General features: G+C 38.9%; 2 protein-coding genes across 13 annotated transcripts; both read right to left on the bottom strand.

Moving 5' to 3' along the window:
* Nucleotides 1–267: 267 nt before the first annotated feature.
* Nucleotides 268–124,383, bottom strand: ZZZ3 (zinc finger ZZ-type containing 3). 11 transcript variants are annotated; one of them, XM_003921390.4, is made up of 15 exons: nt 123,731–123,820; nt 65,270–65,403; nt 65,130–65,194; nt 62,910–63,065; nt 55,327–56,876; nt 18,672–18,810; nt 16,181–16,328; nt 15,978–16,093; nt 15,192–15,263; nt 13,758–13,859; nt 12,992–13,087; nt 10,466–10,618; nt 3,987–4,121; nt 1,844–1,944; nt 268–1,552 (listed from the first exon to the last, which is right to left on the bottom strand). In XM_003921390.4, the coding sequence occupies exons 5-15, from the start codon at nt 56,823–56,825 to the stop codon at nt 1,408–1,410; spliced, it is 2,706 nt and encodes a 901-aa protein (XP_003921439.2). In that variant the 5' UTR covers nt 56,826–56,876; nt 62,910–63,065; nt 65,130–65,194; nt 65,270–65,403; nt 123,731–123,820; the 3' UTR covers nt 268–1,407. The 11 variants fall into 11 exon arrangements, with proteins under 11 accessions (XP_003921439.2, XP_074237135.1, XP_074237134.1 ...); XM_074381034.1 differs by adding an exon at nt 108,044–108,165 and having other exon boundaries at nt 55,327–63,065; nt 123,731–123,795; XM_074381033.1 differs by adding an exon at nt 108,044–108,185 and having other exon boundaries at nt 55,327–63,065; nt 123,731–123,748.
* A 6,507-nt stretch (nt 124,384–130,890) lies between these two features.
* On the bottom strand, nt 130,891–203,253 carry USP33 (ubiquitin specific peptidase 33). 2 transcript variants are annotated; one of them, XM_039474042.2, is made up of 24 exons: nt 203,036–203,253; nt 184,454–184,585; nt 184,213–184,266; nt 183,718–183,780; nt 181,803–181,955; nt 178,431–178,533; nt 176,717–176,786; nt 171,744–171,857; nt 170,982–171,060; nt 169,438–169,855; nt 166,268–166,408; nt 163,459–163,571; nt 161,827–161,999; nt 161,635–161,705; nt 160,975–161,008; nt 157,629–157,674; nt 156,599–156,779; nt 154,976–155,102; nt 154,180–154,349; nt 152,596–152,677; nt 149,347–149,455; nt 138,465–138,567; nt 134,189–134,257; nt 130,891–133,615 (listed from the first exon to the last, which is right to left on the bottom strand). In XM_039474042.2, the coding sequence occupies exons 2-24, from the start codon at nt 184,532–184,534 to the stop codon at nt 133,458–133,460; spliced, it is 2,712 nt and encodes a 903-aa protein (XP_039329976.1). In that variant the 5' UTR covers nt 184,535–184,585; nt 203,036–203,253; the 3' UTR covers nt 130,891–133,457. The 2 variants fall into 2 exon arrangements, with proteins under 2 accessions (XP_039329976.1, XP_039329974.1); XM_039474040.2 differs by having other exon boundaries at nt 161,635–161,729.
* Between the last annotated feature and the right edge of the window lie 9,003 nt (nt 203,254–212,256).

The following is a 212,256-nucleotide window of genomic DNA, read 5'->3' on the forward strand; positions in this document are numbered from 1 at the left end:
TTTCTTTAACCATAGTCTGTGTTTCCTTTTTGTAAGCTCATTTAATTTAGTGTTTCAGCACACGCTGAGTAAAAAACATTACCATATTTTACAGGGTTGCTTAAGATCACCCTCTTATCCATAAGATATTCCTTATTCTTCATAAACAACAGAAAGAAAACTCTTAAATATGTGAGGCAAACCATTTTTAAAAATACCAATTTCTGGTTTTAACATTGGTTAAAAAAAAAAATCCAAAATCTAACCAAAAGGAAGTCACAACAAGCATTCTATAATATAAACAGACAGTATCCACATAGTTTATTTCTCACAGTTCTCCTGACAAATGAACATCATTCAAGAACATACTGTATACACAGATAAGAAGAAACATACAAAATGTTTTAAATGATGCACAACAAAATCCAGCAGTATAAAAGAATGCATGTGAACTCTTGCTCACTGCGCAGACTAAATTTAATCACTTGTTTAAATAGTAATAAAAATACAATCTTTTATGGATCTTGTGCAGACTACAAAAGAGGGAAATTTTTACCATATATATGATTTTTATATTAGGCAGTTTTCTTTGATGAGTTGTACTGACAACTCCAAATACAGAGGCAGAAGGCTGTGTATTTTAAAGGAATTAATGTTGTGAATTAGAGACTTTACACAGTTATTACCACTGGCACTTTTCACCATAGTTTGTACACATCACATGATCATCTTATATAACATTACATTTAAAAAATATATCTGAGTGACAATTTTATAACATTCACACACCATGAGCTGGTTAAGAAAGCAATGCCACAGTTGCCTCCTGTAGTGCTTCACTGTTGGTAATTAAGACAATTCATTGTGGTTAAAAGAAATTAGATATCAATATGATTAAGCAGCTCCAATTTACTAAAGGCCATCAATGACCACCACTGGGACAGTGAGTTCTTTTAAAGTGTATATCCTAGAAGCAAACACCATCATTGGTTAAAATTTTGTCTAAAGAAGTCAGTTTCTGTGCTGAAAACTATTTTCACAAAACTGAAAGCTACTAAACTGTTTTAATATAAATACTTTGTCTTCTCATTATCATATCTATGACCAAGTTCTTTGAAACCTTTGGAATTTACTCTCTCTTTAATGTGTGCTCTCATTCCATCTCACCCATGTAAGATCACCACCTAAAACACGGTGGTGAAAAATTCACCAGGGAAACCCTTTGCTCACCAGGAATGTTCAGCTGCTGAACAGTGATCTAGAGCCACAACGGTGCAGAGCTGTACTTGACGAGAACACTCAGGAAGCTCTCATGCTGTGAGTGTCATTTCTGGGAAAGCAGAGAATCTTTCCAAACTGTGCACATAATTAACAATGATACCATTGCTATGTGTTGAAGAGGACTACTAAATGATGTTCTCTTCCATGTCATCTGTTTGCTGGAAAGTAGTTTGGGTCAAGGTAATTATAACTGGTGCCCTGGGACACACAGTAGTCTCTGTCTAAGAATGTCTCTGACCTATAAATAGGTTCTAATTGGTGATCTTCCTTGTGAATATCTGTTTCATGTAGGCTACAAAAAAAAAAAAGACACATATAATTACATGGTATTGGATGCATTTTAGTCTGTATCTTACAAAGCTTCCTCACAGCTCTCTCTGTTTAAATCCATTAATCTATCAAAATCTCTAATGAAAGTTACTTGCCATGTGGTATGATTACAGAAAAAAATTGCCTAGAACAACAAAGTTTAATTCACTAAGTGTGGTTATTAATATTTTCTATGTTTGAAATCAAATTCACTAATGGCTGAGAAGCTCTTTTCTTGTCTAAGCTGAAGACCGACAGTGAAGAAAACACTTACCAGTCTGAACAAGAATCACAGAAATCCAAAGACATTTCTGGAGGACAATCCTGGCAATGCCACCGAACACCCTGGATGGGTTCTATGCCACAGTTATCACACTGTAAGATTCAAAGAGAAAAGGTTTTCAGTTACACTGTTCCATGACCATTTTTATTTTCCGCAAGGAAACACATGATGTGCACATAGACATCTCTCTCTTCATGCACAGGATAGTAATATAGCACACAAATGGTTACATGTTAGAGACAATTTCTGGCAAACTACACAAAATTCCATCCACTCAATATCAAGATACAGGTGAGTGAGAGAAACATTAGAAGGGGTAATCTTCAGCTTAAATTTATTAAAAAATGTTTAAAAGTAAATCATCTCCAACTTGGGCGTTTTGTTATTTGTAACCATCTACTTGAAAGGAACCTCAAACCACTGTATGATGGCTATGGTTGAGAAACACTGAGTTAATAGCATAGTTAAAACCATATATGTAAATATGATACAGAATTGTTTCAACAGGTTCTCTTGGCTAACATTAACCCAGGAAACCATAAAATTCTATCCCAACTTTTATCTTACTGAATTGCTCCCTAAACAAATGCCTCATGTCAAAAAGGCAGATCTAGCTCTTTCTCAGCATGGTGGCATCACAATAGTCCTCAGTGTGTTCTGTGCACTTTCAGAAATCAAAGGATATATAATTTCTAGTTTCTTTGATCATCTGACCAACTAGAGTGGCTGGCAGACTGGCAAACAAGCCATGGCTAGGTTTTGCAGCTAAATTATGAGAAGTGAAGCAAGTTTCTCTTTGAAAGGCCAGAGCTGCCAGTTAGGAATATCTCTAATAGAGAAGCAGTGTCGCTGAGAGATCAAGAGGGAAAATCATTTAATATAGTATGGCTACTGGCTACTCAAGAGGATCAAAGATATAATTTTGTTTTCAATTTGGTTTACCAGTCGTAACACACATCAATACTTTCATGTGTACCCACCAACATCACCAAGTTCATGGCCTCATTATTACTTCCTCCAGTCCAAGTCAATTCTAATGCTTAAAGGTTCCTCAAACTTGTCAATCTTTATTTCCACAGACACCAGTCAAGTTCAGGACACCCTCATCTTTTATCTACATTATCAAAAGAATCTCTAACCAGTGTTCTTGACTCTAGTCTTTCCTTCATCTAATTAAGTCTCCACACTATGGCCAAAATAATGAGGGGAAGAACTGTTCAGTTCCAAAGCCACTGCTTTCCTAAAGATCATCATGACCCCTCATAGTTTAAGTAACTAGAATCATATTTCCAAAATGTAAATTTCATGTTACTTTCTGCTTAAAATCATGCAATGGTTCCCCAACCTCTCAGCATAGTGTGAGCTCCTGAGCAAAAATTTCCAAGGTGGCACTTGCTGCCCCTACTCTCTAGTATGTACTCTAGTCACACTCAACTATTTGCTTAACTTTTCTGAATTCCTTATGAGAATGAAAACAGCGTAAGGGCAGAAACTGAGTCTGTTTTGTTTACTGCTAAATGTCTAGTACTTAGCAAAGTGCCCGAAACATAATGTGTGTTACAAAATTCTGTGGAATAAGTGTATTTCTATTAGCCTCTCAATCAGACAGGGAAAAAACCCATTTCTGATTCATGAAGAACAGCAACAAAAAGAGAAACAGCTAAACAAAAGTCTCTCACATTTTACCTCGATTTATAGCTACCTGTATGTTTATCTTCACTCTACTAAGTGATAAACGCTTCATTATCAGGAACGATGGCACCACTACTTCATATAAATGAATGGGATAAAAGATAAACTTTTTCCTACACGCTTAGCAATTCTGGAGTTTAACACTCCAAAAACCACTTTAAAGTATTTCTTATTGCCCTTTTAAAATTAAATGAATACTCCAGGCTGGCCAACATGGTGAAACCCCATCTCTACTAAAAATACAAAAATTAGCTGGGCATGGTGGCGTGCACCTGTATTCCCAGCTACTTGGGTGGCTAAGGCACGAGAATCACTTGAACCTGGGAGGAAGAGGTTGCAGTGAGCTGAGATCATGCCACTGCACTCCAGCCTGGGCAACAGAACAAGACTGTCTCAAAAAAGTAATTAAATTAAATTAATACCAAGATTACGTAGAACTTACCTTAAAGCCCACATGTTGCACAAATCCACTTTCAGCTTGCATTTGCTGAAGTTTCTGCTTCTTTAACTTTTTAAACTGTAATAGTTCTTTATATTCAGGTAAATTCCTATACATGATAGGAATACTTTCATCATCCTATAAAAAAAAAGTTTGATAATTAAAGTGAATTAAGTGTAAGAAATACTGATATAGAGTATTTTTCTACTGACAGTTTAATTTTCAAAACATCTTTTAGTACTCAGAAAATTTGTGCTGCTATTAGCAGTATTTTCCAAGAATGCTTTTGGAGGCCTTTTTTTTTTTTAAACACAACAGTAATTGTGAATTGCAGCAGACTGCTTCAACACAGGGACAAGGGGAAGATGGCCACGATTCCTACCTCTGTCACACACTATTGCAGACCCAATCCCATCTTTACATTTCCATGGTTACTTGAGTGACTTGTAATCTACTTCTCTCTCATCTAAGGAAGTTTTTCTTTTCCGATCTAACAGATTTTTACATTTGCTCCTGTAAACATGACACTTTCTTAATAACAAGCAAACCAATCTCTACTCTTGCTTTTTGCTCTGTACTCCCAATGATCAAAGTAGTACATTTGTCTCTTACTCAATAGCATGAACTGAGTTACAAAGATGACTATTTAGAAGAGTATAAAAGAAAAAAAAAAACAGTAAAAACTACATAAATATATTAAGTAGGCTAGGTGCAGTGGCTCATGCCTGTAATCCCAACACTTTGAGAGGCCGAGGCAGGTGGACCACTTGAGGTCAGGAGTTCGAGACCCACCTAGCCAACATGGCAAAAGTCTGTCTCTACTGAAAATAAAAAATTAGCTGGGCATGATGGCCCACACCTGTAATCCCAGCTACTCGGGAAGCTGAGGCAGGAGAATCACTTGAACCTGGGAGGTGGCGGTTGCAGTAAGCTAAGATTGCACCACTGCACTCCAGCCTGGGCAACAGAGCGAGACTTTGTCTCAAAATTTAAAAAATAAAATAAATGTATTAAGTTGAAGTATCCCTTAATAAACTGGCTTTCAAGGTATAAAGTTCATTTATGATTCCGAACTTTTAGATACATATGTTCAGAACCATCCCCCACCTCCCAATCGACAAGTAGTTTTCTACTCCAAGTGTCAACATGCAAAATTTGAATATTTAAAATTGCTGACAACACTGTGGTTCATCATCCTAGGCAACTTCAAGATTATCACTGATGCCCAATTCCCTATTTCTGGCCTCTAATCTTAGACTGATTCTACTGAAATGACCTTCATCTTCATTCCTTCTCAGTCTCCCACTCCAACAGCCATACCTTGGACCTTGCCTTCAACTGTAAGTGTTTTACATCCAAAATATTAAGCTTAGATTTCCTACCTCCACTGTTACTTCGACTTCTTTCATATTCTCATCCCAAATAATCAGCTTATTTTTTAATCTCATTGAAATTTCTAATCACTATTCTACTACCTATTCTCTCAATTCATTTGTGCTCTGCCACCCAGGATCCATTACTTTCCTTTGCTACCTAATGACTGATCCCATGCTCACTAATTTCCTAAAAGGATCCCCAGTTCTTTGACCCATGTTCTGTAAATTCCCAATCCTGGACCAGACAAGCCCTGCCCTCTCCCATTCCTCTGCTACAATAGGTATTATTAAGTGCTATGTTTATTTTACTTAAGAAAACGAAAGCTTACAGAAAACAGCCCAAGTCAGAAATCTAAGTGTTATCCTCAGTTTTTCACTCTGTCTTATACCGAATGTAACAAATCCTGTCGTTTCTTAATACTTTCTATAATCTCTCTCAAATTGGTCCTCTAGTATCCACCCCCTCCTTTGCCTCTACCATTACTCAAAAGCTCCCAGTGGTTTCCTGATTATCTATAACATCAAGTCCAAAGTCTTCAGCTGAATAAGAAATTCTTTACAATTTCACACTTCATCTATCTTATCTCTCACTTTTCCTGTTTGTTTTTTTTTTTTTGGTTTGTTTGTTTGTTTTAGAGACAGGGTTTCACTCTGTCACCCAGGGTACAGTGCAATGGCAGGGGCTCTCTGCAGGCTTGACCTCCCAAGCTCAAGCAATTCTCCCACCTCAGCCTCCTGAGTAGTTGGGATGACAGGCACACACCATCAAGCTGAGCTAATTTTTTTTTTTTTTTTTTTTTTTTAGAGACGGGGTTTCGTCATGTTGCTCAGCTTGGTCCCGAACTTATGGGCTCAAGCGATTTGCGATTTGCTCACCTAGGCCTCACTTGTTGCTGGGATTACAGGGTGAGCAACCATGCCTGGCCCCACCATGTTTCATCCATTTCAAATTCTTGTCAACTAAATATGTTAGATAATTGTTATTACCGCCCTATATCCCCACTGAGAAAGATGACATAAGTAATGCTATACACTAATAAATATGTGACCCAAATAATTAGATAATATACTAAGAAATGTCATAAAATTTACTTAATACAGATATTTTACAAATGCAAAGAGTGTAAACACTTTAAAAATTTTAAATTTGCTTTTAAATTCTAAGGATATTATTAAATGTGGTCAGCAAGGGTAAGATTAAGAAAAATTAAATCACTTCACACCCAGTAGGTGGCTACTACTAAAAAAAGAAAACAAATAAAAAATAACCACCATTGGCAAGGATGTAAATAAATTGGAATCCTTGTGCACTGTTGGTGAGAATGTAAATGTTAGAGCTGCTTTGGAAAACAGTAGAGTGGTTCCTCAAACAATGTAACATAAAATTACCACAGAATCTAGCAATTCTACTTCCCAAAAGAACTGAAAACAGGATATTTGTATACCCATGTTCACAGCAGCATTATTCACAACAGCCAAAACGTGGAAGCAACACAAGTATCCATCAACAAATGAATGAATAAACAAAATGTGGTATACAATGGACTATACTGCAGCCTTAAAAAGGAAGCAAACTGTGATACATGCTACAAAATAGATGGACCTTCAAGACCATACGCTGGGTGAAACAGGCCAGTCACAAAAGGACAAATACTGCATGCTTCCGCTTATTTGACGTATGCAGAGTAGTCAAATTTATAGATACAGAAAGCAGAATGATGACTGCTAGAGGCTAGAAAGAAGGGTGACTGGGGAGATGTTTAATAGGTACAGAATTTCAGTCATATAAGCTGAGAGCTCTGGAGACTAGCTGCACAGTAATGTGACTGTACACAGTACTGCTAAACTGTATACTGTAAAAATGGTAAATTTTATGTTATATGTATTTTACCATAATTAAAACAAAATTTTTTTAAAGCCTCAAAGATTTCCACTTTAAACTTTAAACTTACTTAAAGGGGGACTAATATCAAATGGGGCTACAACTATATACAGATTTTGAAGCCACACAGTAAATAACATATAAGTTATCTATCGCTTTTTTGAAAAGAGAAACAAAAATCTATAAATTTTTCCATCAAATGCTTCATAAATATACATTTTGAGTAGCTATTTTAAAGCAGTTAGAATAATTTGAACTGGTCATCATTTTAAAATAAATAAAATCAACAACAAAAATTATATCACATCCAATCCACTCTATTGTATTTTGCCAATTTGTCAAACTGTGCCTTTGGGTTTTATTTTTGTGTGTTTTTTTCTGAGGGTTTTGGGTTTTGCTGTTGTTTTGGTTTTTGTTGTTGAGATGGAGTCTCACTCTGTTGCTCAGCTGGAGTGCAGTGGCATGATCTTGGCTCACTGCAACCTCTACCTCCCGGGTTCAAGCAATTCTGCCTCAGCCTCTGAGTAGGTGGGACTACAAGCACATGCCACCATGCCAGGCTAATTTTTGTATTTTTAGTAGAGACATAGGTTTCACCATGTTGGCCAGACTGGTCTTGAACACTTGACCTCATGATCTACCCACCTCAGCCTCCCAGAGTGCTGGGATTACAGGCGTGAACCACCACGTCCAGCCTTTTTGTTTTTCGAAGACAGATTATCCCTCTGTCGCCCAGGTTGGAATGCAGTGGCATCATCCAGGTGCACTGCAGACCCAACCTCCCAGGCTCAAGTGATCCTCCCATCTCAGCCTCTTGAACAGATGGGACTTTATGAATCACCATGCCAGGCTGATATTTTTTTCGTTTTCCTTTTCTGTAGAGATGGAGTCTCACTATGTTGCCCAGGCTGGTCTTGAACTTAGGCTCAAGTGATCCTTCTGCCCCAGCTTCCAACAGTACTAGGATTACAGTTGTGAACCACCACACCTAGCCAAACTGTACTTCTTTTAAGTACTCCACCACCACTCCTAATGCTATCCATAGTTCAAGTACCATCTTTACTATCACCTTTTCAGGTCTTCCCCTGAAACTCCCAATCTAAATTAAGTACCTCACAAATAATTAGGTTAGCATCTATTTTTCCTTTGAAGCATGCATGCATTCATTCATTCATTCATTTTGGAGATAGAGATTTTGGTTTTGTTGCCTAGGCTGGAGTGTAGTGGTATGATCCCGGCTCCTGGCAACCTCCACCTCCCGGGTTCACTCAATTCTCCTGCCTCAGCCTCCTAAGTAGCTGGGATTAGAGGCATACACCACCATGCTCAGCTTTTTTTTTTTTTTTTTTTTTAGTAGAGATGGGGCTTTTACCATGTTGGCGAGGCTGGTCTTGAACTCCTGACTTTAGGTGATCTTCCCACCTTGGCCTTCCAAAGTGCTGGAATTACAAGTGTGAGCCACAGCACCTGGCCTGAAGCACTTTTAAAATGTGTGATTTACTGATATAATTACACATTTATCTCCTCCCACAAGACTGAGTTATAAGCATAAAGATCAAACATATTTTTTTATAACTATGTATCTAACCCATAGCAAAGCCTGATAAATAGTAAGTTTAAATAAATATTTCTCAGATGTACAATTCTAATAAAACACAAAGTATGAAATTATACACAAATGCTGTTTAAGACACAGCAGATATTAATCACTTCTCTTTTTTTTTTTTTTTTTTTTGAGATAGAGTTTTGCTCTTGTTGCCCAGGGTGGAGTGCAATGGCTAGATTTGGCTCACTGAAACCTCTGCCTCCTGGGTTGAAGCAATTCTCCTACCTCGGCCTCCCTAATAGCTGGGATTACAGGTATGTGCCACCACACCTGGTTAATTTTTTGTATTTTTAATAGAGATGGGGTTTCTCCATGTTGGTCAGGCTGGTCTTGAACTCTCGACCTCAGATGATCTGCCTGCCTGAGCCTCCCAAAGTACTGAGATTATAGGCGTGAGTCACCGCTTCCAGCCTGAACTCATTATTTTAAAAACACGAAAACAGGCGGGTGCAGTTGCTCATGCCTGTAATCTCAACACTTTGGGAGGCCAAGGCAGGTGGATCATGAGGTCAGGAGATAGAGACTATTCTGGCCAACATGGTGAAACCCCAACTCTACTAAAAATACAAAAATTATCCAGGCGTGGTGGCGCATGCCTGGAGTCCCAGCTGCTCTGGTGGCTGAGGCAGGAGAATAGCTTGAACCTGGAAGGGTGAGGCTATAATGAGCTGAGATCGCACCACTGCACTCCAGCCCGGGCAACAGGGTAAGACTGTCTCAAAAATAAATAAATAAATAAATATAAATAAAGGGAGAATTGAGCAATTATCCCACCTTTTCTATATGTACCTCAGAGTAACCAAATAGTTGATTGGGAGGCAGGGGGATTACTTTATAGAATAGGCCATCAAGTAAATGAAGAAGAAATGACAGCGTAATCACTATTTTGTAACATCTAAAGAATCTAGGCAATGATCAATGGCTTTTATGGCAAAAAAAGAGGCAACCAGGCTGATAAAAGTACACATGAAGTAGTCCTGCCCACCCTAACGAATACATCTCAATCTGACCAATGCTCTTGACCTAATATGACTTTATAGGAAATTCAGAAAACAGAGGAACAGGTTAAATGACATCAAGGAGATATAATCAATAAAATCCATACTGGAAAATTCTACAGGACAAATGAACAAGTTCTTCAACAAAAACATTGTGAGAGGGAAAAAAGGAAAGTAAAAGAGGGAGAATGAACCTCTTGTGATTTATAGGCTTTATGAGGATCCAAACCCAAATGAACAAATTAGGAAAAAAAATAATGAACTGGTGACTATATATTTCACTGTATAACAAATTATCTTTTATTATAAACATGATAATTACATTGTATAATATCTGGGACTTGCTCCAAAATAATCCAGAGCAGAGTTGAGGTGGGTAGGGAGGGAGTAGAGGTTAAAACAAAGTAGCTACATGTTGATAATTGTTAAGGTTCATTATAGTAATCTACTTTTGTGTATGTTTGAAATTTTCTTCACAAAAGCACATTACTTAAAAACTATACATTGGACTTGTTCATTAGAAGAGGAGAAACCAACATTCTCTGAAGAGTGAAAATAATTAGAAAATCCTACTCTCCTTCTATACCTTGATGTGTATAATAACTAAATAGATAACTTACTGATGCCTCTTCAACAGCAGTGTTCATGTGGCTCTGAAAACAAGATCGATCATCATCTTCATCCATATACACTGGTGGTTCATGTGAAGTCATGAACGTGGAAGGCTTAAAGAGATGCTTATTAAGAGGGTGCTGTCGTCTGCTTGTTGATGACTAAGTAAGAAAACAAATTTTTAATTGGGACAGTGAAAAATCATTATAAGAACTGAAAATATAAAAATACAAATTTACTTCCAACAAGTCTATCAGAAGAATTTTACCTCTATCCTGTAGCACACTTTTATGTTGTTGCTTTTTCTATGTTTTCTGGGTTTTTAAAGCACAACTAGCCTTAAAAAAAAGAAGAAGAAAATGTAGGGGAGGTACCCCAACAACAGTAAAATGGACCACATGCTCAATATCTACCTTATATTTGTATCCCCAGCATTCTCCACTCTTGGCAGTCAAATGCTGGCTGCACTGAACTCTTATGATCATCTTATAAAAGATCAGAGAGGATGAAGTGGCCTATGCCACACATAAAACTATCCAGTAAAAGAAAAATTTCTGTAACATTATCAATATCTGAAAATACTTATCTAACACTGACTGACTGCTTACTTTATGCCAGGAGTGTCCAACCTTTTGGCTTCCCTGGGCTATACTGGAAGAATTGTCTTGGGCCACACATAAAATATACTAACACTAAAAAAAAAAAAAAAAAAAAAAAAAAAAAAAAAAAAAAAAAAAAAAAAAAATTGTAATGTTTTAAGAAACTTTACCAATTTGTGTTGGGCCACATTCAAAGCTGTCCTGGGCCACACGTGGTCTATGGGCCATGGATTGGACAAGCTTCTCTATGCCAGTATCATTTAATCCTTACAACATTCCTATAAAGTAGTTATCATCACCTCTAATTTAAAGATGAGGAAACTGAAGACAGGGAGGTTAAGTTTCTTGTCCAGTGTGTTGCAGCTAGATAGTGGTAAAACCAGGATTACAAACTAGGCCTGTGTGGTGCCCAAATTCTCACTTTTCACCACTATGTAGCCTGCCTGTCTTGATCAGTAGCACGGTCACAAAGAATACCCTCAGCTACATGGAGAACCATCATTTCACCTGTTCCCAAATTTAACTATACTGGCAAACAATCATTATAACTAAAGCTGTACTAGATCTTCACAGCCAAAATACAATATACCCAAGGGAAAAAAACACATGTAGTTTCTCCAGTATTCCTTTTGTTATCATTATCCAGTGTTAACTATGGATATGTTAACATATGGTTACACCATATCTATAAAGTTAGCTTAGAAATTAATCATGAAAATTAGACCTCTTACGTAGAATACTGGTTAATGTAAGGTTCCAATATCCCAAAGTCATAGGATGAACTCTATATATCTAACACAAATTATCCTATATTTGGTGGGAAATCTAAAATATTTAAAACAACTGGCAAATTAAAACAAGCTTCCAAATCTTGGTTTTAAAAAAAATGTTTTTTAATATGTAAAGCATGAAACTGTATAGACAATATACTTAATGTAAAATTAAGTGGTTTCAATATGGTAGGGTAACAGCAATAGATATACTCTTAGCTTCCCTTTATGAGAAAGATGGCAGTGGTGGCGAAGGGAAAATACCAGGATAACTTATTAAGAAAATGAAAAACAGCCAATTATATATTTTTATAAGTATAAGAAACTAGCTACATTTTAATGCAGTGTTCTGTTTTAAACAGTAGCTTCTCCACCGTAGAAAGCAACAGAGAATCGTGGGAAAAGCTTGGCATCAGAATGAGAGAATCAGTGGTTCTCAGACTTAACAGCTAAGTGACTAGATAATTTACTCAACATACCTGAGGGCCCAGTTTCCTTATCTAATGAAAGGTTATAGAATAGTAGAGCCTGGCCCAGAGCCCTCAACAGTAAGGAAAACAGTTAGCTATGAATATTATTATAAGTTAAGTGAAGATAAAACTATTTATACTTCAAGAATTGTAGTAAGCATTAAATAAAATATTTTAGTTTTTTAAAGACATGGGATCTCACTATGTTGCCCAAGTTGGACTTGAACTCCTGGCCTCAAGTACTTCTCGTCCCTCAGCCTCCTGAGTAGCTGGGACAACAGGTGCACACCACTGTGACTGGCTTTAATATCATAATAACCCTTTCTATTCTTGGATTTAGGTAGCATTATCTACAAAACAGAAATTGATTGTACTTATTAAATAATCAAATATCCTAAAAACTTTACCCTCACAAAGTCCTTTCTAACATATTCTGAATCTAAAATCTTTCAAGTAGCACTCATTCATATTACTGCCAAAAAATAATGAAGACTCATTAAAGCTCAAAGAATTTCACTGAGCAGCAACAATGGAGTCCTTATCCTGCATTTATGCACACTATAAGGAAATGCTTAGAAACAATAGAGGTTTTAAAATAAAACAATGCTATTCTGTCAAATGTGTACATTTTTACATAGCAATTCTTACTTTAATAAATTTAATCTACAATTTACTTTCATTTATTTTCTTTTTACCTTTTTGGAGTATATATATAAGTTTGGTGTTCTGCCTGGTACTGGAATACCAGCTTTAGTTAGCTTTATGAAATACTTCTGTACTCGGCTGGCAACCTAAGGAAACACGACAAGTCTCTTAACACAATGAGATGACATACAATACGTGAGTCGTTTTTAAAAATTAAAATGTACATGTGTATCTAATGAATGCTAACAATTCAATGCTCATCATGAATCTAGAAATAACAATAAACTGCCACCAAATACACATATATTTTAAAATTTGAGCAAAAGAAAAATTATTCAAGTAAATTTAAATTTGATTCCAAAGCTAAACACATATTTCAACTTGTGAACACTTATGTTTGTAGTATAAAAACACATCTATTAATATAGATGGGAATATGAAGGAGTAAACAGCAAGATACAGTTTTAGAAAGACAACCAGAGAATACTAAGGCAATGAAACAAATCTGTTTGCACAGTATAACCAAAAAGTATACAATTAGTATGCTTAGTAAGCATTCAAGAGAAACTGAGTCCATTATACGTTCATTTTAAAATATTTTGTAATGATCCAAAGAGAAACATCTCAAATTGTTTCTGAAATCAACAAATATACATACAATTAAAACACACACACACACACACACACACACACACACACACTACAGCACTCTGTAGCTCAAAGTGTTATGTCAGATTGCCCGATGTCAGCTGCATTATTCTCCTTTATTAAAAAACTACGAAAAGCATGCCAGCAATCTGCAGTCATCTCAATTACCTGTTTTGCTGTCCTGTTGCCCAGTTCATCTGCTATCTTCTGCCAGCGTCGAGATTCTACTTCTTCAGGAGGGTATTTGATGAGCAGCTGTTCAAGCTTTTTCTAAGCCATACCCAAGACCAAATTTAAGAAAATATGTATTTAATTTTAAATATTGACTTTCTAAATAAATACATGCACATTCCATTTCAAAGTGTAATAATCCCACCTTTGGGGGATACATTATTAGAAATGCTTGTGGTAGGAAAAATTTCTAGTTAGAAACTTAAGAATTCACAGGGAACAATGAAATTAGAGAATAGATTTATGAAGGAGCTTACAAAAGTTTTCTATTCACTTAAGTAAAAAGACTGCACAAGGAAACAGAAAATAAGTAAACAAATTGGTAGATTACACATTTTAGTGATTTCCACTGACCATATTTTCTAACTAGAATACATCAGGCTTTCCTGTACAGTTTTGACAAAAACGTGTAAATTCACTTAAATTTGGACTATTAAAAGAGGCTTTTCCTTCTTTTCCCAAATGCAAATATTTGATTTTAATATTCTTTCCTGTCTCCTGTATCTTCTCATAGTCCTAAAGATGCAGAAAAATCTGGATGCTTTAAATAAATAAAGATATCTCAAAGCTTTTTATAAACTGCTAAATGTATAGCTGTGGGGTTAATATCCATATGAGACCGAGATGTGCCTCAAACTTCACCTATAAACAACCCTTGCCATTAGCCAAAAGACAATGCTAGCTGTATGCCAGAACTGACTTGGCTTCCTCATCTCTCCTCGACAACAAAAATAAGAATGCACTTAAAGCTCAGCTTTACTGGCCTCAGGTTTTTCTCTCTCCCAAAGCTACATTACAAAACATCTATTTTATTCCATCCATTTCTACTGCCTTCTGAAAACCCAGGTTCCTTCTTTTAAAATTATACCCAAACAAGAGTTTACACATTCTCAAAATCCAAAATTCTTGAAGTACACAAAAAGGTACGGAAAAATAAGCCTAAATATTTAAAACTCATGGTTAAGAGGGATCACATACAACATACACTTAATTCATAATATGGACTCTCTTCTTTGTGAGATGGAGTCTCACTCTGTTGCCCTGGTTGGAATGCAGTGGCATGAGCCTGGCTCAATGCAACCTCTACCTCCTAGGTTCAAGCAATTCTCCTGCCTCAGCCTCCTGAGTAGCTGGGATCATACAGGTACATACCACCACGCCTGGCTAAGTTTTATATTTTTAGTAGAGATGGGTTTTACCATGTTGGCCAGCTTGGTCTTGAACTCTGGACTTCAAGTGATCTGCCCACATCAGCTTCCCAAAGTGCTGGGATTACAGGTGTGAGCCACTGCACCCAGCCTCATAATACTGACTCTAATGTTAACTGTTTACTTTTTTTTTAAGCCTACATGATTTTGAAATATCTACTACCTGTTCTTCAACAGTCCACAATTGATTAAATGTTTCAGGTTTGGTATCATCACACAGGCGTCCTCTTATCATCTGCACATAAGACAAGGCTTTTGTCAGAGAGAAAATAACAAAGTCTACCCTTTGATATAGCCAAATAACACACAAACTGTGAAATTTTTAAATTAATTTTAAAATATTTGAGTATATTATGTGTGTATGTGTATATATATATATATACACACACACACACATATATATTTACTATTTACAAAATGTCTTCACATCATTTTATTTCGTTTGGTTTCATACCTTCAGCAATCCTGTGGAATACATGATAGTACTGCAACTTCATTTTTTTTTTTTTTTAAGGAAAAGGAAATGTGGGTTCAGAATTGAAAAGTAACATGTCTACTGAGGTTCATCTAACTAAGAGTGGCAAGGCCAGGACTCAAATCCTGGTCACATGTCACCATACACAAAGGAGCTACTGTGTTTACAGTAAATACTATGTATTGGATACTGTACTAGGCACACTGCATGTACTACCTACTTAATCCTCACAACAACCCTACAACATACATTTTATATAAGAGGAAACTGCAGCTTAGAGACTTCAACACAAGATGTCTAAAGGTTCACAGCTAGTAAGTTAAGACGCCAACCTGTTTCTCTTAATTTCAAAGTTCATGTCCCCTATATCTTCCAGTGAAAGACTTTTTAATTTTAAGAATACAAACCAGCAAAATATTAAAATGTTTTGCCTAAAATTCAAATTTTCCTACTCCAATATTTCATACTGCTTACCTGAGGACGACTGCTTGAGCCTTCTGGACCATCACTCAAAGGCAACACAGAATATGAAAGGGACTCTCCATCCTTCTTAGGATCTAAAGGACTTTTTGGTCTAGCAGGTAAACCTACTGAAAAATAAGACCACATACAGAACCGTTAAAGCAAAACACTGCCAGATATTTTTCTACTTAAATTCTTATCATAGGATTTCTTACCTTTATCAAAAACTAGCTTAACTCTTCTAGTATGTCTTTTACGATTTTTAAATTCTCTTTCAAAGTTCCCAAGGCTATGGGTATATTGGTCCCATACAATCTCAGGCAATTGAACAACTCTCTGTGGATATGGAAGCCCTATGTCAGCCTGGAGACAGGGGAGATAAAATAAAGTAAAAGTCTAAATTTAACTGAAGAAATAATCAACCACAGTCAAATTTTCAGATGACTCCAAATCCAAATAATCAATGGAGTATTTCTATTCATATTTAAATCCAACAGACAATAAAGTTAATTAATACTGTCTAAATATTAAATGCTAAAAACAATAAGTGAAGAAGAAATGAATTTGGCAAAACCTAAGTACTGCTTCTAGATGGAGAGAAGTGTCTTTTAAAATAATGACAGTAGTATTAAATAAAACTAATGAGCCATAATTGTTCTCTGTATTCCAAATACCAATATATATCATCAGTTTCATTAATGTGAACTAGGAGGAATTTTTTTATGTGTCCACTAAAACAAACATATTACCTGTCAACAATATAACTAATATGACAAACCTAAATAAAATAGGCAAGCTGAGTTTGCATGAGGAAACACAGAACAATAGAAGAATCAACCTTTTAAATTAAATCTAGTAGAAAAAATTTTTTCCAAAGAACACAGGACTTTCATGGTAATTTTTTTCTTTAAAAAATATTCCCAGACACTGATAACTTCATGGTTAATAAAGTATGTGGCTTTAATATATTTGTGTATTTTTATAAAAAACTCTAAAGATGGTCAACATTACATGTTTATTTCTGAAATAAAGTGAAAAGAAATTCCATTCTAGGCCAGGCACGGTGGCTCACGCCTGTTATCTCGGCACTTTGGTAGTCCGAGGCGTGCAGATCACCTAAAGTCAGGAGTTCCAGACCAACCTGGCCAACATGGTGAAACCACGTCTCTACTAAAAATGCAAAAATTAGCCAGGCATGGTGCAGTGGACTTGCAGTCCCAGATACTCAGGAGGCTGAGGCAAAAGAATTGCTTGAACACAGGGAGCAGAGGTTGCAGTGAGCAAAGATCAGACCACTGCACTCCAGCTCGGATCACTGAGTGAGACTCCATCTCAAAAAGAAAAAGAAGAAAAAACAAGGAAAAGAAAGTCCGTTCTAGACTAAACCTGAAAATGAAGAATCAGCAAATTATCAAATGCATACAAATCCAGTAAATATGCCTAACTGCATCTTTTTGCCTACTCGGGAAAGTAAATGAAATGAGATTAAGGTTAATACATTTTTCATTAGTATTTACTTTACTAACACCATCTGTTTTAGTTGAATCGACTGTAAATAACCATTATAAGTCTTAAATCTTTTGTACCAGCAAATATTTAATAACAGCAACGCAGAATCAATAAACACTTAAAGGGGCCTCATTTTAACACAGAAGGTACACCAAAATTTTAAAAACCTTAGAAGTTTTAACAAATCAACATATAGCCTCTACATCTATTATAACATTCAATGTTTTCTAAATGCATGTAGAGAAAGAAATGTTTACCAACTATAATAATATAGCTAGAAAAATTCAAATAATAAGTTAACACATCTAGTGAAATAAAGTCCCCAGGACTGCTCTCCTAACACCTGGACTACTTTTTTAACTCACTAAAAACAGGTAACTCACAAAGATACTAGATTTGTCATACAAGATAAGGCTTCATTTCTTTTTTAAGAAGAGGATTCTTTTTCATCATTTTTCAGTTTTAATCTTTTCACAGAATGCTGATTTAATATCACAAGTCTCAAACCTAATGAACAATTTAGTGAGTCCCTATTACAACACAAATGCACATCAAGATCATCTCCATATTTACATATCAAGAAACTCACAATAAAAACCTGTATCCCTTTTAAGTGGTTAAGTGTTAGACATGAAACTTTTAAGAACAACAAAATTATGGATAATTTTCACATTTAAAAACGGCATTTATAAATTAAGCAAAATTTATATTTCTTCCTCATAGACTTGGCTATCATAACGCTAAAGACATGTAAAATTGATTTTGCTTTTATCACTATTGCTTTTTCTCTCAATATGTACAAAAGTACTAGTGTGCAAAAGAAACAAAAGTAGTTAATTAATTCTGAAGTATTTTTTCTTTTAGCTTACTAATCCTGAAGTCCTGAAACAGAGGAGGAAAAATACTCAAAGAAGGGGAAGGTAACAGGAAAAGCTCGAAAAATACGGCTAAGGAATTGTACAAGTTCCATACAAATACCCAATAAAAGCTTCCAGCTACTTTCATTTGGATATAGTTTATTGCATGCCTGGTGGAGGTGGAAGAAGTTGGTATCTTGCCTTAAGCTGTGTGGCCAATTATAGAAGAAAAAACTTAAACATTTTAAAAAGCATATACCCACAAAAAAGAATAAACCAAATTCTCTTAAGCTATTCCCGCACAGATTTTAGTAAATCTTAAAAAGTGTTCAATGCATACCTTCTTCTGGAGTTTTTCCACAAATCCAATGGGATTTTTTAGTGCTTCTCTCTGGTGTCTGCCTAAACTTTCAAGGTCTTGGACTGCTTGAGAACGCTGAGCCTCGAGTACAGCAATCGTCTGTAATAGTCTCTGATAACTACAGAGACAAAGAAAAATATCTCACAAAAAATTTCCAGTAACAACAAGAAATAAAAACTGAGTTCAAGCCATGATCTACTATTAAGTCACACAGTCTTTTAAGAGTTACCTGAAAGAGTTTAGTAAAACATATTACTGGGAATAAATGAGGTCTTCCTGAGTTACGAAGTACCTACAGAAAATAACAGTTAGAGAAAGCCAAGCCTTCTTCCCCCATCTTAAGTTTTTAATTCTTGAACCTGAACAAGTACAACAAAAAAAGCATTTTGACTTTCCAACAATCTAAGTCATTAAGAAACTGCTAGATTAAAAAAAAATTACAATGATAAAATCTTAACACTAGGAGGGATCAATAAATTCAGCCACTTTGTTGTACTATGTTGGAAAAAGGAATTTGAGGCATGTTTTCTCGCCCAGACACATAACACAGTCACATAATTCCAACGTGATCTTAGTCTCATGGTTTCCATTTGCTCTATTATACCCTCCCTCCGACTTTAAAGATTTACTTTTCCATCAACAAATCTGTTATTTTTTTCTTCTGCATGAAAGATAAAGACAAACGTTCAATTCTTTAGTATTAATCATTTAAAGAAAGACCATAAAGATATTTTTACTTTCCTGTTTGCAAAGGTCCATTTGGTACAGCTAACACATAGTTTTACCTACACAAATACATTACATGTCATTATCCTGAAATCTCACTGTAGTACATCTATTGAAATTAATATTCTCCTTGTTTAAATTGTCCTGCCTCTCTGTTTAATTTCACATTATCAATACACATAGAAAAACACGTTAAACTCAAAGCTCTGAATGCTCAAATACATTTTGCAAAACAACTAAAAAAAACAGTCACTCCAAGTTCACTTTAAAATAAGTGGTGAAGTCCTTGAAGCATAAGTAAAGCACAATTTTTCTTTATGGCTTCGAATCACTTTCATTTTGTTTCCTACTAGACCGTAAATTACATAATGGCAAGTTCATCTGTTTTGTTCATTGTTTTGTTTAGCCAGTAAGCAACACACTCCCCAGCATAGATACTCAATAAATATTTTCTGAATGAATAAATGAATAGATATTCTCTGAATCTTTAAAGTTCAGAAGTAAGCAAACTAGCAGAAGTATCAAAGGCAAAATACTGCAATTTTGAGGTTCACAGGCCATGGTGTCATGGTAACATGATGTTCTCTATCAGTACAGTTTTCTCAGCCTCCTCTCTAAAACAAATCTTATTCTGGTTTTCAAGTCCTTGTCAACTAAGCCTCGAAGAAATTTTTAATAATTAAGGTAAAACTGCTAACACTGAAAGGTAAGACTCCTCTCCAGCTAAAGATATTTCATTTAAAACTAGAACTATGAGTGGGAAAAGCAGGGCTGTACAAAGTCACTATTGGATAAATTAGAGGGTAAGTCTAAACTCACTTTCACTAAGCCTCCTTTTGCTTTGAAGTGTATGGAGTGTACAAATCCTGTCTCAGCTGGCTGTTTCTACTAAGCAGGCTCACAAAGACTCAATTTTAGGGTGATGGTAGTGATCTGAGTGCTAGAAGCTATCCTCTCTATATAATACTCTTAACTGTCATACTTCACCTTCAGAATTCCTATCCCACTAGCTGAACACAACCAACGGCTTATTATATTGTCTCTATCCCTGTTTTAAGCAGGAGTAACACACTTCAGTATCACTTTAAAAACAACTATGAATTTATTAAAACTTCAGTAAATGCTATAGGCACAGTAACAACTAAAAAGGCACAAGTAAAAACAGAGTTATGAAAAAACAAGTCTGAAAAAAGTGCTACAGTCAGTTACAATGGCAGCTGTCTTTTTGTTATGTTTGGAGCAAAAGGACACTGGGAAGAAAGGCCTCTAATTTGAAGCCAACAAATTACAACAATTTTACAGTATATAAATTATTCCATAACAAATCTGACTTAAAAAATAATGCCAACAAAGATGGCAAATAAAGTACAGTTCTTCAGTTCTGCTTCCATCTAGTTAAGACAAAATGATTATTAGATTGGAAGTCCTATGATAAACACTGGTAAATTCTTCAAGCTCAGAATAATAAAGACTCTAAGAAAACAGTAAATTCAAGTCTTTTATCCCAGATAATTGGAATTATTTCCCAGCATACTCAGAGACTGCACCAGTAAGATTACCATATATATATATATATATATATATATATATATATATATATATATATATATATATATCTCCATGAGCAGATAAAAAATTATTTAAATAAAACTGGAGTGACATCTAGTAAATATAGATGAATCTATTTTCAATCCTGCTCATCCACCTACACAAGCAAACTATAGAAGCTGATCCAGGCATGAATCCAAGGTGAGATTCATTTTTCATTAATTCAACAGTTATCTACTAAGAAAACAAGGCACTATCCTAAAAGCTTTAGTAATTATCAAGATAAATCAGGCATGAAGTCTAGGTATAACAGAGGAGCACAATTATATCATGGAGGAACTGAATGAAGTACAAATAGGGCTGGACTGGTTGTGTTGCTGGGGATGGAGGATGGCTACATGAGGGTCCATCATACTAGTCTGTCTACCTTTTTGCATGTTTTAAATTTTCCACAATGAATGTTTAAAAATTAATTCCAACTTTGACCCATATTAATGGAGGAAGTAATGACTGTACTACTCCTTCTAGGCTGATCAGATCACAGCTGCCACTGCATTCAGCTATGCTTTAACAAAGACAAACAGGTTCATGAATAGACGAGACAGATGAGAAACAATGTAAGATGAAATAACAATACAATTGTTCCTTGAACAACACAACACAGTTTGAACTCCCTCAAGCCTACTCAATGTGATGACAAAGAGGTGAAGACTTTTAGGTTGGTCCACTTTCACTTAATGAACAGTAAATATATTTTCCCTTCATTATGATTTCCTTAGTAACATTTTCTATTCTCTAGCTTACTTTGTTGCAAGAATACAGTATAAAATACATGTAACAGACAACATTGGTGTTAATCAACTGTTTATGTTATATGGTAAAGCTTCTGGGTCAACAGTAGGCTATTAGAAGGTTTTAGGGGAGTCAAAAGTTATGTGTGGATTTTCAACTATGCAGGAGGTCTATGCCCAACCCCTGTGTTGTTCAAGGGTCAACTGCAGTGTCTAACATTTACTGAATGTGTACTACATGCCACACAAATGTTGTATTTTAAATGTAATAACTCAATCCTCACAATAAATTTGAGCCACGTACCAGCATTCTTATTTTAAAGATAAGGAAACCAAGCACAGATTAAGTAACTCGCCAAGATCAGACTAGCTATTTATGGTAGAGCTGCAATGTGAGGAAAGACTCTGAGAATATTTAGCCAAGAAATGAAAACCTCCACTAGAGTATCATTTCCATCTTTATTTAACAAATATGCATGAAAAGAAATAGACTTGTTTTATAGAGCACAAAGGGTCAAACCAGGAGCAAATTATGATAAAGACACAATATGAAGAAAAACATTGTCTCTGTCAAAATGAAAAATGGTAGGATAGCACCCAATCACCATAGATGTTCAGACAGTTATCTGAAAGAAATTCAAGCACTAAAAATATGAAATTCTTTAATTCCAGTAAACTATGCTACTCACTGAACCAAGAAAGAGAATGGAATAACCAAAAAACAAAACAAAACAAAAAAAAAACCACACATAGTTTTGCATGGATATAATTTTAATCATAGTTAAACTTTCTCCATAAGGATAGCTTTGCATTCAATCTATTAAAATTATTTATGTCTCAATTTAAATCTTACACAATGCTAACAACAGCGAACTTACTTTTGTCAAAGAATTAGGGTTTTCTTGTTCTCACCTTTTGAGACACGGAGTCGCTGTGTTACCCTGGCAGGTAGGCAGTGGCAGATCATGGCTCATGGCAGCCTCTACCTCTCAAGCTCAAGAGATCCTCTCACTTCAGACACCCAAGTAGCTGGGACAGGTGTGCACCACCATGCCCAGCTAATTTTTAAATTTTTTTGTAAAGAAAGGATCTCACTGTGTTGCCCAGGCTGGTTTCAAACTCCTGGGCTCAAGCTATGCTCCCACCTTAGCCTCCCAAAGTGGTGAGATTACAGATGTGAGCCACCACACCCAACCAGAACTGTTTTTACTTTTACGTCTCCAACATAAAGACATTTTAGCTTTATATATTCGGCCAAACTGTAAATGCCTTTTCAAGTCCCTAAATTATTTTTACTACCTTTCAGTATTCAAGTCCTCTTGAATTCTTTATTCACATTTATGAATATAAAAACATTTTTGTGAAAGAGCATATAGGTAAAAATCCTGACATTTGAAGAGAACATCAAAGAATTAGCAATCTGGAAGTTGATTATGTACGTATGTATGTATGTATGTATCTATGTATTAGATGGAGTCTCACTCTGGCACTTAGGTTGAAGGGCAGTGGTGCAATCATAGCTCACTGCAGCCTCAAACTCCTGGGCTCAAGTGACCCTCTCACCTCAGCCTCCCAAGTAGCTAGGGCCACAGTATGCCACCATTCCCAGCTAATTTTGTTTTCTGGGGTTTGGTTTGGTTTGGTTTTTTATAGTGACAGGATCTCACTTTGTTGCCCAGGCTGTTCTCAAACTCCTGGCTTCAAGTACTCCTCCATCCTCAGCCTCCCCATGTACTAGGATTATAGGCATGAACCACTGTGTTCAACCTGTAAGTTTATTGCCCAATACCTAGGCAATAATATTACATACACAATAATCAGGGAGGAATGGAGGGAAGGAGTCCCGGAGGGAGGCAGAGGCAGATGGAAACAGTAAGAAAGATTTTATACTCAACTGCATCTTTTTTTAAAACTAGATTCCCATTTCTACTGAGGTAATAACCCTTAAGATTCCATGGACATCTGTAATCTTTAAAAACTAATAGAGAAACTTTTTTTTTTGGAGGCAGAGTCTCCCTCTGTCACCCAGGCTGGAGTGCAGTGGCGCAGTCTTGGCTTACTGCAACCGCCACCTCCAGGGTTCAAACGATTCCCTGCCTCAGCCTCCTGAGTAGCGGGGATTACAGATGCCTGCCACCATGCTCAGCTAATTTTGTATTTTTAATAGAGATGAGGTTTTAGCATCTTGACCAGGCAGTTTGGAACTCCTGACCTTGTGATCCACCCAACTCTGCCTCCCAAAGTGCTGGGATTATAGGCGTGAATGGAGAAACTTTTAAAAAAAATCCCTATCAAAGACATTCTGCTAAAATATCAACCTGATTCTTCAAAATGTCATTAAATAGTGTCGTTAAAAACAAAAAAGAGGGCCAGGAGCAGTGGCTTATGCCTGTAATCTCAGCACTTTGGGAGGTCAAGGTGGGTGGATCACCAGAGATCAAGAGTTCGGGACCAGTCTGGCCAACATGGTGAAATCCTGTCTCTACTGAAAATACAAAAATTATCCGGTGCATGCCTGTAATCTCAGCTACTTGGAAGGCTGAGGCAGAACTGCTTGAATCGGCAGGTGGAAGTTGTGAGCTGAGATCTTGCCATTGCACTCCAGCAAGACTTTGTTTCAAAAACAAACAAACAAACAAACAAACAAAAAAAAAAAAAAAAGAGGGAGAGCTATTTTAGAACAGGAGTCTAACTAAAGTTTTACTGGATATAGCCACACTCATTTGTTTACATAATTTCTATGGCTGCTTTCTAGCTATAATGACAAAGTAGAGGAGTTGCAATAGAACTACATTATCCACAAAACCTAAAATACTTACTATCTGGTCCTTTAAAAAAGTTTGCCAAGCCATGCTCTAGATTAAATGACACAGGGACACAACAAGCAAATGTAATACATAATCCTGGACTAGATCCCCCCCCCCCCGGGGTTAAACAGCTATAAAGGACATTTTTGTGGATAAATGGAAAAATTTAAATACAGATTGTGGAGTATATAATTTTATTGTACCAATGTTAAATTGCTGGAGAATAATAGAATTTAAAGCTATACAAGGAAATGCTCTTCTTTTAAGGAGATATTTGCTGAAGTATAAGAGTGGTAAGTCTACAACCTACTTTTTTTTTTTTTTTTTTTTTTGAGACGGAGTTTCGCTCTTGTTACCCAGGCTGGAGTGCAATGGTGCAATCTCGGCTCACCACAACCTCCGCCTCCTGGGTTCAGGCAATTCTCCTGCCTCAGCCTCCTGAGTAGCTGGGATTACAGGCACGCGTCACCATGCCCAGCTGATTTTTTGTATTTTTAGTAGAGACGGGGTTTCACCATGTTGACCAGGATGGTCTCGATCTCTTGACCTCGTGATTCACCCGCCTCGGCCTCCCGAAGTGCTGGGATTACAGGCGTGAGACACCACGACCGGCTACAACCTACTTTTAAATGACTCAGCAATTTCAAAAGTTCACTGTACCAGATGGGAACAAGGATAAGGGTAAGGGAGAGAACATAAGTTAGAAAATGTTAAGTTGTTAACAACCGGTGAATTTAGGTGAAGGTTATACAGATTCTTATCATATTACTGTTTTTCTAAGTTTTTCTGAGTTTGATACTTTTTCTATATAAAAACCAAGGAACAAAAAGTCTTCATTACACTTTGCTACTCAAAAAGAGCAGCCTGATTACCCTATTAACACTGGGCTTCATTAAACACAAAAACAACCAGAGGACAAAAGGTGACATAACAATAACTGTATCTACGCAGCAAACAAAATTTTTAAAATTATTTGGTGAAATAAAAGCTGTATAATAAGATGCTTTCTTTTTCTTAATGAAGGGCTCAAAGAGTTCACAGGAAGGGCAAATTCAGTAACTCACAAATAATCTCTCACTTTCTTTTTTTTTCCCCTCCCTTCTTCCCTCCCTCCTTCTGCCTCTTCCTTCTTTTCTTTCATTAGAGATGGTTTCTCACTCTGTTGCCCAGGCTGGTACACAATCACAGCTCACTGCAGCCTCAAACTCCAGGGCTCAAGTGATCCTCCCACCTCAGCCTCCCAAGTAGCTGGGACTACAGGTGCAAAGCACAACGCCTGGCTAATTTTAAGAACATTTTTGTGTTCTTCAGAGACAGGCTCTTGCTATGTGGCCCATGCTGGTCTTAAACACCTGGCCTCAAGGGATCCTCCCAGCTCAGCCTCCCAAAGGGCTGGTATTACAAGGTATAAGCCACAGCCACAGGCCACTCACTTTCAATGAAATTCCAGAAGTCAATGGTAATCAAAAGCCTTTTATGATATTCCGTGTTAAGACATAAACTAATACTGCTGCACCCAATAATATATCTTCCAGGTATATAAAGATCAACTCTGTATTGAAAAGAACTAAAACCCTGAATTCAAAATGAACAACAAAAAAAAAAACCAGGTACTTGTTTATTTTAAACATATGGACAGATCAGCAAGATACTAAGGCTTTATTAACAGGCCAAAATCTAAGTGAAAGAATAAACTGACGGGCAAAAGGAGAACTAAAATTGCTTTTGGTTTGAGGGCAGGTACTGAACCATGCAAGCTTCAGCTCCAGTTTCTGGACTTCACTTGGCCAAGGAATGTTAAGACAAAGCAACCAACATAGACAGTCGAATAGGAAACTCTCTTCCCATTAAGCTGGGACCCTATCCCTCACTTTTAACCCCAAGGAGAGTTATCTTGGGACTGAGGAAAGAACACATATTAACTACCCCAAATTATATTACCTGGGTGTCCCTAAAACCCCAACCCATGACTACAATTTAAGTCAATGGCCCAGTACTGGGAGGACACAACTCCCTCCCACCTCCAACCCTGAATCAAGTTACCTGCAGAAGCAAATGCAATCCTCTATAGAGAAATACATTTTCATCCTGGGCCTCAAAGATAATCCATAAGTAATTTTCCAAAGAAAGTGAATAGCTCATGTTAATTTTTTTTTTTTTAGACGGAGTTTCACTCCGTCACCCAGGCTGAAATGCAGTGGTGCAATCTCAGCTCACTATGACCTCTGGCTCCCAGGTTCAACTGATTCTCCTGCCTCAACCTCCAAGTAGCTGGGACTACAGGTGCACACCACCATACCTGGCCACTTTTTGTATTTTTAGTAGAGACAGGGTTTCACCATGTAGGTCAGGCTGAGTTCAAACTCCTGACCTTAAGTGATCTGCCCACCTCGGCCTCCCGAAGTGTTGGAATTGCAGGCATGAGCCACCACGCCTTGCCTGCTCACATTTAAAAATTATCAAGCATACAAGGAAGCAAGATACAAGGAACAAGAATAAAAGATGAGCTCAAAAATATTTATAAGGTATAGGAAACTATAAAAATTGAGCACGTAGCTTTGTAAAGGAAGCAGATTAAGTATTTTAAAATATAATAATTAAAAGCTCAGTAGGTTCAAATTTTTGCTTTTGGAAAACACAGATGAGGCAAATTCAGAACAAACTCTTCCCCCTGAAGACAACCAATAGAAAGCTGGAGAAAATATTTTAAAGTTCTTAAAAGCATCAAAGAGCTAACAAAACTGTGTGTTATTACGAGGTAAAGGCCCACAAGAAGATGGAGACCAGGAAGACAAAATATGTTTTTGGGACACTTTTGCCTGGAGCAATTTATATCCAAAAGAGAGGACCGAGAGGCTGAGCAGTGCTTTTGACAGATTAAAACAGTAGAAAATCAGAGTTGGAGTCTAGGGGCCTATCAAGTGAGGACTTTGAAATCAGCCCAGGCTTTGGGCTAGGATCCTGAAGGGTTATAGCTTCGGAATAAGGGTGAACAGGAAGCAAACAGCTCTCTCAGAGCAGACTAGAATATCTCAGTCTGGAATTAATTAGTAAAGTTGAAGATGTACATACCCTAAGATCCAGACATTCCATACCTCAGTACGACCTCAAGAAACTCTTGAATATACACAATATAAGACATATGTTCATAGCAGCCTTATTAATAACTCCAAAGTCCATCTAATAAGAATGCTTAATATAGCAATGAAAATGGACATTTATATAAACACATATAAATATCACAAACACAATGTATTACAAACGAACAGATACAGTATGGTTCAAAAGCATGAAAAACTAAACTTTATTGTTAAAAGATATACATATAGGTGGTTAAAAACTTTTAAAACAGGAAAGAATTATTTTCTCAAAAGTAAGATCATATTTACCACTGGGAAGATGAAAGGGTCAAGGTGTAACTGAAGAACTATTCCTAGGAGACTTGTGAAGTGCTATCAATATTTTATTTCTTAACCTGAATAGTGGTTAAACAATTATAGGCTATTTGATTTCATTATTACTCTATACCTGTGCATAAATATTTCATTAGTCTTATATGCATAAGATATTGCACAATTTTTTAAAAGGGAAAATTTCTAGGGAAAAAAATGTTACAAAGAGATCGTCTGTACTCTTAGAACATTTAAGATTCATCTAGTTCAAGTACCAGCTCTACCAGCATTAACCATGAAACTTTATTCAAGTCATTAAACCTTGAATCTTGCTTCTTTGGCTTTAAAATGAAAATGGACAGGACAGATAATTGTAAAAGCTTTTTTCTAAGCAAAATATTCAAGAATCCTAAGATACTTATACCACTCAGGTCACTCATTACTATATATTCTTTCTGAGTTGTAAATGGATTCTGCATTGTATATATAAATACAGCATTAAGTCTCTGCTTTCTTCATACAGAATCATATTTGACACTTGGGCTTCTCAGCTCTGCCCACAGCTAGAAGTATGCAAAGTTACTGCCCTCGAAGAGGAATATATTTTAAAAGACCTATGTGATAAGTTTCCCCTACTTCATAGTGTCTACTTATGAGGCTTATTAAGAACATTTCCCTCACAAAAGTCACTTCCAAAAGAAATTATCAGAAACATAGCTGGTTTATGAAGGGACTGGCTGTTCCCTTGGTCACTAAATAGTGTACTTCCTGAAGGTGAAAATTTTTAGGTACCCCATCCCTTTAGTTCTTAAAATGAATGTCTTATTTTATTTATTATATTGTATTATCTTTAAGAGGAAAGCCTTTTTTCTGTATCTTTTTCTCTTTTTTTTTGAGATGGAGTCTTGCTCTGTCACAAGACTGGAGTGCAATGGCATGATCTCAGCTCACTGCAACCTCGGCATTTCTCCTGCCTCAGCCTCCTGAGTAGCTGGGACTATAAGCGTGTACCACCATGCTCAGATAATTTTTTATATTTTAGTACAAACGGGGTTTCACTATGTTGGCCAGGATGGTCTCGATCTCCTGACCTTGTGGTCCACCCGCTACTGCCTCCCAAAGTGCTGGAATTTCGGGTGTGAGCCCCATGCCCAGCCCAGCCGGACGGTATCTTCAGTACTGTCCAATAGCATAGTATAGGTTACAGAAACATAGAAAGTGCTCACAAAAATGAAAACAGAAACTGCAAAAGAAAATAAGAACTGAGTACTTATACAGATGGATGACTCTTCAGTGATGACAGTTCAAATATATTTCTAGACTATATTTAGAGCATTGTTTTAATATTCTGTTTATGACATCTTGGGAGTTCTTTATGCTAAAGGAACATACATGCCTCAATTCTTTTCAATACTTAACATTTAGATGAACACATAAAAGACAAACTTGCCAAATTTACGAACAGGAAGCTAAGGACAGCAAATACTGTAGATAAAAAAAAAACAGGATTAAGAAATACCAAGCAGGCCGGGCGCGGTGGCTCAAGCCTGTAATCCCAGCACTTTGGGAGGCCAAGGCGGGTGGATCACGAGGTCAAGAGATCGAGACCATCCTGGTCAACATGGTGAAACCCCGTCTCTACTAAAAATACAAAAAATTAGCTGGGCATGGTTGCGCGTGCCTGTAATCCCAGCTACTCAGGAGGCTGAGGCAGGAGAATTGCCTGAACCCAGGAGGCGGAGGTTGTGGTGAGCCGAGATCGCGCCATTGCACTCCAGCCTGGGTAACAAGAGCGAAACTCCGTCTCAAAAAAAAAAAAAAAAGAAAAAAGAAATACCAAGCAAGCTAGAATACCAGACTAACAACAACAAAATAACATTTAACTACATAAACAAAAAATACGGCATTGAATTACAAAACCACCAGGTAAGTATAGGATGGCATGAACTTGCCTTGACAAGTGAAAAAAAAATAAAATTTGTGGTCCTCTCAGCTGGATCATTAGCTTACTATGAGGTAAAGTATAAAGTGGTTGCTCAAAAAGCATGTGATATTTTCTTGAACTTGAATGTGTATCTTGCATGGGACAGTATTAAAGATGTAGAGAAATGGCTTTCCTCTTAAAGATGACCATTCAAATGCTTACCAACCATATTCATTATTGTCCTGATACATCAACCATTCTAAAGGATGTATATATAACCAACATGGAACACTACCTTCAAGATCATTACAATTTAGGGATGAAGATGTGTCCATGTGAACTGTAGTTGTTTGTTTAAACACTGAAAAATAAGAAAGCTTATAAAATTCTTAGTCAATTCCTAGAATTTGCCAGAATTATAATGATTACTGTACTCTAAGAGAAATACACATATGCAAATTTTGACTAGCCATGATGAATGCATAAGCATTTTATGATCAAAATGATCATTTCTGGGAGATAAACAATGCATCATATAAGTAAAAAGCAAGTTAAATCCTGAAAAATATAGGGATTTCAAAAGGAAAGGCAAAAAGAGGTTAAGACATTCTAGACAGAATATCAAATATTACCCTATCAGGCTCTTAGTTTCCTCTTCTACACAATAGGAGTCTCTAAAATCTCCTTCCAATTCCAGAATCCCCAGGAAGTAGAGCATCTATATATTTTTTAAAACTCCACAGATTATCGTGAAGCATGTACTTCACAAATTATTGTAAAGCATACCATTCTAATGCAATATGGAATAAATGCAAGTTTTAAACAATGATGATACAAGCAAACAGTTGCATTTGGAAGGCTAATCTGATTACAATGTATAAGATAAACTTGAGAAAGATGAAAATGGCAATGGAAACTTCATAGAAAGTTATGCAGCTGATGGATAAAATTACACTCTGAGCATCATATTTAGCACTGAAGTTGTTAACCAACTAGGGTTCTGAAAAGCGGAAAACTTAAAGAGGTTATACTGAAAAGCAGAAGAGTATGGTAAAAGCTTTTCAGTATACCCTCTTCTTTAAGTTTTCTGCTTTTCAGAGGGTATACTGAAACTGCCTTCACTTCAAGATAAAATACTTTCTACATAGAAAAGAGAACAGATCTATTTCAAGTCATCCCACAGTCAAGCCCAAATCACTGAGTAGAAGTTCTGGGGAGGAATCTGAGGCTTAATACCAAGTAAACAATTTCTGTTATACTAAAACAAACATTGGCATGCACTATTTCATACAGTAGTGAATTCCTTAGAACTAGATAAATTCAAACAGATATTGAATGACCAACCATCAAAGGATGTTGCACAGAGGTGGTATGGAAGTTTGGATTAGACTTTCATCAAAGTTAATCTAAATCAGAGTTTCTAAAGATATTAGGAAAGAACATTTAAAAAACCAAATTTCTTCCTTCTAAAAGGCTATATATGCTGTAGGATTCACATTATGGTAATATATACATAAAAGGCAAAACTACAGAGACAATAAAAACATCAGCAGTTCCTAGAAGTGCAATGGGGATGGAAGAAGGTTGCATCCATGAAGCAAAGGGAACTTTTTTTTAGACTGGTAAAACTATTCTATATAACATTGCAGTGTTGGATATATAATGCCATGCATTTATCAAAACCCATAAACCTTTAAGCACAAAGAATGAACCTTAATGTATGCAAAATTTTTAAAAGTCATTTAGAAGTTCAGGAACAAAAAAATCTGACTGTATTACAAATGTCTGAAACAACCTCACTGAAGGGCAGGAAGAAAAGGTGCTAACATAAGTAACTGGAAAAAGACTAAAGGCAAGAGGAAATGTACACAGCACTGCATTCTAGTTGACAGAGTTTTTCACAATTCACAATGAACAATTCTGATACTGATGTCCACATATAATGAAATTAAATAATTAAATGGTTTACAGGTGGCAAGGATTGCCACTTCTGGAGTGGAAATATACAGATAAACAAGGGAAGAAGGCTAGAATAATCTATATGGTAATGGCTTACAGTTGGGAGTCATTATACGAACTCAAGTTTAGCTCAGTTTTTACATATATGCATATACATGACTTAATATACACACATATTTTCTTGCTCTATCAGCTGAGAAAGCTAAATAAAAGCAACAACACCCCAGCAGCAATAAGTATATTTGGCACCCCAATCTTGGTTCCTAATACCATTCTCCAATAAGGGGAACTAGGATTCCCTAGATAGATGGCTGATTCTAGAACTAAGGCACGAAACATAGAAAATGAGCGTCAAGTACTCTGTAGTGTCAAAAAGTAAGAACTGCTTAAAAAACAATAAAAAAAGACATCACCTTGATGAGGTTATATCACAGGGACACAGGAGCCAATAGAAAGTTTCCCAACAGCCAAAAGGAGAACAATTTGAGCAACAATAAATAAATCAGTATTGCATTATAATCCAAAGTGTAAAACAATCAACTGTGAGTCCACACTGATATAAATAATCATTGAGTAAATAAATACATGAGGAAAAAGAGAAAAAGTCTTCCTTGAAGAATTTCAAATAATTTACAGACACTCTGCCCTCAAGAATAGGGAACACAGCTCCCCATTCCTTCAGTGTGGGCTGTGCATAGTGACGTCCTTCCAAAGAATACAGTATTTAAAGAGGAGGAAAAAAGAATAAAAACAGTGGAGAAACCTGACCAACACTACCTCAGCCAGGTGATTAAAGTCAACATCAATAGCAATAAATACTGACAGTGTGCACCATGAAGAAATGGCATTTTACCTCTGTCGTTTTCTTTCCAAAAAACAGTAACCCCAGTCTAATCATGAGAAAAACATCAGACAAATTCAGGTAGAGAGGCATCTGTAATACCTGACTAGTATCCCTCAGAACTGTTCAGATCAGCAACAAGAAGACAAGTCTGAAAAACTGCTCCAGCCAAGAGAAGATTTAGGAGACATGAAAACGAAATGCAATGTGGTATCCTACATGGGATTCTGGAGCAGAAAAATGACATTAGGTAAAAACTAAGGAACTCAATAATGTATAAAGTTGAGTTAATAATATTATAACAAATGTACCGTGCCATACTACTGTAAGATATTAATAACAAAGGAAATTGGGCACAGAGTATACCGTAACCCTGTAATGTGTTCTAGATATTTCTGTAAATCTAAAACTATGCTTTAAAACAAGACTATTTTTAAAAATAAATAAATACAGTTGACCCTTGAACAACAACAGGGGTTAGGAGCACAGATGCTCCCAATGCAGTCTAAAATACACATAAAACTTTTGACTCCCCAAAACTTAACTACTAAGACTCCTGTTGACCCAGAAGCCTTACCATAAAATAAAGTCAATTAACAGATATTTAGTATGTTACCTATAATACATACTATATTCTTACAATAAAGTAAGCTAAAGAACAGAAAATGTTATTCAGAAAATCATGAGGAGAAAAAATATATTTACTGCTCATTAAATAGAAGTGTACCATCCTAAAGGTCTCCGTCCTCATTATCCTCACATTGAATACGCTGAGGAGAAGGAAGAGGAGGGGTGGTCTTATTGTTTCATGGGTGTCAGATGAAGGAGAAAATTTGCATATAAGGACCTGCGCAGTTTGAGCCTATGTACCCTAAATATAAATTTAACAACTTTCCTTGTAGCCATTATTGCTTTATCTTGGAATATCAAATGAGAAAGTATTTAGTTAAGGTACATATTTAAGATTGCACCAGTTAAAATATCACAATTTAAAGAGATCCCATCTGATTAATTTAAAATTAACCTTTTATGTTAGCAAATTTATTGCCATTTATTTCTGGTTAAAATTTAAGACATGGCGCAAACCTGTCAATGGTTCTGAAACTTACCAATCTGTACATAATTCTCAGCTGCTATCTAGACTCAATGGAAGGATTTATTCAAAATACCTTTCTAGATACTATCTCTATTCTACTTAACAGTAATAGTTGCTAAAGCATTCCCGATGTTGTAAAAACCTTTGTCAAACAAATCTAATCTTTAGACTTACTAAAGTTATATAAATTAAGCTATTACATAAGTATACTTCTACTCTTTCCATTTTAGTGCTTTAACACAGTAGTTAAACAGGCACCATTATATCTGACACAGCTACTATATATTCTTAACACATTCTGATGAGGAGGTTGGAAGGGCAATAGTTCTTGAATTTGAATAGACAAATTCAAGGGCAATAGTTCCTTCAATTTAGTAATGGCTGTCCTTTTACAGAATCATATTAGGTCAACTTGAGTATTTACAGAACAGTGTTTTGTTTTGTTTTTTCGGGGGGAACAGTGTTTTTTTTAAAAGAGTATTTAAAGAAATAAATAGTAATAGTAGTATTTAGGTGTATGAGCATCTGGTAAGGGCTGAGTTTATATAAATTTTAAACACAAGATGAAATTAAAACTTTTAAAGAAATATAATAGCTATTATATAAGCTATATATAGCTACCTTATATTATCATACTTTTATAATCCTATTAATTTTATTCTTTATACAGTTGTTACCTTACACTCTCATTCCAAAAATATTTACTGAATATACAATAGTTATGATTATATACGTGATCATATTTATTCTTGATGAAAAACCCTTTGAAATAGGTATTATTACCACTTTACAGGTGACAAAATTCAGAAAAGTTAAGTATGGGTGGAAGATTCCTGTCACAAAACTATTTCTATAATATAATTATTTACATATGCTAATTTATCTATAATACTGAGCTCGGATTTTATAGACTGGGACAGATAATCCATATCTAAAACTCAGAAGTGACCTAAAACCTAAATGAGACCTTAATTTCCTGCCTTACTTTTAAATACAACAGAACAAGTAAAAAAACTAGTCTGTTTAACAACTCTTCCTGCTCTTATTCATCTGCTAGTATAGTTACTAATCCAATAACAGAATACAAAGGCAGAGAAAGAAGAGTACTAGATTTTTTAAAAAACTAAATGTATCTTAATCAGAGTAAACAACGTTCTAACAAAACATGTCTCTCATATTTTCAGAGTTTTGATAACCTCAAACAATTGCACAAAAACACTTGCCTCTTTCCAAAAAATCTTCGTTATATGTGTTATCTATGTATACTAAGCCCTCAGAAAGAAGTATATTTTCTAATACGTTTCAGACGTTATTTTCTTTTGCATGAAGGTTTCATCAACAATCCTGAAAATAATAGCCATTCTTTCAATGGCCTCTATACAAAGGTTACCAGGTTTCTCTTCCCAGAATCTACCTTAATTTGGAAGGTAGACTACATCCACATTAGAGTGCACAATATACCTATGTCTCTACAAGACTTAAAAAAAAAAGTTTGACAGCTAAGTGTATTTCCCCGTTTTGTTTATTTGGCTTAAAACTGTAAGAAAAGATTGGCCACTTGGTGTGATTTACATAGAAGGCTTGAATAAGCCAAATATACTTAGGCTAGAGTAAGGATGTTCAATCTCTTTTTTCTTAGTTCAAAATACTTGGAGAACCAGGAAGATGCCAACCAATTATTCATTAATTAATTAACCTATTAAGCTAAGGTACTATACTAAGCACTGGAGATATAACGGTGAACATAGAGACAAAGAACTTTTCCTAACAGAGGTTATCAGTCAAGGGAGAAAGTTGAGAAAATTATGTTTATTACACAATTAAATAAAATATGAGGTGTTAAGTGCTATAAAGAGAGAAGCACATAACGTAGGAAGGCATCAGACAAAAATCTCCTAGGGTCAGGAGTAGCTTTCTAAAAGAAGTTCAACAGAGACCAGACAGAAGAGCGAGAAATAGGTAAGAAAAGAGAATAAAAGGGAAGTGGTTCCAGGGATTGTTCCAAACAGAAGAGATACAATGCAAAAACGTTTCTAGGCAAAGCACAGTACTTTAAGACCACAACGAGCTTTGGCATGACTTGGAATTAAGAAACAGTTGAGGCTCAAGAGGAAGAATCAATTACACAGTGCTCTATAAAACAGAGAATGGACTCAGACTAGACTAACTAGGAAGTAGTTTTAATCTGAAGAATCACAATAATCTTGCACTTTACAAAGATCACTCACATTAGAACAAGAAGAATGGATTAGAATGGAACAAGACTCTAGAGGAAGACCAATTAAGGAGCTGTTGTGATAACCCAAGAGAAAGTGGACTGTATTAAGGAAGTGAGGATGGAGACAGAAGAAGTAAGTAGGGTGCATTTGAGAGATTTTTAAGATAGGCACTATAGAACATGCTAAATGTCTTTTTTTTTCCCTCATGCATAGTTTCACCTAATAAAGCACATGATGACTGTCTAGACAAAAAGACCACCACAGAAACTGAAAAAGTGTTTCAAGAAGGAAGGTACGACCTACAAAACCAACTACTAATGAAGAATCTAAGGTAAAACAATGAGATGTGTCCACCGGATTTCACACAAGGAAATCACTAGTAAGTCACTTCAGTGGAGTAATGGGGGTCAAAGATAGATTTCAGTGGCTTGAGAGTAAGTGAAAGATGAACACAATAGAAATATAGAAACAGTGAGCCGAGATCGCGCCATTGCACTCCAGCCTGGGTAACAAGAGCGAAACTCCGTCTCCAAAAAAAAAAAAAAAAAAAAAAAAAGAAATATAGAAACAAATAGAAAACAAAATGAAAACAGAAAATAGAATTATGTTATTCAAGAAATTTATCTTTGAAGGGAAGAAAGTAGAACAGTAGTTGCAAAAGTATATAGGATATAAAAAGATGATTTTTTTAAATAAGAAAAAATTTAATCATGTTTCAATGCTGATAGGAACAGGGCCAGTAGAAAGGTTGATTTTGAAAAATCAGGGAAAAGTAAAGAGTAAGGTCCCAAAAGGGACCAAAGTCCCAACTTGAGCAAGGTCCCAAAAGGGACAGGACCCAACTCACTTGCAGTAGGCTCAACTTAAAGAAATGAGATTCCTTCATTTCTCTGTTTAAAATACTGTTTACATTATCGTCAACATTTTGCACTGAAAATTTAGTACTTACAAGATACTATGCCAAATCCTTTACAATCTCTAGGAGTCCTGTAAGTATTACCACCCCCACTTCATAGATTAGGAAACCAAACTTCAAGGTAATACTTCATGTAATGAGTGTAGAATTATTCCCTCCTCCTCTGTTTTTTGCTATAGTTTAACTTTGCCCTAGGTTTCAAGAGTGGATTTGAATCCACCTAAGCCTCTCAAGAGCATAATCAATAGGCTATATACTCTCAGGAAGGATGGGGACAGATACAGATAAATTAGGTTTGGCAGCAAGATGTTGGCTGAGGAAGTTCTGCTCTAATATACTGAATGAGGAGATGGCAGCTTAATGAAAGTGAAAAAGATTTTAAGTAGACATGAAGAAAATGCTGGTTAGAGAAACATGGAAGGTACAGGGCAGCTGAGAGGCTCCCAACTATAACTGGAAACCATGCATTTGGAGTTGTAACAATATGTGGAAGTATGTGATTTCCCTTCAACAAGAGCAAAGTAAAGGCACTGGGAGAAAGAAAAACTATTGGCAGGAAAGCTATGCACTTAAAGAACAGGTAATCTAAGCCAGATAAGTAAAGGAAGCAAGTATAGGTAAGGGGAAATACAGAAAAGCTGCAGCTATAATGAAATAAAGAACTTTGTGTATTCTTCTATGTATTTATTTCTCAATTATTAGCTGTCCACCCATTCAGAGTAAACCAACAGCAGCACAGAGTACATATTTGTTGACTGATTAAAATTAAAGAATCTATAATCTAAAGCACTGGCTTTGACCAAAGGTAGGTACTCTAGCTCTGAAATATTATACTTGGAACCCTAGATCATAATGCCAGTGACCAACCAGAATTTCATTTATAATTAAGAAAACTAAATAAAATAGATGTAGGCCCAGATCCAACCATTATTTTTACTTGTTATTTTTTGAAATGGAGTCTTGCTCTGTTGCCCAGACTGGAGTGCAGTGGCATGATCTTGGCTCACTGCAACCTCCATCTACCGGGTTCAAGCAATTCTCCTGCCTCAGCCTCCCCAGCAGCTGGGATTACAGGAGCGCACCACCACACACAGCTAATTTTTGTATTTTTAGTAGAGACAGGGTTTCACCATGTTGGTCAGGCTGGTCTCAAACGCCTAACCTCATGATCTGCCCGCCTCGGCCTCCCAAAGTGCTGGGATTACAGGTATGAGTCACCACATGCAACTACATGATTTATTTATTAGTATGATTAAAAGGGTACTGCAATTTTTTTCCCCCTATCTTCAAGGCAGTTTTAAATTAATTTGTCAGACCTATGACTCTCAACTTAAATAAAAATGGCCACGTCTAGCAGTGAAGAGAGAGTAACTTCTGAAAACCAGAACATACTTACTTCTTTAAGAATCTGCCAACTTTTTTTTTTTTAAAAATAGGGTCTTGCTCTGTTGCCCAGGCTGGAGTCCAGTGGGGTACAATCATGACTCACTGCAGCCTCGACCTCCTGGGCTCAATCAATCTTCCCATCTCAACCTCCCAAGTAGCTGGGACTACAAGTGCAAGCCATCATGCCCAAGTAATTTTTGTATTTTTTGTAGAGTCAGGGTCTTGCCATGTTGTCCAGACTGGTCTTAAACTCCTGGGCTCAAGTGATCCTCCCAACCTTGGACTCCTAAAGTGCTAGGATTACAGGAATGAGCCACCATGCCTGGCCCCAACTATTAATACAATAGAAATCATACCACAAGAAACAATACCTACGTTTTCTTTCCCTCCGTAACTTTCTTCCAACCAAAGTGAAGATTATTACTTCTCTTCCACCTGCAAAAGTAGGGTCATGGGAATCTCTTAAGAATAAAAGGAAAAGCTTTTAAGGCTCAAGTTTCTCAAAGTGGTATATATCACCTGCATGAATATTAAGAAGAAAAGAAAAAGCTTTTAAGGCTCAAGTTTCTCAAAGTGGTATACATCACCTGCATGAATATTCCCAAAATGCAAAGTTAAAAATCCAGGTACCTATTTCCTGTGCCAAATCTACTAAAACACTCTCTAAATGCAGATCTACATTTTTAACAGGACAAGGCAATTTTTTTTTATACTCAAGGTCAAATACATAATGTAAATTTTATGTAAAGATTATGAGCCACTGATTCAAAGAGCTTTTCCTTAAAAAAAAAAAAAAAAAAAATTCAGATCTCAGACCTTATTTCTGACATAATACTTCTCACAACGTAATTCTTATTTTTGACAACAAAATTAAAATATCAAGCAGGCTGGGTGGAGTAGTTCATGCCTGTAATCCTAGCATTTTGGGAGGCTGAGGCAGGAGGATAACTTGATGCCTGGATTTTGAGACTAGCTCAGGCAACATATTGAGAACCCATCTCTACAAAAAAATTTAAGAATTACTGGGTATGGTGGTACACACCTGTAGTCCTAACTACTCAGGAGGCTCAAATGGGAGGATTGCTTGAGCCCAGGATTCAAAGCTGCAGGCTATGTCTGTACTTATGAGTTAGCCAACACACTCTAGCCTAGGCTAGAGATATTGCAGTGAGATGACATTTTTTAAAATTTAGTAACGGAGGTGACTAAGGCTTCACGGATTAATTAAATTAGATTCTCTAAGGCAGGACTAAGCATTCATATATTTTTGTAACATCCCAAGTGATTCTAATGTGCAGCTAGATTTGAAAACCACTACACTATATCATTCCTAAAAAGAAATAGATTCATTAGATATTACTAGTCACAGAAAACAAACTGCTATTCACAGGTTAAATGAAGGAATGAAATAACTCTAAACATTAAGGTACAAAGATAAAGTATAACTGCAATACAATTTTTTAAAAGTACTGGCAGGCTAGATTTCTAAAATCTCCGTAAATCAAGAAAGCAAGAATTACCAGTGTCACCTACTAGAAGTAATATTTCTAGTAAACTATGTAAAAACAGGCAACTTAAGCATCCCCTAGGTTCTAAACCCGTTCCCTAGATCAATAACCTTGTTGAGAGTCTGTTTACTTTTGAATGTAAATATGTTTAAATTAAGGCTTAACACACCTCAAAATATTTTAATAAGCATTTGATAGTATCAGTTTACACTTAACCATATTCTTTTTTCTCTGCCACTGTAGTGCAAAATACACTTAGCCCATTCCAAAGTCTCGTATGTTGTATCTGATAAAGTTTTCTAAAAGAATGCTTATCATTGTTTATAGACCAGCTTCATTATCCATTTATACACATACCCCCCCAAACACAACATAATTTTTTTTAACTGCAAAGTGTAAGAGAAAATTTTTTACTTAGAAGATTCTGACTGAAAAAAATCCTAAAGAGGGGCAGAGCAAAATAGCCAAATATAAGGCTCCACCAAGGGGCCCCAAAATGGAACACTAAATCTACCATCCACCTCCCCCCAAAAAAGCACCTTCATGAGACCCAAAAAGCAGGTGAATACTCACAGTACCTGGTTTTAACTTCATATGGCTGAAAGAGGAACTGAAGGTAGGAAAGTCTTGAATTCCAGATGCCACCCCTTCTCCATCCCCCAGCAGTGACCACAAGGCATGGAGAGAATAATCTATGCTTAATGAAAGGGAGAGGGCACTCATGAGACTACATCAGATTCAGCGCTGCCCTGTCACAACAGAAAGCAAAAGCAGGCAGCGAACACCCGCTCACATCAGCCCTAGCCAGAGGGCAATTGCTCAGTTCCAGCAACCCTGGCCACCTGGGCTAAAGTGCTCTGTAGCATTAAATAAACCTGAAAGGGCAGTCTAGGCCACAACTGCCTAGGCAATCCTAGTGGTCAGCTGGGCTTGAAGCCAGTAGACATGGGGGCATGTGACCTACTGAAACACTAGCCAGAGCAGTTAAGGGAGTGATTGTGCCATTCTTGTCCTAACCCCAGGCAACACAGCTTGTGACCCCTTTCTTCCACTAAGGAAAGAAGAGAGAAGAGTAATGAGGACTTTGTTTTGCATCTTGGATATAAGCTAAGCCACAGTAGGAAGGGAACCAGACAGGGTCACGAGGCCCTCATTCCAGACCACGGCTCTCGAACAACATCCCACCCCACTGCCTTGAAGGAAGGAACCAGTCCTGGTAGCATCTGTCAACTGCTGACTAAAGAGCCCATGGGCCTGTATTAACCAGCAGTAATACTCAGGTAATACACCACGGACCTTGGGTGAGACTCTGAAATGTGCTGGCTTCAGGTGAGACCCAGCACATTCCCAGATCACAACACTAAAGTCCTTTCAAATACCTGGAAAGCCTTCTCAAGAAGGACAAGTACAAATAAGCCCAGACTGAGAAGACTGCAATAAATACCTAACTCCTCAATGTCTAGATACTAATGAACATTTACTACAAGCAACAAGACCACACAGGAAAACACGACCTCACCAAATGAACTAAATAAGGCACCAGGGACCTAACCTGGAGAAACAGAGATATGTGACCTTTCAGAGAATTCAAAATAGCTGTGTATGAGTCTGTTCTCACACTACTAATAAAGACATACTGGAGACTAGGTAATTTAGAAAGGAAAGAGATGTAATTGACTCACAATTCCACATGGCTGGGGAGGCCTCACAATCATGGCTGAAGGCAAAGGAGGAGCAAAGTCACGTCTTACGTGGGGGCATGCAAGAGGACTTGTGCAGGGGAAAGCCCATTTATAAAACCATCAGCTCTTGCGAGGCTTATTCACTACCATGAGAATAGTATCAAGGAAACTGTTCTCATGATTCAATTATCTCCACCTGGCCCTGCCCTTGACACATGGGCATTATTACAATTCAAGATGAGACTTGGGTAGGGACACAGCTAAACTATATCAAGCTGTTTTGAGAAAACTCAAAGAAATTCAAGTTAACACTAAGAAAGAATTCAAAATCTATCAGATAAATTTAACAAAGAGATTGAAATAAAAATCAAGTAGAAATTCTGCAGCTGAAAAATGCAATTGATATACTGAAGAATGCATCAGTCTTAACAGAAAAATAGAAGAAAGAATTAGTGAGCTTTAAGGCAAGCTATTTGAAAACACACAAAGGAGGCCAGGTGCAGTGGCTCATACCTGTAATCCCAGCACTTTGGGAGGCCGAGGTGGGCAGATCATGAGGTCAAGAGTCTGAGACCAGCCTGGCCAACACGGTGAAGCCCCATCTCTACTAAAAAATACAAAAATTATCTGGGCATGGCAGCATGCGCCTGTAGTCCCAGCAACTTGGGAGGCTGGGCAGGAGAACTGCTTGAACTCGGGAGACAGAGGTTGAAGTGGGCCAAGAATGTGCCACTACACTCCAGTCTGGGCAACAGGACAAGACTGACTCAACAAAAAAGAAAAAGAAAAGTACACAGAGGAAACAACAACAACAAAATAATACAAAACAATGAATCAGGACTACAGGATCTAAAAAATACCCTCACAAGGACAAATTTAAGAGTTACTAGCCTTAAAGAGGAGACAGAGAAAGAGACAGGGGTAGAAAGTTTATTCAACGGGATAAGAATAAAGAGCTTCCCAAACCTAGAGAAAGGTATCCAAGTACAAGAATATTCTAGAAAACCAAGGAGATTTAGCCCAAAGAAAACTACCTCAAGTTATTTAATAAACTCCCAAAGGTTAAGGATAAAGAGAGGATCCTAAAAGCAGCAAATGAAAAGAAACAAATTACAACATAGCTCCAATATGTCTGGCAGCAGACTTTTCAGTGGAAAGCCTACATGCCAAGAGAGAGTGGCATGACATACTTAAAAGTGCTGAAGGAAAAAAATTTTACCCTAAAATAGTATATGCAGTGAAAATATGCTTTAAAAATGAAGGAGAAATGACTTTCTCAGACAAAATCTGAGGGATTTCATCAACACCAGATCTGTCCTACAAGAAATACTAAAGGAAGTACTTCAGTCAGAAAGAAAAGGACATTAATGAGCAATAAGAAATCATCTGAAGGTACAACACTCACTGGCAATAATAAGTACCCAAAAAACACAGAATAATATAACACTGTAACTGTGGTGTGTAAGCTACTCTTTAGTCTTTTAGAAAGACTGAAAGATGAACCAATCAAAAATAATAACTACAACTTTTCAAGACACAGGTAGTACAAAACGATATAAATAGAAACTATAAAAAGTTAAAAAGCAGAGGGAAGGTTAAAGTGTAGAGTTTTTCTAAGTTGTCTTTTTGCTTATTTGTTTATGCAGACAATGTACAAAGTTGTTATCAGGTTACAATAATGGGTTAAAGATAGTATCTGCAAGCCTCATGGTAACCTCACCTCAAATGAAAAAGCATACAACACATACATAAAAAATTAAAAGGCAGAAATTAAATCACAAGACCAGAGAAAATCATGTTCACTAACAAAAAAATAGGAAGAAAGGAAAGAAAGAAGAGAGGACCAGAGAGGACCACAAAACAACCAAAATATAAATAACAAAATGGCAGGAGTAAGTCTTTGCTTATCAGTAACAACATTAAATGTAAAAGGACTAAGTTTTCCAATCAAAAGACACAGACTGGTTGAGTGGATGAACAAACAAGACCCATGGATCTGCTGCCTACAAGAAACACACTTCACCTATAAAGACAGACATACACTGAAAATTAAGGGATGAAAAAAGATATTCCATACAAATGGAAACCAAAAAAGAGGAGGAATAGCTATGCTTTTATCACACAAAACATATTTTAAGACAAAAGCTATAAAAAGAGACAAAGAAGGTTACTATATCAATTATAAATATATATGTACTCAACAATGAAGCACTCAGATATATAAAGCAATTATTATTAGAGCTAAAGAGAGAGATAGATCCTAATACAAAAATAGCTGGAGATTTTAACACCCCACTTTCGGCACTGGACTGATTTCCAGACAGAAAAATAAACAAAAAAATGGCAGACTTAATCTGCACTACAGACCAAATGGATCTAACAGATACAGAACATTTCGTCCAATGTCTGCAGAATACTCATCTTTTTCTTCAGCAAATGGGTCATTCTCAAGGACAGAATATGTTAGGTCACAAAACAAGTCTTAAAACATTCAAAAAAAACTAAAAATAGTATCAAGCATCTTCTCTGGTTAGAATAGAATAAAACTGGAAATCAGTAACAAGAGAATTTTGGAAACAATACCAACACATGCAAATTAAACAATATGCTCCTGAATGACCCGTGGGTTAATGAAGAAATTTAAAAGGAAACTGAAAAATTTATTGAAATAAATGATAATGAAAACACAGCATACCATAACCTATAGGATACACCAAAAGCTGTGCTAAAAGGAAAGTTTATAGCTATTAGCACCAACATAAAAAAATAAAAAACTTGAAATAAATAACCTAAAATGCATCTAAACATAAGAGCAAACCAAACCCAAAATTAGAAAAAATCATATTGATCAGTAGTAAATGAAATTGAAACAAAGAAAATAATACAAATGATCACTGAAACAAAAAGCTGTTTTGAAAAGATAAACAAAATTGGCAAACCATTAGCCAGACCTAAAAGACAGATCCAAATAAAATCAGAGATAAACCAGACATTACAATCAACACTACAGAAATTCAAAGGATCATTAGAGCAACTGTATGCCAATAAATTGGAAAATCCAGAATAGATAAATTCCTAGATACAACCTGCCAAGACTAAGCCATGAATAAATCCAAAACCTGAATAGACAAATAACAAGTAACAAGATCAAAGCCATAATAAAAAGTCTCCCAGTAAAGAAAAGCCTGGGACCCAATGGCTTCATTGCTGAATTCTACCAAACATTTAAAGAACAACTAATACCAATCCTACTCAAACTATAGCAAAAAAACAGAGGAGGAGGGAATACTTCTACACTCATTACATGAAGTATTACCCTGATACTCAAACCAGACAAAAACATGTTGGGAAAAAAAAAAGAAAATTACAGGCCAATATCTATGATTATTAATACAAAAACCCTCAACAAAATACGAGCATCACACTCAGTGATTTTAAAATACACTACACAAAGCTATTACAATCAAAATAGGATGGTACTGACATAAAAAACAAAGAATGGAATAAAACAGTGCAGAAATAAACTCTACATTTGCAGTCAACTGACCTTTGACAAAGGTAGCAAAAACATACAATGAGGAAAGGACAGTCAATTCAATAAATGATGCTGGGGAAACTGGATATCCACAAGCATAAAAACAAAATTAGACTTATATCCCATACCATATACAAAAATCAAATGAAAACAGGTGAAAGACCTAAATGTAGGACCTGAAACCATAAACTAGAAGACAACATAAGAAGAACACTCCTCCACGCTGGTGTTGGCAATGATTTTTTGGGTAACACACCAACAGTTTAGGCTGCAAAAGTAAAAATAAATGAGACTACATCAAATTAAAAAGCTTCTAAGCAGCAAAGAAAACAACCAACAAAATAAAAAGGCAACTTACAAAGTGGGAAAAATATTTACAAACCACATACCTGATAAGGGATTGGTATCTAAAATTTGATGCCAATTTAATCCCATTTTAATCCAGTTTAAAAATGAGCAAAGGACTTGGACAGACATTTCTCCAAAGACATAAAAATGGTCAATGGGTATATGAAAAGGTACTCAACATCACTAATAATTAGGAAACTGCAATTTAGTCTACTATATGATATCACCTGACGCCCATAAGGATGGCTACTAGCAAAAAGACAGATGATAATTTAAAAGAAAAGAAATGAAACCACCACCTCATAAAGGTATCTGCACTCCCATGTTCACTGAAGCATTATTCACAATAGCTAAGTTATGGAAACAACCTAAATGTCCATCAACAGAAAATGAATAAAGAAATGTGGTATGTATATATGCAATAAAATATTATTCGATTTTCAAAAAGGAGATCCTGCCCTCCTCTGCCTCCAAAGTGTTGGAATTACAGGCATAAACCACCATACCTGACCTCTTTAAACAAGATATCAGAAAGGCAACATTATAGAAGGCTAACAGAGATTTAGATAACAGGCTACTTTGTACTTTCCCTAACAAAGGTAAAAGCATAAGCCTTAATAGGACCAAGTTTATTCCCAAATTAACTGCCTGTAAGAACAAATGTCAACATTTTTTAAGGAAAGAGAACAAAATCCTGACCCTCAGCAACATATGTGCAATGTCATCATCCAATTCCCAAGATTACTAGACATGTAAAAATTAAATCATAGTACACCACAGAAAATTTTGCCTGAGAGGGTCCTGAGTGAATTACTTAGTCTCCTCTGGCCACATTCAGATTTTCCCTATGTTAAAATCGAGACTAAAGAGACAAACAAAAGTAGCTTTCCACAATAAGAGAAATAAAAGTTAAACAAAAAGACTCCATTGAAAAGTGAGACCAAAAAAAAAAGTAGAGTGATCACAACACAGATCTTCCCATGTATTACTATACATTATAATATCTGATAACACGAAACAACACTAAAAAACAGCATATATGGTATACTTTTCTTACTAATATGTAAAAATAAAACATTTCTAAGCCTACTCGTGAAATAATACGAAATAAATATATTGGTCTCTACTCCCAGTTCTGGGAATAGAGCTCCTAAAACTCTTGTAAATAGGGATGCTAGAAGAATCTTTGTTCCTAATAGTTGGTCTTTGACCCCAGTTCCTGACACAGGGCTCCTAAGACCTCTACAATTTCCTTAGGGACAGGAGTGCCTGACTCAGAGTTCCTGAATCCCTTAGAATTTCCTAAATGGCAGGAGACGCTTTTGTTGTAATAAGGTCACTCCGGGTAGAGTCCTGGGTGGAAGATGGTCATTATAAAGAGCAAGCGCCATCATTACAACTTAGAACTTTCAGTCGCAAACCTTGTATGCTTTGGGGAAGTGAGAGGAGCCAGAGAATGAGTTAATAATCATGCATGCCTGAGAAATGAAGCTCCATTTTGAAAAACCCCTAAGGACAAAGTTCAGAGAGCTACTAGACTGGTGAACACATCTACAAGCTATGAGGGTCACCAACCTAAACTCCACAGGAAAAGAAGCTTCTGTGCTTGGGACCCTTCCAGATCTTGCCATATGTATCTCTTCATCTAACTCTTCATCTGTATCCTTCAAAACATCCTTTGTAATTAACCAGTCATAATAAGTAAATTGTTTTCCCGAGGTCTGTAAGCCACTCTAGCAAATTATTGAATCTGAGGTGGGAGTAGTGGGAATCTCCAATTTGTAGCTAAGTCAGACACAAACTGGGGGTAACCTGATGACCTATCATTTGGGTTTGGCTTCTGAAGTGGGAGGCAGTCTTGTAGGACCGAGCCCTTAACCTGTGGGGTCTGTACTAACTCCAGTTAGTGTCAGAATATTGAAAGGAATTATAGGACGGTCAACTGAGTCAGAGAATTGGTTAGTGTGGGAAAAACCACCACAAATCTGGTCATGTAAGTGTTGCATGTGAGTGTAGAGAAAAACAGTTGAGGCTCCTTATACATCTGGTGTCAGAAGTGAAGTACTGAGACAGAGTGAGTACAGAAAAAAAAGTTTGTTTTTTTCCTGTACACGTCTATTAAAAATTATCAAAATTAAGTTTCTGCAACTAAAGGCTAAGCTTCAATTAGTGTCAAAATTGTAGATAAATAACAGTTGTTTTAGGTGGGTTTTATTGCTAAATGAGTCTTTTTTACCATATATAAAGAAACTATTATTGTTTCTCTATTCAGAATTCAGATGTAGTAACTTACATGAAACACAGCCCCCAAACCTGAAAGCATAAAACAAGAAAACACAATCAAACATCCCACACACCAACACATATGCATTCAAATATAAACTCCTCAATACATCACTGAAGAATCACGAGGTGCACAGTGGCTCATGCTTATAATCCCAGCACTTTGGGAGGCCAAAGCAGGAAGGTCAGGAGGCCAAGAGATCGAGACCATCCTTGCCAACATGGTAAAACCCAGTCTCCACTAAAAAATACAAAAAAAAATTAGCTGGGTGTGGTGGCACATGCCTGTAATCCCAGCTACTCAAGAGGCCAAAGCAGAAGAATCACTTGAACCCAGGAGGTGGAGGTTACAGTGAGCCGAGATTGCGCCACTGCACTCCAGCCTGGTGACAGAGAGAGACTTCATCTCAAAAATAAATAAATAAATTAAAAAGAATCATGAAACATAATTCTGACAAGTGTTATTCTAACTTCTACGTTCAAAGAAAACTAAAAGCAGTCAATTAGAAGGAAAGTCGTAGTTACTAGAGGAAGGTACTATGATAGCATTGACTCATGAAAGCCAACAAAAATGAAGAAAATAATAAAAAGTCACAGAACTTAGAAAAACAATAGAAAAGAAACAAATGATAAGAACATAAACAGCCAAATAGCCTAAAATCACTTACCAAAGGAAAAAAACAGACCTACTCTGGCAATGATGCCAGTGAAATATTACTACATAACCTCTGTCGAAAAGATGAACCTAAATCAAAAAGAAAAGGTAGGCTAGGCATGGTGGCTCACACCTGTAATTCCAGAACTTTGGGAGGCTGAGGGGGGTGAATCACTTGAGGTCAGAGATCAGCCTGGCCAACATGGTGAAACACTATCTCCACTTAAAAAAAAAAAAAAAAAAAAAAAAAAAAATTAGCCAGGTGTGGTGGTACAGGTCTGTAATCCCAGCTACTTAGGGAGGCTGAGGCAGGAGAACCACTTGAACCGGGAGGCAGAGGTTGCAGTGAGCTAAGATGGCATCACTGCACTCCAGCCTGAGTGACAGAGTGAGACCCTGTCTCAAAAAAAAAAAAAAAAAAAAGTTAAATTATACTTGGGTACAAATAATCTTGGATACAAATATGTTGGATTACAGCAGAGAATCACTTTTAGACACCATCTACAGTAGTTGAAACAAAAGAAGTTGGTATTCAAAGGAAAAAGCAAAAAATTCACTTAATGCTTTGATTAGCCAATGGCTTACTACACTTATAAGCAAAAATTACATATTTTAGAGCAACAGTCCCCAACCTTGTTGGCACTGGGAATTGGTTTCATGAAGGACAATTTCTCCACAGACCAGGTGGTGGGCGGGTCAGAAGGGGTAGTTTCAGGATGATTCAAGCGCATTACATTGTGTACTTTATTATTACATTATAGTATCTAATGAAATAATTATATAACTCACCCATAATGTAGAGGCCTGAGGTTTTTTTCCTGCAACTAGATGATCTCATCTGGCAATGATGGGAGACAGTGACAGATCATCAGGCATTAGATTCTCATAAGGAGCATGCAACCTAGATCCCTCGCACGCACAGTTCACAACAGTTTATGCTCCTATAAGAATCTAATTTCACTGATCTGACAGGAGATGCAGCTCAGGGAGGGAGCAGCCATAAAAAAGCTTCATCTCTATTTATGAAGCTTGCCTGCCCACTGCTCACCTCCTGCTGTGTGGCCCAGTTCCTAAGAGACCACAGACTCGTACAAATCTATGGCCTGGAGGTTAGGGACCCCCGTCTTAGAAAGCTACCTCTCTCCTCCCATTAATCTTTGTGCCAAACTACAAAGGTAAATCTGGCTATTATTCTACAGCCTTTTCTGGTGAGTTGAGAAGGTACACCAAGCATGAGTTTTCCTTAATAATCTTTGACTTTAATATACCTACTGCATTCTAAAATCCCCCAGAGTATTCTTTTCAAATTATCCAAATCCTCTATTTGAAATCAAGCTATTGCTGTAGTTTTATTTACCCAGTTTGTTATTCACATACAAAATGTTCTTTAAAACAGTGAACATAAAAGTATTTCATTCAATAAATAAAGCAAAATACTTACCTGTAATGCTGATTCTGTAATAATTAAAAATCAGATAATCATGACTACAATTACAGAGCTTAACATCAGGGTAAAGAAATCCTGACAACTGAGTCCCCAAGATCTGCTCCATGAGGGTTCTCAACATAGACACCCAAAAGTCCATGAAATAAGTCCTTACTGGATGAGATAACCAAGTATAGTTCAAACTTGTAATTAAAAGATAGAAGTTTGATCATATTTAGTAATTCACGATGTTACTTGAAATTAATAACCTGAAAATCTTAACTACGAGTTAGGAAATGGGGACTGTATAATGCCACCTATCCTGTCCACTTTCAAACCATCACCATAGTCAAATGAGAAACTAATGAAATTTCTTTGTAAATTTCAAAGCACAATACAAATGTAAAATTATCTTATTCAGGGCAGGATGACTCCTCCAGTGATTTTTAAGCAGGATCTATCCTGGAGTTTTCCTGATCCCTCGAAAGAAGTAACTTTGACCAATAGTAAAAGTAGACTCTCAAGAAGCGAATCTCCAAGAACTGATTAAAATGTTCTCTATGCAGCTTCTAAAATTGATGAAAATATCAAATGTTTGTTTAATCAACTATGAAATAAGCATGGTGCAAACAGGAGGCCAGATATAATTATTTACTTTCATTAATGTTTTCCAAAAACCAAGTTTAAAACTACAATTCTTAGAAATACTCTTTAATGTGGCTTGAAAATAATATTCCCACCTGCAGAGTACCTGAGCAACTCTTAGACGAGCAATAACTATCATACAGGTTCAGTATCTAGAAACTTAAGAACTGGTATAAACGTTAGCAATCTGTAATCAATGAGTTAATCTTTGTAAGATCTCAAGGATCTAGAATCCCTAAATTTGACTTTTCACACTCTTATCTGTTCATGAAATGTTATAACACCAAAAAGATCCTTAAATGAAGATACCCAAGGTCTTTCAAATACAAATTTATTTAAATAATGTTGCACAATGATAATTCAGAGGTAGCTGACCAAATCACATTTTCATCTGGAAGTTTATTTTCCAGTGATTACATTTAGAATTGAAAGAAACACTCTGAACATTAAAGCCTAAGATCTTCTTCCACACTTGTGCTTCCTAGAGCCAGATCTTTGAAATTTAGAGATCTGTTTCAGTGCTCCTGATTCAAAAATCAGCAAAAGAACAATTCCCAAACAGAAAGGGCAATCACAGTTAAGTAAATAATCTCATTCAGTGAGGCTATTTAAGCCAAAAAAGAAGTTATTAGGTACTGTATTATCTACCACTTTAACAGACTGTATCAACTCTGAAGACCAAAGAGCTTTCAGATAAAGAATATTTCTTTCGATCCTCTACCCCTAATCTCTCAGAAGGCATGTCTAATAAAATGATCCACAGATGGAATCTTGCCAGAGAAAAAGACATTATCTGGGCCCTTTCTCACAGTGGAGTTCTCCATTTGGAAAAATAAATATATAAAAGCACATTGTGGAAGCTAGAGAAGAGGGATGGCATCTACAGAGGCAACAAGCTAGTGCCCAGAATATCCACAAGTCTGTTTATCTGATCTGTTGCCTAATTTACTATAAATCACATCTAAGACTAGGACTCTATACTATACTTTTGCAAACATTTACAAGTTATCAGATCATATATGTGATATCTTTGCATGCAAGGCAGACAAATTATTAGATGAACACTAGGATAGAAGGCTGTTGATCACATGATCATTGTTAGCTTAAAGGAAAAGTTTCAAATGGAATAACACAGTTACGTCCTCCTGGCTGTAGGCAAAGAACGATGCCATGCTTAGTATTTTCTACTAACAACTTACTTTTAAAACTGGCTATCAGGAAGTCTTCATTCCCTACTGTTAGGAATATTCATATTTAGGCTGGGCAGTGCTAAATGTCAGTTTCAAAAAGTAATTAAATGGAGAACATTTCTAGCATAGGAAGAATAAGGAAGAGAAATAACATTTGACAAGGTATGTACGCATGTTGTACAGGAGGATAATAAACCATCTCCTTCAAGTACCTTTTTTTAAAATCCAAGTGCTTTTTAACATCATTTTAAACTGCCAGAAATTTACTTGAGACTTGAAAGCACTAGACAGGTGTCATGATGCCATTTTTAGTAATGGCAACTTGGGTAAAAAGAACCAACATTATATCCAACCATCTCTTGGCTCTAGACAAAAAGCATAGGAATGGAGGTATGGGGGATAAAAGAGAGACTTTACTGAAAGAGATTATATCTGACATGATCAAAACACCCTCTCCCAATTTTCCTTAAATTAGCTCTAACTGAGATGCTACTAATGATATTCCATCTCACTTCTGATTTGCTTCCTTTGGAAAAAAGAAAAAAGATAAAAAGTTTCAAAAGTGCTATCCTGGCTGGGTGCGGTGGCTCATGCCTATAATCTCAGCACTTCGGGAGCCCGAGGCAAGCAGATCGATTGAGCCTAGGAGTTCAAGATTAGCCTGGACAGCATGGTGTACCCATCTCAACTAAAATTACAAAAAATTAGACAGGCATGGTGACGTGCACCTGTAGTCCCAGCTACTCAGGAGGCTAAGGTAGGAGGACCACCGAAGCCTGGGAGGTCAATTCTGCGGTGAGTCATGACTATGCCACTGCACTCCAGCCTGGGTGATATAGTGAGACCCTGAATCCAAAAACAAAATGTGCTATCCTTCAAAAGATCAGGAGCAAGGCAAAAGAGCAAGAATCAGTAATTTTTTTTTCTTTCTTTCTTTTTTTTTTTTTTGCCTAAAGTCACCCAATGGGGCATTAATTTGAGAACACTGTCCTAAAAAAGAAACTAGCATCCAAATTCCAAAGTGCTCTGTATCTTAAGGAATCCACAAAAAATAAACATATAAAAGCACATTATTTCCTGGAATAGGTGGTTGTCTTGCAAAAAATAAAAAATAAAAAAATAAAGCACACTATATAAAATGTATAAAAGCATCCATCAATCTATATTGTTCTCATCCTCAAAGGATTATGAATGTGGAATATCAATGTTATGGCCGTATCTTTAGATAACTGTTTTATGTGAACATCATCCTTCAGAATTATTACCAGGCAATCTCCTACAAAAAGTAATACTGTAGTGAATTACTAGAAAAAAATTTGCCACAATCAACAAGCCATCAAGACCAAAACAATAAAAAGCAAAAAACAGAACAAACAGTATAATTTTATAGAAATTAACATTTCTTTAGTTTTTGGTATTTTCCTAAGACACATGCTCGCCTTTCTTTCACCAGCCGATAAACAGCTCTACTTTTAAAAACTGATACTAGGCCAGGCGCGGTGGCTCACGCCTGTAATCCCAGCACTTTGGGAGGCCCAGGCGGGTGGATCATGAGGTCAAGAGATCAAGACCATCCTGGTCAACATGGTGAAACCCCGTCTCTACTAAAAATACAAAACATTAGCTGGGCATGGTGGTGCGTGCCTGTAATCCCAGCTACTCAGGAGGCTGAGGCAGGAGAATTGCTTGAACCCAGGAGGTGGAGGTTGTGGTGAGCCAACATCGCACCATTGCACTCCAGCCTGGGTAACAAGAGCGAAACTCTGTCTCAAAAAAAAAAAAAAAAAAACTGATACTAGCCCCAAGTGCAGTGGCTTATGTTTGTACTCAGTACTTTGGGAGGCTGAGGTAGGAGGATCAACTGAGCCCAGGAGATTGAGATCAGCCTGGGCACCAAGGCAAAACCCTGTGTCTACAAAATACAAAACAAAGTTAGCCAGCCATGGTGGCATGCACCTGTAGTCCCAGCTACTTGGGAGGCTGAGATGGGAGGATTACTTGAGCTCACGGAAGTCAAGGTTGCAGTGAGTCATGACTTCACCAAGGTACTCCAACCTGGACAACAGAGCAAGATGCTATCTTTAAAACAAAACAAAACAAAAAACTGACAGTATATATGAACAGTAGAACTCTACTTATTTCTAACAGAAAAAAAACTTCATTTATGAGTTAATTTGCTATCTAAAATTGGACTTCAAATATTCCAAATACACTAGACTCCTAACATTTTCACAAAATTGTAAAACGCTCAGATGATATGACCTATCAGTTACAATATTAAAACAGTATTTCAAAAAAGAGCAGAAGAAAATTTTTCGGAAGAGAGGCCTATGCTGAAAGACCACTGTATTACCATACACAAATCTAAACTGTCGATAATGCACAGCAAAAATAATATTATGTCCCACAACCTGGATTTGATACTTCAATCTGACACATACCAGGGTCTGGCAATTGTCACAACAAAACCATTAGAAATATTCCTCTAATCAAAGTATTTATGTACAGTCTATATAATCTGATTGTGATGTTAATTCAAAAGCCTATCCTGTAGGAGTAAAGGTGATTAACCTATTATATATGTCTGTCTTTTATTGTTGCTAATCATGACATTTATCATGAGCACTGTGGGTTATCGTTCCTTTCAGGATTATCTAGACACAGTAAACTCCAAATCTTTGTGTTATGGCCCCAAATACTTTATAGGAAATCTAAGCAATATTGTGAAAAATTTGGATACAGAATTCTTTATTTACAACAGTGACTTAGCAAAAGTTTAGAGCTGGTAAATTTTTTTTTTGTGAGACGGAGTCTTGCTCTGTCACCAGGCTGGAGTGCAGTGGCGCAATCTCGGCTCACTACAACCTCCAACTCATGGGTTCAAGTGATTCTTCCGCCTCAGCCTCCCGAGTAGCTGGGACCACAGGCGTGTACCACCACGCCCAACTAATTTTTGTATTTTTAGTAGAGACAGGTTTTCACCATGTTGCCCAGGATGGTCTCAATCTCTTGACCTCGTGATCCACCCGCCTCAGCCTCCCAAAGTGCAGGGATTACAGGCGTGAGCCACAGCATCTGGCCAGAGCTGGTAATATTTTAAGATATAGTCTTCCTTTATATTTAGTATCAGGAAAAGCTGTGTCAAATATTCTATGTAAACTATCCAGTAGATGCCTGCTAATATGCTAATTACAATATACTGTTAATACTAATATCAACTTCTCTAAGTCACAAAAGTCAAAGATAATGCATAAAGCAAATTTTTTAATAAAAGATTTTAATTGAGAATTAAATGTAAGTAACTAAGATAAAAGCAGATGTCAAGCCTGCCAGACTTCACATATCTGGATGATGTCTAAGCACTCATTAATTGTTCTATGCTATCTAGAACTATAAATCAAAGCATACTGTGGTAATTCAAGATGTTTCCATTTTATAAATCAACTAAAAATGATATAAAACATATTAAAAAACAAAAACACTACCAACCATGTCTTTTCTAATGGAGACATGAAATATCAGAACTGTAAAGACCATGTTGTCATAGAATACATGTGTAAAGCTGAATTTAAGTCTTTTTTTGGAGTTTTTCTTTTTTAAGAGTTGAAAAAATCATCATGTTAAACCTAAAATTATAGTGAAAACATTAATTTTAGCTGTAATAAAAACATTATGAATAAATATTTATGAATAGATATTGAAAAACTTGGGGACTAATAAACAAAGCAGAATTCATGGTTACCATATTTACACATACTCTTTGTTGTGTTTCAGTGCCACATGATCTGATTCAAAGTAATAAACATCAGGATCATCATCTTCCTCTTCTGTAATGTGCTGACTGGCACTCTCTTTGGCAGATGGCAAATGTCCAATATTGAGTCTTGCCTCAGAGGGTGGTTTACTTAGTCCTTCACTTCCATAATTTTGAGAGTCACAACATATCCCTTTTTCATTTTGAGAAATTTCACCAGGATTTGTGGGAGATTGACTTACATTATCACTAACAGTTGCATGTGTTTCATTGGGACTAAGATTATTCTCCTCAAATTGTCCGTTTTCTCTGTAAGGAGAACTGTTTTTAGTGGGACTACCTCTGGTAGGGGCTGCCCTTCGTGGTGAGGTTCTCAGAGTATAACGATGTTCTTGAGGTTCTGATAAAGACATCATTTGAGCTGAAACACAGTCTACAACAGAAGATGGTTCAGGTTCTCTGTAGGCTGGCATACTCTCAAGACTTGGGTCCAGGTCGCTACTGTTTTCTTTACACTGCTCTTTTGAGGCACTGCTATCTCCCACCACATCTACTTCCTCCTCAGAATCCCTTAAAGATGACTGAGTTTCAGAAAAGGGCCCTGTAGCTGGCTCAGTAGTCAGCTGATTAACATGTTCCACAGGCAGGCAGGCAGTTACTATTTTGTGGTCCAACTTGACCTGCACTTGTGAATTTGTGCAAGGCACGTTATGGTCTATATAACTGTCCTCCTTCCTACTATCAAGGAACACTGAAGTTTGGGTATCCGAATCCCCATTTTCAGCTACTGATTTTTCCTGTAACACATAGGAACCAATGCTATTTTGTTTAGTGTTCCCATCAGGCTGACAGTCATCACAGTTTATAACAGCTGAATCACTGTCATCAACACCATTGACAGCCAAATAGCCTGTGATTTCTTCAACTACTGCAGAATTAAGTGGCCCTTCCTCACTGACATTCACCTTTTTAATTTCCCTTTTCTCACAATCATCCAGTATAAGACATCGACAAGCTCGTTTAGTCTCTTGAAAATCTGCATCATTGTCCACTACTGTACTCCTCTGTTCTACTGACTCTTTGTCTGATTTTATAGGCGAATCTTCTTCTGAACTGTTTGGTGCTTCAGATCTAAGACAACGCTTAATTCTTTTTAAAACTGGTGAAACAGGTTCTGTTTGCCTTCTCTCACAATTTTCTATAGCCTGCCTTTCTACGTTATCCTTTTCTGAAGAAGAAAGTCCTCTTTTCCTAGGGCTTACCCATGATTCTCGGGTACTCTGCTGTTTTAAATCAGTGGTTCTCCCATTATTATTTCCTTTCTGAATTGGCACAGGCTCTGGTCTCTTCTTTGGTGATCTTGATCGCACTTGAGAATGAGAAGAGATTTCTTCAGGATGAGCAATGCTACGATTCCTTAAAGTTCTACCACAAAAAGATTCATCCAAGCCGTTTAACCCCACTGTTGATCTTGTAACACGAGTAGATCGGGAAGCAGCCATACTATGGCAAGTCCCTACAATACGGTCATCATGATCCACTCATTGGGAAACCTTCAAAAATGTAAACAAAATAATGAGAAAAAGGTAATAGTTAATATACCTAAAACAAAAGTATAAAGCTATAACTTTTTAATCCAAGTACACTTGGATGTTATGGTCTATATAACTGTCTATATAACTGCCAATATTAAATTATGTGATAAAAATTCTTTTATTAACATTTCCAATAGTGACATAAATTACAACTAATAAGTAAATATACAGCACTTAATATGTTCCATGAGTCTTTCTATATGCCTTACATACATTAACTCACTTAAGTCTCACAACAACTCAGATAGGTGCTACTATCATCTCTACTTCACGAATAAGATTAAGGCACATTCTCATGAATCAATCCAAAGCCACAATCTACTAAATGTCAGGGCAGGGCTCTACAGACCATACCTGCCTCACTGTGTATCTGCCTCTCAGATAGGCACAAAGTACCCAGAAAAGATCCATCCCAAAGATGTGATTTCATTTTGGTTATTAAAAAAATAATCTTGAACCTACATAGCAGCTATCTTACAAAAACTATTCCAATCACTTCTCATGTTCTTTCAAAATGTTCCTGGTATATAGAAAGGCAGGCCTTCCTCTTTTTAATCTACTTTTACCAAAATAAGTTTCAGATCAAATCCCTTGATAACTAATGATCTGGCACCTAAAAAATTCTGATTGCAGTATAATTTTTCATAACAAAATATAGATAAAAATCACAATGCTAGCATACAATGGCTAAGAACAAAACAAAGCAAACCCAAGCCTTCCTAGTCTCTAGAAATAATGCCTTAAATTAGCAAGTGAAAGGAAGTGTTCCAAAGACCAGAAAAGAAAATGGGAAAGAAGCCTCTGAAGTAAATACTTACATTTAAGAACTCTGAGCACTCATATAATCTCACCCTTTCCTTCTCTAACTCCTGTGTATAGTGTTTGCCAGTGCCTGTTTTAATGTGTGGTTTGGGAGATGAGCAGGTTTTCTGGTGTGGATGCTTGAGGTTTACATGACAGAAATGTAAGTGATGTTGAAAAATGCCTTGATTGATTCATTTGGGTAAACTAGTGACAGAGGCTCTCTCATCGAGCAGAATAAAGGAGCTGTTAACATTTTAAGTCTCTATTCCCCTGCTCCTCTTCTGTTTTGTTTTCACAAGATACTCTCATTTTATTGCCTAACTTCGAATGAGATGCAGGATGATCAGTTAGACAAAGAGGCCAGTGGTGGTTACAGTGCAAAGTTTCACAGTCCCTTCCTCCTACCTTTGGATATCAACAGTTTCCCTTCCCATATAAACTTCCAAATGCCATTCTGATCCCTCCCCTAAAAAATCAAACACAATCCCTCCTTTGCTTCAACTAGAAGTATCTAATAGTGGAAAGGTTAGAAGAATTACAGAAGAGACAGCAACATACTACCACATATAAAAAAGAAACACTAAAAGAAATTACCTCCCTGTTCTTGCCTGATGACAAGCAAATTAAGTGAGAAAGTGCCCTGTAAAATATTTAAGTTGGCTGAGTTTACTATTGTCTTAGAGTATGGCATACTTTTAAATTTTTAATTAACAATTTTTCAAAATCTTTTAAGGTCACAAAACTAGCCCCGGAATTAAAGCATGGTTATTTATTCTAGTGAATTTCATAGCAATCAAGTGAACAGTAAGTACGAGACTCCAATCAGAACTTAGAAACACATTTCTTAAAGTAGTAAACTTTTATTGTTTTGGGGATTCATTAAAAGAAACACTGACATTTAATTCTCATTTACTAATATATTATCATTAAGATTACAATCTTTCTGCTTTTTTCATGGGTAGCAAACGCTGAGTGTCCCACAGTTTTCCACTTTTAATTATATAACATTTAAGTTAAACTTCAAATGATGTTTTAAAAGAACACAAACTGGCCGGGGGTAGTGGCTCCCGCCTGTAATCAAAACATTTTAGGAGGCAAAGACGGACAGATCATTTGAGGTCAGGAGTTCATGACCAGCCTGGCCAACATGGGAAAACCCCGTCTCTACTAAAAATACAAAAACTAGCCAGGCATGGTGGCACACACCTGTAATCCCAGCTACTCAGGAGGCTGAGGCAGGAGAATCACTTGAACCCAGGAGGCGGAGGCTGCAGTGAGCCAAGATCGCATGACTGCACTACAGCCTGGGCGACAGAGCGAAGACTCCATCTCAACAAAATAAAAATAAAAGAACACAAACTGAAGTATATGAAAAGCAACTTGTTTCATGTATCCAAATCTGGCACTCTAAAATGTGAAGATTACTGATTTTTAGATATTAAATATGTATGTAAATGCACAAAAAAGTATAAGAGTAAGTTAATTTTATAAACTGCCTATAAAATCTAACACAAATTATGTTTAATGCAAATTTAATTATATTCATAATTTACAGTTCAAAAATAATACTGGCAATAGTAGTATTTTATAAACACACAGAAGAATCTGTTAATCTTTACTTTTTAAAATGCAATCCCAATTAAGGGCATATAAACCTCTTAAATGATTACAATAAGACTTCCTTGATCTTTTCTTTCCACACAAATCTGAATGGCAGCAAAATCTCTGCCTCGAAGTACAAATTTCTCAGAGACTATTTTGGATGAAGTGAACCTATTATTAGTAGTACTAAGAATGTGTTTCTTACACATGTATTTTTTACCATAAAATATCACCTATAAGCTGGGCATGGTGGCTCAAGCCTGTAATCCCAGCACTTTGAGAATCCAAGGTGGGTGGATCACTTGAGCCCAGCAATTTGAGACCAACCTGGGCAACATGGCAAAACCCTGGCTCTACTAAAAATACAAAAAAATTATCCAGGTGTGGTGGCACATGCCTATACTCCCAGCTTCTAAGGAGGCTGACTGGGAGGATCACCTGAGCCTGGGAAGTTGAGGCTGCAGTGATGTGACTGCCCTTCAGCCTGCGTGATAGGAGTGAGGCCCTGTCTCAAAAAATTAAATAAATAAAAATAAAAATAAATCACCTATAGTGAGGACTATCTTATTTCTTCACCATTCCACTGATTAAAATATGAAAACACTGATGAATACAAAAGTTAAAGAAAATATGAAAATTCTGATTAATATAAAAAATTAAGCTTCTTTACGTTTCTTTTGTGCCCTAAAAATGCTTTTATTTCACTCAATAACTAGAACAAAGCCCTAGTTTTAGGATTCTCAAATTCTGTGCTATTAGGTTGTAAGAGAACTTGTTTGAAAGAGAACTTGTTTTATAACAAGGATCCCTGTGGTACCTCAGACTCTTACAACTCAATCATGGGCATCTCCTGGGAGCTTCTTAGGAATGCAGAATATAAGGCCCTGCCCCAAACCTACCAGTGAATCAGCTTCCTAGGTGACTCATTTATGTGTTAGGGTCTAAGATGCCTTAGGCTACTGCACTCAGACAGAATTTTAATAACATAATAGTCATCAAGTTTCAAACTAAATCAGACCTATTTATAATATACCCTTTAACTCCTTATTGGATCTTAATAATAAAAAATTTATAAATAAGGCCAAGGAAGCACCAATGGAAGACTATTAAAAAATCCTGCCAGCCAAGTACGGTGGCTCACACCTGTAATCCCAGCACTTTGGGAGGCCGAGGTAGGTGGATCACGAGGTCAAGAGATTGAGACCATCCTGGCCAACATGGTGAAACTTCATCTCTATCAAAAATACAAAAATTGGCTGGGTGTGGTGGTGTGCGCCTGTAGTCCCAGCTGCTCGGGAGGCTGAGGCAGGAGAATTGCTTGAACCTCGGAGGTGGAGGCTGCAGTGAGCCGAGATCATGCCACTGCACTCCAGCCTGGCACCTGGTGAAGAGCAAGACTCCGTCTCAAAAAAAAAAAAAAAAAAAAGCCAAACACCAAAAAACAAAAAAAACTTGCCTAAAATTAACATGTGATGTGCACTTGAGGTAATAAACTGATTAAAACCATTAAGATTAGAGTTAAACAAAATTTTGCCAATCTTCCCTCTGATGATATTTTTTCTGTTCTAACCTTTTTCTTCGTATCTTATCAATTTTGCATAGTTATATATAAAAGCATATAGTTTCTATAGTTACCTAAAAAACTGAATGCAAAATTCAGTTAACAAAAAGGGACCACAAACGTCCAGATTAGCCAGGGGTAGAGAAGTGGAGGCACAGCTACTCAGGAGGCTGAGACAGGAGGATCACTTGAGCCTAGGAATTTGAGAACTTCCTGAACAATGGTAAGACCCTATCTCTTAGATAAAAAATAAAAAGTCTGTATTATCTCAACCAAGTCTCAACATTGTTTTGTCATGCTTAGCAAAATATTACAGACTAAAGCAGTTGTTTTCCTCATTTTAACTGTATTGCAAAAAAAAAAAAAAAAAAGCTACTTAAGAATAAAATAAAGAAGCTTAGAGTACAAAATTATATTTCTGTCCATTATTGAGAAATCATTATGAACTTATTTACAAATTATCTCAGGAAATACCCCTGCTTGCTAACAAAATAAGAGTTATATGTTGAAAACCTTAGTGGGCATCCATTTGAAATTAGAAATGCAATCATTCCAGTTTTAGAATTAAGGGGAACCATTAATTAATATGGGCAAAACCCAATCTAACTAACAACTACACTGGAGTTTTTCCTATATGTTATCTACCAACTAATGAATAGTGGTACTTTCTAGAATACAGAGAAAAGAAAATGTGATCAGTAACTAGAATTAACCAGACTCCTTCCCTCTATTCCCCACCTTCATAAATTTCTCATCCTATTGGAGGCTATACATCTGAGAAGGACCAGTCAACCAAATTTCAACTTGTCTATTCATATTAAGTTCCCAATTCCACCTATAATTTCACATATCCTACCCACTTATTTGCTGCTGGATTGCCTTCCCATAAATTTGAATTTACTATTACCCAAATATAACTACATGATTCTGAAAAACACTCTCTGAAGTATTATCAGCTATGTTTCAGGTCATAAATTTCCAGCTCCTGTGATCATACCTGTAGAACTGCATCAATTAGAACTAAAAGGAATAATAATTATTAAACAAAAAAGGCCCACCTAATGACACACTTCAGCTATTAAGAGCAAGAAATTTCAAAAAGATATTTCAAAGGCCTTGCCTATAAGCTTTTGTTCCTACTGTAATCACCAAAGCAGTAAAGTTTGTTTTGGGAATTGAGGAAATGGAAATCTTCCATCACACCAATGTTCTAGTTGATATTTATTATCATAATAGTTTTATTTAGTGAACAATTTCTAAGAAACTGGTCATGATACTAGTATATATTCAGGTAGACAAACCAAAGGAAAAGGAAAAAAGAGCAAGAACAACTGGAAAATGTAACCAATATGACTCTTTTTCTAGTTGTCTAGAACATAAACTATTTAATAATGTTGAGGCCATGTTTGTCATATAATTATTTTAAGACAAATTACTTCGGCTGTCCAATTAACACCATATCTATGATGTTAAAAGTAGTAGAGTAAAACCTGGGAACCCACCCATGAAATTCAACTTAAGGTTCTTAAATAGTCACCTCTTTGAAGTGTGGGAACTCTATTATGTACTATCTTATATAAAGAGACTTCTTATTTCTTTCCCATTAAGAGAAACTGATATATGATAGATGATCAGTAGTTAGGTAGGTAGTAAGTAGGTAGATAGGCAAGCAGACAGGCAGGCAGGCAGGCAGGCAAACAGACAGACAAAAGTAAATGAAATTTCACTTTAAAAGACAATCAGGAAAAGGAAAGTCAAGGAATTTCACAATGCCTCTTGAGTAAAAAATTCCAACATAATCAGTCACTTCATTTATACTCCTGTTGAAAAAAGAATGGAAAATATTTCATTCCTAACCCATTCCCTATAGCTCCGTACTCCTATAAACAGCCAGCCAAACTACAATTTGCCACACAGACAATGTAGGGAGAAATAACAAGTGCCCACAACTTAAAAAAAAAAAAAAAAAAAAAAAAAATGTCCAACTATAGTTGTCTTCACTACTGCAAAACTAAATAACTTACCTGTACAACCAAAGATCTATCATTGTGGAAATATAATCTCTTTTCCTTATTTCCTGAAGGAGTTGGAGCTATGATCTAGAATGGAGCTTAAGCATCAGGGTTTCAGACTCACTCAGCTTCAGCCATGGAGAATACTAGAACCTCCTAAATTTCTTTCTTAAAAATAAAATAATAAAAAAAAGAATTAAAGAAGAAAATGAACTTATTACTAATAGATTTACTCCTTCTTTAAGAAGAAGAAATACAGGTACAGAATCTGTTCATAGTGACATCTTTAGTGCTTCTTGATAACTTAGTATCAAGGATACTAAGAAACTGATAACAGGATTTTTAGAAATCAACAAAAGCAAACCAGAAAGATCCTGAAATATACCAAAACCTTACAACTCACTATTAGTTTGAACCAAGCCCAAATGTGACTCAGTTCTATTCTAGACACTGCTCTAAGGCAGTATTTTTTTTGAGGTGATCTGAAGATTGCCCTTGATAACATTTCTTGTAAGAGAATTTATAATATCATCTCTTACTCTTGTCCTAAAGGACTTTCCAAATTGTCAGCCTCAAGTATACATAACCATTTAGGTTATGCATAAAAGAATCAAATAATCAACCAAATCCTACCTATAGGATAACCTTGATGCTTATTATAGTGCTACAAAATTCAATTACAAAAGGACATTTTTATTATTTTTGGTGGGTGGGTGGGTGGGGGTGTGTGTGTGTGTGTGTTTCTTTTTTTGAGACAGAGTCTCACTCTGTTACCCAGGCTGTAGTGCAGTGGTGTGATTTCAGCTCACTGCATCCTCTGCCTCCTGGGTTCAAGCAATTCTCCTGCCTCAGCCTCCTGAGTAGCTGGGATTACAGGTGCATGCCACCACATCTGGTGACTTTTTGGACTTTCAGTAGAGACCACGTTTCACTGTGTTGGCCAGGAAAGTCTCCTGATCTCGTGATCTGCCTGCCTCGGCCTCAAAAAGTGCTGGGATTACAGGTGTGAGCCACCACGCCCGGCCTACATTTTTAACAAGAACAAAACACCAAGGATTTTCCGTTTTTTGTACCCAGTTAGGCAGATAATTTAATTAATCTAATTACATTAGAGCAGTTTGGCTAATTAAATTTTTACTTTATAGTAATTTATTACGATATCCTTTTCAAAGAATGTACAGGCTGGGCACAGTGGCTCACACCTGTAATCCCAGCACTTTGGGAGGCCAAGGCAGGTGGATGACCTGAGGTCAGGAGTTCGAGACCAGCCTGGTCAACATGGTAAAACTCCATCTCTACTAAAAATAAAAAAAAAAATTAGCCAGGCATAGTGGCATGTGCCTGTAATCCTAGCTACTCTGGAGGCTGAGACATGAGAATCACTTGAATCTGGGAGGCAGAGGTTGCAGTGAGCCAAGATTGCACCACTGCACTCCAGCCTGGGCAGCAAGAGCGAAACTCAGTCTCAAACAAAAAAAAGGAATGTACAATCTGGTTAAATGGGTTACTATTAAGTGCCCATCTGGAAACAAGGAAAAGGACTAAAAGGACTAGCAGATGTTTATGATGGAAACTGTAACTTTATTATAAGCATAAAACTAGATATTATAATAGTGATACTATTGTGGGGGAAGCATTACAACTTAAAGTCTGATATAATTACAAAATCTTGTAATTACAAGGCAGACTAATTGTCTAGTAAAAATAGGTTACTGCTCTAGGCAGCTAGAAAGAGAATAGGGCTAATAATATCTAATATCTATAGATGCAACCTCTCCCAAACATGCCCTGGAAATGCTTTAAAAACCACAAGGTAGGAAAATTGTCTAATAACCATTTAATACTGCAGTACATTAAGAAATGTTCTAAGTTAACATGGGGAGAAGCTCAGTGAAAACATGATCCTACAAAAAGTAACCCTTGACTTAAAAATCTACTCTTCTTATAACAGACTCCAACTGACAACTTCTTTGTATCAAACTCTGAAGCCTTTCACAAACGTGACAAAACATTATGTTCTACAGTGTGTGATGGTAGCAGCAATCATCAAAAGCAAAGAGCATCTACAACTTAACGTGTATCTCTGAATATACTGGAATGTGGCCATTCCAGCACTCTATCAAGTTCTAATCAACCACATTTGAATAGAGTTCACTATAGAAATATTATCCACTATGATATTTAGCAGGCAAGAACATCTGCAACTATTATTTTCACAGAACTGATACTTACAGCTGAGCTCTATCGGCATTAAGATACACAGGATCCTGCAGAGTGTTTCTTAAAAGCCTGATACACTGAAAAAGAAACTTCAGTCAATTACTTCTAACTAAACCCCAATGGCCTTAATTAAGATTACATTATTTTCTTACCTTTTAAAAAGTGTTTCACCTAGTATTTGATCCCCATGCGTCTGTATTTATCTGTCATCACTGTTAATTGTCCATGTTACTTTGAGACTTCAGGTATTATTTATTTATATGGTTGTACTAGAACAACTTGATATCTGTGAAGGGAAACCATAATATAGTCACTATGGATGTGTTACTGTTTACAAATTTGGGACTAAAAGTGGTAATATTTCCAAACACTTATATAGCATACTTCATTTTCTATTAAACTTCATAAATAATTCCTTACATTTAGCTGTGAAATATGTGTCTTCAACAAACTAAGATGATTGGCTAACACTTGCAAATTCTTTTTAGAGAGTACTCACATATAAGTTTTCTAAATTTAATTCTAAACTTAAATCCTTACAAACTGAAGAGTTCCTCAGGTTCCTTTTCTTACTATCAGTTTGTATGTATGTATGTATGTATGTATGTATGTATGTATGTATGTGTATGTGTGTGTGTGTGTGTGTGTATATATATATATATATATACATATATGTATGTCATTTCCCACAAGTCTAAATAGAAAAGTACTTTTTTGTGTTTTTTATATTTTAGGGAATAAATCTATAATTCTTAAAAATGAAGTAAAAAAAGATAACAACTGCCTTTTAAGTGTCACTTTAAACATCTAATATCTTCTCAAGTAATTTTGGAAGTAAATAGAAAATAAATGTTATTTAAAATAAACTGAAATGTAGCTGTACAAACATTCCTTAAAGGTAAGCTTCATAAAAACAGACTTGGTTGAAGTTTACAAGTCTGAGAAATATATCCACACACACCTACAATGATGACCAAAAGCACTGTGCAGAATTTTAAGTCACTTTAACCAGTTTATCAGTGGAAAAAAATGAGCTATAAAAGAATATTCATTCATACATAAAAAAGAAAGCAGCCTATGAATAGCATTCTAAAATGTTTCACCATGCTGTACCACTCCACTACACAGTAAAAAGCGTACAAATCTACATGGAAAATACAAATAACCTTGCAGGGCACAGTAGCTCATGCTGTAATCCCAGCACTATGGGATGCCAAGGCGGGAGGATCCCTTGAGCCCAAGCATTCGAGACCAGCCTGGGCAACACAGTGAGCCCTCTTCTCTACAAAAAAATGAACAACATTAGCCAGCTGTGGTTGTATGTGTCTGTAGTCCCAGCTACTTGAAAGGGTGAGGTGGAAGGATCACCTGAGCCCAGGAGATTGAGGCTGCAGTGAGTCGTGACTTGTACCACTGAACTACAGCCTAGGCAACAGAATAAACTTTATCTTAAAAAAAAAAAAAAATTTTTTTTTTAATGAAAATGCATGCATATGTGCTTTCTTACACATGCTTTCTGGATACAACTTGTTATTAGGGTTGTCAACCTTCAGATATTCTCAGTGAGACGTTTCATTAACAAAAGAGTGATTAAGAAACTATTATCTATCCTCAAACACAACAATTTCTTATTCATTTGTTTTCAAACATTAAAAGTAACACCATAAAAAAATTAACACTTTAGGATGCCAAGGCAGAAGGATCACTTGAGCCCAGGAGTTTGAAATCATCTTGGGCAATAAAGTAAGACCTCATCTCTACAAAAAATAGAAAAAGGTAGCCACATGTGGTATGTGGTGGTGTGAGCCTGTAATCCCAGCTGCTAGGGAGGATCCTTAGAGCTGCAATGAGATGTGATTGTACCACTGTATTCCAGCCTAGGTGACAAAGCAAGACCTTGTCAAAACAAAAACCAAACTTAAAAAAAAAAAAACTAAACTAAATATTTTCTAAGTTTAAAGATTGTCATGACCTCTCTTGTAAAAGAAGCAAGGAAATTAAACGAGCCACAAGTCTTATAGCCCCTATATTGTGTTCTTCACTTCACTCAATATACATTTCAAACTTAAGCATTCTGCAAAACCGCTATATGCTTTCTGGAACAGAAAAACTACTTGGAATTACGACAATACACAGTAATTTTTTTCATTTGAATTATTTAACTACAGTAACTTACTTCCAGAAGTTTAAAAAACAGCATTTTGTCTTTTTTAAAATACACAAAATGGAAAACAAACTATGTAAGTCCTATTCCTAAGGCCATCTTATTTATTTCTTGGAACAGAGCTTTGCTTGTTTCCATGTACTAGTAAAATTCATTGACTATTCAAGCATTCCAAAAGCAAACCCAGAACCAATCTTCACTGAAAAGAATTACTTTTCCTACTTCTTATAGTCTTAACACTGGTACTACTGTGTTAAATAGATTACATGATCTCAGATTCACAGCACACAGGTAATCACTTCAAAAGACTACAGTAAATCTCACTAGAAGGTTCTGACAGCTCTAGTGATATAACCAGGATATAAGCCACACAACTTAATATTAAAATAAAACAATGAAGTTCAAGCTAAGCACAATCTCTAAATTTTCAGCCACTGCAAATTTTTTTTTAGTTTTATAAGAGCTTGGAAAAAATTCAAAAGGAAGGTCATACAACAGAGTCATATTTATTACTTGATTCTTCAGTTATAAGTGAAAGTACCACATACCGACACTATACTATGATTTTAAATGATTTCATAAGAAAGAGACATTTGCCAGGCGCAGTGGCTCATGGCTGTTTCTCAGCACTCTGGGAGGCCAAGGCGAGTGGATTGCCTGAGGTCACAAGTTCAAGACCAGCCTGGCCAACATGGTAAAACCCTGTCTCTACTAAAAATACAAAAATCAGCAAGGCATGGTGGCAGGCGCCTGTAATCCCAGCTATTTGGGAGGCTGAGACAGGAAAATCACTTGAACCCGGGAGGCGGAGGTTACAGTAAGCCGAGATCACGCCACTGCACTCCAGCCTAGCGGACAAGAGCAAGACTGAATCTTAAAAAAACAAAAAAGTAAAGAAAGAGACATTCAATGTCAGTTGTAAAAAGCATTAAGATAATGGTCAAAGACAAAAACACCTTTCTTTTTTTTAAGATGGAGTTTTGCTCTTGCTGCCCAGGCTGGAGTGCAGTGGTGCAGTCTCAGTTCACTGCAACCTCCACCTCGCGGATTCAAGCGATTCTCCTGACTCAGCATCCCAAGCAGCTGGGATTACAGGCGCCTGTCACCACGTCCAGCTAACTTTTGTATTTTTAGTAGAGATGGGGTTTTGCCATGTTGGCCAGGCTGGTCTTAAACTCCTGAACTCAGGTGATCCACCCACCCTGGCCGCCCAAAGTGCTGGGATTACAAGCGTAAGCAACCATGCCCAGCCCAGAAACACCTTTCCTAGACAATTAAACTTTCACAGTCACTTGCTATAAAGAGCTGAACCAAATTTTCATTTGGTACAATAATCAGAGAAGACTACGTTTTTCTGGCTCCCTAAATTGCTCAGAACCACATGTTCAGTGTCTTAGATGCCTTCTATAGATTTTCAAAGATAAGCCTATTTCATAATCAACAGAAAGATAGTAGGAAGAGTATAGGATTTGGTGTAAGGAGATAGAAGTGTGATTCTCTGTCGTCAATAATCACTTCCCCATAAGCAAGTCACTTTGTCTAGCTGTGCTTTATTTCTTCATCTACAAAATGAAGACATAATACTGCATACTACCTTTAAGGGCTATTGTGAAGTTCAGAAGAGATCACATCTGTGAAGTACTTCAGGTTATTGGTTCCCGAATTTTAGTGGCTAAATCTAAGAAATCTAAGAAATTCTTGAACCCAATCACCTCATAAATTCAGATTCAAAAGGCCTCAACACAAATGCATATATTTTCATTTTCAATTAAGTACTTCAGGTCATTCCAATATATGACTGGAATGTATGACTGGAATGGCCTGAAGTGCTTAATTGAATATGGGCTCTCAATGATGATCATACTTTGAAAAAAACTACATCAGTTTCTTCTAAAACTTTAGTGTTCAGACTGGGAGCAATGGCTCATACTGGTAATCTCAGCTCTTTAAGAGGCCAAAGCAGAAGAATAACTTTGAGGACAGGAGTTGAAGACCAGCTTGGGTAACATGGCAATACCCTGTCTCTACAGAAAAAAAAAAAAAAATACTCACAAAAAAATTAGCAGGGCATGGTGGTATGCACCTGTTGTAGTCCTAGCTACTCAGGAAGCAAGAGGCCTGGAGTTCGAGGCCGCAGGCTACGGTAAGCTACGATCACACCAATGCACTACAGCCTGGGCAACCAAGTGAGACCCTGTCGCTAAAAAATTACTTAATTAAAATAAATTTTAGTGTTCATAAGCATTAAATCTAGGTACATTCTAGCTGGGCGCAGTCACACACACCTATAGTCCCAGCTACTTGGGAGGCTAAGGGAGGAGAACTGCTTGAGTCCAGGAGTTCTAAGTTGTAGTACACTTTATCAATCAGGTGTCTGCATTAAGTTCACCATCAATATGGTGACCTCGGGGAGCAGGAGACGACCAGGTTGCCTAAGGAAGGAAGAACTGGCCCAGGTTGGAAACAGAACAGGTCCAAACTTCCATGCTAATCAGTAGTGGGACTGCATCTAAGAATAGCCACTGCACTCCAATCTGGGCAAAATGGTGAGACCCTGTCTCTTAAAAAAATAAAAAGAAAATGAAATATAATCCAGATTTCTAAACCTCATCCTTAAAAATTCAGATACAGGCCTGGCACAGTGGCTCACACCTATAATCCCAGCACTGGGACGCTGAGGTGGGTGAATTACCTAAGGTCAGGAATTCGAGACCAGCCTGGCCAACATGATGAAACCCTGTCTCTACTAAAAATACAAAAATAGTCAGGTGTGGTGGCGCATGCCTGTATAATCTCAGCTACTTGGGAGGCTGAGGCAGAAAAAAAATCACTTGAACCTGGGAAGTGGCGGTTGCAGTGAGCCAAGAGATCATGCCACTGTACTCTATCTAGCCTGGGAAACAGAGAAAGACTCTGTCTCAAAAAAAAAGAAAAAAAAAATCAGATTAAATAAACTTGGAATGGAGCACACAATCTTCACTTACCATTATTCAGGAGATTCAGATGTAAATGAGTTACAATACACCCTTTTAGAAATCCTACACTAGCTTCTTCCTCCTAAATATTTCTCAAATTGTTCCCACTTCTGCAGTATCATCACCCATGAACAATTTTAGGCCTTCATTATCTCTCATTTGAACTAACCCACATACCTTCTAATGAGTCTCTCTACATTGTCTTTTTTGTTTGAGACAGGATCTCACTCTGTTGCCCAGGCTGGAATGTAGTGGCTTGATCACTGCTCACTGCAGTCTTCGACCTCCCAGACTCAAATGATCTTCCCACCTCAGTCTCCAAAGCAGCTGAGGCTACAGGTGTATGCTACTACGCCCAGCTAATTTTTGTATTTTTTTGTAGAGACACAGTTTCACCATGTAACCCAGGCTAGTCCTGAACTCCTAGGCTCAAGTGATCCTCCCACCTCAGCCTCTCAAAGTGCTGGGATTACAGGCATGAGTCACTGCACTCAGCTCTGCTTTAGTTAAATCTTATTCTTTAAAAATGCATGATCTACAGAATGATATGTCACTTTCCTATCTAAAATGCTTCCAAGAGACTTATACTTCTTGCCAAGATAGAATAACAGGCATGAAACTTATGCTCCCACCTGAAACAACTAAAAATCTGGACCAAAAAAAGTATGAAAATTATTTTCAGACGTAAGAAACCAGACCACACAGGACAGTGACCAATGAAAGAGAAAAAATATATGAGGTAAAGCCTATAATTGTCCCCAGTTTACTGACTCGAGAATTTCTAAGCTGCAGAGAAAGGAAGGTGATCTCAAGCAAGCTCAGTGGTTTTCTGGAGTTAAGATAGTGAAATAAGGAGTTTGGGGAAGGCCAAGGCAGCTATCCCTAGAATACAGTACCAGAGAGAAGAGAGCTGCAGACAGTAAAAACAAGACCTCAGATAATCTGCAGGACCTCCTTAAATCTTGCGCTGAGTATTGATGAGTAAAACAAGGGAAAATACCCACAGGCAAGGGTATGCCAGAAAACATATAATAACTAAGGGTAGGTGGTATGTAATTCTTAGTTTATAAGGTTACTAATGTCTGTAGTATATCTACTTCCACCACAGACAATTTCAAGCTAGCAACATACCAGTGAATGAGAATCTAAAAAAAATAAATGGTAACACATTACACATTGCATAGTGTTTCTACCATAAGAACACAGTGAGGCCAGGCACAGAAACTGACATCTGCAATCCCAGCACTTTAGGAGGCCAAGGCAGGCGATCACTTGAGGCCAGAGTTCAAGACCAGCCTAGCTAACACGGCAAAAACCCATCTCTACTAAAAATTTAAAAATTAACCAGGCATGGTGGTGCACACCTGTGGTCCCAGCTAGTCAAGAGGCTGAGGCATGAGAATTGCTCGCACCCAGGAGGTGGAAGTTTCAGGTAGCTATTATCACGCCACTGCACTCCAGCCTGGCTGACAGAAGGAGACTGTCTCAGGAAGAACAAACAAACAAAAAAAGACACAATAGATATAAATTACCATGAGTGCACAAAAATAGTAATATAATACAATTATATGAGGTAATGAGTTTTGAGCATTTACTACCTTTAGTTTGTAGTATGTGGTTTAATTATAAGTTTATATAATTTATATTAAGAATTAAACTAGCTCACAAACTTCCTGATATTTTAAGAATCAGCTCTCATGAGCCAGCCTGAGCATACTACCACATGTGGCTCACATATAGGAATAACTGGTTCGCCTACTGGCCAGAAAATTTCGTAATTCATGGGACATGAAGTATAATGCTCTGCACAGCACTGCATCAGCAGTGATGCAAAATGAGCTCTGGACTAAAGACAGTTCTGGACTCACCTAAAAAGATAAAATGCAAGCCTCAAAAAATAAAGCCATTTCCAATGAACTCTACTGTGTTCCAGAACAGAGCACAAGAATATTTACAGGAATTTTAAAAAAAATAAAAAAATAAAAAAACCATCTGGCACCCAACAAGGTAAAATTGAGAATGCCTGGAATCCAATCAGACATTACCAGACAGGTGTGGTGGTTCACACCTGTAATTCCAACACTTTGGGAGGCCAAAGTGGGCAATTACTTGAGCCTAGGAGTTTCAGACCTGCCTAAGCAACATGGCAACACTCCATTTCTACAAAAATTAGCCAGATGTGATGGCACATGCCTATAGTCTTAGGTGCTTGGGAGGCCAAAGTAGGAGTTTTGCTTGAACCCAGGAGTTTGAGGCTGCAATAAGCCATGGTCATGCCCCTGCACTCCAGTCTGGGTGACAGAGTAAGATTCTGTCTCCAAAAAAAAAAAAAAAAAAAAATCATATAAAGAAGCAGGAAAATACCACTTAAAATGAGAAAAAGCAATCAGCAGAAAAAGATCTGTAAATGACAGTTACTAGACAAGAATATTAAATCAGTTATTATAACTGTAGTTCACATGTTCAAAAAGGCAGACACATACATTAACCATGCTAAGTAGAGGTACGGAAGGCTTTTTAACCCAAAATGATTCTTAACGTTAGAAAAATAAGATGTTTGGGATAAAAAATATGCTGGGATTAGACACTGGAAAGAAAAGGTCAATCAATCTGATGCCATAGCAATAGAAACCTAACAGAGAGAAACAAGAGTGGGAAAAAAAAAACCATGAATGAGATGCAGTTCATCAAGATGCCTAAAACATGGGTAACTGAAGTCCCCAAAAGACTGAAAGAAAAGCAGAAAAAACATTAGAAGAAATGACCCCAAATTTTCTAAATATAACAGAAATGACAAATTCATTGATGGAAAAAGCTCAATGGCTGGGCATGGTGGCAGACACCTGTAATCCCAGTACTTTGTAAGACCAAGGTGGGTGAATCATTTGAAGTCAGGAGTTCGAGACCAGCCTGGCCAAGACAGTGAAACCCCCATCTACTAAAAATACAAACATTAGCTGGGCATGGCGGTGTGTGCCCATGGTCCCAACTACTTGGGAGGCTGAGGCACAAGAATCACATGAACACAGGAGGCAGAGGCTGTAGAGAGCTAAGATCACACCACTTTACTCCAGCCTGGGCAACACAGTGAGACTCCATCTCTAACATAACCAAACTGCTTAAAAATCAATAAGAATAAGAATATCTTAAAAGCAGACAAAAACAACACATTATAGGCACAGAGAGAAAAATAAGAATGACAGCAGACTTCTCGGTAGAAACACAAGCCAGAAGACAGTGAGGTATATCTTTGCGGTACTGAAAAAAAGTTGTCAACCAAAAATTCTATACTCAAAAACAATGTGTTTCAAAAAATAAGGTAACATAAAAATTATTTCAAACTTAAAAGTAGTAAAAGAACCTATCACAGAGAGATATGCATTATAGAAAATGTTAAAAGAAGTTATTTAGGCAGAAGGAAAAAAAACACTAGATGGAAGTTTAAATGTATCTAAAGGAATATAAAGCAATGTAAGTGGCAAATACGACCAATATGAAGATAACTATTAAAAAAAAACTTCTTCTGGACCAGCACAGTGGCTCACACCTGTAATCCCAGCACTTTGGAAGGCTAAGGCAGGCAGATCACTTCTCAGGAGTTCAAGATCAGCCTGATCAACATGGAGAAATCCCATCTCTACTAAACATACAAAATTAGCTGGGCATGGTGGTGCAGACCTATAATCTCAGCTGCTAGGGAGGCTGAGGCAGGAGAATTGCTTGAACCCAGGAGGCAGAGGTTGCAGTGAGCCAAGCTCACACCACTGCACTCCAGCCTAGGCAACAAGAACGAAACTCCATCTCAAAAAAATAAAAAATAAAAAATAAAAAAACTTTTCCCCTTCATTTTTAAACATATTTTAAAAATAACTGACTAGCAAAAAAGACACCAATATACTGTATGGTTTATAACGTAAATGGGAATAAGATGTAATAGCACAAATGTGGAATAGGGGACATACAATGTAAGATTCTTATGCTACACGTAAAGTGGTATAACAGCACTTCAAAGTATGCTATGATAAATTAGATGTATACTATAAATCTTAAAAATCACCACTAAAAAGCAGATGAACAGAGAAAAAGTAATAGTTAATAAGCTAACAAAAGAAACAAAATAAGTACATGTTTAAAACACTCAATGCAAAGGACAGTAGAATAAGAGAAGAAAGGGAGCAAAGAGCACATAGAAGAAAGAAGAAATATCCCATAGCAAGGTGATAGATTTAACTTAATTTTATCAAAAATCACTTTAGGACAGCCATTTCAACTATAAATAGTCTAAAACCAGTTTCAAGCAGTTTATTAATTTAGAAACAATTACTTGGAAAGAATAACAATAAATGAACATGAAAAGATTCAAGTCATATAAATTGTGACCACAATGAAATTAAATCAGAAATCAGTAATAAAAAACACATCTCAAAAATCATCAAACACTGGAAAGAAATAACATGCTTCTAAATGATTCATTAAGTCAAAGAAGAAATCAAAGGGAATTAATGCAGCATATCAAAATCTCTGGGGAGCAGTAAAAGCAGTATTTACAGAGAAATCTAAAGCAGTAAACATGTATTAGAAAAAAAGGTCTCAATGATGTCCGCTGCTACCTTAAGAATCTAGAAAAAGAAAGGATACTATAATCCACAGAAAAAGAAGAAAAAATAATAATGAGCAAAAATCAGTGAAATAGAAAACTAAAAAGCAATAGAGAAAAATCAATGACCCAAAAGGTAATTTCTTAAGAAAAATCAGTAAAATTGATAATCTCTTAACTCACCAGAAACAAAATACAAATTATCAATATTAAGAAAGAAGAGATGTTAATATAGATTCTATACATATTTTAAAAGATGGTTCTATATTTTCCCAACAAGGTTACCAAAACAATTCAATGAGGAAATAATAATCTTTCCAACAAATGCTGTTAGGACAACTGGCTATACACCTACAAAAGACATTGGACCCCTATCTCATGCCATATACAAAAATTAACTCAGGATCAATCAAAGACCTAAACGTAAGCACTAAAATGATAATGTTCTTGCTGGGCATGGTTGCTCACACCTGTAAACCCAGACTTTAGGAGGCTGAGGCAGGAGAATAGCTTGGGCCCCAGGAGTCCGTGACCAGCCTGGACAACATAGCGAGACACCATCTCTTCAAAAAATAAACATTAGTTGCGCATAGTGGTGTGTGCCTGTGATCCCAGCTACTTGGGAGACTGAGGTAGGAAAATCGCTTGAGCACAGGAGGTTATAATGAATCAAGATCATGCCACTGCACTCCAGCCTGGGTGACAAGGGAGAGAATATGTCTTTAAAAATAAAAAATAAAAACCATTCGTAGCTGACAACATAGGTGCAAATCTTTGTGACCTTGGATTAAACAAGTTTCTTACATATGATGCTAAAAGCATAACCAACATGGACAAATGTGTGAGTCCAGTTACTATATGAGTTTACCTAAATTTGTCAAATTAATGAAAACAAAAAGCAGAATGGTGGTTGCCAGGGACTGCGGGAGGGGAGAAATGTCCAGTCATTGCTTAAAGAGTAAAGAGTTAGTTATGCAAGATGAAAAATATTCTGAAGACAGACCATGGTGATGGTTACACACAATGTGAGACTGTAATGCCACTAAACTATAAACTTTAAAAATGGCTAAAATGAGGCAAGGCGTGTTGGCTCATGCCTGTGATCCCAGCACTCTTAGGCCAAGGCAGGCGGATCACAATGTCAGGATATCAAGAACATCTTGGCCAACATGGTGAAAACCCGTCTCTACTAAAAATACAAAACTTAACTGGGCATGGTGGTGGATGCCTGTAATCCCAGCTACTCTGGAGGTTGAGGCAGGAGAATTGCTTGAATTGAAGAGGCGGAGGTTGCAGTAAGCTGAGATCCACTGCACTTCAGCCTAGGCAACAAAAGCAAAACTCCATCTCAAAAAAAAAAAAAAAAAAAAGTTAAAATGGTAACTTTTATGTACATATACTCTGCCACAATTAAAAAATAAAAATTGAAAATGCACAAGCAACCAAAGAAAAATACAGGTAAGTGGGGATCATCAAAATTAAAACCTTTTGTGCTTCCAAGAACTCAAGAGAATGAAAAGATAACACATAGAATGAGAGAAAATATTTGTAATTGTCTATCTATAAAAATCCTTACAACTTAATAAAAAGATAAACATTATCTAAAAATGGGCAAAAGACTTAAACAGATGTTTCTGCAAATATGATATGCAAATAGCTAATAAGCACATGAAAAAATGCTCAATATCATTAGCCCTCGGGGAAATGCAAATCAAAACCACAGTGAGATACTTCACACCCACTAGGATGGCTACAATAAAAAAGACAACAAAAAGATGTGTTGGCAAGGATGTAGAGTTATTTGTACCCTTATACATTGCTGGTGGGCATGCAAAATGGTGCAGCTGCTTTGGAGAATGGTTTGGCAGTTCCTCAACAAGTTAAACATAGAATTACCATATGACCCAGGAATTCGATTCTTAGGTATACACCCAAAAATAAAGGAAAACATATGTCTATGCAAAAACTTGCATAAAAATGTTCATAGCAGCATTATTCATAATAGTCATAAAGTGGAAACCACTTAAATGTCCATCAACTGCTGAATGAATAAACAAAACAAAGTATATTTTAACAATACAATGAAATACTATTAAGTCATAAAAAGGAATGAGGTATTGATGAACCCTATAACGAGGATGAACCTTAAAAACCTTATGCTAATTGAAAGAGGTCAGTTACAAGTGGTTATATATTGTATGATTCCCATTTATATGAAATATCCTGAATAGGCCAGGTGCAATGGCTCACACCTATAATCCCAGAATTTTGAGGGGCCTAGACAGGAGGATCATCTGAATCACAGGAGTTCGAGACCAGCCTGGGCAACATGGTAAGATCTTGTTTCTACAAAACATAAAAAATTTAGCCAGGCATAGTTCATATGTCTGTAGTCCCAACTACTCTGAAGGTTGAGGCAGAAGGACTGCTTGAGCCTGGGAGTTTGAAGCTGCAGTGAGCCATGATCATGCCACGGCACTCCAACCTGGGCAAAAGGGCAAGATTCTGTCTCTTAAAAAAAAAAAAGAAAGAAGAAAGAAAGAAATACAGAATAGGCAAATCCATAGAGACAAAAAGGAGATAAGTGATTGCAGAGACTGTGGGTGGGATTGTAGAGACAATGGTAGAAAGTGAGTGCTAGGGGTATGGGGTTTCTTTCTGGAGTGATGCAAGTATTCTACAATTAGGTACTGTGGATGGTTGCCCTATTTTGTAAATATACTAAAAATCAATGAATTGTATACTTTAAAAGGGTGATTTTGGGCCGGGCGCGGTGGCTCAAGCCTGTAATCCCAGCACTTTGGGAGGCCAAGGCGGGTGGATCACGAGGTCAAGAGATCAAGACCATCCTGATCAACATGGTGAAACCCCGTCTCTACTAAAAATAAGAAAAATTAGCTGGGCATGGTGGCACGTGCCTGTAATCCCAGCTACTCAGGAGGCTGAGGCAAGAGAATTGCCTGAACCCAGGAGGCGGAGGTTGCGGTGAGCCGAGATCGTGCCATTGCACTCCAGGCTGGATAACAAGAGTGAAACTCCGTCTCAAAAAAAAAAAGGGTGATTTTATGGTATGTGTTTATCTCAATTTTTTTAAAAGATAAGAGAATATTACAAATAATTTCATGTCAATAAACCCAACAAATTCCATGAAAAACTGCAAACTCCCCCAAAACTCACTCAAGAAATTATTTCTTAAATATCCTTAAAGAAAGTGAAGTTATAGTTTAAAACTTAGCAACAAATAAATTCCAGGTCAAAGTGAGTTCACTGGTGAATTCTAGCCATGTCACTTGATACATATTTAAGGAAAAAATAATCCTAATTCTACCCAAATTCTTCTAGAAAACTGAAGAGGACGATTTCCCAACTCATTCCATGAGGCCAGCATTAGTCTGATTTCAATATCAGACAAAAACATTACAAGAAAATAGAACCACAAACCCATATTCCTCATAAACATAGAGGCAAAACTCCAAACAAGTTTTTAACAAACCAAATCTAATATTTTTAAAATAATATACCATCACCAAATGGTGTTTATCCCCAAAAATATAAGATTGGCTTACATGTACATAAGGTTGGTTCAATGCAATTCACTCCGTATTAACAGACTGAAAAAACAAAACCGAAAAGGGGGGAAAAAAACCCATAGGATCTGTATACAAATATAGAAAAGAGCTTTTAACAACATCGAGCATCCATCTATGGTGACAGAATGCAGATCAGTGGTTACCAGGGAATGTGGGAGATGTGAGGAGCAGCAGGAAGACTTAGAAAATAGTATGAGGAATCTTTGGGGAGATGGATATGATAATAATCTTGATTGCAGTAATGGTTAAACAGTATATACATTTATCAAAACATTTCAAATTATATACTTTAAGTATCTACAGCCAATTATTCCTCAATAAAGCTATTTCAAAATAAATCCAAGAAACAAAACACTTTCAGAGACACAAGTTAAAATTTTAGCATCTTAACGGAGATACAAACTGTACCTGGCCTTCCCATCTCTATCTAATTCTACTGTACGTACTCTAAATCTTCCCCAGGGGCTAACCAGATCTAAATTTCAATCTCAGATGACAGAAGTTTTCAACTACAGCAAAGTATCAGAATCACCTGGGGCATTTAAGAAAAAAGAAAACAGGAGTTTCTAGTTCCACAGGTCTGGAATTCAGTCCAGCTGTAATTGATTTATTTTTTATAATGAAGTCTCTCGCTCTGTTGCCTACACTGGAATACAGTGGTGCAATCTCCACTCACTGCATCTGACTGTCTTACTGCACCTGACTGCCTCTCCAAGTGCTGGGATTACAGGCATGAGCTACTGTGCCCGGCCATCTTTTTGTCCTTTTTCAATTTTGTATTACTTTTAACTTTTCTGTTAAAAGACAGTAAATATAAAGAGAAGTGCAAAATCATAAATGTATAGCTTGATGAACTATCATAAAATGCAGATGAACTATCATAAAATTTAAGAGTTCCAAGGATACGATGAACAGCCAAAAACTATCACCTCTGCCTCAAACATGTTTCCTTTCCTTGCTCACCTACTATTTATCTTGTCCTTTAAGTCACAGATCAGATGCATCCACCTTCTCCAAGAACCTGTGTCCCCAGGAAACCCTGTACATAGCTCTTACCTTACCACTTACCTTTAAAAAGTGGTATGGTACAAGACAATAAGCTTGCCCACCCTCCCTAACTATTCCCCAACCAGGAGTTTCAAGATTACTATTCATTATACTAATCTATTCACTTGTTTGTTTCATCCATTAAAACCGTTTTATAGCAATGCCTATCTTATTTTTCATTTTCTTTGTGCCTAGAAAACGTTCATTAAACATCATTATTGGGACATTATTCAAACTGAAAGTATGGAGAATAAATCAGTAAAGTTAAAAAACAAAACAAAACAAAAACAAAAACTATGAAGTAAGGGGAACAGTATCCATACAGGTCTTGAAATAGAAAAGGGCATGGCATATCAGCAAAACAAGGCCAATGAAGCTGAAACCTAACAGGCAAAGGGGAAAACGCATCATAAATTGAGCTTTCTAGTGGACAAATGCCAGACCATAAAGGGCTCTCTCTAAGCTATGGTAGAAATTTGATGAGTTTTTTGGTTTTGTTTTTTTTTTTTTTTTTTTGAGACAGAGTTTCACTCTTGTTGCCCAGCATAGAGTGCAGTGGTGCAATCTTGGCGCACTGCAACCTCCACCTCCTGGATTCCAATTATTCTCCTACTACAGCCCCCTGAGTAGCTGTGATTACAGGCATCTGCCACTATGCCCAGCTAATTTTGTATTTTTAGTAGAGACAGGGTTTCACCATGTTGGTAAGGCTGGTCTCAAACTCCTGACCTCAGGTGATTTCCCAAAGTTCAGGGATTTACAGGCATGAGCCACCACACCCGGCCTTGATCCAGTTGTTTTATGTTTCTTTTTACCTTTTTAAAGTTTTATTTGAATTATTTATTCTATTGAAGAATTTTAAAGAAGAGAATGACACATCTAACATACATTTTTAAAATATTGTTCTGGCTTCTGTGTAAATGTGAACTCAGCACGCAATGGGAGAGAACAAGAGTACATAATAAATGTGATCAAGGCCAGGCACAGAGCTTATGCCTGTAACCCCAACGTTTTGAGAGGCCAAGGCAGGCAGATCGCTTGAGCCCAGGAATTCGAGAACAGCCTGGACAACACGGTGAAACCCCATCTCTATGAAGATACAAAAATTAGCTGGGTGTGATGGTGCATGCCTATAGTCCCAGCTGCTGGGCAGGCTGACGTGGGAGGATCACCTGAGGCTGGGGGGTCAAGGCTGCAATGAGCCAAAATCAGGCTATTGCACTCCAGCCTGGGTGACAGAAACCCGGTCTCATCAATCAATCAATCAATCAATCAATCAGTAGTAATCATGGGTGATAAAAAAATTAAAACCTTAAGCAGGAAAATGACACTGATCCAATTTTGTCATATATCCATCCACTCAACAAACATTAATTTGGACTAACTGTGGTCTTGGCACTATTCTGGGCACTGAGAGTGCAAAGGCAAACAAAAAGTGCCTGCTTTCACAAAGCTTACACTTTGTATAAACAAATCAAATACAAATTATGTCAGGTGACTAGAAAAAAATAAAGCAATGTAAAACAATAAAGAATGATGGCGTGTTCAGGGAAGAACTCTCTAACGGCCTAACATTAAATTTTGTTTTTTAATAGAGACAGGGTCTTACTATGTGGTCCCAGGTGGTCTCGAACTCCTGGGCTCAAGTGATCCTCCCTCCTTAGCCTCCCAAAGTGCTAGGATTATAGGCATAAACCACCACACCTGGCCATGACCTAACATTTAAAAAGCAATCACGTAGGGTCTGCTAGGCTACCACAAGGACTTAGGATTTTATAGCTATTGAGATGAGTGTCAACTGGAGAATTTTGATAAAGGGAATAACATAATTTGATATTTTAAAAGGATCATTCAGACTACTATGTGGAGAACAGACTGCAGAGAGCAAAATAATAGAAAAACTGAACATGGTTTGGGAGGCTATTATTACTACAGGAGAAATAATAGTTCAGTATTAGTAGAAGTGGTAAGAAATTGTCCACTTCAATTTAGATTATGAAGGCAGGCCCAATAATTCACTAATAACACTGAATGTGGGACTTTGAGAGAGAGTAAATCAAAGATTCTCAAACTACTTTTCCTCCGCCCAGGCAGCATTCCTCAAGGTTCTGTCCTAGTCCTCCTCCTGTTCCTGTCCTTTTATCATTGTACACTCACTTCACTGTGATGAAGGATCCTAAATCTAAATGTCAACCTCTACATTTTTCCTCTGAACTTAGTTCCATATATCCAACTGTCTGCTAGACTCAATAAGAAACTCAAACTCTAGCCAGGCATGGTGACTCATGTCTGTTGTCCCAACACTTTGTGAGACCAAGGTAGGAAGCCCACTTGAGTCTAGGAGTTTGGCACCAGCCTAGGCAACATAGACCCCATCTCTTCAAAAAATAAAATGAAAAAATTAGTTTATGTGGTGGCACCTGCCTGAGGTCACAGCTACTCTGGAGGCTGAGCAGGGGATTGCTCAAGTCCAGGAGGTCAAGGCTGCAGTGAGCTGCAATAGCACCACTGCACTCCAGTTTGAGTGACAGAGCAAGACACTGTCTCTAAAAAAACAGAGAGGGAAAAAAAAAAACCTCAATTCTTCTTGTTCAAAACTGAATTCACAGCTGGCCATGGTGGCTCATGCCTGTAATCCCAGCACATTGGGAGGCCGAGGCGGGTGAATCACCTGAGGTCAGAAATTCAAGACAAGCCTGGCCAGCATGGCAAAACCCTGTCTCCACTAAAAATACAAAAATTAGCCAGGTGTGGTGGTGGGCACCTGTAATCCCAGCTACTTGGGAGGCAAGGCATAAGACTCGCTTAAACCTGGGAGGTGGAGGTCGCAGTGAACTGAGATCACACCCCTGCAACCAGCCTGGGCAACAGAATGAAGCTTCATCTCAAAAAAAAAAAAAAAAAAAAAAAAAAAAAAAAAAAATGAATTCTCCATCTTCCTTTCAGCCCTAATAACCTTGTTCCTTCTCTATTTATCTAAATAAACGATAGTACAACATACCCTACTGTCCAAACTAAAACCCTAGAGTCACCTTTTTAATTCTTTTTTCTCTGTCATACAGCCTGTCCACACATACATATATCCAATCATTTATGATATTTTTTTTTCCCCCAGGCAAGGTCTCACTTTGTTGCCAGAGTACAATGGTGGGATCATAGCTCACTGCAGTCTCAAACTCCTGGGCTCAAGTAATCCTCCATCCTCAGCCTCCCAACCAGCTGGAACTACAGGTATGTGTCACTAAAACCAGCCAATTTTTTTTTTTTTTTTTTTAGACAGGATCTCAATATGTTACTTAGGCTGGTCTCAAACTCCTGGCCTCCCAAAGCACTGGGATTACATGACACGTGTGAGCCACTGTGCCCAGAAGTTTTGTTTTTGTTTTTTTTTTCCTTCCTTTTTGGTACCTAATAATGTCACAGCACAAGAGTGAAGAAGAAATTTAATCTGCGTTTTCTGAAAGGTTAGTTCTCCTGAGATAAAAATTCTTCCTTAGGCCATCAATTCCTTTTGTGGCATCTTCTCCTTTTATCTCTTTTATCTGGCTCTTGTTCCTTAGGAAGATACATTTAAGAAAATCAAGGCTGAGCACAGTGGCTCATGTCTATAATCCCAGCACTCTGGGAGGACAAGGTGGGAAGATCGCTTGAACTCAGAAGTTCAAGACCAGCCTGGTCAACATACAGACCCCATTTCTATAAAAACAAAAAAATTAAAGCCTGATAAACATTACAAAACCCTGTTTCTACAGAAAAATTTGGCCAACCATGGTGGTGCACACCTGTGGTCCCAGCCACTTGGGGGTGCTGAGGCAGAAGGATCACATGAGCCTGGGAGGTCAAGGCTGCAGTAAGCCTTGTTCGCACCACTGCACTCCAGCCTGGGTGACAAAGTGAGACCCTGCCTCAAAAAAAAGAAAAGAAAATCAGACTATGTTGCTGGGAATGTGACAAAGTTCACCATATTCCTTCAATTATACTTCCTAAATAGGCATGCATCACTTAACAATGGGAATATGTTCTAAGAAAGCATCGGGCAATTTCATCACTGTGCAAATATCATAGAATGTACTCACACAAACCTAGATAGTATAGTCTATTACATACCTAGGCCATATGGTATAGCCTATTGCTCCACTTCTAGGGTACAAACCTGTACAGCATGTTACTGTGCTTAATACCATAGGCAACAGTAACACAAAGGTATCTGTGCATCTAAACACAAGAAAGGTACAGTAAATACAGTGCAAAAGATTTTTAAGTGGTACACATACATAGGGCGCTTGCAAGACTGGCAGTTAGTGAGTGTGAGTGAATGTGAAAGCCTAGGACGTTACTGTATACTACTGTATGCTACTGTATGCTTTATAAACACTGTATACTTAAATTACATTAAATTTATTTAAGTTTTTCCTTCAATAATTAGCCTTATTATAACTTTTTTTACATTATAAATCTTTATTTTTTAACTTTTTGACTCTTGTGATAACATTTAGCTTAAAACACATTGTATGGCTATATAAAAATATTTTCTTTCTTTATATTCTTATTCTATATGCTGTTTTGTTTTTTAATTCTTTTAAGTTTTTTTGGTTAAAAACTATGACAAATAGACACACCTTAGTCTAGACCTACACAGGGTCAGGATCAGGATCAATATCATTGTCTTCTAGCCAGCCATGACAGCTCATGCCTGTAATTCCAACACTTTGGGAAGCCAGGGCTGGCAGATCACTTAAGCTCAGGACTTTGAGACCAGCCTGGGCAACATGACGAAACCCCACATCTACAAAAAATACAAAAATTAGCCATGAGTGGTGGCGTGCACCTGTAGTCCCAGCTACTTGGGGGAATGAGGTAGAAGGATCGCTTGAGCCTGGGAGGTCAAGGCTGCAGTGAGCCATGTTCATCCCACTGCATTCCAGCCTGAGCAACAAAGAACCTGTCTCAAAACAGAAAAACAATCAATGTCTTCCACTTCCACATTTTGTCCCACTGAAAGGACTACAGGAGCAGTAATATCCATGAAGCTGTCATCTCATGTAATAACACTGCTTTCTTCTGGAATACTTCATAATGATTGCCTGGGGCTGTTTTTCAGTTAACTTATTTTCTTTTTTTGTAAATCTAAAATAACTATAAATAGTAAATACATAAACCAGTAATGTAATCATTCATTATCAAATATTATATACTATACCTAATTGTATGTGCCACACTGTAGTGCAGTTTACTTTACACCAGTATCACCACAAACACATGAGTAATGCATTACGGTACAATATTACAACAGCTACCACATCACTAAGCAATAGGAATTTTTCAGCTGTTATAACCTTATGGGGCCCACAACGGTATATATGATCTGTCATTGACCAAAACCTAGTTATGTAGCATATGTACTTCAATTTCTGTCTGACCACTAACAACTCCTGCCTCGATTGGTACAAAAGCTTCATACGGGGTCTCCCACATCAAATCTTGCCCTTTTCCAATCCATTATCTTCACTCTATTAATAGTGCAAATCTGCCTACCTAATTACATCAAGTCTCCCTCATTAAACCCTTCAGTGACTATCTATGACAAAGCCCTTTATAATCTGGCCCTACCTTAATCCCTGCAGTTACATCTCTGTCAAATCCCCAGCAATGCCCCCAATCTCAAACAAACTACTGAACTACTGTTCCCCTGTATCCATAGATTTGATCAATCTTGAATCAAAAAAAAAAAAAAACCGGCCAGGCGCAGTGGCTCACTCCTGTAATCCCAGCACTTAGGGAGGCAAAGGCAGGCGGATCACGAGGTCAACAGATTGAGACTATCCTGGCCAACATGGTGAAACCCTGTCTCTACTAAAAATACAAAAATTAGCCAGGCATGGTGGCATGTGCCTGTAATCCCAGCTACTAGGGAGGCTAAGGCAGAAGAATCACTTGAACCTGGGAGGTGGACATTGCAGTGAGCCGAGATTGTGCCACTGCACTCCAGCCTGGCAACAGAGCAACATTCCATCTCAAAAATAAATAAATAAAAAATAAAAATATATAATGAAAATATAAAAATTTATATAAAAATATAAATTTTTAAAGCATATTACAACTATTTATATAGCATTCACATTGTATTAGGTATTACAAGTAATATAGAAATTCAAAGCATAAAAAATATGTGCATAGGTTATATGCAAACACTATGCCATTTTATATAAGAGACATGAGCATCCTCAGATTTTAAGTATCCTGGCGGGGGTGGAGGGGGTGTCTAGAACCAATCCCCTGAGGATACAGAGGGACCCCACTCTCTCTCACCTTCCATGTCTTACTCCAAAAGTTTTCTCTGCATGGAGTATCCTTTCCCTCCCATCCCTCACATCCTATTTTACTTGCATAAACTTCATTTTACCCTTTTTCTCAGTTTCATAGTAATAATTATTAATGTAATGATGCTTGCTAATAGGTATTAAGCACTTAATTCAAAGCCATATACACAAGCCTTTCATGTCTCAAAATTTAATACTCATCACAATTACTACAGAATTCCCAGTTTAGTGATGAGATGCATTGAGAAGTTAACTTGCCCAAGGTCAGCGAGCCAGTAATGAAAAACCTGGAGATGAAATACTAGTCCTTTAATAATACCTGCATTATCTTCTCCAGAAAATTTTCTTAAGGATTCGATATATTCCCTTATACTAGAAACTCCCTTTTCATCGTGGTTCTCAAATCAGGATTCACACTACCATCAGGCCTTCTCTGATTTCCCCCAATAGCGGAGTGAAAGAAGATGCCAGCTCTACTTTGTTTACCATTAAAGCCTAGGCACTGACACATTTTCAACACGTAGCACATTTTCAACATTCAAATGTTGATAAACAAATGAACTGCAAGAGGTTAACATTTAGGATGTGAATACTCTGTGCTAGGCACTTTCTAAGACTACGTATTATTTCATTTAATATGTACAACTATTCTATGATACACCCTTGATTAATATTTTTAGTGATGAGAACACTGAAGTAATTTGTCCAACACCTCTGTGCTCATTAGCATTAAAGCAGGAACATGAAGGCAGGCAGTTTCAGCCACAACAATAAATGAGTGAGTAGGTGAGTGGGTGGATGAAGAAGAGTGTACTTCATGACACCTATTTTGGCTGCTCTGAAGCCTTTTTAACTTCCTGGTTTGGAGCTATATTCTGGAAAGTTGAGAAATTACTTCTGGATTTTTTTTTAAATCTCATCTTTAAAACATGTTTGCTTTCAAAAATTTTAGAATCTGGTTGGAAAGGCAACAAAAATGAAACAAAGAGGTAAACAACACCACTATGTTATTTCTAAGATTTACCTTAAAACACAGGCCCAAGAAGATGTTTAAAGGCCTGTGTTTTGGGAGGCCAAGGCAGGTGGATCACCTGAGGTCAGGAGTTTCAAGACCAGGCTGGCCAATATGGAGAAATCCTGTCTCTATTAAAAATATAAAATTAGCTGGGCATGGTACTGCATGCCTATAATCCCGGCTACTCAGGAGGCTGAGGCACGGGGAGGCTTAGGCAGGAGAAGCCCTTGAACCTGGGCAGCGGAGGTTTCAGTGAGCCAAGATCTTGCCCTTGCATTCCAGCCTGGGTAACAAGAGCGAAACTCCATCCCCAACAAAAAAAAATTTTTTTAAACCATGTAAAATGTAAAGCGATTAGAACAATGTCTGTCACAATCTGTCACACTGTAAGTACTCATTATATGTTTGATTTAAAAATAAAATTGCCATGTGCAGTGGCATGTGCCTAAAGTCCCAGCTACTCAGGAGGCTAAAGCAGGAAGATCTCTTGAACCTAGGACTTTAAGACAGCCTGTGCAATATAGAGTGAAACGTCTTCTCAAAAAATAAGTAAAATAAACATACTTTTATTGCCTTTTGATTCATTTATTTATTCCAGTTAAGTCCAACGCAGTTGCCCAAGGTATAACTAGATGATTCTGAATCAGCCATTTCTCCTCATTCATAAACCAGGGATAAAGACAGTACTTACTAGGTAGCTTTGTCTGTCAAAAGCACATGAGATTATAGAAGTAAACTGCTTAGCATGGCTTGTGGTATACAAGTGAATGCTCTACATATTAGTTCAAAGAAAAATCTGAGGGAGTAAATTCTTTGTATCATATTCTTCAATTTTAGAAGTAGAAAACCTCAGGCTAATTCTCAGAGTGTGAATAGTCCACAAAAGCATAATTTATGAATCACAGCTGAAGCTGTGAAGTAAATAAAATCAAACAAGGAAAAGAAGAAAAGGTTTTTGGAAACTCAAAAGGCACTAATGTCCAAGTATCAGAATATAAAAGAAAAGACAATTCTAATAACTGACAAAAAATTGCCAGAAAAATGGAACATAATCTTGAAAAGATTAACTCAAAGAATCAAATTCTGCCAGGCGCGGTGGCTCAAGCCTGTAATCCCAGCACTTTGGGAGGCTGAGGCGGGTGGATCATGAGGTCAAGAGATCCAGACCATCCTGGTCAACATGGTGAAACCCTTTCTCTACTAAAAATACAAAACAGTAGCCAGGCGTGGTGGCACGTGCCTGTAATCCCAGCTACTCAGGAGGCTGAGGCAGGAGAATGGCCTGAACCCAGGAGGCGGAGGTTGTTGTGAGCCGAGACTGCGCCATTGCACTCCAGCCTGGGTAACAAGAGGGAAACTCCGTCTCACCAAAAAAAAAAAAAAAAAAAAAAAAAAAGCCCACATGAGAAGAAAGGAGAGATCTAAAATTGACACCCTATCATCAAAATTGAAAGAGCTAGAGGAGCAAGATCAAAAAAACTCAAAACCTAGCAGAAGACAGGAAATAACTAAGATCAGAGCAGAACTGAAGGAAATAGAGACACAAAAAACTCTTCAAAAAATCAATAAATCCAGGAGCTGGTTTTTCGAAAAGATCAACAAAATAGACAGACTACTAGCCAGATTAACAAAAAAGAAGAGAGAATAACCAAATTGATGCAATAAAAAACGATAAAGGGGATATCACCACAGATTCCACAGAAATCCAAACCATCATCAGAGATTATTACAAACAACTCTATGCACATAAACTAGTAAACCTGGAAGAAATGGATAAATTCCTGGACACCTGCATCCTCCCAAGCCTAAACCTGGAAGAAGCCAAAACCCTGAATAGACCAATAACATGGTCTGAAGTCGAGGCAGCAATAAAGAGCCTACCACCCAAAAAAAGCCCAGGTCCAGATGGGTTCACAGCTGAATTCTACCAGACATACAAAGAGGAGCTGATACCATTCCTTCTGAAACTATTCCAGACAATCCAAAAAGAGGGAATCCTTCCCAAATCATTTTACGAGACAAACATCATCCTGATACGAAAACCCGGCAGAGACTCAACAAGAAAAGAAAATTTCAGGCCAATATCCATGATGAACATAGATGCAAAAATCTTCAATAAAATACTGGCAAACCGATTGCAACAGCATATCAAAGAGCTCATCCACCATGATCAAGTAGGATTCATCCCGGGGATGCAAGGCTGGTTCAACATACGCAAGTCCATAAACGTAATTCACCACATAAACAGAACCAAAGACAAAAACCACATGATTATCTCAATTGATGCAGAGAAGGCTTTCAACAAAATTCAACAACCCTTTATGCTAAAAACCCTCGATAAACTAGGTATTGACGGAACGTATCTCAAAACAATAAAAGCTATTTACAACAAACCAACAGCCAATATCATACTGAATGAGCAAAAACTGGAAGCATTCCCTTTGAAATCTGGCACTAGACAAGGATGCCCTCTCTCACCACTCCTATTCAATATAGTACTGGAAGTTCTAGCCAGAGCAATCAGGCAAGAAAAAGAAATAAAGGGTATCCAAATTGGAAAGGAGGAAATCAAATTGTCTCTATTTGCAGATGACATGATTGTATATCTGGAAGACCCCATCATCACAGCCCAAAATCTCCTCAAACTGATAAACAACTTCAGCAAAGTCTCAGGATACAAAATCAACGTGCAAAAATCACAAGCATTCCTATACACCAGTAATAGACTTCAAGAGAGCCAAATCAAGAACGAACTGCCATTCACAATTGCTACAAAGAGAATAAAATACTTAGGAATACAACTAACAAGGAACATAAAGGACCTCTTCAAGGAAAACTACAAGCCATTGCTCAACGAAATAAGAGAGGATACAAACAGATGGAGAAACATTCCATGTTCATGGTTAGGAAGAATCAACATCGTGAAAATGGCCATACTGCCCAAAGTAATTTACAGATTCAACGCTATTCCCATCAAGCTACCAATGACCTTCTTCACAGAACTGGAAAAAAACACCTTAAACTTCATATGGAACCAAAAGAGAGCCCGCATAGCCAAGTCAATTCTAAGCAAAAAGAACAAAGCAGGAGGCATCACACTACCAGACTTCAAACTATACTACAAGGCTACAGTAATCAAAACAGCATGGTACTGGTACCAAAACAGAGATATAGACCAATGGAACAGAACAGAGGCCTCAGAGGAAATACAACATACCCACAACCATCTGATCTTCGACAAACCTGACAAAAACAAGCAATGGGGAAAGGACTCCCTGTTTAATAAATGGTGTTGGGAAAACTGGTTAGCCATGTGTGGAAAGCAGAAACAGGACCCCTTCCTGACACCTTACACCAAAATTAACTCCAGATGGATTAAAGACTTAAACATCAGACCTAACACCATAAAAACCCTAGAAGAAAATCTAAGCAAAGCCATTCAGGACATAGGTGTAGGCAAGGACTTTATGACCAAAATGCCAAAAGCAATGGCAACAAAAGCCAAAATAGACAAATGGGACCTAATCAAACTCCACAGCTTCTGCACGGCAAAAGAAACAGTCATTAGAGTGAATCGGCAACCAACAGAATGGGAAAAAATTTTTGCAGCCTACCCATCTGAAAAGGGGCTGATATCCAGAATTTACAAAGAACTAAAGCAGATCTACAAGAAAAAAACAAGCCCATTCAAAAATGGGCGAAGGATATGAACAGATACTTTACAAAAGAAGACATACAGGAGGCCAACAAACATATGAAAAAATGCTCATCATCACTGGTCATCAGAGAAATGCAAATCAAAATCACATTGAGATACCATCTCACACCAGTTAGAATGGCGATCATTAAAAAATCTGGAGACAACAGATGCTGGAGAGGATGTGGACAAATAGGAACACTTTTACACTGTTGGTGGGAATGTAAATTAATTCAACTATTGTGGAAGACAGTGTGGCGATTCCTCAAGGACCTAAAAATAGAAATCCCATTTGACCCAGCAATCCCATTACTGGGTATATATCCAAAGGAGTATAAATCATTCTACTACAAAGACACGTGCACACGAATGTTCATTGCAGCACTGTTTACAATAGCAAAGACCTGGAACCAACCCAAATGCACAACGATGATAGACTGGATAGGGAAAATGTGGTACATATACACCATGGAATATTACGCAGCCATCAAAAACGATGAGTTCACATCCTTTGTAGGGACATGGATGAACCTGGAAACCATCATTCTCAGCAAACTGACACAAGAGCAGAAAATCAAACACCGTATATTCTCACTCATAGGCGGGTGTTGAACAATGAGAACACATGGACACAGGGAGGGGAGCACTACACACTGGGGTCCGGTGGGGGGAAATGGGGGAGTGACAGGAGGGTGGGGAGGTAGGAAGAGATAGCATGGGGAGAAATGACAGATACAGGTGAGGGGACGGAAGGCAGCAAACCACACTGCCAGGTGTGTACCTATGCAACAATCTTGCATGTTCTTCACATGTACCCCAAAACCTAAAATGCAATAAAAAAAAAAAAAAAAAAAAAAAAAAAGAATCAAATTCTATGTTTAGGCCATTAAGATCCAAAACCTAGTCTTCAGTGAAATGCGTAAGATCAGAAAATACATTCCATTTTCTATAAAGCTAGATTACTCAATTTAAAGAATTCCTTTATTCTGAATTAATATGATTCCTCTTTTTCAGTGCTAGAAATCGCTATATGAAAGGAGGTTTGCCTACATTTTCTCATGTCATTTTTTTAACAAAATAAAAAATTGATAACCCCACAGTAAGCCCATAAATTTTTTCTGAAAATTAGGCTGGTTAGAAAAAAAATTTTTTAACTTTTTGTCAATTAAATAGAATAACTCAGAGCCACAATGAAGTTGCAGTGATACTGACATTATAACACCATATACAAAAAGTTGTTTTAAAAAGACAAAGAACTGCCAGACTGTCATTTCTAAATATTATTCAATAATTATATTTGATATTAGTGTACCAAAGGAGTATGAAATAAAGCTAAAATATAAAAATAAGTGAATTCAAGGAGATAAATGGAGTTTAAAAGACTCATTTGGAACAATATTTTTTCTATAGCTGCAGACCCATAACCATTAGAGACTATCTCCCACTTTTTTCCTACTAATTTCAGATTATATGCTGATTTTATATGCTAATCAGTTAATTCCACATTTCTGAAAGTGCATTATTCATTTCTCTGTTGACTAATTCAGGTAGTAAAAGAATGAATTTTTTTTGGTCTCTGCAGCCCAAGTTGGAGTACAGTGGCACTATCTCAGCTCACTGCAACCTCTACCTACCATGTTCAAGAGATTCTCCTGTCTCAGCCTCCCAGGTAGCTGGGATTAGAGGCACATGGCACCATGTCCAGCTAATTTTTGTGTTTTTACTAGAGAAGGGGTTTCACCAAGTTGGCCAGGCTGGTTTTGAACTCCTGACCTCAGGTGATCCACCTGCCTTGGCTTCCCAAAGTGCTAGGACTACAGGCGTGATCCACCACACCTACCATAAACACTTATACCCAACTTCATAGAAGATAAATTCCAAGTTGTTGGTAAAATTCATAAATCACATTTTATTTCCAATGGTTGACAAATTCAACTTCACAAATTATCAGCAGAAAAATATTTTGGTCCCAAGTACATATATCTTTCCATAAAAACTATCTTTAAAAAAGAGATTTTTAATAAATATATAGCACCAAGTAAAATATTACACTTGAATGCTGCCCATTTTACAGCAACAGAGTGAAATATGAAAGGTCATCATGTAGAAGGTACTTCAACTAAGAATATTTTAAAGTTCTCCATTAGTTTTCCAAGTTCAGAAAATGAAATACCAAAGGAAAAGAAAAAGAAAGAAAGAAAACTTCAATATAGTTCCAAAATTTCCTTTGAATGCATTGGCTATTTCTACTTCCCCAGATTCAGCATCAAAAAACTGCATCCAGCTATATTAGGTACTTTTTCATTTCTGGGTCTGTTTGGTCCCCTAATAGCTAAACCAGCCGGACTCAAGGAGTCTAGTGGTTTGTAAACAAAATGTTAACTGTTCTTAGTTACCTATTAACATAGCACGTTTATTTCTGCAAGAGAAGTTCTAGCCCATTGAGCAAATTAAAGATATCTAGAAGATTGGGATATATTTGAAAACAATGGAAATGCACAAAACTAAGTCTGAAAAATTCTATAAACATGAATAAAAATGATCTGTCTATACCAAGTTTGTCCGATCCACAGCCCAGGATGGCTCTGAATGAGGCCCAACACGAATTGGTAAATTTTCTTAAAACATTATGCAGTTTTTTTTCCAGCTCATCAGCTATTGCTAGTGTATTTTACATGCAACCCAAGACAATTCTTCTTCCAGTGTGGCCCAGGGAAGCCAAAAGATTGGACACCCCTGGTCTACACAGTGTAGATGCATCTGGAGCATATATTTAAGCAGCATCTAAGACAACTAAAAAAAAACCAACACACAAGTTTTAGGTTCCAGTTCCAACTAACCACTAACTTGTTGTGGCCTGACCACCATTTCTTATTTGTGAAATGGGGGGGGGAGAGGAGGTTGGAGATTTCCTACCAAAAAGAATTGTCCTAAGAATTAACTGAAATAAATAATGTAGAGTAGCCCCACATAGTATAAAAATCAACAAATGAAATAATGATTGCCCACATTTATTATGTGCAATATACCAGACACCATATTTTCTATGTATTATCTTATTTAAAACTCTCAAACACCTATGGAAGTAGGTACTATTATTATCCCTATTTAATAGATGATAAAACTGAGGCTTAAGAAAATTAAATACGGGAGGCCAAGATGGGCAGATCACTTTAGCCCAGAAGTTCGAGACCAGCCTAGACAAGATGGAGAAAACCCATCTCTACAAAAAAAATACAAAAATTAGCCAAGCCCAGTGACAGGCATCTGTAGGCCCAGCCACTCAGGGGGCTGAGGTGGGAGGATCTCTCTTGAGCCCAGCAGGCTGAGGCTGCAGTGAGCCGAGATCACAACACCACTCTAGGATGGGCGACAGAGTAAGACCCTGTCTCAAAAAAAAAAGTAAATATTTTACCCAGTATTGCAAAGCTAGTTAAGTGGCAGAATACAAAGTCATCCACTCTACTGACACTGTACTTTGCAGTAACAAAGAACTTGCTCATTTTATTTCCACAACCTCAAAAGTAGACAGGCAAGGCATCATCTTCATTTCCAAAACAGTATACGGCAACGGACTCAAGAAATGCCTATGATCACACAACTAATAAAGCCAGAATATAAAGCTAAGTCTTAATGCCTAAATTGAGTTCAATCTGTGAGACTCTATGGCTCTCTGCATTGTAGTAATTCTATAAACACTTAGAAAGAGAATATTCTTCCCAAAAGAAAGAAGACTATGTCTGAAAAATAGATACATGATCTGTAAGACCTTCCCAATGGCTGTCAACATTCAAGTTTTCCAGAAGTTAAAATAGAGATTTATTTGAAAATATCAAGGACAACTATACCCTAATTGTATGAAATTTGTGAGAAACCCAGTGCAAATCAGATGCAGAAAAGAAGATATTTTGACAGGTCTATTACTGTTTTCTGTGGTATGTTTCTTGTTTAATAAGTTATACCACATAATAGATAATTAGGGATGAGAATTTAATACTTCTTTGTAAGTCATTCAGTCTCTCCTACGAAATCATTCTCTTCGTTCATAGAGACGGAAAGGATATCCATCTATCTATGGAGAGGCATGGATACTGAACATAAGACAATATATAAGGCCCAAAAGGGCCAGGCATGTTTATTTCCTATCTATCTCCAACACTAGAAAACTTCAGAAAAGCAAGCTTAGTCCTTTTTCTATGACTATAACAGAATACCAGAAATTAGGTACTTTATGGAAAACAAATTTCTTCCTTTCTTTCTTTCTTTTTAAACAGAGACAAGTTCTTACTATGTTGCCCAAGCTGGTCTCAAACTCCTGGACTCAAGCAATCCTCCCATCTCTGCCTCCCAAAGTGCTGGGATTACAGGTATGAGCCACCACACCCAGCCAAGAAATTAATTTCTTACAATTATGGAGGCTGAGAAGTCCAAGGTGAAGGAGTTGCCTCTGGTGACAGGCTTCTTGCTCAAGAGGATTCTCTGAAGAGATCTGGGGTAGCACAGAGCATCACAAGGTGAGAAGGCTGAATGTGCTAATATGCTAGTTCAGGTCTCTCTTCCTCTTCTTATAAAGCCAGCAGTTCCCCTCCCATGAGAACCCATTAATCCATTAGCCAATTAATCCATTAATCCATTCAAGAGGTCAGAGACTTCATGATCCAATCACTTTTAAAGGCCCTACCTCTCAATACTGCCACATTGGGGATTAACTTTCAACATTGAGTTTTGGATGGCACATTCAAACCACAGCATAGCATAAGCCAATAAAAGAGTTAATATTTATATAATGTGATAAAGGATTTTTAAGATCAAAATTAATTTTCTTCTAAAATTACCTTTACTTTGATTGGGTTTAGTCAAGTTTAAGCCCCTTCAGCCATGTGAGGACACAGTGAGAAGACGGCCACTTATAAACCAGGAACTGGGACCTCACCAACTCTTAATCTGCCCTTGGACTTCCCAGCCTCCAGAACCATGAGAAATAAATGGCTGTTGTTTATACACTACCCAGTCTATGGTTTTCTATTACAGCAGCCCAAACATACTATGACAATAGCCAATGAGACAGACAGACAAGGCAGATAGATAAAACCTTTCTTCAGGTAGCAAAAAATAAAGCTGAATTTGTCAGCAGTTGAGCAACAAACAGAAGGAAGCAGAGGACTAATATGACATCATTTAAATATTTTGACTTAGCTCAACCTGAAGTCAGATAAACAGCCTGGACCTTTCAGTTCCATAAAATTCCTTTGTTGACCTATGACTCAGAAGAAGAAATGAGATGAAAAGGCACCACGTATCATTCTTAGATCCAAACCAGCTTGTTAAATCGTGGAACAGACTAGCTTGAAAATGATTATTAGACTGGCAAGACTGATTCATTTCAAGATACATTAATTTAGCACATATTGAGCACTATGCACTTATCCTTAGGACATAATCTCAGTTCTGGACAGCCATTCATCTTCAATGGGCATTCACAATTGAAGTATAAATAATTCAGCAATGCCTAGGTGAAACACCTGATGTAAAGATCCATCTATATATTCAGTTTTTACAAAAGTATCAACTTAGTTTTATCAACTTAGTTTTCCTCACAAAGCTATATTTCATAGCTGTCTAATGTATACAGCATTTTGAAAATGCTTTCAAAAAATGTTAATTCTTTGCTTGCTTTAAATATTTTTAAAATTTGTCATTAGTTAAATTTAGGGAAAAAGTCAAATTTTCCATTAATTGTATTCAGTGATTTTTAGCTTTAAGGATGTTATTTAACGTCAGTATTTTTTTAAAAGCCAGTCACAGGTAATAAATAAATGACGACTTAATCCTCTCTAAAAGCCATGCTCCATCTGTCTTAAGAATTCTCAATGGTTTCTGTTAACACAACAATCAAGAACAAGTAAGACTAGGAAAAGTCTTAAAAGCAAATAAAAAAATCTAAAGAAGACAAATCAAGGTAAAGATTCATAATGAGTTAGGATATTTTACCATTTCTCACAGGACAGAGTCCTCCCTGAAATATGTTTTGATATCAATGTCAAGGTCTGAATATCAAAATACTGAGACCTTGAATCTTAATCAGATATGCAGTACTGCTCTAAATTCTTGCATCTGTACTGTCTTCAGAGGGCACAAAATTTTTTACCAGCATATTAATCAACCTCTTAGCTGGATCCTCCACCACTTCTAAGAATCTATAGGACAGGTAAAGGAGTTTCCAAGCTACTTTCGATATTTCAAAAACTGTAACTGCCATAACAAATCATATAGTTGATTCTCATAAAGTTGCCATGAGCACTCAATTATCAAATACTCAACACTAAGAGAAATTCTGAGTGAAGTTCCTGCTAGCCTCTGATTAAAATATTTTCATCAGCCTAACAACACATATCCTTGTTTTATCTGTGCTTTTATTTAAAAACACTTTTATCCTAGTCTAGGCTTATCTCTTAAATTTAGCTCCTGTTACAATAAAAAGTTGAAAAGAAAAAAAAAAAAAAAAAAAACACTTTTATCTATCATCTACCTACCTACCCTACCTACCTCCCTCCCTATAATCCTAGCAATTAGGAGGACGAGGCATGTCGACCACCTAAGGTCAGGGGTTCAAGACCAGCCTGGCCAACATGGCAAAACCTTGTCTTTACTAAAAATACAAAAATTAGCCTGGCTCGGTGGCACGTGCCTGTAATATCAGCTTCTCGGGAGGCTGAGGCAGGAGAACGCTTGAACCCGAGAGGCAGAGGTTGTGGTGAATCAAGACCACGTCACTGCACTCCAGCCTAGGCAACAGAGCGAGCATCTCAAAAAAAAAAAAAACACTCAAAAAAAGCAAACAGACAGAAAAACAGGCCCGGCACCTGGGAGGCCGCGGCAGGCGGATCATGAGGTCAGAAGATCAAGACCATCCTGGCTAACACAGTGAAACCCCATCTCTACTAAAAATACAAAAAAATTAGCCAGGTGTGATAGCACACACCTGTAGTCCCAGCTACTTAGGAGAATCACTTGAACCCGGGAGGCAAAGGTTGCATCGAGCCGAGATCGAGCCACTGCACTCCAGTCTGAGCAACAGAGGAAGACTCTGTCTCATAAAAACAAAAACGTATATTAGTGTATTTTCTTCCATTCTTATTTCAATGTGCATTTTTAAGATCAGAATTCACACAACACACACTCAGTTTTGCATCCTGCTTATGTTTCCCATTTAAGCAACATAATTAAAGGCTAAATTGTTTGGGATTTTTTTTTTTATTTTTTAGATACAGGGTCTCACTCTGTCATGCAGGCTGGAATGCAGTGGTGAGATCAATATTCACTGCAGCCTCGATCTTCTGGTCTCAAACAATCTTCCCAGCTTAGCCTCCCAAGTGGCTGAGACTACAGATGTGCATACTACCATGTCCTGGCTAATTTATTTTCTTTTTAGTAGAAACAAGGTCTCCCTATGTTACCCAGGTTGGTCTCCAACTCCTGGGCTCAAGCGATCCTCCCGCCTTGGCCCCCCAAAATGCTGGCATTACAGGTGTTAGCCATGGCGCACAGCCTAAAATTGTTAATGGCTGTATAAAACCTTATAAATAGTTTCTAATTTAACCATTTCCATTCTGTTAGGACATTTAAGCTGCTTTTGATATTTTACTATTTATTATTAAAAATGCTGTGATGAACATCCTTGTGTATACTCTATGTCTGCATAAAACAGACTTATTGAGTCACAGAATATAAACATTTACTTCCTTGAAGGACACTGTCACGTGGCTTTTAAGATAAAGCTTCATTTGTTAAAAATTTTTAAATACATTTTTAAATGACTATACAAGAAAGTTCATTAAAACATACTTCTGAAGCATACTTTGTTTTTTGTTTTTTGTTTTTTTTTTTGAGATGGAGTTTCGCTCTTGTTGCCCAGGCTGGAGTGCAATGGCGTGATCTCGGCTCACCGCAACCTCCGCCTCCTGGGTTCAGGCAATTCTCCTGCCTCAGCCTCCTGAGTAGGTGGGATTACAGGCACACGCCACCATGCCCAACTAATTTTTAGTATTTTTAGTAGAGACGGGGTTTCACCATGTTGACCGGGATGGTCTTGATCCCTTGACCTCATGATCCACCCGCCTCGGCCTCCCAAAGTGCTGGGATTACAGGCTTGAGCCACCGCGCCCAGCCTTCTGAAGCATACTTTACATAGAAGACTTATAAGAGGCTTTACTAATTTGCTATCACGAAATGTAGCTTTAAGTGTTTTAATATTACTAATGAAAGAAAAAAATTTAATTCAGTTTAACTAATTCAATTGATTATCTCATTGAATTTTTCTAATATACCTAATTAATTTTTAAATTTAAAAAATCAGTTGAGCTGGGCGTGATGGCTCATGCCTGTAATCCCAGCACTTTGGGAGGCTGAGGTGGGGAGATCACCTGAGGTCAAGAGCTAGAGACCAGCCTGGCCAACATGGTGAAACCCTGTCTCTATCAAAAACACAAAAATGAGCCAGGCGTGGGGGCCTGGGCCTGTAATCCTACTCAGGAGACTGAGGCAGGAGAATCACTTGAAACCAGGAAGTAGAGGTTGCAGTAAGCCGTGCGCTCGCCATGGCACTCCAGCAGCCTGGGTGACAAAGGGAGACTGTGTCTCAAAAACAAAAAAGAAAAAACATTTGAATCCTACCTTTTGCGTACCCCCCAAAAAAAAACAGAAAAAAAGAAAAAAGAAAAGAAAGGAAAAGAAAATGTTCCTTTCAAAATATTACTAGAGGAGTAGGGACTGGGGAAGGGCAGCGCTCAGCTGCTGGTGGGGGAGGGGTGTGTGTGTGTGTGTGTGTGTGTGTGTGTGTGTGTGTGTGTCAGGATCTCACTCTTGTCACCCAGGCTAGAAGGCAGTGGCAGGATCACAGCTCACTGCCACTTCAAACTCCTGGGCTCAAGCAATACTCCTGCTTTAGCCTCCCGAGGATCACAGCTCACTGCCACCTCAAACTCCTGGACTCAAGCAATACTCCTGCTTTAGCCTCCAGAGTAGCTAGAACCACAGGGGCTTGCCACCACAACGAGCAACTTTTTAAATTTTTTATGGAAACAAGGTCTCACTATGTTGCCCAGGCTGAAGTGGTACTACTGGACTCAAAGTGATCCTCCAATCTCAACCTTCCAAAGAGCTGGGATTACAAAAAGCTGGGATTAATGAGCCACTGTGCCTGGCTGACATTTCATTTTCTAGCAGGTAAAGAAGGGTATGCCTCTTTAGTGAGAGGTCACAGTTACTTCTCCCCTCCCCAGTATTTTTTTTTTTATTGTGGTAAAATACATATAACATAAAATTTACCATCTTAATAATTTTTAAGTATACAGTTCAGTGGAATTTGATATATTCGAAATGTAAATCATCACTACCATCCATCTCCAAAATTCTTTCCATTTTTAAAACTGAAACTCTACACTCCTTAAACACTAACTCCACGTAACCCCTACCTCTAGCCTCTGGCAACTACTCTTCTACTTTTTGTTTCTTTGATTTTTGACTACTCTAAATACCCCATATATGTGGAAACATACAGTATCTGTCTTTTTGTGACTGGCTCATGGCACTTAACAGAATGTCCTCAAAGTTTTCCAGTGGCAACATGTCAGAATCTCCTTCCTTTTTAGATGTAAATAATATTCCTTATGCATATACCACAGTTTACTTATCCATTAATGGACATGTGAGTTGCTTACACATTTTAGCTATTGTGAACGCTGTGGCTATGAACATGCGTGTACAAATCTCTCTTCAAGACCTTGCCTTCAATCCTTTCAGGAATATCCCAGATGCGGAATTGCAGAAGGCCACATTACTTCTATCCCGTTATTTTAGGCCCTAACTCTCAGACTGCTTCTCTCTATACTTCATGCTACCATCATGACCAAATTCAAGCTTTCTACCATTCTGGATTGATTTCCATTTCTTCCAATTATATCAGAAATAGCTAATCTAAAAAGAATCACACATTTATAAACACACAATAAATACACATATTTTTTCATTTATAAATATTTTTCTAGGAAAATTCAAGAACCCAAATTCCTAATTTATTCTAAGTGTATTTGTTACCCTAATTTGCCATCATTATATTGAGCTTTAATTGCTTTAATGCAAAAAAAAAAAAAAAAAATCATTGAATATCCTTTATGAAAATCACTCAGAAAACCATACAGTTAACAATGGTACAGAAAAACCAAGTAAATTTCCAATGCAATGACTAAAGGGACCCTCAGAAGTTATTTAGCCTGGAAGACATAGCCTACTGTACTGGCTTTTCTGACACTTAGATGCCCTGTAACAGAGGAATGATTAAGGTCATGATGGTTAGATACCTGGTAACAAATTACAACCTCTCTGAGAAGAGATAACTACTTTTCTCTTCCATGAAAGAAAAAGGCACATCAATCTTGAATAATTATCATTCCATATTAGATTACGAAATGTCTGGCATAAAGTGGCATTCTAAATTGCTTTCTTTTTTCAAGTTAGGGGAGTATCTTAAATGACAAGATATCCCCTTTTCATTTCTTGAGTATAGTTTCAAATTGCTAACAAGGAATTTTCTTTTTTCCAGGTAAGGTCTTGCTCTGTTGCCCAGGCTAAAGTGCAGTGGCGCAATCATAGATCACTGTAACCTTGAACTCTTGGGCTCAAACAATGCTCCCACCTAAACCTCCTGAGTAGCTAGGACTACAGGCACAAGCCACCATGCCCAGCTTTTTTTTCTTTTCTTTTCTTTTCTTTTTTCTTTTTGCAGAAACAAGGTCTCACTATGTTGCCCAGGCTGGTCTCAAACTCCTGGGCTCAAGACAGCCTCCTGAGTTGGCCTCCCAAAGTGCTGGGATTACAGACATAAGCCACTGTGCCCCACCCAAGAAGGTATTTTTAAACATAAAGCAAAAAACCCTAAATTGTCACAAACATGGAAAAGTGGGAAATTTGAACATAGTGACTGGAATTGAAAGGATCAGTATACCTGGTTCCACCCTTGACACAATAAAATAAAAAATAAAAAAAAGAAAGTATCAGTGTACTCAACCTGAATCTAACCACAAGGAAATATCAGAAACTCAAATCGAGGGACACTTAACAAGTGGCCTAACCTCTTTAAAATGTCAAGAAATTTGAGGCCAGGCCAGACATGTCTCAGGCCTGTAATCTCAGCTACTCAGGAGGCTAAAGCAGGAGGATCACTTGAGTCCAGGAAGTGAAAGCTACAGTGAGCTAAATTTATGCCACTACACTCGAGCCTGGGCAACAAGGTGAGACCCTGTCTCAAAAAATAAATAAAAGAAAAGAAAGAAATGTGAGGCCAGGTGCTGGGGCTCATGTCTGTAACCTCAACACTTTGGGATGCCAAGGCAGGAGGATCCCTTGAGCTCAGGAGTTACAGACCGGCCTGGATAATATAGTGACACTCTGTCTCTACAAAAAAAAAAAAAAAAAAAAAAAAATTAAGCAGGCATGATAGCACATGCCTGTGGTCCCAGGTATTCAGGAGGCTGACATTAAAGGATTGCTTGGGCCTGGGAGGTGGAAGCTGCAGTGAACCATTATCATGCCACTACACACCAGCCTGGGTGACACAGTGAGACCCTGTCTTAAAAAAAAAAAAAACATTTTGATGAGAAAAAATCTGAGTGGCTGGGCGCGGTGGCTCAAGCCTGTAATCCCAGCACTTTGGGAGGCCGAGGCGGGTGGATCACGAGGTCAAGAGATCGAGACCGTCCTGGTCAACATAGTGAAACCCCGTCTCTACTAAAAAAAAATACAAAAATCAGCTGGGCATGGTGGCGCGTGTGCCTGTAATCCCAGCTACTCAGGAAGTTGAGGCAGGAGAATTGCCTGAACCCAGGAGGCGGAGGTTGCGGTGAGCCAAGATCACGTCATTGCACTCTAGCCTGGGAAACAAGAGCGAAACTCCGTCTCCAAAAAAAAAAAAAAAAAAAAAAAAAAAAAAAAAAAAATCTGAGTAACTATTCCATATGAAAGGAGACTGGAGAGACATGAAATTAAATGCAATGTATGATCACTGATTTTAAAAAGCTATAAAAGTAATTTTTAGGATAAGTGACAAAATTTGATTGTGGACTATAAATTAGATAACAGTATTATATTAATGTTAAATTTCCAAATTTTGATCATTTGTAACTACAGTTAAGAGAATACCATAGTTCTCAGAAAAAAAATGTCTGGTGGTATCCTGGATCTAATTCTATTCTGTGAAACAACCCATTACAGCCCTTCATCACCTGAAAACAACTGTCCCCTCCACTCCTTCACTCACTCCTACCAAGTCTTCCCTTCACCACAATAAGCACTCTCAATTCCTTTAAAGGTTCTTAGGGGCTACCCTTCTCTTGACATATCTAATTTTTTATTTAGTTTTCTTAAAGCATAGCTTTCAGAAATAAGGCCAACTTTGTCAATGTGTCCAAACCAACATGGAATAAATACTATATCCCTTACATGGACAAAATCCTAGTAATGTAGACTGGTAGTTCATTTGTTTTTTTCTTTTTTAAGCAACTCACCAGTTGGATATTTGAGGCTATACAAAACCAAACTCCTATAAATATACAATCAATAAACTCTAGTTATTCTATCTCCAAAATGTCTTGGGGAAAAAAAAAAAACAAAAAACAAAAAAACCTATCTACTCTTTCTGTTCTATTGCTCCAGCTCAGGCCATCATCATTCCATTTAAACAACTGTAGTTTTTCTCATTCCAATCTACTCTTTATTTGCTCACAAATATATCTGTCTTAATAAACACTGCCAGGCCGGGCGCGGTGGCTCAAGCCTGTAATCCCAGCACTTTGGGAGGCTGAGGCAGGTGGATCACGAGGTCAAGAGATCGAGACCATCCTGGTCAACATGGTGAAACCCCGTCTCTACTAAAAATACAAAAACTTAGCTGGACATGGTGGCGCGTGCCTGTAATCCCAGCTACTCAGGAGGCTGAGGCAGGAGAATTGCCTGAACCCAGGAGGCAGAGGTTGCGGTGAGCTGAGATCGCGCCATTGCACTCCAGCCTGGGTAACAAGAGCAAAACTCCGTCTCAAAAATAAATAAATAAATAAATAAATAAATAATAAAAAATAAACACTGCCTTGACTCTTATTTTTCAGTACCTTAAAGAAAAATGGGGAGGGAAAAAAAGCAGATGACTGTCTCCCATTTTCAATTCCCAGAAAACTCTTATTCCTCAAAAGCCAATTCAGTGATCCATCGGAATTAACTGCTCTCTCCTTTGCTCCCATAATGCTTAATAATTCTATCACAAAATATTCAATTATAGGCTCCTTGAAGGAACAGAGCAATACATTTTTATTCTCTTTGTACATACAGTGTCTTAAAATTGATTAATTGAACAAAATTTTACTTATTTAACTTTTTCTACCTGAATTTCATTTTTTTTTTAATTCCACACTTTTAAGCAACTCACACTATAGGTTTCTGTCTGTAGTTTAAGATAGAACTTACAAGTTGTTTTAGTTATCCTTGCCAGTTAATTGTTTTGACATTTTGTAAGCACAACTGTACATTTATTCAAAACATTTATTAAAATGAACAAAAAGTGCCTTTTTAGATACTTCTCTCAAAGTTTGACATTAATTCCTGCTAACAGTATTTAAGAAAGTTTATTTTACACTATTAATGAAATGTTCTTAATGCTGATGAGTTTGTATTTCTCTATCTCTTCTCCAAAGGCATAACTAGGAAAACAATCTCCAAAACTACTGCTTTGCTTTTTAAAAATAAGACTTCATGCTGTTTCTAGTCTTCTGGCATACTTGTGTTACAAATTAACAAAAAAGTATCAATACCTTTCAGTTCCTTCATGTTATTAAAATGATTTAAAACCTGTGCCATCAGCCAAATAGAAAATGGATTACTGGAATCTAATCAAATGGTGAAGTAATCCGGGTGAGGTTTACAAAACTTGATCTGGCAATAGAGTTAAAAAGCAATTACAAAAAAAATTACAAAAGGCCTTAAACAATTCAGATGAAACCAACATCAACTTAGAGTTCCACTGTTACTAGACAATTTTTACTAACAGTTCACTATGTCCATCTGTGGCATGAGAAAAACCACTTGGACAAAGGCAGCTTCTAAGGCCAATGTCAAACTGATAAACAGCCTATCAAGAGATGGTAACTGAACTGTGGACATAAACTATGTCACAGGAATCTCAACTTGCTTAAGACAGCACAACTGTTCCCGTAGGTAAGTGACTGCCCAACCTCCATGATTAATTAGAATACGAAATTAAGTATATCAAACTCATGATACTAATGCTATTTGGTTTAAAACTATGCTAAATATTTTTAAATTCTTATAACATTTAAGAGAATTTTAACATTACAGACTATGATAGTTTATAAATTTAAAATAGTAACTGACCTCACACTTATGATTTTAAGTTTAAAAGTATAAGAATATTTAGCTTGTTTAATAAGAATATTGGAATGTTTAAGAAAATTTGTGATTCACGGTATTTATAAGTTTCATTCATTAAAGTTTTAATATTTGCCAATTATAACTCAATAAAGCTAGATAAATTATAAAATTTTAAAGTTCTAAAGTATTTGGGAGGCTGGGTGTGGTGGCTCACACCTGTAATCTCAACACTTTGGCAGGCCAAGGTGGGCAGATCCCCAGAGGTCAGAAGTTCGAGACTAGCCTGGCCAACATGATGAAATCCAGTCTCTACTAAAAATACAAACATTAACTGGGTGTGATGGCACACGCCTGTACTCTCAGCTACCTGGGAGGCTGAGGCAGGAAAACTGCTTGAACCCGGGAGGCAGAGGTTGCAATGAGCCGAGATTATGCCACTGCACTCCAGCCTGGATGATACAGTGAGACTATGGCTCATAAATACATAAATAAATAGTATTTGAGAAAATGCTACTTGTTGAAATTTACTCCACAAAGAATAGTGCTTAAAAACAAAACAGTAGCCGGGCGCGGTGGCTCAAGCCTGTAATCCCAGCACTTTGGGAGGCCGAGGCGGGTGGATCACGAAGTCAAGAGATCAAGACCGTCCTGATCAACATGGTGAAACCCCGTCTCTACTAAAAATACAAAAAATTAGCTGGGCATGGTGGCGCGTGCCTGTAATCCCAGCTACTCAGGAGGCTGAGGCAGGAGAATTGCTCGAACCGAGGAGGCGGAGGTTGCGGTGAGCCGAGATCGCGCCATTGCACTCCAGCCTGGGTAACAAGAGCTAAACTCTGTCTCGGAAAAAAAAAAAAACAGTATATCAAATGTATTATATAAGGAAGGTACTTAAGTTAAACAGCAGTAGTGGTAATAACTAACATTCACACTGCATGTTGGCTCACGCCTGTAACCCCAGCACTTTGGAAGGCCAGGTGAGGTGGTCCATGCTTGTAATCCCAGCTGACGTGCGAAGATGCCTGAATCCAGGACGCAGAGGTTGCAGTGACCCGAGACTGTGCCACTGCACTCCAGTCTGGGTGACAGAGAGCCAGATTCCATCTCAAAAAATAATAAAAATATAAATACTTATCTGGACTGAATGTGTGTATATGTCCACATTCATGTGTTGAAATCAGTGCAAATTAATTAATTAATTAATCTGACCATCTACCATGAACTAGGCATCATTCCAAGCTCTGAGATTGCAGCAGAAAAAACATAATCCCATTCTTTTTTTTTTTTTTTTTTTTTTTTTTTTTTGTATTTTTAGTAGAGACAGGGTTTCACCATGTTGACCAGGATGGTCTCAATCTCTTGACCTCGTGATCCACCCGCCTCAGCCTCCCACAGTGCTAGGACTACAGGCTTGAGCCACCGCGCCCGGCTCATAATCCCATTCTTGATGGATCTTACATTCTAATGAGAAGAGACAGCCTCCCAGTAGCTGGGATTACATGCCCCCGCCACCACACCCGGCTAATTTTTATATTTTTAGGAGACAGGGTTTTGCCATGTTGGTCAGGCTGGTCTTAAACTCCTGATCTCTAGGGATCCACCCACCTCAGCCTCCCAAAGTAATTACGGGCAGGATTACAGGCATGAGCCACCACACCCGGCTAATGAGTATCCTTGATATGCTTTTCTTTTGAAAAAATTTACTTACGAGAAAGTCATATTAATTTCTTTAGATTACTCGTTTTTCTTCCCCAATGGAATTTTTTTTATAATTTTAATAACAGGTTTCATTTTAAGAATCTTCTATCAATACTGATTGCTTAAATTATCTGTGGTCATTACCAGTGTCTTTTCTGAACTTTCTGAAACCTGCTTTTCTGGGAATTCCTACCTAAGATAAACTCCAAAACGGCATAGCATGATCACTACCTTTTGATTGCTGTCATTTCAATTTCTAGCTGGGAGTCATGAAAAAGCATGGGCTTTGGAGTCAGATACTGCTCACTTACTGTGTGACAAACTTCTTTCTCTGAGCCTCTAATTTCCACATCAGTAAACTAACAAACAGCACTTACTAAGCAGCTATTTTATATCAAGTACGTATATACTCTCTATATATCATATATACTTGTACTCTCTAGCATATATAGAGTATATATGTACTTGATATATATACTCTCTATATATTTTATATCAAGTACATCTATACTCTCTATACATGTAGAAAGTACCATATCTATTTATAATAAGAAAAACAAAGCTTAGATATAAGTAACTTTCTTAAAGTTACAGAGCTCATATGATCGCACCACTACATTCTAGCCTGGTCAACAAAAACAAGACCCTGTTTAAAAAACAAAAAAGCTACAGAGCTCATAAGTGCCAGAGCCAGGATTTAAATCAAAGTCTATCTGATTCCAAGTGTGTGTTCTTTTCACTACATCACAAAAAAGTGACTATAAAAACAGTGCATTTGCTCAAAACAGATGTTCAGTAATGGTTAATTCTACATCTAAGGGTTCTTCCTTGTTGGTAAGAGTCAATTTCATACCAGCAATTCTCTAACTTTTAGGAGATTACACTGCCAGCAAAAATAATTTATCAGAAGCTCTGATCTTTATTATTAGTGGATTATTTAATTAATCAAAACCAAAAACTGTATCAAACAATGCCAAACATATTCTTCAGATACTTTTGTGTTACCAAAAAAAACCTTAGCTGGGCACGGTAGCTCACACCTGTAATCGCAGCACTTTGGGCAGGCGGATCATGAGGTCAGTAGATCAAGACCATCCTGGCCAACATGGTGAAATCTTGTCTCTACTAAAAATACAAAAATTAGCCAAGTGTGGTGGCATGCGCCTGTGGTCCCAGCTACTTGGGAGGCTGAAGCAGGAGAATCACTTGAACCTGGGAGGTGGAGGTTGCAGTGAGCCCAGATCACGTCACTACACTAAGCCTGGTGACAGAGCGAGACGCTGTCTCCAAAAAAAAAAAAAAAAAAAAAAAAAAAAAGCCTTATGCACAACCACATCCTAAGTCGGCACACTGTGTGATTATTCACCCCCAGAGTTCTTAAAACACATACCTTGTGGAGATAAAGCTCTTCAAAGAAAGTGCCATTCTTGGGAGGCATTCAGATCAAGACAACAGAAACACAGCAGTTTTTCAGAATCCAGATAACCACCATAGCCAACAAGAACTCCGCAGCTGTCAATAGCATCATGGAACTATAGATAATAAGTTTCTCTTAATTATCTTCTCTTTCTCTTCTCCCCATTTCCTCTTCCTACATTAGATTGTCAATGGTCCATTAAGTGAATCAAAGAATGTATCCTAGCTCTAAACACATCACTTTAAATCCTACCAATAAGTTAAACTAATGCAAGCAAACAGAAATTAAGAGGTAGAATACCATTAAACTTTTCAGTTTTTTGGTTCTTTTGAAATGGAGGCTCACTTTGTTGCCCAGGTTGGAGTGAACTGGTGCAATTTCAGCTCATTGCAATATCCACCCCTCCTGGCTCAGGCAATTCTCCTGCCTCAGCCTCCTGAGTAGCTGGGATTACAGGCACCCACCACCATGCCTGGCTATTGTTTGTATTTTTAGTAGGGACAAGGTTTCACCATGTTGGCCAGGCTGGTCCTGAACTCCTGACCTCAGGTGATCCACCCACCTCTGCCTCCCAAAGTCTTAGTATTATGGGCGTGAGCCACTGCATCTAGCCTCTCAGTTTCTTAAAAGTTTTTAAAGGTTTATGGATTAAAGTTTATAGGTTTCATTACTAAGCTAAGAACTTCTAAAATGCACCAGCTGATAAAAAAGAAAAAACTGTAATAGGCTGAAGGTGGAAATGACCTAAAACAGGTAAAAGAGATCACTTTGGTGTGACAGAAATGTTCTAAAACTGGACTGCTAAAACTATCATTGTATGGCACTGTAGTTTTACTAAAAAGCACTGAATTGTGTATTTAAAAGAATATGACTAAGAAATTCCCCCAGCCGGGCGCGGTGGCTCACGCCTGTAATCCTAGCACTTTGGGAGGCTGAGGTGGGTGGATCACCTGAGGTCAGGAGTTCAAGACCAGCCTGGCCATCATGGTGAAACCCCATCTTTATTAAAAAAAAAAAAAAAAAAAAAAAAAAAAAAAAAAGAAAGAAAGAAAGAAAGAAATTCCCCCAAAACCTATTAATATAATAAATATTGTGACTCCCCCCCAATATTATTCCCTTGAAACTAACACCAACATTTAGATCTATTATTGGGCAAATCTCCATGTTTCACTTGAATTAAAACTCCAAAGCATAATTTTAGTACATAGGGAGCTCCAGATTCTGAACTGCATTGTTGTCCTCTTTAATAAACCAATACAGTCCTTGAACGACAGTTAGCATGCATATCTTTTTTTTTTTTTTTTTTTTTTTTTTGAGACAGAGTTTGGCTCTGTCACCCAGGCTGGAATGCAATGGCACCATCTCGGCTCACTGCAACCTCTGCCTCCTCGGTTCAAGCAATTCTCCTGCCTCAGCCTCCCAGTAGCTAGGACTACCAGTGCACGCTAGCACACCTGGCTAATTTTTTGTTTTAGCAGAGACAGGGTTTTGCCATGTTGGCCAGGCTGGTCTCAAACTCCTGACCTCAGGTGATCCACTCGCCTCAACTTCCTAAAGTGATGAGCCACCACACCCAGCCTAGAATGCAAATTTTTAACCAGTAAGAATTGCCTTACTGATTCATAATCACCTTCTTTGAAACAAAAAAAAGAACTGCCTTATTGAAATACACAGAAAAACAAAATCTATTAAGGCAACAAAGCATTTGGATGGATAACAACACCTTGATGAATAGACAGACTTCTATGAAAGTTATCAGCATTAAACTGAGTAGTAGTTATTTAAAAAAAAAAAAAAAATACACCCTGACAAACAGCCGGGGAGGCCATGAAGGAAGGACTCTCATGCAGGTATACCTGATAAAAACTATCGCAAAAACTACATCCTTATACAAAATGTTACACAGAAACAAGCCAGGTGTATGGTATATACACACCTGTAGTCCCAGGTACCCAAGAAGCAGGAAGACTGCTTGACCCCAGGAGTTCACATCCAGCCTGGGCAACACAGTAAGACTGTTTAAAAAAATAAAATTTAAAAGAAAAAATAAAAAAATAAAATAAAAGGCCGGGCGCGGTGGCTCAAGCCTGTAATCCCAACACTTTAGGAGGCCGAGGGGGGTGGATCACAAGGTCGAGAGATCGAGACCATCCTGGTCAACATGGTGAAACCCCGTCTCTACTAAAAATACAAAAAACTAGCTGGGCATGGTGGCACATGCCTGTAATCCCAGCTACTCAGGAGGCTGAGGCAGGAGAATTGCCTGAACCCAGGAGGCGGAGGTTGCGGTGAGTCGAGATCGCGCCATTGCACTCCAGCCTGGGTAACAAGAGCAAAACTCCCATCTCAAAAAAAAATAAAATAAAATAAACTTCTTCGAGGATGTCTGCCCAGCGACTGCCAGTCCAACCTCAGAAGGGAGGCACTTTACTTATTGACCCTTGTAGCCAAGAATAATTATCTCAAATAATTATGTAATCCTCATTTTTCCTTTAAAAACTTTTGTCTTCTTTTACCTCCCTGTATATCCACATGGTTTACATCCCACTGCAATGCCCTATTGCCAAATAAACATATTTTCTTTTAGAAAGTCTCTGTTATTTAGGTTGACAAGACCAAAGTATTCAAATCACAGCTATTTTCACTTCTGATTGTTCTGGTGAATATAAGACTTGAAAGAAAATTCAAATGTCACTGTAAAATGTGATTCCAAAAAAATTCATTGGAATATAATCTATGCTATGGCACTGGAACAAGGACATATATGCAACAAATGGTACTAGAGATACACATGAAGACAGCATCTCAAACTCCCAAACTCCAGAGTTTGAGTGCTTAGGTTCAAGTCCCAAACCCTACATTTAGCACCTGTGCAACACTGAGCAACATACTAAACCCCTCTGCTTTGATTTGCTTATTTGTAGAATGAGGGTTACAGCAGTCCTTTATATAAGGTTGCAGGGAGTACTAATGATAATAAATACAGTATCTGGCCCACAGCAAATATCCAATAAATTTGAGTTATTAGTATTACTTTTATAATAATTTTTAAAAATCACCTAAAGCAGCTCTTTTCAATCTTCAGTATACATACAAACCAGCTGGGAATCTAGTTACAGTTGTCCCCACCACCCCCATCCACAAGCCATACATTCCAAGATCCCCAGTGGATACCTGAAATTGAGGATAGTACCAAGCCAGATAAACACTATGTTTTTTCAATCTGATAACTGAGATGGCTATTAAGTGATTAACCAGTGGGAAGCATACAAAGTATGGACACGCTGGACAAAGGGATGATTCATCCCAGGCAGGACCAGAAGGACAATAAGAGATTTCATCAGGATACTCAAAAGGGCACACAATTTAAAACATGAATTGTTTATTTCTCAGATTTTCCATTTAATATGTTCAGCCCAAGGAAAATGAAACTGAAGAGTACAGGAGACAGTACTGTATCTGTTATATGAGAGGTTTGAGTGCAGTGTGAAATTTGAATTCTAATAAGTTCCATGATAGGTGCCAGGGAACTATAAAGTTACAAGGATGGTCGTCAAACTTTGGCATACACCAGAATCCTCTAGTGGTCTAGTTTAAAACACAGATTTCTGGGTTCCATCTCCAGTGTGAGAAAATTTGCATTTGTCAATTTCCCAAGTGATGCTCTGCTGCTATGCCCAGAATCACATACTGTATTGAGAATGATTTATCAAAGGCTCTCATCCAGGATATGTATCAGAATCGCTTGTGGGGTTCTTGTCTGTTCATTTTGTTTTTTAATGCAGATGCCCTGACTATACCCAAGTAGTGCTACTCAAAGTGTGGTCTCCTGACCTACTAAATCTGAAATTCTAAGAGCCCAGCAATCTATTATTTAAAATGAACAACTTTCAGGCAATTATGATGAACGATAAACACTGAGAACCACTGCCATACAGCTACAAATAAATCAAAATGTCCTTGGTGAAATTTTCCTAACTACAGAAATGGAAGTAGCTACCTGGGTGCTTGGCTTAGATCAAACTGGAAAATGCTGACTAGTTCACTAGGTAGAACAGCATTTATTCAAATTTAGAAATAACTCTATAACCATTAGAAAAGTCAGTTAATCTTTCCCCTATTCTTCTTGAGATAATGTTCCCCTATGGCTCGATGTTTCCCCAGAGTCAGACATTTAAACTCTCCAGATTAAAAAACAAATGAGATATATCTAGATATCTATATCTATCTACATATATGTATTTTAGAAATTAGGCTAAAACTTTACAATCATTTAATTTCCACAAAAGCTCAGCAAATAAAAGATGACTGAAGTACAGAACTGCTAAGTAAATACATTATTCTTAATCATAACCAAAAACTAATTTCAGCAACTATAGGCCATTTATAATATTCTGGCCCTTATTTTGGCCCTAACATTTACTGATTGAAATAACCAACATCTGCTTAGAAAGGAAATGAAACATATCATCCAGGCTAACTAACCATGGGACTTATATGAAAGAAAAATTACATGCAGGAATACAGTCATAAATCTTTCACTATGACTTTCTTTAAAATTAAAGTGAAATGGGAGAAAAATACAAAAGGAGAACTGCTGAGAAGAAAGTAGCACTTTACAGCCAGGCAGGGTGGCTCATGCCTGTAATCCCAGCACTTTGGGAGGAGAAGGCGGGCAGATCACCTGAGATCAGGAGTTCCAGACCAGACTGGACAACATGGAAAAACACCGTCTCTACTAAAAACACAAAAATTAGCCGGCGTAGTGGTGGACAACCGTAATCCCAGCTACTCCGGAGGCTGAGGTGGGAGAATAACCCAAACCCAGGAGGTGGAGATTGCAGAGCTAAGATCACACCACTGCACTCCAGCCTTAGTGACAGAGTGAGACTCTGTCCCCAAAAAAAAAAAAAAAAAAAAAAAAAGTTGCACTTTACACTTTAAGTCAGTCTGAAGGGGTAAGCAGATAAGGCTTTTGGCTGATCCCCGGTTTTTTTTACCAGCCTATTTGATCTTATAATCCACACACCACAATGTTGTACTGTTCATAAATATAAAAGTTGTACTGTTCATAAATATCAGTATTTTGAAAGTAAAGAGGCTTAAACTTAAATTTAAATCTTTTTCTTGGTGGGGAGGCTCACAACATGCTTTGAAATAACTGAAGATACTACAGGGTATCATAAAATTAGAATGGAAATCACTGCTCGAGGAATTCAAAGAATTAAAAGAAAGCTACCAAGTCATAAGACAAAAGTCGAAAAAGCCATTAGCTGGCCAGGAATGCTGTTTTATAATTTTTAAAACAAAATTTTTAAGTAGGAAAAAAAAAAAAAAGTAGCTGAGATACAGCATAAGCCATCAATGACAGAAACTGTAAAATATACTGTTACCCAAATAGCATTAAAACACAAAAAAAGGTCTACCACAGATTCTAAATCGAAGAAGGCTTTTATTTGCTGTCGCCTACCAGGAGTTCTTGAAAACTATGAATGCCTGCCTCACCCACTGTGGCAGACTGATGGGGAAAAAAGAAAGGCAGGAAAAGAAAAAAAAAGAAAACTATGAATGCCATGAGAAAAATGTCTCTAAGTGTTGAGATCTTCAGGTACAAAACAGGTTGAGGTATAGGGTTTCTCGGGTTACTCATATCAGAACAGGATGAAGATACAATAAAATACCTGAATTTCACAAAGGTAATATTGAGCCAAAAAAAAAAGCCAGACACAAAAACAATACATAATGCATAATCCTAGGCTCAAAAGCAAATAAAATAATTCTATGGGACTAGACATCAAAAGAGTAGCTTCTCTTAGTGGGGGGTGGCACCTGGGGACCATTAATGACAGGAATAAGTGCACAAGTTCTGACAGTGTTCTTCTTAGTGACAATTACACCAGTATGTTCACTGTGAAAATTCACTGAGCTGTACACTTATCACAACTTTCTGTGTGTTACACTTTAATTGTATTTACATTTATTTAAAAAGAAGATTTCTCCTTACGAAAAGAAACACTAGTCGGGCAAGGTGCTCAGGCCTGTAATTTCAGCACTTCAGGAGACCAAGGTAGGCAGATCACTTGAGGTCAGGGGTTTAAGAACAGCCTGGCGAACATGGCGTAACTCTGTCTCTACTAAAAATACAAAAATTAGCTGGGTGTAGTAGCACATGCCTGTAGTCCCAGCTACTCGGGAGGCTAAGGCAGGAGAATCACTCGAACCCAGGATGCGGAGGTTGCAGTTAGCCAAGATTGCACCACTGCACTCCAACCCGGGTGACAGAGTGAGACTCTGTCTCAAAAAGAAAAAAAAGAAACTTACTGCAAAAACACCATAAAAATCTATATATAGTGAAGACAGTTTCGGTAAGAATTATAGGTTTGGGGTTGGGAGTGGAGAGTTAACACAGAGAAGTATTACAACCCCAATAATCTATGGAAATGAAAAAATGTAAATTAAAAAAAAGAGAAGTATTACATACATATTACTAAGTTCTTCAAGGGCTAACAGTGGGTAAATCTCACATACACGACATACAACCCTTTGCCGGAAGAAATAAACTTGGTATTTCCCTCCATAATACAGCCAAGTCAGCTAAAAGCATTATTTCATTTTATTTATGAAACATCAATCTGCTTTCTAATGGGAAAGTGCTAAGAATGGCAGGATCCATTTTCCTTGAACTTCTGACCAATTTAAAAAACTAGTAAGGAGGGCTGGGCGCGGTGGCTCACACCTGTAATCCCAGCACTTTGGGAGGCCGAGGCGGGTGGATCGCGAGGTCAAGAGATCGAGACCATCCTGGTCAACATGGTGAAACCCCGTCTCTACTAAAAATACAAAAAATTAGCTGGGCATGGTGCTGCGTACCTGTAATCCCAGCTACTCAGGAGGCTGAGGCAGGAGAATTGCCTGAACCCAGGAGGCGGAAGTTGCAGTGAGCCGAGATCGCGCCATTGCACTCCAGCCTGGGTAACAAGAGCAAAACTCCGTCTCAAAAAAAAAAAAAAAAATTGTAAGGAGGGTAAATAGTGCCAGAATATAATTAGCAACTCTTATTTCCTAGACTACTTCAATGACATTTTGAAAAAGCAACTCATCTCTTACAGGGCAGCACAATTCCAGCAGGAAAAAAAAGGTGTAAGTTATGCTCCAATGTCTTTAAATCTCACCACAACCCAAGACAGAAGTAAATTACATCACATCAAATTCTTCATCTTCACTTCTCTGTAGGTGTTCTCCAAGCACAGGACACACTTTTTTTTTTTTCAAATATTTATTATTGTTTCACACTCAGTTACTTAAATCTCGTTTTTCCTACTAGCATTTTTGTAACCAGAAAAATCTGCAAACAGGAAACATTAAAGCCATTTAATGAAATAACAGCTTTGCAGCCATTACAATTTTAAAATGTAAATAAACATAAATACCTTTTTTCAATTATTTTGAGATTATGAATTATTTCATAACAGAAAAAAAGACATCATAGTAAAAAGTAAGCACTTTATTAAAACCGCTCTCATTGACATAGATACCTTCTTAATGCTTACTTGAATGTCTTATGTTACTATTAAGTTTCAGTAAATGTATCATACTGCCATCTCAACATTTGAAGAAAGGTATGGTGATTCTGTAACCTGAGTCCTACAGCTGTTAAATCAAACTTTTTCATTAAATATATTAGAGGTACATGATGTCAAGTTGTATACTGCTGTTTAATAAACACTTTATAAACTGTTTATCTTAGAAGTTAATTTCCCAAAATCTGCCAAAGTAGTTTTTCTCTTTACAGTTTCTAGTACTGTTCTTTTTTGTTTGTTAGGGTTTTTTGACAGAGTCTCACTATGTCACCCAGGCTGAAGTGCAAGGGCGCAATCTCAGCTCACTGTAGCCTCACCCTTTTGGGGTCAAATGATCCTTCCACCTCAGCAGCCTCCCGAGTAGCTGAAACTATAGGTGCACGCCCCCCACACTAGGCTAATTTTGTGTATTTTTGTAAAGATGAGGTCACATTATGTTGCCCAGGCTGGTCTCAAACTCCTGGGCTAACATGATCCTCCTGCCTTAGCTTCCCAAAGCGTTGGGATTACAGGCATGAGCCATTGTGGCCAGCATAATACTTTTAAGTAGTTTAATATTTTTATCTCTATTTAAGGGAGAAACTGTTTCATTCAATGCAACTAAGTTCTGTGGTATGGAAAAATCATTATTTCAAATTTTGGCTGACAAGAAAAGGAATTATAAAACATTGTTTTGTTAAAAAATAGCTTTATTATCCTCAATTTACAGTAACTTTTTTATTTTTTTTTTAAAGATGGGGTTTCACCATGATGGCCAGGCTGATCTTGAACTCCTGACCTCAGGTGATCCCCTCCTCGGCCTCCCAAAGTGCTAGGATTACAGGCATGAGCCACCGTGCCCGGCCCACAGTAATCTTAAAAATAAATAAGAAAACAAACACCACAATAAGACAAAAGCCAAGGCAAAAGATATTAAACATATCACAGAATCATCTAAAACCAATATGAATGTTTTTAAGGCTTGGGATAAAAATAACAATTTAAAATAAAAATGATTAAAATATAAAAACGAAGCATAACAAAAAAATGACAAAATTTAAAAATTAAAGCATTATATAATAGAGTTGAGACAATTACCAAATTGGAGGAAAACATTCAGATTCTCATTTCACACCAATGCCAGATGAGGTAAAAAGTTAAATTTATTTAAATCTAACTTGAAAACATTAAACAGAATTAAACCAGTATTATTTATTATAGTTCTGATAAGGGGGGAATTTCATAAAATCAATACAACAAAATTCTATCAAAATGTTTGGGCTGGGCACAGTGGCTCACCACTGTAAGCCCAGCACTTTGGGAGGCCAAGGAAGGTGGATCACCTCAGATGAGAAGTTCCAGAGCAGCCTGACTGACATGGCAAAACCCCATCTCTACAAAAATACAAAAATTAGCTGGGTGCGGTGGCATGCGTCTGTAGTCCCAGCTACTCAGGAGGCTGAGGCAGGAGAATCACTTGAACCTGAAAGGTAGAGGCTGCAGTAAGCCGAGATTGTACCACGGCACTCCAGCCTGGGCAACAGAGCAAGATTCTGTCTCAAAACAAACAAACAAAAAGATGTTTGATGGCAATAATCCTAAAATTCCATTTATCTTAAAGTTCACAAGATAAATACATCTATAAACATGTTTCACCTCTAATAAAGAAATAAAGCACAATGTGTCATATGCCTCTATTAAACCTTCACAAAAAATGTTAAATGTTGATGAGTATAGACTAACCACCACTCCAAAGGGAATACAAATTTATATCTTTTGATTAATATTGTACAGTATGTTTTAAGAGCCTTCAAAATAGCTAAAAATAACTTTTGGCAACACAAGAAAGAGATGATACTATCTACAGGAAACATGTACAAATATGTTTTTCACATAGGGGAATAACATGGTATGTTCACAGCACAGAACATTTTACAATCATTTACAATGGTAGTTATTAAGACGCACTGTCAGAATGAAAAAGTGTTATCTAACAGTAGATTAAAAAGCAAGACATGAAACTAAATGTTTTTATCCACAAGTATGTAAAAAATATACATTAAAATAATGGAAGAAATGTATCAAAATGCTAATAATAGTTATATTAATTCCCAAGATATAATTCCTCAAGTCAGCTTTCGAAATCATTAAAATACATACACACACCTTACACACAAGTCAAAGACTATCTACTTTAACTCTACCCCTAATGGAAGCATCAGGTTTAAATAGACATACTAAATGAGACAGAGAAGGTCAGCAATGCAATGAAGAAGACTCACTACAAAATGAAACACCTGGCACCTTAGGACACTTGGGCTAAGAATAGAGACTCAATACTAGGATTCAAAACTATACAAGTGAATTATATACATAGGTCATTTACTAATTCTAATTATCTGCTTTACCATTTTCTTCATGAGCAGATGTGCTAATCTTTAGGCAACTGGTTGTTCATTACTGATATCAACTATCAAATGTAATAGAGCCTTGTTTGGGAGTAATTCCTTAAAATATTAAATACGTAGAAAGACAAATAGGTTAAAATAATAGAACAAAGGAAGTTCCATACACATTAGTACCATTTTTATTTGGTATCATCAGATAAGGAGAGATCTACAAGTAAATTTTCCAGAAAACTGAAACTTAACATTTAATTAACAATGTTTTGAAAATGTTTACTTTTAGAGCAATCTCAAAAGACACCAATTTCTTACTTCCTTAAACACAGTATACAGAATAAGAATTTATGATTAAAGTCATCATTGTGAAGCATCAGTTTACTAGGCTGCTCTATGATACTGTCATTCTTTCAGAAGTTAATGATTATACAAGTGAAAGTCTTTATGTAATGGCCTTAAAACACTATTCTACTAAAGTCCCACCTACTTTTTAATAGTTCTTTTCTCTTAAAGAAGGCATTTCAGCTGCCAATGTCCCTAATCCAATGGCCAACAATGTAGATTCTTATCTTTGGACTAACTCCAATTAGTAGTTGCCTAATAAAGGGTAATGGCTTATTATACTTGGTTGCAGTCATTTTGAAGGCTCAGAGATTATGTTCAGGATTTCTGCTATGTTTCAAATGGCTGAGATCATTAGCAATAAATGTCAGTTGAATTACTGATTCTAACTTATAAATATACTGGAGTTCAAAAAAAAAAAAGTAATAATAATACCTGAATAGTCTGATTAATCACAATGTGATATTCTCCTGAGGGAAAGTTATCCTACTCTTCCTCTCTAATAAGACAAAAATTACCTACATAAGTGAAAAAGATCAGCTGAAAAGAAAAATAGGTGAGAAGGAAAGGGTCAAACAAAATAACCAAGTCAGGCTTTGGACTTTGGGAAATATTTACTGAGAGTGGTTTTCAGAGCATTAATTACAGAAATTTGCACCAGAGTTTACACCAAATCTCTCGTAAATACTACTCTAAAAATGAAACTCTTCCAGTAACTATTCCTTGTAGGTAAGTCCAAACTGAATTTTCATATGAAATTTAGTGTTTTTATTTTATTTTTAACACAAGGTCTCACTCACTCTGTTGCCCATGCTGGAGTGCAATGGTACAATCATGGCACACTGCAGTCTTGACCTCCCAGGCTTAAACGATCCTCCTACCTCAGCCTCCCAAGTAGCTGGTATTATAGGTGTGCGCTACCATACCCAGGTATTTTTTTTTTTTTGGTAGACAGGGTCTGGCTATGTTGTTCAGGCTGGTCTCAAGCAATCCTCCCACCTCAGCCTCCCAAAGTGCTGGTATTACAGGCATGAGCCAACAGGCCCAATTTAAGTTAACTTATAAAGTTACAGGTCCGTGGAAATTGGCATGGTGTCAGACCTTAAGGAAAAAAATCCAAGTGAGAACAAATGAGTATTATCGCTGTTACTAATTTCCTCTGATCACAGAAGTTCATTAGCTTTCATCACTTCTATGACCATAATAATTGAGAAAAACGAAAATAAAATCTATTGGTTCTTTAAATTTTACTTAAGCAAACTCAAACCATGTAAAAATACATTTTTCCTCTTCCTTGGATTTTTCACAGTACGTTTCTACCAAGTACCTCAAATAATTTCATGTCTGTAAAAGATTGGTAAGTCCCAAGAGCCACTACAGAAAAGTTTATAAAACAAAAGTTGTAAGAGCAAGGAACATAGGTTATTTCATAGATCAGATGCACACATGGACTATTAAAGGTCCAGTTACCAAGCTAAACTTATGTAGATATCTTTGCAAAGGCCATTGTAGAACTGTGACCTTCAAACTCACTGTCATTTTCACAATTTCCTATTTCTAAAAATAATAATAAAATGTACTTAACAAATATTTAACAGAATGGCTTTATCTAAAGTAAAGAATTTACAGAGTTTCAATTAAATACCACCTTAAGTTGCTGACTTTTATGACAGGAGATATCTGGCAATTCTGTGAATGGACCCAGAACTGTCCAAAAAATTAGTTAAGAGGAGAAAATTGCCTCAAATACTGATTCCAAATGCTGGTCAACTCAGGTTTTCCTCCAACTCCTATGAGCCTGCCTATTCTTGGACCATGGCTCTTGCCTCACCGTCAACCTTCTACATTCCTCTTTTCTCCCCAGTTTGTCCAATTCCATTGCAATATCGACCTCTACACTCCCAATGTCCCCTTTTCCTCCTTCCATCATGCCTCTCAACACTCACTTCTATTCCTCAACATTTCTACTTGCATTGTTAGAACAAAAAAAAAACCACACTGCCCAAAGAACGGACATTTTTGTCCAAATGTGACTGGTCTGATAAGTATTATTACTGGTAGGCTTGAGGGAAAATTACAAAAACCACACTTGGCCGGTGGGGCGGTGGCTCACGCCTGTAATCCCAGCACTTTGGGAGGCCGAGGCGGGTGGATCACGAAGTCAACAAATCGAGACCATCCTGGTCAACATGGTGAAACCCCGTCTCTACTAAAAACACAAAAAATTAGCTGGGCATGGTGGCGCGTGCCTGTAATCACAGCTACTCAGGAGGCTGAGGCAGGAGAATTGCCTGAACCCAGGAGACGGAGGTTGCGGTGAGCTGAAATCGCGCCATTGCACTCTAGCCTGGGTAACGAGCGAAAACTCCGTCTCAAAAAAAAAAAAAAAAAATTTTAACACTTAGAAAATGATAGCCGCTTAGCAACTTTAAGTATACATACATTTGTACTAACTAGTGATACATCTACCACTCTCCAGGTGAGATCACCAAATTGCATGGTCAGAACTATCATTTTAATCACGCTGATACACTTTTAAAACATCTGAGAAACTCCTATAGGTATACTTAGGTCACAGCTTAGAATATTTAATATATATTGAATTCCAGGATACTAAAAAAGAAAAAGAAAGGATATATAATATATAAAGGTAAATATATAACAAACATTAAACATAAAAATATTAAACTCAAGTGATGAAACATTAATTTATTTAAATCTTGTTTTACATGTACTTTCTGTGCAAAGCTTACCCAGCACAATAAACTTTACTGCAAAAATAACACTGTTACTTGTGATATTTTCACAAGATTATACGACCAAAAAAATCAGTACAAACAAAAAAAATCTGCTTTTTATCTCAGTATGCATACGTGAGTCTTGACAAACAGGCATGTATCACTAAATAAAAATGTAGTTTAAAATCTTTACTGATTGCCAATATTGTGGTGGTACCCCATAAAACAACACTTTCTCCCACTCATTTAAGAAATAAAAACTAAACTAAAACATGGAAATATCTGGAATGATACACAGCAACCACAAAGACTGGTTACAGTCAGATTTAAGAATGAGGAATAGAACTTTGTGGTACCGTGAAACAAGCACTGTGTTACTCTACACTATATACCTCTCTGTATTAAAAAAAAAGAAAACTTCTGTAGTTTAAAAAAAAAAAAACTATAAATGAATTAACTAGTTACCTGATTCGTTTTGTAATTAATTCCCCACTCCCCATTTAGTACTGCAACTACTAAATAAAATCCAAACATTACTTAAGAATACGAAAAATCAAAGTTATATTGCAAATTCATTTCTGAGACATAGGGAATTGGAGAGAAAAACTGATTTCAAACTCACTTAAGAAAAACATTGGGAGGCCGAGGCGGGTGGATCACGAGGTCGAGAGATCGAGACCATCCTGGTCAACATGGTGAAACCCCGTCTCTACTAAAAATACAAAAAATTAGCTGGGCATGGTGGCGCTTGCCTGTAATCCCAGCTACTCGGGAGGCTGAGGCAGGAGAATTGCTTGAACCCAGGAGGCGGAGGTTGTGGTGAGCCGAGATAGCGCCATTGCACTCCAGCCTGGGTAACAAGAGTGAAACTCAGTCTCAAAAAAAAAAAAAAAAAAGAAAAAAAAAAAGAAAAACAAAGCTCAAACTCTGATACCAAAGTTTATGAATTTGTTCTTTTATTAAAAAGGTGACCTGAGGCGGGCGCGGTGGCTCACACCCGTAATCCCAGCACTTTGGGAGCCCGACGAAGGTGGATCACTTGAGGTCAGAAGTTTGACACCAGCCTGGCCAACATGATGAAACCCCGTCTCTACTAAAAATACAAAAATTAGCCAGGCATGGTGAAGCGCGCCTGTAATCCCAGCTACTCGGGAGGCTGAGGCAGGAGAATCGCTTGAACCCGGGAGGCAGAAGTTGCAGTGAGCCGAGATCATGCCACTGCACTCCAGCCTAGGCGACAAGGGCGAGACTTTGTCTCAAAAAAAAAAAAAAAAAAAAAAAAATCACATGAAATAGTCTATTACCTTAAATATATAACCTAAAACAACCATCCCTAAACCTCAAAGATGGCAACCTCAGTAACACAGTAGTAATTAAAACCCTACCGACAACTGAGTTAATAGGCACGCACAAAATGATTAAAAGCGAGATTTTGTTCTGACCTCACGTGCTGTCAGAGACATAACGAGCCCTCCAAATACTGCCAAAAAGTTACTGAAAATACGAAGTCAGGGTGAGGAGTAAATGACACCCAGAGAAAACAGACGGGAGGTGTTCTGTTTCAGGAGATGGGAGACAGGTACTGCAGCAGAAAACGCGACAGAGTAGTTAACCGGTCTGGAATACTTTAGAAAATGGCAAGAAGGGGGAAAACTAGCAAGAACGTTTTAAAGTAAGAGAACGGCATCCAATGGACTCATCAGGTCTGCGCGAGCACGGCTCCGGACTTCCAGTGAGTGGGACAGGGTGGAACTATCACTGCGTGGGGAGGACCCGGCTTAGGGGTGCATACGCTTCTGCAGGTGGCTGAGCGCCCGCAGGGGGATGGGGAAGGCAGTGTTGCCTCAATGGGGTTACTGTAGTCCCTTCAAGACTATGGGAAGCTGATGCAGCACGTATCCCGGCACCAAGAGGCACTCGCCCCGGGCCCCTCCCTAACGACTTGCCTTGTAGAAAGAGTTGCGGGTCCCCGGCCCCCGGAACCCAAGGCTCCGCCATCCAGGACAACTGCTCTGCCAACGAGGTCCCGCGAGAATCGAGAGATCTCGCGATACAAACCCACTCGCATCTCGCGAGCTTCCTCTAATACCAACATGGCGGTACAGAAAAATCAGTATTTCGGAACTTAAAAAGCGCTTCACTGACGGTGTAGAGAACATTTAAAACACAGAGAAAGTAGGAAGTCTTTTCCGCTTTATATGTCTCCTCCTTTCCGTAGCACAGGAGAAAAGCGGCAATCTTAAAAACCTCCGATTACCACGGTTATACTACACAAACAGCGCATCACGCTGCCTCAGCCAGTCTCCCTGTCACGTGGAAACAGATTTTCGGCGTGCCCGTCACGTGGGCCGCTACTGAGCGAGCGCGCGCGCGCGCCCGACGCCCTCCCTAGAGCCCTCCCCGCCCCCCTTTCTCCCGCGCACACGTGCGCGCGCACCCCCGCCCCACGTGGGGGCTTCGCCGTCGCAGCCGACGCCGCCGTCGCCTCCAGCCCACCCCCTCCCGGTACTTGACTCCAAATCCAGGTCCCAAGTCGATCGTTTGCCACCCGCATTACCTCCCCCTTCATTTCCCTCCCGCATGTCTGGCCCTCACCACGTGCCCCGAGCTCTTGCTCACCTTTCGCTCGGGGTCGAACGCCACGGGCCACTTAGGGAGGCGCCACCGCTGTGGCCGCTCTCCGCCCCCGCCACGGCACTTGCTCCGGTGGCCGCCGCTGCAGGAAGCTCGACAGCGGCGCCGCGGCGCTTCCAGGTGGGTCCCCGCCTCCCGCTCCTGCCACTTCCCGCAGCACCAGCGGCTCCTTCCGGTCCCCTCCTTTCTCCTCCTCGTTGGGACGGGCGGGCGGCGGCGGCGGCGGCGGCTGTTGCTGCTGCTGCTGATGCTGCTGCTGCTGCTGCAGGCGCGCTCACTACACCGCCTGCTGGTAATCGCGGCCCGTGCAGCGCCCGCGGGTCGGGGGCCGCCGGGGCCCTCCCCGGACCGCGCCTGCCCCTGAGCGAAGGTTGATCATCCGAGGGCGGGTTGCAGTCCATCCCTTGCAACCGTCCAACCTGCTCTAGCAGAGGAAACTCGTCCCCGTAGCTCCGCCGTTGGAAATCGGCTTCATCCTGCCCTCTGTGGCCTCCTGAGAGATTTGTAAACCCCACCTCCCATAGCACTGTGGTCTCAAACCAGGAGAACATCCATGTATATGTATTTATGATGATGCTTCTGCCTCCTCTCGCTCACCTCTGGCTTTCTGGCTGGTACCACAGCACGCAGGCTCGAACCACTTCAGGCCTTTGCGCTTGCTGATCTCTCTGGCAGAACACTTCCTTCAGATTTTTTTTTAACTCGTCGATGTTCGATGCGTATTTCAGGTCCCTTTTCAGAGGGCTGCCCAGACCACTGTATCCAAAAAAGTATAGCTGCACCACTGCTTTAACTCTTTACCCTCCAGTCTTTGTCAGTGTCCTCGCCACCAAGAATGTAAGATTTTTTTAAGACAGGGACTTAGTAAACTATTTTGCTCATTGCTGTATCCCCAGAATTGTGTCTGGCACAAAGCAGTGCTCAGTAAGTATCAAAACAGATCTACCAACTGTATTGAGCATGTAGGAAAATAAAGTCCAACACACATTAATGAAGATAAACAACGGCATCATTTATGAGCTTTGGAAAAACTGAGTAAACCTCCTTCCCTGGCTATAAAGATTATATTTAAAAAATATATAATCCAGTGGTAGAAGCCGTTAACTGAGGCTCTTCTTTGACAGTTGTCAAATACTGCTTCATTACTTTTGTTTTCCTTTGGAACAAGTTTTTTTCAAGCAAGTGGATACATATTGTGCCTTCTTTTATGTTGGTAATAAAAGGTTGGTTTTTTTGTTTGTTTGTTTGTTTTTGTTTTTGTTTTGTTTTTTGAGACGCAGTTTTGCTCTTGTTAGCCAGGCTGGAGTGCAATGGCGCGATCTCGGCTCACCGCAACCTCCGCCTCCTGGGTTCAGGCAATTCTCCTACCTCAGCCTCCTGAGTAGCTGGGATTACAGGCATGCGCCACCATGCTCAGCTGATTTTTTTGTATTTTTAGTAGAGACGGGGTTTCACCATGTTGACCAGGATGGTCTCGATCTCTTGACCTCATGATCCACCCGCCTCGGCCTCCCAAAGTGCTGGGATTACAGGCTTGAGCCACCGTGCCCGGCCGGTAATAAAAGTTTTTAAATGATGTTTTGTTTTTTAGCTTTCAGTTCAACTCAAAGTAACATCCACTTCAAAAGGGTTACAAGTTTTTATATTGATTAATACATCAAGTATTTATAGAACATACTGGTGTTTCTGGGTGCAGTATGTCAAAAAAAAAAAAAAAAAAAAAAATGAAGGGCCACACACAATGGCTTGCACCTGTAATCCCACCACTTTGGGAGGCTGAGGCGAGTGGATCACCTGGGGTCAAAAGTTCAAGACCAGCCTGGCCAACATGGCAAAACCTCATCTCTACTAAAAATACAAAAAATTACCCAGGTGTGGTGGCACAAGCCTGTAATCCCAGCTTCTTGGGAGGCTGAGGCAGGAATTGCTTGAACCCAGGAGGTAGAGGTTGCAGTGAGCTGAGATCATGCCACTTCACTCCAAGCTGGGTGACAAAGCAAGACTCTGTCTCAAAAATAAAAAAAGGAAAGATAAAATATACTAGTGCCCTATACTAAAACTAGAGATACAAAAATAAACACGTTTCTCTACCTTGCTGTTTGTACCTACAGAGCTCAATACTATTATAATAACCATACTTGCCATGTTTTTGGTTCCTGTGTGCCAGACCAAATGCTGTGTACTTTTCTATGTTACCCTATTTTAGGCTTCTGACAGTCCTATGAGATATATACTATTTGTGGTAGGCCTTGCAATGCAATTTTCAGACCCCACTTCAGGAATAAAGAACTGAGCTGCTGCTGCCAAGAGTCTAAGAGTCATACCCACAGCCAGCCATCGGTTGTCAGCCTCTTTCATGCCAGTGTTATTACATTGTCATAATGTTCTCAGGAAGGACACATCCAGAGACTGATCAGTACGGGGATAAAAGGCCCAGCCCTCTCACCTCCATTTGGCACAATTCTGATGGGTTTTCTCATGTCCTGCAGAACAACTTGAAGGATCAGCTGAGGCATTACGTTGAGACTTCATTGAAGCTCACCTTCTTCTTCTGCCTATTTCAACTTTTCTTTCCTCCCGCAAGTCATGATCCCAAGAGCATTCCCTAATAAATCTCCTGCACGCTAATAATGTAAGAGTGCTTCCTGGGAACCCAACCCGTGACACTATTTGTATTTTTTTACTGGTAAAACAAGTAACTTGCCCATTTGAACTGCAGAAGGCTCTATACAGATACAATAAAACAAGTAACTTGCCCATTTGAACTGCAGAAGCCTCTATACAGATACAATAAAACAAGTAACTTGCCCATTTGAACTGCAGAAGGCTCTATACAGATACAATAAAACAAGTAACTTGCCCATTTGAACTGCAGATACAAAAAGAAAGTATTGTGAGAGGAGGAGGGCTTCTGGGACAGGCTTTTTACAAGAATTGGCATTTAAGTTACAGGATGACTTTGCTAAGTGGAGAAAAAAAGATAATTCTCAGCTGAGGGAACTGAACAAATGAGTTTATGAATGAGAGAGAACTACAAGTAACCCCAAATAGCTGGACTGTAGGTCTTTGGGGTAATCACTACAAGATGAGAAAGCAGTTCATGGATAGTAAAGAGGGTAGTCAAGAAAAAACTCTAGGCCTGAGAATAGCTCTTAGCCAAGTGGAAAGGGATAGGAGCCCGAGATCCTCAATTAAGAGTGGGAAAGAGGAGCTTCATTGCTCCAGAAAAAGGGAACCACTGCTGAACTTGCTGGCAAATACCACTCCCTAATATATATATATTCCTATGTGGCCTTTGTTTTTTGTTTGTTTGAGACAGGATCTTGCTCTGTCACCCAAGCTGGTGTGCATTGGCACAGTCTAGGCTCACTGCAGCCTCCCATGTCCCATGTCCTGTGTAGCTGAGATACACAACACCATGCCCAGTTAATTTTTGTATTTTTTTATAAAGATGGGGTTTCGCCATGTTGTCCAGGCTGGTCCCAAAACTCCTGGCCTCAAACTATCCACCCACCTCAGCCTCCCAAAGTGTTGGGATTACAGGCATGAGCCACTGCTCCCCACCCAACAATCTAGATGTTGGCATGGATGTGGTGAAAAGGGAACACTTTTACACTGCTGGTGGAAATGTAATACAACCACTATGGAAAAAGAGTAGAGATTCCTTAAGAAACTAAAAGAACTACAATTTGAGCCAGCAATCCCACTACTGGATACCTACCCAAAGGGAAAGAAGTCATTATATGAAAATGACACATGCACATGCATGTTTATAGCAGCACAATTCGCAATTGCAAAGATATGGAACCAAACCAAGTGCCTATCAACCAACAAATGGATAAAGAAAAGTATAAGGCCTCAGTGGCTCACACCTGTAATCCCAGCACTTTGGCAGGCCAAGGTGGGCGGATCACCTGAGGTAAGGAGTTTGAGACCAGACTGGCCAACATGGAAAAACCTCATATCTACTAAAAATACAGAAATTAGCTGAACATGGTGGCGGGCAACTGTAATCCCAGCTACTCAGCAGCTAAGGCAAGAGAACCACTTGAACCCGGGAGGTAGGGATTACAGCGAGCCAAAAATTGCACCATTCCATTCCAGCCTGGGCAACAAGAGTGAAACTCTGTCTCAAAAAAATAAATAAATAAATAAAAGTGGTGTATATATACACCATGGACTACTACTCAGCCATAAAAAGGAATGAAAAAATGTCTTTTGTAGAAACTTGGATGGAGCTGGTATTCTATGTGAAGTAACACAGGAATGGAAAACCAAATGTCATATGTTCTCACTTTTGGGTAGAAGCTAAGCTATGAGGATGCAATAGCATAAGAATGATATAATGGGCTTTGGGGGCTGGGATGTAAGTTTGGGAGGGGCTGAGGGATAAAAGACTACGTATCAGGTAAAATGTACACTGCTCGCGTTAAAAGAACACAAAAATCTCAGAAAAAAACAAAACCACAAACCACCTGTACCCCCAAAACTACGGAAATTTAAATACAAAAAATTCGTGCTTATCTTCTCTTCATAGGTTGAGATTAAATATTTTTGGCAGGACTCTTACATAAATAAATATTGCATCCTTAGAAATTGCACATTTGGGGGTCAGGCGCAGTGGCTCAAACCTGTAATCCCAGCACTTTGGGAGGCCGAGGCAGGTGGATCACGAGGTCAAGAGATCGAGACCATCCCGGTCAACATGGTGAAACCCCGTCTCTACTAAAAATACAAAAATTAGCTGGGCATGGTGGCGCATGCCTGTAATCCCAGCTACTCAGGAGGCTGAGGCAGGAGAATTGCCTGAACCCAGGAGGCGGAGGTTGCGGTGAGCCGAGATCGCGCCATTGCACTCCAGCCTGGTTAACAAGAGCGAAACTCCTTCTCAAAAAAAAAAAAAGAAATTGCACATTTTGGGGCTGGTGCAGTGGTTCATGCCTGTAATCCCAACATTTTGGGAGGCTGAGGCAGGCAGATCACTTGAGGTCAGGAGTTTGAGGCCAGCCTAACCAACGTGGCAAAACCCTGTCTCTACTAAAAATACAAAAATTAGCCAGGCATGGTGGTGCACACCTATAGTCCCAGCTACCTGGGAGGCTGATGCAGGAGAATCGCCTGAAACTGAGAGGCAGCATTTGCAGAGAGCCAAGATCATGCCACTGCCCTCCAGCCTGTGCAAAAGAGACTCTATCTCAAAAAAAAAAAAAAAAAGAAATTACACATTTTGAAAAGGAGAAAGACAATGATGAATTACATCACTGAGTGCCAATTATGTTGTGTATATCATATATAACAATACACATAATTACCATAATCCTATGATTTAGCGTGGCAGGCATGAAGATTGCTGTTCAGACCCCTCTTCTAGAAAGCACTTGCTGTGCAGCTGAGAGGAATAGGTTTGGGTGACCACTTCTGTTAGCTCCATCAAGGTCAAGCTGAGTTTACTCTCTTTTCCAGGTAGCTACTAGTCAGTGACAGAACAAGACCTACTGACAGTACAAGGGCTAGCCATTTCTGCCCAATGCAGGGCTCTGCCAATGGGTAATCTTAGCTCCATATTGCTTTATGGGCCTGGCAGAGAATTTGTCAGGTCTGCATCATTTTGGTTACACTCCTGCTCAATCCTGTTTCTTTCATTTTCTTTCACCTGTTATTCCCCAACAAACATATGCATGCATGAACACCATCTCAGTGTATGCTTCCTGGAAACTCCAACCTACAACATTCTCATTTAGCAAATAAAGAAAACTGGAGATCAGAGAACTTTAAATATTGTTTCAAATCATAGCTGTAAGTTAATATAGATACTAGGATTTGAATTTAAACAAACCGATGTCAGGGCCTCAAAACTAATCACCTTTGTATTATAGTCTTTTTCTTTTTCGAGACCAAGTTTTGCTCTTGTTGCCCAGGTTGGAGTGCAGTGGTGCGATCTCGGCTCATTGAAACCAATCTCAGTTGAAGCAATTCTCCTGCCTCAGCCTCCAGAGTAACTGGGATTACAGGCACACACCACCACATTCAGCTAATTTTGATTTTTTAGTAGAGATGGGGTTTCACCATGTTGGTCAGGCTGGTCTTAAGCTCCAGACCTCAAGTGATCCACCCACCTCGGCCTCCCAAAATGCTGGGATTACAGGCGTGAGCCACTATGCCTGGCCTGTAAATCAATAGACTCTTCATATATAGGCTCTCACTAGCCTTTGCAATTTTCCTAATTCTCAGCTTAAGTATTTCTAGCCGGGCGCGGTGGCTCAAGCCTGTAATCCCAGCACTTTGGGAGGCCGAGGCGGGTGGATCACAAGGTCAAGAGATCGAGACCATCCTGGTCAACATGGTGAAACCCCGTCTCTACCAAAAATACAAAAAAAATAGCTGGGCATGGTGGTGCGTGCCTGTAATCCCAGCTACTCAGGAGGCTGAGGCAGGAGAATTGCCTGAACCCAGGAGGCGGAGGTTGCGGTGAGCCGAGATCGCGCCATTGCACTCCAGCCTGGGTAACAAGAGCGAAACTCCGTCTCAAAAAAAAAAAAAAAAAAAAAAAAAAGTATTTCTAGGAAAATCATCCTTAGAGAAACCATTTATTTAATCCCACATCTGTCAACACATAGAACAATCTTTACCTACGAGTCTATGGTATTGCTAGCCCTTTACTTATTATGTATTTTATGTAAAAAAATTGGCCAGCCATGGTGGTTCATTCCTGTAATCCCAACACTTTGGGAGGCCAAGATAGGTAGATTCCTTGAGTTCGGCAGATCGAAACCCAGCCCGGGTCACATGGAGAAACCCTGTCTTTACAAAAAATACAAGAATTAGCTGGGTGTGGTGGCATATGCCTGTAGTTCCAGCTACTTAGGATGCTGAGGTGGAAGAATTACTTGAGCCCAAAAGGTCGAGGCTGCATGTGAGCTGAGATTGCACCACTGCACTCCAGCCTGAGCGACAGAGTAAGATGCTGTCTCGAAAAAAAATAAAAAATAAAAAAATAAAAAAATAATATATATATATAGGCTGTTAGGGACCAGTATCTATCTTATTATATATCCCAATAACAGACACTACTTCTGATACCACAACCAGTTTCAAAGGAATTCATAGGCAAATTAAATTATGGTAAATAATTTTCTGACTACCACTCTCAATTCAAAATAAGCTCTTTATTATATGAAGCCATGAGTTGGAGTCCTAGATCTGCCACTTCTTCGCTGTATGACTGGGCAAACCACTTAAGCTATATCATAGAGTTGTTAAGAGGATTAAATGTAGGAAAGCACTTTATAAAGTAACTGAAACATTCAATAAGTCATTATTAAAAACAAATCTTTTTTGATTAACCACTAAGTATTAGGCATTACACTAAATTCTGGTGATTCACAAAAAAATCAGTAACATTCACTCCTTGAGGAAGATTATGGTAAAATATTTTACTATATATTTTTAAAAACTTCAAATAGATCTTAAATGGCTGCTTAATAAAATTTGTTTCATTAAACATCAAAACTTTACTGCACTGATAACCAGCCTAGACAATGAAGTGAGACTTTGTCTCGACAAAAAATAAATTTATCCAGGTGTGGTGGTACACAGTTGTGGTCTTAGGTACTCAGGAGGCAGAGGTGGGAGGATTGCTTGATCCCAGGAGATGGAGGCTGCAGTGAGCTGTATTCAATGCCAGGCACTCCAGCCTTGGTGACAGAGCTCGAGAGACCCTGTCAAAAAAAAATAAGTAAAAATCAACTTTACTACACTGAATGACGTGTTTGCATACTTCTGATTAAGAAATAACCAGAGGCTGGGTGCAGTGATTCATACCTATAACCCCCGCTCTTCGGGAGGCCGAGGCGGCTGGATCACTTGAGCCCAGGAGTTTGAGACAAGCCTGGGCAACATGGCAAAACCCCGTCTCTGCCAAAAAAAAAAAAAAAAAAAAAAAAAAAGACAAAAATTACCCAGTCTCATAACCTGGTCTCAAAATAAATAAATAAATTTTTTTAAAAAACTGGCTGGGTGCAGTGGCTCATGCCTATAATCCCAATACACTGGGAAGCCAAGGCAGGTGGATCACCTGAGGTCAGGAGTTAGAAACCAGCCTGACCCACATGATGAAAGCCCATCTCTTCTAAAAATACAAAAATTAGCTAGACGTGATGGCCCACACCTGTAATACAAGCTATTCGGGAGGCCAAGGCAGGAGAATCGCTTGAACCTGGGAGGTGGAGGTTGCAGTAAGCCAAGATTGTGCCACTGCATTCCAGCCTGGCCAAGAGTGAGACTCCATCTCAAAAAATAAATAATACATAAAATAGAATAGCAACAAGGTATTAATATTTAAAAAACCTTATACCTTTTACCTTTAATGTCTATCAAATAAATTCAAATTCAAGTTTTACATTTTAAAATCATTTTTATTGAGTTAATTTTAACAACATTGCTTTAGCTGGTGACAGCTGCCCCAAACCAAAACAAAGCCATCTTGAATGCTATTCAACATCCTCAATGTAATCCAGTATGTTTTTGTACTTGGAATATAGTTAAACTTTTGACATTACATAATCGAGCAAATAGCAGTGCATACTATATTATTCAAAAAGACTATTTCATTTAAAAAATCAAGTTACAAGTAGCCTTAGTGTCATCAACAATCTCAGTGACACATTCCACATTTCATGCTCTCAAAATAAAAAGTGCCCTAAAACTAACTCTAAGCTTTTTAGTTACTGACATTAATACTAACCAAAGTTACAGGAATTGAAGTTTAACATTGTACAATATAAGTAGCAATAAGTTACTGATACCTGCTGACAAATTCCACTCAAAATACATCCTTGATACATTCAAAAAAAGACATTTTGTAAATTTTAATAAGCTACTGTATATGCTGCAGTGCAAAAAAAGTGACACCCTAGTTTCCTGAGCTTTAGGAAATTAACAATTTTCTGACTACTACTTTCAACTTAAAATAGGCTCTTTATTTTATGAAGCCATGACAAAACTATACAATTAAATTAGTCTTTTGGAGAACTGAAAGACTGGTCAGAGTTATGGTGATTTAGGGTGATGAAAAAGTTTTCAAAGCAAAAGTATTTACAACACTACAAAGGATACTATGGGATCCCCATGTAGTTCAAAGATTAAAGATAACCTACTGATTTCACAATTATCCCTCCTCTTTCAAAACTGTTACTCTGGGCCAGATGCTGTGGCTCACGCCAATCCCAGCACTTTGGGAGGCTGAGGTGGATGGATCACCTGAGGTCAGGAGTTGAGACCAGCCTGCCCAACATGGTGAAACCCCGTCTCTGCTAAAATACAAAAATTAGTTGGGCGTGGTGACGGCGCCTATAATCCCAGCTACTGTGGAGGCTGAGGCAGGAGAATCGCTTGAACCCAGAAGGAAGAGGTTGCAGTGAACTGAGATCACACCACTGCACTCCAGCGTAGGAGACACAGCGAAACTCTGTCTCCAAAAAAAAAAAAAATTTACACTGAAAGACTTTATGGTAAGTATTTAGCATTAAATATACCAACCTGTGGTATTTTACACATCTTAATATATTCTTCCATAATGCCCACTAAGAAAAAATAAATGGGCTAAATGATTAAAAAAAGAAAGAAAATAAACACACTTTTAGGAATGTTTTCTCATGTGTACATGTCAGGAAGTGAAAATGATTCCTCATTAGAACTCTCTATTTCCTAAAAATTATAAAGACCGAGTTTCTACTTCAATTTTTTCTTCTGCTTGAAGTATATCTGGATCAACATGAACAACTGGAGGTCGTAGGATAACTTCGGGCCCTCCACCATAAATAGACTGCAGAAAATTCCATGTTTCTTCAGAAATCTGGCCAGAATCTGCTCCTTAAAGTTATATAGAAAAAATAATGTTTACAAACCTACATATTCATATTGCAAAAGCTTTCTTAATATTACCCCCCAACCCCGCATGAATCCTCTAGGGCAGGGGGTTCCCAAACTTTTTACACAGGGGGCCAGTTCACTGTCCCTCAGACCGTTGGAGGGCCGCCACATACTGTGCTCCTCTCACTGAACACCAATGAAAGAGGTGCCCCTTCCTGAAGTGCGGCGGGGGGCCGGATAAATGGCCTCAGACCCGCGGGCCGTAGTTTGGGGACGCCTGCTCTAGGGATAATTGAGAACTTTTGGAACATGAATCTGCAGACTACCAGCCCATATTGTTATAAGCTGCAACATATGGTTTGTCTTAAAAAGTGAGAGATGATGCTTCTTAGCTCTTACCAACAGCCCTAAGACCTTTTCTCAGATAACAAATAGTGGCTACTTTCCATTATTTGCCCTAATATATGAATTACATTCTTCAGCTGAGTAAAAAAGTACTATAGATGACTAATGATAACATATTCCTAACAGTGACAAATCACCCACAAGGGCATAAATATGCATCAAACTTACCTTGCCTAAGCATCACATTACCACATTTAGTGACTGCAATCTTAGTATTGTCAATAGGACCTGGAGGATCTAAAGGAAAAAAGGTCAAAATGCATTTTCAAAGAAATGTGACTTGCATAATTTTGTGCCTGACATCAATTGTGACCTGTAACTATATAATCAGATTGGTTATTTCTTAGCCAAATTATTTTATATATATATATATATATATATATATATATATATTTTTTTTTTTTACATAGAGTCTCACTCTGTCATCCAGGCTGGAGTGCAGTGGTGCGATCTCAGCTCACTGCAACCTCCACCTCTCAGGTTCAAGCAATTCTCCTGCCTCAGCCTCCCAAGTAGCTGGGATTACAGGCATGTACCACCATGCCGAGCTAATTTTTGTATATTTTTTAGTAGAGATGGGGCCAGGCGGTCTTGAACTCCTGACTTCATGATCCGCACACCTCAGCCTCCCAAAGTGATGGGATTACAGGTGTGAGCCACCACACATGGCCTATAGTTAATTCTTTTTTTTTTTTTTTTTTTTTTTTTTTTTTTTTTTTTTGGAGACGGAGTTTCGCTCTTGTTACCCAGGCTGGAGTGCAATGGCGCGATCTCGGCTCACCGCAACCTCCGCCTCCTGGGCTCAGGCAATTCTCCTGCCTCAGCCTCCTGAGTAGGTGGGATTACAGGCACGCACCACCATGCCCAGCTAATTTTTTTTTGTATTTTTAGTAGAGACGGGGTTTCACCATGTTGACCAGGATGGTCTCGATCTCTCGACCTTGTGATCCACCCGCCTCGGCCTCCCAAAGTGCTGGGATTACAGGCTTGAGCCACCGCGCCCGGCCCGATTCTTAATGTCTTCTGAGCGCCTTCCTTTTTAGTTTTTAGTTCACCCAAAACAGAACCAGGAAAGAAGATAAGAGAGGCTCGTTCACAACCATCAGGGTCTAACAGAAATTCTTTCTTTTTTTTTTTTTTTTTTTGAGATGGAGTTTCGGTCATGTTGCCCAGGCTGGAATACAATGGCACAATCTTGGCTCACCACAACCTCTGCCTCCTGGGTTCAAGTGATTATCCTGCCTCAGCCTCCCGAGTTGCTGGGATTACAGGCATGTGCCACCACACCAGGCTAATTTTGTATTTTTAGTAAAGATAGGGTTTCTCCATGTTGGTCAGGCTGGTCTCAAACTCCTGACCTTGTGATCCACCCACCTGGGCCTCCCAAAGTACTGAGATTACAAGCGTGAGCCACCACGCCCAGCCTTTCAGAAATTATTTCTTAACTAACCATTTGGGGTATTACAAGTCAAAATGTAGCACTAATAGCATAAAATAGCAGTTTCTTTGTCATTTAAAAGAAATTATGCAATCAATTTGCTTCAGATTATCAAAGTAACATTAAAAAAATAAAAGCATAAAAGAAAATATTTAAATACATTCTTTTTGAAATTTAAGGCAAAAGTGAAGCACATGTTCATCAAAAGCTTTAAAAGAAACGTAAACTGGCCGGGCACGGTGGCTCAAGCTTGTAATCCCAGCACTTTGGGAGGCCGAGGCGGGTGGATCACAAGGTCAAGAGATCGAGACCATCCTGGTCAACTTGGTGAAACCCCGTCTCTACTAAAAATACAAAAAATTAGCTGGGCATGGTGGCGCGTGCCTGTAATCCCAGCTACTCAGGAGGCTGAGGCAGGAGAATTGCCTGAACCCAGGAGGCGGAGGTTGCAGTGAGCCGAGATCGCGCCATTGCACTCCAGCCTGGGCAACAAGAGCGAAACTCCGTCTCAAAAAAAAAAAAAAAAAAAAAAAAAAGAAACTTAAACAAACTTATAATTAAAAGGAAAACAATTAAAAAGTGGGTAAAGAACATGAACAGGTACTTTTCAGAAGAAGACATTTATGTGGCCAACAAACATGAAAAAAAGGTCAACATCACTGATCACCAGAGAAATGCAAATCAAAACCACAATGAGATACCATATCACCTCAGTCAGAATGGCAATTATTAAAACGTCAAGAAACAGGCTCACACCTGTAATCTCAGCACTTCGGGAGGCCAAGGTGTGTGGCTCACTTGAGGTCAGGAGTTTTAGACCAACATGGTGAAACCCCATCTCTACTGAAAATAGAAAAATTAGCCAGGCACGATGGTGGGCACCTATAATCCCAGCTATTAAAGATGCCGAGGCAGGAGAATTACCTGAACCTGGGAGGAGGTTGCAATGAGCTGAGATCACGCCACACCACTCCAGCCTGAGTGACAAAGTGAGACTCTACCTCAAAAAAAAAAAAAGAGGTCAAGAAACAGGAGATGCTGGAAAGGCTGTGGAAAAATAAGAACATTTTTACCCTGCTGGTGGGAATGTAAATTAGTTCAACCATTGTGGAAGACAGTGTGGTGATTCCTCAAAGACCTAAAACCAGAAATACAATTTGACCCAGCAATCCCATTACTGGGTATATATCCAAAAGAATATAAATCATTCTACCATCTATGACAGACTGGATAAAGAAAATGTGGCAAATATACACCACAGAATACTATGCAGCCATAAAAAGGAAAGCGATCATGTCCTATGCAGGGACATGGATGAAGCTGGAAGCCATCCTCAGCAAACTAATTCGCAAACAGAAAACCAAACACTGCATGTCCTCACTTATAAGTGGGAGCTGAACAATTAGAACACACGGACACAGGGAGGGGAACACACACTGGGGCCTGTTGGCAGGGGCTGGGGGATGAGGGACGGGAGAGCATCAGGAAAAACAGCTAATGCATGCTGGGCTTGAAACTTAGGTGATGGGTTGATAGGTAAGCAAACCACCGTGGCACATGTTTACTTATGTAACAAATCTGCACTGCACATGTATTCCTGAACTTAAAATTTTTTTTTTAAAGCTGTAAAAAGAAGCCAGATATGGGTCGGGTATGGTGGCTTGGGCCTGTAATCCCAGCAATTTGGGAGGCTGAGGTGGGTGGATCAAGAGGTCAGAAGTCAAGACCAGCCTGGCCAAGATGGTGAAACCCCATCTCTACGAAAAATATAAAAATTAGCTGGATGTGGTGGCAGGCACCTGTAATCCCAGCTACTCAGGAGACTGAGGCAGAGAACTGCTCGAACCTGGGAGGCAAAGGTTGCAGTGAGCCAAGACTGCACCACTGCATTCCAGTCTGGGTGACAGAACAAGGCTCCATCTAAAAAAAAAAAAAAAAAAAAAATCCATATATGGTAGTGTGTGCCTATAGTCCCAGTTAGTCAGGAGGCTGAGGCAGGAGGATCACTAGAGCCCAGGAGCTCAAGGCTAGCATGGGCAATATAGATAGAACTCAGTAATTCAGCACTTTGGGAAGCCAAGGTGGGTGAATCGCTTGAGCACAGAAGATCCTGGGAAACACCATTAAGACCCTGTCTCTAAAAATAATTTTAAAAATTAATTTTTAAATTAGCCAACTGTAGTAGTACACATCTGTGGTCCCAACTATTCAGGAGGTGGAGGCAGGAGGATCGCATGAGCTGAGAGGTCAAGGCTACAGTGAGCCATGATCATGTTGCTATACTTCAACCTGGGTAACAGAGTAAGAGCTGGTCTCTATTAATTTAAAATTGAAAAAAATACATAAACACAAAAACTTTTTTGTTGTTGTTTTTGAGATGGAGTCTTGCTTTGTCACTCAGACTGGAGTGCAATGGCACGATCTCAGCTCACTACAATCTCCACCTCCCAGGTTCAAGCAATTCTTCTGCCTCAGCCTCCCGAGTAGTTGGGATTACAGGTGCCCACCATTATGCCCAGCTAAGTTTTGTATTATTTTAGTAGAGACGGGGTTTCACTTTGTTGGCCAGGCTAGTCTTGAACTCCTGACTTCAGGTGATCTACCAGCCTTGGCCTCCCAAAGTGCTAGGATTACAGGCACGAGCCACTGTGGCCGGCACATAGCAGAGTATCTTATTTTCAATAAAGTTACTTTAAAAGTCCACTGTATTGAATAAATCATAATTTAAGCAACCTCTTATTCCCTCTAAAGATTTCTAAATTTTTTTCAATGTAAGATCACAGACTTATTTTCTTCAGTTCTCTTATTCCTGCTATAATTCATTAAATAAGTTTAACAAAATTTAAAACCAACAGAATGTAAACTAGAAAGTAAGATCCCTAAGGACAGGATCTTTTTCTCTTCTGTTCAATAATGTAACCCCAAGTACACATAGATATTCAATAAATATTTGTCAAATAAAAAAACAAGTAATTTACGAAAACAAAATATTTTTCAACCACTTACCTCCATCTTTACCCTTTACAAAACTTTCCCATTCTCTAAACCACTGCATACTGATGCAATAAAAAGTAGCTGGAGAGTCTTCTTCTTGGAATGCTCTGTTAAGCTACAAGTGGGGGAAAAAAACAGTCACGTAATACCTAAAACTTGCTTTGTGGCAAAACAATACAATCAATCCACTTCAGTGTTTGATAACTCAGCACTCTGGGAGGCTGAGGCAAGGGGATTCCTTGAATCCGGAGATCAAGACTAGCCTAGGCAACATCATGAGAACAATGTCTCTACAAAAAAAAAAAAAAAAAAAAAAAAATTTTGAGATAGAGTTTTGCTCTTGCCGCTCAGGCTGGAGTGTGATGGCATAATCTGGGCTCTCTGCAACCTCTTTCCCAAGTTCAAGCGATTCTCCAGCCTCAGCTTCCTGGGTAGCTGGGATTACAGGTGCCCGCTATCACATCCAGCTAATTTTTTTATTTTCAGTAGAGGTGGCGTTTTGCCATGTTGGCCAGACTGGTCTCGTACTCCTGACCTCAAGTGACCCACCTACCTCAGGCTCCCAAAGTGCTGGGATTACAGATGTGAGCCCCCACACTCGGCCTATACGTATTAAAAAAAATTTTTTTTGTTTATCTGTATGAGGTGGTTCGTGCCTATAGAACTAACTACTCAAAAAGCTGACGTAGGAGGATCATTTTTGATTGTGCCATTGCACTCCAGCCTGGGTGACAGAGCAAGGTCCTGCCTCCAAAAAAAAAAGTGCTACAGTAAGATGTACATGAACACTAACTTAGTACTAGGAAGCGTGGTAGCATCTATTAATAAACAATTCTAGGTTATGTCTCAAAATTTAACAAGTATACATAAAAAGGGGCATAAAGATTGGGTAAATGAAATAAATACTCCACATATTTATTAAAAATCTAATGTGTAAACTTTATAGTACATATGCTATATCCACAGTCTACACTTTTTGAAGATACTGGTAGACATCTTGCTATTACCTACCATGCTGCAATGAATGATCTTGTACATATCATTTCACAGGCAATATACATAAATGTATAGGTAAATTCTAGAAAGTGGTGGAACCGTCCCTGAAACCAATTCCCTATTCTAGCCCTAAGGCCTAAGGAACGGGTATGTGACTCAAACTATACACAACTCTGCCAGAAAAATCTTCAGAGAAGTGACCTAATGGTTAGAAGGGAATCATTCCAATATCAATTCAGGTAGATACTCAGGCCCACCTTATTTCTCAAACTTTTGGAGGTCTGGTTTTTCAATTTTTAATTTTAGTAAATTTCTCTTTCTTGCCAGGTTAGCCAGTCTGGCTTGTACCACTTGCAATTAAAAAAACCCAAGTGACAGAAAAACTGTTCTAGAAGAGAAGTACAGGCCAAATAGGCTTGGGGAAATTAAGGCTATTTGGAATTAATCTAATTGTAGTAGTGTGTAAGACTCCTAAAAATATCTCATGATAGGCAATTAAATCCATGAAACACATTACCTATGGACAAAGACAACCAAGTTCAGATTATATAGTTCCTCTAATCAAATCTAATCAAAACCCTGTGACTGTCCACAGATACCCTTATAAAAATAGCCCAGAAGTACCTCCATGATCTTGCCCCATAATCTGATCTCATCTTCTAATACTTTCTTCCTCATTTTTCACTGGTGGTCACACTGGCCACTTTGTTATTCCCAGAACCAAACGAATACACCCTGCCTCACAAGACTTTTCTTTTTTTTTTTTTTTAAAGATGGGGTTTCACCATGATGGCCAGGCTGGTCTTAAACTCTTGACCTCAGGTGATCCACCCACCTCAGCCTCCCAAAGTGGTAAGATTACAGGCGTGAGCCACCTTGCCTGGCAAGACTTTTCAGTAACCCTTCTTTTTGCAGGTATCTGAATGACTATCTCCCTTATCTCCTTTAAGACTTTGCTTAAATGTCATCATCTCAGTGAGGTCTATCTTGACCATCCCGTTTAAAACTCCATACTGGGCTGGGCACACCTATAGGTGGCTCACACCTATAATCCCAACACTTTGGAAGGCCAAGGTGGATCACTTGAGGTCAGGAATTCAAGACCAGCCTGGCCAACATGGTAAAACCTCATCTCTACTAAAAATACTAAAACTAGCCTGGCATGGTGGTGAGCGCCAGTAATCCCAGCTACTTGGGAGGCTGAGGCAGAAGAATCACTTGAATCCAGGAAGAGGAGACTGCAGTGAGCCAAGATTGTGTCACTGCACTCCAGCCTGGGCAAAAGACAAAACTCTGTCTCAAAAGTAAAATAAAAAATAAAACTCCAACCTGACTCCTCCCTCTCACCACTGTAATCTTGGTGCCTCTTATTCTGTCCAATGTTTCCCTTTTCCATAGTACCCACCACCTTTTAATATAACATATAACACATTTATTAAATATAAGCTCTGCCCTGGCACAGTGGCTCACTTGAGACCAGGAATTCAGGACCAGCCTGGGCAACATGGTAAAACCCCTCTCTACTAAAAACACACACATATATAGAAAACTAGCTGGGTGTGGTGGCACATGCCTATAGTTCCAGCTATTCAGGAGGCTGATGTGGAAGATCTCTTGAGCCTGGGAGATCAAGGCTGCAGAAAGCTGTGATCATACTCTGTGATGGCAAAGATCCTTCTGGGACACAAGTAGCTGCTTCAATGGAACAATGAAATAAAAAATGCTGTGGCAGTCTCTGATGGTTAACAAAGAAATCAAGGCATATTTGTCTCAAGGCATGGAATTAAATTTGGGACTTTCTGTGACGTGCAACTTATCCCTAGAGAACTGAGATTTCTAAAATGTAATGTCAGACTGAATCTGCCAGATGCTGGATTATAAAAACCATTAAATTCATACCACTACCATGTTTGAACACGTTCAGGACTTACTTTATCTTTGATATTAAGAAGTTACTTCCTATGTGTTTAGGTAGAGGCTTTTTAAAAATTAATTAAGCACAGTTACCTCATTGATTTAAGGATGTGTTTCTCACTAGTTTTGGGAACTTTAAACGATTACTCTAAATGTAGTTCTCACCCTATTCTCATTTTAAAAATACATAATAGAAAAATATTGGATCCTGTAACTATCCAACATGTCAAAACTTTTCTTCGTTCTTTCTGCTTATCTTTTTGTCCTTCACTTTAGAAGAAATCTTTCCACTATATCTTTCAGCATACTAATTTGCTCTCCAATAGTATTTATTTTGCCATTCAATCAACCCATCTATTGAGGTTTTGTTTTGCTATTTAGTATACAATATCCTTACGTATCTCCCTGAATATCAATTATACTTCACATGTCTACATCCACTGTTCTATCTAGGCAGATACCTTAATCTTTCTAGTATAATGCAATAGGGGTAGAATGCTAAGGTCATCATCCGCCACTTACAAGATTAAAACCCACATAGTAATTTCCTATGGTCTTTGGCTTGCTTCTTTGATCTGATTCTATCTGCCTTTTCAATTTTTCAGAACCTTCACTTAGATGCTGATCCACCAAGGGCATCTATTTTTATATTCTAGTGTTTTTAACACATGTGCTTTGTTTAAAAAAAAAAAAAAACCTAATGTGATAGAAAAATAATAATAGATTTGCATTTTTAAATTAATTAATTTTTTATTTTATTTTTTTGGGAGATGGGAGTCTTACTCTGTTATCCAGGCTGGAGTGCAATGGCATAATCTTGGCTCACTGCAATCTCAACCTCCCCAGTTCAAGCAATTCTCCTGCCTCAGCTTCCTGAGTAGCTGGGATTACAGACACCGGCCACCATGACTGGCTAATTTTTGTATTTTTAGTAGAGATGGGGTTTCACCATGTTGGCCAGGCTGGTCTTGAACTCCTGACCTCAAGTGATCCACCCACCTCGGCCTCCCAAAGTGCTGGGATTACAGGCATGAGCCACTGAGCTCAGCCAATTTTATTTTTAAAAACAGGGACTTGCTCTGTTGCCCAGGCTGGAGTGTAGGGTTGTGGTCTTAGCTCACAGTAATCTCCAACTCCCAGGCTCAAGCAGTCCTCCCTCCTCAGCCTCCCAAAGTGCTAGAATTACAGGCTTAAGCCACCCTGCCCAACTCCAATGTGCTTTTTTAAAAAGCAATTTTATTAAGGTATAATCATCCCACTCAATATGGACTTCAATGGTTTTCTGTAAATTTATAGTTGTACAACTGTTACCACAATCCAGCTTAAAGCCCTCCAGCACCCCCAAAAGCTGTCCTGCACCAGTTTGCAATCAGTTCCCCTGCTCTTGGCCCTTGAAATCACTAATCATTTGTCTCCACACTTTTTCCCTTTTTAGAAATTTAATATAAATGAAATTTGACATTATATAGTATTTTGTATATGTGTCTTACATTTGGCATACTGTTTCTAATATTCATCCATGTTGCACTGATCAGTACGCCATGATCTTTTTATTGCTGAACAGCATTTTATTGTACAGCTGTAACACATTTTGTTTATCCATTTATCAGCTGATAGACATTTCAATTGTTTCTAGTTTTGGGCAATTATGAACAATACTCCTATACACATTTGTTTACATGTTTTATGCGAACACAAATTTTCATTTCTCTGGAATGAACACCTAAGAGTAGGATCGCTGGGTCATGTACTAGGGGTTGAACCTACAAAAAATTACCAAACTGTTTATCATTTGGCATGCAACATTTTGGATCCTCACCATCAGTATTTATAAGAATTCCCTAATGACTATTATATAGTTTTTATGTGCTTATTAGCCATATCTTCTTCTCTCTTTTTTTTTTGAGATGGAGTCTTGCTCTGTCACCCAGGCTGGAGTGCAATGGTGTGATCTCTACTTATCAACCTCCACCTCCTGGGTTCAGGCAATTCTCCTGCCTCAGCCTCTTGAGTAGCTGAGATTACGCCACCATGTCTGGCTAATTTTTGGTATTTTTAGTAGAGACGGGGTTTCACCAGGCTGGTCTCGAACTCCTAACATCGTGATCCACCCACCTCAGCCTCCCAAAGTATTGAGATTATAGGCATGAGATAGTTGGTACTATCTTACATGATGTAGTATCTGCTCCAAACTAGAAACCAATATATGGTGGTTTTTCTCATAACCAGAATACATAAGCCTAGGAATCTGGTAAAGGAAATAAGAGGGCTCATCTACTACTACCTACTGACATATTCACAGAAGCTCTGCTTACCATACTCACAACTTTGGTCTCTACTAAATCTGGAAGATTTATGTCTCAAGTGAACACAATAACAATTTGACTAGACTGAAAGTTGAGACAACCCCCTGGCCATTTTGGGTTTCTCATGTTACTGAATCAGCAAGCAAAGAGAAGGTTATAGTACTGGCTGCAATGACTGATCCCAGTTAAAGGGTAAATAAAATGAATACTACATTACTACATAATTGGAACAAAGAGGATTATGTTGGGAAACCAGATTATATCCACTCTATTAGTTTCAGAGGGATGCTACAACAAAATACCACAAACTTGGTAAACGAAAAGGTATTATTCTCTCAGTTTTGGAGACCAGAACTCCAAAATCAAAGTGTCAACAGGACCATTCTCCCTGCAGAGCCTCTAGAGGAAGACTCCATTCCTTGCCTGTCAAGTTTCTACCTTGCAGGTGTATTATTCCAATCTCTGCCTCCATCTTCATGATTTTCACCTCTTCTCTGTGTATCTCTCTGCTGTGTGTCTCTGTTAAAGGACACTTACTGGATTTAGGGCCGATTCAGACAACAGAGGATGATCTCATCTCAAAAATCCTTATAGATGCAAAGACTCCTTTTTCAAGTAAGGTCACATTCACCAATAAGGTAATTTATAGAGATTAGAGCATGGAAATATCTTTTTGGGAACCACCATTCAACCCACTATAGGCACCATTTAGTATTTCCATACTCAGAGAGAGAAACCTCATACATACAAGACTACTAAGGGTTCAAACTCTTCAGAAATGAAAGTCTGGGTTATTTTATGAGGTAAACACATTCACAACCAGCCAGGATGTTTGCTGACAAGAGGAAATAAGGAATGCGTAGTGATGACCTACAGATACGTATTTATAAATATTTAACAGATGTTGAAATAACTACCAATTTATTTTTTTCCTTTCTTTCGTTTGACTACTATTATAAGGTATGTTGTTGGTGGTTAACATTATAGTTCATTCTTTAATTTATAGACTGTAACAGGGAAAAGCGTGACTATACTGATACTGTCTGAACTAAAAAATTCATGAACATCATTTAGAAACAGGTATAGTGACTGATGGGACTTCGGGTTTCCCAAATATGGGGAAAGGGCAAATGCAACATACATTGGTGCAGGAGGTGTATTGTCAGGCAGAAGCATGATATTGTTGCTACTGTTGTTTGGTTGTATAAGTGCATATGGGTGCTGAGTTGACAAAGGGGCAGACTGTGCTGTATTATCTGTTAATGAACATCATTTTCATTTATTCATATATTCCCTTCTGTGAAGACAAGCCTACATTTTGTAGGATCCATTACCAGTAGTATACCAGACTATATATAACCATGATATTATGAAAGGTATAAGTGAAAGAAAAACAATTTCCCCCCTCTAGTGGCAGCTTTGGGGCTTTGGGCAAGTTTGAGGCATCTACAGATGGCATAAGTAGGGTTTTGCCACCACTTCCAAGCATGTTCCAAAGAATCCAATCTCACTTAGTATTGTAGGAACTAACATCTTTTTTTTTTTTTTTTTTTTTTTTTTGAGACAGAGTTTCGCTCTTGTTACCCAGGCTGGAGTGCAATGGCGCGATCTCGGCTCACTGCAACCTCTGCCTCCTGGGTTCAGGCAATTCTCCTGCCTCAGCCTCCTGAGTAGCTGGGATTACAGGCACGTGCCACCATGCCCAGCTAATTTTTTGTATTTTTAGTAGAGACGGGGTTTCACTATGTTGACCAGGATGGTCTCGATCTCTTGACCTCGTAATCCACCCGTCTCGGCCTCCCAAAGTGCTAGGATTACAGGCTTGAGCCACCGCGCCTGGCCAGGAGCTAACATCTTTAACAGCAGCATCCTACGTCTTCTGGGCATCCTCTTTAATAATCCTCTTGGGTCCTGATAGCAGCAGTAGTTAGCTTCTCTGGTTTCTGAGCATTGTTATAGGCAGACAGCTGAAATTGTTTCCAAGGACTTTATGCAGTTTTGAATTTTTTTTTAACTATAAAGCAACGTCAAACTTACAGGAAAACTCCAAGTATACAAAGAAATTTTCTTTACCTAATTCAACTTCAGAATAAGTTGCTGAATAGATTCCTTTCCTCCAAATAGTTTGTTGTTTTATAAAATGTTTTCCTCAATTTGGGTTTGTGACTTCCCACATTTGAAATTCAGGTTATCCATCTGTATACCAAAGAAGTGGTGCCATGTTCTTCTAATTGTATACTATGCTGGCACATGGTTTCATTTCTTTTTTTCTTTGTCTTTTTTTTTTTTTTTTTAAAGATATAGAGTCTCACTACATTGTCCAGGCTAGTCTCAAACTCCTGGGCTCAAGTGATCCTCCTGCCTCCACCTCCTGAGTATCTGGAACTTACAGGCACCCACCACCGCACCCAACAAATTCATTTGTTTCATTTCTAATGATATTCATTTCATCGAGATGATGTCAGGATTCTCCACGGAAAGTCTTTTCTCTTTGTAATTAATAAGTGTTTAATGAGTTAAGCTGAAATGATGTAAGCATTTCATTCCTCATCCTTTCCATTTATTCATTTATTTATAGCAATATGGATGCAGTATCTCCTATTTTATTTAATGAGTTGTATGTTACTATAATTTATTTTAAGGCTAGGCACAGTGGTTTAAGATTATAATCCCAGAGCTTTGGGAGGCTGAGGTAGAAGATTGTTTGAGGCCAGGAATTAGAGACCGCCTGGGCAAGACAGCAAGACATTATCTCTACAAAAAAAATTTTTTTTTAATTAGCCACACATGGTGGTATGCCTCTGTAGTCCTAGCTACTCGGGACGCTGAGCCAGAAGGATCCCTTGAGCCCAGGAGTTCAAGGTTACAGTGAACTATAATCAGTCACTGCTCCAGCCTGGTGAAAGAATGAGACCCTGTCTTTTAAACTAAAATTTAAAAACATATAGACATATGTAGATACATATCTATCGATCTATAGATATATTTTATATACATATATGTTTAATTTGAACATATTCTCTACCTATATGGATAGAAGAAAAAAGATGTTTTAGAAGTCAAGATCTGAGAGCTAGGTATGATCAATCCTACCAGAGTAAGCATTAGTCCAAGGCATTTTCAATGAGAGTTAAGAAACATCAAGTTTCTATACCTGCACACAAACACACACACACACACACACACACACACACACACACACACTCTTCCATATTTACTCAGCTATTATCATGAGTTCACAAAGATACCTATTACTCCAATCCAATAACAACACAAGGTACATTTTAGTTTTCTCCCTTTCCTTATTTGAAACTTATCTGACAACGAGAAACTTGGCACTTATTACACTTATGACTTGATTATTTTCCCATATGGAACTGATCGTTCACTGCCACTATCACCACTATGCTGCACCCCTGTAGCCACCAATGTCAGGCCAACATGGACATTCAGTCTCATTCTGCCTGGGCTCTAACACTCTTGATTGGGCTCATGCCACTCACTATACAGAAGCTCTCTTTACCCTGCTGTGGTTATATAATGCCACTCTTGGCCACTGCTTCCCTCCCACCCTCAATGTGGTACCCTATCCCACTTCTAGATTTCATGAAAGTCAGCAATGGTCTTCTTGACCTTCACTGCCCAGTAATTTCAGTAGTAATGTAAGTCTCTTATTCCCTATATTCTGATTCTATTCAAAATACTTAGAATAGCTTCTATTAATCAAACCTTGACAGGCCGGGCGTGGTGGCTGAAGCCTGTAATCCCAGCACTTTGGGAGGCCGAGGCGGGTGGATCACGAGGTTAAGAGATCGAGACCGTCCTGGTCAACACGGTGAAACCCCATCTCTACTAAAAATACAAAAAATTAGCTGGGCATGGTGGCTCGTGCCTGTAATCCCAGCTACTCAGGAGGCTGAGGCAGGAGAATTGCCTGAACCCGGGAGGCGGAGGTTGCGGTGAGCCGAGATCGTGCCATTGCACTCCAGCCTGGGTAACAAGAGCGAAACTCTGTCTCAAAAAAAAAAAAAAAAAAAAAAACCTTGACAGACACAGTCATTGTCCATTATTTAAGCACTGATGGAATAAACTATTTTTAATATTCAACTAAAGTTTGCTTCCTTAGATTCAAGAAGCAAATGAAGCCCAACTAAAATAAATAAATCCACACCTGCATTTTTTTTTTTAAATGTAAAATTCACTTAACTTTAGGCAAGGGCACAAAAAAAGCCCTGAATCAATGAGGAAAAGCAAGTGTGTGTCTACACATGTGCAGGAAAGGATAATACAAAACACACTGGACATCTCATTTTAATCTGCTGAGTATCTTCTCCCCTGTTTTTACTAAAAGAATCCCAATTTTCTCTTGCAGTATTACTCCTCCCTATAATAGTGTCTCAGTAGAGTTATCAATGAACAGGTGTCTCTGGTGATCCAAATTTTCAATTGTCTTAAATAGTTGGAGCTATGTTACTGACAGCATCACTGTGGAGACTTCTTGCTACCTGAAAAACTGGAAGGGTGCTAATTCTTGCCCATGAAACCTGGTTGTTCAGGCTTTTCATTTTATGACCACACTTTCTGTTGCTTACAATTAAGAGATATCTCATAATATGCTCAATTTGTGAAAAATTAGTATATTTATAAGCCCAGGAGTCCTTCAGAAAAAACAAAAAGGTTATTATATCTCACAAAAGAATGAAAGTAGTACATGCTGGATAGACTACAGACAACACTAACTTAAGGAAACCTGTAATTTTCCATTTCAGTAAGATTTTGGCCAATGCCGATACATTAAAAACAACAACTACCAATCCATAAAAACAAAAACCCACAAAGGGGCCAGACAGAGTGGCTCATGCCTATAATCCCAGCATTTGGGGAGGCCAAGACAGCGGACCACTTGAGATCAGTTTGAGACCAGCATGGCCAACATGGCGAATCCCTGTCTCTATTAAAAATACAAAACTTGGGCCGGGCGCGGTGGCTCAAGCTTGTAATCCCAGCACTTTGGGAGGCCGAGGCGGGTGGATCACGAGGTCGAGAGATCGAGACCATCCTGGTCAACATGGTGAAACCCCGTCTCTACTAAAAATACAAAAAATTAGCTGGGCATGGTGGCGCATGCCTGTAATCCCAGCTACTCAGGAGGCTGAGGCAGGAGAATTGCCTGAACCCAGGAGGCGGAGGTTGCGGTGAGCCGAGATCGCGCCATTGCACTCCAGCCTGGGTAACAAGAGCGAAACTCCGTCTCAAAAAAAAAAAAAAATACAAAACTTAGCCACGCGTGGTGGGGCATGCCTGTAGTTCCAGCTGCTTGAGAAGCTGAGGCAGGAGAATCACTTGAACCCAAGAGGCAGAAGTTGCAGTGAGCCTAGATTGCACCACTGCACTCCAGCCTGGGAGACAGAGCAAGATTCTCTCTCTCTCTCTCAATCTCTCTCTCTCTCTCTCTCTCACACACACACACACACACACACACACACACACACAAAGGGAGAACATAACTCAATACAACTGTAGTGAACTGCCTGAAGTCATTCACCATTGTGCACCCAGAACACTTGATATCTATTACAACTCTCTCATCCAATCATTTTCTTAACATCATATAGCTCTACTAATTGTCAGGTCTTCATCTTTATCCTAGATGAATTTGAAAAGCAACATTTTTTTACCCGAATAAAAATTTCCAATTCAGTTTTTCTTCTTTTTTCAATTTTCTCCGCCTCAATTTGGCAAGTGTGACAAATGTACAGATGGTTGACAGCTGGTCCTCCACCATACCTAAAGCATAAAAAATTTAAGAATTAAAATTATGGCAATCTTAAGAAAGCTTATATTCTAGGAAGTTTGTTTCTAACATTTAAATCAATGGCAAAATACCCAGTTAAAAATAAATTGACTTTTATTTTTCTCAATTAATTTGAGAACTAATAAAATTCTTAAAATAATATAAAAATCAAAAATCAGTAAGGACTTATTATGTTTATTAAGGTCAGTGACATTATCAGTTTATTGCTTAACCTGCCTTATGTATATTTCAACTTTCCCTTATAGCTACTTCTGCTCCAAAATGTTAGAGCCAACAACAGAATGAAAGTAGTTTCAAAAATTATCATGCAACATGTAAATCTTAGCTGTATATCACAGCCAGTCGAAGTTTTCTTTTTTTTTTGTTTTGTTTTTTTTTTTTTCATTTTGTTTTTTACCAGTCGAAGTTTTCATCAGATGAAGGCCTTCCCTGGCCTCTCAAGTAGGAAGCGTTTCATGTATGAATTACTTTTCTTTTTTTTTTACTTTTAATATTTAACTAAAGAAAACATAACTAGTAGGAAAATTGTGGTACAAAATGTTTTAAAATAAAGGTCAGGAGTTTGAAAGCCTGGCCAACATGGTGAAACTCTATCTCTATTAAAAATACAAAAATTAGGCCAGGCGTGGTGGCTCACGCCTGTAATCTCAGCACTTTGGGAGGCCGAGGTGGGTGGGTCACCTGAGGTCAGGAGTTCAAGACCAGCCTGGCCAACATGGTGAAACCCTGTCTTTAAATATATATATTACGCCGGGCGCGGTGGCTCAAGCCTGTAATCCCAGCACTTTGGGAGGCTGAGGCGGGTGGATCACGAGGTCAAGAGATCAAGACCAACCTGGTCAACATGGTGAAACCCCGTCTCTACTAAAAATACAAAAAAAAAAAAATTAGCTGGGCATGGTGGTGCGTGCCTGTAATCCCAGCTACTCAGGAGGCTGAGGCAGGAGAATTGCCTGAACCCAGGAGGCGGAGGTTGCGGTGAGCCGAGATCGCGCCATTGCACTCCAGCCTGGGTAACAAGAGCGAAACTCCGTCTCAAAAAAAAAAAAAAAAACAAACAAACAAATATATATATTACACACACACACACACACACACACACACACACACACACACACAAATTAGCCAGGTGTGGTTACAATGCACCTGTAATCCCAGGTATTTGGGAGGCTGAGGCACAAGAATCACTTGAAATGAAGGTCAGGAGGGAGAGGTTGCAGTGAGCCGAGATTATACCACTGCACTCCAGACTGAATGACAGAGCAAGACTCCGTCTTAAAATAAATAAATAATATAAAATTTTAAAGTTTACAACATTAAGGCCAGGCCCAGTGGTGCATGCCTATAATCCCACTACTTTGGAAGGCCAAGGCAGGCAGATGGCTTGACCCAGGAGTTCAAGACCAGCCTGGGCAACATGACAAAACCCCATCTCTACAAAACAAAACAAACAAAACCCCATCTCTACAAAACAAAACAAACAAAACCCCATCTCTACAAAACAAAACAAACAAAACCCCATCTCTACAAAACAAAACAAACAAAACCCCATCTCTACAAAACAAAACAAACAAAACCCCATCTCTACAAAACAAAACAAACAAAACCCCATCTCTACAAAACAAAACAAACAAAACCCCATCTCTACAAAACAAAACAAACAAAACCCCATCTCTATAAAACAAAACAAACATGGTGGTGCACGCCTGTGATCCCAGCTACTCTGCAGGCTGAAGTGAGAGGATCCCTTGAGCCCAGGAAATCAAGACTCAGCAAGGCAAGATCATACCACTGCACTCCAGCCTAGCTGACACAGCAAGAACTTGTCTCAAAAAAAAAAAAAAAAAAAAATACAATTTAAGAGTAAGATATTGCCAGGTGCGGTGGCTCATGCCTGTAATCCCAGCACTATGGGAGGCTGAGGTGGGTGGATCATGAGGTCAGGAGTTCGAGACCAGCCTGGCCAATATGGTGAAACCCCATCTCTACTAAAAATACAAAAATTAGCCAGGCATGGTGGCAGCCAACTGTAGTCCCAGCTATTCAGGAGGCTGAGGCAGGAGAATCACTTAAACTCAGGAGGCAAAGATTACAGTGAGCTGAGATCACACCACTGCACTCCAGCATGACTGACAGAGCAAGACTCCGTCTCAAAAAAAAAAAAAGTAAGATATTCGGCCAGGCATGGTGGCTCACACCTGTAATCCCAACACTTTGGGAGGCTGAGGTGGGTAGAACATGAGACCAGGGTTTGAGATCAGCTTGGCCAATATGGTAAAACCCTGTCTCTACTAAAAATACAAAAATTAGCCAGGCGTCAGACACCTGTAGTCCTAGCTACTTGGGAGGCTGAAGCAGAAGAATCGCTTGAATCCAGGAGGTGAAAGTTGCAGTGAGCCAAGATCACGCCACTGCACTCCAGCCTGGGTGACAGAGAGAGAGAGAGAGACACCGTCTCAAAAAAAAAAAAAAAAAAAGTAAGATATTAAATTGTGGGAGGGTATATATATGTAAAATTTTAGTGTGGGGACATGCAAACTATTTTAAACAAGATATTTAAATTACTAAAGTATATCTTTTTTTTTTTTTTTGAGACGGAGTTTCGCTCTTGTTGCCCAGGCTGGAGTGCAATGGTGCGATCTCGGCTCACCGCAACCTCCGCCTCCTGGGTTCAGACAATTCTCCTGCCTCAGCCTCCTGAGTAACTGGGATTACAGGCACACGCCACCATGCCCAGCTAATTTTTTGTATTTTTAGTAGAGACGGTGTTTCACCATGTTGACCAGGATGGTCTCGATCTCTTAACCTCGTGATCCACCCGCCTCGGCCTCCCAAAGTGCTGGGATTACAGGCTTGAGCCACCGCGCCCAGCCCACTAAAGTATATCTTTACAGACAGATAATTAGAACAAAAAAGATTAGAAGTATCTAGACTACATCACAGTAGCTACAAAGTCTTCCTACTCACACTTGAGAATGAATAAATGAAGGAAAAAGAAGAGATATTGTACATAAACATACAGCAGAAGGACCATCTGTGAAATAATCCAATCCCCTTTTAACCAGTTTAACTGACTTTCACAACACTGTATGATCAGATTTAAAAAACAAACCTGCTATATAGGTTATCCCAAATGTTCTGAGGCAGCATCAAAACCAGGTCTTCAATATAACCAGCTTTTCTTGGAGGAACACCTAAAAAAAAAAATTTAAACATACTTGTTTCATGCTTTAATTTGTATTCCTTTCAAAGATTAAACTCATTTTTTAACAGTAACTAAATGACTGATCATCATTTTTTTTTTTAAGTGGCAGGGTCTTGTTCTGTCACCCAATCTAGACAGTGCAGTGGCATGACCATGGCTCACGGTAGCATCAAAATTCCTGGACTCAAGGGAATCCTCCTGCCTCAGCCTCCTGAGTACTTAGGACTACAGGTATGCTTCAACACACCCAGCTAATTTTTTGATTTTTTTGTAGAAACAGGCTCTCACTATGTTGCCCAGGCTGGTCTCGAACTCATGACTTCAAGTGATCCTCCTGCTTTGGCCTCCCAAAGTGCTGGGATTAAAGGTGTGAGCCACTGCATCTGGCCATTTTTTTAAGTCAAGGTCTCACTCTGTTACCCAGGCTGGAGTGCAGCAGCATGAGATCATGGCTCACCACAACCTTGAACTCTAGGGCTCAAGGGATCCTCCTGCCTCAGCCTCCTGAGACACTAGGATTGCAGGTGTGAGCCACAGCACCTAGCTCAATCATTATTCTTACATTCTCTCTCCCAAGAAAGGTAATTATAAAGAATTTTCGGTGAACGTGTTTCCTCAAGATGAAGATATACCTTAGAATTTCTATGTCCAATACAGGTATCCCTATCCCTTTTGGTTTCACTACAAACATAATTACCATGAATATCCCATCTTCAACCTTGAAGTTTAGTCAGGATCACACAAAGGTCCTATTTATTGTAAGAACATACATTAACCCAGCCAGTCTCACAAGAGCCAAAGTTATATTTAATTATGAGGCTTTTTTACTTAAATCCCAGATATATTTTCATACTTGGGGAAAAAAGCCAACTATTCATTTAGACAACAGGGTTAAGAACCACCAATATAGTTGGTAGATAAAATCACCAGCACAGGAATGCCTCAGGTAGAAAAAATGATGTATAATAGAAGAGCTCGCTGTAATGTAAACAGCTGTTTAAGTATCTGACTCTACTATGAAATTAGAGCTTTCACAGAAGAAAAAGGATCTTTAGAGGCTTTAGACCAGGCGTCCCCAAACTACGGTGCGGGCCACATGCGGCCCCCTGAGGCCATTTATCCGGCCCCCCGGCCACACTTCAGGAAGGGGCACCTCTTTCATTGGTGGTCAGTGAAGAGGAGCACAGTATGTGGCGGCCCTCCAACGGTCTGAGGGACAGTGAACTGGCCCCCTGTGTAAAAAGTTTGGGCACTAGCGAAAAGTTTAGAAAGTAATTACTCAATAAATATATGTACAATAAAGAGGCTAGAGATAACCTATGATAAAAAAGGAAAGTCAATTTCTGACACCATATGGAATTAAACACATTAAGTTTGAATGCAGGTGGGGAAATGGGAAATAAGTGCAAGAGGAAAATTTGTGGCTCTCCTAATTTGCAAATTATTTTACAGCAAACCTCTACCACTGCTTTGCATTACAAGATTTCTTACCTCCATGAATACAAAGAAAGTCATTATTTGAAATAGGGCCAGGTTCGGCAAAGGTCTTAAATTTATTTAGCCACTGTCGAGAAATATAAAACTGAAGGAGGCTTGGTTCCATTATATTCAACAAATTTGATATCCTTCTCCTTTCTTTTTGCGCCTCTTCGCTGCTCTTCCTATTAAGGACAATGATTAATTAAATTCAATATGCATTTTACACATTACTAGTAGATGGATTTTTCTTATTAGACTTAGCACACATATTAACACTAACTTTATTAGGTCTTGGGAATTTCAAGAGAAATATTTTGTATTATCCACCAAATACATTATATACCCATAGGGATGACACTGTATCTTACCTGCGGGTATCTACATAACTACTGGAACACAGTAGGCATTCAAATGTTTGTTAATAAGATCAAGCTAAATAATTAATCGGCTTCTGTTTCAGGAGCTAGCATCTTCCTTTGTAAGATGCTAAAAATACCAAATATTTTTATAGCAATATTTCCATTATTAGCTACTTTAGGAGAAAAATTAGTACTTATTTCAGACTATCAATACTTAATTTTTAAATTAGAATTAATCTTTCTAAGACAAAATACATCCCTTTGCTCTTCATGTAAGAACATTTTCTGAACAAGGAATAATTCTGCTATACAACATTTTACTGTACTTTAATAAAATAGGAGGAAAACAATTTCTAATCTTGACTCAGCAATCCATTAGAATGTCCTAGAAGTCACTGATAAGCCTCAACTGTGAGATGTTCTTTCACATATATAGTTATTTCCATTACCTATAGAAAAGAACATAAGCTTCTGCATTTTGTACAGTAGATTCTGAAACTTCAGTAACACTCTGATCATCAAATTCATACCAGAGATTATTCAGATTGTTTCGGCAGTAGGCTATATAGTGTCCACCTGAATTTGAGGAAAAAGAAATCATTACAACAATACAAAAACAACATAAGAATGTAAGATAAACTTTTTATATTTCCAGTGCCTAGCACAGTAGCTGGGGTATAGGAAAAACTATGCTTGTATTTTTTTCAGTGTGTATGCTTGCCACCATTCCTTCAGCACTTGAAGACAGAACATGTAATCCTTTTATTTTTTTTAAGAGATAGAGTATTGCTCTGTTAACCAGCTGGAGTGCAGAGAAGGGATCACAGCTCACTGCAGGCTCAAATTCCTGGGCTTAAGCCATCCTCTCGCCTCAGCCTCCTGAGTAATTGGGACTACAGGTGCACATCTCCATGCCTAGCTAATTTTTTTTTAAAGATGGGGTCTTGCTATATTGCCCAGGCTGTTCTCAAACTCCTGGCCTCAAGTGATCCTTCTGCCTCAACCTCCAAAGGTGCTAGGATTACAGGCATGATTCACTAACACCCAGCTATTAGAATACATAATTTTTTTTTTCTTTTTGACTCAGAGTTTCACTTTTATTGCCCAGGTTGGAGTGCAATGACGTAATCTCAGCTCACTGCAACCTCTGTCTCCTGGGTTCAAGGGATTTTCTTGCCTCCGCCTCCCAAGTAGCTGGGATTACAGATGCCCGCCATCACATCTAATTTTTTTATTTTTAGTAGAGGTGGGGTTTCACCATGTTGACCAGGCTGGTCTCGAACCCCTGACCTCTAGTGATCCACCCACCTTGGCCGCCCAAAGTGCTGGGATTACAGGAGTGAGCCACCATACCAGGCTAGGACATATACTCTTAAAAAACCTAATACAGCCAGGCGCGGTGGCTCACGCCTGTAATCCCAGCACTTTGGGAGGCCGAGGCGGGTGGATCACGAGGTCGAGAGATCGAGACCACCCTGATCAACATGGTGAAACCCCGTCTCTACTAAAAATACAAAAATTAGCTGGGCATGGTGGCGCGTGCCTCTAATCCCAGCTACTCAGGAGGCTGAGGCAAGAGAATTGCCTGAACCCAGGAAGCAGAGGTTGCGGTGAGCCGAGATCATGCCATTGCACTCCAGCCTGGATAACAAGAGCGAAACTCCGTCTCAAAAAAAAAAAAAACCTAATATAAAAATCTTCATGTTAATCCCCTTATTATTTAACTATACAATCAATTTTCAATATTGTAAACATCATAGTAAAAAATATTTAATTTCATAAATTGACATTTTTAATAATTAGCAGTAACATCTGTTTTTAATTTTTTTCTTTTAGAGATTCAGATATTATTTAAAAGATCAATTAGGATGTTCATTTATTCTTTTTTTGTTTGTGTTTTTGTAGAGATGGGGTTTCACTATGTTGCCTAGGCTGGTCTCAAACTCCTGGCTTTAAATGAGTCTCCCTTAGTTTCCCAAAGGGCTGGGATTACAGGCATGAATCACCATGCCCAGGCTTATTTTAACTTTTTTTTTTTAATCTAGGAACAACAATTAAACCTATATACTTACTACTTGCAGTTCCATGATGGCAAATGACTGACAGAAGATCATATGTCACAATTTGAGCTGGACTATCCTTGGCAAGAAATGGCTGAAGATCCAAGCCTTCTAGCGGAAACGAAACATGGGTACTGATTTTGGTGGAAAACATTAGCTCATGTCTGAATCTTTTAAGGTGGATGCATAAAATCTAAAAGAGAATAAAATTAAAAACTAACTTGTCAATACAAAAAAACAAAAAGCATTATAACAAGTAAAACTCAGTGACATTTTTATTTAATAACCAAGAAACTGAGGTGTTCAATCAAAATACAATTATAAAGTTATTTAGATTTTTATTTAGTTTTAAATGCTAGATAAAGGAATGTATTCAATATACACTGACGTGTCAAGGTTAAGTATTAATCTGCAAGTATAACCCGCTTCCAGAGATGCTAAAAATATGGAAATGGTGAAACATAGTTCTAAGTTCACTGCTATTTGTTTTTATAATTTTACGCTTTAGACCTGAAAAGATCCTGCAAGTTTGATTAAACTTTATTCAACATAGTACACTGTTAAAAGGCACTTAACAATATTTAACTCAGTACTTTTAAAATGAATAATTTTATTTTTTTTTTTGAGGTAAAGCCTCGCTCTCTCTCCCAAGCTGGAGTGCAGTGGCACAATCTCGGCTCACTGCAACCTCCGCCTCCTGGGTTCAAACAATTCTTCTGCCTCACCTTCCTGAGTAGCTGGGACTACAGGCACAGGACACCATGCCCAGCTAATTTTTGCATTTTTAGTAGAGGCGGGGTTTCATCACATTGGCCAGGCTGCTCTCAAACTCCTGACCTTGTGATCCACCCACATCAGTCTCCCAAAGTGCTGGGATTACAGGTGTGAGCCACTGCACCCAGCAAAAAATGAATAATCTTAATAAGGCATACATAGCAACCATTCAATTCTTCAACCAAGTAAAGAGAATTTATTACTATATTTTGTTACATTAATACTTTGTGTTCCTACCACATAAGTTGAGTTAAAATAATACCCATACCTCAGGAAACTTTTGTACTTTACAAAACTTTACTCCATTTCTCAACCTAAGGGGAGAAAAGAGAAAATCAATTAATCTACAAAAAGACAGTATATTTAACTTTGCAGCAAAAATCTTTTAGAAGATGCAGAGACCCAGCTTGTCCAACAGGGTGAAACCCCGCCTTTACAAAAAATGTAAAATTAGTGAGTCGTGGTGGCGAATGCCTATAGTCCCAGATACTTGGTGGCAGGGGCTGAAGCAGGAGAATCACTTGAATCCAAGAGGCGGAGGTTGCAGAGAACCGAGATCACGCCATTGGACTCCAGCCTGGGCAACAGAGTGAGACCCTGTCTCAAAAAAAAAAGGAAAGAAAATGCAGAGACAACAGATATCAGACTAGAACCAGGCATGGTGGCTCACACCTTTAATCCTAGCACTTTGGGAGGCCGAGGTGGGTGGATCACCTGAGGTCCTGAGTCCATTCGAGACAAGCCTAACCAACATAGAGAAACTCCATCTCTACTAAAAATACAAAATTAGCCAGGTGTGGTGGCGCATGCCTGTAAGGCCAGCTACACAGGAGACTGAGGCAGGAGAACTTCTTGAACCCAGGAAGCGGAGGCTGCAGTGAGCCAAGATTCAGCCATTTGCACTACAGCCTGGGCAACAAAGCAAAACTCTTATCTCTAAAAACAAACAAAAAAGGTATCAGACTAGAAATACTCACCACTGAATTATGTTACACATATACATTAAATATCTTTTTTTTTTTTTTTTTTTTGAGATAGAGTTTCCCTCTTGTCGCCCAGGCTGGAGTGCCATGGTGCAGTCTCAGCTCACTGCAACCTCTGTCTCCTGGGTTCACGTGATTCTCCTGCCTCAGCCTCCCAAGCAGCTGGGATTATAGGTGCCCACCACCATGCCCAGCTAATATTTTTATTTTTGGTAGACACAGGGTTTTCCCATGTTGATCAGGCTAGTCTCGAACTCCTTACCTTCAGCTCCTGATCCACCCATCTTGGCCTCCCAAAGTGCTGGGATTACAAGCATGAACAATGGTGCCCGGCCTACATTAAATATCTTCTTTTTTTTTTTTTTTTTGGAGACGGAGTTTCGCTCTTGTTACCCAGACTGGAGTGCAATGGTGCTATTTCGGCTCACCGCAACCTCCACCTCCTGGGTTCAAGCAATTCTCCTGCCTCAGCCTCCTGAGTAGCTGGGATTACAGGCACACACCACCATGCCCAGCTAATTTTTTGTATTTTTAGTAGAGACGGGGTTTCACCTTGTTGACCAGGATGGTCTCGATCTCTCGACCTCGTGATCCACCCACCTCGGCCTCCCAAAGTGCTGGGATTACAGGCTTGAGCCACCACGCCCAGCGACATTAAATATCTTTTTTTTTTTTTTTTTTTTGAGACAGTGTTTCACTCGTTACCCAGGCTGGAGTGCAATGGCGCGATCTCGGCTCACCGCAACCTCCGCCTCCTGGGTTCAGGCAATTCTCCTGTCTCAGCCTCCTGAGTAGCTGGGATTACAGGCATGCACCAACATGCCCAGCTAATTTTTTCGTATTTTTAGTAGAGACGGGGTTTCACCATGTTGACCAGGATGGTCTCGATCTCTTTTTTTTTTTTTTTTTTTTTTTTTTTTGAGACGGAGTTTCGCTCTTGTTACCCAGGCTGGAGTGCAATGGCGCGATCTCGGCTCACCGCAACCTCCGCCTCCCGGGTTCAGGCAATTCTCCTGTCTCAGCCTCCTGAGTAGTCGGGATTACAGGCATGCACCACCATGCCCAGCTAATTTTTTGTATTTTTAGTAGAGACGGGGTTTCACCATGTTCACCAGGATGGTCTCGATCTCTTGACCTCGTGATCCACCCGCCTCGGCCTCCCAAAGTGCTGGGATTACAGGCTTGAGCAACCGCGCCCGGCCGACATTAAATATCTTAATCAAAACACTGGAGTCGCCGGGCGCGGTGGCTCAAGCCTGTAATCCCAGCACTTTGGGAGGCCGAGGCGGGTGGATCACGAGGTCAAGAGATCGAGACCATCCTGGTCAACATGGTGAAACCCCGTCTCTACTAAAAAAAAAAAATACAAAAAATTAGTTGGGCATGGTGGCGTGTGCCTGTAATCCCAGCTACTCAGGAGGCTGAGGCAGGAGAATTGCCTGAACCCAGGAGGCAGAGGCGGCGGTGAGCTGAGATCGCGCCATTGCACTCCAGTCTGGGTAACAAGAGCGAAACTCTGTCCCAAAAAAAAAAAAAAAAAAAAAAAAACACTGGAGTCCCTTATTGTAAAAAATAATTCAAACCAAGATATCAGTAATCAAAAATTTAGGGAGTTATATAATTACTTGATGAAAATTTTTTTCTGTTTTAACAAATGTGCTACTGTCTATGGTGTGGCTATGCCTTTAAAACACCTAGGTATTAAGTAAAACTAGATAAAGCAAAATCTCAGTTTTATAAAATTTGTAGTTCAAGTCAATATATCAAAATCTTGGACAGGCACGGTGGCTCATGCCTGGAATCCCAGCACTTTGGGAGACTGACACGGGTGGATTACCTGAGGTCAGGAGTTCAAGACCAGCCTGACCAACATTGCAAAATTCCATCTTTACTAAAAATACAAAAACTAGCTGGGTATGGTGGCGGGCACCTCTACTCCCAGCTGCTGGAGAAGATGAGGCAGGGAGAATTGCTGGAACCCAGAAGGCAGAGGTTGCAGTGAGCCAATATCGCACCACTGCACTCCAGCCTGGGCAACAGAGCAAGACTCTGTCTCAAAAAAAACAAAGTCTTGACCGGGCGCAGTGGCTCATGCTTGTAATCCCAGCATTTGGGGAGGCCAATGTTGGCAAATCATCGTGAGCCAAGGAGTTCAAGACCAGCCTGGGCAACACAATAAAACTCCATCTCTACAAAAAATAGAACAATTAGCCAAACATGGTGGTGTGCACCTGTAGTCCCAACTACCTGAGAGGCTATGGCAGGAGAATCACCTGTGCCCAGGAGGGTGAGGATGCAAAGAGCTGCAATCACCCCACTGTACCTTCAGCCTTGGCAACAGAGTGAGACTATGTCTCCCCCGCCATCCAAAAAAAAAAAACTTTATTCTTACATGTGGTAATGTGGTAAAAAAGATAAAGGATTTGATTATTAATAATAAAATCCATATTTGTCAGGTTTTTACCTCACATGTGTTTCACAAAACAGCTCATCTCTATTGTTACTAGAATAAAGCTTCCTGGTCTATATTTTTCTAAATACAGTGGCAAACTTAACTCCACATACCCAATTATAAAAACCAAGGAAAATGGGGCACAACATGCAATTAAAAGCACTGTCAACATCACTTACTTTTTGCACTTTTCACAACTGTACATATTGTCACCTGCAAATAAAACAGATCTGGTCACTGCTTTCAAATTAACAGTAAACTGCTTATTATGGTCCTGTAATTCTTTGATTTTGCCCCTTGCTGACATCCCAGCACAGTAAAACAAGGTTCCCTTTTTTCAGTCTATGCTCATGAATCAGATTACTGTTTACCTTCCCCTCCCTTAACTCCTGCCAACACTGAAGACCCGCCTCAAATAATATCTTTTCCATTTATTCATTCAATGAAACTTACTGACTACCTGTCACATGTCTAAGCAAGGTGCTAGATACCCAAAAATAGTGAATGATCTTAAATAATATGGAGTAGTTCACAATTACAGATACATAAGTCAGTCCATTATTTTGGTTGAGTTTGCCCTTCTATGGATCTCAGAACAGCTATAAAATATTTCACCTCTCATTTGTCTTACACTACAGGAATTCACATGAATTCCTGCAGGACGTGATTTTTCTTGTTATATTTATATTGTTGAGGAGGACACTAACACTATGTCAATATGTGAAAGTACTATCAAGCTGTCTTAAAACTGAACTTTTATGAGTATATTTTATTTAGTCCCACTAGTATTTTAGATTCACCTACAACAATTCAGCCACAGATACGATTATATTTCTTACCTTTTAGTTCATCTCTGGCGAAGAACGCAGCAAGACAATCTTGCAAGGTTACTACTGGACCCCAAAACCAGCTAGGGACACATGAGACAACAAACCTGAAACATCATTGATAGAAAAAAAAGGAAGTGTTCTGCCAGTACAGCAGAAACGCAGTTTTAACAATCATGTAATACAAAGAAAATAAATACATACCTCTTCACATATTCCATGAAAAATGCTATCCACCCCTGTGGAGCATATGCTTCGCCACATGATCCTGCTTTGACTATAGAAGTTGGATGACTTGATGAATGCAGCTTAGCAAGGTCTTCCTTGCCAGGAATTGGCAAGGACAGATCTTGAAAGGTCTCGAGGGTTACAGACACCTACAATTGTTTGTGTTTTAAAAACAAGATGAACATAACGTAATCCAGCAAAACATTTACAAGGTTAGATTTTAGACTCCAAAGATCAAAGCAAGTTTAAATAAGAAAAAAAAATTAAACTGCTTTTACACTCATTATAGCAAAAAACACTTGCTCTGTATTCCAGAGCAAGTGCTATTCCAAATTTAATCTTCACATAAGCCCTGTGCCAGTAGCTGTTAGCATCCCCATTACAATCACAGACATTGCAGCATTAAAGACCCCAAATCCAGCATCTTGGATGCTGCATCTTGAGGTCCAAATTCTTAAACACTATTGTATTTATTTTTGAAAACCGACCTTTGATGGTTTTTAAATGTTTTTTAAAAAGGGTAAGGCAAAACCTGGCATCTAATTTTAAATAGCTAAAAACATGTCTGATAATTCCACTTAAATATTTAGTACCAAAATAACCTACATTAAAATGACCCTACTGAAAGTCCTTAGATTTGATTTTAGATTCTAACACAATAATTGATTTTTGTTTTTGTTTTTGACATGTTATTTCATATTCATCCTTGCCCTAAAGTAGAACTGTTTTTAAGAAAAGCTCAAAGAAACTTTGAAGGTTTGAAGTGTTATTTTAAAAATTCATGATAATTGGCCGGGCACGGTGGCTCAAGCCTGTAATCCCAGCACTTTGGGAGGCCGAGGCAGGTGGATCACGAGGTCGAGAGATCGAGACCATCCTGGTCAACATGGTGAAACCCTGTCTCTACTAAAAATACAAAAAATTAGCTGGGCATGGTGGCACGTGCCTGTAATCCCAGTTACTCAGGAGGCTGAGGCAGGAGAATTGCTTGAACCCAGGAGGCGGAGGTTGCGGTGAGCCGAGATCGCGCCATTGCACTCCAGCCTGGGTAACAAGAGTGAAATTCCATTTCAAAAAAAAAAAAAAAAAAAAAAATTCATGATAATTTTAATTTATGCCTTTGCTACTTACTATGAATTTGATACGAACTTTGGTATCTGAGTCCCAGCCTAAACATGGAAAAATATTTACAAACCGTATTATAACCAAACGTAAGAGATACATTCACAGCTTCGTGTCTGTGAATGTCAACAGATTCTCAGTATACAAATTTCATCAGCCTTGGGAGAATATGCATGTGTTACCAATTCTTGTTGCTGAACAACTTCTCACCTTTACATGAAACCAAAATAAATGACAAATTTAGTAATTTTTCCTAATATGTACCTGTCCAATGATGGGTCACCATCCTTTAAATAGGATGCTGCTGCTATTTCCGAAAAAGTAAATTCTACACATAGAATCAATTTGTATTGATGTAAACAGAATAAATGCATATAGGATCATCAATAGCAAAGAAAAGGAATTAAACTTTTCACATCATCTTGTCACATTTTTCAAGAGCACTTAACAGGAATTTTCTGTGTATTCTAATGCCCTCATACTCACCCTGTCACAAGTCAGACACTGTACTGAACTAATGATTGTTCCATCAAATATGTCTGAAATAACACTTCTGTATTTCTTGTGCTGTTTTTTTCTCTTTGGAGATGCAGACTGAGCTAGGATTGAAAAACATTAAAAAAAAAAATCAAAGCAGCTCCTTTAAAATTTTTCTCTAGAATCTTTTTTCTGTTTTGTCAATCTTACTTGTACATGATCTCTAAAATCTTTAAACTGTAAAAATTTCTCTGTTAAAAAGGAAATTTCAAAATACTCTTCAAAAGAGCATAAAAAGAAACCAAGCAGACAAGGCTTAAGATGTTTGCTGTTTTTTATAAAAGTATAAATGATCCTTGGCCACCATAAAAGTACGTACGAGAAAATGAAAAAATTCTAAATTAGTACAATATTCAAGGCATTTTTCTCCATATGCAAGATGGAGGAAATGCTTCATCACTGAGATGTTTACTTAAATGTTCTACAAGGCAAAAAAAAAAAAAAAAAGAGGGAAAGAGGTTAGAAAGTGAAGGAAAGATGAAAGTCATCATCAAGCTAAAGATAAATAGGAGGGATTTGGTCTCCCCATCTTTGTTTTTGTTCCAAGTAAGGCTTTATTTGAAGAAAAGATTCTATTATTTAAAGTTTTTTAAGAACTCTTTATATATTTCTGGATAGAAGTCCTTTGCTAGCTATATGAGTTATAACTACTTCCTCCAAACCTTATCTTTCCATTCTATTAATGTCCTTTGTCAAGAAAAACTTTTAATTTTTTTATTTAATGAATCATGCTTTTGACGTCCTTAAGAACCCTTTGTCTAAACCAAGGCCATGAAGACTTTCTCCTATGTTTTATTCTAAGAAAACGTAATACTAGAACTCTCATATATACCTGGAAGGAATATGAAATGGTAGACACTCTGGTAAAAAGTCTAGCAGTTTAATACAACTATAAGCATTAAACAAACATAAAACCCAGTACTCCACTTCCAGGTATTTGTCCTAAACAAATGAAAATATGTTCTTATAAAAACCTGTACATAAATTTTAGACTGCGCCGGGCGCAGTGGCTCAAGCCTGTAATCCCAGCACTTTGGGAGGCCGAGGCGGGTGGATCACGAGAGATCGAGACCATCCTGGTCAACATGGTGAAACCCCGTCTCTACTAAAAATACAAAAAATTAGCTGGGCATGGTGGCGCGTGCCTGTAATCCCAGCTACTCAGGAGACTGAGGCAGGAGAATTGCCTGAACCCAGGAGGCGGAGGTTGCGATGAGCCGAGATCGTGCCATTGCACTCCAGCCTGGGTAACAAAAGCGAAACTCCGTCTGAAAAAAAAAAAAAAAAAAAAAAAAAAAAAAAAATTTTAGACCAACATTATTCATAATTGCCAAAAACTGGAAACAATTCAAAAGTCCACCAATGAATAAGTGAATAAATAGTGGTATACTCATAACAAATGAAACATTAGGCCAGGTGCAGTGGCTCACTCCTATAATCTCAACACTTGGGGAGGCCAAGGTGGGCAGATCACAAGATTAGGAGTTGGAAACCAGCTTGGCCAGCATGGTGAAACCCCGTCTCTACTAAAAATACACAAAATTAGCCAGGCAAGGTGGCGTGGACCTGCAGACCCAGCTACTTAGAAGGTTAAAGCACGAGAACTGCCTGAACCCAGCCAAGTGGAGACTGCAGTGAACCGAGATTGCACCACTGCACTCCAGCCTGGGAGACAGAGCGAGACTGTCTCAATAAAAAAAGAAAAGAAAGAAAGAAAGAAAAGAAAAAGAAACTTTACTCAGTAATAAAAAGGAACAAACGGCTGGGCGCGGTGGCTCAAGCCTGTAATCCCAGCACTTTGGGAGGCCAAGGCGGGTGGATCACGAGGTCAAGAGATCGAGACCATCCTGGTCAACATGGTGAAACCCCGTCTCTACTAAAAATACAAAAAATTAGCTGGGCATGGTGGCGCGTGCCTGTAATCCCAGCTACTCAGGAGGCTGAGGCAGGAAAATTGCCTGAACCCAGGAGGCGGAGGTTGCGGTGAGCCGAGATCGTGCCATTGCACTCCAGCCTGGGTAACAAGAGCGAAACTCCGTCTCAAAAAAAAAAAAAAAATTAGCTGGGCATGGTGGCGCGTGCCTGTAATCCCAGCTACTCAGGAGGCTGAGGCAGAAGAATTGCCTGAACCCAGGAGGTGGAGGTTGCAGTGAGCCGAGATTGTGCCATTGCACTCCAGCCTGGGTAACAAGAGCGAAACTCCGTCTCAAAAAAAAAAAAAAAATTAGCTGGGCATGGTGGCGCGTGCCTGTAATCCCAGCTACTCAGGAGGCTGAGGCAGAAGAATTGCCTGAACCCAGGAGGTGGAGGTTGCAGTGAGCCGAGATTGTGCCATTGCACTCCAGCCTGTGTAACAAGAGTGAAACTCCGTCGCAAAAAAATAAAGAAAAGAGGATCAAGGGTGCCAGAGCATAGGGGTAGGGAGATGATTTGATTACAAAGTAGTAGTATTCGGAAATTATTTGGGGTGTTAAGAGCTGTTCTGTATTCTATTTGTGATGGTGGTAACAAGAATCTATGCTGCAAGTGTTAAAATTCATAAAGCTCTACACAAGAAAAAGTGACTTCAACTGTATGTAAAATGTTAAAAATAGTACCAACACACAAAATTTTTAATCATGTCTGTGTAAAATTATGCTATCCATTTAAAAATATCAAATTATATTTCCCAATGAACACTTTAAATTATCAAATATCAAAACCATCATTTTAAACTAAAACCCAAAGCAAAAGAAACTGAATAACAGAAACTTTTTACCTTTTTTGTGTGGTGGTGCCAATCCTGGCCACAAATTGCCTGATTTAGGAGGGCTTGCTGATAAACGTGGATTAACACCTTCATTTGATGGAAGAATTTGTGGTGTAGACAGGTCATTTGAATGGACATCAGTGATATATTCTATAAGATTTAAAATTTGTATTATTAAATAGTAAAATTATTCCACCTGTCCAATAATGTTAAAGGTTTCTTAGTTTGGTATTTTACACACAATTCTTACTAACATATGTCAAGTTAAATACTTAACAAGGTACTTACTAAACAAAATAATAGTAATCTTCTACCCAGAAATGCAACTAATATATATTTGTTTGTTTATTTATTTACAGACAGAGTCTCCCTCTGTCCCCCAGGCTGGAGTACAGTGGTTTGATCTCGACTCATTGCAACCTCTGCCTCAGGGTTTGAAGCAATTCTCCTGCCTCGGCCTCCCAAGTAGCTGAAATTACAAGTGTTTGCCACCATGCCTGGCTAATTTTTGTATTTTTAGTAGAGATGGGGTTTCACCATGTTGGCCACACTGGTCTTGAACTCCTGGCCTCAAGTGATCCACCCACTTCGGCCTCCCAAACTGTTGGGATTACAGGCATCAGCCACCATGCCTGGCCCCAACTAGTATTTATAACACACTACTATTACAGGCAGTTTAGGAAGTGAGCAGTGGAAATACGAAGCCAAAGATGATCTTGTTTGTCCACATAGATCATTAAAAAAAAAAAAAAAAAAAAAAAAGAGGCTGTGCCCAGTGGTTGAAGTCTATAATCACAACACCGGGAGGCCAAGATGTGAAGACTGCTTGAGCCCAGCAGTTCAAGACCAACCTGGGCAACATTGTGAGACCTCCCCCATCTCTACAAAAAAAAAAAAATCTAAAAATTAGCTGGGCATGGTGGTGTGTACCTGTGTGCCAGCTACTCAGGAAGCTGAAGTGGGAGAATCACTTAAGCCCAAGAGGTTGAAGCCATGGTGAGATGTGATCGTGCCACTGCACTCTAGCCTGGGTGACAAAATGAGACCCTGTCTCAAAAAAAAAAAAAAAAAAAAAAAAGGAATTCAGGACAGTTTTTTTTAGAAGTTCTAAAACCATGTGGGAGAAAAATAGATTATTCTCAAACTAACATAATCAAAATCAGGAAATGTAGGTATAATCATAAGTTATTTTATTCTTACTTTAATGAAAAGAAAAAAAATGCGCCAGGTACGGTGGCTCACTCCTGTAATCCCAGCACTCTGTCCAAGGTGAGCAGATCACCTGAGGTCAGGAGTTTGAGACCAGGCTGACTAACATGGTGAAACCCTGTCACTACTAAAAATGCAAAAATTAGCTTGGTGTGGTGGCACACGCCTGTAATCCCAGCTACTTGGGAAGCTGAGGCAGAATTGCTTGAACCTGGGAGGCGGAGGTTGCAGTGAGCCAAGATTGCACCACTGCACTCGAGCCTGGGCAATAGAGTGAGACTTCAACTCCAAAAGAAAAAGGAAAAGAGAATTAAAAAAATAAAAGATGAAAGAAAAAGGAAAAGAAAAAGAAAAAACATACCACTTAATCAAGAAAGAACCTTTTTTTAGAATTAAATTATAAGATGAACCAAGAAGATGTAAGAGCTATCTTGATAGTATGTTGTTGGATTCCTAATGCCTAACATATTCCCTGGCAACACTAAGTATTTGAATGGAAAAAAGAGAATTGTTAATAAGAGACTTTGAAAGGGGATGTACTCAGAAATTTTTTCCTATAATGGGCCAGAGAGTAAATATATTAGCTTCGTGTGCCTTATAGACTTTGCCAGATTTTTTTCATCAAGCCGTTAAAACACTAAAAGCTCAGACTCCTGATTTAGGTCATCCCCTAGTTACCATATATAAGAACAAACCTGTTACAGAGCAATAAAAGACAGTATGTCCCTAATGAAGCTTAACTGGGCTTTTGACAAGAAAAGCCTGGACAGCAGTCAAAACTAAGTCTTTAAATACTAATATTTGACATATTTATTCACTAACAACTTCTACATAAGATCAGTGTAATTAAGGAGCCTAACACTTCTAGTCTTCCTGATTAGAAAGCATCTATGCACTTTACACAAGTGAACCACAAGTCTTTCTATAGTTAAGAATATTTCTGAAGAAGAAATTTTGGATTCATTAAAATATCTAAATAAATAATTTAGTTACTCTCACTCTCGAGTCATTAGAGAAAATAAACTTTTTTACATTACATGTCTGCAACTTATTTTAAGTTCACATAATTTGAACCTCTAATGGCCCAATCTTGTGTGCTTTGGAAAACTAAATACCACATTAAGCCCAGATAAGTTAACTCTTGAAGAGATAAACTACAAAGCAATTTAATTCAACTTTCATTTGGCCACATACTTTTCCTCAAAGGAACACTGACTAGTATCATAGCATAATCTATCACAACAGGGCTCACTACAGTTAATTAAACTTCTACACTAAAACACATCTGATGTGACTCAATTACAACAATCTAAACCTACTAGTGAATAATAATTAGAAAATTGCCATTTGGGTTATTTTGCTTTCTTCCAGGATCTCAACATAATTTGCTTAAAAGGGAAAATTCTGAGGACACCAATTTTTTAGATTACTGCATAAGTATACAAAAGACATCTGATGAAATGTTTACTTCAAAAGAAGACGAATTTCTTATATAATTAAATGACCCCGACATTCCTTTTATCCTCAGGTTCTATAATTTTATGACTAACACACGAATACTCCGAAATTATAATTCTAATCAGAAATACCCAAAGTGGGCCGGGCGCGGTGGCTCACACCTGTAATCCCAACACTCTGGGAGGCTCAGGTGGGCGGATTGCATGAGCTCAGTAGTTTGAGACCCGCCCAGGCAACACAGTGAAACCCCATCTCTACTAAAATACAAAAAATTAGCCAGGCATGGCAGCATGCCCCTGCAGTCCCAGCTACTCGGGAGGCTGAGGCAGGAGAATCACTTAAATCAAGTGAGTCGAAGGTTGCAGTGAGCCAAAATTACACCACTGCACTCCAGCCTGGGTGACAGAGCAAGACACTTGCTCAAAAAAAAGAAATACCCAAAGTAACAATTATTTAAACACCCATGTCTACAAATGAAATATTATCATTTTCATGAACTACTAAATTGTCACCTGAAGCTCTGCTGTGTATTTGCACTTTGACAGTTTCCTGGTTGTTCAAGTCAACTGTTTCAGATACAGAGTCTCTATCTTTATCTAATTCACCTTCAGAATTTAATTTATTAATCTTATTGCACATCTTCTCTTTTTGCCAATCTTTTGACATTTCTGAATTGTTCTCATCATCCTGAATTAACATTGTTGTTTCATTATTATCTTCAGAAAAGCCTCTAGAGCTATTTTCATTTTCTGCTTTATCACTGTTGCTACAAGATTCACAAGACTGAAAATCTACATCCGACTGGCTCTTGTCTTCTTCCATTGTCTCTTCAGTAGTTATGGCTTGAGGATCTTCTTCTACTTCCATGACTTGCTCTTTCAGTTCTTCATGAAGCAGATCCATTAAACATCGAAGGAATTCTTGAGCATCCTAATATATCAGCAACATAATGTTACCACTTCATTACATGTGTATAAAGAAACGTAAAGGAAAATATACAAAATATCATTATCAACTGATTTATAAATGTACAGCACTATATTGAGAAAATACCAGTTTGCAGAACATAAGGTACTAGAGAAATGAGATGCATTAACTCCAAAACATTACGTAAATAGAAGTTTTGTTTTTTTGAGATGGAGTCTCATTCTGTTGTTCAAGCTGGAGTGCTAGGGCATGACCACAGCTCACTGTAGCCTTGATCCTCCAGGCTCAAGCAATTCTCCCACCTCAGTCTCCTGACTAGCTGGGACCACATGCATGTGCCATCACACCTGCTTGATACGTATTTTAAAATTATTTTTAGAAATGAGGTCTCCCTATGTTACCAAGGCTGGTCTCAAAACTCCTGGACTCAAGCAATCTGCCCACCTCAGCCTCCTAAAGTGCTGCGATTAAAGGCATGAGCCATCACGCCCAGCCAGATACAAGTTTTAATAAACTAAAGATGACCTAAAGGTCAATTTCTGCTGGATTTGGGGGCTCATGCTTGTAATTCTAACATTTTGGGAGACCAAAGAGGGAGGATCGTTTTGAGTCAGGAATTCAAGAACACCCGAAGCAATATGATGAGACATTATCTCTCTAAAAAAATTTAATTTAATTTAAAGAGCCAGGTGTGGTGGCTCACGCCTATAATCAACACTTTGGAAGGCCAACGAGGGTGTATCACCTGAGGTCAGGAGTTCAAGTCCAGCCTGGCCAACATGGCAAAATCCCTTCTCTACCAAAAACACAAAAATTAGCCGGGTGTGGTGGCACACACCTGTAATCCCAGTTACTCAGGAGGCTGAGGCAGGAGAATCACTTGAACTCAGGAGGTGGAGGCTGCAGTGAGCCAAGACTGAACCACTGCACTCTAGCCTGGGTGACAGAGAGAGACTGAATCGCAAAAAAAAAAATAAAGAAAAGTTGAAAAAATATAAACAATAAACATGGCAAAAGAAAGACACAAGGAGTGATGACCCCAAAAGATAAGTAGACCAAAAAAAGCATAGTGCCATTTTCCAAATGTATTTCGATTATTAAAATTACGAATAAAAAGCAATAAACTAACCTGCTGAGAATACCCCCGAAATGTTGGATTTACAGTTTTAATTCCTTGAAACAGATTAGTAGGCACAACAGATCCTGGCCTGAGCAAGAGAACATTTTTAAAGAGTAAATTTTGTGATTTAAAATTTTTAGTTTAAAAATTAACAACCAATAATTCAGTGTTAAATTGAAATTTTTGTTGAAAAAAAAAATCATTGAAAACTGCCTAATACTATGTTTCACAGGCACATCAAAATATCTTAACCCTGATATTTTTAAGTGATGTTTTATGCTGTCTTCCCTCAATTAAATAATTATGCCTCACTCTATGACTTTGCAAAAATGCAAATTTCCTGAATAGTTCTCCAAAACAAAATTATTACCATATTACAGCAAACTATGATCCCAATGCTAAACTTTAGAACAAATAAACATAAGCAGAAAAACATTCATATAGATATTTAGGGGCTGATTTTATCATTGTGTGAGAATGCCTACTCCTGAATATAAAACTCCATAAAGTTCCAGTAATAGCGGCTTTAACATTCCAACACTATCCCACTAAACCAAATACTTCTAGACTTCTATGATACTTTTATCTGCTTCTAAACTTCTATAACACTTTATATTCAACTTCAAATGTAACATGCCTGAAACAAAGCTGTTTCAAATATGTCTCTCTTCTACTTTTTTTCTGGCTCCATAAATGGACCTGCATCCTTTTAGTATTTATAATATTCATTTAAAAGTTTAACAAAGAAGAAAAATATATTAAGTTTCATACCTGCTTTTATGCCACAGTTCTGTCATTAGTTTGAGATAACTTTTACAAATGGCTGGTTTCTTATCTGTTCGAGCTAGTCCTCCACAATCAAGAAAAAACTGTGTCAAAGGTGGGCTAATTTTAAAAAGAGAAAAACCTTAGAGTGTAGTCAAAGCTAATACTGATTATTTCTAGTCATTCAATTAACTGACAACACATATATCCCTGTAGCTGTTCTTTCTTTGATTCCTTTTACAGTTTCACCTTTATTCCTTCATATTCTTAAAGAGCTCAATCCTTTCAAATCAGATTTGGCCCCACCATGTCAGAGTCCTCCATGCTGCCAGATACACTTTTCAGTACCTACTCACTAATATCTGCCACAGACGGCCATGCCCTCATTCTTGAACAAACCTTCTCTGGACTACTATAATGCATTTTCCTACTTTTCTTCTTTACCTTTCTAAACTCCTTTTCCCTCTTTATTGCTGTTTTTGCCCTTAGTTATATAAATACAAGGATTCCTCAGGACTTGATCCTATGATTTTTCCCTATACCTTTTTTCCCTGGGTGATCTAAAATTTTTAACCATATTCCAATGATGGCCAAATTTACATAAAGTCAACTATGTCATCTAAATTTCAGATTTATATCAAATGGGCAAACTGATGGCTGTCATGGCATTTCAAATTTAACAGGATCAAAATTTAACTTTCAAGTAAACCTGCACTTCCTCCAGCCTTCTACATTCCATTATACGGTACTAATATTTGTTGGTGGCTCAGGTTAGCAATTTATAAGGAAGCAATTTATAAAGAATTTATTAGTTTGAGGGACCCTCCATAAATCTATTTATAGGAAACAGAATCTATTTATAGGAAACTGACTGGGCAAAGGACCAAATCCTGACCTACAATAAACTAAACCTCTTATGAAGGCATTAGATAACTACTAAGCCATCTCTTTACCGAGTGCAATTTTTTTTGAGGGGGAGGGATTGACACAGGGTCTTGTTATGTTGTCCAGGCTGGTTCTAGAACTCCTGGACTCAGGCAATACTCCCACCTTAGCCTCTCAAAGTGCTGGAATTATAGGCATGAGCCACCACACCCAGCCACCAATAATGTAATCATATCAGCCACATCTTTTTCAACAAAAATCAGAAGAATTACAAAGTAAATCTGTGGAAGCAGTATTGTACAGTAATCAACAACAAAAGATCTAGAAAAACAAACATATACATAAAAATCTAAGATTCAGAATTTTGTCCCTGCCAGGCATGGTGGGTCATGCCTATAATTCCAATACTTTGGGAGGCCAAGGCAGGACATCACTAAAGGACAAGAGTTCAAGACGAGCCTGGGCAACATAGCAAAAATCCATCTCTACAAAACTTTTAAAACATTATCTGGGAGCAGTGGCATACACCTGTGGTCCTAGTTACTTGGCAGGCTGAGGCAGGAAGATCCCTTGAACCCAGGAGTTCAACGCTGCAGTGACCCACGATTGCTCCACTGCACTAAAGCCTAGGTAACAGAGTAAGATCCTGTCTCCAACTTTAAAAAAAAAAAAAAAAAAAAAAAAAAAAAAAAAAATCAGAATTCTGTGTCTGGTTTTCTTTTTTTTTTTTTTTTTTTTTTGAGACAGTCTTGCTCTGTCACCCAGACTGGAGTGGCACTATCAGCTCATTGCAACTTCCACCTTCCGGGTTCAAGCGATTCTCCTGCCTTAGTCTGCTGAGTAGCTGGGATTACAGGTACGAGCCACCATGCCCGGCTAATTTTTTTTTTTCTTTTTTTTTTTTTAATTTTTAGTAGAGATGGAGTTTCACCATGTTGGTCAGGCTGGTCTTGAACTCGTGACATCATGATCCCCTGCCTTGGCTTCCCAAAGTGCTGGGATTACAGGCCTGAGCCACTGTGCCCAGCCTTGGTTTTCTTATGTGTATAAAAATAACAACAGCGGCCGGGCGCAGTGGCTCAAGCCTGTAATCCCAGCACTTTGGGAGGCTGAGGCGGGTGGATCACAAGGTCAAAAGATCGAGACCATCCTGGTCAACATGGTGAAACCCCGTCTCTACTAAAAATACAAAAAAAAATTCGCTGGGCATGGTGGCGCGTGCCTGCAATCCCAGCTACTCAGGAGGCTGAGGCAGGAGAATTGCCTAAACCCAGGAGGCAGAGGTTGCGGTGAGCCGAGATCGTGCCATTGCACTCCAGCCTGGGTAACAAGAGCAAAACTCCGTCTCAAAAAAAAAAAAAAAAAACAGCATCAACCTACAGTTCTCTCATCATAAGAGAACTGTTAAACTTTGAATCTCCTCTCCCTTTCTCTACTTACTCTACCCACATCCTATCAATCAATCACCCTCCTAAAAATGTTTACCTCCAATTTCTTCACTCTTTTCCTACCACTCAAGATGATTAAACTACCACTACTTCTTACCTAAATCATTGTAATAGTCTCCTAGCTGGTCTTTCGAATTCCACTCTCTTCCCCCTCCAATTCACTGTCCACATGGCAACCACAGTAATATTTTAAAAACATAAGATAGATTATTAGCTACCCTACTATACAAACACTTCAATGGTGTCTTACTACCATGAGAATAAAGACCTACATCTTTAATGTGGCCTACATAACCTAGACCCATGTCATTCAGCCCTATGATTACTATACCCTGTCACGCAGATTTTCTTCCAGTTCCTCAAATGTGTCAAGCTCTTTTCCATCCCAAGGCTGCTTACAAGGAGCACTCTGCTAGGAATGCTCTCCTCATCCTTTCGAACAATCAGCTCATACTCATTCCTCAAGTTTCAGATTAAATGTCTCTTCTTTAATGTCTGAGCGAAGTGGCCCACGCCTATAATCCCAGCACTTTGGGAGGCTGAGGCAAGCGGATCACTTGAGCCCAGAAGTTGGAAACCAACCTGGGCAACATGGTGAAACCCCATTTCTACAAAAAATTTTTAAAATAGCCAGCTTTGCTGGGCGCAGTGGCTCAAGCCTGTAATCCCAGCACTTTGGGAGGCTGAGGCGGGTGGATCACGAGGTCAGGAGATCGAGACCATCCTGGTCAACAAGGTGAAACCCCGTCTCTACTAAAAATACAAAAACTTAGCTGTGCATGGTGGCGCGTGCCTGTAATCCCAGCTACACAGGAGGCTGAGGCAGGAGAATTGCCTGAACCCAGGAGGCGGAGGTTGCAGTGAGCCGAGATCGTGCCATTGCACTCCAGCCTGGTAACAAGAGCGAAACTCCGTCTCAAAAAAAAAAAAAAAAATAAGCCGGGTTTGGTGGCATGTGCCTGTAGTCTCAGCTACTCGGGAGGCTAGAGAAGATCATATGAACCCTGCAGAGTTGCAGTAAGCCAAAATCACGCCACTGCACTTCAGCCTGGGCAAAAGAGTGAGATCCAACCTTATTTAACAAAAAAAAAAAAAAAAGTCTCTTCTTCAAAGATGTGTTCTCTGATCACTTAATAAAAACTAGGTTATCTTTAATATCACAAGGTTATGAAACATAAGACAACTGAAGGCAAAATATTTATAGAGGGTTATATCTAAATAAAAATTAGATTATTTTGGGAAGAAGTACAAGTTTAATATCCCTAATTCAAAATACAAAATTCAAAATGCTCCAAAATCCAAAACTCCAATGCTCACTGGAGCATTTCAAATATTGGATTTTTGGATAAGGGATGCTTAACCAGTAAGTATAATGCAAATAAATACTCCAAAATCCAAAAAAAAATCTGAAATACTTCTGATTCCCAGCATTTCAGATGAGGGATACTCAACCTGTAGACATATGTTCAATCTCTAATCACTGCTCCATAATTCAATCCAGGGAAAAGGGTAATGTCAAAGTCAGTGACTTCTGAATTTTGGTTCAGACTCAATGCATCTAAATTTAAAGGGTAATACCACCTGACTCATCTAAATTTAAAGGGTAATACCACCTGACTCAATGCATCCAAACCTAAGAGTACCACCACCTGACATTTCCTTTTTTTTTTGAGACAGAGTTTCGCTCTTGTTACCCAGGCTGGAGTGCAATGGCGCGATCTCGGCTCACCGCAACCTCCGCCTCCTGGGTTCAGGCAATTCTCCTGCCTCAGCCTCCTGGGTAGCTGGGATTATAGGCACGCACCACCATGCCCAGCTAGTTTTTTGTATTTTTAGTAGAGACGGGGTTTCACCATGTTGACCAGGATGGTCTCGATCTCTCGACCTCGTGATCCACCTGCCTCGGCCTCCCAAAGTGCTGGGATTATAGGCTTGAGCCACCGCGCCCGGTCGACATTTCCATTTTTTAAGCCTGTGATTAAGAAAAAACATCTGAGGCCAGGTGCAGTGGCTCACGCCTGCAATCCCAGCACTTTGGGACGCCGAGGTGGGTGGATCACGAGGTCAAGAGATTGAGACCATCCTGGTCAACATGGTGAAACCCCGTCTCTACTGAAAATACAAAACATTAGCTGGGCATGGTGGGGCGTGCCTGTAATCCCAGCTACTCAGGAGGCTGAGGCAGGAGAATTGCCTGAACCCAGGAGGCGGAGGTTGCGGTGAGCTGAGATCGCGCCATTGCACTCCAGTCTGGGTAACAAGTATGAAACTCCGTCTCAAAAAAAACATCTGACTGACTGCTTTATTAAAGGCTTTCCCCTACAGAAAAATATAAAATTTTTCATAAGATCTCTGAACTAAAATGATCAGAATAATTAGTTCAAGCTCTTCATTTTCTAGATGTAAGAAACAATTAATTTGCTCAGACACACAACTACCTAGGGTTTACACAAGAACCAGCAGCCTCAAGAAACTCCAGGCATACATAAAGTAACACCATTGGGACAACAATGGGTTATGTCCCAAACCAGATTCTTGCCTATTCTACCTTGAAAGTTAGTCAGCTACTATAGCTGAATGGTTTTCTGCTCAAAAAATAATTTTTAAAAAATCATACAACAAAACAAAATTAATTTCTCTACTTACCAATTAGAAAGAGCCTGCAAAGCTGCATTCATGTAACAAGTATTTCCAATATTTTTCAAACCTGTAAGACCTATTAAGAAAAAATATACATGAAGTCATCATTCAATAATGCAAAATGACTCAATTTTGGGGGTCATTAGTATGTTTCCCAAACTATATTAAGGTCCATAGAAATACAAAATAGCAACCTGAACAATTCAGAGAAGTCGTACCTTTGGAAGCCTCACAATCACCAAAATTTTCAGTTTTACATAAATTCAAGGATTAGACACTTTAACCTCTGAAGTTTGTACAGGAAGAATAGCTTTTCTATTAATATTTAAGTAAGACTAAATGTTTTTATAAAGCATTCATTGAGACGTTTACATTTCCTATTATAACTAAAGTTTAATTATTTTGAGAAAATGGTTTAATGACAATGCAAGAAAACTAACGTCATGATACATGATAAACAAACATCTTTTTCCTTCCCATTTCTTCTTTTTTTTTTTTTTTTGTATTTTGTTTTCCCTTCCCATTTCAACGTATTGCATTGAAAGTAGAATTTATGGCCGGGCGTGGTGGATCACACCTGTAATCCCAGCACTTTGGAAGGCCAAGGCAGGCGGATCACAAGGTCAGGAGTTTGAGACCAGTCTGGCCAACACAGTGAAACCCCATATCAACTAAAAATACAAAAAAAATTAGCCAGGTGTGGTGGTATGCGCCTGTAACCCCACCTACTTGGGAGGCTGAGGCAGGAGAATGTTGTGAAACCAGGCACCACTGCACTCTAGCCCAGGTGACAGTGCAAAATACCATCTCAAAAAAAAAAAAAGCAGTATTTATTAGGTTGAGCCATAGAAAACTGCTGACAATCTACAAAAATGGCAATTTCATATGGTTCAAAATGAGGGAATGACTATTATCTCTTCCATATATATTCAAGTTCATTTTCATCCCTTTACTTTCATTATTATAAGATGAAATAATACTACAAAAAAGTATAAATGCTATTGGGATTTGGAGCAAAATGAAGAAAATTTAGACTTCTAAAAATCTCTAAAACTAGACGGAATTACCACTTATTGATAAGTATCCAGTAAAATTAGTAGTGTCGACTAAAATAATAGGTTAAAACTCAGAAATACATAAAATATTTATAAATTATCTCTAGTCATATTAAACTTAGACCAAAGTGTTAATTTCCAGATAATTATCTAAATATACATTCAATATACCACTAGTATCAATTATAAAACAGACAATGTTAAGTTTATACTAAGAACAGTGGGCCTAAAATATAGAAAATCCGAATAGACTGGTTCTCAATTTAGGGGAAGAAGTGTATCATCTGATTCTTTTTTCAATGATTTCTCTTGGAAATTCTACTAAGGGAATACCTTAATATCTAATACCTCCCCAACACTGACAATAGAGAAAGGAGTTGAGAAATACTGTTCAAACAGATCCCAAAAGGCAAGTTAAGCATAAAAGATCATAAGGCTTAACTGCAACAAAAGAGTAAGTAGGATCGCAGTTTTAACAAACTGATACCAGAGAAACCAAAAGATTTTTTTGCAAATAAAGTTTTACTAGGCCAAATTTTAGAGTCCTTTTTTTGTAATTATCAAGCCCCTTTTACCTCCAGATGTTGAAACTTTTACATTATACAGTTTTCTAAAGAAATGGGCAGTGCCATACAAAGAAGTGTTACACAGGATCATTATTTTACCTCTTGCCCTAAGTTCGTCTTCTTCGTCCACTTCTATATCCAGATCATCAAATACAGCAACGAGAGGAGTTTTTAATGTTGTATTACTCGGTATTTTAAAATCCTTGATAACAAAAAAAGACAGCACATTTGAACAAATCCTTAAATTTAAAAAAAGTTTTAATTTTAACATGTAACATCTATACCATAAAAATTATAGAGATGCTATTTTAATAGTGGAACTATACGAATTTGTGGTATTAGCAATTAAAGTAACACTTATATTTATATTTTGAAGGAAATAAGGACCTACCCTAGGTAATAGCATGTCAGCCCAGCTTTATTAACATAAGTTTTGAGTAAAAAGGCATTTTATAACTGAATTTTCTGAATTAAAACTCCACAATAACTGCAATTATGTGACATTAAACCACAGCTAAAAAGACCTCTGAAGGATACTATCCTACACTGTCTTCTCAAATCTAATTTTCTGTGGAGAAAAAGGCAAAAGTATTTCATCATAACATATTATCTGTAGACTTCTACAATCTCTCCTGATACTTATCTACATTTACTTTCCACACTTTTATGCATATTAAATAGTTTAAGCACTTAGTTTAAATAATAATAAAATATTCTAATATTAATTTCCAAGAATTGGCTTCACTCACAGGTTACAACTGATAACCTGTTAGGCAAATGCTGGCCAACACTTTAAAAAAAAAAAAAAAAAAAAAAAACTTTGAGCTAAAGTTTTAAAAATTGGAAGACGGCAAATCAAAATCAAAATTTGAAAGTTCTCTTGTAATATCAGAAGATTGAACTACAACGAGCCAACATTCAGCAACAATCAAACAGAAAAGGAAACTGAATAGCAGCATGAATTTAGCACGTACTCTGGTTCTCCAAGTTATTACAGCCTTACTTTATCTGTACAACACGGGAATATGCACTAATTCCCAACCATTTTACTTTCCTGACACCTATAGATACTGGACATTTGAGTACGCCTCATATTCCCACTTTGTGTTTATAAAATGATTGCTTTTAAAAAGATACATGCTCACTACAAAATATTTAAATACACAGAAGTACAGAGGCTTAAAAGAAATCACTCAAAATTTTACTATCTAGAAAAAATGTCAATTTGAAAAATCTTATTAATATTTGTATGGCTTCAAATATTTTACTATTTTGCAAATAATCTTGTGGTAAACTGGATTCAAACAGCACATAAGTTTTGGACTACTAAAGAAATCTATCTGAATGACTTTTTCCTTCTGAGTAATTTCTTCAACAATGGAATAAGCAAGCTGCATGAAATTAAGTTAATGTCTTTCATGTGTTATCATATTTATAAGTCACCAAAAAATTACTAACAAGCCATCAGGAAAGTATCAGGATATTTATTCTATCAGATTCACCATTCATTCAGTAAAGTTTGTAATGTTGATCTTTTCTGGCAGAAATGGAAACAGATAGCTTATTTTACTTCTCCAGTAAGTGATACTGATAATTTTGCCTTCATAGTTTATTAGTTCATTGTGTAATTAAATTTTAATCATAACATCTTTTTCCTTTTTTACATTTTTTTTTTTGAGACGGAGTTTCACTCTTGTTACCCAGGCTGGAGTGCAATGGTGCGATCTCAGCTCACCGCAATCTCCGCCTCCTGGGTTCAAGCAATTCTCCTGCCTCAGCCTCTCCTGAGTAGCTGGGATTACAGGCACGTGCCACCATGCCCAGCTAATATTTTGTATTTTTAGAAGAGATGGAGTTTCACCATGTTGACCAGGATGGTCTCGATCTCTTGACCTCGTGATCCACCCGCCTCAGCCTCCCAAAGTGCTGGGATTACGGGCTTGAGCCACCACGCCCGGCTACATTTTTTCTACTTATTACTATTCAAATATCTTCAGTGGAACACTTCCGTTAATAATGTAAGAGGATTCAACAAAACTGCTATTTCCATACTATCTGGACTTTTGAAAAAGACTAAACATGTTTGTGAATGATAATTATGTATCAGCAGGAGAAACAGTAATGGTTATGATTAACTAGAGCCATTTAACTGAGAAATTGAAAATGCAATAAATTATTCTTTGACTAAAATCTAGATACCTTAAGTTATACCATGGGTAAGGAAAGCAAATTTTTTTTTTTTTTTTTTTTTTTTTGAGACGGAGTTTCACTCTTGTTACCCAGGCTGGAGTGCAATGGCGCCATCTCGGCTCACCGCAACCTCCGCCTCCTGGGTTCAGGCAATTCTCCTGCCTCAGCCTCCTGAGTAGCTGGGATTACAGGCACGCGCCACCATGCCCAGCTAATTTTTTTTTTGTGTATTTTTAGTAGAGACGGGGTTTCACCGTGTTGCCCAGGATGGTCTCGATCTCTCGACCTTGTGATCCGCCCGCCTCAGCCTCCCAAAGTGCTGGGATGACAGGCGTGAGCCACCGCGCCCGGCTGGAAAGCAAATTTTTTATCACAAATGTCTACCATAAGAATGTGATAAACATAACAACAGAAAAATCTGAGAGTTGGTATCAATGAACAAGTATAGAACTATGTGATTTCTGTAATACACAAGAGGAAAAAAAACTTGTTGTTAATCAAATCTGATCAAATTCTGATCAAATGATGATCAGGGTAAGTTAGAAGCCAACTACTCTAAGTTCATTTCCTTTTTCCTATTTTTATGACTTGAGAATTCTGAAAATTCAGTGATCAATTCTGCAAGCAAACCAATACGTTTTATAAGTCGCTTGATCCAAAGGACAAAAAATCTTTAACCAAAGACCTGATGCTAAGCTTTATCATATTCTACCTTGTTTTCAATAACAAGTAAAATGTTTGCAGTAATACAAAGGGGATGGAGGTGGGGAGAGAATGGGGAAGACACATGAATTAGTAACTGCCATTCCCTATCGAAGAAGGCCTACCACCTCTCTTGGAATCAGACTTACCAGAAAAAGATAAGACTACTTGAGTCATTTTTTTAAAAAAAAACTTTAAAATTTCATTAGGTGCTTTTCCATCTTCAGATAGGTGGGCTTCAATCTCACCCTAATCTATCACTCTATGAAACACAAGAAAGGGGAGCATGAGCACTTTGAGAGAAAAAAGGCACATTACATTACAGAATTTTTTTTTTTTTTTTTAAGACAGGGTTTCACCATGTTGGTCAGGCTGGCCTTGAACTCCCGACGTCAGGTGATCCACCTGCCTTGGCCTCCAAAGTGCTTGGATTACAGGCGTGAGCCACCATGCCCAGCCCAGAAATTTTTAAAGTACAGGTTAGGCAGGATTCCTTTTTAAAATTTCAGCTACATGACAAATTCTGAAATTATTAACTGAAAGTTTTACAGCTTAACTTAAATGGATCTAGATTATTACCTGGACATTGTTTTCTTGTACTTGGTGAGGTTGTCTTACATGAGGCAATGAAGGCTGAGTTCCTAATTTCCTATCCAAAAACACTTCTTTGCTGCAAGCATAACACCATACTCGAAGAGTGGTAAGGTTCACAGTTAGATAATGCTTTGTCTCCTACATAATTTCACAGTGGAGGGAGAAAAGGAACCAAAATTACATATACTTGAAAACACTTCTTCAAAAGACAACAGACAACTGCTGACCTTTGATGAATAACAACATACTCTAAAGCTAATTTAGAATGCCAAAAAAAATTATTTATTTAAACTTCAAAGGTATAATGAATAGTAACAATATCTAAGCCTACTCTAAAAGTTACTCTGTCATTTTCCCCTTACTATTCGTTATACAAAAAGATATTCAAGAATTTAAGGCCCTGCTTTGTAGTTTGCAAGTAAGTGTAACACAAGAAAATAATTAACAATACCAAGTAACTATTCAAAGAAATCAAAATGGCAAAAGAACACTAATGACATGAGTCAAAAGCATAAAATAGCTCTACCAATACAATACATATAATCTTGGAAAGATAAAAATCTAGACTTTCTCAACCAGAGTTCTGCTGGAGAATTAAGCCCTACAGAAAATGATGTGAGTGACTAATTTCTGAACTCTCCCAAGGGTGATACACAGCAAGTACCATTCTAGATGCAGAGAAAAGAAGTAAATGATACACAGTCATGCCTCAGAGCTTGGGTATTCAGGCTGAATTAATTCTCTAGAGGAATCCTGGTTGAAAACAGCTGATGCTGTGGAGGTATCAATGTGCATCTTAAAACACAGTCATTCAAGAAACTTTCTGTTTAGAATGGGGGCTCTACCTAACACTGTAGAAGAGGCATGCCAGAGTTACATGGGAAGTACCAAACAATCAGAGCAAGTAGAAAGTTGACTCCAGTTAGAATGATGTGCAGAAAAAGGCAGTATTACCTGAGCTGAAACTGAAAGATGTTAGCCAGGCCATGTCATAAACTTAAGTACCCACTCTCAGGCTTGAACCTCCTAATATGCCAGGTATCACCTCCATACATCTGGATGCATACTTTATTATTTTTTTTGAGACAGAGTTTCACTATTGTTGCCCAGGCTGGAGTGCAATGGTACGATCTCAGTTCACTGCAACCTCCACCTCCTGGGTTCAAACGATTCTCCTGCCTCAACCTCCCAAGTAGCTGGGACTACAGGTACCCATAACCACGCCCAGCTAATTTTTTTTGTAGTTTTAGTAGAGATGGGGTTTCACTCATGTTGGCCAGGCTGGTCTTGAACTCCTGAACTCAGGTAATCCACCCACCTCAACCACCCAAAGTGCTGGGATTACAGGTGTGAGCCACCACACCCAGCTGGATGTACACTTTTTAATTCAGTGCTTTCTTAATCATTCTAAAGTTCATCCTCTTAGCAATTCCCTTCCCCACCTTTCACAGATAATGTAAATGAAGTTTTAACTTAGAGCACAAATTTGTTTTTTTTGTTTTGTTTTTTTGAGACGGAGTTTCGCTCTTGTTACCCAGGCTGGAGTACAATGGTGCAATCTCGGTTCACTGCAACCTCCGCCTCCTGGGTTCAGGCAATTCTCCTGCCTCAGCCTCCTGAGTAGCTGGGATTACAGGCACGCACCACCATGCCCAGCTAATTTTTTGTATTTTTAGTAGAGACGGGGTTTCACCATGTTGACCAGGATGGTCTCGATCTCTTGACCTTGTGATCCACCCACCTCGGCCTCCCAAAGAGCTGGGATTACAGGCGTGAGCCACTGTGACCGGCCCAGAGCACAAATTTGAATTACAACTTGAATTAATAATGCTACATTGGCTTTCCCTTTCCTTCAGGCACTTTTTTAAAAAGTCTTCCATTAAATTTTTTATATACATACCTGAGAGTGTATGGTGCTGTGATCTACTTGTGATTCACCACAACCAACGTATGAACATCTATTCTATAAATAATTATATAGGAAGAAAAATAAGGTACTTTACAATATACATGTAAATTTATAACAGCATCAAAATAATATTTACAATTAAGTTTGGATTACATATTTTAAACTCAATGAGTAAATGACTTTCCAGTCAGTAAATTTAACCAAATGTTTCCAGGCACAAAATAAAAACAGAAGATAAATATTTTAGGTAAAAGCTATGTCATTTCTTATAAAAGGCAAGCATAAAATATCTGAGTGATTTACTAAAAACTTCAAAAGCACTATAAATTAAGATCTTTTCAAATTTTAATATTTGGTTCTCAATAATGACCTTAAGTTTAATTTACAAAAATCACTTAAAGTGTCAAAAAATTTTCTGGTTATCATTATTCAGATCTAAATTTATGATTAGTATAGTAATCTTTCCAGTAAAAAACATATACACACCTCCAGACATGCCCAAAGATTTGGTCCTCTGACTTTACAATCCTGACAAGTACCCTATAAAAAGAAATTAAAAAGACAACATTGGATATATTGACACAAACACATACAATTCACTAATGACATCATACATATTTTTTAAACAGGGCTCATAAACATAGAGTATTATAGCAATTTATGAAAATTACACATTGAAGAGAAAAGTGAATAGTTTTTTGAGAAAAAAAAGAAACCTGTTTCTTACATGAGATTTTTGTATCAAATCTTCTTTTGTTATTTCACCAACTGAATCCAAATGTGGACAATGATTCTGAAAAGCTGACATTTTGTTAAGAATTTTTTCCTGTTTCCCAAGACTTTCAAAATGAGGTAACACCTATAGAAAAAGTAACACACACAAAAAAATTAAGAAATGTTCACAATGTCTGCAAAGATTCCAAAGGAAAAAAATAAAATTTCTTTTTTCTTTGGAGACAGGGCCTCATTCTGTCACCCACACTGGAGTACACAGGACAAACACAACTCACTGCAGCCTCAACCTCCTGGTCTCGAACCATTCTCCTGTGTCAGCCTCCTAAGTAGCTACAACTACAGGTGTGTGCCATCATGCCTGACTAATTTTTTAAGTTTTGCTAGAGACAGGGTCTTGTCGTGTGGCCTAAGCTGGTCTTGAACTCCTGGGCTCAAGCAATCCTCCCAACTTGATCTCTGAAAGTGCTGGGATTACAAGCATGAGCCACTGTGTCCTGCCCTTTTCTGAATATTACTACATATTAAAATAAGCCAAGCTCCAGACTTTCAGAGGATGAAGTTAAATTTAAAATATTTACTAATGATTCCTATTTCTTATTTATGTTTAGGGGAAGGTTTGACAATATTTCCCACCCCTCTCTTTTATTAGCTCTCTCTGCCCCCTCATCCCATTATTTTCACTGCTAGCCAAGATGGAGTAACAGAGTCCAGATTTACTCTCTCACCTTAAATAACTAAAAAATCAGACAGAGTATATAAAACATTGTTTTTCAGACATCAGACAATAGGCAGTGTAGGACACTGATTCTAAGAAGAAGAAAACAAGGTGAGCCTATGACTGACCAGCTTATTGCCTAGAGAGAATTTTTAGGCCACAAAGTAGATGGAAGAAAACCCCAACAAAATCTGGAATTAAAATTACATGAGTTTAAGGGAAAGAATACGCTAGGCACAGTGGCTCACACCTGTAGTCCCAGCACTTTGGGAGGCCAAGGCAAGGAGATCATTTGAGGCCAGGAGCTCAGGACCAGTCTGCTCAACATAGCAAGACTTGTCCATACAAAAAAATTAAATTCGATAGGTGCAGTGGTGCATGCCTGTATCTCAGCTACTTAAAAGGCTGAGGTGGGAGGATCACTTGAGCCCAGGAGTTTGAGGGTACAGTGAGCCAACCACTCACTGCAGCCTCGGAAACAGCCAGACTCTGTCTCTTAAAAAAGGGAGGGGAGAGGAAGGGAGGGGAAGGGAGAAGAGGGGAAAGGAGGGGAGGGGAGGGGAGAGGAAGGGAAGGGGAGGAGAGGGGAGGGGAGGAGAGGGGAGGGGAGGAGAGAGGAGGGGAGGAAAGGGGAGGGGAGGGGAGAGGAGGAGAGGGGAGGGGAGGGGAGGAGAGGGGAGGGGAGGGGAGGGGAGGGAGGGGAAGTAAGGGGAGGAAGGGAAGGTGGGGAAGGGAGGGGAGGGGAGGGGAGGAGGGGAAGGGAGGGGAGAAGGGGAAGGGAGGAGAAGAGGGGAAGGGAGGGAAAGAGGGGAAGGGAGGGGAGGAGGGGAAGGGAAGAGAGGAGGGGAAGAGAGGGGAGAAGGGGAAGGGAAGGGGGGGAGGAGGGGAAGGAAGGGGAAGGGGGGAGGTGGGGAAAAGAGGGGAGGAGGGGAAGGGAGAGGAGGAGGGGAAAGGAAGGGAGGGGAGGAGGGGAAGGGAGGGAAGGGGGTGATAGGGCAAGACCCTGTCTTAAAAAATAAAAATAAAAAAATAAGGCTGGGCACGGTGGCTCAAGCCTGTAATCCCAGCACTTTGGGAGGCCAAGGCGGGTGGATCACGAGGTCGAGAGATCGAGACCATCCTGGTCAACATGGTGAAACCCCGTCTCTACTAAAAATACAAAAAATTAGCTGGGCATGGTGGCACGTGCCTGTAATCCCAGCTACTCAGGAGGCTGAGGCAGGAGAATTGCCTGAACCCAGGAGGCGGAGGTTGCAATGAGCTGAGATCGCGCCATTGCACTCCAGCCTGGGTAACAAGAGCGAAACTCTGTCTCAAAAAAAAAAAAAAAAAAAAAAAATACACACAGACACACACACACACACACACACATGCCTCCTTATAAATATTATGAGTATTACTTTACAGGAGCTGGTTTTGAAAAATAGGTTTTGTAAGTTTACTTTCCAAAGCGGCTATACCTGGCACGGTGGCTTACGCCTGTAATCCCAGCACTTTAGGAGGCCAAGGCGGGCAGATCATTTGAGGTCAGAAGCTCGAGAACAGCCTGGTCAACACAGTGAAACACCATCTCTACTAAAAATACAATTAGCCAGGCATGGTGGTGCTCACCTGTAATCCCAGCTACTAGGGAGGCTGGGGCACAAGAATTGCTTGAACCTGGGAGGTAGAGGTTGCAGTGAACCAAGACTGTGCCACTGTACTCTAGCCTGTACAAAAAAGTAAGACTCTGTCTGAAAACAACAACAACTAAAAAACCAAAAGGCCTATACCAACTTATAATTCACTAACAATGTAAGGGAATATCATTTTTCTGCACAGCAACACTATTCTTTATAAGTAAAAGGTTTTTTTTTTTTTTAATTCTGTCATTTGAGGGGCATGTTACAATATTCACTAGTACTTTAATTTGTGTTACCCTGACAGCCAGTAATTCTGAATGTCTTCATAAATGTTATAGTCTTCTGGATTTGCTCTTTTATTAATTGCTTCTTTAAATCTTTTGCCCGTTTTACTACTGGGTTCATAAGCTCTTCTTTTTTTTTTTTTTTTAGACAGAGTTTCGCTCTTGTTACCCAGGCTGGAGTGCAATGGCACGATCTCGGCTCACCGCAACCTCCGCCTCCTGGGTTCAGGCAATTCTCCTGCCTCAGCCTCCTGGGTAGCTGGGATTACAGGCACGTGCCACCATGCCCAGCTCATTTTTTGTATTTTTAGTAGAGACGGGGTTTCACTATGTTGACCGGGATGGTCTCGATCTCTTGACCTCGTGATCCACCCGCCTCGGCCTCCCAAAGTGCTGGGATTACAGGCTTGAGTCACCACGCCCGGCTCATAAGCTCTTCTTTTAAAATTAATCCCCTTTTCAGGCAACTGCTCTTAAAAAAAAATTAATCCCCTATCCTCTATATTGCAAAATATTTTTTCAAACTTACCTATCTACCTTTTTAATTAAACATGGTAAACACCATGCTGAAAAGGTTGTCCTCTCCCCATTGAATGCTCTTGGCATCACTGTCAGAAATCATTTGATCATATACAGTACATGAGATTTTATTTCTGGGCTTTTGGGCTTTTTTTAAAAGATGGTATCTTGCTCTGTCACTCAGGCTAGACTTTACAGTGGCATGATCATAGCTCACTACAACCTCCAACTCCTGGACTCTAATAATTCTGCTGCCTCAGCCTTCCGAGCAGCTAGAGCTACAGGTGTGAGCCACTCCACCTGGCTAATATTTTACTTTTTTTTTTGTGGAGACAAGTCTTGCGATGTTGACCAGGATGGTCTCAAACTCCTGTTCTCAAGCAATCCTCCTAACCTCAAACTCCCAAAGTGCTGGGGTTACAGGCGTGAGCCACTGCACCAAGTCTACTTCTAATCTATTTCATTGGTCAATATGTCTGTCTTAATGCCAATACTGTTAACTTTCTTATGGTATCCTTTACCATTAAAAGGTTTTAATTTTTATAAAATTAAATATGCCTCTTATAATATCTTCTGAGTTTCTAATCTTCACATTTCCTTTATCCTAGTTTGCATAACTAAATCTGTAGAATATCTTTAAATATTTCTACAAGGCTTTGATCCATCTGGAATTTATCTTAAGACAGGAACCCAATTTTATTTTCTTCCAGATGGGCAGAGAGTTGTACCAGCACCACTTATTAAATAATCTCCCCATTTCCCATTGAACTGTAATACAACCTTTATTTTTCATTAAATCTGCACATACAATGGTTTCTGGATTCTCCATTTTGTTCCACTAATCTATGAGAGTATCATATTAATCTGATTATAGAGGCTAGATACAATATTTTGATAACTAAAAGACACACCTCCTCACTAATCCTTTTCAGTTTTCTTAGCTACTCACTGACAATAGTGAAAAACATAAGTTTACTCTTTTTTTTTTTAATCTGTTTTTTTTTTTTTTTAGACGGAGTTTCTCTCTTGTTACCCAGGCTGGAGTGCAATGGCACGATCTCGCCTCACCGCAACCTCCGCCTACTGGGTTCAGGCAATTCTCCTGTCTCAGTCCCCTGAGTATTGTATTCAGTATTCAGTATTCAGACAATACTGAATACAAATGTAATCATGGGCATCCCCACAACCCCATCAAGTTCCTAATTTTAATGGTCTTAATTTTTAGGGTATTTGCTGTAATTTCCCTCTTTTTTTTTTTTTGAGATGGAGTTTCGCTCTTGTTACCCGGGCTGGAGTGCAATGGCGCAATCTCGGCTCACCGCACCCTCCGCCTCCTGGGTTCAGGCAATTCTCCTGCCTCAGCCTCCCGAGTAGCTGGGATTACAGGCACGTGCCACCATGTCCAGCTAATTTTTTGTATTTTTGGTAGAGACGGGGTTTCACCATGTTGACCAGGATGGTCTCAATCTGTTGACCTCGCACCCGCCTTGGCCTCCCAAAGTGCTGGGATTACAGGCTTGAGCCACCGCGCCCGGCCTCTCTCTATTCTTAATTTACTTATTTTATTAGAAATGGTCTTGATAAGCTGGGCATGGTAGCTGATCCTGCAATCCCAGCACTTGGCGAGGCCGAGGCAGGTGGATCACAAGGTCAAGAGATGGAGACCATCCTGGCAGACATAGTGAAACCCCGTCTCTACCAAAATATAAAAAAATTAGCTGGGAATGGTGGCGCACGTCTGTAGTCTCAGCTACTCGGGAGGCTAAGGCAGTAGAATTGCTTGAAACCGGGAGGCAGAGGTTGCAGTGAGCCGAGATCACACCACCAAACTCCAGCCTGGCGCCTGGTGACAGAGCAAGACTCTGTCTCAGAAAAAAAAAAAAAAAAAAAAAAAAATGATCTTGATGAACTCTGGCTAATATTGTATTTAGAAATTTTGCATTTCTAGACATAAGTGAGACTGTTTTTTTGGGCAACATTCCTTTTTTTTTCCCTCCTCTAGTGCTTTAATCAGGATTGGCAGCATTTTAATCAGAGATAAAAGTATGTGTGCTTCACAGAATGCATTGACTAGCTTTGCATTCTTGATTGTGGAAAATAGTTCTTTTTTATCATGATGTGTTCTTTATAAATGAAACTCAGCTGTGAAACCATATGCTATGCTGCCTCTGTCAAAGACCAATCTTCCATCATTTTTTCAAATCTTTCATGGGGATTAGACAATTAACATTTTTAGTTCTTGGTTCAGTTTTACTCATTACATTTCACGATAACAATATCCATTTCCTCTTGAAATAACTTTGACATCATAGCATTCTCAAGAAAACCTGTAAAAGATTCCATTAATCTCTCCTGTATTTGGGGGGTCTATGGTGTTTACTCATTCCTGACCTTGTATATTTTTATTCCATATTTTTTTCTTCTACAAGATGTTTAGGTCATTGGTCTTTGCAAAGAACCACTTTGGGATTTATTTATCTTCTCTACTATTTTTGTTCTGAACTGTGTCCAATTCCATTAATATCCATATCCTACTTGCCTTTGGTTTTCTTTTTTATTTTTTTGGAGATGGAGGCTCGCTCTGGCGACCAGGCTGGAATGCAGTGATGCAATCTCAGCTCACTGCAACCTCCACCTCCCAGGTTCACGTTATTCTCTTGCCTCAGCCTCCCAAGTAGCTGGAACTACAGGCATGTGCCACCACGCCCAACTAATTTTTGTATTTTTAGTAGAGACCAGGTTTTACCATGTTGACCAGGATGGTCTTGAACTCCCAACCTCAGGTGATCCACCCACCTCCACCTCTCAAAGTGCTGGGATTACAGGAATGACCCACCGTGCCCAGCCTAGTTTTATTTTCTTCATCCCTAAAGCTGAGTATTGAGTGCTTTGTTTACTGAAACTATTTAAACTATGCATTTTCCTCTAGAGTAAAACTTCTGCTGTTTGTCAATGAAATCGAGATGTTCTTCTCATTGCTTTCTAGGCAATATTATACGGCCTCACAACAAAGAAATGGATCAGAGGATTGAAAAGAAACTTCCTGAATAAATTTTTTCTAAAATCTCAAGCAAAAAAAATAAGATTAAAATAAATTCTCTCTGCTGACAGTTGAGATGAAAAAAAAAAAAAGAAAGAAAGAAAAAAAGAATAGGCCGGGCGCAGTGGCTCAAGCCTGTAATCCCAGCACTTTGGGAGGCCGAGGCGGGTGGATCACGAGGTCAAGAGATCGAGACCATCCTGGTCAGCATGGTGAAACCCCGTCTCTACTAAAAATACAAAAAAAATTAGCTGGGCATGGTGGCGCGTGCCTATAATCCCAGCTACTCAGGAGGCTGAGGCAGGAGAATTGCCTGAACCCAGGAGGTGGAGGTTGTGGTGAGCCGAGATCGTGCCATTGCACTCCAGCCTGGGTAACAAGAGCGAAACTCCGTCTCAAAAAAAAAAAAAAAGAAAAAAAAAGAAAAAGAAAAAAAGAATAAAACAAAAATAAATAGCCGGGCGTGGTGGCTCAAGCCTGTAATCCCAGCACTTTGGGAGGCCGAGGCGGGTGGATCACGAGGTCAAGAGATCGAGACCATCCTGGTCAACATGGTGAAACCCCGTCTCTACTTAAGGTGCAAAAAATTAGCTGGGCATGGTGGTATGTGCCTGTAATCCCAGCTACTCCGGAGGCTGAGGCAGGAGAATTGCCTGAACCCAGGAGGCGGAGGTTGCGGTGAGCCGAGATCGTGCCATTGCACTCCAGCCTGGGTAACAAGAGCGAAAGTCCATCTCAAAAAAAAAAAAAAAAAAAAACCATAAATAAATAAATTCTCTCCCTTCTGCTATTAATTTTGTAGCATCTAAACAATTTACTAAGAATTGGCTGGCCGGGCACGGTGGCTCAAGCCTGTAATCCCAGCACTTTGGGAGGCCGAGGTGGGTGGATCACAAGGTCAAGTGATCAAGACCATCCTGGTCAACATGGTGAAACCCCGTCTCTACTAAAAATACAAAAAAATAGCTGGGCATGGTGGCGCGTGCCTGTAATCCCAGCTGCTCGGGAGGCTGAGGCAGGAGAATTGCCTGAACCCAGGAGGCGGAGGTTGCGGTGAGCGGAGACCGCGCCATTGCACTCCAGCCTGGGTAACAAGAGCGAAACTCCGTCTCAAAAAAAAAAAAAAAAAAAAACAAGAATTGGCTGGGCAGGACTGGGTGCAATAGCTCACACCTGTAATTCCAGCACTTTGGGAGGCTGAAATAGGTGGATCACCTGAGGTCAGGAGTTTGAGACTAGCCTGGCCAACATAGCGAAACCCCTTCTTTACTAAATATACAAAAATTACCTGCGCATAGTGATGGCTGCCTGTAATCCCAACTACTCAGGAGGCTGAAGCAGAAAAATCACTTGAACTCGGGAGGCAAAGGTTACAGTGAGCCTTGATCACACCATTGCACTCCAGCCTGGGCAACAGAGCAAGACTCTGTCTCAAAAAAAAAAAAAAAAAAAAAAAAAAAAAAAAAAAAACCAGCTGGGCTGCTGAGCATAGTGGCTCAGGTCTGTAAACACAGCACTTTTAGATGCCAAGGAGGGAAGATCATTTGAACTCATGAGTTCAAGACCAGCCTGGGCAACATGGCAAAACTCCATCTCTCTAGAGAAAACAGAAAAATTTGCCCAGTATGATAGTGCACACCTGTACTTCCACTGAGGCAAGAGAATCTCTTGAACCCAAAAGACAAAGGTTGCAGTGAGCCAAGATTTTTTCACTGTCTTACAGGCCTGTACAACCCAGCAAAACCCTGACTCAATTAAAAAAAAAAAGAAAAGAAAAGAAAAACAATTAGTGCATGTAAACACAAAGGCTAACAATTTGTTCCAAGAATATTTAATATCCCGTATAAATACAATGCTATCAAAATAGAAAGCCCTTAGTATTCTCATTACATAGTTTTATTCAGTTTATTCACTAAGACAACAAAATCATTCTTTTAATCCTTTGACAAAGATTTATTGAGGATAGGGTATTCAGCTATAGTAGGGTAAGACAAAAGGAGTTCTTAGCTACTTCAATTTCTTCTCAGATTGTACATCACAAGAAAAACGGCATGTATACTTACATTCTTGTCTGATAATTTAGTCACGGGAGATGAGTATTAAACATTAGAAAAGACAGAAAATGGTTATGTATGGAAATGCTATTGTCCAATTCACAGCAGATTTTGCAAAACTAAGAGTCCTGTAGAAGCTTGTGACTTACAACCTGAAAATCACAAAGAGTGCACAAGATTTTATCTCAGTTTGTCCTTATCTTTGTAATCTTATATCTGGCAGCGTTTTCCTCTATCTGCCACCTAACTGTACTGGAAATTTTCTCAGCTGTATTGATGGCAGTAACACCAACTGAAAATTTTTCCAGATGAAAACGACTGCACTCATGCTCTATGATATATACCTCCGGTGGCTCAATTGCTCATCTGCATTAAAGTAGATTCAAAACTGCTTCTGGGCCGGGCATGGTGGCTCAGACCTGTAATCCTAGCACTTTAGGAGGCTGAGGTGGGAGGACTGCTTGAGCCCACAAGTTCAAGGCCAGCCTGGGCAACATGGCAAAACCCTATCTCTACACCCCCACCCAAAAAAAAAACAAAAATTAGCCAGGCATGGTGGCATACACCTGTAGTTCCAGCTGTTCAGGAGGCTGAGGTGGGAGAATCACCTGAGCCGAGGAGGTAGAGGTTGCATTCAGTGAGCAGTGATCTCACCACTGCACTCCACCCTAAGTGACAGAGCTAGGTCCTGTCTCAAAAACAAAACAAAACTGCTTCTGAAAGATACCACTTTTAAGGGGAGAATATTTTAGTAGTACAATCTCCATATTTCAGGTCAAAATTATGACCCTGTTATCCTAATAGAAGATCATCAATCAGCTACTCAAATTTTAATATGAGAAAAAACATAGGGAATCATGTTATTAATTTTTTTTTTTTTTTTGAGACAGATTCTCACTCTGTCGCCCAGGCTGGAGTGCAGTGGCACAATCTCAGCTCACTGGCAACCTCTGCCTCCCAGGTTTGAGCAATTCTCATCCCTCAGCCACCTGAGTAGCTGAGATTACAGGCATGTGTCACCACATCGAGCTAAGTTTTGTATTTTTAGTAGAGATGGAGTTTCACCATGTTAGCCCGGCTGGTCTCAAACTCCTGGCCTCAAGTGACCCACCCACCTCGGCTTCCCAAAGTGCTGGGATTACAGGCGTAAGCCACTGTGCCTGGCCTTAATATAATAATTATGCATCAGAACATAGTTGGTAACCTGAGGAGGAGCTTTTAATATTGTGAAACTGCCTGAAGTCCATTGCCTAGGCTATTCCAAAAAGTAAAGCTCTTCATAAAAAGTCAGATTCACATTACAGAGAAAAAAATGTATGTCAGAAGGATTGGTAGCTATTTAACAGTTACACATAAGGTTAATATGAATGCAGGAGGTCTTCACTAGCAGGTGTCACAACAGTCCAATTTTTTTTTTTTTTTTTTTGAGACAGAGTCTCACACCCAGGCGGGAATGCAGTGGCGCAGTGTGCACCACTGCAACCTCCGTCCACCTCGGAGTAGCTGGGACTATAAGAGCGTGCCACCAAGCCCAGTTAACTTTTGTATTTTTAGTACAGACAGGATTTCACCATGTTGGCCTGGCTAGTCTTGAACTCCTGACCTCGTGATCTGCCCGCCTCAGCCTCCCAAAGTGCTGGGATTACAGTCATGAGCCACCACGCCCGGCATAAGAGTTCAGTATGTTAAAAAAAAAAAAAAAAAAAAAAAAAACGAGTTCAGTATGTTAAACAATAACCTGGATAAAGCTACAGAAGGCAGGCTAGTAAAATATAAACTTAGAATTATAAAAATAAGTAACCAGGCACAGTGGATGACGAGGTCAGGAGCTCAAGACTAGCCAGGCCAATATGGTGAAACCCCGTCTCTCCGAAAAATATCAAAACTAGCCAGGTGTAGTAGCAGGCACCTGTAATCCCAGCTACTCGGGAGGCTGAGGCAAAGAACTGCTTGAACCTGGGAGGCGGAGGTTGCAGTGAGCTGAGTTTGCGCCACTGCATTCTAGCCTGGGCATCAGAGTAAGAATCCATCTCAAAAAAAAAAAAAAAAAAAAAAAAAAAAAAAAAAAATTATAAAAATAAGTTTTTAAAGGAAAATTAAACTATTTTTTAAAATAAGCTAAAACTGGCCAGGCACAGTGGCTCATGCCTGTAATCCCAGCACTTTGGGAGGCTGAGGCAGGTGGATCACCTGAGGTGAGGAATTCGAGACCAGCCTGACCGAAACAGTGAAACTCCCATCTCTACTAAAAATACAAAAATTAGCCAGCCATGGTGGCAGGAGTCTGTAATCCCAGCTACTCAGGAGGTTGAGGCAGAAGAATCACTTGAACCCAGGAAAAGGAGGTTGCAGTCAGCCATAATTGTACCATTGCACTCCAGCCTGGGTGACGAGCAAAACTCTGTCTCAAAAAAATAATAAATAAGGCCGGGCGCGGTGGCTCAAGCTTGTAATCCCAGCACTTTGGGAGGCCGAGGCGGGTGGATCACGAGGTCAAGAGATCGAGACCATCCTGGTCAACATGGTGAAACCCCGTCTCTACTAAAAATACAAAAAATTAGCTGGGCATGGTGGCACGTGCCTGTAATCCCAGCTACTCAGGAGGCTGAGGCAGGAGAATTGCCTGATCCCAGGAGGCGGAGGTTGCGGTGAGCCGAGATCGCGCCATTGCACTCCAGCCTGGGTAACAAGAGTGAAACTCCGTCTCAAAAAAAAAAAAAAAAAATAATAATAATAATAATAATAATAATAATAAATAAGCTAAAATTAACAGGACGAAACTTAATAGTGATGGATATAATATTGAACATTGGGGTTCAAAGAATCTATCATATAAACTGAGACCAAAATAAAGGGGTAAGGATTTAGATTCCAGATCCTTGAAGAAGTATAAAACAATGTGATTCCTACTCAATTAATCAACAGAACAATAGGTTTCAGAATAAAAAGAGTAGCCAGTCTTGCTGGGCATGGTGGCTTACACCTATAATCTTAGCACTTTGGAAGGCAGAATCATGAGGATGGCTTGAGGCCAAGAGTTCAAGACCAGCCTGGGCAACAAAGTGATACGCGCCCCCCATCTTTACCAAAAACAAAAATTAATTTTTAAAAAATTGAATAGAGTGGTAAAAAGAGAAAAAGAAAAATATTTTTTTTAAAAAGAAGAGCAGCCAGTCTTAATGAGTATACTAAGTAGATTATATCTGGAATACAGTATTTTATTTAAGAATACTAAAAGCTACAGAATAAGAGTGCCTGTCATAGAAAACCTTAAAAGAAATAATTTGAAAACAGTATCTTATAAGATAGCACTGTGCTAAGAGTAAAGCTTCTGGAGCAAGGCTCCACTATCTTCTAGATTTGGGGCCAGTAGTAAGTTTCTTCTCTTTGCCTTAGTTCCCTCATCTAAAAAACTGATATAATTACAAATATCTACTTCATAGAGTTTTGGAGATTAATATATAATACACATAACTAATTATATAATTATACATAATATGTTAATATATAATTACATATTATATATTAGCATAAATAAGGTCCTCAGAAGAGAGTGATATAGTAAGTACTCAGTAAATGTCAACCATTACGAACTGAAAGCATGGATGTTTACACAGCAGAAAGCAAAAGTTGCAGGACTTGACACCCATGCTCCAATTACTTGAACATGATGACCAAAGGGATCCTTTCTTTCCTTTCTTTTCTTTTCCTTTTTTGAGACAGAGTCTTGCTCTGTCCCCAGGCTGGAGCATAGTGGCTCGATCTCAGCTCACTGCAACCTCTGTCTCCAGGGCTCAAGTGATTCCCCTGCCTCAGCCTCCTGAATAGTGGGACTACAGGCGCGTGCCACCACGCTCGGCTAATTTTTTGTATTTTTGTTTTGTTTTTTTTTTGCTGTTGTTGTTGAGATGCAGTTTCGCTTTTGTCAGCCAGGCTGGAGTGCAATGGCGCGATCTCGGCTCACCGCAAACTCCGCCTCCTGGGTTCAGGCAATTCTCCTGCCTCAGCCTCCTGAGTAGCTGGGATTACAGGCACGCGCCACCATGCCCAGCTAATTTTTTGTATTTTTAGTAGAGACGGGGTTTCACCATGCTGACCAGGATGGTCTCGATCTCCTGACCTCGTGATCCACCCGCCTTGGCCTCCCAAAATGCTGGGATTACAGGCTTGAGCCACCACACCCGGCTAATTTTTTGTATTTTTAGTAGAGACAGAGTTTCACCATGGCCAGGATGGTCTTGATCTCCTGACCTCGTGATCCGTGTGCCTCAGCCTCCCCAAGTTCTAGGATTACAGGTGTGAGCCACCATGCCCAGCTGAGATCCTTTCTTTTCTATGCAACTTGAGAAAGTCAGAACAGCATATCCAATCAATGGTGAAGACTTTGGTGCAAGTATTTCATGTATGGAGCATGTTCTTCATAATTGTTACAAAGGGTGAATAACTGTCACAGGTGTTTCAAACGACAGCAAGCACTTTGCACTAAAAACACAGCATTAAGATTCTATGATTACAGGAAAATTGATTTGTCTTTCAACAATATCAATGTAGACTATGGTTCCACCAGTACTAATCCAGCAGTACCATTTTAAATATTATACTTAAGAATTATTTAACAGCAAAAATACAATGAAATAATAAGCTTATGGCTCATCTTTCCATATTTATCATGGAAGAAAATTGCTACCCAATAAACGCAAGCCAAAAATATTGACAAATGGAAGGAACTATCGATGAAGAGTACAATAAAAAGCAGAAAACTTTATTTTATTCTCAATCCAAAGTAAGTGTTCAGGGAGACTTTTCATAAATGAAACCTGCTGACAGGCATTTTAAATAACTGTTTCTTGCCCTTTAAAAAAATATTATGAGAACAAAATCATTCAAACCTCTGTGAGTATTTGAAGATTTCACAAAGTCCTATAATACTTATCTAATCATTGTTAATTTTCAAGCAAAACCACAACACAAAAAAAGAAATTTAGTGCTAATCTTTTTATTTATCTTTTACTAGAAAATCTGTCTCATTGCTCCTTACGAGTCTAATTAATGAGAGCCTTAAGCCTATTAAGAGAAATCCCCTAACTGATTTCTCTAGCTACAACCTATGTATTCTAGAATCTATTCTTTTTTCTTTTTTATATTTAGAAGGAAAGAAAAATAGAATCTATTCTTAACATTACCACAATTAATAATACTAAAGTATAGCTCCAATCTGGCAATCTTCATTCCAAATATCCTCTAAATGAGATTTGTAAATATTAATTAGCATTTCCTACAAAGATTTTTTTTAAAAATCTGTCCAATAATGAATGGCAAAATATGGTCAATTCTAGCCTTATCTTGTTGAAATAATTTTCAGAAATATTGGAAAGAGATAGAGGAAACAGAAATGAATTAATGAATATGATACAGTTCTAACAGAGGCTCAAACAAACTGATGAAAATTTTCACTCTAAGTCTCACTTTTGAGCAAGATGAAGAGTTAAATAACAATATACTAGCATAATGGAACAGTCATTCAAAATATTCATGTAAACCACACGAAAACATGGAAAAACGTGAATTTTTCTTTTTTTTTTTTTTTTTTGAGACGGAGTTTCACTCTTCTTACCCAGGCTGGAGTGCAATGGCACGATCTCGGCTCACCGCAACCTCCGCCTCCTGGGTTCAGGCAATTCTCCTGCCTCAGCCTCCCTAGTAGCTGGGATTACAGGCACGTGCCACCACGCCCAGCTAGTTTTTTGTATTTTTAGTAGAGACGGGGTTTCACCATGTTGACCAGGATGGTCTCGATCTCTTGACCTCGTGATCCACCCGCCTCAGCCTCCCAAAGTGCTGAATTTTTTTTCTTTTTAAACGGGGTTTCACCATATTGGTCAGGCTGGTCTTGAACTCCCGACCTCAGGTGATCCACCTGCCTTGGCCTCCAAAGTGCTTGGATTACAGGCGTGAGCCACCACGGCCCGCCAAAAAATGTAATTTTTAATTCAGCTCGTTAGCAAAAAGAAAAAAGAAAAAAAAAAGAAAGAACATGAGAAAACAAATGCTATCACTATATTCAAATGAGAACCATCATAAGAGAAATTATCAATTTTTTAAATTGTTTACCAGACTAATACTGATTTAAAAACTAATCAAAACTAATTGATCTAAACACAGTAATGCTCCCACAAAAAATATAAAAAATTCCAGCAGGCATGGTAGCTCATGCCTGTAATCCCAGCATTTTGGGAGTCCAAGGTAGGCGGGTCACTTGAGGTCGGTAGTTCAAAACCAACCTGGCCAACATGGTGAAACCCCCGTCTGCACCAAAAAATACAAAAATTAGCTGGGCTATGTTGCCCCCACCTGTAATCCCAGCTACTCTGGAGGTTGAGTGGGGAGAATTGCTTGAACGCAGGAAACGGAGGTTGCAGTGAGCCAAGATCACACCACTGCACTCCAGCGTGGGCAACAGAGTGAGACCCTTTCTCAAAAAAATAAAGTATGTAAGAAATTCCTCTTCTAGGATTTTACAAAGAGTTAAAACTGTAGGAAATGGTCTTATCTTAGGTCACATGTAGCCCTACATTTTCACCACATTACTATATTTCAGGACTGTGCTAGGCCCTGGGGAATAGAAATTAATTTAACAAATGCTTATGATCAGGTACGGGCCAGACATTATAAGTTAGTGGGGATGGCAGCATTGTTCAAGTCTCTACCCCACTTTCCTTTTTGAATGGCTGGTCATTAACACTCTATCATCACTCTCCTAAATACTGTGCAATTCTTTTACTTTCCTTAAAAAACTAATTTGAGGCCGGGCGCGGTGGCTCAAGCCTGTAATCCCAGCACTTTGGGAGGCCGAGGCGGGTGGATCACAAGGTCAAGAGATCGAGACCATCCTGGTCAACATGGTGAAACCCCGTCCCTACTAAAAAAAATACAAAAAATTAGCTGGGCATGGTGGTGCGTGCCTGTAATCCCAGCTACTCAGGAGGCTGAGACAGGAGAATTGCCTGAACCCAGGAGGCGGAGGTTGCGGTGAGCCAAGATCGCGCCATTGCACTCCAGCCTGGGTAACAAGAGCGAAACTCCGTCTCAAAAAAAAAAAAAAAAAAACCTAATTTGAAAGTCAGTGTCCTTCTGTCAACCCTTCTTTTTCACAAGTTTTCCAACTTTCAGTACCATCATAGAACCTGCCTTACTTTTTTCATTTACATTTTTAGAGACAGGAGTCTCTATGTTGCCCAGGTTGGACTTGAACTTCTGGGCTCAAGTGAATCTCCTATTTTATTCTCCAAAGTGATAGAGACTACAGGCTCAAGCCACAGCACTTGGCTCCCCTCCTTACTTTCTATCAGTTTCTAAATTCTGCTTTTTTAACCACTTTTCAACTTATATTCCTTCTAGGTCTCCATCTAAATTGAGGCTTTTATTTTGCATCTGGATTCTTCAATTAGAATGCCAGTTAAGACATAGAGTTGATACCTGAACCATCTTCTTTCAGCTCACTTCAATGTTAACCTGTAGCTGGTATGGACAGTTTCCAAACATACTGACAGTTTCCCATCTCAACCACTTCTCTCCTCAGTTCTCCAGCGCCTAGGAGCTTGCCAAGTCCTACTTAACCAGTGCACCTAGGGAATTCTGGCAGCCTTTCAGTGGCAATCTTAATCAGTGAGGACTGACTGTGGGTGGAAAACCACCCAGCTCCCCTTCATTTGGGGCAGTTATACAAAACTCTGCAGCAGTTGTACAAAAATCTCCACAGGCTTAAGCAGCCTCCAGCTGGCCTTCCATTACTGACTTTTCCTCGTTCTCTGACTTGTGCTTGGTAGCATCTCACCTGCACCCATGTCATCTTCAGGTCCGAGTTCGAGATGCATTTCAGAAAAACCATAAGGGCTACAAAAATGATGGTCACAATCTAGCTTAACATAAAGCCACACCAGTGGTCTTCCAGTCTCAATCTTCTAACAATTACAGCTCATTCTCCTTTCATGTGGATCACATACCTCTTCTGATCAAACGCCTTCAGTGAAGTCTTTCCTAACTTACATAAACTATGAGTATCAGCCAACTTGTTCTACCAATGTTTTCTGGAATGTAAGTTGTACCCTTCAAGGAGCTCATTAATCTGTTACAGTATAAATATCCTCCAATATTTACCTTTCAAAGCTCACTGATCTCAAATACTAATCTTCACCAAGCCCCAATCACAAGAAATGTCTACTTCACCTAAATTCCTAAACAACTTGTATAAAACTCCTAAGGTATCTACTACTGCTGTGTAAAAAAATGCTTCACTTGACTACAAGGTCTTTGAAGGCAGAAACCACATATCATTCTTTTTATTTTCCAAAGGGCCTTGCCCTGGTAGAGTCAAAATATTGACCTACTTAGCCTTTTGAACATTTAAGCAACATTTATTTTGACATACCTATTGTTTCTTAAATATTAGTTATCAGTATAAGATACAGCACTTAATTCATGTGTCTTTCTATAAACAGTTATAAGCAACTGTACTCATTTCACACTCTAGAGTTTTCCCACTTATCAAAATGCTCTCACATGTAGATTTTTAAAGTTTAAAAATTGCGCTAAATAGAGCTGTTACTTATTCCTTTTCTTTTTAGAAAGGGTTACATTTCACATTTCTCACCAAAAATCTTTCAGCATTTTAGGTACTTCATTTTCTTGTGAAGAGTCCACAGTCTGTCATATGCTATAGTTCACAGTGCTCCAATCTTAAGCTATCTGAATTCCCAATTTGTATCAAAAGCTGCTTTGGCAACATTTTTTCAGGCTTTAGGAAATTCTGATCCTTACACAATCTTGAAATGTTTCTGTTATGGGGAAAGACTTTATTTCTTGGCATTCCGAACTCAGAGGACTGGCATGAGGATCAAATAAAATTGTGGAAGTGAAAGGTCACTGAAAATTCTAATAGTACTACATAAATGTAAGAATTATCTCCTTAATTCTGAATTTTAAATATTTAAAATCACCTATTTACTACAATCTAATGTCATTAAACTGCAGTTATATAAAAAGATTTGATTATTAAGTTATAAAAAGTTCAGAAAAAAGTGAAAGTTGGCAATAAACCAGATCGTAAATAAGAAGCAGTCTTAAGTAGACTATCTCTCTTGCATATATCAGGTCAAATATTTTATTCCAAGAATATTTCTTGTACTGTCCTTTCTTCCAATCCTGCCTAAGTAATGAAATAATACAAAGCTCCTGGCATTGCGTAACTATTACTATTATCTTATCTTAAAACTAGCATTGTCTTTCAGTAAGATTCCAATTTTCTCCCTTATTTATAATAGTATGAATTCACTAACAATATTTGTATTATGTTCAACTCAAATAGCCTATGGTGATAATATATGGTCAGACCTTTCCAGATGACAGTCATTCTGTCTCAACCAGAAACGGAACTAGGACAACCTCGTTACTTTTTGTAACACGTTTTTCTTAAAGGAAAAATAATCTGATTAAACTTAAAAATCTCTAATTCCACATATCTATTAAACAAAAGGCCTAGAGATCGTTATGGTAAAATTCACCCTCAATTAAGTCTATGCTCCTGCCAGTATTTCACGCTCTGGCCCAATTTTCCAGGCCTAACACTGATTGTATGAGAATGTAAACTCCAACGGTACTTGGGTGCAAAACACCTAGGAAAATCTCATCGTCCAACAGCTCAACTTGCACCCTGTAAATATTCAAATGAAGAGCGTTTTGTATGAGAAATAGTTAAGAGTAAAGGTCTGGGACACCACACTATGGATCTTTCATCCAAACAAAAGGTACAGATGGACGGAAGATAAAGGGTAACCTCTCAGTCAGGATCAAACATTGGTCGAAAAAAATTCCAAGGACGATGACACCTCGGTTTTTCCGTTCACAACAATAAATAACGGGGCGGGCCCCCTCAACAGCGCCGCAAAGCGAAACCAGAAGGCAGGAGCCGCCGCGCTGCGGGGCTTTCAGTCGCCCACCGAGAGGGACTGGCACGCCTGAATGGGAGACCGAAAGAAGGGAGCGGAGCCTGCCCCTCCCGCTTCCGGGGAAGAACGCCTGAGGATCCTTCCTCAAATCAACGACCGGTTCCCGTCCTCCGCCGACCCCTGACAGAGCGACCACCAGATTATCTCTGCAACGCAGAGCACCGAGGGGCCGAGGCCTTCTTCCCGCTCGCGCACCCACCGCCACCTAGGACCGAGAAAAACAGGCCGCTGCAGCGGCCACAGCCCCTGCGCGCGGGAGCGAGAACGGAGACCCGACCCGGGCGTACAGCGAAACGCCCTTCGGCCCCGCGCCCCTCCCAGCCGCGCCGCGCTCACCTCCACGGCCTTGCCCGCCGGACCCGCCAGCTCGACCAAGCGGCCTGCAGCCGCACCTCCGCAAACTCCTCTTTTCCTTCTCAGCCCTCGGAGAGGGGCAGTGTCGCGTCAGGAAGGCTGCCCTGCAGCGCTTCCCGTGAGCTGTCAGGCTCCCAAACTGGCCACTTCCCGCAGCAGCCGCGGCTCCTTCCGGTGTCTCCCGGTCCGCCGCAGGCGCCTCGGGCGTCCGGGGAGGTGGGGGCGGAGCCTCTAAGAGAGCCCGCCCCAGGGGCGGGGCCTCGGGGCCAGGCCCAGGTGCGGCGACTTGGGCTGGCTCCCTGCTCTGACTGCAAACTAACTGTACAGGGTAAGTGTAGCACTTTGAGGCTATGATTTTTATTTTTTTCGTTTTTTACATGTGTCCTCCTCTTCCACAGACACACACAATACGACCATTTTAAGGTCTTGTCTCGATGCATTACAGAAACTGCATTAAGGCTGGCCACTGAAGGACCTCAGGTTTCCGATCTTGTGCAAAAAAACCTTCAACATTGTATTTCCTCCTCTCATCTTAGTTCCCCCAACTTCTTAGGACCTAGATTCTCTGAAAGCAATTATGTTTCCCCTTTCCACCTATGCAAAGAAGAAATTTATCTCACCATTTTTCTCTTAGGCCAAAATCAAGAAGATCAAATAAAATATTTATTGAAACCTTAGTATCTGCTTAATGCCTGGAGCATTGAAAGAGTCTTGCTTTCTAATGTAACTGTTAAAATGCAGTCGGCCGGGCGCGGTGGCTCAAGCCTGTAATCCCAGCACTTTGGGAGGCCGAGGCGGGTGGATCACGAGGTCGAGAGATCGAGACCATCCTGGTCAACATGGTGAAACCCCGTCTCTACTAAAGGTGCAAAAAATTAGCTGGGCATGGTGGCGTGTGCCTGTAATCCCAGCTACTTAGGAGGCTGAGGCAGGAGAATTGCCTGAGCCCAGGAGGCGGAGGTTGCGGTGAGCCGAGATCGCGCCATTGCACTCCAGCCTGGGTAACAAGAGCGAAACTCCGTCTCAAAAAAAAAAAAAAAAAAAAAAAAAAAAATGCAGTCTATTGAGGTTCAAATCTGTGAATAAAAAAGGTTAAATTGGGGCCGGGCGCGGTGGCTCAAGCCTGTAATCCCAGCACTTTGGGAGGCCGAGGCGGGTGGATCACAAGGTCAAGAGATCGAGACCATCTTGGTCAACAAGGTGAAACCCCGTCTCTACTAAAAATACAAAAAAATTAGCTGGGCATGGTGGTGCGTGCCTGTAAGCCCAGCTACTCAGGAGGCTGAGGCAGGAGAATTGCCTGAACCCAGGAGGCGGAGGTTGCGGTGAGCCGAGATCGCGCATTGCACTCCAGCCTGGGTAACAAGAGCGAAACTCCGTCTCAAAAAAAAAAAAAAAAAAAAAAAAAAGGTTAAATTAATAAAAATTGTTGGCCGTATGTAATGGCTCACGCCTGTGATCCCAGCACTTTGGGAGGCAGATCACAAGGTCAGGAGTTTGAGACCAGTCTGGCCAACATAGAGAAACCCTGTCTCTATTAAAAATACAAAAACTTGGCCGGGCGCGGTGGCTCAAGCCTGTAATCCCAGCACTTTGGGAGGCCGAGGCGGGTGGATCACGAGGTCGAGAGATCGAGACCATCCTGGTCAACATGGTGAAACCCCGTCTCTACTAAAAATACTAAAAATTAGCCGGGCATGGTGGCACGTGCCTGTAATCCCAGCCACTCAGGAGGCTGAGGCAGGAGAATTGCCTGAACCCAGGAGGCGGAGGTTGCGGTGAGCCGAGATCGCGCCATTGCACTCCAGCCTGGGTAACAAGAGCGAAACTCCGTCTCAAAAAAAAAAAAAAAAAAAAAAAATACAAAACCTTGCCGGGCGCGGTGGCTCAAGCCTGTAATCCCAGCACTTTGGGAGGCTGAGGCGGGTGGATCACGAGGTCGAGAGTTCGAGACCATCCTGGTCGACATGGTGAAACCCCGTCTCTATTAAAAATACAAAAAATCAGCTGGGCGTGGTGGCGTGTGCCTGTAATCCCAGCTACTCAGGAGGCTGAGGCAGGAGAATTGCCTGAACCCAGGAGGCAGAGGTTGCGGTGAGCCGAGATCGCGCCATTGCACTCCAGCCTGGGTAACAAGAGCGAAACTCCGTCTCAAAAAAAAAAAAAAAAAAAAAATACAAAAACTTAGCTGAGCATGGTGGCGCACGCCTGTAGTCCCAGTTACTCTGGGAGGCTTAAGACAGGAGAATCGCTTGAACACGGGAGGCAGAGACTGCAGTGAGCCGAGATCGCGCCACTGCATTGCAGCTTGGGTAACAGAGGAGACTCCGTCTCAAAATAAAATAAAATAACATAAAAATTGTTGCCAGGCGTGGAGGCTCACACCTGTAATCCCAGCACTTTGGGAGGCCGAGGTGGGTGGACCACAAGGTCAGTAGTTCCAGACTAGCCTGGCCAATATGGTGACACCCCTGTCTCTACTAAAAATACAAAAATTAGTCGGGCGTGGTGACAGGCACCTGTAATTCTGGCTAAGAGGCTGAGGGTGAGGGCCGGGCGCGGTGGCTCAACCCTGTAATCCCAGCACTTTGGGAGGCCGAGGCGGGTGGATCACAAGGTCAAGAGATCGAGACCAACCTTGGTCAACAAAGTGAAACCCCGTCTCTACTAAAAATACAAAAAAGTAGCTGGGCATGGTGGTGCGTGCCTGTAATCTCAGCTACTCAGGAGGCTGAGACAGGAGAATTGCCTGAACCCAGGAGGTGGAGGTTGCGGTGAGCTGAGATCGTGCCATTGCACTCCAGGCTGGGTAACAAGAGCGAAACTCCGTCTCAAAAAAAAAAAAAAAAAAAAAGAGGCTGAGGGTGGAGGATCACTTGTGCCCAGTTTGAGGTTGCAGTGAGCCATGATTGTGCCTCTTCACTTAAGCCTAGGTGACAAAGTGAGACCTTCTCTAGAAAAAAAAAATATCATTAAGAGATGTAAAGTTGGCTGGAAGTGGTGGCTCATGACTGTAATCCAAGCACTTTGGAGGCCAAGGTGGGCGGATCACCTGAGGTTGGGAGTTCAAGACCAGCCTGACCAACATGGTGAAACCCCGTCTTAAAAAAAAAAAGATGTAAAGTTGTCTACGGCCAGGTGCAGAGGCTCATGCCTGTAATCCCAGAACTTTGGGAGGCAAGATGGGCGGATCCCCTGAGGTCAGGAGTTTAAGACCAGCCTAGCCAACATGGTGAAACCCCATCGCTACTAAAAATGCAAAAATTAGCCTGGTGTGGTGGTGCACACCTGTAATCCCAACTACTCAGGAGGCTGAGGCGAGAGAATCACTTGAACTCAGGAGGCAGAGGCTGCAGTGAGCCAAGACTGCACCACTGCACTCCAGCCTAGGCGACAGAGTGGGACTTCATCTAAAAGAAAGAAAGAGAGAAACAGAGAGAGAGAGAGAAAGAAGAAAGAAAAGAAAAGTTGTCCACAGAGTAGGTCTACAGAAGAAAAAAAATAGAAAAGAGAGAGAGAAGACAAGTTAGGCCAGCATATAGAAGATATTTGAAATACATATAATTGATAAGGGGTCCATCTACATACATATTTCTGGAAATCTATTAAAAAACAAAACAAAACAAAACAAAAAACAGCGACCAAATAGAAAAATAGGCAAAAGTCACTTCTGCAGAAATTCCTTTTTTTTTTTTTTTAGAATAGGCTAGAGTACAGTGGCACGATCTCAGCTCACTGCAACCTCCGCCTCCTGGATTCAAGTGATTCTCCTGCCTCAGCCTCTTGAATAGATGACATCAGGCGTGCACTACCACGCCCAGCTAATTTTTGTATTTTTAGTAGAGACAGGGTTTTACCATGTTGGCCAGGATGGTCTGGAACTCCTGACCTCATGATCTGCCACTTTGGCTTCCACAGTGCTGGGATTACAGGCATAAACCACCACGCCTGGCACAGAAATTCATATATTGAAAATGTATCAGGGTATTCTGTTCTTATAGTGTTACAGCAAATTCAGTTCAACCTCCAAGTTCTACCACCATCCTGCTTAGTAATCAAGATCCTCTCTGGGCTTACCTGTCCTGGAGGAGTTCTAGGGCAGTGTCAATGCAAGGAAGACAACTGATCAAAGGCTGTTCAAAGCAGGTATGACTAGTGCCTAGATGCAGTGGCTCATGCCTGTAATCCCAGCACTTCGGGAGGCCGAGGCGGGCAGATCACCTGAGGTTGGGAGTTCAAGACTAGTGCCTAGATAATAGCAGGCAAGTACTTCTTGTGTGGACACCAGGTGAAGTCCTTGCAATGGACCAGTTCTCAGGAGACAGATGCACTCTAACAGAATACAGTGCAATACCTCTCCCACTTTTCGTCTTCTTTTTTTTTTTTTTTTAACCTCTCCCACTTTTAACTTCCGTGGATTCCTGCCTCCTGCCCTTGGGTGTTTATTTTTATCCTTTATCCCATAGTCCAGATTGCTTATCTTTTACTTTTCCCCAAACAGTATCTCCTGATGGCTTATAATGGCTTATAAGGAAGAACACTATCATTAGGAAATAAATCAATCAACTTTCCCCAGAGAGAAGAGATTATACATTCCAAAGTGTGGAAACCCAGCTGAGTCACTGATTCTGAAGTAGAATTCTAGAGGGTATGTGGACATCCAGCTGAGTCACACTGATTCTGGAGCTGAATTCTAGAGGTACCACTCATGGAGAATATAATGTAAATATATGACTTAGAGTTGTGCATTAGGCCAGGTACTCAAATCTCTTCTAATGAAAGGGAGTAAAAAGAAGAAATGCAAAGTAGGAAGAAAACAAAGCAAAGCAAAGAAGGAGGGGTAGAAACAGGGACGAAGACAACTGAATGGTCATATAAAAAACAAATACCTTCTCATTTTTGTAACTGGGTAATGGCAAGTAAAAAATAGCAATATAAAAAATATACATTTTGGTGCTTATGTACCTGAGACTAAATAAAGCTTTGTAAATGCTGCTTCCTTAGAGATAATTTTACAGATACTCCCAACCTCTATCCTTCATTCACCTGGCTAACTCCTACCTAGATATTGTCTGTTTAACACAGTGCTCTTCACTCCATTATTTCCTGTTTCAGCATCCTGCTTATTTCCTTTAGAGATGTATTATAATTTGTGATTATCTTAAATTTTTTGGTATACTTAATTTTTTGCCTGTCTCTACTCAACTCCGCAATCGAAACAGTGTTTGTCTTACTCATGATATTCCCAGAGCCTAGCATTGAAGAACTCAAAAACTTGTTCGCATTCAACTGGGGGTGGTTTTGTCCCCAGAGTGGATAGTTGGCAATATTTCTGAGGAGGACTGGTGGGAAAAAGAATTAGTCACATTCCTTTGCATTGATGTTACGAGAGAGTCCAAAATATCGTTAGGGACACTATTGAGAAACGCTGATTTAAACTAAGGCTTTAAAATATGTTTTTGGGCCAGGCGCATTGGCTCACGCCTGTAATCCCAACACTTTGGGAGGTGGGCAGGTCACCTGAGGTCAGGGGTTCGAGACCATTCTGGCTAACATGGTGAAACCCCGTCTGTACCAAAAATACAAAAATTAGCTGGACATGGTGGCAGGTGCCTGTAATCCCAGCTTCTTGGAAGCTGAGGCAGGAGAATCACTTGAACCCACGGGGTAGAGGTTGCAGTGAGCCAAGATTGTGCCACTGCACTTCAGCCTGGGCGATAACAGTGAAACTCTGTTTCAACAAATGTATATAACATAACATAATAAAATAAAATATGTTTTTGGGCCAGGTGTGGTGGCTCATGCCTGTAATCCCAACACTTTGGAAGGCCTCAACTGCTTGAGCTCAGAGTTCAAGACCAGCCTGGGCAACATGGTGAAACCCTGTCTCTACAAAAAATGAAACAATTAGCCAGGCATGCTGGGTCATGCCTGTAGTACCAGCTACTATGGAGGGTAAGGTGGGAGAATCACCTGAGCCCAGGAAATAAAGACTGCTATGAGCCATGATTGCACCACCCGGCTCCAGCTGGTCAATAGAGTGAGACCCTGTCTCTCAAAAAAACAAAACAAAACAAAAAAAAGAAAATTATATTTTAAAAGAAATCTTAGGCAAAGCATTTTGCTTTTCCAGTCACTTTCCCGTAGTTAAAAAGTCCACCAGGCCAGGTGTGGTGGCTCATGCCGATAATCCAGCACTTTTCAAAGCCAAGGTGGAAGGATCAATTGATCACAGGAGTTGGAGACCGGCCTGGTTAACAAAGTGAAAGCCTGGCCAGACTTGGTGGCTCACACTTGTAATCCCAGCATTTTGGGAGGCCAAGGCAGGCAGATCACCTGAAGTTGGGAGTTCAAGACCAGCCTGACCAACATGGAGAAACCAGATCTCTACTAAAAATACAAAATTAGCTGGGCGTGGTAGCACATGCCTCTAATCCCAGCTACTTGGGAAGCTGAGGCAGGAAAATCATTTGAACCCAGGATGTGGAGGTTGCAGTGAGCCAAGATCATGCCATTGCACTCCAGCCTGGGCAACAAGAGCAAAACTCCATCTCAAAAAAAAAAAAGAAAGAAAAGTGAAATCCTGTCTCTACAAAAAAAATTTTTTAAATCATAGCAGAACATGACAGCACATGCCTCTAGTACCAGCTACTTTGGAGGCTGAGGTGGGAGTATCCCTTGAGCTCAGGAGTTTGAGGCTGCAGTGAATGAGCTATGATCATGCCTGCACTCCAGCTTAGTAGCAAAGCAAGACCCTTTCTGTCAAAAAAAAAAAAAAAAGTCCTCCAGTCATTTTTTAATAATAATTTTTAAAATGGCCTTTCCCCCCAGTATCAAAAAAAAATCCTGTCCAGTGCAATATCAAAAATTCACAGTTGAAAAATTATCTGCCACTTTCTCTACCTGTTCTCCCTTCTCCCTGGCTTATTAGCTTTTTGTTTTAGGCCCCTCCACAGTTGGAGAAGACAAGAACAGAAAGGATATTTCTGGGCTGACATAGTTTTAGCAGTCAATGCCTTTCAGGTCTGAAACTGACCCCTTCTGTCATGGAGTGCATCACTGGAACCCTCACCTGCAGTTTCCTGGCTCAGCAATGTATCTTTTGGATGGCCATCTATGACCCACTCCTCAGTCCCCTGATTTCCAGGGATCCTGTCACCCAAACTGGCATTCCTATTGGACAGCCACTTCCAAAATGACACAGTCCAACTCTGTTACATGAGGTTCTCAGTTAGTCAACAAAAAGCATGCATGTATCTTGCACAGAAGTGTGAACTGTTCCCAATCAGTCCTATATGAATTTTTTTTTTTTTTAAGTCTTGCTCTGTCACCCAGGCTGCAGAGCAGTGGTGCAATCCTGGCTCACTGCAACCTCTGCTTCCAGGTTCAAGTGATTCTTCTGCCTCAGGCTCCCAAGTAGCTGGGACTACAGGTGGGCACCACCATGCCCACCTAATTTTTGTTGTTGTTTTTCTTTAAGCAGAGACAGGGTTTCATCATTGTTGGCCAGGCTGGTCTTGAACTCCTGACCTCAAGTGATCTCTCCGCCTCAGCCGCCCAAAGTGCTGGGATTACAGGCATGAGCCACCACACCCAGCCCCTATATGCATCTTCTGCTCAGAAGCAGCCTCAGTCTCTTGATTTAGGACTTTTCAAATGTACATCAGCTATCAGATATTATCTCTCTAAGAGTCAGGGGGCACATATCATCTTTCCCAGTGGTCCTCTTGAAGCCCCTCAGACATGGCTTGAGATGACAGGGAAGCATGTATTTCCCCACCCATCATGGTGGTATCTGTTTTTTTTTTTTTTTTTTTTTTTTTTTTTTGAGACGGACTTTCGCTCTTGTTACCCAGGCTGGAGTGCAATGGCGCGATCTCGGCTCACCGCAACCTCCGCCTCCTGGGCTCAGGCAATTCTCCTGCCTCAGCCTCCCAAGTAGCTGGGATTACAGGCATGCACCACTATGCCCAGCTAGTTTTTTGTATTTTTAGTAGAGACGGGGTTTCACCATGTTGACCAGGATGGTCTCGATCTTTCGACCTCGTGATCCACCCGCCTCGGCCTCCCAAAGTGCTCAGATTACAGGCTTGAGCCACCGTGCCCGGCGATGGTGGTATCTTAACTTAGATATGTAATTTTGCACTGATGTTTGACAACTCTGCCAAAAATCTGTTATCATCTGTTCATTCTTAGAGTAACGATTCAGGTTACCCTAGCTCAAAGTTTCTAAAAAATGTCATGACATTGACATTTTGGATTAAATAATTCTTTGATGTGGAGGGTGGTTCTTGTGCACTGTAGGATGTTTAGCGGCATCTTTAGTCTTTACTTACAAAATTGCAATAGCACCTTCTCCAGTGATAACAAACAAAAATGTCTCCAAACATTGCCAAAAGTCACCCAAGGGCCAAAATCATCCCCAGTTGAGAACTGATGCTCTAGTTTAGACTAGTGCTTCTCAAAGTTTTCCTAGACTCTCAGATCAGGTCATTCAGAAAATTATAATGCAATGGGATCAATAGACAAGAATGCTTGCTATTAGAGGTTTCCAGTAGGAATCACTGTCTTGGCATACCCATAAATGAGCTGGGACACAGAATTTGGATGCTCTATCTTTGGCAAAAAGGAGATATATTGACTTATAGAATCCAAGGAATGATAGCTAGAATCAGGGACTCAAACTGCTGTGGCTTCCTAATGATCTCTTTTTCACTCATTTTTTTTTCTTTTCTTTTCTTTCTTTTTTCTTTTTCTTTTTTTTTTTTTTTTTTTTTTTTGAGATAGGGTCTCGCTCTGTCACCCAAACTGGAGTACAGCAGCACAGTGATGGCTCCCTGCAGCCTTGACCTCCTGGGTTCAAGTGATCCTCTGGGCTCAAGCAATCTTTTCCTCTCAGCCCCCTGAGAAGCTTGGACTAAAGTGCACTCTACCACACCTGGCTAATTTTTGTAATTTTGGAGAGATGGGGTTTTGCTGTGTGGCATAGGCTGGTCGCATACTCCTGGGCTCAAGTGATCTGCCTGCTGTGGCCTCCCAAAGTGTTGGGATTACAGGTGTGAGCCACCATACCTGGCCCGTCACTCACTTCCTAATTTGCTGTCTTACAGTTTTCTCCAAAAGCAGAGTTCCTGGTTTAAAAAAAAAAAATCCGGCCGGGCGCGGTGGCTCAAGCCTGTAATCCCAGCACTTTGGGAGGCCGA

This window comes from Saimiri boliviensis, chromosome 11 (genome assembly GCF_048565385.1).
Source record: "Saimiri boliviensis isolate mSaiBol1 chromosome 11, mSaiBol1.pri, whole genome shotgun sequence".
NCBI classification, from domain to species: Eukaryota; Metazoa; Chordata; class Mammalia; order Primates; family Cebidae; genus Saimiri; species Saimiri boliviensis.

Bases quoted from the DNA above. Each gene is read 5' to 3' on its own strand.
- USP33 (XM_039474040.2), bottom strand. From the start codon at position 184,534: ATGTCAGCTTTTCAGAATCATTGTCCACATTTGGATTCAGTTGGTGAA. The intron at 178,534-181,802 runs GTAATAATCTAG...TTTGTTATCAAG, and splicing joins TACAAGAAAACAATGTCCAG to GATTTTAAAATACCGAGTAA. The intron at 166,409-169,437 runs GTGACAATTTAG...TAAATCTTATAG, and splicing joins AATACACAGCAGAGCTTCAG to AATATATCACTGATGTCCAT.
- ZZZ3 (XM_074381030.1), bottom strand. From the start codon at position 56,825: ATGGCTGCTTCCCGATCTACTCGTGTTACAAGATCAACAGTGGGGTTA. The intron at 18,811-55,326 runs GTATGTGTAAAT...TTGTCTCTGTAG, and splicing joins GCACTGAAACACAACAAAGA to TTATCAGAGACTATTACAGA. The intron at 16,329-18,671 runs GTATGCATTGAA...CCCTGTCTCCAG, and splicing joins TGGAAAAACTCCAGAAGAAG to GCTGACATAGGGCTTCCATA.